Source organism: Heterodontus francisci, chromosome 7, assembly GCF_036365525.1.
Source record: "Heterodontus francisci isolate sHetFra1 chromosome 7, sHetFra1.hap1, whole genome shotgun sequence".
NCBI lineage: Eukaryota > Metazoa > Chordata > Chondrichthyes > Heterodontiformes > Heterodontidae > Heterodontus > Heterodontus francisci.
Window position 1 is genome coordinate 44,834,562 of NC_090377.1, and position 288,358 is coordinate 45,122,919.

At 42.2% G+C, this 288,358-nt stretch overlaps 2 protein-coding genes across 6 annotated transcripts; one reads left to right on the top strand and one right to left on the bottom strand.

Annotated features, from left to right (window-relative positions):
* Positions 1-756: 756 nt before the first annotated feature.
* Positions 757-119,797, bottom strand: LOC137371953 (solute carrier family 35 member F5-like). Of its 5 annotated transcripts, XM_068035112.1 has the most exons (19): positions 119,709-119,797; positions 113,872-114,016; positions 112,420-112,521; positions 103,554-103,692; positions 98,150-98,284; positions 97,789-97,851; positions 92,824-92,896; positions 87,803-87,993; positions 82,739-82,820; positions 75,581-75,668; positions 75,334-75,395; positions 56,982-57,032; positions 49,164-49,268; positions 32,514-32,673; positions 31,973-32,059; positions 30,538-30,628; positions 14,587-14,741; positions 4,170-4,261; positions 757-1,389 (listed from the first exon to the last, which is right to left on the bottom strand). In XM_068035112.1, the coding sequence occupies exons 3-18, from the start codon at positions 112,434-112,436 to the stop codon at positions 4,177-4,179; spliced, it is 1,584 nt and encodes a 527-aa protein (XP_067891213.1). In that variant the 5' UTR covers positions 112,437-112,521; positions 113,872-114,016; positions 119,709-119,797; the 3' UTR covers positions 757-1,389; positions 4,170-4,176. The 5 variants fall into 5 exon arrangements, with proteins under 5 accessions (XP_067891213.1, XP_067891215.1, XP_067891216.1 ...); XM_068035114.1 differs by lacking the exon at positions 56,982-57,032; XM_068035115.1 differs by lacking the exon at positions 31,973-32,059.
* A 412-nt stretch (positions 119,798-120,209) lies between these two features.
* On the top strand, positions 120,210-192,592 carry LOC137371954 (actin-related protein 3). Its single transcript, XM_068035117.1, has 12 exons — positions 120,210-120,396; positions 133,292-133,347; positions 151,105-151,229; positions 153,516-153,626; positions 158,769-158,864; positions 163,587-163,694; positions 179,781-179,924; positions 183,763-183,936; positions 184,045-184,137; positions 185,160-185,285; positions 189,436-189,519; positions 191,263-192,592. The coding sequence occupies exons 1-12, from the start codon at positions 120,353-120,355 to the stop codon at positions 191,356-191,358; spliced, it is 1,257 nt and encodes a 418-aa protein (XP_067891218.1). The 5' UTR covers positions 120,210-120,352; the 3' UTR covers positions 191,359-192,592.
* The last annotated feature ends 95,766 nt before the right edge of the window (positions 192,593-288,358 follow it).

The following is a 288,358-nucleotide window of genomic DNA, read 5'->3' on the forward strand; positions in this document are numbered from 1 at the left end:
AAACTAACTAGTACAGTGCACTAGTTTTGCCTACATACAAGCTTAAATACCTTACTGTCAGAATTATACAAGGTATTTTGCACTGGACAACTATCGGGGATTAAATTCGATTCATCATTTAATTCTAATTGGTAAGTAAAGTGACTGTAGTCACTTGAACTTTGATCAATAAAACAGCATTTAACCCACACTGAACTAAAACCGTATTTCCACAAGCTTGCTATACTTAGCATACAAATTAGTAATGAAAATTTTGGTTGAAATGATTGCTTGATTTCCTTTTTTAAAGCAGGCAATAAAAACCTGATCTTCCAGTAATTAAGTACAACACTCAAATCAAAAATGAAGGACTGACAAGAGTTTTGTTGTTTTTAAAACAGCCTCTCAGTACATCAGGAAATTCACATGATCTGGTAGAAATAAGGGACTGCTGACTTGACTACACTAGGTTCCTGAGAATCTCAGACTCAAATGGTGTACATAACTGTAGAAGCACCTTAATACAAATACATTATAGAACTGTATATGACTGGTACAAGAATGCAGAAACTACAACTTCTCATGAACAATAAAAATGTGGTTTCTGTACATGTTTTAAAACCACAAACCTCTTGGAATTAAACATACATGGAAAATCTTACTTATTTTAATTCCTCTTAACAGAAGCTTTATAGAGATCAAAGATATATTCACTTTGAAACATATAGTACTAAGAATATCGAAATCTGAATCAGTCTTTAAAGAAAACACAGACTATGTAGTGTATCCACTGTTTAATCAGGTAATCAAAATACCTTGGCAACATTGTCCTTTGAACTGTCTTTCAAAGCTGCAAGTTCCATTTGCTTCTACGAACACTCATTTGATTTTTCCTCTTGGTTAGATTAATATGACGCATACACAATACTAAAATTGGATTGGTTCTCATTCAAAATGGTTTTCCTTTTTTTCCCTTAGAATGAGTTAATATAGTATTACTGATTCAACATGTTGTACTTTAAATACATCTCTTCAGTGTCAATGTTGGCTAGCATGTTCCAAAAACCTACAGACCTATGATCCAGAAACAGAATCAAGTTTATCCTCACATTCACAAAATAGTGTTCAATTTTCAAGTTGCATTGAAGGTCCGATACATTCAGTAAGGCAGATAGGTTGTATTGAAAGCTGGGTTTTCCACAACAATCTTTAGTGATATGAAAGTAATTCTGCAATTTTTTGTAATCCCCAGGTGTTTTCAACATATGGTGTTTATAAATGTATGCAGGGTTTTAAATGAATTGAAACTTTCCGGATAAGACATTTCAACAGGCACTGCAAGAATAAGGGTTCATCAGAATTTCAGGAGATTGTCTGAGCGCAAAAGTACTCTACGGATTCATCTTCAGTCTGGGGACAAAAAAAAAAATCAGCTAAATTTCTTTTCTCTATGTTTCTTTAAAAAACATGTTCATGCTAATTTACATTCATATTTTATACATCAATAATTTATTACACTTTGAAGGACTGTAAATACTCACTGTACATAAATATCTTGCAATTAATAAAGGTCAGCATTAGCTCAGAAATATAGTATAGAGACTTCTATTTTTTGTGGCTTTTAATGTGCATCATCATCTTGTAATGAAACAGAGGCAAACAGAAACTCTTGATAATGGCGCTTGAACAAAACAAGCAGATACTAATACAGAGAGCTGGGTAAATTCGGATAGGTTGACCTACCACTTACACAGAGTGGTTCTAGAAATAAAAAATGTTCTATTTCTTATCTTGAGTAATTTCAGTGTCTCAGTGCGTGTCTGTAATAATCACAAAATGTGTAGCATTGTCATCACAGCAATATGACTGGGACTTTAAAAATGTTACTGAGAAACCAAGAAGAAGGCAAAGACCCATAGTGTAAGGCATCACCAAGGTTTAAAAGGGTAGAAGAAAAATGGAGGTAAATCAGGAAGTATTAATAAGACAATGCCAAGCTCAGTTGTTAATACTGTAAGGCAAACCCCACCTGCCAAGACTGAGGCACACATTATTTCGCCACATGAACATCAAAACATTAAAAATTTCAATTTCTGACTGGAAGGATATTTGCATAGTACCAGACAATGCGGAAACAAAGGGAGCCAATCCCTGTTCCTCCAATACACAGAAATGGTCAAGCCAGTTTTGGTCACTTGACTGCCTGGCTGTTGCAGTGTTTTTGAACTCCCAAAGGAATTGCCAAGCAGAAAATGTCATGTGCTCATCGAGTAAAGACCTCTCCTGGAACTAAGAACATCTCCTCTCCTGCCTGCCTGCCTTCACCTCTTCCCACGGAACGGAATCTCGTGTAAACACATGAAACTCAATGAGAGGTTTGCCACGTGCACAAAGTTTTAAGATGATTACTGGGCCCCAACGAATCGCAAGACCATAGCTTCAATCAAGGACTACAGCGAGCTCGAGTAACAGTAACAAGATATTGGCTCAAACAGTTCTACTTATCTTTTCTTCTGCTCTTTTCTATTCCTATCTGCATGTTTATATCACATATACATGCTAGCGTGAGCGTGTCGTATATCCATAGGCGTGAACCATATTAGAGTTTAAGTTTAAGGTTGAATAAATTTAATCTTTCTGCTTTAAACCAAAGAAAGTTTGTTCTCAGTTCTTTGCCTTATAATTGGGAACTGTGAACCAGGATTCACACAAAGGGTAGCTCAAAACACTGTGTGTTTAAAAATTAAACCCTGTTACAATAAGACCAGGTGGAGACAGCAAGAGACCCTTAGACACATTGCTCACCTGGTCGTAACGATACAAATGAAGACAATAGTTAGAAGGAAAAGTGAAACAGTTCCAGTTCTGAGGTTCAAAAAAGTTAGAGAGGGACGTTATAATGCCCCATAATTTTAACAATGAAGATGCTTGAAGGGGAGATAGTGCAGGCAGGGCAAGAGATGAAATAAGAAAGGAAATTTTAAAATACTGACCAGACTACTGCCAATAGAATAAAGACAGGATATAATTGTGTGTGGGCGGGGGGGGGGGGGGGGGGGGGGGGAGCAAAAGTGAAGGAGGGATTGTATATAAGATTGCAAACCTTTCATTTCACATTGTCCAAGACAGATATTAAAAAAGCCTCTGTAGATATAGAAGTAATAGGGTTTTATAGAGAATTGAAAGTTACTATAAGAAAAACAAGGAGGTTGTAGGGCTGGGGGTGGTAACAGAGATAGGGAGGAGCAGGCCATGTAGTGATTTGAAAACAATGAAAAGAATTTTAAAATCAAGGCATTGCTAACATAGGTCAGAGAGGACGGGGTGATGGATGACTGGGTCTTGGTGCAAGTTAGGTGATTGGCAGCAGTGTTTTGCATGAGCTGAAGTTTAGTGAGGGTGCAAGGTAGGAGGCTAGCCAGTAAAGCATTGGAATAGTTGAGCTTAGAAGGTAACAAAGGCATGGATGAGGGTTTCAGCACCAGATCAGCTGAGGCAGGGCTCTGCAGACTTTCAGGTATGAAGAAACTGTAAACTAGAATGAAGGGACGGAAAGTTTTTAAAAAATTTCCCTGTTGAAAGACATGGAGGAAATAAAGATGCAGTAATTTCATCAATTGGACTGGGGGTTGTGTGCACTGAGGACGTTTGATCTGAAGGAAGTTGATAAATGTGGTGTGGAATTATCAGCAAATGAGTGGATAGGTTAACTACTATGATCTATGGTATATATAGATATACAATTATGTTACAATGTATTTCTTTAATGGCTGCAATATAGTCATAACATTCCCAATCACTGATTGACCAGAATTGGACCTGGCTGAAAGTCTAATTACTTTTAAAGTGACATATTTATCGTAGTTTAAATCTGGTTACACCAAAAAGAGCATCAGAGAAGAGTGCAATGCACAGCCGTCTTAAGCCTCTTCTAACAGCGATTGTCATTTTAAAATGCTGTTTCACACCTGCACAAAATGTGTAAAAGAAAGTAAGTTCAAAAACATCCATCTGCATTCAACCAGGAGATTTTCATTTTAAAGGTGGATGAGGCTAATCTGCCTGAGGTAATCTATGGCTTTACATCTTTCATGGTTACATAGAAACGTAATGGCTTTTCATACATGCAGCCAGTTACCAATTTTGCAAATGGTAAATCCCTATTAACACACAACAAAATAATCTTATACCTGTGCTTCATGAACAACAATTAGTTCCTTCCTCCTGAGAAACACCATGCATAGGAATGAGGCTTTCACACTGCTCACTGTCCTCTGGAGTTCTGAAAAACAGGTTATACTCATGAATTCATTAGTTGATTATTCCTTGTGCAACAGAATCTGAGAAAGGTTTGAAATGCTGTTTGTTGAAAATAAACACCAAAGCAAATGTCAAAGCACAGTATTTGCTTGTCGTGTCAACACAGCAGTGATGAAATAAAAATGATGTTTAGTTCTATGGTGTGCATATAAAGAAAAGAAAATTCAATCTTTAATTACAATAGCATATTAAGCATTAAAATATATCTTTATGTTTCTATAATTTCAGGTTATGACTAGTGATGGAACATCTGTTTATGAAGATAATTCTACAAGTCTTGTAAATTTAAATTACTCAAAGGAAAAATACATCTTACTGAATTGCCTCACAAACCTAAATGCTAAAAGAAAACATTTATTGGTACCTCTTAGTCATCCCATTCTATTTTTCCATTTAGTTATTTAAAGGCAGATGTTCTATACAGAACTACAACCTTCTGGGCCTTTATAAGGTTTTGCTCTGGTGACATCATGAAGAGGCAACTTTGTCTAAAAGTTGAGTATACCTGCTTCTATGCTGCCTCTAACTAGCAGTCCTAAGGGATAAAAGGGGACAGCATAAGGTGACTAAGTAGACAACTATCTCTCCCTATGACATTTTGGATTATTTTACAATTCTTTTGAAGGCAGTGACCTCTGCTGGGGTATGCCTCCACTGGCACTGGCTGCTCTCCAACATTTCTTCCTGTCTAAGCCTAGATAGTGAGTATCAATAAGCTATTTGACTATGTAGAACATCACAATTACCATTACCTAACATTCATATGCAGGTACTGTTACAGGGTGGCTGGTTAGCAATAGGGAGAAAAAGCTCTTGCTGGCTAGTTAATTCTCTCTCTATCCCAGGCCGATTGCAACATCCAATTGTTACTCCTGGTAAATCAGTTAGAGTTGCCAACTTTTGTTCCTCTAATTCTCGTAGTTTAACCCCATGACCTCCTTCCTTTCACACCAATTAGAAAGTTAACGACTCTGTTACCCAACTGGATGATTCTTGACTTAGTCTTTTTTTACTCATCTCCAATATTGTTACAACTAATAAATTAAAGTATTAAAAAATGAAATTAAACACATTTTTATAGTGCTCCTATAACTTATTTTGCCCTGGTAGCTTGCAGTAGCGTCCTGGAGATTAATCTTCAATTCCTGGAGACTCCAGGATAATCCTGGAGGATTGGCAACCCTAGGGTCAGTACAAACCCAGAATGAAATTTGGGATGCACAGATCTTTATGGTTTCATACTAAACCAAGTGCTGTCTATAAACACTATTAGGGGAGCTGTAATAGTAACATTTTTCTTACTTGATGATTTAATTTTAATATAATCATATTTAAAAGGCTCTTCCATGTATCCCTTCAAATACTTTGCTGACAGAAGTAGAGAAATTAACACTTCCAGCATGGTCTCTTTAGTGGAGACTGTTTAAATTTAAAAAAAAGTTTAAATCGTGCTGAAAATAGACCAAACACATTTACAACAATGGTAACAAACCCTCTGGCTGACAACATGGGAATACATGCCCTTTATTGATTTATTTAACAAAATTATACATAGGATGTGTGATTACAGTTTGGAAGGAAAAAGTGCATAATACAGATCTAGGTGCAAGTGCTTAATTAGAGCACTTAATCTTAGTTATCTTTTCCTTCAAATGTCTAAACATAACATTTTATTAAACAACACTTCCTTATTCTACCCTGGAATTTAACAAATGCATTGCCCGCTATATTATTTAGAGAAGTAAAACTGTTCATACTACGATCTGGAGTCACAGGATTTCACACATTTTCCTTCATCTAAAGGATACTCTAGATGAATGATTCAATATGAATTCCACTACTTTTTTTTTCGTTTACAGAAGATTACAGGCAGAAAACTCTGCGCTGGCTGGAGTCATATCTAGCACAAAGGAAGATCATTATAGTTGCTGGAGGCCGATCATCTCAGTGTCAAGACATTGCTGCAGAAGTTCCTCAGGGCAGTGTCCTAGGCCCAAACATCCACCTGCTTCGTCAATGACCTTCCCTCCATCACAAGGGCAGTGGAAACAGAGTCGATCGATGACTTGAAGAGGAAGTTTGATGGCCACTTGAAAGAAATAGACTTGCAGGGCTACAGGGATCGAGCCGGGGAGTGGGTCTGACAGCATAGCTCTGTGGTGAATTGGCATGAACTTGATGGGCCGAATGGCTTCCTTTTATGCTGTATATGACTCTATGAGGTCAGAAGTGGGGATATCTGCTGATGATTCACACTCTTCAGATAATAAAGCAGTCTGTGCCCACATGCAGCAAGATCTGGTCAACCTTCAGACTTGATCTGACAAGTGGCAAGTAACAATTGCACCACACACGTGCCAAGCAATGGCCATTTCCAAGAAGAGAGTCTAAACACATCTCCATTCAATAGCATTACCACTGCTGAATCCTCCACCACTCACATCCTGGGGGTCACCACTGACCAAAAACTTAACTGGACCAACCACATACTGTGGCTACAATAGCAGGTCAGAGGTTGAGTATTCTGCAGCAAATGGTTCATCTTCCGATTCCCCAAAGTCTTTCCATCATCTATAAGGCACAGGTATGATGGAATACTCTTCACTTGCCTAGATGAGTGGCAGCTCCAACAACACTCAAGAAGCTGAACGCCATCTAGGACAAAGCAGCCTGCTTGAATTGTACGCCATTCACCACTTTCAAGCATTCATTCTCTCCACCATCGGCACAGCCTGGTTGCAGTGCCTACAATCTAAAAATACACTGCAACTACTCGACAAGTCTTCTTCGAAAACACCTTCCAAACCTGTGACCTCTACCGCCTAACAGCAAGGCAGCAGGCACTTGGGGACACCACCACCAATTGCAAGTTCCCCTCCAAGTCACACATCATCCTGACCTGGAAATATATTGCCATTCCCTCATCATTTCTGGGTCAAAATCCTAGAAAACCCTAAATAACAACACTGTTGGTGTCCCTACATTACAAGGACTGCGGCGGTTCAAAACATTACCAATTTCTGAGGGGCAATTAGCGATGGGCAATAAATGCTGGCCTTGCCTGCAAATTCCACATCCCATGAACGGATTAAAAAAGACAATGAGCAATCTATCTAATTTTGTTTTTTCAATCCCTAGTAAAAATATATGACATAGTTATCTAGCTGAAAGTAGTTTAGTCTTATCCCAAGTATGAAAAGTATCATGCAGCCTGCAGACAAAAACATGAATAAAAATAAAAACAAGAAAGTGCTGGAAATACTCAGCAGCTCTGGCAGCATCTGTGGAGAGAGAAGCAGAGTTAACGTTTCAGGTCTGTGACCTTTCATCAGAACTGGCAAAGCTTAGAAATGTAATAGGTTTTAAGCAAATAAAGCAGGGGTGGGGCAAAAGATAACCAAAGGCAAGGTGTTGATAGGACAGGGTCACAGACAATAACTGACAAGTAGGTCATGGAGCAAAGGCAAACGGTATGTTAATGGTGTGCTGAAAGACAAAGCGTTAGTGCAGAGAGGGTGCTAATTGACAGAAAAATGAACAGCTCTGGCCCAAAGCACAAACATGAAAAAAAAGTCGGCAGGCACATGGTTAAAAAAAAAGAATGACGAAACAAACTAAAATAAAACGAACAAAAAAGAAAAATAACTAAAAATAAAAAAGGGGGCCCATCATGCTCTGAAATTATTGAACTCAATGTTCAGCCCGGCAGGCTGTAGAGTGCCTAATCGGTAAATGAGATGCTGTTCCTCGAGCTTGCATTGATGCTATTTGAATAGCCCTGACTGACATGTAACTTTTTTTTTAAAACACAAAGGCAAAATGAGACGACGGTATTGGTACAGTTACCGTTTATTCACTGAAAATTTCCAGCCTATGCTAGCAACAAGACTAATCAGGTATCTATCTCAAGGCCTTCTGATTATAAGAGGGCAGTGATAACGGGATTAGATGATGCTGTGAAATAGACAATAACCGCTAATCATACAGGCTTGGTTTCAAAGTTAGTGAGGATTTCCTCAGTCTGCTGGCTGTATGGGCATTTGAATCAAATGAGTTTGAGGAGCTTCAATCCAGTACTTACTGATCATGAAGTTAACTGCCAGCCTGGATCTTATTTAACAGAAGCAATGCAAGATTCATACTGGGTGCAGTGTAACTGAATTTAAAATCATAAAAGTTTATAGCGCATAAAAGGCCCTTGAGTCCATTGCAGCTCTGAGGAAAGATTGGATATTCTGGGGTTGTTTTCCTTGGAACAGAGGAGACTGAGGGGAGATTTGATTGAGGTGTACAAAATTATGAGAGGCCTGCATAGAGTGGATGGGAAGGTCATATTTCCCTTAGCAGAGGGGTCAGTGACTAAGGGGCATAGATTTAAAGTGATTGGTGCAAGGATTAGAGGGGAGATGAGGAAACAAATTTTCACCCAGAGGGTGGAAGGGGTCTGGAACTCACTACCTGAAAGGTAGTTAAGGCAGAAATCCTCAGCTCATTTAAAAGGTGTCTGGATATGCACCTGAAGTCCTGTAACCTTCAGGGATACAGACCAAGCACTCGAAAATGGGATAGGATGGGTGGCTCGCTTTTCAGCCGGTGCAGAAACGATGGGCAGAGTGGCCTCCGTCTGTGCCTTACATTTTACTACATTTTCTAAATATTCTAAATATCTGAAAAGGAAGAATGTGAAGGGATGTGGGGTGGGGGCAGGGAGAAAAGCGTGGCATTACGTGAATTGCTCCTTAGGAGAGCCAGCACAAACACGATGGGCTGAATTTTACCAACCCCCTGACGCGGGGGTTGCCGTCGCAGGGGTGGGCGGAAAATGCCTCCAGGAGTGGCCCGCCATGCTCCCCGATGCCAGGAAGGCCCAGTCCCCCACTGCCGGCGGCGGTGAGGCCTCATGGTGGCCTCCCCGCCGCTAGGCAACAGCAGCCGAATCTACATATGCAAAGCGCTATTTATCTTGCATCCTTATGCATCCCGCTTCCACTTTGGAAACACTTTATAATAATTGGCTGAATGGGCGTATTTCATGTGCCTTCCTGATCATGACTGATAAAAGCTGGCGGGACAAAAGACGCAGCGCTCGGAGCCGGTGAAGGTTAGTGTGGCGAGACGGGGCCACAACTCTGCATACGTGTACGGAGATGGGAGGGGGGATGGTATTACCCGGGGTACAACTCTGCAGACATGAAGGAAGGTGGGATGGGGGATGGTATTACTGGGGGCACAATTCCCAGGCATCAAGGAAGGTGGGGCAGGGATGGTATTATTGGGGGCCCAATTCCCAGGCATCAAAGGAGGTGGGTGGGGGGATGGTATTACCAGGGACACAACTCTGCATACGTGTAGGGAGGTGGGTGGGGGACTGCATTAAAGGAGGCACAACCCTGCATACATGTAGGGAGGTGGGAGGGGGTGATGGCATTACTGGGGGCACAACTGTGCAGGCATTAAGGAAGCTACTGTGACTTCTCCCTCCATAAAGGTGGGAACTCTGCACCATTGAATAATGTTTGTGTGAGTGAAGGAGCAATGGCACTCCAGGAACCCTGTGTGTGGGGAGGGTGCCATAACTGGTAGGCGTTTAAAGGTAATTTGGCTGCTGGGCCAATCGATGCAACTACTACAATCTGAATGTGGTCATGCTCTTAGTGGAAGCTAAGACAGGCAATGTCATGCCACGCCACATAGTTGATGCATGAAAGCACCTGTTGTATCAGTCAACATCATTCTTTACTCGAACATAATATATAAAAGCAAAATACTGCAGATGCTGGAAATCTGAAATAAAAACAAAAATTGCTGGAATAGCTCAGCAGGTCTGGCAGCATCTGTGGAGAGAGAAGCAGAGTTAACGTTTCAGGTCAATGACCCTTCATCAGAACTTTACCCTGTTAGGTACCTTCGAAGAAGTGAAGGAACCAAGTTTAATTGCAACTTGGAGATGGGGATGGTTCACCCTATATTGATGAATCTGCTTGTCGTGAGGAACCACATGCGCCGCAGACAAAACCAAGAGGCTGGTGCAGACCACGTGGAAACCCCCGGTCGTGAGCAGCAGCAGCCACCAAGGAGAGCTCGCCACTACAGATTGCCATACATCTATAGGTCCCGCATGACATACCTGCAGATGCCTGAGCGCCAGTGTCAGCGGCGACTGCGGATGTCGAGAGAGGCGGTGACACATCGCTGTGCCCTGCCAAACCTATCTGCAACCGATGGGCTTTGGACAACCTATGCCTGTGGCCTTCAAAGTGACAGCAGCTCTTAAATTCTACGCCTCTGCATCATTTCAGGGACCCACTGATGCAGGATCACAGGTAGCAGTGCACCGCAGCATCAGGGAGATTACCGATGCTCTGTACTGGAGGGCGGGTGACCAGTCTGCTTCAGGATGGAGCTGAGAGCCAGGTCCAGAGGGCCATCGGTTTTGGCTCCATTGCGGGATTCTCACAAGTGCAAGGGGTCATAGACTGCATGCATGCGGCCATCAAGGCTCCCACCGGGCGACCAGTTGCATACCTCAACCGAAAAGGCTCCCACTCATTCAACATGCAGCTGGTATATGATCACCGGAAATGCTTCATGCAAATCTGTGCCTGCTTTCCAGGCAGCTGCCATGACGCCTTCATCCTGTGCCAGTCCCAGCTGCTGTTGCTGTTCACTGAACTGGCTCAGATGGAGGATGGCTTCTTGGAGACAAGGGCTACCCCCTTGCAGACATGGGGCGGCACAGTGGCGCAGTGGTTAGCACCGCAGCCTCACAGCTCCAGCGACCCGGGTTCAATTCTGGGTACTGCCTGTGTGGAGTTTGCAAGTTCTCCCTGTGTCTGCATGGGTTTCCTCCGGGTGCTCCGGTTTCCTCCCACAAGCCAAAAGACTTGCAGGTTGATAGGTAAATTGGCCATTATAAATTGCCCCGAGTGTAGGTAGGTGGTAGGGAAATATAGGGACAGGTGGGGATGTGGTAGGAATATGGGATTAGTGTAGGATTAGTATAAATGGGTGGTTGATGGTCGGCACAGACTCGGTGGGCCGAAGGGCCTGTTTCAGTGCTGTATCTCTAAACTAAACATGACTCCTGACATCAGTTAGAAACCCCACCAGTGATGTAGAGGAGAAATACAACACCATCCATGGCAATATAAGAGCCAATATTGATTAGACGATCGGGAGGCTGAAAATGCGCTTCTGCTGCCTGGATAAACTGGGTGGTGCCCTGTCGTACGAACCGGAAAGGGTAGCTCGTATATCTGCACAACTACGCACTCAATAGGGGGGAGGGCCTTGTAAGTTGAGGAGAGACGTGAGCAGGACTCATCCTTGGACGCAGGGGACTTATAGCAGGAAAGGCGTATGGGAGGGCAGAGAGCATCCAGGAGCCGCAAGCAGGGTGAGCTAGGGATGCACAGCAACGCCTCATCGATCAACAGTTCTCATCATAAAGACCACCATTTGCTCTGCAAGCCACACAGCACCCTCGTTCACCTGATGTGCAGTAGGCCACATCTGCAACATCTTTGTCTCCACCATTACTGGCAGGAGCAGACTGGGCCAATGTCCATGTTATTGCATCTTTGGAGAGACACATGAGTAATGCTGGCACGGCAATGATGTTATTCCATACATTGGCAGTTCTGAAAGACCAATGATGTAATGGGAGGAGACACGATCGGTACATGCTGGCACATGTCATGCACACAGTAAAAATGAGACATGTTAGTGAAAAACATTTAGTGATTGAGCTTTTTATAGTGCTGTGTCACCTGTGCAGACCCATGTGTGTCACGGTGTCTCTTAGAAATGCCTGCAGGTGCTCTTTCGCGGTGTCACTTCTGCGCTAGCAGTCTGACTGGAGGAAGGCTGCCGATCAGAATGCCTTTTGGCTGTGGATGACTTCAGCAGTCGTCCTCTGTGTGCATGAGGCTTGGAGGGCTCCGGCTGGCTGGGGGAATCCTCTCTCAGCGCAGAACTCTCCTCCGACGTTGTGGCTGCTGGAGCTTGACTCACCGGCGAATGGGCCGGTGTCCATATTGGAACCACTTTGAGGGGCGACCCCTGAAATAGCGCGCAGGCTTGTCTCCATGCCCCTGGTCCCTCTCTCGCCTAGCCACTGCTGCATGGATCTGATGGCGTTGGCGAGGGATTGCTGGTCAGCATGGATTAATGGAATCGCGCTCACCAAGAGGGTCACGTTGTCTCCATGGATGACGCCATATGCTCAAATGCCTCCGACATGGCAGCTGTCATGGCCTGGATGGACTCCCCCATCATCTGCTCAAAGCTGCACATGGCTTGCGCAATTTCCATCAGATGTTGCCATGGCTGCTGCTGCAGCTCCAGCATGCCCTGTGCTGTTGACAACAGAGGGTCATCAGTAGTCTGGGGCTCAGCATGGGCTTGGGCACCCACAGCCCTCTGACTGTCAGGGGCCTCGGCGGTCTCAGCCTCAGTCAGCTGCTCAGGCGCCTGTGCCATGCTGTCACCAGCTTGCGACATGGACTCAAAGGCCAATCGCATTCCCACTGATGTGACTGTATCTGCGCTGGTGGAAGGTGCGGGAGCGTCATCAGACCCTGTGTCCTCTGAGGATGTCCCTTCCTCAGAGGTGTGGTGGAGTCCTGGGCCAGCAGGTTCGATTCAGAGCGTTGACCTGCAAGATACACTGAAAAGTGCACAGTGTCAGTCTTTACGGTGTGTATGTAACGATTATGACAGCATTGTCTCAAACACTAAAATTTTCACAGCGATCATTGTGTATATCAAATGTCTGTATGTTCACCCAGGACCCCGAGCTCAACGTCACCGACTGAACGGTCCACATGTATTGCTGCGAAATCCAGGGCCTCCCCCTCAGCCTGTGTCAGTGTCTGGAGATCTGGCACTCCTCCACCAGTCCCATCCGCCTTCTGAGCATTGTGGGCCGTCTTTGCCTGAAGGAGCAAGGAGGCAGATATTAAGCATGGCAAAGCAGCAACACGACACGTGTCGCAAGAGGGGTGCTGGGCCCAAAGGTGGGGAATGCTCGGTCTGCAATACTGAGTGAGCCTGTCCTGTAGGTGCCAATGCTCCGAGCAGCAGAGTGAGTTCTTTCATATATTCATCTATTGATGTCATGTCATTCCTCTCTGCACAACCTCCCTGGCTTTGGCATGGAAGTGGCACACATGTGCCACTCTGTCTGGGGACACCCAGGTTCAGTGGAGCAATGATACAAAGTGTCACTTACTTTTGCAGTGCAAAACAAATCATTCATCCTGTGAGACTGGACCAGTCACACCGGATAGCCCCATGGCTAGTAACCTCTTCTGCCACCTCCAGCCAGGCTGCCTTGGTCAGGTGGGAGGGCCTCTTCTCACCATCGCTGGGAAAAAGGACCTTCCGCCTTGCCCGCACAACCTGGAGGAGAACGAGCAGGGAGGCATCGCTGAACCGCCCCTCTACCATCTTTGGATGTTTCTGTGGTCCTTTAACTGCACTGGTTATTCCACAGTCTAACTGCTCTCAGTTGTAGCTGCAAGGTTGTTTTCACAGCTTTTCAAACAATGCAGGACTGGCTGCCCTTTAAATAGGGCCCTCATGTGACCCGACGGTGATCACGGCGGCGTCAATCCTGCCCCCTCCACGTCATTTGGGGAGTTGGGGGTGGGGGGGGGGGGGCGGTGCGTTGTGGATATGTTAATGAGCCACTAAGTTGAATATCCTGGCGGCTCCGCGACAAGCAGTCCACACGGGCGGACCGCCATCTTTGAAGCTCGCTGCAAAGATCGGCTGCAAGCTGGTAAAATTCAGCCCGATGGATCGAATGGCCTTCTTCTGTGCTGCAATGATTCTATGATTGTGTCTGTGCTGACCATGTGCCAGAGCAATCACAAATTAAACCCACTGCCTTGCCCTCTTTCCATAGTCCTGTATCTTCCTCTGCTTCAAATATGTATCCAATGTACCCTTAGAAAATACAGTGCATTCTGTCACCACTCTCTATGATAAAGCATTCCATGCTCCATCAACACTGAGTTAAAGAAATTTCTCCAAACTTTTCACTTTCCTTTTAGCAGCATTAGCGAATTTTAAATAGTTCATTTGTGTCCTAAGAAGTTTCTAAACTTCATTTTTAATTGCTAGCGTAAAGCAAATATGTTGCATTTTTACTACCATTAACACATATAAATAAAAAGAGTACTGTATCAGTATAAGTCAGCACTTCTGGCTCCACACTGCTCTAAGCAAGTTCCAATCTTTAAATCAGTGCTTGCAGTATACATAACATAAAAAAGGCAATACCTCTGAATGCGATGCTTCCTGCATATAAATGCAAATATCCGCCTAAGGCCAACCATTACTGGGTCCCAGTTGTTATAGTGGCATAAAAGAGTTGCAATGAAGAAGGAGAGAAAGACTGGAACTGATCCTGCAAATAATAACCATGAAAACTCCACCTAGAACATTGAAAATAAAAATTAGAATTTATGAAAGCATGCAATCTTTTCATCTAAGTTTACTCGATAAAATTTTAAAAGTTAATTTCTAATTTATAAAATGACTTTGTGCTCATCCTCATTTTATTTTACCTTTAAGTTAAACTTGTACAGATGTTGCCAGGATACATTTTACAGTACTATACAATGTTATACATAAAGTATTATATATATTATTACTATTATGCTGTTTTATAGAGGAGAAAAAAGCTCTGGTATAACATCCTTTATTACAATAAAACATTTTGCATTGACTGCTACAGTTATTGTGACTGACACTATTTTGCTCAATGAAGGACAGCAGAACTTTAAGGGTTAAAGTTAAGTGGTAGTGATTCTTATAGAATGATATAGAGTCTATATAGCATAGAAACAATCCATTTGGCTGAACGGGTCCACACAAGTGTTTATTCTCCATTTGACACTCCTCCCAGTCTAACTACCTCTTCTCACAATGCTCCTGTAACCCTCTATTCCCTCCTTAGTCATGTGTGGGTTAAGTCTCCCCTAAAGCACCAATGCTATCGGTTTCAACCACTCCATGTGGCAGCAAGCTCAGCTAACCAATCTGTGTAACGAAATTCCTTCTAAATTCCTAGGTTGATCCGTCAGGGGCTAGCTGATATTCATGTCCCTTGTGAGGAACTCACCAATTGGAAACAGTTCTTCAAATCCACTCTCTCAAACCCCTTCATAAATTTAAACAGCTGGATCAAATCTCCTCCTAGTCTTCTCTTTTCCAGAGAATAAGAGCACCCCAACCAGCTTCATCTTTCTTGATAGTTACATCCTCTCAATTCTGGTTACATCCTTGCAAATCTTTTTTGCACTTCCATCAGTGCTTCTATTTCCTTTCAGCAGTATGAATACCAGCAATACAGTACTCCAAGTGTGATGTAACCAAGGTTCTATATAAATTTATTACTGTCTGTTTTGTATTCTATTCTTCTTGTAATGAACCCGGTTGGCTCCTTTTAATGATTCATGTATCTGTATTCCCAGTTCTCTTCGATTCTCTTTCCCACTAAGATTCTTAAGTTCCAAGATGCAAGTTGCCTCCTGATTCCTTCTACCAAAATGAATGACTATATTTTGTTGCATTAAATTTAATTTGCTATTTATCTGCTCACTCTGAAAGTCTGCTTATGTCTTCAGTATTTTGATGCAGCTCTCCACATTATTAGCTGTACTTTCCCTCCTCCCTCAATTTGGTATCACCTGCAAATTTTGATACCATGGGCTGAATTTTATTCGGGGGCTGCTGAGGAGCTCCCGCGATATTTCACGCAGGGGTTCATTTAAATAGTGGGGACGGAGTGCCCGCCCCCCGATGATGTGTAGGGGCGGCCTCTGTGTCCCCGGAAACAGCGTCTGGCGCCACCGCGCAGGCACTGGCGTCATTTTTAAAGGGATTTAAGCCCTTACCCTTAATGCTTTTTTTTTAAAAAGGAAAAACATTATTGATTTTTAATAAATATAAAATTAAATGATGGGAGCCCTTCCCCAAACGCCCACAATGGTCATTGCATTGCCCGAAATGACCATCGATTGATCTTTCAAATACCCGAACTTCCCCCAACCTTCAATCTTTTGCCCTACAACCCCTTCCCACCATCCCCACATTCAATAAAAATTGATTTCCCCGCTCTTCCATCCCTCCCACCCTGAAATTTTTATTACTTCCCCCTCCCCACCAGGTTCTCGCCTCGGAACTACGTGTGGCGTTCCAAAGGCACGCGAAAGCCGAACAGAGGCCATAAAATTGGCTTGGGACGGCAGGTAAGTTCATTTGAACATATTTAATGGTAATCTACATATGGAGATGAAGGGCCCGCTGCCAGGTGGCGGGGGGGGCCACACGGAGGTCCACCGTCACCAGTAATATGCGGCGGGCCTGTCTCGACGTCGCGGGTCGAGGCGGGCCTCTCCCTGCAGAATTTTACTGGCCACTGCGCCGTGACCCGCGGTGTTGAGGGGCCAGTAAAATTCAGCCCCATTCCTCCAACTTCTGAGTTCCAATCATTTATTTATGATGAATAACAGTTGTCCCAGCCAATCCTTGTGGCACACCACTTTCCACCTACTGCCAGTCAGAGAAACCTTTCTTAACTCCTAGGCCGGGATTTTACTGAGCTCCTAATGTCGGGGTTCCATGGCGCGAGGTGGGGCGGTGGGGGAGAGGGGTTGGGGCTGGGGGGGGGGGGGTAGTTTGAGCTGGAAGGTTGTGCCGGCAGTGGCCCGCCATGGAGTCCGACGCCAGGAGTGCCAGGCCCGATCATCCCGGTGGCGGCGACGCTCCGTGGAAGCCTCCCCTGTTGTTGGGCGACGGGACCCGGCTTTGAATATTTAAATTAAACACATGAATTGTTTTAAATAAAATTCGCTTCAATCTGACCTTCGGGCTGCGATCTTCTGAGTGGCAGCCGGCACTCATGGGCCTTCACTGTCCAGTCCAGGGAAAGTCGGGAAGCGGGGGGACCTTTAGATTTTTAGTGCTGGGGGGAAAAATGGGGTCAGATTTACAGTACTAGTGCAGGGGATGGTTGGAAGGGGTGACCTCTGCACTTCGTTCAATTTGGGGGTTGGGGTGGGGGGAAGGTCAAGTGTTGAAGGTAAGTGTTTTGGGGAGGAATAGGGCAAATATTGAATTTAATTGTTATTGGGGGGTGGGAGAGGGGTGACAGATTTTTGATTGGTACCGTGGTGGGGGCAGTGTGTATAACTTTAAAAGTGTAAATTAGCTGGGAGGGCTGGCTGCCCTTTAAAAACGGCGCTAGCGTCTGTGCAAAGGCAGCTGATGCCATTGCCAGCATCAAAGAGCCCACCCCTCCACACGATTGGGAGCATATGGGGTGAGGGGAGTGGCGGAGGCCCGACCAGCACATTATTGTGGGCCGCCGCGAGGAAGATCGCAGTGGCATGCCAGCCGCCATTTTCTTTGCCCACTGCCGGTGCATAGAATCCAACCCCTACCATCTATTTTCTGTGTTGTAGCCATCTTCTATCCATTCTGCTACCCAGTTCCTGCCTACATACACCCTGACTTTTGTAGAGAGTGATTGTTATTGAAGGCCATCTGAAAGCTCATATATACCTTTTTGATTATATTGCCCTTATGTACTCTGTTAATTCTTCCAAGAATTCAGTAACGTTACTTAAACTTGTCCTTCCGTTTAAAAATCTATGCTGATATTTTTAAAATTACATTCTCTGTCTGTCGGTATTATCTGATCTGTTAGCAAAGATTCTAGTATCTTTCCTACCACAAACGTTAAGCTAACTAGTCTATAGTTCCTGGGATTAGCTCCATCTCCCTTTTTGTAGATTCACTCATGCCCTGCCACTATTTCGTTTCCTATTGAATTGCTAGATATGATACATGCCTCTGCTATATCTCCCTAATTTCTTTTGAATATCCATGGATGCAGTCCATTTGATCCCAGGGTTTTGTCCTCAAGTTTGGATGGTTTGGATAACAGTTCTTTTTTTCTCCCCTTATCTTAACTGTTGTATTATCCTTCTTGACGTGTACTGTTGTCATTACCTCTGGGAGCCTTTTTGGTGAAAACTATGACAAAGTATTTTTTTCAGTATCCCTGCCAATTAGGTATAATTTTTTAAAGAGTTTATCTTGCTCATCCCCTAATGGCCCTATCCCTATCTTAATTCTCCTTTTGTTACTTATGTGCCTATAGGAAACTTTAGTATTTTGTTTTATATTCTTTATTTTAATTTTTTATATTTCCTTTCGCCTTCATAATTTTCCTAATTGTCTTTTTAACCTCTCTCCTAAGCTCATCATATTCCCATGACGACCAGTTGCTACAGCAGCTTGGCAATGTCAAACAACTCACAATATCACTTGGCAGCTTTATGTCCAGCACTTTTGGCTGAACCTGCCTCTCAAGGATTAGCCTTCACAGCCATCAACAAAGGTGCACCAAGAGAAGACACCCCACCTAAATGGATTGTTTGCTGCATGTCCATCATCTTTCACAGATGGAAGGGAGCCAACCAACCAATCATCCTCTCCTTTCATTGTTAATGCACTTTGTGTATAATTTTTTTCTTTACATGAGTTTTATCCTTGCCTCTATTTATCTCTGGTATCTCATTCTCGCTTAGTTTGTTCTTACCTTTAAGTGGAATACATTTCTCCTATTTCTCTATTGCTCTCCCCTTTATATATTGCCCATTGTTCTTCTTCTTTGCCTGTCAATGTTGCTCTCTAGACTACCTTCCTTAGCTCCACCTTCGTTCCCTCATAGTTGCATTTTTTCTAATCTATAACTTTAGTCTTTGTACTAGCTATACTCTCAGCACTACATGAACTGCTATGCCTGTGCTGGGACGAGGGAGCAGTACCCCAGGACATGCGCGATGCCAACATCATCACCCTCTATAAAAACAAAGGTGACCGCGGTGACTGCAACAACTACCGTGGAATCTCCCTGCTCAGCATAGTGGGGAAAGTCTTTGCTCGAGTCGCTCTGAACAGGCTCCAGAAGCTGGCCGAGCGCGTCTACCCTGAGGCACAGTGTGGCTTTCGTGCAGAGAGATCGACTATTGACATGCTGTTCTCCCTTCGTCAGATACAGGAGAAATGCCGTGAACAACAGATGCCCCTCTACATTGCTTTCATTGATCTCACCAAAGCCTTTGACCTCGTCAGCAGACGTGGTCTCTTCAGACTACTAGAAAAGATCGGATGTCCACCAAAGCTACTAAGTATCATCACCTCATTCCATGACAATATGAAAGGCACAATTCAACATGGTGGCTCCTCATCAGAGCCCTTTCCTATCCTGAGTGGTGTGAAACAGGGCTGTGTTCTCGCACCCACACTTTTTGGGATTTTCTTCTCCCTGCTGCTTTCACATGCGTTCAAATCCTCTGAAGAAGGAATTTTCCTCCACACAAGATCAGGGGGCAGGTTGTTCAACCTTGCCCGTCTAAGAGCGAAGTCCAAAGTACGGAAAGTCCTCATCAGAGAACTCCTCTTTGCTGACGATGCTGCTTTAACATCTCACACTGAAGAATGCCTGCAGAGTCTCATCGACAGGTTTGCGTCTGCCTGCAATGAATTTGGCCTAACCATCAGCCTCAAGAAAACGAACATCATGGGGCAGGATGTCAGAAATGCTCCATCCATCAATATTGGCGACCACGCTCTGGAAGTGGTTCAAGAGTTCACCTACCTAGGCTCAACTATCACCAGTAACCTGTCTCTAGATGCAGAAATCAACAAGCGCATGGGTAAGGCTTCCACTGCTATGTTCAGACTGGCCAAGAGAGTGTGGGAAAATGGCGCACTGACACGGAACACAAAAGTCCGAGTGTATCAGGCCTGTGTCCTCAGTACCTTGCTCTACGGCAGCGAGGCCTGGACAACGTATGCCAGCCAAGAGCGACGTCTCAATTCATTCCATCTTCGCTGCCTTCGGAGAATACTTGGCATCAGGTGGCAGGACTATATCTCCAACACAGAAGTCCTTGAAGCGGCCAACATCCCCAGCTTATACACACTACTGAGTCAGCGGCGCTTGAGATGGCTTGGCCATGTGAGCCGCATGGAAGATGGCAGGATCCCCAAAGACACATTGTACAGCGAGCTCGCCACTGGTATCAGACCCACCGGCCGTCCATGTCTCCGTTATAAAGACGTCTGCAAACGCGACATGAAATCGTGTGACATTGATCACAAGTCGTGGGAGTCAGTTGCCAGCATTCGCCAGAGCTGGCGGGCAGCCATAAAGACAGGGCTAAATTGTGGCGAGTCGAAGAGACTTAGTAGTTGGCAGGAAAAAAGACAGAGGCGCAAGGGGAGAGCCAACTGTGCAACAGCCCCAACAAACAAATTTCTCTGCAGCACCTGTGGAAGAGCCTGTCACTCCAGAATTGGCCTTTATAGCCACTCCAGGCGCTGCTTCACAAACCACTGACCACCTCCAGGCGCGTATCCATTGTCTCTCGAGATAAGGAGGCCCAAAAGACTAGCTATAATCACCATTAATCAGTATTATATTGTGATCACTGTTCCCATGCTTACTTCTCTGATCTGCTTTGCTCATTTCCCCTTACTTGGTTTAGCAGTATTTCCTCCCTTGATGGGCTATTACATATCGAGTCAAAAAGTAGGTTTTGTACACACAATAATGCTCCAGCCATATCTCCCCCTTTTCTTGCTACTTTATTTAGGGGTAGTTGAAACCCCCATGATCATGAAAACCACACTGAAGGAGCAGATTTGGTTTTAGAAGACATTCCAAACATGATCACCAAAGGAGGTAGAGCTGGATGTTGTCAGCGTACGTGTGGAAACTGATGCTGTGTTTTTGGCTGATGTCACCGAGGGGCAGCGTGTAGATGGGAAATAGGAGGGGGCCATGGATAGAGAGGCAGAGAGAGGCGTGAATGGCATGGGAGAACAGAAAAAAAATCGCAAACTGACATTACAGCACAAGGAGAGGAGACAGATGTAAGTTTAAAGGTAACCATTTTAGTTAACTGACCTATAACATAAAGTAGATCAAGAAATTAGTTTAAAAACTAAAAAAAGCTAAGTTGATTAAATAAATAAACTTTAATTAAATAAAACAAAGTTTGACAGGGATGGTAGTACAGGTGGTATGCGACAACTGCAGCACATGGGAGTTTGTGGACAACACTGTGATCCCAGACAAGCACATCTGCTGTAAGTGACTGTATCTCTCAGTACTTCAGCTCAGAGTTGTTGAGCTGGAATCCGAGGTGCAGACATTGCAGGACATCAAGGAAGGGGAGAGTTACCCAGATAAACTGATCCATGAGGCAGTCACACCTCTTAGATTAGCGAGTAGTGTTGGTCTAGTTAGTGGTCAGGGACAGGCAGGTGTGACTGTGAGTCAGGCAGGTAAGCAGACCTCAGGTGCAGTGCTTGAGGAGCCTCAGCCTTTACCCTTATCTTGCTGCCTGTGTGGATGAGGGCAAAGTCTGCAGGGTGAATAAGCAAATTGTCCATTGCAGCATGGTACAAGAGGCTGTTCAAATGGGTGGAGTGCAAAGGAATGCAGTTGTGATAGGGGACAGTGGTTTATGAAAGATGAGGGACATGCAGCAAACAATCCAAGGGTTGTCTTCTCTTGGTGCACCTTTGCTGACGGTTGTTAAGGCCAATCCTTGAGATGCAGGTTCTGCCACAAGTGCTTCACATGAAGCTGCCAAGTGACACTGTGAGTTGTTGTTTTTGACGTTGGCGTCTGTTGCCAAGCCGCCGTAGCAACTGGTCATCGTGGTAGTGCACACCAGTCCACAGGAAGTGTCGCCATTTCCCTCTTTTGCCAGCTAGCGACTCCCAAGTGCGAGAGTTAACATTTCTGGCCTTCACATCACGCTTGCAAGCATCCTCAAAGCGGAGTTTTGGGTGCCCCACTGGCCATCTGGCCCCGGCTACCTCACCATACAGAAAATCCTTGGGTATGCGACCGTCTTCCATCCTGCAGACGTGTCCGATCCACCAAAGTCACCACTGTTTGATTAGCGCCAACACACTTGGGAGCTCTGCCTTTTGAAAGGACTGCCACATCTGTGGTTTTGTCCTGCGAGCATATACCCATAATGCGCTGCAGACAGCGAAGATGGAAATTATTGAGCTTCTTTTCCTGGTAGCTGTAAGTCACCCATGTTTCACAGCCATATAGCAAGGTGCTGTGAACACAGACCTTATAAACCATTAGCTTGGTCCTAAGGGTCAGTTTGATGTTATCACATGCATGTTTCCCAAGTCATCCAAAGGTCGTAGCTGCTTTCCCTATGCATGTATCGAGGGGACAGTACAGTCAGGGCATAGATACCATTCTCTGCAGCTGCATTTGGAATTCCGAAGGCTGTGCTGCCTGCCCAGTGCTAGGATTAAAGACATCTCCTCATGACTGGAGAAGTACTTGGAGTGGGAGGGGGAGGATCCAGTTGTCATCAATGTAGGAACATATGATATCGGTACATGCCACACATCATCCTGACTTGAAACTATATCGCCATTCCTTCATTGTCGCTGGCTCAAAATCCTGGAACTCCCTTCCTAACAGCATTGCGGGTGTACCTATCCCAAATGGACTGCAACAGTTCAAGGAGGCAAGTCACCACCATTTTCTCAAGGGCAATAAGGGATGGACAATAAATGCTGGCCGAGACAGCGATGCCCACATCCCGTGAACGAATAAAAAAAAAAATTAGGAATGAGGTTCTGTTGAGAAGATTTGAGGAGCTAGGGTTGAAATATTGGATTTAATAAAGACAGTACAGAGAAAAGATCTTTGCTTGGAAAATCAAGATGTAGAAGTAGTTTGGGTGGAGTTAGGAAACAACTTGGGACAGAAAACAATGGTGTTGAGTAGTTTGTAGGTCCCCTAACAGTAGTTGTAGTGTAGGATACAATATAAATCAGGAACTTAGAGGTGCATGTAACAAGGATAATACAGTAATCATGGGAGATTTTAATCTTCATACAGATGGGGCAATCCAAATTTGCAATAATAGTGTGGAGGATGAGATCATAGACTACATTCAAGATAGTTTTTATTTCAGTATGTCAAGGAATCAACTAGGGAACAGGCTATTTTAGATTTAGTATTGTGTAATGATACAGGATTAATTCAGAACCTTGAAATTAAGAAGCCTCTGCGAAGAGTGCTCATAATATGATTGAATTTTATATTGAGTTTTAGAGTGATATAGTTAATTCCAAAATTATGCTCTTGAATCTGAACAAAACAAAGTACATAGGTACGAGGGGCGAGTTGGCTAAGGTAGATTGGGAAACTACATTAAAAGATATGATGGTAGATCGGGATTGGGAAACATTTAAAGAATTGTTTAATCGCAGTGACGAATGAGAAGTTAAAGATAGTATTAGATTAAAGGAAGAGAGTTATAATATTGCCAAAAAGTGTAGTAAGCCTGGCGATTGGGATGATTTTAAAAAGATGACCAAGAAATTGATAAAGAAAAACTAGAATACAAGATAAACTAGCTAGAGAAATAAAAACGGATTGTAAAAGCTTTTATCGGTATATAGAAAGGAAGCGATTAGTGAGAGTTAACATAGGTTCTTTAAGAGACATAGACAGAAGCTATAGTGGGGAATAAGGAAATGGTAGACATTAAACAAATACTCTGTATCTGTCTTCAAAAACATTCCAGAAATAGCAGCAAACCAAAGGTCTAGTGAAAACGAGGAACTTACAAATATTATTAGTAGCAAAGAAATAGTACTGGAGAAATTAATGGAACTAAAATCCAACAAATCCCCTGGATCTGATAGCCTACATTCTAGAATGGTCCCCGCGGATTGGAACCATACCTAACCCTGTTATTCAAGAAAGGAGGGAGAGAGAAAATGGGAACTATAGGGCGGTTAGCCTGACATTAGTTGTAAAGAAAATGCTAGAACCTATTACGAGAGACATGCTAACAGGGCACTTAGAAAACCATAATATGATTAAGTAGAGCCAATACAAATCTATGAAAAGAAGATTGTGTTTGAAAGATCTGTTGGAATTTTTTAAGGATGTAACTTGAAGGGTGGATAACAGGGAACCAATGGATGTAGTATATTTAGACTTTCAGAAAGCATTCAATGAGGTGCCACACAAGAGGTTATTACACAAAATTAGGGCTCATGGGTTTGTGGGGGTAATATATTAGCATGGATTGACAGTTGGCTAATGGACAGAAAGCAGAATAAGAATAAACAGGTCATCTTTGCATTGGCAGACTGTAACAGGTGGGCTATCACAAGGATCAGTGCTTGGGCATCAGCTATTTACAATGGATATTAATGACTTAGCTGAGGGAGCAGAGTGATGTATCCAAGTTTGCTCACAATACAAAGTTAGGTGGGAAAGTAAGCAGTGAGGAAGATGTGAAGAGGTTGCAAAATGATTTAGACAGGTTAAGAGAGTGGATATGAATGTGGCAGATGGAATACAAAATGGAGAAATGTGAAGTTACCCACTTAGGAACACAGGAGCAGGAGTAGGCCATTCAGTCCATCGAGCCTGCCCTGCCATTCAATATGATCATGGCTGATCATCCACTTCAATGCCTTTTTCCCACACTATCCTCATATCCCCTTATGTCATTTGTATTTAGAAATCTGTCAATCTCTGCTTTAAACATACTCAATGACTGAGCTTCCACAGCCCTCTGGGGTAGAGAATTCCAAAGATTCACAACCCTCTGAGTAAAGACATTTCTCCTCATCTCTGTCCTAAGAGGCTTCCCCCTTATTTTGAAACTGTGTCCCCTGGTTCCAGACTCCCCAACCAGGGGAAACATCTTAGCTGCATCTACCCTGTCTATTCCTTTAAGTATTTTGTAGGTTTCAATGAGAGGTTTCACCTCTCATTCTTCGAAACTCTAGAGAATGCAGGCCCAGTTTCCCCAATCTCTCTTCATAGAACAGTCCCGCCATCCCAAGAACAAGTCTGGTGAAGCTTCGTTGCACTCCCTCTATGGCAATGATATCCTTCCTAAGGTAAGAGGACCAAAACTGCACATAGTACTCCAACTGCAGTGTAACGAAGGTTCTATACAATTGAAGCAAGACTTCACTATTTTGTACTCAAATCCTCTTGCGATAAATGCTAACATACCATTAGCCTTCCTAATTGCTTGTTGCACCTGCATGCTAGCCTTCAGTGACTTATTGACAAGGACACCAGGGTCCCTTTGTACATCTACAGTTTCTAACTTCTTATCATTTAAGAAATATTCTGCACATCTATTCCTCCTACCACATTATATTCCATCTGCCACATTCTTGCCCAATCACTAGGTCTGTCCAAATCCCCTTGAAGCCGCTTTGTATCTTCCTCACAACAAACATTCGCACCTAGTTGTGTCATCGGCGAACTTGGGAACTTTATCAAAGCCTTCTGAAAATCCAAGTATACCACGTCTACCAACTCCCCTTTATCAATTCTTTTCGTAACATCAGTATCAGAGATTGTACTATCAGAGAAAATACATTTTACTGTAACTGTACTGTGTACAGTTTTGGTCTCCTTAGCTAAGGACAGACTTGCCTTTGAGGGAGTGCAACAAATGTTCACCAGACTAATTCTTGGGATGAGAGGCTTGTCCTATGAGAGGTTGAGTAGCCTGAGCCTAAATTCCCTAGAATTTAGAAGAATGACAAGTGGTGGTAATGCCACAGGTGGCGTAGTGGCAATGTCACTGGACTAGTAATCCAGAGGCTCAGACTAATGTCCTGGGGACACATGTTCAAACCCACCACCACAGCAAATGGAATTTAAACTCAACACATCAATAAAAAAAATTCAATTAATAAAACATAATCTGGAATTGAAAGCTAGTCTCAGTAATGGTGCCATGAAACCATCATTGATTGTCATAAAAACCTATCTGGTTCACTAATGCCCTCGAGGGAAGGAAATCTGCTGTCCTTACCTGGTCATCTACATGCGTCTCTAGACCCACAGCAATGTGGTTGACTCTTAATTGCCCTCTGAAATGGCCCAGCAAGTCACACAGTTATCTTCCCAAGGCCAATTAGGGATGGGCAACATACGAACATACAAATTAGGAGCAGGAGGAGGCCACTCGGCTCCTCAAGCCTGCTCCGCCATTCAATAAGTCCATGGCTGAACTGATTTCTCCACATTACCACCTACCCCTGATAACCTTTCACCCCCTTGTTTATCAAGAATCTATCTACCTCTATCTTAAACATATTCAAAGCCTCTGCTTCTACCGCCTTCTGAGGAAGCGATTTTCAAATTCACACGACCCTCTGAGAAGAAAAAATTCTCCTCATCTCCGTTTTAAATGTGCAATCCCTTATTTTTAAACAGTGAACCCTGGTTCTAGATTCTCTCACAAGGGGAAAACATCCTTTCCACATCCACCCTGTCAAGACCCCTCAGGATCTTACATGTTTCAATCAAGTCACCTCTTATTCTTCTAAATTCCAGTGGATACAAGCCTAACTTGTCCAATCTTTCCTCATAAGATTGCCCGCCCATTCCGGGTATCAGTCTAGTAAATCTTCTTTGAACTGCTTCCAAAGTATTTACATCCTTCCTTAAATAAGGAGACCAAAACTGCACACAGTACTCCAGATGTGGTCTCACCAATGCCCTGTATAGCTGAAGCATAACTTCCCTACTTTTGTATTCAATTCCCCTCGCGATAAACGATAACATTCCATTAGCTTACCTAATTACGTGCTGTACCTGCATACTAACCTTTTGTGATTCATGCACTAGTACACCCAGATCCCTCTACATCTCAGAGCTCCGCAGTCTCTCACCATTTAGATAATGTGATTCTTTGTTATTCTTCCTGCCAAAATGGACAACCTTGCATTTTCCAACATTATACTCCATCTGCCAGATTTTTGCCCACTTACTTAACCTATCTATATCCTTTTGTCTCCTCCTTATGTCCTCTTCACAACCTACATTCCCACCTATCTTTGTGTCATCAGCAAATTTAGCAACCATATCTTCGGTCCCTTCATCTAAGTCATTTATATAAATTGTAAAAAGTTGAGGCCCCAGCACTGTTCCCTGTGGCACACCACTTGTTACATCCTGCCAACCAGAAAATGACCCATTTATGCCTACTCTCTGTTTCCTGTTAGCTGGCCAATTTTCTATCCATGCCAATATGTTACCCCCTGCACCACGAGCTTTTATTTTTTGCAATAACCTTTGATGTGGCACCTTATCAAATGCTTTCTGGAAATCTAAGTACAATACATCCACCAGTTCCCCTTCATCCACAGCACATGTAACTCCCTAAAAGAACTCCAATAATTTTATTAAACAGAATTTCCCTTTAACAAAACCATGTTGACTCTACCTGATTACCTTCAATTTTTCTAAGTGCTCTACTATAATGCCTTTAATAATAGCTTCTAACATTTTCCCTAAGACAGATGTTAAGCTAACTGGCCTGTAGTTCCCTGCTTTCTGTCTCCCTCCCTTTTTGAATAAAGGAGTTACATTTGCTATTTTCTAGGCTAGTGGAACCTTCCCTGAATCTAGGGAATTTTGGAAAATTAAAACTAACGCATCAACTATTTCACTCGCCACTTCTTTTAAGACCCTACGATGAAGTCCATCAGGACCTCGGGACTTGTCAGCCCGCAGCTCCAATAATCTGTTCAGTCCCACTTCCCTGGTGATTGTAATTTTATTGAGTTCCTCCCTCCCTCCCATTTCCTGACTTACAGCTAATTCTGGCATGTCACTTGTATCCTCTATAGTGAAGACTGATACAAAATACCTGTTCAATTCATCTACCACCTCCTTATTATCCATTATTAATTCCCCAGACTCACTTTCTATAGGACCAACGTTCACTTTGTTAACTCTTTTCTTTCTAAAATAGCTATAGAAACTCTTATTATCTGTCTTTATATTTCTCCCTAGCTTTCTCTCGTACTCTAATTTTACCTTCCTTATCAATCTTTTAGTCAATCTTTACTGTTTTTTATATTCTGTCCTATCTTGACCTGCCACCCATCTCTGCGCAATTATATGCTTTTTCTTTAGGTTTGATACTATCTTTAACTGTTTTAGTTAACAACGGATGGCGGGTCCCCCCCTTGGAATTTTTCTTTCTCATTGGAATGCATCTATTCTGTGTATTCTGAAATATCCCCTTAAATGTCTACCACTGCATCTCTACTGACCTATCCCTTAACCTAATTTGCTAGTTCACTTTAGCTAGCTCTGCTTTCATGCCCTCATAATTCCCTTATTTAAGTTTAAAAACAAATGCTGGCCTTGTCAGCGACGCCCACATCCCATGAAAGAATAAAAGAAAATATAAAATTCTTAAGAGGCTTGATGGGGTAGATGCTGAGAGGATGTTACCCCTGGCTGGAGTGTCTAGAAATAGGAGTCACTGACTCAGAATAAGGAATTGGCCATTTAGGACTGAGATGAGGTGAATTTCTTCACTCAAAGGGGGTGTGATCCTTTGGCATTCTCTACACAGACAGCTGTGTATTCGTTAAGTATATTCAAGTCAGAGGTCAATAGATTTTTGGTGACTAAGGGAATCAGGAATATGGGGATAGTGCGGGAAGTGTAGCTGAGGTAGAAGATCAGGTATGATCCTACTGAATGGTCAAGCAGGCTCAAAGGGCCAAATGGCATACTTCTACTTCTATTTCTTAGGATCTTATGATAGATCCTTAGTAGGCACCAGAGGTAACAGTGAAGGAGTGGGAAGAGAAGTCATTGCAGGTGATTCTCTAGCTATGATGGGATAGATAAGAATGGAATCAGGTGAGTGCAGTCCCATCCAGCTGGATGATGGTGCAGAAGACAACGAGGTGGGCAACCATGTCAAAGGCTGTGAACAAGTTGGCCAGGAAGGGCGAGGAGGGATAGCTTACCTTTGTCACAGTCATATAGGATGTCATTTGTAATTTTGATAAGAGCCTATGTAAGATAAGTGTTCTCCACATATGCTAGTCTCTTCAGCATCTCCGATTTTAATCGCTTCACCAGTGGCGGCTGTGCTCTCAGCTGCCAAAACACTAATCTCTGGAATGCACTCCCTAAACCCCTCTGCCTCTCTTTCCTCTTCTTAGATGCTCCTTAAAACCTACGTCTTTGACCAAGCTTTTGGTCATCTCCTTGTGCATCAAATAACTTATGTGGCTTGGTGCCAAATTTTGCTTCATTATGCTCCTGTGAAGTGCCTTGGGATGTTTTACTATGAAAAAGGCACTATATAAATACAAGATTATGTTGTAGTTTCCTGCACAACCTAGACATCCTATTTATAACTTCTAATTAGGATCATTAATACCCATGAGCAGCAGGAGTTCCAGAAAACTCCAATGGTCACAGCTGTCCAATTAGAACTACATCATTCTGAACTATTCTCAGTTTCCAATTATCTAGCTGGTTAATAATCTAATTTCCACTTTAATGGTCGATCCCATGAGCTTTCACTTCAGTTATAAAGCTCCCGTGAAGAACACTATCAAGATTACATTGTGACAAAGCTCTCAGAAAATTCTCTGTTAAAATAAAGATGTTCTTGCTTTAAACATACAAATACAAATGTCAGGAACTAGTTATCATAACTAAAACAGAAAATGCTGGAGACAAACAGCAGCCTAGTCAGCATCTAACCTGCAATGACTTACAGCATTTTCTGTTTTTATTTGACACAGCATTCATTTTTTTTCTTTCTATTAATGCACATCATATTCTGGACAAGAAAATTTTACTCACCAGCTGGTGTATTAATTTCCAGTTTTAATGAGTTGAAAAGCCATGCACTACTGTACTCATCTTACAATTTCTAACCTTTCCAGCGATCTAATTCTCTAATGGTCTGTTGCAATGCATTCTTCCTTCGCGCAATTACTCTTTTATTAGGTTTCATGCTCGCTTTTTCACAGTGATCTCAAAGCAAGTTTTGGGAAGCGATGAGATATTTAGACAAGCTTTGGGAAGTCCAGGTCTACTAGTCCTCAAATGTTTCTGTGTGAGGGACTCTCCTATCATAATGACACACTCCCAAGGGCTTCCTGCAAATACTGATACATACCCTAACTGTAGGAACTGCCCAATATTTGTTTGTATATACCAATAGAAATATGTAGCAAGAAATCAACAGATTGAGAAAAACACAGAAATGGCAACTTAAGTCCTAAGCAAATAGTAACTTTTACAATAAATGTTCTAGCATTAATCATACTATTTTCAAAAATTGTTGGAATTACCTTTTTCATATAAATGTCTGCTATCATGGAAAGAGGTATTGTGAGACTTAATGCAAGTGTGCCGATCAATGATGATGTAAGAAAACAGCCCCTGAAAAATTAATTTTAAATCCATAAAAATAAAATTTGAGCCAGTTAAATTCAAATTATTCTGTCAATTACTCCTGGAAGTTAAAGAATAATGCACTAACCCACTATGCTACAAGTGCTTCATACAATGAAATATTCTAAATTAATGGGCTAAACCACACTGTACAGATAAATTGCAACAAGTAATAAATACAAATCAAAAGCAATAATGTTTTATCAGCTCCTTCAAACATCCCAAAGATTTTCATATATAATCTATTAATCTGAAGTGCAGTTACTGTTGTTACGTAGACAAACACAACAGCCATTTTAGGCACAGGATGGTCCCACAAATTACAATGAGATGAATGAGCCATTAGTCTATGTTTCTTTTGTGTTTGTTAAGATATGAATGTTGGCAAAGACAACAGGAGAACTTGCTCCTTTTCTTGGAATACTATCAATTTTTAATGTATACATGAACCACTGAAACACGCAGACAGATTTATTAATTTGAATAATTCAATTTCCAACAATATAGCATGTCCTCAGTACTGAACTGAAGTGTCAGACTAGATTAGGTCCTAGAATAGGACTTGAACCCTCTACCTTCTGCATCACAGATGAGAGTATTGCCCATTTAGCCAAGCTAACAAACAGCAGCAAATGTCATAAGGAAGATATAATTTCTGAAAAATTAATATAAAATAGAGCACAGAGGAATACAACAGAAAATTTACAAAGTTTCTTTCAGAAGTATCATACTCTCAGCTTTACCTGAACCACTCTTCGAAAGTTAAAAAGCAAATTACTTGTTAACATATTAGAGGAATGCGATATGAGAGATTTGGGTAGTTGCAGAAAGATTCAGGTCTCAAAAGAGAAGCTAAGGTTCCTGGTGAGATGCTGAGGGGAAAAATGGAAATAGGAATGACAATGATGCTGATCAAGAAAAATGTTAAACAGTGCAGTTGATTGATACAGCTGTTGCATTGCAGAACCATCTACACTGGAGTGGAATTCAGAGCTTTGGTAACAATGGAGAAACAATTAAGCATGAGCAAGATTGCACACATGCAACGGGTTAAAACATGCAAAAATTACTTCTATTTTCTGGCCACAGACCTTCAATATGCCAATAATATAACAATTACATTGCTGGCCTATATGGGACCTCTGAGTGCTCAACAACCTGCAATCAATAGGAATGGTGGCCAGCAGAGCTTTGTCCTGGAAAACGAGCACTGGAGGCAGGTGTGCTCTCTCAATTATATTAAAGCAATACTGCTGAAACCTGGGCTGCCATTGGAGACAGTGCTGTAACATGAGGGGCATAAGTTGAAGTAGATAAGTTTGTACCACATACCTATAATTACATTTTCCAGAGGGATACTTTGGTGAATATAAAGGTATTCTTTGGGCAGTTGCGGTTAATTGAATTGGCGATTTGTCACTGAAAAGATGCATAGATTGAAATATATATGATCAGTGATTTTATCAATTCAATGAACCGCAGGATTGTAGCAGACAGATCTCCAGATATATTTTATCTAAACATTGTTCACCGCTTATTTTTTGTAGAAATGTTATTTTAGGTTCCCAAATTTAAAACAATGAATTTGAAAATCTGATGTTAGCTCGACAATAATGGCTCACTGTACAATCATGTAAAATATATCAACTGCATTGCAAATAGTGATCATCTTTGGGGAAAAATGTTGCATTATTGTATTTTAAACATGACTTTTATTCATGCTTAAATCAATTTGAACTTCTGTGGGGATGTTTGAAAACATTTGAGTAATTAGTAAATTGGCAACTTGACAGATTTTCTAGAAGTTATCTCCGGTTTTCCATTAAGTGAACACGTCTTTACATTTCGAAAGTAAATTATAACAAAATCGTACCACAACCAGAGAAATTCAGACAGCACTGTTCCTATAAGTCCATTAATAAGGATGTACATCCATACAGTTTTGGTTGGAAATTCAAAAGCCTCAAATCCTGTATAGTGAAGCAAGAAAAATCCAGGCCATAGCAGCAGGAGATTAAATAATCCCACAAATCCTGTACAAAGAAAAGAAAAATAAAGAAAAAATGAAATTGAGAGAAAATATTTTTGATTTTATATCCTAAAGGGTAAATTCAGTGATCCCAGTGTTGAGCTGCACCTGTCAGGAATGTGTTCAGAGGACAGAAGCAAGGATAATTCTGATTCAGGCTTGATGAGAGACTTAGCTTGAAATCACTGAATTTACCTGGACAAAAATCAGACATAAAAAAAAAGATTTGTTACAGTACTATACACAAATATTAATTTGACCTATTGAAGAAACATTCCAAGACTGACGAATTCCAAGTGTTAACACTCAATTTTAAGCACAATAGTTTATTTCTAAAATACACCAATTTTGCTACCTTTCAAATAGATCAAATTTTTATACTCAATAGTCTTTTCTGTTTGCAACTCACGAAATTTAACTCATGAGATAATGTGATACTTAGATGAAAACGTTTTAATTTCACGGATCTCATCTCTATATAGGTGTTCTTATATGGTGCTAGCTATGCACTCCTGCAAACTAGAGTAGAACCACAGAACATTTTATATTTAGATTTGTCAATGGAAGCAATGTCACATTACAAAGCTGCAGGGGAAATCTTTACTGTTATGACCAGGTGAGAAAGAGGTCTAGGGTTCCCTTTCTGCCTTCACTTGGTCTCTAACAGAGTTTGATGGTAAACACCATCAGCTCCCTCTTGGTGAATCTTTTTTCACCCCTTTCCAATTATAAGGCAAAGAAACCAGTACAACAGATTTTCTCAGGTTTAAAGAAGAAACGTGAAATTTTATTAAACTTAAACTCTAACTCGGTTAACGCCTACGGATACACAATGCGGCCAATCTAGCATGCACACGCGATACACACGTGAGGCCTGCTACCCAACCCGATCCCGACGGGACCTGATGACATGTGTCGGGTTCATCTTCAGGGTCTGGCTTTTGGGCTTGGGTCGGATTGGGCTGAGTCCAGGTCGAGTTGAGTCGGGTCGGGCTGGACCCACACGGTAAGTGCTCTGCTGGTAAGTATTGAAGTTAAAAAACTCACCTGAACTGGGAGTCTGGGACGAAACTGAGTCTGCGCAGTGAGCGAGTGACGTCATTATGACATCTTCACGCATGCGCTGCAGCAGCTTCTTGCTGGTTCGGTTTCAGGAAGGTAAGTAAAGGGATAGTCGAGTCGGGCCCGGGGCTAAATCGGAGGGACTCGGGCCGGCTGTGGTTCGGTCGGGTTCCTTTTTCCTGACCTGAGCAGGCCTCTAATACACACATGCAGATAGAGACAGAAAGAAAACAGAAGAAATAAAGTGGAAAGGTTTGAGGCAATATCTGAGGAGGTTTTTTGTGTTACAGTTCTTCGAGCTCACAGTAGTGTCCTTTATTGTAGGTAGATCTTACTTTTCGCTGGGGCCCAGTATTCTTCTTAAACCTTGTTTGCTGTAGGAGACTTTTCTCTCTTGGGGTTCACGTGTCTTCAGTGGATTTGGAGTTCCGTGAGAAAGAGATGGGAGCAGACAGACAGGAGAGATCATCTCAGTGCAGGAGCACTCTGCTTTCTGCCCAAAATGTTTGTACAAATTAAAAAAACTCAGGTTGCCCAGCAGGTTAGTCATGTGATGAGCTGGTTTGACCATGTCGGTTTGTGTATTCGGCCATCTTAACAGTCAACCAGGAATGCGAGCTGCCCCACCTTCAACGTCTGGTGATCAAAAGTCCATTGTGGGTTGAATGCGTCAGGGAATGGCTGCTTTGTCCTTCCATACACTGTCTGTTAATATGCCAAGATCTGGCAATTATTTTTAAAATCCTTTCTTCACTTCAACAACAGTTTGAAATTTAATGTCCATGTGGCGAAATTAATATGCCTCATGCTTGGCAGGTGAGGGCCTGCATGACACCTCCACACCCAGCGGAATGAAATGCGATTTGATAAAATTGCATTTCATTAAAAGGGTTGAGAGAAAAATGTAAGATACAGAAAAAAACATGCATTTCTCTCATTCATTCCCATTCATTGATAAATCCTAAAACTTATTACAGCCCGTTTTCTCTTGGTGCCAGTGCTGCTCTAATTACCCCCTTTTTGGCATTCCAATAAACATGTGGTTCTTTTTTGGGGGGAGGTTTCTCTTCTGTTTACCCATTTCCATGGCTGCCGAGGGTCTTTGTTTCTGTTGAGGTCTGAAAAGGGGAATGGGTGGTTTTTCTTTGGTTCTGACTGTGGGGGAGGATTCTTTGCTAATCTCCCCTTTGGCTTCTGGAACATTTCTGCCTGCAGGTATTTGTACAGACTCTACTGCACTCCCTGTGGCACTTTGACTAAGCGAGGCATCACCTTCACGGTTTCTCTGGCCCCTAGAGGTCGGTCTTTCTCTCTGCAGGTTCCTGTAAATGCTGTTAGCAACTCTGGTGGGGTGCTTCTAGTGTCTACATTTACATAGAACGTGGGGTCTAACTTTTCACAATTTCCGGGGCGGGCTGACTGGACAATAGGGGTTTTCATTCTGGATTCCTCTCGGACTTCCTTTAACCAGTCCTCTTGGTCGCTTTTTCCCCTTCCCTTTATAAACTTTTGCCAGCCTTGTGCCTGCCTGTCCCCTTTTGGGCTCAGCAGGGGTCCCTTACAGTTCACCAGCCCCTTGCTGGAGGGTCCTCCTAACACCGGTACAGGGCTTAGGAGTGCAGGTTTCACTGTAGGTTGGGGTTTCCCCTCAACCTGGCACATGTGGCAACTCCTGCAGTACTCCACCACATCATTGTGGAGTTTTGGCCAGTCAAACTGCTGTCTTATGCAGGCTTTGGTCTTTTGTATACCAGCATGTACAGTCACTGTAGTCTCGTGGCCCCTTACTAATATTTCTTCCCGGTACCTCTGCGGCACCACTAACTGGTGAACTACTGTCCAATCCTTGCTTTCAGGTCTGTGAGGCGAACTCCATTTCTTCACCAGTATCTTATTCTTTAAATAGTAGCAATCAGGGACTCCCTCTGCTTCACTTTCAGACTGGGCAGCCTGTGCTAACTCTTGCAATACTGGGTCGGCCCGCCGAGCCTCAGCTATGGAAAATTCATGTAATTCATTCCCTGGGTCTCCTAACTTTCCAATGAAAGTCTCAGATAGACAGACCTCATGGCCAGCTGCCTGCAGTGCCAATTCAGTCTCATCTGGGGGAGCTGGTTTGATCATGGCCTGATCCACTGCACATTCAGAGAAACTGCAGGGGTCTGTGTCCCGCCACGACCCTGTCTCTCTGATCTCCTGCAGTCTTTCTTTCACTACTTGGGGGGGGGGGGGGGGGGGGCGCTACCCCCTTCACCCCTGCCAGATCATTACCTAGGAAGTCAACCCCGTCCACAGGCAAACTAGGAACAATCCCTACGGTCACTAGTCCCGAAACTAGGTCGCATTCCAGGTGCACCCAGTATACAGGTACAGGCATACACTACACTCCAATACCATTCACCACCATTTTGGTGTTCACTGCACTCTCTGGGGGAAAGGTCATGCCTTTTCCCAGTAAAAGGGATCTAGTGGCCCGTGTCCCTTAAAATTACTATAGGCTTGCTTTACTCACTCGAGTGGTATGGGGTTACTTTCCCTTGAGACACAAAACCCTGATAACCTCCAGGAATCCTACTAACATTTCCTGCACTTACAGTAGTAAGCTTCCTGGGTCTCACTGTTACTGCAGTTAAAGCCAAGCTTGTTCTGTTGTGCTTTCCATCAGGTTGCTGTCTTCACCGAGCGGGTGTGCCCTGATTAACTCTACAGGTTTTCCCTTTAGTTTCCAGCAGTCAGCTTTTAGATGATTTGCCTTATTAAAATTTAAGCGCACAGGTCTCCAGGTTTCACTCCTGCTCACTGCACCTTCTTTTTTGGCTAGAGGAGGACCCCCTGTGTCTCCTGCTTGTCTTTCTCTCCCAGGACTGCTTGGGCTCCTAACACCTTCCCACCCTTAGTCCTTTTCGGATTTGTGAGGGTGACTAGGAAAGGTTCTCCCCTGGGCGACCGACTTATAAATGAAAGCAAACTCATCAGCTAGGTCGCTTGCCAGGCTCCCTGAATCTGCTGCTCCTCTACATGGGTCTTTATAGAGTGTGGGAGAGAGTGTTTAAATTCCTCTATCAGAATTACTTCTCTGAGATTCTCATAGCAGAGCTGTACTTTAAGAGTCCTCAGCCACTGGCCAAAAGCCAGCTGCTTACTTCTTTCAAACTCCAGATAAGTTTAATCAGCTTGCTTCTTGAGGATTCTAAACTTTTAGAGATAGGCTTCGGGTACTAATTCATATGCCCCGAGGATAGCATTTTTGGTCATTTCATAATTTGATGAACTCTCATCTGGCAACAGGGAATAGACCTCATGGGCCTTTCCAGTTTGCATGCTTTGTAGGAAAAGAGGCCAGGTCTCAGCAGGCCATTTTAGTTGCCTTGCCAGTTCCTCAAAGGACACATAAAATGCTTCTACGTCCTCCTCATTGAATTTTGGAATTAGTCGAGCTACTTTTAACAACATCGCTGAATTATGCTCCTCCATATTGGCTATGCTTTCACTGGGGTTACTCTGTCGCCGCTTCAACTCTCCTTCTTCGCACTCCTTTCGGAATATTCTCTCTCCCTCTCCTGTCCTTCTCTCTCTCTCTCTCTCCTCAAATTCAAGTTTCTTCTATTCCAGTTATATCTTTACTAACAATACCCTGTCGGAGTCTGCTTCTAACCTTGTTTCTGCTTCTTCAGATTCAAGGTAAAAATGGTTGGCCACTATCCTTAGGAGTTCAGACTTCCGAGCCTTACCACGTATGGTTATTCCATACTGCTCAGCCATTTTATTCAACTCCTCCAATGACAGTGTTTTTAAGTTTTAGTTTTAGTTTAGTTTTAGAGATACAGCACTGAAACAGGCCCTTCGGCCCACCGAGTCTGTGCCGACCATCAAACACCCATGTTATACTAATTCTACACTAATTCCATATTCTTACCACATCCCCACCTGTCCCAATATTTCCCTACCACCTACCTATATTAGGGATAATTTATAATGACCAATTAACCTATCAACCAGCAAGTCTTTGGCATGTGGGAGGAAACCGGAGCACCCGGAGGAAACCCACGCAGACACAGGGAGAACTCCACACAGGCAGTACCCAGAATTGAACCCGGGTCGCTGGAGCTGTGAGGCTGCGGTGCTAACCACTGCGCCACTGTGCCGCCCTTATCCCAAGTTGCTTCACCCTGGCTTGGAGAGCTACAAGCTTCAGTTGCAGACATGTTAGTATTCAAGCACACACAACCACAAGAAAACCTGTATTGAAATCTTGCTCTTTTTGATCGGGAACAATTTGGCTTCCCACCCAATTTCTCTCTCTGTCTGTGGGTCAATTCCGAAAGCTAGCACCCAAATTTCTGTTACGACCAGGTGAGAAAGAGGTCTAGGGTTCCCTTTCCGTCTTCACCTGGTCTTACTGTAACAGGGTTTGATTTTAAACATATCATGTTTTCAGCCCCCCCTTGGTGAACCCTTTCTCACCGCTTTCCAATTATAAGGCAAAGAAACCAGCACAACAGGTTTTCTCAGGTTTAAAGAAGAAAAGTTGAAATGTATTAAACATAAACTCTAATTCGGTTAATGCCTACAGATCCACGACACACCCACGCTAGTGCGCACACGCAATACACACATGCAGATAGAGACAGAAAGAAAACAGAATAAATAAAGCGGAAAGGCAATATCTGAGGAGGTTTTTTGTGTTACGGTTCTTTGAGCTCACAGCAGTGTCCTTTATTGTAGGTTGACCTTACTTTTCATTGGGGCCCAGTATTCTTCTTAAACCTTGTTCGCTGTCGGAGACTTTTCTCTCTTGGGGTTCATGTGTCTTCAATGGATTTGGAGTTCCGTGAGAAAGAGATGGGAGCAGGCAGATAGGGGAGGCTTTCTGCCCAAACTGTTTGTACAAATTAAAAAAAACTCAGGTTGGCCAGCAGGTAGTCATGTGACTAGCTGGTTTGATCATGTCCATTTGAGTATTTGACTATCTTAGCAGACAATCTGGAATGCAAGCTCCCCCACCTTCAACGTCTGGTGATCAAAAATCTATTGTGGGTTGAATGTGTCAGGGAATGGCTGCTTTGTCCTTCCAAACACTGTCTGTTAACATGCAAATGTCTTTCCAGCCAAGATCTGGCAATTTTTTTTAAAGAAAATCCTTTCTTCATTTCAACAACAGTTTGAAATTTAATGTCCGTGTGGCAAAATTAATATGCCTCATGTTTGGCAGCTAGGGGCCTGCATGACAATACATTATAGAATGATAGTGTAGAAAAAGTTATTAAAGCTTGTAAGAAGCTTGTGAAACAGGAAAAATGTGGTGGGTTTCGAATAAAAGTCCAAACAAAAAAAAGCTATGAAAAATAATATGAATGTATGAAATGAGGATTAATATAGTCAAAGACTGATAAGCTATGTCGATAGAAAAGCATTTTCTTTCAAATCAAATCTAGCTGGTATGAAATTGGAAAATGTATTTTAGTAGCTATTCTGCATAAAAGGATTCAGTGAAGCATGTTATTGCTTTCATTGTTGAAACTTAATTTATATATGGCAGAAGTTTATAATACATCACTAGAATACTGTTTTAATACAACAGCTTCTTGCAGAAAAAAAAAACTTCTGATGATTGAACCTATGCATTTTGGGAAAGTAGAGTGGTGGGGGAAGTCATCTGACTAGTTTGACAAAATTCTTTGATTTGCAAGGGCCACAAGCTGAAACAGTTGTCTCTTAACAGAGAAATAAAAAATAGCTATCTCTTGTGCATAGCCTAGTGATTTGATGTTAGTGAGGTCACTGGTACAGTATCAATGAGTTAATAATGCTGCATTAAACATTCCCAATATAAAAAACTAAAAAGCAGCTCTTTCTGATGCAGTCTAATTTATATGCAGCACCATTGATAGTACAATTGACTATTCAATAATGCTCAAGAGTGAACAGCACAATTTGCAAATGCTTCAGATTTAGACACCTTTGCAATCTTAACTCCCCTTTAGTTCACTTCTTAAAATAATTGATCCGTGTATTAAGAAAGCACAGGAGGAAATCCTTTGTATCAAAGCCATTTATTCCAAGAACACGCACAATTTCTCTGTTTACAGATTTGACTCAACCTGACAGAAGGTTATCTGAAGTTTCTTTCCCCAGTTTTCTCTCACCCCCAAACAACAAAACCATAGCAGCAGGAGATTTTTTAAAATTCATTTATGGGATATGGACATCGTTGGCTAGGCCAGCATTTATTCCCCATCATTAATTGCCCTTGAGAAGGTGGTGGCGAGCTGCTTTCTTGAACCACTTCTTGGGGTGTAGGTACACCCGCAGTGCTGTTAGGAAGGGAGTTCCAGGAATTTGACCCAGCAACAGTGAAGGAATTGCGATATAGTTCCAAGTCAGGATGGTGTGTGGCTTGGAAGGGAACCTGTAGGTGATGATGGTCCCATGCATCCGATGCCCTTGTCCTTCTAGGTGGTAGAGATTGCGGGTTTGGAATGTGCTGTCAAAGCAGTCTTGGTGAGTTGCTGCAGTGCATTTCGTAGATGGTACATACTGTTGCCACTGTGTGTTGGTGGTGAAGGCAGTGAATGTTGAAGGTGGTGGAAGGGGTGCCAATCAAGTGGGCTGCATTGCCCTGGATGACGTTGAGCTTCTTGAGTGTTGTTGGAGCTGCACCCATCCAGGCAAGTGGAGAGTATTACATCACACTCCTGACTTGTGCCTTGTAGATGGTGGACAGGCTTTGGGGAATCAGGAGGTGAGTTACTTGCTGCAGAATTCCCAGCCTCTGACCTGCTCTTCTAGCCACAGTATTTATGTGGTTGGTCCAGTTCATTTTCTGGTCAATGGTAACCCCGAGGATGTTGATACTGGGGGATTCAGCGATGGTAACGCCATTGAACATCAAGGAGAGATGGTTAGAGTACCTCTTGTTTGAGATGGTTATTGCCTGGCACTTGTGTGGCGCGAATGTTACTTGCCACTTATCAGCCCAAGCCTGGATGTTGTCCAGGTCTTGCTGCGTACTGTCAAGGGCTGCTTCAGTATCTGAGGAGTCGCGAATGGTGCTGAACATTGTGCAATCATCAGCGAACATCTTCTTCTGACCTTATGTTGGAGGGAGGGTTATTGATGAAGCAGCGGAAGATGGTTGGGTCAAGGACACTACCATAAGGAACTCCTGCAGTGATCTCCTGGGACTGAGATGGCTGACCTCCAACAACCACAACCATCTCCCTTTGTGCTAGGTATGACTCCAACCAGCAGAGAGCTTTCCCCCTGACTCGTTTTGCTAGGACTCCTTGACGCCATTCTCGGTCAAATGCTGCCTTAATGTCAAAGGCAGTCACTCTCAACCTCACCTCTGGAGTTCAGCTCTTTCATCCATGTTTGGACCAAGGTTGTAATGAGATCAGGAGCTGAGTGGCCCTGGCGGAACACAATCTGAGGGTCAGTGAGCAGATTATTGCTCAGCAAGTGCCGCTTGATAGCACTGTCGACGACCCCTTCCATTATTTTGCTGATGATCGAGAGTAGACTGATAGGGCAGTAATTGGCCGGGTTGGATTTGTCCTGCTTTTTGTGTACAGGACATACTTAGGCAATTTTCCACATTGCTGGGTGGATGCCAATGTTGTAGCTGTACTGGAACTACCTGGCTAGGGGTGCGGCTAGTTCTGGAGCACGTCTTCAATACTATTGCCGGAATGTTGTCAGGGCCCATAGCCTTTGTAGTATCCAATGCCTTCAGTCGTTTCTTGATATTATGTGAAGTGAATCGGATCGGCTGAAAACTGGCATCTGTGACGCTGGAGACCTCAGGAGGAGGCCGAGATGGATCATCCACTCGGCACTTCTGGCTGAAGATGGATGGAAATGCTTCATCCTTGTCTTTTGCACTGATGTGCTAGCCTCCCCCCATCGTTGAGGATGGGGCTATTTGTGGAGCCACCTCCTCCTGTTAGTTGTTAGTTGGCCAGCATTTGTTGCCCATCCCTAATTTCCCTTGAACTGGGTGGCTTGTTAGGCCATTTCAGAGGGCAGTTCAGAGTCAACCACATTGCTTTGGGTCTGGAGTCACATGTAGGCCAGACCAGGTAAGGATGGCAGATTTCCTTCCCTAAAGGACATTAGTGTACCAGATGGGTTTTTATGACAATTGATGATCATTTCATGGCACCATTACAGAGACTAGCTTTCAATTCCACCAGCTGTTGTGGTGGGATTTGAACCAGTGTCCCCAGGGCATTAGTCTGGACCTCTGGATTACAAGTCCAGTGACATTACCACTACTCCAGCATCTCCCCCTATCTATATCTTTCCATATAACTATCAATTTAATTTCTAATCTGATATTCATCTTTCTGGCAAACATATTCCACAAATTCTCTACTATGTGGGGAAAGGCTTTCTAATTTCAAATCCTATCTGAGAGCAATTATTATACTCATGCCCTCTTGTTGTATGATTATGCTCAATGTTAAGTAAACTGCTTGAATCCATTCTTCTCAATATTCTTAAGTACACGGAGCACACTATCCTGAATTTTCCTTTTCCTCCAATGAAAAAAAAACACAATCTATGTTGCTTATCACGGTTGAGTTAGAATTATCTTTGCTGCTAGCCTCTGAACATTTGGAAGAAAGTATAAAAAAATATAGTCTCACCACTGATGTATTTCAAATTCGAACATTTAAACATAAGACCATAAGAAATGGGAGCAGGAGTAAGTCATTTGGCCCTTGGAGCCTGCTCTGCAATTCATCAAGATCAAGGCTATCTTCTACCTCAACTCCACCTTCCCACACTATCCCCATACCCTTCAATTCTCTTAGTACCCAAAAACACTATTGACCACTGTCTTGAATATACTCAATGGCTCTCTGGGGTACAGAATTCCAAAGATTCACAACTTTTTGGGTGAGTGGGCAAGAACATGGCAGATGGAATACTTTGTGGTGAAATGTGAAGTTATCCACTTTGGAAGGAAAAATAACAGAGCAGAATATTTTTTGGATACTGAGAGACTGGGAAATGTTTGCATTCAGAGGGCCCTGGATGTTGACGTACATGCATCACAGAAAGTTAACATGCAGGTTCAGCAAGCAATTAGGAAGGCAAATGGTATGTTAACTTTTGTTACAAAGGGATTGGGGTATAAGAGTAAAGAAGTCTTACTACAATTACACAGGGCATTGGTAAGGCCAAACCTAGAGTATTGTGTGCAATTTTGGTCTCCTTACCAAAGGAAGGTCACATTTGCTGTTGAGAAAGTGCAATGAACGCTCATTCGACTGGATCCTGGAATGAGAGGGTTGTCTACTGAGGAGACATTGAGTAGACTAGGCCTATATAACCTCGAGTTTAGAAGAATAGAAGTGATCTAATTGAAACATACAAAATTCCTAAGGGACTTGACAGGGTAGATGCTGAGAAAATGTTACCCCTGACTAGGGAATCTAGAACGCGAATGTAACTCCTCTTTTCAAGAAAGAAGGGAGACCGAAAGCAGGAAACTACAGAGCAGCTAGCCGAACATCTGTCATAGGAAAAATGCTAGAATCTGTTATTAAGGAGATTATAGCAGGGCATTTAGAAACTCTTAATGCGATCAGGCAGAGTCAACATGGCTTTGTGAAAGGGAAATCATGTTTGACTAATATATTAGAGTTCTTTGGGGAAGTAACAAGCAAGGTGGATGAACAGGAACATATGGATGTGGTGTACTTGAATTTCAAAAAGGCATTTGATAAGGTGCCACATCAAAAGTTACTACACAAAATCAGAGCTCATGGTGGAGGGAGGTAACATATTGGCATGGATAGAGGAAGTGGGCATTTTCAGATTGGCAAGCTGTAACTAGTGGAGTGCCACAGGGATTGGTGCTGGGGCCTCAACTATTTACAATCTATATCAATGATTTGGATGAAAGGACCAAATGTATGGTTGCTAAATTTGATGATGAACAAAGATAGGTGGGCAAGTAGTTGTGAAGAGGACATAAAGAGTCTGCAAAGAGATATAGATAGGTTAAATGAGTGGGCAAAGATTTAGCAGATGGAATATAATGTGGGAAAATGTGAACTTGTCCATTTTGGCAGGAAGAATAGAAAAGCAGTATATTATTTAAATGAAGAGAGATTGCAGAGCTCTGCAGTACAGAGGGATCTGGGTGTCCTGGTACATGATTTGCAAAAGGTTGGCATGCAGGTAAGTGATTAGGAAGGCAATTGGAATGTTGTCATTTATTGCAAGGGGAATGGAATATAAAAGTAGAGAAGTTTTGCTACAGTTGAACAGGGCTTTGGTGAGACCACATCTGGAGTACTGCATACAGTTTTGGTCTCACTTAAGAATATAATTGCATTGGAAGCAGTTCAAAGAAGGTTCACTCACTCCACTGATTCCCAGGATGAAGGGGTTATCTCCTGAGGAAAGGTTGGACAGGTTGGGCCTGTACCCATTGGAGTTTAGAAGAATGAGAGGTGATCTTATTAAAACATACAAGATCCTGAGAGGACTTGACAGGGTGGATGCTGAAAGCATGTTTCGCCTTATGGATTGCAGGGGTGCAAGCCGACCGGGGTATTTAAATGAGTCGCCGCGTGGGAGATGGCGGCAGCTTGGTGCTGCACGGCTCACGCGTGTGGGCCGCCATTTTTTTCAGCAGGCGCTTAAATCTAGCCCCTTGTGTCGCACCTTATTGAATGCTTTTTGAACATCTAAACACATTACGTCTACTGGTTTCCCACATTCATCTTACTAGTTTCATTCTCAGAAAAAACTCTTTACAGTTTTGTCAGACACGATTTCCCTTTCAGAAATCCATGTTGACTCTGCTTAATTAAATTATGATTTGCTAAGTGTCCCATTACCATGTCCTGTTATGATCGAGGTGGGAGGAGCGCACTGTCTTTCTCTAGTTCCACTAGAAGGCACCTGCTGTTTATTTAGCTGAAGACATGTGACTTCCAGTAAGTGTTGTTTTGAAACTGAAAGCTCAAGTCCTAAGTCCTTCTGGTGACTTTTAAAAAAAAAAGTCCAACATCTATGGAATCACTTCAGTCCTCCTAAGGAATCCATTTCCACAACTTTAAAACACAAGTCCTCAAAAAATATTTTTAAAAATGGAAGCACTTTCACAACAGTCCCTAATAATAGATTCTAGCATTTTACCTACTACTGATGTTAGGTTAACTGGCCTACAGTTCCCTGTTGTCTCTCTTCTTCCTTTCTTAAATAGCGGGGCTACGTTTGCTATCTTCTAATCTTTGGGATTGGAGTCAATGGAATTGATTCCAGAATCTATGGAATTTTGGAAGATCAAAACCAATTTACCCACTATTTCTGCATGTAGCTCTTTTAAAATCCTAAGATGCAGGTCATCAGGTTCAGGGAGATACATCACCATTTAGTCCCATTAATCGCTCTAGTAATACTTCTTTTACTTATACTGATTTCTTTAAGTTTCTCGTTCTCGCTAGACACTCAGTTCTCTATTATTTCTGGAATGCCGTCTGTGTCTTCTACCTGAAGATAGATACAAAGTCTTTGTTTAATGCTCTGCTATTTCCTCATTCCCCATTATAATTTCATCTGTCTCTACCTCTTGGGCCCACTTTTACTTTCACTAATCTCTTCCTAGTTACATATCTATAGAAACTTTTACAATCTATTTTTGTCTCCTGCTAGTCTATTCTTACACTCTCTTTTCTCCTCCCTTATCAATTTCCTGGTTCTCCTTTGCCGAATTCTAAAATCCTACCAATCCTCTGTCTACTACTCTTTTTGGCAACATTATAAGCCTCTTCCTTTGACCTAATGCTGTCTTTAATTCTTGTTGTCAGCCAGTTAGACCACTTTTTCTGTGGGGTTCTTGTGCCTTAAAGGGACTGATCTATTTGTTGCAGCTTATGTATTAATTCTTTAAATGCTAGCCATTGTTTGTCTACAGTCATTATCTTTTAATGTAGTTTTCTAATCTACCTTAGTTAACTTGTCTCACATACCTACGCAGCTTGCTTTCTTTAGATTTACGAGCCTAGTCTCAGACTCAACTATATCACTTTCAAACGCAATATAAAATTGTATCATCATATTATAATCACCCTTCCCTGGAGGCCCCTTTACTTCAAGGTTATTAATTAACCCTTTCTCAATGCACAACATTAGATCTAAAATAGCCTGTTCCCTAGTTGGTTCCTCAACATACTGATCTAGAGAACTATCTTGTATACATTCCATGAACTCGTCCTCCACACTATTACTGCAATCTGGTTTGCCCAGTCTGTAAAATGGTTAAAGTCCCCGATGATTACTGTGTTACCATTATGACATGCACCTCTAATTTCCTGATTTATATTCCTTTCTACACTACAACTATAGTTAGAGGGCCTCTAAACAACTTGCACTAATGCTTTCTGTGCCTTGCTGTTTCCTCAATATCCGGATTGGTGTAATTTTAATACTGGGATCAATCCATTTATTTTCAACAGATCAGCAGGGAATTAAAATAACTAACCGTCAATTCTCAGATCTAATTTCCCTAATCAAATGCCTTCAGTATTTGATTAGCATTCTTGATTTATAACATGTTCAATTCTAAGTCAATAATCACACCCAAATCTTTTCTTTTTTTAAACTTTATTTCCTGCTCAAATAAGCATATTATGAGGTAAATCTACATCGATTTCAAATTGCAATTCCTATAGCCCATTCATTTAATTGGTTCATGATCCTTTGAATGTTACCAGTTTTTCCTTGGTTTCGTTCTTCTGCATTTACTAATTTAATTTCTATTTCTAACTTCCCATTTATTTAAATTATTTATTTTATATCAAAAATCTAAAACCTACTTGCTCTCCTTTGCCCTCTCCCAAATTGAAACTTGACTGACTGAAAACTGGTTCTAAAGGTTGTTTTCCATCCAGACGGGGAACTGACAAAGTCTAACCTGGTCATATCATTAATAACCATGACATGTCATTATTGGCTGTGCCAAATCTTAACAACTTTCACAAACTCCATCTCACATGTGCAAAATTATTTGACAAGATACTTCAACAATGGCCCAGGGAGTAGGGGGTTATACATCCATTTGACAATAATCTGTGTGGTAATAATTAATATAGCATAGAGTTTATCAATGCAATTCACTTAATCACAACTGCAATTATATATGCAATATTTTAACACATAATTAAATTCCTGAAAATAAACGCATTTAATTCATTAGCAGAATGTGGGTGCTTCTGCCAAAGGCTGTATTTATTCTCCAACCCTAAATGCCCTTAAGAAGGTGGTGCCTTCTTGAACTTCTATAGTCCATGTGGTGAAGGTACTTCCACAGTGCTGTTAGGGTAGGAGTTCGAGGCTTATGAACTAGCAACGATGAAGGAAAACAATATATTTCCAAGTCAGTATGGTGTGTTACTTAGTGGGGGGAACTTGCAGGTGGTGATGTTCCCATGCACCTGCTGTCATTGTCCTTCTAAGTGGTAGAGAGTATGGGTTTGACAGGTGCTGTTGAGGAAGCCTTCGTGAGTTGCTGCAGTGCAACTTGTAAATGGTACACACTGCAGCCACGATGCACCGATGGTGGGAGGAGTGAATGTTTAAGCTGGTGAATGGGGTGCCAATCAAGCAGCTGCTTTGCCCTGGATGGTGTTGAGCTTCTTGAGTGTTGTTGGAGCAGCACTCACTCAGGCAAGCGGAGAGTATTCTATCACGCTCCTGACTTGTGCCTTGAAGATAGTTGAGAGGCTTTGGGGAGTCGGGTGGTGAGCCACCTGCTGGCCTCTGACCTGCTCTTATAGCCACAGTATTTATGTGGCTGGTCCTGTTAAGTTTCTGGTCAATGATGACCGTAGGTTGTTGATGATGGGAGTTTCGATGATGGTAATGCCATTGAATGTCACGGGGAGATGGTTAGATTCTTGTTGGAGATAGTCAATGCTTGACACAAAGGTTTCTTACCACTTATCAGCTTAAGCCTGAATGTTGTTCAGGTCTTTCTGCATGCAAGCATGGACTGCTTCATTATCTGAGGAGTTGCGAATGGAACTGAACACTGCAATCATCATCCTCAATTCTGATCACATGATGGAGGGAAGGTCATGAATGAAGTAGCTGAAGATGGACAGGCCTTGGACACTGCTCTGAGGGTCTCCTACTAAGATGACTGGCCTCCAACAACCACAACCATCTCCTTATGACTCCAGCCAATGGCCAATTTGGCAAATGGTGCCTTCATGTCAAAGGCAGTCACTCTTGCCTCACTTCTAGAATTTAGTTCTTTTATCCATGTTTAGATCATGGGTGCAATGGGGTCTGCAGCCGAATGGTCCTGGTGAAATCCAAACTGAGCATCGGTGAGCAAGTATCATTTGTTAGCATCACTTTGTTGATGATCAAGAGTAAACTGAAGGGATGGCAATTGACCAGGATGGATTTGTCTTGCTTTATGACATACTTGGGCAATTTTCCACTTTGTTGGTTAGATGCTGGTGTTGTAATTTGGCTAGAGGCATGGCTAGTTCTGGAGCACTTCTTCAGCACTGCATATGACTCTGATATGAATGTTTCTTATTGAAAATAATGTAATTGTAGAGTAGGTGGAACTAAATGCAGTGGTTAGCACTGCAGCCTCACAGCTCCAGCGACCCGGGTTCAGTTCTGGGTACTGCCTGTGCGGAGTTTGCAAGTTCTCCCTGTGTCTGCGTGAGTTTCCGCCGGGTGCTCCGGTTTCCTCCCACAGCAGGTTGATAGGTAAATTGGCTGTTGTAAATTGCCCCTAGTGTAGGTAGGTGGTAGGAGAATGGTGGGGATGTGGTAAAGAATATGGGGTTAATGTAGGATTAGTATAAATGGGTGGTTGTTGGTCGGCATAGACTCGGTGGGCCGAAGGGCCTGTTTCAGTGCTGTATCTCTAAATAAATAAAATAACATACTTGGGATCTGAAAATTTTTGAAGATTTCAAAATGCACATTAATTCTAATGATAGGCCTTCCAACTCACTGGAATTTCCATTTAAGCATGTGCACATGGACATTGCATATTCTCAATTATCGTATGGTTATCCATGGGTCAGCTCATGCAGATGACAATGTATGTATGATTGCTCAGACATGCAGTTTACTCTTGAAATTAGAGGCTATTGGTAGGATTAACAGCATCAGATTGATATCGTATGAACAGCTCCACATATTTTACATAACTTGGAATTTAAAAAAATGACCAACATTGTTCAAACCCCCTCAGAAGTTCCCACATTTTAAGGTTCCCAATATTTTAATCTGACGATAATTGTAAACATTGACATATGAAATCACAAACGGTACTTTAGCAAAACCTTGAGAGAATAACTATAGTTGTGACAGAACAGGCAACCATAACTGGTTTGACATTCAAAAGAATTATACAGTATACTGTGTGACTGTAAACCTTACCAAAAAACATGGGTATGTCAAGTTTGTCTTCTCGGTCAACTTTTCTTTTAATCATGACTATGTAGACAGCATACAACACTGCTCCTGTTAATGACCACAATGAGCCTGCAATAAAATAAAAAATTAAGGCTGTAGATAGTACCAGGAAAAAAATGTGTTTTAAAAAGGGTCTCCATTCATTCTAACCTTTGAGATCTATCTACATATTTTGGGTTTTGAAGTGCACTCCCACACCAGAGATCAGTCTCCAACTAACCCTCAGGTTGAGTAGACACCCTGTTCCCAAAGTACTGCTAGTTTTATATTTGGCTATTATACATACAAGAACCCAACCTGCAACAAAATTGACTGGCCATTCAAATTTTCCTTCATCCCCAAGCCTGTCTTTAAATTCTGTCATTCTTGTACAAATACAAAATTCTCTTGCGATCATACTGAATTCTAAACTAAATTTATGAAGAATAAGATGATTTACATCAGTGGCATCAACAATTACCTGGCAGATCAAGGGGATGAAATTGTAAATGGGTGGGGAAGCAAAATAGGTGTTATCATGTTGGTTACCTGTTATACGCTCCACTGGATATTCAGTTCCACTGCCTTCAATAGAACTGAATATCGGATGCGACGTAGAATGGCTGGTAACTGCAAATACACCTGTTTTGCACCTCTGTCCATGTCCAATTTCATACCCAACGTTTTATGAAGTAACAGAGAAGGCTGATCAAGGTAGTGCAGTAGACGTATATATGGATCTTCGGAAGGCAATCAATGAAGCTATGCAGGAGGCTTATTAAGAAGATGGAAGCCCACAAAATTATGGGGAACATAATGATATGGATATAAAATTGCTCAGTAACAGGAAGCAAAGGGTGGTGGTGAATTGGATGTTTTGCAGACTGGGAGATGATTTACAGTGTTGTTCCCCAAGGGTCAGTTTTGGGTCATTACTCTTTTCAATGAACAATTTTCATAAACACCCCAGACTTGGGTGGAGGCAGCAGCATTATAAAGTTTGCAGATGAAACAAAACTTGGCAAAGTAGTAGATAGTGAAGAGGAATAAAAGGCTAGCATCAGTAATAGCGACCATGAAACCACTGGATTGTCGTAAAAACCCATCTGGTTCACTAATGTCTTTTAGGGAAGGATATCTGCCATCTTTACTCGGTCAGGTCTATATGTAATTCCAGACCCACAGCAACTGCTCTCTGAAATAGTCTAGCAAGTCACTCAGTTGCATTCAAGAAGGTGGCTCACAAGGGAAATAAGAGACAGACAATAAATGCTGGCCTAGTCAGTGACACCCACAACCCATGAAAGAGTAACAGAAAAGATAGTTCTAGCCTTCAGGATGACACAGTGAAATGGGCAGAAGCATGGCACATGGAGTTCGCTGCAGAGCAGAATGAAGTGATGTACTTTGGGAGGACTAATATAGAAAGACAGTATACTATAAATGGCATGATTTTGAAAAGTGTAGATGAGCAGAGAGACCTTGACATCCATATACACATCCTTAAAGGGGGGAGGGCAAGTTGATAAGTAGGTTAAAAAGTATATAGGTTACTTTGCTTTTATATTCTATTTCTATATTTATAAACCTAAGAGATCATGTTAGAACTTTATGAATCATCAGCTAGGCCTCAGCTGGAGTAGTGTGGACAATTCTGGGTACCACACTTCAGGAAAGATGTAAAGGAGTTAGAAGGGGTACAGGGGAGGTTTATCAGTATGTTACCAGGGATGAGGGACTTCAGCTGTAAGGAGACGTTGGAAAAGTTAGGAATGCTTTCCTTAGAACAGTAAAGGTTAAGAGGTGACTGAATAGAGGTTTTCAAGATGATGAGAGATTTTGATAAAGGAAGAAAAATTATTCCCTCTGGCAAGTGAGTCTATAACTAAAGATTCATAGATTCAAAATCATTGGCAAAATATCTAGAGGGGAGATGAGGACATTTTTTTCACTTCTGGTTGTCAGGATTGGGAATGCTCTACCTGAAAAAGATGGTGAAAACTGATTCTATAAAGAATTTTAAAAATGAGTTGGACAGGTACTTGAGGATGAAGAACTTATAGGGTAATAATCAAAAAGTACAGATGTGGGACTAAACATGACTGCTCTTTCAAAAGAGCCAGCATAGGCACAACTTCTGTGCTGTATGTTTCTATGATTCTAATTGGTCAATAATGCCCTGTGGGTAATAGATTTGCAATTATTACATATCTATTGAGGCAGCCCATGGCAGCCTACAGCAGAACCTGGACAGGGCTGAGAAATGTCAGGTATCATTCATGACACAAGTGCCAGGTAATGACCATATTGAACATGAGAAGTCCCAACTAGCTCCCATTGTCCTTCAATAAAATCATGTTTGCCAAATCTCTCACTGTCAATATCTTTGTGCTCACCACTGACCAGAATGTTAACTAGATTGCCATATCAAGAGCACGTCAAAAGGTAAGGTACTCTGTGACAAGCAGCTCATACCTGATCCCTAAAAACCTTTCCATCATTTACAAGGCTCAAGTTAGAACGGCGACAGAATACTCACTACTTGCCTAGATGGATGCAGCTGTAACAACACACAAGCAACCGGACACCATCTAGTTCAGAGCAGTTTGCCTGATCAGCTTTCCAGTCAATATGATCTACAAGGTACATGGCAGTAGCTCACCAAGATCATGTCAATAGCACTTCCCAAGCCCAGCAACCTCTACCACAAAGGAGGACAAGAACAGTAATGTTATGGTAACACCGCTACCTCCAAGTTCTCCTGCAAGTCAAACTACATCCTGATTTAGACACTCTTGCTCTTCTTTCAACATTGTTGAGTCAACATTCTGGAAACCCCTAATTGATAACATCGTAGTAATGCCATTAGCACAAGGAGTGCAGTGGTTCTCGGAGAACGTTTATCATCTCCTTCTTGTTAAATAGGGAAGGGAAATAAATGCGGCCTTGCATTGCCAAGAATATTTTTTCTTAAATTAACAGAATACTGAGGGTTTACTATGCACATAAGAACTAGGAGCAGTAGGCAATTCAGCCCCTTGAGCCTGCTCCGCCATTCAATACAATCATGGCTGATCTCATTTCAGCCTCAACTCCACTCTCCTGCCCATTCTCCATAGCCCTTCAACCCTTGACTAATTAAAAATCTGTCTATCTCCTCCTTAAATTTACTCAGTGTCCCGGCATCCACCGCACTCTGGGGTAGTGAATTCCACAGACTCACGCCTCTTTGAGAGAAGTAATTTCTCCTCATCTCTGCTTTAAATCTGCTACCCCTTATCCTAAAACTATGACCTCTTGTTCTAGATTGCCTTACCAGAGGAAACATCCTCTCTACGTCTACTTTGTCAATCCCCTTAATCATCTTATATACCTCAATTAGATCTCCTCTCATTCTTCTAAACTCTAGAGAGTAAAGGCCTAAACTGTTCAATCGCTCTTCATAAGACAAACCCCTTATCCCTGGAATCAATCTACTGAACCTCCTCTGAACTGCCTCCAATACAACTACATCCCTCCAAGTAAGGGACCAAAACTGTACGCAATATTCCAGGTGCGGTCTCACTAATGCCTTGTACAGTTGCAGCAACACTTCCCTACTTTTATACTCTATTCCTTTAGCAATAAATGCCAAAATTCCATTTGCCTTCCTTATTACCTGCTGTACCTGAATGCTAGTTTTCAGCGATTCATGCACAAGGACACCCAGAACCCTCTGCACCGAAGCACTCTGAAGTTTCTCTCCATATAGATAATAATCTGCCTTTCCATTCTTCCGACCAAAATGGATAACCTCACACTTATCCACGTTAAACTCCATCTGTCAAATTTTGGCCCATTCACCTAACCTATCCATATTCATTTGTAAATTTCTTATTTCTTTATTGCAACTTACTATCCCATCTATTTCATTGTCATCTGCAAATCTGGCTATAGTACCTTCTATCCCTGCATCCAAGTCATTAATATAGATTGTAAATAGTTGGAGCCTGAGGACCGAACCCTGTGGCACCCCACTAGTTACATCTTGCCAACCAGAAAAAGACCCATTTATCCCGACTCTCTATTTTCTGTTGGTTAGCCAATCCTCTATCCAAGCTAATAAATTGCCCCCAACCCCATGTGATCTTACCTTGTGCATTAACCTTTTGTGCGGCACCTTATCAAATGCCGTCTGGAAGTCTAGATATACGACATCTACAGGATCCCCATTATCCACTTGTTACATCTTCGAAGAATTAGTCAAACACGATTTACCCTTCATAAAACCATGCTGACTCTGATGGATTGTGTTTTGACTTTCTAAATGACCTGTTATTACTTCCTTAATAATAGATTCAAACAATCTCCCAACGACAGATGTTAAACGAACTGGTTTATAGTTTCCTACTTTCTGCCTCCCTCCTTTTTTGAATAACGGCGTTATATTAGCATTTTTCCAATCCACTGGAACCATTCCCGCATCCAGGGAATTTTGGAATATTATAACCAATGGATTCAGTATCTCCGCTGCCACTTCCTTTAAGACCCTAGGATGCAGGCCATCAGGCCCTGGGACTTGTCTGCCTTCAATCCTAATAGTTTGCTCAGTACTTTTTCCCTGGTGATGATGATTGTTCTAAGTACCTCCCTTCCTATAACCTCTGCATTACCTGTTACTATTGGGATGGTACTAGTGTCCTCCACCATGAAAACTGAGGCAAAATACTGATTTAGTGTCTCTGCCATTTCTGTATTCCCCACCATTAACTTTCCAGTCTCACCCTCCAAGGAACCAACATTCACTTTAGTCACTCTCTTCCCTTCTATATACTTATAGAAGTTTTTGCTATCTGTTTTTATATATTGCGCTAATTTTCTTTCATAATTTACCTTTGCTCTTTTTATTACGTTTTAGTAACCCTTTGTGACCTTTAAATGTTTCCAATTTTCCAGCCTGCCAAGACCTTAGTTTTCGTTTTTATGTTACCCTTAGCTTTCTAGCTTTTCTCCCTCTTACAATCTTTCTTCCTCTCTGGAATATATTTTAGTTGGGAGGATTTGAATATCTCCTTCAACATCTGCCACTGCTCATCAACTGTCCTATCTTTTAGTCTTCCTGCCCAGTCCACTAGGGCCAAATCTATCCTCATGTTGATGTAATTACCTTTGTTTAACTCCAGAACGCTAGTGTGGGACTCAGTTTCTCGCCCTCAAACTGAATTTGAAATTCCAGCATGCTATGATCACTCTTCCCTAGAGGATCCTTAACTATGAGATCATTAATTAATCCCACCTCATTACACTATACCAAATCTAGAATAGCCTGCTCCCTGATTGGTTCCACAACATATTGCTCCAAAAAACAATCTCCAATACATCCAATGCACTCTCCCTTGAGGCTCCCCTTGCCAATATGATTAATCCAGTCTATATGCATATTAAAATCCCCCATGATTACTGCCGTACCTTTCTTACAAGCCCGCAGTATTTCCTGGTTTATACTGTGCCCCACTGCGGAATTACTGTTTGGGGACCTATAGATTACTCCCACCAGGGTCTTCTTTCCCTTGCTATTTCTTATTTCTACCCAGACTGATTCTATGTATGTGTACTGTTCTATATATAAGCACTATATGACAGTGGTGTTACAGGACACGAAAGCTATGGTTAAGTAATGCTACCAGTTAGATGAACGTTATGTTGATTTACCCAAATTTATATTGGAAAGCGGCTTTCGGAACTTTATGAAAGCCTTGAAATGAAAGCTGTTAACTTTTTTTTTAAATTGTGCAACTCATTTGTATTTCACTTAAACATTATTTTCAATTTGTTTACACATGGAAATATATTTTTAGAAATTTACATAAGGGGAAGTATTGGGCAAATTAGCACAACCAAATTCCATGCATCTTACAGGTACATATTTTAATGTAACATATTAAAACAATATTTTTAACACCCAATTCCACCTATTTAATATTACACAATCTAAAATTTACTGAGGTTGAAATATGTAGTTCTAAAGTGGCTTTGCTTAAAAAGTTTAAAAATTAACTGAACTTTTGCAAGACAACTTCTATTCAGTGATATTAAAAAAACTTAGAATTCTCGTGATTCCCAGAACAGTTTGTCCTAACTCTATATGAAATGAGTTCTGGCAGTGAAAATTAGAAAGCGTGACAGTGTAAGGGACCTAACTTAAAGGATCTACAAAAACAACCATCAACCCAGACAGCATTCTTGTCACTTCAGTGGTTTATGGTAATTTAATTCTTCTACATGTTTAGGCTTAGAAATTTCTGTCAGTTCCTCCAACAATGTCTCAGCAGTTTTTAAACAGAGAGAGAGAATTAGATGGACAAAAATATTAATCAAGATTATGTTTAATTGACAAGACAAGCATGGATAGAGTATCTCCTTTGAGATTTAAACAGTAACTTCACATAATAGCCCTGATATCATGTAAACTATGCAGAGAAACAAAAAAGAGTAGCAAATCAGAACAACAGACTGGTAATAAAACAATACAGTTACAAAAACAAAATATCTACATTGATTGGCTGTAGATAGTGAGGAGGATAGCTGTAGGCTGCAGGAAGATACTGATAGTCTGGTCAGATGGGCAGAAAAGTGGCAAATGGAATTCAACTTGGAGAAGTGTGAGGTGATGCATTTGGGGAGGTCAAACAAGGCAAAGGAATACACGATAAATGGGAAAATACTGAGAACTGTAGAGGAAGCGAGGGACCTTGGAGTGAATGTCCACAGATCCCTGAAGGTAGCCGGACAGGTCGATAACGTGGTTAAGAAGGCGTATGGAATCCTTTCCTTTATTAGCCGAGGTACAGAATAGAAGAGCAGGGAGGCTATGCTGGAACTATATAACTCATTGGTTAGGCCACAGCTTGAGCGCTGTGTGCAGTTCTGGTCACCTCATTACAGAAAGGATGTAATTGCACTGGAGAGGTTACGGAGATTTATGAGGATGTTGCCAGGACTGGAAAAATGCAGCTACGAGAAAAGATTGGATAGGCTGGGGTTATTCTCCTTGGAACAGAGAAGGCTGAGGGGAGATTTGATTGAGATGTACAAAATTGTGAGGGGCCTGGATAGAGTGGAGGTGAAGGGCCTATTCGCCTTAGCAGAGATGTCAGTGACGAGGGGGCATAGATTTAAAGTGATTGGTCTACAGAAAATTTAGAGGGGAGATGAGGAAAAACCTTTTCACCCGCAGGGGGATGGGGGTCTGGAACTCACTGCCTGAAAGAGTAGTTGAGGCAGAGACCCTCAACTCATTCAAAAGGAGTCTGGATACAGACCTCAAATGCTGTAATCTGCAGGGCTATGAACCAAATGCTGGAAGGTGGGATTAGAATAGGTAGATCGATTTTCAGCCTGCACAGACACAAAGGGCCAAGTGGCCTCTGTGTCTTAAACTTTCTCTAATTTCAATGAGTTTTAACACCAGAATTTTCTCTTTAGCTGCATTGACCGATGGTGTCCAGGAAGTAGGCTATAAATTGGCAGTGGATCTGACCAAATTAAAAAGTTGGATAACCAAGAGGTCCATTTTAGATATCAAGCAAAGGTGGTGAGGCCCAAAGCAGAGCATACAGGAAAAGGCAGTATACCATGTCAGATCAGTACAGAGTACCAGAAATCAATGATACTCAACAAGGGCATTTGAGATTCAGGCACAACAGGACTTCCAACAGTACTGGACTCATGAATCTATTGAGCTCATGGGAAAAGTCCATCTTTGAATATCTATTAACTTTTAAACTCCTGGCAATGATGCTGTTTCTGATCCTAGAAACTTACCTAGGGATGCAACACACTCTCCTAGGATGGTTGACGATATGTCCCACCTTGCTGTCATGTGGGCATTAAGGAAAGAAGAACCAGGTTGTTAGAAATGTGACAAATGCTAATGCAATGTGGTGCTAATATGGACATGGGGCAACACCTCGAGGATGCAGCTTCTGCAATTCAAACCCATGCAAAGCATCATGAAAGATCCAAGTTTAATGAACAGCACCTGATTCTGTATATCCAGGCCAACAACACATGAACAGTGAATTTTAGTGTTCAGCTAAATTTATATTTCTGTGCGTTTATTTGTGTTCGCTCAGCACAGTGTTTTTCAGACTTACAATACTTTACTGCATTGTCACAGTACCAAAGTTTGTGAATACCCTGCAAACCCAAAACATTCAAGTATATGGGCGTTTGGCTGAAAGTTTAAGAACTGGCAATCTGCAGTTTTACAGAAGCTTTGAGAAAGTAACTATATATTGTTTATTAATATCAACATAAAACTAAAAGTACAAACAGAACTAGAAGTTAAATATTTTAAAAAAGCATCAGAATATGAAGTACAGATCATTGTAGAAAATAAGGTACAACAGCTGATTACAATCAACGGTGATTACAAGCTTAATTTAAAGTTGAGAGCTGATCATATTCTGGCATATTCATGATGAAATCACACAATCAATTAGAGTGCCAATCATGCCTTGATTAGCTGGGGAATAAGTTCTGATGTATTAGCATATAAATTTGGTTTAGTTGCATCCAGCTGAGGTACGTTAACCTTGAAAAATTAGGACATTAAATGGATTGTATTACAATATCAAATGCTGTTAGTGCAGAAGTAAACAGGAAATGTGTTATTGTTTGGAATTCCACAACAATATGTAGATTAGTATATAAAATAATTTGACAAAATTTCATTAAGCAAAATTTGGAAACATTGCTAGTCATTGCACATTGAAATAACATTTTTCTTGAGTTAGAATGATGGCAGCCGTGAAGTACACCACAACTGTAATCTGTAATATTAGTTTCAAAAGGATGCAGTTTTGAAAGGAAGGGAATCAGTATCCGAGGAAAGGGAACCATTTACAATGCCAGCTAGTATGGGAGCCAGGAAGGAAAGTCTAGCAGGTTAATGGAAATGGGATTTAGTAAGGAGGAAGTGGGAAACTGCATGAGGAGAAATGGGAGAGAAATTTCAGGGCTAGGGCAGGAGAGAGTCTAGGGAGTAATTTGGCTCCGTGAGCAAAGATAAGGAACACAGGCAGCTGAACAGATTATCTCACTCTTAGTGAGGAAGAGTTCTATCAGCAACTTGCACTTTTTGTTAGAGGCAAGAGTCAAGGGAGGCAGGGTTTAAAGAGAAAAGAAACCAGGGGTTATATTTGCTCCTTGGGATGATCTTGAAGTGGCCTTGGCAGTAGAGAGTGATGCCTGATATCACTTGTTGTGATTCAGCCAGGCCCAATGATGGACATCTCAACGATCCACCCAATGTACTGCTTGAGGCAGTTCTATGTGCATATAGAAACATACAGCTTGAGGAAGGAATACTGCAGACCTTGTGGAAATCAGTTCTCTTTTCTCCATTCATTCCCTCCCTATCCCAATCAATAAATAGGTAATTGAAATTTCCTAACACAATAATTTTGTTATTCCTACTAATTTCTCATATCTGTCCAATGAATTTATCTTCTATTTTCCAACGACAATTAAGGGACTGTGGTACAAGCCTACTAATGTAAAAATCCCTTTTTAATTTTTCGTCTCTAACCATATTGACTTTACCTGAACCTCTTTTTTGCAGTTCCCTATACTGCATGGGTCCCATCATTCACCAATATTGCCTCTTCCTTTCCTACCTATTCTATCTCTCCTAAACATATTACCAGATATGTTTATCTTTCAATCCTGTCCAGTTAGTATGCCAAAAAAAGGATTTTGTGTTAATGGCGAGGTTCATTTCTAATTTTACACTCACCAGGAGCTCTTAAGTTGAGGCACACAGACATCTCTGTCGGGCCTTGAGCCATTAACAGCAGAATTGAAACCACCACAATGTGTAAAATGTCCCGTGCATTATCATCAAGCCCTGATTGAATGGGGAGTGTGGAAGAGTGTGCAAGGAGCAGTACCATGCATACAGGGTTTCCAGGGAAGAGGAAGGGAAAAAGGAAAGAAAAAAGATGAAAGGAAGGATGGACTTGCATTTATATAGCGCTTTTCATGACAACAGACATCTCAAAGCGCTTTACAGCCAATGAAGTACTTTTTAAGGTGCAGTCACTGTTGTAATTCAGGAGACACCAAAAGCAGACGACTACAGATAGAACTAAACAGTCCATAACCAACAAATCAAAATAAGGCTGTCTGACCCTATCATATCTCGTTGAAAAAGGTGGTGGATAATCAGACAACTAACAGGAGCAGAAGGCTCCATGAACATTCCCATCCTCAAACATAGCAGAGTTCAGCACCAGTGTAAGAAACAAGGCTGAAGGGGTTTTCAAGTGTCTTCAACCGAAAGCACCAAAAGGATGATTCCAGAGGTCCCCACTATCAAAGATGCTGCTGTCCAGCCAATTTGATTCACTCCGCATGACTTTAAGAAAAGTGGGTTGACAGGATACAGTGAAGGCTACAGGCCCTGACAACATCCCAGCTGTAGCGTTGAAGACCTGTGCACTTGATCTAGCCAAGACTTTCCAGTGCAGCTATGATACCAGCATCTACCCAAGAATGGAAAATTGCTCAAATATTTGCAATCCACAAAAAGCAGGGCAAATCTAGAACAACCAATTATCACTATATCAGCCTCCTTCCAATTGTCAGCAAAGTAACTAAAGAAATCATGAATACGACCATCAGGTAATATGCATTTACTGATAACCTCCTCACCAACTCTCATTTTGGGTTCTTCCAGAAGTAAGCTCCAGATCTTACTACAGCATTGATCCATACATGGACAGAAGAGCTGAATGCAAACAGAGAGATGAGAATGCCTGCCTTCAACATCAAAGCAGTATTTGCTGGCAGTTCTCTTTTGCTGGAGAAAAGCCCCAGTAGTGTCATCATACTTGGCTGTAGTTATCACAGACCAGTCATTGCAGCCTTAAGACATTACTGCAGGAGTTGCTCAGGATCCCGTCTTTGGCTTATCCATCTTTAGTTGCTTCAAGAAAGGCCTATCTTCTGTCACAAAGTCAGCAGTGGGTGCTGCTCACTGATGATTCAATAGCTTTTACTGCTAATCCAAAAAGTGCTGGATAAGTGACTCAACATATAAATTAAGAACTAGCATTTATATAGTGTCTTTCATGATCTCAGGATGTCCCAAAGTATTTCAAAGCCAAGTAACTACTGTTGGAATCTATTGTTATGTAGGCAAACATGGAAGCATATCTATGCAAAAACAACAAATGAGATTAATTTGTTTTTGCTGTTTTGGTTAAGGGATAAATGTTGGCCTGCTCTTTTTCAAACAGTGCCATGAAATCTTTTATATATAACTGAATAGGCAGTTGAGACCTTGGTATAACATCTGATCAAAAGACAGCACCTGTGACAATGCAGTACTCAGTATTACCTCGTTGATGCATTCATGGAAGCGTATGGAAGAACATGCCTTAAGCTAAACATCTGGAAGACAAAGGTCCTCTACCAGCCTGCTCCTGCAGCGCATCACTGTCACCTGACAATCAAGATCCACGGCAAACCACTGGACAATGTGGATCACTTCTCATACCTTAGGAGCCTCCTCTCAGCAGGGGAAGACATCGACGATGAAACTCAGCATTGCCTCCAGTGTGCCAGTGCAGCCTTCGGTCATCTGAGGAAAAGAGTTTTTAACGACAGAGATCTCAAACCTGGCACCAAGCTCATGGTCTACAGGGCCGCAGTGTTATCTGCCCTCCTGTATGTGTCGGAAACATGGACACTGTACAACAGACATTTCAAAGCCCCAGAGCGATATCACCAGTGGTGCCTCTGCAAGATCCTGCAAATTCAGTGGCAGGACAGGCGCTTCAATATCAGTGTCTTCTCTCAGGCCAACCCCAGTATCGAGACAATGGTTGGCTAGTCAGTTACATTGGACGGGCCACATCATCCGCATGCCTGACACAAGACTCCCAAAACAAGCTTTCTACTCCGAGCTCGATCATGGCAGGAGGCTTTCAGGAGGGCAGAGGAAACTTTGCAAGGATGTCCTTAAAGCCTCCCTGAAAAAATGTGACATCTCCACTGACTCGTGGAACTCTTTTACCTGAGACCGCCCAAATGGAGAAGAAGCATCCGCAAAGGTGCCAGCCAGTTTGAACAACGTCAACATGCCCAGGCAGCGACCAAGTGAAAACAGCGGAAGGGGCATTTAGAAATTTGAGCATCCCATTCACTCACCTCACCAAACACCACCTGCCCCACCTGTGGCAGAGTCTGCAGATCCAGAATTGGACTACTCAGTCACCTAAGGAGCCACAACGTTGGAGTGGAAGAAAGTCATTCACATTCTTGAGGGAGTGCCTAAGAAGGACTTAGTATTACACTGAATAGCCTAGCTGATGCGCTCAAGTTCTGGACTGCGGCTTCAACCTACCTTTAGAGGTAAGAGTGCTGCCATGAATAATTTTAGAGTTCTTTGTAAAATGTTTAAGATACTGCAGAAGTCTAGTGTAGTTAGAAACTAGCAAGTTTGGTTAGTTTATAGAAAAAAACATTGCTTGTTTTCTGGTCAAAGTTTCCATAAATTAAACAAGATATCAGCATGCAACAATACCCACCCTCACCAACCAAATTTTTGACCTTGAACTTCCCACTGAGCAAGTTTTCCCCCTTCTGGTGCTGACAAAAGCATGCATAAATCCCACTAACCCCCTTCCACAGTCCCTCTTTTCTCCATTCTTCTTTCCCTTCCCTCTCCCACTGCCACTTCTTCCCCATTCTGCTCCACCTCCACTCTCTTACTCTTGCCTCTCCCTGCTCCACCATGTTGGTTCAATTATCTCTCACCTTCTGGCCCTAACTGCTTATAGACAACAGCGTAAGAGATTTGACTAATTATTATAAATAATTATATTAATCAAATATATTAAATTGTAAGTACTTCAATTTGGGAATGTACTACCTTGCCAAGTCCAAGACTTTCAAATGATTGCCATTTACCTGTGGCAAAATAGAAAAGGTGGGAAAAGAATTTTCTCCAGTTGTATGGAGTGAAATAATTCTCACAGCAAAAGGAATTAGTAAAATGTACTCCATCAGTGTTCAAATAATATTTGATTGGACTACTTGCAAATTTCCAACCGATGTATGCAAAATACTTTTATAGCTTCCAAATCCAAGTTGTTTAATTAAATTAATTGTAGTTTTCTACATATTTGATTTGATGATAAATTTTTAGATGTGATTTGTGTGCCATTAGGCCAAGCCGTTTATTTGCATAGCTTGATAACTGCTTGGATATGCGCAAGTTTACTTTTAACCAAAAGTAAACTTTGATGAAAATTTTTATTGAAGGAACAACAAACAGCATGCTAGAATGCTAATATACAACACAGCAAAGTGGTGGGGCACAGGTGTGGTCCTGAACCCCAATCATGCTGCTGCAGAAAAGAGCCAAGGAAAATTAAGGGTAAGTGTTGAAAGGAAAGTGCATCTCACAGCAAACTACAACAGCAACACTGATGGTGGACCATGTGCCCTTTTCGATGCAGGAAAAGCTTAGAATGGGAGTGAGGGTGGGGCGGTGGTTAGTGAGAGGAAGAAACATAACAAACAAGTGCAAAGGATTGGTAGTGAGAGAAAGGATACAAATAAAAAATTCATGGTATGAGCTGGTTTAAATACCAGCTTCAATAATATAGGATGGGGAACCATTTCTTACTTTGTGTTTTTTGTTCATCGCCTCTTTTTGTCTTTAAAGACTCCAGGAGACCCAAATCAGAAAGTATCTTGAAGTCTTTGAATATGTCTGCCAAATTAGGCAACCAACAATGGTTTTATCCAACATCATATTGGCACTGGGCTAAAGCCCTAATTGAGGCTTAATGGCAACATAAACAAAATTATGGCTACTTGTGTGACAACTTTTCATTTGTAAAATGACAAATTTCCTTGCAGAAATACTCATCATATTGTACAGCTATTACTCTCCATTCAGGTTATGCACATTGACAGAGAAACAAGTTAGTTCCAATTCTTTGTCTCCTCACCTGAGCTTAGGAATGACCAGGACACTAAGTCTATGATCTAGTGCTATTTTAATTTTAGCAACACATATTATACAAGTTGCTCAATTTAGCTAATGAAAATTTATGCAAGTGGAAGAATTTGGTGGTTATATTTTAAAAAGAGTGAAATTTTCCTCCCGCTATCTCTGGGTACTGTTACACTGCTTTGGTTTCACATCACTGAGTCAAAAACAGTTACAATGCAGCTGATGTAACTTTGATTCAAAATTACCTCGTAATGCACATATGATTATGATATCCAGATCCTGTGTATATGTGTACTAGTGATTCAAAGATTATGACTGACCTCAAATAAAGTGCTGCTAGCAGACAATAGCACTTCTGTCTACTCACTTTCACTTCATTCAAGCTGGAATTTATGTCAAACTAGAGAGTTGAGGAGGGGGATTGGGGATTCAATTTTAAACCAGGCGAATGACTGAACTTGGCCAAAGCAGCACTTCAAATTTCCTTTACTTTTTCAGCAGAGCCAGAAGATTTTACTGAGGAAGGCATTCAAGGCTTGCAATGTTATATTCCTCCCCTTCCCCAGCTCTGGTAGGCTTCCTGGCACTGGCAGAAATATTACCAGAAGCCCTCAAAAAACATACTGGGGTCAGCTTTGAAAGTCATAGGTGAGTACAATGCCCATCCTGCTGCAGTTCCATGGAATTCCTGCCAGAGGAAAATCTAGGCCGAGGTTTATATAGCCTACTTCCAATAATTCAGCCAATCTTTGCAAAAAAATGAACTATACAATAATTTAAACAAATCGAAATAACACAGTAGAGTGGAAATTTGGTGCTAAATAGAGTCATAGAGTTATACAGCACAGAAACAAGGCCTTCGGCCCATCGAGTCCGTGCCGGCCATCAAACACCTAACTATTCTAATCCCCATTTTCTAGCACTTGGCCCATAGCCTTGTATGCTATGGCGTTTCAAGTGCTCATCTAAATACTTCTTAAATGTTGTGAAGGTCCCTGCCTCTACCACCCCCTCAGGCAGTGTGCTCCAGATTCCAATCACCCTTTGGGTGAAAAATGTTTTCCTCAAATCCCCTCACCTTAAATCTATGCCCCTGGTTATTGACACCTCCGCTAAGGGAAAACGTTTTTTCCTATCTAACCTATCAATGCCCCTCATAATTTTGTATACCTCAATCAGGTCCCCCTCAGCTTTCTCTGTTCTAAGAAAAACAACCCTAGCCTTTTCAGTCTCTCTTCATAGCTGAAATGCTCCAGCCCAGGCAACATCCTGGTGAATCTCCTCTGCACCCTCTCCAGTGCAATCACATCTTTCCTATAGTGTGGTGCCCAGAACTGTACACAGTACTCCAGCTGTGGCCTAACTAGCATTTTATACAGCTCCATCATAACCTCCCTGCTTATATTCTATGCCTCGGCTGATAAAGGCAAGTATCCCATATGCCTTCCTAACCACCTTGTCTACCTGTGCTGCTGCCTTCAGTGATCTATGGACAAATACATCAAGATCCCGCTGATCTTCTGTACTTCCTAGGGTCCTGCCATCCATTGTATATTCCCTTGCCTTGTTAGTCCTCCCAAAATGCATCACCTCACACTTCTCAGGATTAAATTCCATTTGCCACTGCTCTGCCCATCTTACCAGCCCATCTATATCGTCCTGTAATCTAAGGCTTTCCTCCTCACTATTTATGACACCACCAGTTTTCGTTTCATCTGCAAACTTACTCATCATACCTCCTATATTCACGTCTAAATCATTAATGTACACTACAAACAGCAAGGGTCCTAGCACTGATCCCTGTGGTACACCACTGGTCACATGCTTCCACTCGCAAAAACAACCCTCTACCATCACCCTCCACCTCCTGCCACAAAGCCAATTTTGGATCCACTTTGCCAAATTGCCCTAGATCCCATGGGCTCTTACCTTCTTAACCAATCTCCTGTACAGGACCTTTTCAAAAGCCTTACTGAAGTCCATGTAGACTACATCACCTGCTTTACCCTCATCTACACAGCTAGTCACCTCCTCGAAAAATTCAATCAAGTTAGTTAGACATGATCTCCCCCTGATAAAGCCATGCTGACTATCCCTGATTAATGCCTGACTCTCCAAGTGGAGATTAATCCTGTTCCTCAGAAGTTTTTCCAATATTTTCCAAACCACTGATGTCAGACTGGCCTGTAATTACTTGGTTTATCCCTGCTACCCTTCTTGAATAATGGCACCACATTTGCTGTCCTCCAGTCCTCTGGTACCTCTCCTGTGGCCAGAGAGGATTTGAAAATTTGTGTCAGGCCAGCTGCAAATTGAATATCAGATTGTCGTAAAAGCCCATCGGGTTCAATAATGCCCTTTAGCAAAGGAAATCTGCTGTCCTTGCCTGGTCTGGCCTACATGTGACTCCAGACCCACAGCAATGTGGTGGATACTGAACTGCCCTCTGAAATGGCCTGGCAAGCCATTCAGTTGTCAAGGGCAATTAGGGATGGGCAGCAAATGCTAGACATGCCAATGACACCCACATCCCATGAAAAAAAATCATCCTGGCCATTGCCAAAGAGTGGCTATTCGAACCATATTGATGGATGAATGTTCACCTTTGGTAATTATTTTAGAGCAGCCACCTCTTTGTTCAGTATAATTTCAATGGAGTTTGGGTCATATTTCTATAGGTAAGCAAGTCACCTTGACACAGATCAAAGAATTAAGATCAGCCTTGGGGCAATGGGTTTGACTGACAGCTATTAAGAAAGGGCACAGCGAGAGACAGAAACTAAGAAATTAGGTCTGTTAGTCTCACATCTGTTATGGGGAATCTAAAATTAAGGACAGACACATTTGAGAAGGTGATGGGGTCATTGATTCAGTGTAATCTTCTTTAATGGACAGCTCAGTGGGCAGGGGTCTCCAATGATGCATTTATGTTGGGCTTCATGTGTAGTTATCAAATAATCAATCTACAGTCAGTGTTAAAGTCTTGGGAGCAAGCAGACCAAGAGCTACATCTTTTAATTTTTGTCTCAGGCCAGAAAGGGAGGTAGGCCGGATTGAAGCCATGCATATTAACTTCTACATACGAACATACGAATTAGGAGGATCGATAAGGCACTGTGGGCCATCAGCAGCAGCAGAATTGTATTCAAACACAATGTGTAACCTCATGGCCCAGCATATCCCCCACTCTACCATCACCATCAAGCCGGTGGGCAGGGGGTGAACAAACCCTGGTTCAATGGACAGTGCAGGAGGGCATGCCAGGAGCAGCACCAGGCATACATCAAAATGGGGATACAACATAGGACTATTTGCATGCCAAACAGCAGAAGCGACATGCAAGAGGCAGGGCTAAGCAATCCTACAACCAATGGATCATATCTAAGCTCTGCAGTCCTGCCACATCCAATCGTGAATGGTGGTGGACAATTAAATAACTGACAGGAAGAGGAAGCTCCACAAACATCCCCATCCTCCATGATGGGGGAAACCAACACATCAGTGCAAAAAACAAGGCTGAAGCATTTTCATCCATCTTCAGTCAGAAGTGACAAGTGGATGATCCATCTTGGCCTCCTCCTGAGGCCCTCAGCATCACAGATGCCAGTCTTCAGCCAATCTGATTCACTTCAGGTGATATCAAGAAATATCTGAAACCACTGGATACTGCAAAGGCTATGGGCCCTGACAACATTCTGGCAATAGTTCTGAAGACTTGTGCTCCAGAACTAGCCACACCCATAGCCAAGCTGTTACAGTACAGCTACAACACTGCAACGAGGAAAATTGCTCAGGTATGTCCTGTGCACAAAAAGCAGGACAAGTCCAACCCAGCTAATTACCGCTCCATCAGTCCACTGTCAATCATCAGTAAAGTAATGGAAGGGGTCGTCGAAAGTGCTATCAAGCAGCACTTGCTCAGCAATAACCTGCTCACTGACGCTCAGTTTGGGTTCCACCAGGGCCACTCAGCTCCTGACCTCATTACAGCCTTGGGCCAAACATGGATGAAAGGGCTGAACTCCAAAGGTGAGGTGAGAGTGACTGCCCTTGACATCAAGGCAGTATTTGACTGAGTATGGCATCAAGGAGCCCGAACAAAACTGGAATCAATGGGAATCGGGGGGAAACTTTCCGCTGGTTGGTGTCATACCTAGCACAAAGGAAGATAATTGTGGTTGTTGGAGGTCAATCATCTCAGTCCCAGGAAATCACTGCAGGAGTTCCTCAGGGTAGTGTTCGAGGCCCAACCATCTTCCGCTGCTTCAGCGATGACCTTCCCTCCAATATAAAGTCAGAAGTGGGGATGTTCGCTGATGATTGCACAATGTTCAGCACCATTCACAACTCCTCACATACTGAAGCAGCCCATATCCATATGCAGCACGACACAAGAAATAGGAGCAGAATTGGACCATATGGCTCATAAGTCTGCTCCACCATGCAATATGATCATGGCTGATCTTGGGCTTCAATTTCACTTTCCTGCCCAATCCCCATATCCCTTGCTTCCCTGCAAGACCAAAAATCTATCAATCACAGCTTTAGATGTATTCAACGATGGAGCATCCACAACCCTCTGGGGTAGAGAGTTCCAAAGATTCACAATCCTTTTCAGTGTAGTAATTTCTCCTCATCTGAGTTCTGAATGATCGGCCCCATAACCTGATTCTGTGCCTTCGCGTTCTAGAGTCCCTGACCAGTAGAAACAATCTCTCAGCTTCTACCCTATCGAGCCCTTTCAGAATCTTGTATGTTTCAATTAGATCGCCTCTCATTCTTCTAAACTCCAGAAAATATAGGCCCAATTTACTCAGCCTCTCATCATAAGACAACATCCTCATCCCAGGGACCAATTTAGTAAATCTTCGCTGCACTGCCTCCAGTGCAAGAATATCCTTTCTTAAATGTGGAGACCAAAACTGCACACACCCAGGCTTGGGCTGGTATGTGGCAAGTAACATTCATGCCACACAAGTACCAGGCAATGACCATCTCAAACAAGAGAGAATCTAACCATTTCCCCTAGACGTTCAATGGCATTACCATCACTGAATCCATGACCAGCCACATAAATGCTGTGGCTACAAGACCAGGTCAGAGGCTGGGAATTCTGCGGCGAGTAACTCACCTTCTGACTCACCAGTGCCTGTCCACCATCTACAAGGCACAAGTTAGGGGTGTGATGGAATACTCTCCACTTGCCTGGATGGCTGCAGCTCCAACAACACTCAGGAAACTCAACACCATCCAGGACAAAGCATCCCACTTGATTAGCACCCCATTCACTACCTTCAACATTCACTTCCTTCACAACCAAAGCACAGTAGCAGCAGTGTGTACCATCTACAAAATGCACTGCAGCGACTCACCAAGGCTCCTTCGACAGTCTTTTCCAAACCCATGACATGTATCACCTGGAAGGACAAGGGCAGCAGATGCATGGGAGCACTACCACCTGCAAGTTCCCCTGCAAGCCACACACCATCCTGACTTGGAACTATATCACCATTCCTTCACTGTCGCTGGGTCAAAATCCTGGAACGCTCTTCCTAACAACATTGCTGGAGTACCTACACCCCAAGGACTGCAGCAGTTCAAGAAGGCAGCTCACCACCACCTTCCCAAGGGCAATTAGGGTTGGGCAATAAATGCTGGCATAGCCAGCGACACCCACATCCCTCGAACGAATAAAAAAACATCAAGTCACCTCTTACTCTCCTAAACAGCAGCATATACAAGCCTAGCCTGTCCATCCTTTCCTCACAAGACAACCCGCCCATTCCAGGTATTAGTCTAGTAAACTTTCTCTGAACTGCTTCCAATGCATTTACATCCTTCCTTAAATACGGAGACCAATACTGTACACAGTGCTCAAGATGTGTTCTCACCAATGCCCTGTATAACTGAAGCATAACTTCCCTACTTTTGCATTCAATTCCCCTTGCAATAAACAATAACATTCTATTAGTTTAGAGATACAGCACTGAAACAGGCCCTTCGGTCCACCGAGTCTGTGCCGACCATCAACCACCCATTTATACTAATTCCATATTCCTACCACATCCCCACCTGTCCCTATATTTCCCTACCACCTACCTACACTAGGGACAATTGCTAATGGCCAATTTACCTATCAACTTGCAAGTCTTTGGCATGTGGGAGGAAACCGGAGCACCCGGAGGAAACCCACGCAGACACAGGGAGAACTTGCAAACTCCACACAGGCAGTACCCCGAATTGAACCCGGGTCGCTGGAGCTGTGAGGCTGCGGTGCTAACCACTGCGCCACTGTGCGGCCCAATTACTAGCTTTCCTAATTACTTGCTTAACCTGCACACTAACCTTTTGCAATTCATGCACTAGGACACCCAAATCCCTCTGCATCTCAGAGCTCCGCAATCTCTCACCATTTAGATAATATGCTTCTTTTTTATTTTTCCTGCCAAAATGGATAATTTCACATTTTCCCTCATTATACTCCATTTGCCAGATCTTTGCCCACTCGCTTAACCTATCTATAATCCCTTCGTAGCCTCATGACATTTTCACAACCTACTTTCCTACCTATATCTTTGTGTCATCAGCAAATTTAGCAACCATACCTTCGGTCCCTTCATCCAAGTCATTTATATAAATTCTAAAAAGTTGAGGCCCCAGCACTGATCCCTGTGGCACACCACTCGTTACATCTTGCCAACCAGAAAATTACCCATTTATACCTACTCTGTTTCCTATTAGCTGGCCAATCTTCTATCCATGCCAAAATGTTACACCTACACCATAAGTTTTTATTTTCTGCAATAACCTTTGATGTGGCACCTTATCAAATGCCGTCTGGAAATCTAAGTACATCTACCTGTTCCTCTTCATCCACAGCACATGTTACTTCTTCAAAGAACTCCAATAAATTGGTTAAACATGTTTTCCCTTTCACAACCCATGTTGACTCTGCCTGATTACCTTGAATTTTTATTTATTTATTATTTTTTTTTATTTTAGAGATACAGCACTGAAACAGGCCCTTCGGCCCACCGAGTCTGTGCTGACCAACAACCACCCATTTATACTAGCCCTACAGTAATCCCATATTCCCTACCACCTACCTACACTAGGGGCAATTTACAATGGGCAATTTACCAATCAACCTGCAAGTCTTTGGCTGTGGGAGGAAACCGGAGCACCCGGCGAAAACCCACACAGTCACAGGGAGAACTTGCAAACTCCACACAGGCAGTACCCAGAATCGAACCCGCATCTCTGGAGCTGTGAGGCTGCGGTGCTAACCACTGCACCACTGTGCTGCCCACTGTGCCACTTTTCTAAGTGCCCTGCTATAATGTCTTTAATAATAGCTTCTAACATTTTCCCTAAGACAGATTTTAAGCTAACTGGCCTCTAGTTTCCTGCTTTCTGTCTCCCTTCCTTTTTGAACAAAGGAGTTACATTCGCTATTTTCCAATCTCATGCAACATTCCCCGAATCTAGGGTATTTTGCAAAATTAAAACCAACGCATCAACTATCTCACTAGCCACTTCTTTTAGGACTCTAGGATGAAGTCCATCAGGACCTGGGGACTTGTCAGCCCACAGCTCTAACAATTTGCTCAGCACCACTTCTCTGGTGATGGTCATTTTCCTGAATTCCTCCCTCCCTTCCATTTCCTGATTTACAGCTATTTCTGGGATTTTACTTGTATACTCTATGAAGATTGAAGCAAAATATCTCTTCAATTCATTTGCCATCTCCTTATTTTCCCTTATTAATTCTCCAGACTCACTTTCTATAGGACCAATGCTCACTTTGTTAACTCTTTTCTTTTTAAATTACTATAGAAACTCTTACTATCTGTTTTTATAATTATAGCTAGCTTTCTCTCATACCCTACTTTTTCCCTCCTTATCAATCTTTGTCATTCTTTGCTGTTCTTTATATTCTGTCCAATTGTCTGACCTGCCACCCATCTTTGCACAATTATATGCTTTTTCTTTAAGTTTGATACTATCTTTAACTTTTTAGTGAATCACAGATTGTGGGTCCTCCCCTTAGAATTTTTATTTTTCATTGGAATGTATCTATTCTGCGTATTCTGTCTGCCACTGCATCTCTACTGACCTATCCCTTAACCTAATTTGCCAGTTCACTTTGCCTAGCTCTGCTTTCATACCCTCACAATTGACCTTATTTAAGTTTAAAAGACTAGTCTTGGACCCATTGTTCTCTCCCTCAAACTGAATGTAAAATTCAATCATATTATGATCGCTGCTACCTAGGGTGTCTTCACTATGGAAACATAGAAAATAAGAGGAGTAGGCCATTCGGCCCTTCGGGCCTGCTCCGCCATTCAAAAAAGATCATGGCTGATCGTCTAATTCAGTACCCTGTTCCAGCTTTCTCCCCATATCCCTTGATCCCTTTGGCATTAAGTAATATATCTATCTCCTTCTTGAATATATTTAATGACTTGGCCTCCACTGCCTTCTGCGGTAGAGAATGCCACAGGTTCACCACACTCTGGGTTGAGAAATTTCTCCTCATCTCGGTTCTAAATGGCATACCCCGTATCTTGAGACAGTGACACCTGGTTTTGGACTCCCCAGCCATCGGGAACATCCTCTCTGCATCTAGTCTGTCTAGTCCTGTTAGAATTTTACAGGTTTCTATGAGATCCCCTTTCATTCTTCTAAACTCTAGTGAATATAGGCTTTGCTCCTGTATTCAAATCGTCTTGCAATGAAGGCCAACATATCATTCGCCTTCCTAACTGCTTGCTGTACCTGAATGCTTGCTTTCAGCGACTGGTGTACAAGGACACCCAGGTCTCGTCCCTTTCCCAATTTATCACCATTCAGATAATAATCTGCCTTTCTGTTTTTACAACCAAAGTGGATTGCCGTGCATCTGCCATGCATTTGCCCTCTCACCAAATTTGTCCAAATCACATTGGAGCATCTTTGCATCCTCCTCACAGCTCACATTCCCCCCCAGTTTTGTGTCGTTTGCAAACTTGGAAATGTTACATTTAGTTCCCTAACCCAAGTCATTAATATATATTGTGAATAGCTGGGGCCCCAAGCACTGATCCCTGTGATACCCCACTAGTCACTGCCTGCCACCTGGAAAAAGACCCGTTTATTCCTACTCTCTGTTTCCTGCCTGTCAACCAATTCTCAATCCATGCCAGTATATTACCCCCCAATCCCATGTGCTTTAATTTTGCACACTAGCCACTTATGTGGGACCTTATCAAAAGCCTTCTGAAAATCCAAATACACCACATCCACTGGTTCTCCCTTATCTATTCTACTAGTTACATCCTCATAAAACTCCACTAGATTTGTTAAGCATGATTTCCCTTTCGTAAACCCATGCTGACTTTGTCCAATGAGGTCATTTAATTAATCCTATTTCATTGCACAATACCAAGTCTAGTATAGCCTGCTCTGGTTGGCTCCAGAACATGCTGTTCTAAGAAACCATCCCAAAAACATTCTATGAACTGCTCATCTAGGGTACCTTTGCCCATCTGATTTTTCCAGTCTATACATAATTAAAATCCCCCATGATTATCGCCGTACCTTTCTGACAAGCTCCTATTATTTCTTCCTTTATTCTCTGTCCTGCCTTGTGGTTAGTTAGGGGGCCTGTAAACCACACCCACAAGTGAGTTCTTGCCTTTATCATTTCTCATCTCTACCCAAACCACTTCTACATCCTCATTTCCTGAACTTGGGTAATCCCTCTCTAATGTGCTAATACCATCATTAATTAACAGAGGCACCCCTCCACCTTTTCCTAGCTTCCTGTCCTTCCTGAATGCCACGTTGCCTTCAATATTCAGGTCTCAATCTAAGTCATCCTGCAGCCACGTCTCTGTAATGGTTATCAGATCGTACATATTTATTTCTATTTATGCTATCAGTTCATCTGTTTTGTTTCGAATGCTACGTGCATTCAGATACAGAGCCTTTCGTTTTGTCCTTTTATTATTTTTGTAACATCTAGCCTTGACTGCTGATTTACTCGTAGATTCGTAATCTCTATCCCTTCCTGTCATGGTCTGTTTATAATTTCCCATATTTATACCTTTCTCTCTTGCCTTGTCTCTACTCTTTGATTTACCACATCTTTCCAAATTTGATCCCTTGCCCTCACAATTTAGTTTAAAACCGTCTCTCCCTAATTATGTGGCTCACTAGAACACCTGCCCCAGCACGTTTCAGGTGTAGACTGTCCCAACGGTACAGTCCCCACTTTCCCCAGTACCAGTTCCAGTGTCCCAGGAACCTGAACCCAATTCTACCACACCAGACATTGACCCATGAGTTAATTTCTCTAAACTTATTTGCCTATGCCAGTTTGCACATGGCTCAGGTGCTCTATCTTGAGACAGAAAGTGAGTATTCTTTTACATACTGTGGAGGAGAATAAGTTGCATTTTACTGTTTACTGTTTATTTCATTGTCTCATAAAAATAAAACCACTTTTTAGTTGAGAGTCTCAGTGCCAGCCTAATCAGATTTTTTTCAACCGTTTTTTGAGGAATGGAGTACCATGTGGCAGAACATGTGTCCAACATAGCCAGTAAAAAGTACAAGGGTCCTCTGTTGCAATTCCTGAGTCTCACTATTATTGACCTATATATTGGGCCGAAAAGCTACGCTGTGGATTCTAAGTGATGAAAGTTCTGTTTACGGAAGTGGCCAGTGATGCTGAACCTCAGAAAATACCTAGCATAAAAAAAAACATATTTTCTCTAACAGCTAGCAATAATTTGTTCTGAAAACATCTCTGTCTGTTGGTTATCAAGTGAAATTTTTACTGTAACTGGCAAGTGGCGCAGTGGTTAGCACCGCAGCCTCACAGCTCCAGCGACTCGGGTTCGGTTCTGGGTTGGGTACTGCCTGTGCAAGTTCTCCCTGTGACCACGTGTGTTTCCACCGGGTGCTCCGGTTTCCTCCCACAGCCAAAGACTTGCAGGTTGATAGGTAAATTGGTCATTGTAAATTGCCCCTAGTGTAGGTAGGTGGTAGGAGAATTGAGGGAAGGTGGGGATGTGGTAGGGAATATGGGGTTAATGTAGGATTAGTATAAATGGGTGGTTGATGGTCAGCACAGACTTGGTGGGCCGAAGGGCCTGTTTCAGTGCTGTATCTCTCTAGGATTCTAACTGATGCTGGCCATCAACTCTTATAAGTCATCATGCAAGCCACTATCAGTGACGCTTTTTTATGCTTTTCAATTTAAGCTCATTCGTCCCAACAATGCAGTAAATATTGGCCTAGATTTTGCAGTCAGCTGCGAATCAATGGCACTCACAGCCATCTTCAAAGAAAACTATGCCACAAAGAACGAATAACCTCCATGGCATAGTTTTCCCTTTCCAGAAGGCAGTTTAAATCTGGCGTCAAGGTATGGGGATCTCTTGGCGTGCAGTTGCAGTGATGCTAGCAAACAGGGAAGCAGCCAATCACATTGAAGCATTCACACACAACAAACCAGGAAGTTAAGAGCATTTAATATCCTTCACGTCATTCAAATTTTTACATAGCGAAATAAATGATTATGATTGGATTAAGGTAGAAACTAGAATTAAGATAAACAAACTTACATTTTTTTTTAAAGATATGTGGAACTTTTTTATTGTGGAGAAATTTGACATTCCACAAACATAAAATTAGCTTCTTAGGGCCAGTAAAGGTGTTCAGCAATAATTATGAAATTAGTATGCCATTAAAAACCCAGTTACACCTCATCCAACAAGATTCAACTTTTTCCAGGATTTTTGCAGCGAGACTAATAGCATAACAATAGAAATTCTTGAAAACTGAAATGATTTCCCATTGATTGCAGTCTGGGGGCTTTGGTTAAAAATATGTAATTCACATTATAACAGGAACGTCTATAACTAGAATTTGCAGTGAAAATTCTTCATTCATTACTGATGTAACCTAGTTATTGTACTGTGCTGGAATTACATATGCCGGATTAACTAATAAAATTGGTACTCTATTTTGTAATGGTTATGCACACAAATAAAAATGCATCTTGAACACTGCACAAGTTGGTATACGAAAGGTAAATAGCACCATAAAATGTTTATTTTCAGCATTATCTACAAATGGAGGGAGCAAAATCCTTACCTATTATGCCTTTCCCCTCTGTATCATCACTCGACAGACTTACTAGGGTAACACCACCAATGCTAAAAGAACAAAAACATGTTTATTTTGTGTTACAAGGGTTACACCTGTAAAGATGAGAATAAAGCTGCATTGCAGCAGAAATACTGAAACATTTTCACTCAGTAAAAGGTACTAAGTACAGCTAAAATCATATAGCTGAACAAAACTTATATGGTTCAAATTTTACTGATACATCAATACATACCTTAAAATGACTGCTAATAATTTGGATAGTGTAAATCTGTCTCCACTGTTGCTTGGAAACATTGCAGCTAGAAGTAGGGTGAAGAGACCTGTACAAGAAAACAATTATTCAACCAGCCAGCAAATTAATTTAGAAATGTAAAATGATAGAAGTGTGTGTATAGATTTCTTAGGAATCTATTTTAACACACTCAGTTATAGATTAAGAAATCTAAACATGCCTGAAATTTCATTTTGAATAGGAATGCTACTCAATTTTTTTTAATATAAAGGTCAATGTGCAAATTACAATTATAGTTTAACACATAATTACTAATTAATCTCTGATTGTGGTGTTTGTGGGTTGAGGAGATAGTGTGTGTAAACAGGCTGGGCCAGATAAGCAGGTAGAAACCAGGATGGGGCTCTGATGAAGGGTCACTGACCTGAAACATTAACTCTGCTACTCTCTCTACAGATGACGCCAGACCTGCTGAGTATTTCCAGCATTTCTTGTTTTTATTTCAGATTTCCAGCATCTGCAGTATTTTGCTCTTATATTATTGTTATGCGGTTAAGTGGGATTAGGTGGTTAGAGTTACAGAGGGTGTTAACAGTGAGTTGAGCTTTTTACAAACATCAGATAAGATGTATCTGGACAAAAAAAAACTTAACAGCCAAAATTGTTTAGATAACAGGAATGAATATAGATATAGAATTGAAATTGAGTCAACAATATTTGAACAAATTTTCAAATAAATCACACCTTACTAACTGGTTTCAACTCCTTCACCAGTCTTACATCGTTTATGAATTAACTTTGGCATTTTCAATGGACATTTAATCTTTGCACTATTTATGTCTCTACAACATTTATGACCCATTACCAACTTTATTCAGGTAGCAAAAATTGTATAACACTAGATGGCACTGTTACAAGTCATTTTAGCATTGAATTCATTTTTACCAGAAAGAAGTTTTTTTCTGTAAGAGCAGCATTTCTTTACAGATACATCTGCATATTTTTAATAGTACCAACATCTCTCTGCAAGGTACATTCCAATAAATATTGAGGAATTGATCCTGCATCCCATTTGGACCAATATGGTCCTTCTTTTGAGCAATTATATTTGTTACTGCAACATGGGAAACAATTTAACCACGAGGTGGACAGGAACTTACAATTATAATTTCCTTCAGAAATGATTCAAAAAGCAGTTCTGGGGGATAATAAAAACACGTTTTCCACAACCTCTGTTAAAGTGATAATTAAAAAATATAGACAATATGTGACAAATTGTTCGTGGTTGCAATGTCAATTATTAAGGAATAATAGCAATAAGCAATAATAAGAAATGCCAATCTGTTATTTAAGAAGAGAGGGAGAGAGAAATCAGGTAACTACAGACCTATCAATTACTGGAATCTATCAGAGATGGACTGATTGAGCATTTAGGAAAGCATGAGCTGATCAAAGAGAGAATCAGCATGCATTTGTGAAGGATAGATCATGTGTGACTAATCTAGTGGAACTTTTTGAGGTTATTAGCATGACTGATAGGGGAGTGTCTATGGTGTTGTCTCTATGGACTTTGGCAAGGAATTCAATAAGGTTATGCACAAGTGATTATTAGTGAAAGTAGGACGGCATGAAATTGGGGGTAGCCTTGTGACATAGATTGGTAATTGGCTGGGAGGTAGGAGATAAGAGTGTAGAAATAAAGAGGATGTTTTGAGTGGCAGGATGTGGTAAGTAGTGTTCCCTAGGGGTCTCAGCATGTATATTAATGACTTAGATGAATGAATAGGTTTGGATACACAGGTTTTCAAATGACACTAAGTTAAGGGGAATAGTAAGTTGTGTAGATGGGAACAGGAGGTTACAAAGGGTCATAAGACATACAGTGAGTGGGAAAATAGATGGCAGGTGAAGTTCAGTGCAACAGATTGGGTGGGGTGGGGTGGGGTGGGGTGGGGTTTGAGATCATCTTTGAAGCTGAGAAAGTTAAATTAGATTTTTTTTTTAAATGGCAAGAGACTAGGAACTATGGAGGAGCAAAGAGATTTAGATGTTAATGAATTTGAAAAGCAAGTAACATTGTGCTGCACAATACCATCTACAAAAAGGGTCTAATAACCTACCCTGAACATTCAACTGCACTAGCATCAGTGAATCCCCCACCATCAACATCCAGGGGTCACAACTGACCAAGAACTTAACTGAACCAGTCACATAAATACTGTGGCTACAAATGCAGGTCAGAGGATGGGTATTCTAAGGTGAGTAACTCACCTCACGAAGGCCCAAAGGCTTTCCATTATCGACAAGGCATAAGTCAGGAGTGTGATGGAACACTCTCCACTTGTCTGGATGAATGCAGCTCCAACAACACTCTACCTCAGAGGACAAAACAGCCCACTTGATTGGCATCACTTCCACCACCTTAAACATTCACTCCCTTCACCACCAGCATACAGTTGGAGCAGTGTGTACCATCCACAGGATGCACTCAGCAGCTTGCCAAGATTTCTTTGTTAGCACCTTCCACACCAATGATCTCCATCATCTAGAAGAACAAGGGAAGCGGGTGCATGGGCACTCCACCACCTGCAAGTTCCCCTCCAAGCAACACCCCATTCTGACTTGGAACTATATTGCTGTTCCTTCATCGTCACTGGTGTACCTATACCACATGGTTTGCAGCAGTTCAAGAATGCGGATCACCATCAACTTCTCAAGGGCAGTTCGGGATGGGCAATAAATGCTGGTATTGCCAGTGATGCCCACATCCCCCAAGCAAAAAAAGAAAAGTGATACTGCTGATGCTGGAAATCTGAAATAAAAGCAGAAAATGCTGGAAATACTCAGAAGATCTGGCAGCATCCGTGGAGAGGGCCTCCACTAACAGGCACCTTTTTGGCTACTGGCAATGCGCGCTCCCTGGTCCGCTGGGAGGGCAGTCTTACACCATGAGAAAGACGACGTCAGCAGCAACCTGCCATGAGAGCCTGAATCTCTTGAGGCACTGGTGCTCGCACATGCTGGGATAGCTGGCCCTCTGCATGTCGACCCACTATTTGGGGTCTCGCCTCCTTCCACTTACATCTCGGTGGCCAACCTGTCTGCCCTGTAGATATGTGGCTGCAGAGAAGGCAGCTGGTGCTGCTGCTCCTGCTGTAGCTGGAACATCTAGCAGCGGTAAGCCCCCTGTCCTAGACCAATCAGCAGAGGGGGATGGTGCAACTGCATAAGCTGCTCCTGTGCCGCTCTGGAGGCTGGCATCAAGGAAGTGCAGCTGAGGGTGGGTGAAGTGGCTTGCAGGCAATTGGCACTCAACAGTTAAGCAGTGATAGCACCTTCAGAAAGAGGGAGTGTTTTGCAAGGCAGCCTCACAGCCTGACCCATTTCTGTAGCTTTCCATTGCAACTGATCAAAGCATTATCAGCTTGTTAGTTTCAGTAATGCAGTCGCTCCCACTGTGCCCTCGCTTTCTCCTAACTGCCGGGTTGGAGACATAGCGTGAGACTGCTGCCCTGTTGGCAAAGAGGGATTCCACAGGGAAAATCCCTGTCAATTGCCTCCTTAATGACTTCAATTGCCTTCCCATGTCAATTGTGGGAGCTCATGACTTTTCCATCAAACTGCACCTGGGAAAAGCAGTCAGAGGCGGGAACACACTGGCAAACCAGCCCAAAGTTTTTTTTTCTCATTTTTCTGGCACTGCCCTCCCATCCCCACCCCTGTCTCCAAGACCCTGGGACAATTCTCCACATTAACTTTGTTTCTCTCTCCACAAGTGCTACCAGACCTGAATATTTCCAGCATTTTCTATTTTCATTTAAGAAAAAGATTGCACAGGTACAACTAGTAATGAATAAGGTGAATGGAATATTGGTATTTATCCCAAGGGGCTGGAATTCAAAAGTCAGGAAGGTGATGCTTCAGATCTACAAAGCCTGTTCAGACACCATCTGGAATAATGCACTCAGTTTTGGGCAACAGACCTCAGGAAAGTTATACTGCCCTTGCAGGACTCACAGTGCAGATTCACCAGAATGACACCAGAGCTTAAAAGGTTAAATTTTAAGGCAGGTTACATAAACTTCCTTTGCTTTCCTATGAGCTTAGAAGGTTAAGGGGTAATCAAATCAAGGTATTTAAAATGATAAAGGGATTCAATAGGTTAGATACAGAGAAACTATTTCCTCTGCCAGGGGAATCCAGATCAAAGGGGCATGCGTAACCTTAAAATTAGAACTGGGAGTGAAATGAGAATGCACTTTGTCACACACTGTAGTGAAAATCTGGAACTCCCTCTCCCAAAAAGCTGTGGATGCTAGGTCAATTGAAAGGGTATGAAGTAATATTGAGCTAAGATAGGTAAATGGAGTTGAGGTACAAGTCAGGCATGACTGAATGGTGGAACAGGCTCGAGGGGCTGAATAGCCTACTCCTGTTCCTATAATCTGGTTTAAGAAGAGACATTAGTCAAACATTGTGTTCTGACTACACAGCAACATGTTTTTTTCTGAAAATAGAGACATGTCGTCGAAGCTTTTCGTCTTTCACTCATTAGGACAATATGCAAGAATAACCAATATAAGGGAAAACAACAACTTATACTGCATGAGAAAAAAGTGCTGATTGGTTGGCAAGTGAACATTGATTGGTCGAGACATTGCCATGGAGAATGTACCAGTTTACGATGACTGACAGTTAACTGCCATGCTTTGTCTGAAATTTAAACCAGGCAGCTTGACTCTGATTGGTCAAGGCATTTCCCTGAGGAATGAACCAGAGAATGGCTGTCACTTATTTTGTTCCGCTGAAACAGGTGCAATGTGTGTACATGTTCTTTCTGTCTGCAAAGAACAGGGCCCTGTGTATTAATACATGTAGCTTCCACCAGTAAGCATAAATGTGTCACATTGCAAGCCCTACTGACTTCTAAATGTTGTCCAATCGTGGAATCACATCTAATGTTGGACACTGTGGTTTGAGTTTTGCAAGTACGGGCTGGTTGGGTACCTTGCCCGTTGAGAACAGCGGAAGCGACCTGTTGTTTGATACAATCCGCCACAGTCTTTGGGACCTATGGCCTATATACCTAGCATCACACTGGCACTGAAATTCATACATCACATTACTCATTTGTGCGATACACAGGACGTCTTTTTGGCTTGATGGCAGCATTTTGTTAGTGGCGAACACCACACGTGTTGCTACTGCATAGCAGCAGCATGAAACAGTTAGCTTTACCTGTTGCTCAAATTTTTGGGATACATTACCCTTCCAGGGTAATTCGAGGTAGACTGGGCACTTTTCAGGGCCAAAAATGACAGCCGTAGGCCCGTTCATAAGTTTGCGTGATATACAAAGAGAAATGATCTAATCAGGATAGCCATTGTCACGCAGGATGTCTTTGACTCGCCCTACTTCAGCATCAAGCACGCATGGTGAGCAAACGGCTCGGGTCCTATTTACGAGGTTGCCGATAAGGCCAATCTTATAGCGTGTGGAACTGTAAGAATCCCAATGCGTGTATTGACCAGTGAAGGTAGGTTTGCGGTAGAGAACCCCTTAACAGATTTCTCAACTAGTACATCAAGGAAAGGGAGCTCATTTGACTGCTCCACGTCAAAGGTGAATTTGAGCGCAAGAACGAGCCCATTAAGACGTGTAAAAGTTATGTTTATCTTCAACCATGTTTATCTTCAACCATGTTTATCTTCACATTGTGCCTGTTCCAGCTGAACAAAATAAGTGACAGCCACTCGTTGGTTCAGTCCTCAGGGGAATGCCTTGGCCAATCAGGGTCAAGCTGCCTGGTTTAAATTTCAAACAAAGCTTGGCAGTTAACTGTCAGTCACTGTAAACTGGTACATTCTCCATGGTGTCATGGTCTGTAGTTTTTTTTTTTCGGAATATGCAATTTGCCTTTAAGGTTTACCAAGGATCAGTATTGCCTTAAGAAGCAGCAGGCCTCAGGAGCTATAGAAAGGTGCAATTTTGTTGCCTTAGAAACAGCCATTTGGAGATTGCGATTCAAAGGGTGCATTTTTGATACTATGGAAACAGCCACTGGGAGTGAGTTTCATGCGATACATTTGTTACACTTCAGTTTTTGAACTGGCTTTTGCTGAAGACAGTTTGTTCTAACAGCACACAGACACAGAGGACACAGCTGTGTTTAGCACACCTGAAAAAGAGCTTTAAACCATTTAAACTGAAGGAATAGGATTTTAGTCTGCTTATTATTATCTCTCAAAATTCTAAGAAAAAGTCAAGTCAAAACAGAGATCTCTGGTAATTTAAATTGAAGAAAGGGAAGTTACACTATGACAATCTTTGATCCCTCAAAAACTCTAAAGTGAGATTGATTCCGTTGAAAGTGTTTGCAAGTCGTTAATTGTTGAAATTCGCTGGAGAAGGAAAGCATCACCGACTGCTGAAGTTAGACTACGAACTGTTCCACTGTGGAAGAACTTCTTTTCCTGCATCGGATGACTGAGGATGTCGAGCAACATCCTGTGAGGACTTCAAGCAACATTGGACTGTAAATTTGCAAGAACTCTAATTTTTTTCTATTTTAAATGTTGTTTATATCTTCATAGTGTTTAAGAATTTAGTTCTTCTAATTAAAGAGTTAATTTATTGATTTAAAGACACCTGGCTTGGTTAGCCTCATTTGGGGGTTAATAGATGGTACAATTTGGTTGGGTCTTTCTTTAATTTGGAAAGTTTAAATGATATGTTAGCCGATCTGTGGAGCGATGGGATTGAATTAACAGTGTGTTGGTCCCACCACAATCATCGGGGGCTTTGACAGGAGCGGTCAGTTGCAACAATGGCAACGCCTCAGACTTCACTTGCCAATCGATCAGCAGTCTCCTCTCATGCAGTATAAGTTGTTGTTTTCCCTTACATTGGTTATTCTTGCATATTGTCCTGATGAGTGCAAGACGAAAAGCTTTGACAACTTGTCTCTATTTTCAGCAATTCTCAAGTTCTGTACTACCAAATGACTATGTTTTTTTCTGATGAGGTAAGGTTTAGTTCAGTAAAAAAAAGGTAATGAATTCTGCAAAACCCACCACTCCCATTGTATTAGCTGAGTGGCACAATTCTTATTCTATACAATACAATGGACAAGAGTAAGACTATTAACACACAACTTACCAGAAGTTGAGGACAAAATGTTAACAATAGCCACCTGAGTATCAGACAGTGCCTCCTGATAGGACAAGTTTGCCAGAAACCACTGGAAAATTAATTGCACAGTTGAAGATAAACATAACTTGTACACAAATTACTTTCAGTTGCATTAATATTCAACTTGTTCATCTATTTATCAATGTGTCTGATTTAAATTATAAACATTTTAATAGAGACATCATTTACAAAGATATAGGGCTGGATTTTCATTGGTGGGTCAGGACCCTGAAGTCAGTATCATTTCCGGATCCATATCCTGTACTGCATCAGCGTCAAATACCCAATGCAATTTTGGTACAGAAAGACCAATTAGGGGCCAACGGGCACACTCGCAGTTCAATTAAAGATGGTGGGCGGTCTCCAGATGCTGGCGGGCCAATAGGAGGCCCTCCAGCGTGGAGAGAGTGCAGCAGCCCCACCATCAGAGCTGGAAGCTGCTGATGTAGGTAAAAGAGAGGGCACTTTCTCAACACCTCTCAAATTTTCCAAATTATAAATGGCCATTTTTCAGTTGCAGTTTAAAGCGTGAAATGGAATTTTAACCCCCCCCACCCTCCCGTGTGCCACGAGGGGGCCATCTCCATCCCTTGGCCAGGTTCCGGCCATTGTGGGTGTGTCATCTTGAGAAAAGCAACAGAAAATGTTAGCAGGCTGAAGGCAGAGCAACAGAAACTGAATGCAGAGAGGGAGAAACTGCAGGAAGAACAGCAACAGATGAGACACAAAGTCCCCAAGCAAGAGTTGTCAAATCACCAAGACAACCTATGAATTTTTGAGCCTCTATTTTTGTAAATTTCATAATCTCTAGCCATGTGTAAATAATTTTGGTATATATTTTTTATGAATATTTTACTTTTAGCATACAAAATTTATCTTTGGAAAGGGGATGTTGTGTGATTGCCTTTAAGAGTAATGTACCTTTAAGATCTTAGTATGCGAATGAACTAAGTGCCAGGATGTAGTCATGTGACTTGCCACTCACTCTGCTACTACAACACCAAGAGGCAAGTCCTGTAATAGTTAGTTCTGCACTGTATATAGTTGTTAGCTGTTTAATAAACTTGTTCAAGATCTTCAAACAACCTGAACTCCACGCATTTCATTTATGTTGCCTCAGAGCTTGCCTGCCGATTGAAAAATTCTAGTCGGTAGTGGTAGGGGGACTTTAATAGGCCCTTTAATATGCCTAATTGACTACTTGGTGCTTGCAGGCAGTTTCCCCATGAACCTACATGTTCCAAAATGGCCCTGAGGCAGGAACATGCTGGCAAACTGTCATGCCGGCTGGTGGTGGGAAATTGGGGTCCGTCTGCCTCCAGTCATGCCTCCGCTTGAACATTTAGCCCATACTGTCCTAATCTGAATTGCATTCACTCTTAACTTTCACCTAAACATAAACTAAACTGCACTGAGGCAGGATTTCAGTTCCAGGTCGGAACCCTGATGGCACGATGACCTCCAGGTCCTGACCCCACATCGCTACAGCGATGCACGTGTTGCAAGTTTAATTTGCAAATAAATTAATTGGCCCAGAGTAACGCTTGCCATCCAATCAGCGGCGGGCAGCAGCAGCGGATGCGAGGAGGCAGGACTTGGGCAGCAACGTGCTCGATTTAAAGGGTAGGCGACAGCAATTGTTAAGGCTGCCGTTCATCCAAAAAATAGGAGGAGCTGAGCAGAGGGCAGTGGGTAGGGAGGGCCCCCGTGTTAAGGCAGCCCCTCATTTTTCTGTCACCTCACCTCATAGAGCAACAGAAAGCCTGGAAGACTATCCAAGAGGGCATGGCTAGAGATGGCTCACGAGGTCTGCAACAGAAGAATGGTGAGGAGGAACTTGGTGCAGTGCAGGAAACGTTTCAATGACCTTCTCAGGTCTGAAAAGGTGAGTCTGAAGATAGACCGAGTTGGCATGCCTCCTGTTCAGCAGTCACCAGAGTGCAAAAGAGTGGGGCATCTTAAGAGCGCACAGAGATCTCCTCACCATGGGAGAGATGTGTGCTCAACAGCCTTGTTGACCCATAAGCATAGGTCAGAACCCTAGTGCTGTTAGACAAGAGGCTGGACTGCAGAAGTTATGCGAATGGAAAGCTGCCAGTGTTCAGGGAGAAACATTGTACTAACGGCATTTTCCTTCGCCTTGCAGGCCAAACAGGAGTTGAATGCCAGGAAGAAGGACAGGGCACGCCTGGATGGTGGGATGCCCCAGCTCACTGTACTGATGCACTTTGAGCAGCTGGCTCTTGATGTGGCCAGAGCGTCAAGCCACAGGAACGTTGGGAATCTGCCGTCAACAGGGTGAAAACATCTCAACGTTTGCAAGTTCAGGGGATGGATGCATGGCAATGTTCCTCTCGTGCAACAAGCTGTCAATGCATAAGCGGTCATCTCATTTTAAGCAGCAGAGGTACATGTTGTCGCGATCTCTCTCCACCATCTTCTCCTAGAGGGCCATCTGCAAAGGGATAGGTGTCCACGCTAAGACAAGAGGTTCCTGAGGAGTCAGAGGAGAATGACATTTTAGAGCCTGCATTGTCAAATCTTACAAGCGCACCCTCCACCAGTGCAGATGCTCGCACCTCAGTGGGTCCTCATGTGGTAAGAAACAGTGGCACAGGGTGAAGCACACATCAGAACTGAAGAATTCAGGGGAGGCAGAGTCAGCTGTGGCCAGTCCCCCTCCAAGGATGGAGGACAGGCGTAGCGCTGCTCAGCAGCGTAGTGTAATGGTGTCTGCGGTTTGTGAGACCAGTAGAGGAGCGTGTGCAAGCTGTTGTCTGAACAGATGACTTGTTGAATGCTCTGTTAGGTGCAATGACTCTGGTTTCAAAGCTTGTTTTTTTGAGACAGTCCCTAACTAAAAGTGAAATTAAAACCGTAAGGGTTTTGGGGAGACAGAACTGGTTGGAACCAGGTAAGAGATGGCGTCATCTGACCACAGTCATTCCCAGATCACATGATTGCAGAGTTCAAGAGGGCTGCAGGCAGTGTGTGAAGACAAGCTGCAGAGAGTGGAAGCTGAATCTGGGAGATGGCCATTGGCAAGTTGTCGCAGCTGCTTGTGATAACTTAAAAGAAATACTGGTGGATCCTTGCCATCAAGATTGCTGTGAGCAGAGCTGAGGAGGTTTGAGAGTAGTGCGCTGTTTTTGGTGGAGAACATACATGTGGAGTTCGGGATTGCAGGGGAACTGCTGTCGGATAAAAATTGGTGACTGTATCTTGGAAGACAGGATCTGGAGACCTATCTGAAAAAATTCAGAGTTTTCAAGAACTTGGTGGCTGTAATTGGGGCCATATATGCTGAGTGGACTGCCCAATAAATCTGTGAGATCTATCTTTGTTGTATCTAAAAATTAATGTGCAATTTGGAAAATATATTGACTGTGATTTGTCTGTTAATGCACATTTACTTTATGTTGATTTTGGTTTGATTGTTAAAGTAAAAGTTATAAAAGCGAAATCTTGTTCATTTGGTATTTTTATTGCGGTTGTTTGATAAATTCGGTTCTTTTGGTTTGTTGATCTCCATGGGGATCTTAACAGTAGAGATGCAGTGCTTCGGGAGTCATGAAACAGAAGAACCGGCGTGAGATGTGTGCTCACATTGCGGAGTCATGGGATGAGAATGGAGGAATCCATTCATGTCATGTGCTCCATGATTCTGTGCTTTGAGCACGTGAGCTCCTCCATTGAGAGAGTGACCAAGTTCTTGTACAGCCATACGTGGTGACACTGAGTAGAAGTAGAAACAGCGCACTACATCCACAGATGTATGCCAGATTCAGCAACATTGGCCAGTCAATGGAACATATGGTGCAAAAACACATGGAGTGGATGCCAGCTGTGCCTCAGCTGGTGGTCCCCTCCAGTGATCAAGGGCACCATGAAAGGCATGAGGAGGCAACCAATGGTGACAAGGAGGTCACCCCTAACAGGGCTCCATCATCATCTTCTGCCCCCATGGCTCTTCCGCTGGACGAAGCATTTGTGGAGTCATGTCCTGTGACAGAGGCCGCGCTAACAATGCTGCCAGCGCAGCAGCCTTCGGAGTTTCCCACGCCAGCACCTCCACACAGAGGCAGCTGCCATGGGATCTCAGTCCCAGATAGGCACTAGCAAGCAGCCTGTCTCCACCTTATCCACAGCCATTGGGGGTGGCGCTCATAGGAGTGGCCATCAGCGGAGGCCACCGCGTCGGTAATATATATATGTGGGTCCCTTCAGTGTTTCTGATATAAATAATAGTGAAATATTAATCAATAAAGCACTGGGAAAGATTTTGCACTAAGGCTGACTTGTACATTTCCATTTCATGTTGGTGAAATGCAGGAGAATGGCAAGTAAGGGTCGACAGAGTGAAGGAGTGTGCTAGTGAAGATTGTGTAAGCTGGAGATTCTGGAGTCTCCCTGCCCTTCCTTCTTCACCCCTGTTGACCAGGAGTCTGCCTCTGCTCCAGTAGATGCTGTTGCTCAATGGTGGTAGGAGCAAGCTTGATCTCATTTCCTCTAATGCCCTTCCTTCATTAGCAATGAAATGCAGAGTCTTCCTGAAACCCCCCACCCTGTCAATAGGCTTAAGTGGCCATTTGCATAGAGTGGGCGGGTTGCCTCTTCCGGCTCCCGCCATAACCGCTTGAACTCAGAGCATACCGGTTTCGTTTCGGGAAACTGGCATGCTGATCCGAGGGAGAGGTTTCAGCCACCGCCTGCCCCCTTCCTGCCCTCATAAATGAATAAAAATCCCGCCAATGATAATTTTTTTTATGAGCACATTAATAATTTCTTTGAGCATACACCAATCACAATACACTAACTTTCAATACAATTATTTCAAATGCCATGGTTAATTTGGTAAAGAATGTATCCACATGTAGTTTTCCAAAGACTACTAAAAAAAGTAAACATATTGTATATAAATTCCCCACCACCTTTGGAAAAATTATGGTTTCCCTGTAAATTTTTAGTACAACTAAATTATTGTAATTTATTGCATTGAATAGAAATAATGACTTAATAATAGGCACTAACCACAAAGCAGAAGAAAAAGCTGATTTTTGCTACTTGTGATAAGGTTAGTTTGCCCACAGATTTCAGCACCGCTTCATGGTCCTTTGCTGCTGGATAGGACATCCGAGAGAGTTTTGCTTCAAATGCATGGTGGGCAGGAAGTTGCCGCACCTCCATAATGTTACTGAACCTAACACGTGGTTTTTTTAAAGCTATAAATTAAACAAAAAGTAATTTAAACAAAATCTTCAGACAAAAAGATGTGACATTTTGGCAATTTCTTTTAAGCACAGTTTCTTTAGTGTTATTTTCGCTATTACTCCTCCCTCTTATCCTTCTCCAACTGAGTGAATAGATACACAGGTCACAGCTCAAACCCATATACTGTAACAAATTAATTCAAAGAAATAGTACCAAATAGTGTTAAGTATTGAAGGATAAGGTTACACAATCGCAGGAAGTGGGCAAAAACAACCAAAGAGGCAAAAGCAGAAGATTTTAAAAATATTTTCTATTCTCTCTGCTTTCTGATAGCTCAGGTACTGATTCACACAGACTATGAAGGTCTCAGGTTTCCCTGGTCTTTGCTAGATTAACTGATTCCATATGAGGCAGTGATGGCAGGTCAGAGGGAAGCAAAGCAAGGGTAGAAATTTTTCATTTGCAATCCAGTGACCTCCCGCATGAATGTGCCAATGCTGGATATCAATAAGATTGCTCTTTCCTGAGGACCCCCATTGTTGAATATCCTATTCCAAGATAAATAGTCTGAACAAAGGTTTTCAATGCCCCTTTGAGAATCAAGAGGTTGTAATGTGAAATCAGGGTTTCTGTCGTTATCAGTTTTGCTATTGACACCTTTTTTATGTTAGACATCTTGTAGCTTCGTACAGTTTCTGTTGTATAACTCATACTTCTTGTAACTGGCACTTTTTTCTGTCACAGTCACACATCTGGCACTCTATTTTCAGCAGACCATATTCATCATTTTTTTCCATTGTTTTTACTTACCTTGATTATTTTATTACTTGATCTCAAAGGTAAGTGGCAATGTTGCCTATTTAGCTTTGAGATCTCCAAGGCCAATCCGGAGTTTCGGTGGCATCGTGGAAGACTATTCTACTTTTTAAATAATCATATTTATATGTTTAGATTTTTACTTTTAAAAACAACCCTCACTCTGTTTCCACTGCTACTGGGGTTCATAAAAATTACTGCTGTTCCCAGATGGTTATTGAATCGTTTAGCATCCCTCTTGTTTGCTGATGCCAACATTAACCACTGTTACTCCCATCAACCACTGTTGTCCATTTTTCACTACATGCTGGCCTCCCAGTCTTTGGACCACTGTCCCTGCCCCATCCCCTGCCCCATATTTCCATCCAGACTAGTCCTGTTTTCTCAATGTGGTAACTGTACTAAAAAGTTTTTAGATCAGGCTGGTGGGGAGATAGAGGTGAAAATAGAAGATTAAGAAACTAAGAAAGAGACTGGGGAAAAGAGGCAGTAGGGAGGGAGAGGGGGAATGGGAAGCACAAGAAGGGCTAATGGGAAGGAGAGAATGAGGAAGTGACAGTGAGGAAATGGGAGGGGGGACTGGAGGAAAGGACAATGCGGATGAAGGAATAGAATGAGTGGGGTGCAAACAATGTGAGGGTGTGGGGGAATTGAGGGGAATGGGGAATAAAACAAAGCTCTGCAGAACTTAAATCAGTCTAAACAGGAGGTCACTGAATATCTTGGATGGACACTGTAAGGAAGGTCATGCAGAATCAAAATCATTCCAGTTTTGTGATAATCATATCGACATAGCATGCTTCCCACTGATGATCAAAGCAGGTAGAAATGGCCTGTTGATCCTTCATCTTGACATGATGGTAAGATTTATTCTTTTTTTTGCCTGTGGCAAAATAAGCCATACTTACTGCTTTACCGTTTATCTTGTGACATGTGGAAACAAGTTGAAATCAAGTAACAGTTTCTATTTAGAAATTATCTAATTCCAAGCAACAAGATTGGTTCAGTTAGATGCAGACTCATCTAGCATTTGGAACAGACTTTGAACTGATACAACATATACAGAAAAAAACCACACTGGCTTCTCAATGTAAAATAAATGTAGTTGATTAGCGGTTACATCAGAACAGAGCTTTTGAAAAATCTGAAAAAAAGCATGTGGCATGGTTGATGATGATAGAATGTTTGTTAGAATGGGGTAGTACTTGGAAGAAAGCAGAAACTTAGAAGAGGATGTTCAAAACATTAATCACCAGCTCATTAACAACTTGAAGATCCATTTAATTTGCCAGATGGAGATTAGGTAGATGTGATTGCTCCACCAGAAGGGGTCAATTTATATTGAGATTCTGTATTCCTGGGAAAATTTCCATGAAAACATTCATTAACGTCAGAGTCATAACGGCACGGAAGAGGCAATTCGGTCCATCAAGACCATGCCGGCTCTATATCGAGCAATCCAGTCAGTCCCAAAATCGTCTGAACACAAATGCCATCAGCTTCTTTGATCCTTTACCGAAGTTGAACAAACTCAGACATTACAGAAATCTCTGAAATTCCTTAGTCTCAAAAAAACTGTGGTGTTAATTATTACAGACAGAGCCCTCTTTGCTCTAATTGGTTCAAGGACATATGATGGCGATTTGCAGACTGTTTTTTACTTATTAGCATTCCAAGAGGATCCATGAAAAAAACAAAGTGTTTTCCTGTTATAGCAGCTTATTTCTTTGATTGCATTGTTGTTACCCAGATGTTAAGAAGTTGCAATGCTAAGACATATGGTCTGCTTGTTGGTAACATGCATCACTGTATCTTAGCTCCAGGATGTAACCAAGCATGTAAATGGTTTAGAGTTAATGCAGTCCTTGGCCCTTATTACTAAAAAAAACCTTATTTTTTCACACAAGCTCAGACCACAAAACTTAACAGGCCAAGATCCATGGGCGATGTACACAATAGATTATGTCATCAGCAATGCAACAGTCCAAGAACCTTTTCTCCCCCTCACAGCAAAGATGCTAAGAGCTAAATCAACATCCTGCCATCTCAGCAGCTCAAGACTGATCGAACTATCTCCAGACACACAGATGTAGCCATTGACAGTTTGTCCAAGAATGATTTAAGGATGATTTCTTTCAGGGAAGGAAATCTGCCATCCTTATCTGGTCTGGCCTACATGTGACTCCAGACCCACAGCGATGTAGTTGACTCTTAAATGCCCTCTGAAATGGCCACTCAGTTCAAGAGCAATTAGCAATGGGCAATAAATGCTGGCCTGGCCAGCGACGCCCATATCCCATGAATGAATTTTTAAAAAATGAATCTTAATGTCCATACGTCTGAAGATCATCCAAGAATAAGTCAACTCTCCAGGTAGATATGTGGTTATGTTATGCATTATTTTCTCCCCTTCACTCCCCAAGATGTCTGCTCATAAATTGTAGTTGAGGACTGATGTGAAAGGTAACCCACAATATATTCGAGTAAACTCTGACAGAAGATAACATTTGCTAACTGAAATGGGTCATAACTAGGATTGCAGACAGCCTGAATATGACATTTTGAGCCACACTGGATAAAGAAAGACTGGAAATAATCACAAAAGTGAAAAGATATTTGTAATTTTGCCTTTGTTGACCTAGATAAAAACAATGTGGCATAGGATACATATAAAAAAGCATTCAGGCCTTTGTTGTCTCTATAATGCATTAGTACCAACTATATTGACAAAGTATGACATAATCTATTCCGCAGCCTTCAATTTCAGATGCCACTGATTTGCACATGCTGCGATTAAGTTATGAAACGGCCTTGTGGAAGACATTGAGCAAAGCCTTTCCCGGTCTATCTCCTGAATCTGGCAAAGGTTGGATAATGACAGAGAGCTACTTAAGCTTCTTCTTACAAGGAAGGCTCTTACACGTTGGACAATATTTTTGCTTGCGGCTTGGAAGTGCTTAATTTCAAACTGAAGTTATGGGGCAGCACAGTTACTGGGAAGCTGCATATAGATTTTGAACCTGCTTGGAACTTTTTGATATAATCCATTTAAGCAACTCTGTTATAATTGGAAAATAGCTTTTTGGTTATTTTAAGCTCAATCTGAGAAAAACAGGAATTACAACAAAGTATTGTGTGCTTCTCATATTACATTATAACAGAAGGAGAAGAAGAAAATTGTGGTCACTCAACATGGGTAAAGGAGCAAGAAAAGGGAAAGTTGGCTGGAATGGGTCAATATAGTCGAAAGAGAGGGCTTTGAGGGTGGAGGTTGGCAAGATGGAATTAGAGTTAAAAAGAATTCCAGAGGGCAGGAGCAGAGTGGCTCAACCAGCAGATACTGGTGATGGAGAGGAGGTACTGTGAGGAGAGAAGCCTTGTTTTGGAGGTGAGAAGTGGATGGTTTGTATAGGGATGAAAGGCAGGAGGAGCTCACCAAGGTAGGGCAGAGAAAAGCACTATATGAATGAGAGATGTTTTTGTTGTTAAATTCTCAACAATAACTTGCATTTATATAACACCTTTAAAGGTAATAAAATGTCCCAAGGCACTTGACAGGAGCGTAATCAAACAAAAATTGACACCTGAGCAGAAGACAGTGATATTAGGATGAGTGACTAAAAGCTTGGTCAAAGAGGCAGGTTTTAAGGAGCACCTTAAAAAATAGAGACAGAGGTTTAGGGAGAGAATTCCAGATATAAAGGCTTAAATGGTTAAGTGCACATCCTCCAATGTAGGGCGAAAGGAGAGGGGGCTGCACAAGAGGCCAGAGCAGGAGAAACAGTTCCTGGAGGGTTGCAGGGCTGCAGGATGTTAGAGATAAGGAGGGGTATGACCATGGAAAGAGTTGAACAGGAGAAAGAGAATTTTAAAACTGAGCTGCTGGTAGACTGTGATTTAATGCATGTCAGCACACACAGGATTAAGGAATGAATGGGGCTGTGAGATCCTTTATCAAAGTAATCTAATCCTTATATTGGTCTGCATTTCATGATGTAGTTTAAGTATCTTAAGCTAAAACCTACCTGTGGTGTTGTCATTATTGGCTTTTTCATTGGCTGAATCATGAAACTTCACTGGGATGTACAGTGGTTCACTCTGCAAAACAAATTAGAAATAAAAGTTCTGGCGACAACATAAATAGAACTCTAATATAATATAATAGTTGCACTGAAATTTTTACAAATGATCTGCAAGCATTATTCAATGTTGGAAAATTAAATATTTTGGCTTTATATCTTTATAATAAAAACAATTAAAAGCACGTTTGGATTTTTAGATACTGTGCTATGTTAACAGTGAAGAGGTTGAGTTTCATTAAATATAGTTTCATATACCCAAGAGTTCCCAATTTTCTCTCCATTTTTTTAAAAAAAAGCTGTGAGCAGCCTTGTTAGGTCTGTTCTGTGTTTAAAAAAAAGAGAGTACGGTATCTAATTTCCCTAACATTTCAGTGGCAACTAACCAGACTGTAGGGGGTTTGATTTAGGAATCCTCCTGGCCTTCCTCTAACTCGGCCTCACTGCGCGTTTTGTGCTCCTCTTTCCTGACGACCTGACAGACTTGTGCTTGTTTGTCCCCTTCTTGGCTGTGATACCATTTTAACATATTGATGTGGTACAGCCTTCGCTTTTTCCTACAATCTGGAGTGTCAATTATATAATTCACCTGGCTAATTCTCTTCATTACTCTGTACGGGCCACTGAACCAGGCTTTCAATGGTTCTCCCTGTATTGGTAATAGCACTAACACATGGTCTCCAGGCTGAAATGTTCTGGCCTTGGCATATTTATCTGCCTGCCTTTTCATAGCTGTCTGGGAGATTTTTAGGTGCTCCTGAGCCGCCGCACAGGCTCTCGTGAGCTGTTTTCGGAACATGGAGATGTAGTCTAACAGGGATGATTCGTCCTTGGGTCCCAAAAAACTCACCTTGATTAATTTTAGAGGATCTCGTGCCTCGTGTCCATAAACTAAGTCAAAGGGACTAATGCTAGTGGACTTATTGGGCGAGTCTCTGGTAACAAAGAGAAGATAGCCCAGCCCTTTGACCCAGTAATGAGGGTACAAATAGCAACATGCCCTGATCTTAGTCTTTAAGGTCTGGTGGTACCGCTCCAAAGCCCCTTGTGACTGTGGGTGGTAGGCTGAGGACTTTAGCTGGGTTATACCCAGATTACCTTTTGAAAAAAATTAATAACTCCACAAGGATGTGGTGGAGTTCTGTAAGACTTGACACACGTGTCAAGTGGCCAGTGAAAACACTGTCTGATGTGGGCTTGGGTTTTTCTGATATGGATATGTCCAGCCATTGGAATCCCGTGGGATATTCTCAAAATTTCCCTACAGTACCTCGGTGGTACCACTACCTGGTGAACCATGGTCCACTCAGTCTGCAGGTTTGTGAGGAGGTCTTCACTTCCTCATTAGCACCTCATCCTTTAAATAGTAGAACTCTGGAATTCACTCTGCTTCAGCTTCAGTTCGGGTAGTCCATGCTAACTTTTTTAACTCTGGGTCGGTTTGCTGAGTCTTGACCAAGGAAGACCTGTTTAACCCATCCTTTGGGTCCTCTAGCTTCCTGTGGTAATGAAAGAGTAGGGTCATCTGTCTGCAGTGCCAGTTCAGTTTTGTCTGACAAAGCTTGTTTGGCCATAGACCGGGTCACTGCAGGCAGGAAAAGTACCAGGGGCCTTTTCCTGTAACTGCTCTGTCTCCCTGACCTCTATCTCTCTCTAAAACCACTGGGGGAGCTACCACGTTCGCCCCTGCCAGATCATTACCCAGGAGCAGGTCAACCCCATCCACAGGTAAACTAGGGACAAACCCCACGGTTACTGGTCCTGAAACAAGGTCGCACTCCAGCACCCGGTATAAAGGTATGGCCGTATATTTTCCTCCGATACCATTTACTAGCACTCTAGCATTCAATGCACTCGCTGGGGGAAAGGTGATGCCTTTTCCCAGCAGAAGGGATTGGGTGGCCCCTGTATCCCTAAGTGTGACTATGGGCTTACTGTCCTCACTCGAGGGGAATGGGGTCATTTTTCCTCTGGACACAAAATCCTAGTAACTCTAAGCAATTTTGTTAAGTTTTCCTGCACTCTCAGTGGTAGGTTAACTGAGTTTTACTGCTGCAGTTAAAGCCACAGCCTGGTCCACTGTGCTTTCCATCAGGGCTCCTTTTTCTGCAATGGTCTGGTGTACCCTGACTAAACCTATGGGTTTTCCCCATAACTACCAGCAGTCAGCTCAACGGTGATCTGTCTTGTTACAATGGAACCATACAGGCTTTCTGGCGTCCCTCCTGATCTCAGCATCTTCTTTTTTGGCCTGAGGAGGGTTGCCTGTGTTTCCAGCTCTCCCTTTTCGCTCATGGCTGTTCATCTTCCTATCATTCTCCCATCTTTTAGCCTTTTCAGGTTTTTGGAGGTGACCAGGGAAGCGTTTCCTTTGGGGAAACGGCTTGTGAGTAAGTATATAATCATCAGCCAGGATTGCTGCCTGCCTGACTCTTGAAACCTTTCATTCCTACATGTGGTTTCTTAGGGAGAAAGGAAGCGAGTTTTTGAACTCCTCAAGGAGAATCACCTCTCTGAGGTTTTCATAGGTGGACTCCATCTTAAGTGTCTCTATCCATTTGTTGAAAGCGAGTTTCTTAACTCTTTCAAACTCAAAGTAAGCTTGTTCAAACTGCTTTTGGAAATTTTGGCGGTATGCCTCTGGTACTAGTTCGTATGCGATCAGGATAGCCTTTTTAGTCATCTCATAATCTGATGAACTCTCATCAGGCAACAGTGAATAAACCTCATAGGCTTTTCCTGTTAGTTTGCTTGGCAATAATAGTGCCCAGCTCTCTACTGGTCACTTCAACTGTTTTGCAAGCTTTTCAAAACAGTTGAAAATGCTTCCACATCCCCCTTTGGTATCAATTGGGAGAACTTTAAGAGCTCAGCACCCAGTCCTGAGCTAGGGGTAATTCCCTCACGAGCGCCGCCTTCCCTGGGTACACTGGGTCTTCCCCTAGTCAGTTCAGGCTGCCTTAACTTGAATTCCCTCTCTTCCTTCAGTTCCTGGAATTATTGTTCTTTCTCCCTTTCCTTCAAAGCTCTTTCTTTCTCCCTTTCCTACAAAGCTCTTTCTTTTTCTTGGAATTCTAATTGTAGTCTCCTCTGTACTAGCAGTATCTTAGCTAATGTTACTTTGTCTGTTTCAGATTCTATGCCTGTCTCCGATTCTACAGTGTCAATTTTAAAATGGCTGGCCACAAGTTTTAGGATTGTAGCCTTCCTAGCTTTTAGACGAATAGTAATCTCTAACTTCCCAAATATATTCCTCAATTCTTCAACAGATAGGGCTTTTAACCTGGCCCAAGTTGCTTAACTTTGTTCTAGGAAGGTACTGGCCTCAAATGTGGACATTTTAATACTCCAGCACTGAAAACCACAAGAAAACCTATACTGAAATTTTTAATTTATTGCTTGGGATCAATTTGGTTTCCCGTTTCCAACTTCCCGTTTGTCTTTGGTTTTGATCCCAGGTGTGAGCCCCCAAATTTCTGTTATGGTCAAGTGAGGAGGGGTCGAAGGGCTTCCCTCTTTTCCCTCTCCTTGTTTGACCACAACAGGTTTAATTCTTTCTTAAGGTGAATTTACTGGCCAATTCAGTAGATGTTTGATTACTTACTTGCTATGATGATAACAAGAACCAACTGGACAGGTTTTCTTGAGTTAACAAAGAAACAGGTTAACTTTATTGTACCTAAAGTGAACTAAAATAATAAACAACGTACGAACTTTCACTCTCACACACACACTAGAGGTTTATACACACAAATAGGTTACAGAGTGGGGAAAGGTAGATTGGTTGAGTTAGATTCCATAGAAAAAAAAAGGGGCACACAGTCTGTGGCGTTTGATGATTCGGCTGGCTTTTAGTTGAATTCAGTGGTCCTCAGGCTTTTAGTTTGAAGAGGTAGATGACTGGTACCGTGGATCTCTTGGAGATAGTGATGCAGATGCTTTCCTCCAAAGGGGTTTCAGATTGTAGCCGGAGCGTGCAAAGGTGGTCAGTCAACAAACGAGATTTGAAAGTAATCAAGCTGGAATGGATAGAGAGAGACAGAGAGAGACCACCCATTTAGGGTCTGCTCATGTCAAAGAGTCCAGTTGCTTCTCCTCTGCTGCAGAGAAAAAAAAGCTTAAAGCCATAGATGGGGAGGGGCTTGTCACTCAGTCATTCAAACATAGCAGTTAGCAGTATTTCTCTGCTTGCTGAGAGAACAGGTAGTTCCTTTAAACTTCCTGGGTCTTGGTTCTTACTGGGATGTTCACAGACATTTTGTCTCTCTCCTCACAAGCACTGAAGAGTAGGATAGAGTGTTGCAAATTAGGTGATCATCTTAAGCTGAAAGGATGACTTTACTGGCAGCTTGCCTTTTAAAAAAAAGGATGCGGCGTAAACCTTTCAGGACTGAGATGAGGAGAAATTTCTTCACCCACAGAGTGGTGAGACTGTGGAATTTGCTACCACAGAAAGCAGTTGAGGACAAAACATTGTATGTTTTCAAGAAGAAGTTAGATATAGCTCTTGGTTCTAAAAGGATTAAAGGGTATGGGGCGAAAGCGGGAACAGGTTACTGAGTTGGATGATCAGCCATGATCATAATGAATGGCAGAGCAGGCTCGAAGGGCAGAATGGCCTACTCCTGCTCCTATTTTCTATGTTTCTATATAAATTCAGATCTCCAGTCAGTGGATCAAAGAAAATTATCATTCAACAAAACAAACTGGCATAACAACTGCATAAGCTACACCATTTCAGACAGTTAGCTACCAGGGCTTAAAATTGAAAGACCCAATGAACTGAAATAAGTGTGTTCATATGCTCCTGCTAACAGTTGAAGAAAGTTACCAAACTATTATTTGAATGAAAACTTTGACATATGAATTAACAGTATACATGCAATTTCATTTAAAACACTGAATACTCACCAAGGAATCATTTACACTTGTATCTGTAGTACAAGTTGTAAGATAACTTTCAGCATCTGCAAACTTAAAAGATTGCATAAGTTAATGAGGAGGCACCCAGGAAACAGCAAACCATATTGATAAAGTTGCCTTTGGTACATCTGCTAAAATGAGTACGAACATAGTTCAATAGGACATTTACTGGATGCCACAAGTTATATAATCTTATATAAAACTTAGATATGCGCCTTGCACCAAAATACATCTGTAGTAACTGTACATTGAAAATATAGAATTTCATAATGTAAATAAACAGTAATTCCGAGTTCCGTATATACGACCAGTCACACATAATTTTCCCATACTTAGGAGGACTACTTACCAATGCAACATGTCTTCCACTGGTACACTGCTCCCGCCAGGGCTTCCAAACAAGGAATCCAATGAGGTAAAGCACAAACATAGATGTTTTGGCAAACGTACTAAAGAAGGGTTTCTCATACTTCTTAAATATATACTGAAAAGAAGAAAAGTTTTAAAACTAAAAATGCAATAAGTACTTTATTGATTGGATGTCTCATTAAGGCTTTGACTTGTTGTTCAAACCCTTCCCCAAAGAGCACACTATATAAAAATGCTGAATATTTAAAGCAACAAAATATATCTTGCACACTCAATAATCTGTAACCACTTATGTCGAGTCCATTTTCAGGAACTACAATAACATATTTGTAATCAGTAATTCTACAAGAAATAATTGCATGATGCTCTACTTATTGTGGCTGTTATAATTCTAAGGTATAGCACCATAAAATGAATCTAAAATCAGTTATTACCATCTATATACTGAACCAATTTTTTTCCAATATAAATATGTTTTATGAGAATGAAAAATGAAACATGGGAAAAATAAATAACGTCTTCACTTCTGATGTGAGAATATATGTTTTCCATCTGATGACTTCAAACCACACGGTGGTATGAAATCAAGACCATTCGAGAAATTCTAAATAGTTTGATAGTGAAAACAGAAGACTTCAGGACCTTATACAAGTCTTTAAAATTATTTTTAAAAAATTATTTCATGGGATGTGGGCATCGCTTGCTAGGCCAGCATTTATTTCCCATCCATAATTGCTTGAGACGGTGGTGGTGAACCGCATTCTTGAACCGCTGCAATCCATTTGGTGTAGGCACACCCACAGTGCTGTTACGAAGAGAGTTCCAGAATTTTGACCTAGCGACAGTGAAGGTGCGGCGATATAAGTCAGGATGGTGTGTGGCTTGGAGGGGAATTTGCAGGTGGTGTTCCCCTGTATTTGCTGCCCTTGTCCTTCTAGTTAGTAGAGGTTGCGAGTATGGAAAGTGCTGTCGAAGAAGCCTTGGCAAGTTGCTGCAGTGCACCTCGTAGATGGTACACACTGCTGCCACTGTGCGTCGGTGGTGGAGGGAGTGAATGTTGAAGGTGGTGGATGGTGTGCCAATCAAGCAGTCAGCTTTGTCCTGGATAATGTTGAGCTTCTTGAGTGTCGTTGGAGCTTCACTCATCCAGGCAAGTGGAGAGTATTCCAACACACTCCTGACTCGTGCCTTGTAGATGATGGACAGGCTTTGGGGAGTCAGGTGGTAAGTTGCTTGCCCCAGAATTCCCAGCCTCTGACCTGCTCTTGTAGCCACAGTATTTATATGGCTACTCCAGTTCAGTTTCTGGTCAATGGATGTTGATAGTGGAGGATTCAGTGATGGTAATGCCATTGAACGTAAAGGGGAGATAGTCTGATTCTCTCTTGTTGAAGATGGTCATTGCCTAGCACTTGTGTAGTGTGAATGTAACTTTGATAGGATGGAAAAGCTGTTTCTGCTTGTGGGCAAGTCCAAAGCAAGGACGCATTAATGCAAGATCGCCGCTAACAGATCAAAAAATATATTCGGAAGAATTTCTTTACACAGAGCCATTAGAAAATGGAAAGCACTGCTATATGGAACTATAGCTTAGAATTATAACTTAGCCACAGTAAGCAGAGCATCATGCATTTTTTTTTTGTCATCCAGAGAGCTTCTGCTTTGGTTGCCCGACCTTTCCCCTTCATGAGAATGTACCTTGACTGTATCCAAATCATCTCTTTAAAGGCAGTCCATTGTTCGATTTAATTTTTGCCTGCCAGGCTCTGATTCCAATTTGACCTGGACAGATCCATTCTCAACCCAATGAAACTGGCCCCCCTCCAATTAAGTATTTTTACTCTAGATTGCTCCTTGTCCTGTTCCATAGCTAATCTAACACTTATGATACTAAGATCACTGTTCCCTAAATGTTCCCCTACTGACACTTAATCCACTTGACCCATCTCATTTCCCAGAATAGACAGTGATGCCTCCTTCCTCGTTGGACCGGAAACACTGATCAAGAAAAATCACCTGAACACTTCAGAAACTCTTCTGTTTCTCTGTTCTTTACACTATTATCCCAGTCTATATTTGGATAATAGCTTTATTTTAAAAAAACAATGGAAACAAAAGAAATATAAATCAAAATCCTAAAATTATTTATACTACTAAATTAATATTCTAAATTACTAGCGGACAAAACTACCAATTGTACCAACTACCAATCCAGTGACAGTGTATCAAAATTTCTCAGTCACAAGGTTGAACTTGTAGAAGCGTTTGCACTTTAACAGTTTCCTGGCCCTAATCACCTCCTTTTTACCATTGACGTTCAATCTCTCTACACCTCCATCCCCCACCAGGACGGTCTGACTGCTGTCTATTAAACAGAGGACCCACAAGCCCCATCCACCAGCAACCTCCTCACCTGGCTGAATTTGTGCTCACATTGAACAACTTCTCCTTCAACTCCATTCACTTCCTCCAAATAAAAGGTGTTACTATGGGAACTGATATGGGTCTTAGCTATGCCTGCCTTTTTGTGGGATATGTGAATCATTCTCTGTTCTAGTCTTGCTCAGGTCCCCTCCTTCACCTCTTTTTCTGGTACATTGAAGACTATATCAGTGCAGTTTCCTGCTTTTGCTCTAAACTGGAAAATTTCATCTACTTTGCTTCCCATTTTCACCCTTCCCTCACCTTTACATGGTCCACCTCTGAATTCCCTTCCCTTCCTCAGCCTCTGTCTCCATTTTTGGGGATAGGCAATCAACCAATATCCACTATAAACCCACTGACTCCTACAGCTACATCGATTAAACTTCTTTACACCTGGCTTTCTGTAATGACTGTATTCTATTCTCCCAGTTTCTCCATCTCCTTGGCATCTGTTCTGATGTTGCTACATTTCATATTAGTACTTTCAAAAGGTCTTCCATTTTCCTCAACGGAGGACTCTTCCCACCATGGCTGACAGAACCCTTGACTGTGTCCATTCCATTTCCCGCACTTCTGCTCTCATCCCTTCCTCCAGGAACACAATAGGGATCCCCTTGTATTTCCCTTCCACCCTAGCAGCCTCCACATTCAAAGCATCATCTGCCACAACCAAACACATCTTCCCCTCCCCTCCCAACATTCCAAAGGGACCGTTCCCTCCAATATATCCTGGTCCACTCCTCTATCACCCCTCCCCTTCTCTTGCAAGCACAGGAGTTGCTACTCCTGCCCTTAACTCCTCCCATCTCACTACTAAAGGTCCTAAACACCCTTCCAGGTGAAACAGCGATTTACTTGTATTTCTTTCAATTTAGTATACTGCCTTCGCTGCTCACAATTCAGTCTCCTCTACATTGGGAAGACTAAACACAGATTGGATGACTGCTATGCAGAACACCTCCGTTCTATTCACAAGGATGATCCCAAGCTTCCAGTCACTATTATTTTAATTTTCCATTCCAATCTTTCTGTCCAGTCTCCTATGCCGTTCCAATGAAGCTCGAGGAACAGCACCTCCTCTTTCAGTTAAGCACTTTACTGCCTCTGGACTCAACATTGAGGTCAACCATTTCAGATCATAACTTCTGCCTCCATTTTATTTTGTGTTTTTTTTGTATTTTTTGGATGGCAGCTGTTGGTAATGATTCTGCATTTTCCCAGTAATACTTCCTCTTGACACATCCTTTGTCTCATTAGCACCAACTCTTGGCTTGCACCATCATCTTTTTTGTCATGTAATCTCTCGTCTTCCACCCTATCACAGAACTTCCTTGTTGTTCTTTTCCTCCCCTCTCCTCTTTCCCTGACTCTGTACTTTCTTTAAATCTGTTTCATTTCTAACCTTTTCCAGTTCTGATGAAAGGTCATCAACCTGAAATGTTAACTCTCTCCACAGATGCTGTCACATCTGTTGAGTATTTCAATTTTTTCTCATTTCAAATTTCCAGCATCCATAATATTTTGTTTTTGTAGAAGTATTTGCTCCACTGATTTCCAGCATCCTAACCATAGACTTTTATAGACTTACAAAGTTTCTCCTTGATTATGTTCATCCACAAAATGCTGCTTCCCACTCTAGCACACATAGTGGTGTGAAAATCTTACTGACATGCCACTCCAACGGGCACAGAAAGGAAGCAAACAAACAAACTCAACAGATGCCAGAATCTTGAACAAACATAATTTAATTACATGGAATGTATTACAAATGAGAAGCAGATAACTGACGGTCACTAACTGTCGATGCCCCACCTCATCACCAAGACATTTACCATTATTGGCGGTGCTGACACATTGGAATTATCTGTCATCCTCTAACTCTAAGCAATTCTTCACTGAATTTCTGAACCTTTGCAAATTTTGATGAAGATGTTAAATTAAAATGTCGGGTGATAAATGCAGCATTCTTAATGGAAAATTCAAGCTCATGAACACTGCATATTATGTCACAACACACCAGAATTCGTTTGGAGATTGTCTTAAATTCCATTCTTGAAACCAGTGACCAAGGGCCCCATCCTTATTAGATCTTAAGGTTGGATACATTATTCGCAAGGACGAGATACACAGGCGCAATAATTCTCATTCTCTCCTAGGTATAAACTGGGAGGTAAACCCCAGAATATTTCTTAAAGTGTAAAAAGTGAGGGCGTTAAGGATTCATCTGGCAGCTTTTTTTTTAAAAAAACAAGATATAGTAAGGACTCTATGTCCCTTTCTTTAAGGACTGCTGGATGAGTGTGTCCTGCTACTGTATTATTATTTCAACTTTCTTTTTAAATATGAACAAAAATAATGGATGAGGTCATTTCCATAATGCCAGGTTTATATGTATCCATGAAATAAAGCAGAGGGGAAGATTACCGTATGTGTTGACCGACATATTATTGGAAGAACTGGAGTTAACCACACGGTAGCCATGCAAGTTATATAAAAAAATTGTGGTGTATACTATATCCCATCAGATACAACAGTAGCCTAGTATTGTATGGGATGTCTATCCAGGAAGCCGAAGTAGTAATTTCAGACATTAAAGTTCACATCTCCCAATGGCAAAGAGGTTATTTTAGTTTCTCATTTAAGGTGCAGAAAATTGGGCCTCAAAAATTCTGTGCTCGATAGAAGCATGGCTATGGATAGTAATGCTGGTGGGAAAATGCAAATAAAATAATTCTGCAAATGACATTCACTGCAAATTCACCATTGTAGAATAAGTGCACCCGAGAGCTTTGTGACTTTCTCAGCTAAACTTGTGGGTCCATGAATCTGCATGAACCTTTCAGTCTATCTTTTGCAGCAAACACTTTTTGAATGGACCAGAAAAAATCCTGCTACAAAATAATGAGTTTAAGAAAACATTAGTTTCACAGAAGACAATATGATAGGGCTACAGTACTCACTGAGGTAAGCTCAGATGATACAACCCAGATGATATCAACAATCAGCAGAATAATAATTCCAAGAATCATACGCCGTCTCTGGGGAGAACTGCCCTGCGAGCTCATTCGATTCATGATAAATAACCACACCATCTGTAATCTGTTGAAAACAAAATCACAATGAATACCAAATATGTAATTTTTTTCTGTCTTGAACTAATTCTCACTAATCTCACTTCTGTTTGTGCTCTTTTTCTGTACAAATCCAATTCAATCTCTCTATTTCTCTGCCATGACCCATGTGTAAGCAATAGCAATATCCCCCGATCTGTTTGTTCCCATGATCTCTCACTCTGTCACTTATCTATCTGAATTTGTCTTCTTAGATCTCTCTCTCTCCCCCGCTCTCCCTGCAGGTTTCCCTATCTCTAGGTGTCTCACTTACCATGACTTTTTTTCAGGCCCTCTCTCTGTCAGTCTCTCTCACCTGATTTTTCTCTCTCCCCTGATTTCTCCATCTATTTTCCCATTTTTCTCTTTCTCCTTGCTTTCTTTGTCCTTCTTCTCACCCCTTCCCAAATCTTCTTACATTTAGATTTTTATTGGCAATTTGGGCATATTGGATTACTTCCTTGACTCCCAGTCCTACAGATAGCAGGGATAGGGACTGAAGTTCATGCTCTTTCAGGTCACATTACAAATGGAATGCTGCTTTTGGAAGCAAGTGGCTTGCAAGGGGGGCACGGGACTTTTTAAAAAATTCTTTCATGGGATGTGGGCGTTGCTGGCAAGGCCAGCATTTGTTGTCCATCCTAATTGCCCTCGACAACTAATAGACTTTAGTTTAGTTTAGAGATACAGCACTGAAACAGGCCCTTCGGCCCACCGAGTCTGTGCCGGCCATCAACCACCCATTTATACTAATCCTACACTAATCCCTTATTCCTACCACATCCCCACGTGTCCCTATATTTCCCTACCACCTACCTATACTAGGGGCAATTTATAATGGCCAATTTACCTACCAACCTGCAAGTCTTTTGGCTTGTGGGAGGAAACCGGAGCACCCGGAGGAAACCCACGCAGACACAGGGAGAACTTGCAAACTCCACACAGGCAGTACCCAGAATTGAACCCGGGTCGCTGGAGCTGTGAGGCTGCGGTGCTAACCACTGCGCCACTGTGCCGCCCCGACTTGCTCGGCCATTTCAGAGGGCAGTTAAGTGTCAACTATATTGCTGTGGGTCTGGAGTCACATGTAGCCCAGACCAAGTAAGGACGGCATATTTCCTTCCTTAAAAGACACTAGTGAAACTGATGGGTTTTGTTATGACAATCGATAATAGTTTCATGGCACCACTACTGAGACTAGCTTTCAATTCCAAATTTTTTTTATTAATTAATTGCATTTAAATTCTACTTGCTGGGATGGGATTTGAACCAGTGTCCCCAAAGAATTAGCCTGGGCCTCTGGATATTTAGTCCAGTGACATTACCACTACGTCACTGTCTGTGGGAAGGGAATACAAGATGAACTGTTGTGTTGTTCAGGGCCCTGCAGAACAGCCTAGGATCACAGGAACAGAAGTAGACCATTTAGCCCCTTGAGCCTGTTCCAGCATTCAATGAGATCATGGCTGATCTGCAAACTAACTCCATGCACTCATCTTTGCCCATATCCCTCAATACCTTTGCCGAACAAAAATTTATCAATCTTTAAAATTAACAATTGATTTAGCATCAATTGCCATTTGTGGAAGAGAGTTTTAAACTTCTATCACCCTTTGTGTGTAGAAGTGTTTTCTAATTTCACTCCTGAAAGGTCTGGCTCTAATTTTTTTCCTAGTCCTACACTCCCCAACTAGCAGAAGTAGTTGCTCACAATCTATTCTATCTGTTCCCCTTAATAATTTGAAAACTTTGCTCAAATCACCCCTTAACCTTCCAAATTCCAAGTAATATGATTCTAGTTCGTGCAATCTCTCCTTATAATTCAACTCTTGGAGTTCAGGTATCATTCCAGTAAATCTACACAGTGCTCCCTGCAAGGCCAATATGCTTCTGAAGAATGGCGCCCAGAACTCCTCAGTACTCCAGGTGTGGTCTAACCAAAACCTTGTGTAGCTGAGACATGACTTCTACCCCCTTTTATTCTATTCCTCTAGATATAAAGGCCAGCCTTTTTGATCATTTTCAGTACCTGTTCATGACATTTTAATGATCTATGTACATGGACCCCCAAGTCTCTTTGGACCTCCACTCTTTCTAGCTTTTCGCCATTTAGAATGTACCCTATTCAATCCTTTTTAGGACCAAAGTGGATGACCTTACATTTGCATGAATTGAAATGTACTTGGCACATTTTTTCCTATTCACTTTATCAATATCTTCGTAATTTTGCACTTCCATGTACACTGCTTGCAATATTGCCTAGGCAGATTTGGATATGTGGTTTTCTATCCCATTATCTAAGTCATTAATGAATACAGTAAAGAGTTGAATAGTTGAGACCCCAACACAGATCCTTGCAGGATACCACTAGCCACATGCTGCCAATTAGAGTACTTGCCTATGATCCCTACTCTCTGCCAATTTCCTAACCAGGTCAAGAATTTGTCTTCAATTTCATAAGCTTCAACTATAGCTAACAAATGCCTTCTGAAAGTCCATACAACTAATATTCATAGACATTCCCTCGTCCACTACTTTAGCAACCTCTTTAAAAAAATTCAATCAGATTCATCAGGCATGATCTACCCTTTACAAATCCATGCTGCTGTCTCTGATCAGCTGAAAATTTTCACTGTGGTCAGTCACCCTATTCTTAATTATAGACTCTAGCAATTTTCCAACGACAGGCTAACTGATCTATAATTTGCTGGTTTCATTCTCTCAATTTTCTTAAATAGTGGAGTAACATGCAGAATTTTCCAACCTAAAGGAACTGTTTCAAAAATGAGAGAACTTTGGAAGATTATAGTTCGGGCATCTACAATGTTCTCACCTACTTTTTAAAATCCTGGGGTGGAAACCATCCAGTCCTGGAGAGTTCTTGCTCTTTAGTGCTGTTAATTTCTCCATTACAGTTATCTTGCTTACAGTGATTTTGTTGAGTCCCTGTCCTTGATTTAAGGATAGTTTCCTTGGGTCATGTGGCATGCTGACCTCTTCCTCTACTGCAAATACTGATGCAAAGTAATTATTCAACATGTCTGCCATTTCCTTATTTTCATTGAAATCATCACCATTTGCAGTTTTCAAGGGGCCCACATTTCTTCTGACTACCCTCTTTTCCCAACTGTAATTGTAAAAATTAATTGTGTTGATTTGAATAGCCCTTATATCTCTTATTACCTGCTTTGTCACCCTTTGCTACTCTTTGTATCTTTCCCATTCACCAGGATCTGTGCTATATTTTACATTCTTTTTCTTTTAGTTTTATATTGTCTCTTACGTCTAGTGGCTTTTTTTTTGGCAAGTAGAACTCTTGCCCTTAGGGGTAAAAACTGGTTCTGCATCACATTAAATTCTTTTTTTTGATCACCTCCCTCCTGTTATTTTACACAGTAACAAAGTTACCCAGTTTACAGTGGGCAGTCTCTGTCTCATCCCATTGAAATCAGCCTTGCCTAAATCTAGAATCTTAGCAGCTGGTTCACATTTTTCCCTTTCAACACTATGTTGAGTTCGATCATATTATATCACTATTTGATAAATGTTCATGCATCATTAGGCTATTAACTAAATCTGGCTCATTACTAAATCTAATATGGCCTGCCCCCTTGTTGTTCCAGGACATATTAGGGCTACTGTATTAGTGGCCATAAGCAACCAATTGCATTAGTAGAAACATCATGGCTCAATTGACATGATCGGGAGAAGGAGGCCTGGTACTGGAAGGCTCAAGTCTGTAGGGCAGTGGAAATAAGAAAACTGGTCGGGGTGCAGGTCTGTAACTGGGTGTGCAGGCAAATTTTAAAATAGAAAGGCAGCAATATTTCAAAAATAGTTCCCATTTGTTTTCTTTCAAAAAAAATTTAAACTTATCTACAGAAAGTAAAACAAGATGATTACAGAGCCAAGGGGAAAAAGTTGAGAAATTTAATGTGATGCCATCTTGGAAAAAGGATACAATCATCATAGCTGAACTTGACATAGGAAATCTGAATGGCAGTTCTTGACAATGAGAAATGTTGACACAAAAATATGACCAAAAACTTTGATAACAGGAAATAAGGGTTTTTAGCCAAGATGTGCACACTCTATACAAGATTTTTAAAATATTATAGATGGTATATAGGAATTAGAATGTTTCCATATAGAGTGTCCCATCTTTAAAGTGTATATCGCACTTTCATAATGGCTTCAGGTGACTACTATCTGTAAAATTAACTGTGCAAATTCAATCAAATATTTATTGACTAAATGCAAACCAATCAAAAAAAATTCATTTATTAGACTAAAATTACCAATTCACAATGAAGAGCTAACTCAAAATCAAGCAAATGCCTGAAAAAATTCCTTCAACTGCTTTGTATAACCATTTTAGTTCACAAAGTCCACTCTATCAAGACAAAGAACTGAATTTTATCAGCTCGCCACCGTTTCCTGGCGGCTCATTAGCATAGTGGGGATGGAAGGCCCGCACCCGTTGACGTAGAGGGGGTGGGTGCACCGTCCCCAGCAACGGTATCCGGCGTCACCGTGCAGGCGCTGGCACCATTTTTAAAGGTCTTCAAGCCCTTACCGGTAATTTTAATTTTTAGAGGTTCCGCTGCAATAAACATGGTAATGAAATTTTAATTAAACTTTGAAAAACTTCTCCCCCCCCACCCCCAAAGAGTGAACAATACAAGAGTGCCCCCCAAAAAAACACCTTTTGCTATGCCCATCTTTCACCCAACTTCAACACCTTTGACCCTCAACCCCTTTCCACCATCCCCACCTTTGACCCTCAACCCCTTTCCAACATCCCCACAACCAATCGGAACGGTTTTCACTGCCTCCCTGACCCGAAAATTTCACTCCTCCCCCCTCCCCACCAGTGTCATGCCTCAGATCTCTGAATGGAGATCCGAAGGAGCGGGAATTCCGGCCAGCAGCCGGAATATCGGTGTGGGATGGCTGTCGTGTCAAGGTAAGTTAATTTGCATTTATTTAAATTGATTTCAATATGTAAATGAAGGCCCCGCTGCTGGGGGGAGAGCCACACCAAAATATCTGATAGGTCCATTAGATGTCATGGATAAACAAGATTCCACAACATTGTAATGGGTGGTGGTGCAGTAACCCAACTAGATAGCTAGCCAGCTAGACCGTATACATCATAATACAAATATCAACATAATTAACAGCTCTACAATATAAATATTTTCCAAGTATGAATTTAATGAATATGAATTCAACTGTATTAAAATACTGTAATCTTAATACAAATGTTTTGCTGTTCAGTGCGAAGTGGAGTAGAGCCAGGAAACTTGAGTTATGCTACAGCTTCCATGTCATTCTCACTTATCAACAAGGGAGTTCATCAATATATAAGTGCTGGCTAATAAAGAGAATCAGCTATCGACTAACATTAAAAACAATGAATGGCCTAGGAATATATTTATCTGGATTTGCACTAAACTGCAGTTAAATTGCACCCAGTACAATGCTAAAGCCATATAGGATTAGCAACTGAAGTGGTAGCACACTCTTTCCTTTAGGGCAGTGAGGAGCAAGGTAATCAGTCTCACTGCCAAGTCATGCTACTGGTTTTGCATCATTGCACATCCAAAACTGCTTTGTGCCAATATAGAAGTGCAAGCAGAACTAGTTGAAAGCATTCCAATCAACTACAGGGCAGAAAGAAAGAGGACACACTCAGTAGATCAGATATGGAAACGTGCAGCAGGGTTATACAGCTACAGAGAAAGGAGGGAAACAATGACATGGACAGATCTGTGGATCAACACAAAGGTTTTGAAATGGATACATTGACAGAGAAACTTGGCAAAAAGGGAAATAGTTGAGTAAGAATTTCCACATGGTAGAAAGTGGGTGCAGAGTTCTGAAGAAGCTGACGTTTATGTCAGATGTGGGATGAGAGGCTGGCACTGAAAAAGTCAAGCCTGGGATGACAAAGGGATTGAGGGTTCGAGCAGAAGTGGGGCAACAAAAGGGCAAAAATGTGACAATATTATCAAGGTGGAAAGAGGAAGTCTTAGTGATGGACTCAATCTGGGGCTTGAAGCTCAACTGAGTTCTGGGCTGAGCTTCAACAGGCATCCAGAAAAAGAATGGGGTCAAGAGCTAAGGCAGAGTTTGTGAAAGACGCTGAAAGGTCTCATATGGACTTGTCCATAATAAGCCGCAGAAAGTTCCGGCTCCTTCATGGCTTGACAGCAGACAGAGTTAGTTGCAAAATTAAAGATTATCGGCAGAGAGTAAAGCCAGATATTGAACCAAAGAAATGTAAACTGGCCCCATGCTTAAGGTCCAACATTACTGAGGGGTAGGTTATACATAGAGCATAGGAAAGGGCCGAGGATGAAACTTGTGGCACAGGAGGAGAACTCATTACAGCAGCTGTGCTGACAGAGTTTGGCAGATTGGACATGGTCAGAAGCTGGATAGGGAGAAGGGGTTAAGGTTAGCCTTTTAAAGAGTAGGGCGATTACAGCAGCCCTGAAGGGAGATGAGAGAAAGCAGGTCTGAGGAAAGGGAACAGTTAACATCGGCAATCATTGGGTTATGAAAGTTGAGCAATCATCATGCTACTATATTTGTGGGATCTTGCAGTGTGCAATAGGGCCTTTATTTTTGGCACTGCAGAACAAAAGTAATTAATTCTATGTGGACTGTTGCGAGATGTTTGAGATATGCTATAAAAATGGCAATTTTTCTTTCCTATAAGCAACCATCAAGTCAAGCCAGATATGCACTATATATGGTATCTATTACAATATTATGTTAATGAGCCAATAAGGATTATGAAGGTGGGATAAGAGGTCATTCATTACTTCTGCAGAAGCTTTTTGAAGCATGTGATGGGTTGCCAGGTAAAAAATAAATCATGTGTTAACTAATGCATGGAATGGCTAGGTGGTTATCACTCAAGGTGCAGTGACAGCTGTCAAATTATATGGCATCTTTCTCATCTTCCAAATGTTTGATCACTATATAAACTTATTGACTAAACAGTTTTTCCAGCAAACACAACCTATAGTTCTGACTCTGAACCAATAAAATATAACACATTCTGCAATTTCTAACTGACATAGCTATGTTATACAAAGCCTTATGCTTGTGGCATATTCCACTCTTACTTAACTAATTCCATGAAAATTCAAATTAGACTTCTTAAATGTTATTAATGTAATACTTCAGTACTTGCATCCATGTATAGAATTGTAGATCAATTGGTATCAATATGATTATTGATTAAATAATAAGGATAGCCATTTGGGTTTCATAAATTCAAAAAATTAAAACAACATGCAGATGAATCTATCTGTGCCTCTCAACATTTCCTTCCCTTATGCCTGTTTAACCTTTGTATCAAGTGGTACTGGGTGAGTAGCCCTCAAAAGACCAAACATTAATCTTCCTTATTTAATGTTCTTCCTGAAAAGGCTCTGAATCACTGACAGGGTGCCACATTTCATATAAAAATGGAGATATTCCAGCCCTGTAATTTTATCTCTAATAGCACTACTCCAACAACCTTGTATTCTAGGCACTCAGAAATTCCATTACAGTTATGTTTAAATATGAACCAGAGATTCCCCTAACTACTGACTAACACAGTTTTCTATACAGTTTTCTGAAACATGACAATCTATACAAAAATATCTTGGTCTATATGTACCAATATTTCGTCACAATGCTAAAAATGCTGAATGTTACGAATTTGGGTCTCTTTTTATTTCCCTCTTCACGGCCAGACAGAATCAAAGGACATTCCAGTTCCTTGGGTGTAGCGTGTTTCTCGTTTCCTCAGACAAGCTAATGAATTACTTATAATTTAATCTCTCGGCAAATCACGCCCATTCAACACATTAATCTCATTTCATCGAGGTATTTCAGTACACACTTTGCTTCAAAAAATGACAGTGGAAAAATGGTCAAAACAATCCTGAAGGAGAAAATTTGCAGGCTATGGAGAAAGAGCGGGGCATGGGACTAATTGGAGAGCTCTTTCAAAGAGCCAACATAGACAGGATGGACTGAATGGCCTCCTTCTGTGCTGTAGCATTCCATGATTCAATCTGTTTTGATGATGTACAGTTTGTAGGATTTCCCAGCATGCAGTAGAGTTACTTGAGTTCTTGTAAAGGGTTGTGTCCCATGATCCTCCGGCATTATACTTCAAACTTCCATGGATATAGATGCAAAACAATCTTACAAAAAAACAAGTCATACTGACTTTGAGCTTGAAATTTCAAAGCTGTTGCGACTGCCATCTGATTAGCTATATTTATATACCATTAAGTGCAATGGTTTGACAGGTCAAGTCAGCTGCTAAACATCATATCTGTATCCCAGCAGCAAACTATCCATGAGCAAATCCAAAGGAGATCTGCCGGTAATTTATAATCACTGTATCTTTAAGATATTTTCATAAAACTTTTGCAGTAAATGTTAAACAAAATTAGTAGTTGCAATGCAAACTGTTCTGAATTTGTTTTAATTTGTTCTTGGGATGTGAGGCCAGCAGTTATTGCCCAAGCCTAATTGTCCTTGAGAAGGTGGTGGGGAGCCACCTTCTTGAATCACTGCAGTCCATGAGAAGCAGCTACTGTTAGTGCTATGGGGGACGGAGTTCCAGTATTTTGACGCAGCAATATGTCAATATAGTGTTTCAAATAGGGAAAAAAAATTTCATTTAGATGTTTTCATGTACCTCAAATACTTTTTCATACAGCCACCTTCTTGAGTCTGAATGAAGATATTGTATTCTTTCAGTTTCTTCCCTTCACCATATCAAATTTTATTTGCGTTTAACCTGCATAAAACAAATGCAAATTAGTTCAAACCAAATCAGTTTACAATATTACAGAAATACTAACTTCAACTGAGGCTTATTCAATGGCAGTAAATTATTACCCTGTGGTTATACAAGTGTCACAGCACATTATGACACCTGAAGCATAATGCCTGAGGCTATACTCCAGAGGATCATGAAGCAGTTGCTTGCAGTACTTTTTACACCTGAAACTTATTCTTGATTTATCTACCAAATATTTGAAAAGTATCTGTACTGTAGTTAATACCTTGAAAGCTTTCCTAGAACTTTTTGAAGGACAAGTATTATGCACCCGATATATGCAAACAAAAATTTTAATCAAACAATAAATATAAGGGATGATACAGAAAAAAGGCTGAGAAACATAAAAACCATAAAGTAAGCAAAAGAGATTAGGAAGCTTAAAAAGCAGGCATGAAATAAACTGATGATCAAGAGGAAATACCTCAGGCCTTTATAAGCACATTAGAAGTGAAGGGATGATCAAAAAGTGCAGGGACAAAGCGAACAACAGAGATGCTTAATAAATCATTCAACTCAATTTTTACAGATGAATTTGAAACAAAGGCTCTAGAACTCTATGTGCAGGGTGTGGAAGAACTTCAAGATAAATATCTAAAAACAGACTGCACCAAAAAAAAAAGGATAATAGAATTACAAATAGAAACATTGCCAATCCCAGGTGCTATACATCCCAGCTACTGGAGGTGGTTAGTGAGTACAGAATGGAGGTGCTAACCATAATATTCAAGAATATTTGGAGATCAGAATTGTGCCAGTAAGATGGCAAATGTGTTTTTTTTTTAAAAAAGATAATTTTGCATCCATAGCTGTGGAAGGTTGAAGTATGGCATCACAGGATCTTGGGACATAGCCCTCCATAACAACTCAAGGAATCCACTACTGCATGCTGTGAAATTTGACAAACTTCACATCCTGACAACACACAGATAGAATCATGGAATGATGCAGCAGAGGAGGAGGTTATTTGTCCCATCATGTCTGTACTGGCTCTTTGAAAGAGCTAGCCAATTAGCCCCAATCTCCTGGCCTTTCTACATAGCCCTGTAAATATTCAAAAGTAAGGAAAAGAAAAGATAATCTGCGAAATCGGTGGACAATTCGTTCTACTTCAGTTGTGGGTAAACTTGCAGAAATTAATGAACATTTATGGATTAATCATGGACACTCAGCATGGATTTGTAAAGGGCATGTTGTGCTTGACCAACTTAATTTAATTTTTGGAAAAAACAGAGCGCATAGAGGGGGCTTTATACAAAAATTATTGCAAAAGATGGTGATGAACCTCCCTCTGGAGTGCCCACTCACCTGCCATCGGCCCAATTCCACTCCCCTGTCTATTCTGGAAACGACAGGGCAGCTTGCGTCACTCCTGGTCTCCAGTTCACCCTGCTTTGCCTCTTGCTCCCCATCTATGCGCAGCTGTGGTAGCTCATGGAACAATCAGCAGGCACTAAAAAAATCAGAATTTTCACAAAGATTTATAGGAACGTGAGGTGTTGAATATAGGTGATGGATTTGCTTTCAGGTTTCTTGGCTGCAAATTTGGGGGAGGGAGCTCTTTCTACAGATAAGTCACTTTATAAAGAAGTGTATATAGCAGAAGCTTTCTTGAAAAAAATGTTATCACTGCTCTTTTGAACAGAAAACTTTCCAAATTAAGCACCAACAAAGACTTTAAAGTAGGGTAGTTTCTAGTTCATCAACAATAAATTCAAATTTGGTTTTGTTCAAAAGTCATTAAGCACTCTATTAATTGTTGGAACCAGGCAACAACTAAAGTCTAATTAACTTTAATATATAATTTATGCTTGGTAGCAAAAAGCACTCACTTCAATTTGTTCTCTTAAACTACACTACACGTAAATAAGAAAGGAAATTGATTTTGCAACGGGGTAATACAAACATTTTTTCTCAACTCACTTAAATTCTATGCTTGTCCAAGAAAATTAAATATGTAAACTAAAAGTGCCCTACCTTGTTAATTGCATGAAATAAGATTCCTAACTTGTGATCTTTCATTTTTGAGATCTGGGTTCAAATCTAACCCAGACCTATGAGATAAAAGTTTTGTCTGTTTGCTGGCTGTGAGGGCCCTACGTAAAATGAGCCTCAGCAGTTTCAACACAGTTCTTAATGGAACTGGAACCACAACACAAAATTGGTCTTACTTTAGCAGTAATTAGCAAATTCACTCACAGAGGCCACAGGGCGTGGAAAATGCAGAAGTGCCACATGGATGCAGTTAAGGGCTGCTCTTCTGAGATTAGGGCTGAGGCACAATGTTAGGGCAGAGCACAGGAAGCTTTTTTTCCCTGCATTCAGCTATGCTAAACCTGACCAGAGAGTACTTTAACCTGAGTTGAAATGAGAAGAGTTCCATCCCATTTCTCATCTATTATAAGCACAAAAGGTATTTTAATTTTAATTTCTGATTTTATATACACATGGAAAATTTAGCTTTCTCCACTGTGGTATTATAATAATTCATAACTTAGATAATAGTAGAATAAATTGAAGTTGTTCCATTGTAACAAATGTGCAAGTAAAATACCAAACATGAATTGGGAAAATATTGTACACAAAAATATTTTGTGCATGTCTGAATTGTATTATAATTTGTAGTTGGGGTAGCAGATAATCTAGTAACTTAATTGGTAACTTGCGAAAGTGAATCATAATCAAGAAGTTGTCAATAACTATTATGAGCTGCGCAACTCTTTAGAAAAACAACTTACATTTACATATTCTATGATTCTATAATATACTGTTATGGTGAACTTCCCAAGGCACTTTAGAGAAGATAATACAAAAAAAAAGGATAAACTAACAGGAAGTAAACCATCTTAAATCAAGTGCTTAAAAGCTCAAGTTGTAACATTTAGATAGGATTAATTTTGCACCAGATATTTAGCAATGGCATTTCCTTTCAGTAGGTTACAATCATCAATATACATTACTTTAAGCCACTTAGATTCACATTCTATTCTACAAAGGACTGTTAGCTTCACCATGATTAAACAAACACTGAAGTATTAACATTTTCCGGTTGTTAGCTAAGCAACAATCTATATTTGATAATTTGCATTATCTAAACAAAACAATAGTGACTGCAATAGCTCAATGGAATACAGAGGAAGGATATACTGAAATGACTGTTCCACCTCCTCCTGCAATTGCACTCTTTAGCTGACTGAGAAGTGACCCCATGTGTCATTTTGGCTGACCTATCCTCTCAGCTTAAGCAGATTGCCAGAATCAAAGTTCACCATTTTGAGTTGTAGACTTCTAGATAGTTTTACCAGTTGTTATATATAATGTTACTCTAGTTCTAGTTAATACTTTGTCTTTGAAGATATCCAACTTGAGGTTTTGAAACTTCATGATCGGGCTTAGGGTTTCTGATTGTAGACGTCTTCTGGATTCAACAGACTTTAACACAGTGAAGTTATGAGAAAACTGTGTAGGTTGTAATTACCTTATGCTGTTTCTAAAATAAGTGCCAATTACTGAAGGTTTGGTCTAACACCAAAAATAAATAGTTAATACATGCTTCAAAATAAATCGTCATTGGGTAATTTGTTCTAACATCTTAAACACCTCAATTTTGAATTCTCATGGGATAAATAAATGCAGAATCAAAAACTGGGCTTTATAATTTTTAATTGTTAACAAAAGCAGGACTAATCTAGTTTCCATACTTCTTGGCTGAGAAAACTACTCGAAGCCTCAAAGGTTTGAGCACATAATCTAAAATCACATTTCAGTACTGCACCGTCAGAGATGCTGTCATTTGGATGAGACATTAAAAGATTCTCTCTCTTTGCTTAGATGGGCGCACATGAACTCAAGGCACTATATTGAAGAGCAGGGAGTTCTCCCAGTGTCCAAGCCAACATTTCATCCTCAACAAACAGCAACAAAAAAAAAATAATTCATTAATTTGCTGTTTGAGGAACCTTGCTGTGTACTAAATAGCTTTCAGATTTACTCAGTGACTGGATGTTAATTGTAATATGAGAACATAGATAATTTATACTGTACTTTGCAGTGCTACCATTTTTTAAATTCATTCATGGGATGTGGGCATCTCTGGCTGGGCCAGCATTTATTGCTCATCCCTAATTGCCCTGGAGAAGGTGGTGGTGAGCTGCCTTCTTGAACTGCTGCAGGGGAGGCGATGGCGTAGTGGTATTGGCACTAGACTAGTAACGCAGCGACCCAGGGTATTGCTCTGGGGACATGGGTTTGAATTCCACCACAGCAGAAGATGGAATTTGAATTAAATCAAAAAAATCTGGGATTAAAAGCTAGTCTAATGATGACATGAAACCATTGTCGATTGTTGTAAAAACCCATCTGGTTCACTAATGTCCTTTAGGGAAGGAAATCTGCTGTCCTTACCTGGTCTGGCCTACATGTGACCCCAGATCCACAGCAATGTGGTTGACTCTTAAATGCCCTCTGAAATGGCCTAGCAAGCCATTCAGTTGTATCTAACCGTTACAATACGGCAATTTAACCATAAATCTCAGTAAATACTGAGATCGTGGATCATACTGTGTTTGTATTTACATGTAATGCAATACTTTTGACTTGGAGTTGTGTCATACTTGCAAAATAACTTAAAAACTAAAATGATGAGAATTCTCAGTTTGTGTAATAAATAGACTGGATATGACATTAATTTAATAGGTCTTCTCCATAAATTATCTCTGATTATCTTATCGACCATTGTGTAGAACATCATTTTACAAGTGAGAAGCAATGTTCAGTATTGTAGTATAGCCAGCACTCACAGCTCTTCTGACTCTGGCTTTCTTGGCATTTCCCCTCCATCAGAGGCAGGAAATTCCTGGTACCACACTTTGGAACTCTCTCCCTAAACCTCTCCACCTTGCTAATCTTTTTTCCTACATTCAAAATTTTCCATAACATCTATCTCTTCAGCTGTGCTTTCGATCATCTCCCCAAATCTTCTTTTGTTACCGCTCAGCATCCATTTTCACCTTTTCAAAAGCAACTTGTAACTTTAATACATTAAAGATTCCATGTAAATACAAGTTATTGCTGTAGATAAATTTTGTTAACTAACGTTTCAGGAGTATTTTGAACATGATTTGTGACATCATGCATTGAGAAATCCAATATAAATCAGCCATTTGATCTCATATCACACTGTAAAACAAGTACAAATAAATTGCTGCTCGCACATGTTAAATTTCTACTGTATTATTATAAATCACCTACATTAAACTGAACACTTTAGCGATGCTACACATTTATGTAGACAGGACTGAAAAATCCACCATTAATGTGAAAATGTCAAAGCACTGTCGAACTCAGGCAAAGGTGAATGAAATCTGTTTGCTCCCCTTGGACAATTTGAGATCCATTTTATTACATAGAAGAATTTTGTGATGGTCGAATAAAATATTTTTTGAATAAGGACTTATTTGTTTCAAACTGAAGTGTTCAGCCCATGTATCAGGAAACTTCTCACAACAAAGGCAAGAAATGCTTTTGTTCAGCAATTAGTCTCCAAGTACACCTTCAGTTTCCACTGCATGCATGCATAAAGAAAAAAGCTTGCATCTACACATCTTTCACCTCAGGACATTGCAAAGCACTTTACAGGCAATGAAGGGCCTTTGAACTGTAGTCAATGGTGTAATGTAGAAAATGCAGCAGCCAAATTGTGCATAATACTATCCTATAATACTATGAAATCCATGACCTGGTCATGTTGTTTTTAAGTGCTGGTTGAGAGGTGAATGTTGGCCAGGAAAGCAGGAGAACTCCTCCCCCTTCTTCAAATAATGTTTTGGGATTTTTTTTATTCTTTCATGTGGGCATCACTGGCAAGGCCAGCATTTGTTGCCCATCCCTAATTGCCCTTGACAACTGAGTGAGTCTGGAGTCACATGCAGACAACGTAAAGACAGATTTCCTTCCCTAAAGGACCAGATAGGATTTTACTACTATCAATTATAATTTCATGGCACCATTACGGAGACCAGCTTTCAATTCCAGATTTTTTATTAATTAATTGAATTTAAATTCCACCAGCTGCCAGGGTGGGATTTGAACCCAGATCTCCAGGGTATTATAATAAAAGCAAAATACTGCAGATGCTGGAAATCTGAAATAAAAAGAAATGCTGGAAATTTGAAATAAAAACAAGAATGGCTGGAAATACTCAGCAGGTCTGGCATCTGTGGAGCGAGAAGCAGAGTTAATGTTTCAGGCCAGTGACCTTTCATCAGAACTGACTAGGTTAGAAATGTAACAGGTTTTAAGCAAATAAAGCGGGGATGGGGCAAGAAATAACACAAGGGAAGGTGTCGATAGAAAAAATTAACACCCTCTCTGCACTAACGCTTTGTCTTTCAGCACACCATTAACATACCGTTTGCCTTTGCTCCATGACCTTCTGGTCAGTTATTCTCTGTGAGACTGTCTCAGTGTTGCACTGAAGTGCCAACCTATCCTTTTCATTCAAAGCCAAATTGGTCAATGTCAGTTGCGCAAAACAGGCCAGTGAATACGGCAGCCCATTTTACATCGCACCCGATTTTCAAGATACCCAGAATGGGGCATGAATCTACAACCCTCTGACTCAAGAGACAAGAGTGCAACCACTAAATCAAGACTGACATACACTGTGAGGGTCCTGGCTGATTCTGTTTAGATTCATACTGTGCATAGGTTGTGGCAGTCATTGACTTCTTGGCTAATGACATTCCCCATACCAACTATAAAAGGGCAGGCAGAGGTTAAAAAGTTGCAAACGTAATTGTAAAGCATCAGCGATAGTGAATTTCACCTCATAAGATCATAAGAACTAGGAGCAGGAGTAGGCTAAAATAAGTCCTGCATTTACAGGTACGACAATAAAATATAATCTAGTAGTATTTAACTCGATTGGTCACCGAAAGCAATACCAGCAGTACGTGATAATGTGTCCTAGTGCCTTATGCTACTGTACTACAGATTGGACCTGGACCTCACTGCCAACACGTCCTCTCTTCCCCCCACCAAAAAAAATCCAATCAGAATATTCACAATCCCCAAACCGCCTAACATCACTCGTTCAATAACGTCATGATAACCACAACAAAGGACAAGAAGACGCTAAAACTTACGCATAAAAGTAAAGGAGAATATCACATATTAACGATCACAACTAGAAGGCGAAATTCTGTAAACAGAACCCCCCACCCGCCCCCCTCGTTCCCTCACAGTTCCTGGTCAGATGACCGTAAATCATCACTCCGGGCAGCCTGGTCCGCGCACGCTATTCTGGGAATTGTAGTTCAATCCCACCCGCCTGCTGGAAAGGAATCGACCGGAACTTCCCCTGCGAAGAAACTACAACTCCCGTGATGCAACGGTTGAGTCACGTGAGGCACGTCCGCGAACGAGTGGGCGATATACTCACAGGGGGCAGCGAATGTTCCATGATGTAATAGTGATTGACAGCAGATTGGACCACTCAGTTTGAGCGACGTGGAAACTGGCCAATCAGTGGTCGACAGGATGTGGAGGCTGGAACGTTGCCATGTGCGCCAATCAGGCTTGGCTGACCCAAAGCGGGGTGTGGGCGGTAATGGTGACGGCTAAATGAACTTCTGGAGGCGTCCGCCATTTTGGCGCTAGTGCGGAAGTTGTAGTTGCGTCTCGAACTCGGAGCGGCTGATGGTTCCGCCTTTTCATGGTTAGGTAGCTCCGAGTGTATCGGCTCTTTTTTTTGTTTTTTTGGCGGCTTCATCTGGCAAAGCACCTGAAAATGGCAGGCAGATTACCGGCTTGTGTCGTGGACTGTGGCACAGGGTAAGTGGCGAGCAGTGGAGGACGAGGAGGGTTGGAGGGCAGTAATCTGACACTCGGTTCCTGCCTGGGGAAAGCGGACGCTCTGAGTGTTGGGTGTGGGCCGGCAGGGACTCCGCATCATTTCAATACACGCTAACGATCCGCGCCCTTGAATGCGAATAAAGTCAATGCGTTGGGGCGGAGCGGGCGGGTTGGGTGGCACCAGAGGAATCCAAAATCGTGGCCCGGGGCAGCTTTGACAGTAGTCGGTGTGCGGTTACCAGTCCGCACCCCTTGTAACGGAGCGGGTCTCCGCCCTTCTGTTACATCTTAAAGCCTCAAGTGAACGGCCTCGGCCTTTCTTTAGATGCATGGTCAGAATCTCTCTTCCCTCACCCGCCGTTAAAAGATGCTTGTGAGGCGCGGTGCTGTTTTACTCTGGCTGCAAATAAATATTTGCAGAATAACCGTGATGGAAACGGCCATGAGTGAGCAAGCGCGAAGGAACTTCCTGGTTGTCAAAGCCGCTTCCTCCTTTCATGCACAATTTCCTAATAAGGGTGTTTTTGGGGACAAACTGATTTTGGCGATCAAACTGATTTTTGTTATTGACTCTTGATTTTTATTTCGAGCACTGACTGAAAGTTCAATACGAATTACATTTGTTTTTAAATACTATAAGCAGAGTACCTTTTTTGAGCAGTTGAGATTTTCACATTGCACTTCCGCTTTTCAAAACAATCACCTTTTTGAGAAATGTTTGAATGAAGTATTAAATTTTACTGTTACAGCCGTGGAAATTAAAGCGCCTTTAAGGAAATAAATTCTAGCATATGTAAGCTATCCTCTCGGACAGTATGCTCTGTATATTGAACTTTGCGGCATGGCCAAGTATAATAAATGATTAATGCCTCTTTAATGTGTATTTTTCTTTGCGGAGGAGTTGGCTGTGTGAATACTAACAGAACAGAACTTGTCGCAGTCCCGCCAGAAGTGATTTGTTTGCATAATCTGGCCTCCGCCATATAAGCGTCATTGTAACACATTAGATCTGTAACTTGCTTTTCCCTAAAGTTTCAATTTGTACTTCCTGCTGATCGCGTATAGAGTTGCTGACCGTTTCTATGTGAAAGCCTGAAATGAAGTCATAGTATACAGCACAGAAACAGGCCCTTCGGCCCATCGTGTCGGTGCCGGCCATCAAGCACCTATCTATTCTAATCTCGTTTTCCAGCACTTTGCCCATAGCCTTGTACGTTATGGCATTTCAAGTGCTCTTCTAAATACTTCTTCAATGTTGTTAAATGCCTCTCTACCACCCCTTCAGGCAGTGTGTTCCAGATTCCAACTACCCTCCGAGTGTAAACATTTTTCCTCAAATCTTCTCTAAACCTCCTGGTCCTTACCTTAAATCTATGCCCCCTGGTTATTGACAACTCCGCTAAGGGAAAAAAGTTTCTTTCTATCTATCTACCCTATCAATGCCCCTCATAATTTTGTATACCTCAATCAGGTCCCTCCGCAGCCTTTTCTGTTCTAAGGAAAGCAACCCTAGGCTGAAGTGCATGAGAGCATCAGAACTTTTTTTCAGCAGAGAATTATATTTTTAAATTTAGTAAAATATAAGGATGTGATGCTTTTGTAAAGCAGAATCTTCCATCTTGAGGCTTGGAAGATTTGGTTAATGGATTTGACAGTAGGCAAAGTGTTACCATCAATGGGTGTTTGTGACTAGAAGGCTACTTCCAGTGGGGCACCAGAGGGCTCAGGACTGGGTCCCTTGCTTTTGTGGTATATATCAATGCTTTAGACGTAAATGTAGAGGGCATGATTAAAAAGTTTGCAGCTGATAATGAAAATTGTGGTTGATAGTGAGGAAGAATGCTGTAGACTGAAGGAAAATATCAACAGAGTATTTAGGTGTGCGGAAATGTGACAAATGGAATTCAATCCGTAAAAGTGAGAGAATGCATTTGGGGAAAACAAACAAGGCAATGGAATACACAATAAAGTAGGATTCAAGAAAAATACCATCACACTGGAGAGGATACAGAAGGGTTTATGAGGAAGTTGCCAGGAATGGAGAATTTTAGCTGAGGAAAGATTGGATAGGCTGGATTTGTTTTCTTTGGAACAGAGGAGGCTGAGGGGCGATTTAATTGAAGTGTATAAAATTAAGTGGTGTAGGTAGAATGGATAGGAAGGAATTAATTCTCTTACCAGTGAGGTCAATAACTGGGGAAATGGATTTAGATTGGTGGAAGGATTAGAGGGTAGTTGAGAAATTTTTGCACCCAGAGAGTGTTGGAGGTCTATAACTCACTGCCTGAAAGGTTGGTAAAGGCAGAAACACACATTTAAAAACACTTAGATTTGCACTTGAGGTGCTGTAATCTACAAGGCTATTGACCAAGAGTTGGAAGGTGGAATTTGACTGGATACCTCTTTCAGCCAGTACAGACACAACTGGCCAAATCTTTTTATGCTGTTTTCATCACTGGATCCTTATTTTAACAAAACACCAGCTGGACCAAAGTCTGTGATTGTGAGAACTCTATTTCAGTTTCAAAGATCTTGAAGTTCCTAGTAGGCATCAGTTCAAAATAAAATTGTGCTTAAATTGTCCATGAGTCACCAGAGGCCATATGGTTAGCTGATGTGGGTGATGGAAAAATGCATGCTGGGTACAGTTGAAGTTGAGTCATATTGTTGGGACAGAGTAAAAGCTTTCTTCCAGATCTAGTCCCAACGAAACATAACTTGGCAACGTTGCATTTCTCAGTGCTTGAATGCATAATTTCAAACCTCAATGAGCACAATGCTCACCAGGGGACAGGGTTGCGAATTGTCAAAATAAATTTTGCTTGTCTTTATAGTCAAAGGTATTCTTTGATTTGCTGTTTTACAACAAGCCTAACCGTTGTACTTTACCGTAGTACTAATAAGGATTAGAGGTAATATTTTGTTTTATTGTTTGAGATACAGCACTGAAACAGGCCCTGCGGCCCACCGAGTCTGTGCCTACCATCAACCACCCATTTATACTAATCCTACACTAATTCCATATTCCTACCACATCCCCACCTATCCCTATATTTCCTTACCACCTACCTATACTAGGGGCAATTTATAATGGTCAATTTACCTATCAACCTGCAAGTCTTTGGCATGTGGGAGGAAACCGGAGCACCCGGAGGAAACCCACACAGACACAGGGAGAACTTGCAAACTCCACACAGGCAGTACCCAGAATTGAACCTGGGTCGCTGGAGCTGTGAGGCTGCGGTGCTCACCACTGCGCCACTGTGTCGCCCTTTTTTTTTTTTACCCCCAGGTCCTTATAGCTCCTATTCTTTCTGCAGAATTGTATCCGTTAGTTTATATTGCCTTTCCTGGTTTTTCCTCGCAAAATGTATCACTTCCCGCTGCTCTGCAATAAATTTCAGCTGTCATGTGTCTGCCCCTCAGCTGTCCTGTGTCTGCCAGATTTCCATCTGTCCCTACTGTTGACCAGAACAAGTATTGGAAATAAGGTGACTGAAGGATGCATGATGAAAATTTGTGCCCCACTAGTGGGCTGACCCAATTTCCAACTCATTAGTTTCGCTGCTCTTGCATTTTACTGTTCGTGTAATCAGATTTTTCCACGTCAGTAAAATAAGTTTGATGTAAGCAATTTTAAATGCAAATAATATTGACATTTTTGGCTTGTCTTTGATATCTGAAATATAAAAACATTGTTTGGATATTGCATGATGATTCTAATGCCATATAAATCAAATGGCATATTTAGTTGATTTATTTAAGTTTCAAATCTAAATGGACAACAATATGTATTAGTAAATAATTGAAGCCGATGCAACTAGTATGCCTAAAAGTTAATGAACTGTTGTGAAGTAAGTAAACAAGCAGAAATATTATTTCCGTCTATTTGGTACATAGTAAAAAGACACAGGTTGTCCCAGATACGAAGATACTTATCCAAATACACTTCCTTTGTACCTTTTACGAAATGCTCTGCATTGTGCATACTAAAGTATATTAGTAAATCTAATTCAGTTGCATTAATTTACAAATATTCATGAGCCTGACGAATAATGGAGATGCCAGTGATGTAAAAAGTAATGGTATGAATCAGGCACACTCATGAATGGTTTTCTGTGTAAGATTATGATTTTTAGAAAAAATTCCAGCAAGAGTTTCCCATAGGTGAGCAGTGATTAGCAATCTCTACATATGGTTCATATACTGGCATCTGTTGCTGTACATCAAAACAGGGGGAGCAGGGGAAATAAACATCTAAAACTCTAATGACAAAAGCATCTTATGGAAAAAATGTTCTGTGTATTCTTTAGTGCCAAAAGTCTTTGTAGCAGTAATGTGTGTAAGGACAGGGGAAAGCATCCTTAAATTATTTTGATTCTGAGGTATTAGACTTCTTTCTGGAGGTGCAACTGAAAAGCCTATTTTGATTAAATGGGACTGTATTTCTGGGAAGCACCGTTGTACATTGCTTATACAAAATAGCACATATTTCCATCGTTCCCCTGTATGTTTGAAGCTGTAATGTTAAAGTATTTACTAATATGGACAAATTGTTCCATTATTGCTTCACTTTTCAGATGCTAACTTCCTATTTTATTATTGGCTTTTTTTTAGTTTTGTTAGAAATTGAATAGCACCTAAGTATATTTTGTTTGCATCTATTGACATTCTTTAAATACACATCCTGTGTCAGCCTAGCTATATACCTACTGTGTGATTCCAAGATAACTGAGCAATTTTAGTATTGCTGGTATTTTTTTAAATTCATCAAGTTTATAGATTCTTTTAGGAACTGAAAAAAGTTGTGCTTGGAAAAACCTGTACAATAAAGCTGGGTCTCAAGTTTCTAAAATAAATTGGATGGAGGGTATCTTTAATGTCCACCAACGGCTCTCCTGTGGTAATTCCTAAAGTGAGTCAGGTATATGTAACTTTGTAGCAAAAATGCTGTTATCAGCCAAATGTAATGGGAATTGTTCTAAGAATTAAGTGTAAAATTTGCAGTAAGTGAGTATGTTGTGTAACACTTTTAATATAGGAGAAAAAGGTATACGCATCATACAATAAAACCTGGTTAAGAAGATACAAGGATCAGCACCAGTGTAATAGTATAGTAAATAGTGCATATGAGGTTAGTACTGAGTTCTCACCATTCAGAATAAATATGAATTCAGTGAGTCCACATAAGTTTGGTTTTAGTAAAGATAGCGTGTAGCTCAGTTTTAGTTGTGATTATATCCATTTTCATTAATGTGGATAGTCATTTCACTACACCAAAGCCTGTTCTGACAGGTTTGGTATTTTGGTGCAGGTTCTAGGCAAGTTTTGTTCTGTTTTTGTGTAGGGTGGAATTTACAGTATTTTGTATCTCAGTTTACTACATATTTATTGCTGTCAGTCTTAAATTTAAAAAAAATTCACTGCAGATAAACCTTTTGGGGTTAATTCTTTTACTGGACGAATTAGTATTGATAGGCAGAGAGATCTGGGCGTACAGGTCCACACGTCACAAAGTGGCAACGCAGGTGGATAAGGTAGTCAAGAAGGCATACGGCATGCTTGCCTTCATCGGTCGGGGCATAGAGTATAAAAATTGGCAAGTCATGCTGCAGCTGTACAGAACTTAGTTAGGCCACACTTAGAATATTGCGTGCAATTCTGGTCGCCACACTACCAGAAGGACGTGGAGGCTTTGGAGAGAGTACAGAAGAGGTTTACCAGGATGTTGCCTGGTCTGGAGGGCATTAGCTATGAGGAGAGGTTGGATAAACTCTGATTGTTTTCACTGGAATGACGGAGGTGGAGGGGCGACATGATAGAGGTTTACAAAGTTATGAGCGGCATGGACAGAGTGGATAGTCAGACGCTTTTTCCCAGGGTGGAAGAGTCAGTTACTAGGGGACATAAGTTTAAGGTGAGAGGGGCAAAGTTTAGAGGGGATGTGCGAGGCAAGTTCTTTACACAGAGGGTGGTGAGTGCCTGGAACTTGCTGTCGGGGGATGAGGTGGAAGCAGGTACGATAGCGACGTTTAAGAGGCATCTTGACAAATACATGAATAGGAGGGGAATAGAGGGATACGGTCCCCGGAAGTGCAGAAGGTTTTAGTTTAGACAGGCATCAAGATCGGTGCAGGCTTGGAGGGCTGAATGGCCTGTTTCTGTACTGTACTGTTCTTTGTTTGTAATTCATAAAATCTGGTACTTTGGTGTTGCACCCAATTTGCCTGATGTACCTAAAGACGGGGCTAAAATGTGGCGAGTCGAAGAGACTTAGTAGTTGGCAGGAAAAAAGACAGAGGCGCAAGGGAAGAGCCAACTGTGCAACAGCCCCGACAAACAAATTTCTCTGCAGCACCTGTGGAAAAGCCTGTCACTCTAGAATTGGCCTTTATAGCCACTCCAGGCGCTGCTTCACAAACCACTGACCACCTCCAGGCGCGTATCCATTGTCTCTCGAGATAAGGAGGCCCAAAAGAAAGAACCTAAAGAAAGAACATTTAGAAGTTGTAGGATTTTTAAATTGTGAGCATATGATGTGATATTTGTTTTCTTTTTCTACCTGCATTGCTGAAATGGCTTCACTCTTGGGTTAAACTAATACTTAAAAAATGTGACCCTTTAATGACTATGTGCATGGCTAAAGTTGGGAATTTCTGTATTGAAACTTAAAAAGTGAATGGCATCTAATTGGGCTGCAAATAAAACAAAACTGCAAATGATGGAAATCTGGAGTTAAAAAATGAGAGATTTCAGAAATACACAGCACAGCCAGCATCTGGAAAAAGAAAAGATAGGTTATGACATTTTGGATGTGTATACTTCACTACTTCGATAAAAGCCAAGATAAACTGTTATCAATCCAAATCACATTTTCAAGAGAAAAGAAAAGTTTTGATGCTTTGGGTGTGTGCCCTTCATTTAAAGGGTTCACAAGTGAAGCGACCTGGGATGCACACCTGAAATACCTGCCATTTGTCTTGAAATTGTGCTTTGAATTGAGATGGTTTGATTGCTGAGTTTTGGTTTAAAACACAATGCTGCTGTTAGTTTTTAGTGCACAAAGAGGAGCAGTGGGAGCCAGCAGTCAGCAACAAAATGTTTCTGTGCCCAAGTCTTGGAAGCTGGCAGAAAATGCAAACTGCAGTTGCAAGGCCAGTTGTCATTTGGGAGCATTGAAGTGGCTTTGTTAAATGCCATGTCTTTTACCACATTCTCCAAAAAAGACTGTTATAACATTGGGGTAGTGAGAAAAGCTCCATGTGATATCATGAAACAGCTGAAAGCACTGGGTATAGCAAAGGCTGAGTCCTGACAACATCCTGGCTATAGTACTGAAGACTTGTGCTCCAGAACTAGTTGCACCCGTAGCATCAGATGTTCTAGTACAGCTACAACACTGACATCTACCCGACAATGTGGAAAATTGCCCACGTATGTCCTATCCACAAAAAGCAGGATAAATCCAATCAGGCCAATTTCCACCCCATCAGTCTTCTCACATCAGCAAAGTGAGGGAAGGTGTCGTTGACAGCAGATCAAGTCACTTACTCAGCAATAACCTGCTCACCGATGGATCAGTTTGGGTTCTGCCAGTGCCACTCAACTCCAGACCTCATTACAGCCTTGGTCCAAACATGGGCAAAATAGCTGAATTCCAGATGTGAGGTGGCAGTTACTGTCCTGACATTAAGGTAATATTTGACTGACTGCCATCAAGGAGTCCTGGCAAAACTAAAGTCAATGGGAATCAGAAAATTTTCCACTGGTTGTAGTCATATCTAGCACAAAGGAAGATGGTTTTGGATATTGGAGTCCAATCATTGCTGCAGGAGTTCTTGAGGGTAGTGTCCTAGGCCCAACCATCTTGATCATAAGGTTAGAAATGGGGATGTTTGCACATAATCGCAGTTGTTTAGTTCCATTTCCAATTCCTCAGATACTGCAGCAGTTCGTGCCCGCATGCAGCAAGAATTGGACAACACTTGGGCTTGGGCTGATAAGTGGCAAGTGACATTCGCCCCACACAAGTGCCAGGCAATGACATCTCCAACAAGAAAATCTAATTATTGAACCTTGACATTCAATGGCATTACCATCACTGAATCCCCCACCATCAACATACCATTGTCTAGAAACTTAACTGGGCCAGCCATATATTTAAAGTAGCTACAAGAGCAGGTCCGAGGCCAGGAATTCTCAAGGCAAAAGTCAGAGTTATACAGCAAAAAAACAGGCACTTCGGCCCATCGTGTCCGTGCCGGCCAAGCACCTACCTATTCTAATCCCATTTTTCGGCACTTGGCCCGTAGCCTTGTATGCTATGGCGTTTCAAGTGCTCCTCTAAATACTTATTAAATGTTGTGATCGTTTCTGCCTCTACCACCCCTTCAGGCAGTGTGTTCCAGATTCCAACCACCCTCTGGGTGAAAATTCTTTTCCTCCAATCCCCTCTAAACCTCCTGCCCCTTAGCTTAAAGCTATGCCCCCTGTTATTGACAACTCCGCTAAGGGAAAAAGTTTCTTCCTATCTACTCTATCTGTGCCCCTCATAATTTTGTATACCTCAATCAAGTCCCCCCTCAGCCTTCTCTGCTGTAAGGAAAACAACCCTAGCCTATCCAGTCTGCCGTCTTAGCTGAAATACTCCAGCCAAGGCAACATCCTGGTGAATCTCCTCTGCACCCTCTCTAGTGTGATCACATCCTTCCTATAGTGTGGCGACCAGAACAGTACACCGTACTCCAGCTGTGGCCTAACTAGCGTTTTATACAGCTCCATCATTATCTCCCCGCTGTTATATTCGATGCCTTGGCTAATAAAGGCATGTATCCCATATGCCTTCCAAACCACCTTATCTACCTGTGCTGCTGCCTTCAATGATCTATGGACAAGTACACCAAGTTCCGTCTGACCCTCTGTACTTCCTAGGGTCTTACGATCCATTGTATATTCTCTTGCCTTGTTAGACCTCCCAAAATGCATCACCTCACACTTCTTAGGATTACATTCCATTTGCCACTGCTCTATCCATATTACCAGCCCATCTATATCATGCTGTAATCTAAGACTTTCCTCCTCACTGTTTACGACATCACCAATTTTGTGTCATCTGCAAACTTACTGATCATACCTCCTATATTCACATCTAAATTATAAATGTACACTGCAAACAGCAAGGGTCCCAGCACCGATCCCTGCGGTACACCACTGCTCACAGGCTGCCAATCGCAAAAGCAACCCTCGACCATCACTCTCTGCCTCCTGCCACCAAGCCAATTTTGGATCTAAGTCAGGAGTGTGATGGAGTTCTCCCCACTTGTCTGGATGAGTGCAGCTTCAACAAAACTCAGGAAGCTCAACACCATCCAGGACAAAATAGCCCGCTTGTACCCCACCCACCACCTTAAACATTTGCTCCCTCCACCACCAGCACACAATGGCAGCAGTGTGTACAATCTACAAGATGTACTACAGCAACTCACTAAGGCTCCTTCGACAGCACCTTCCACACATGCAATCTGCACCACCAAGAAGGACATAGGCAACAGACATGGGAACACCACCTGCATGTTTCCCGCCAAACTGCACATTGTCCTGACTTGGAACAATATTACCCTTCATTCATTGTCACTGGGTTAAATTCTTGGAACTCCCTCCCTGATGGCACTGTCGGTTTACCTACACCACATGGACTGCAGCAGTCCAAGAAAGTGACTCATCACCACCTTCTCCAGGGCAACTAGGGATGGGTGACAAATGTTGGCCTTGCCAGCAATGCCCACATCCCATAAACAAATATATTTAAAAAAAAAACACATGCATGAGGAAAGTGAGTGCAGTGTAAGTTCCATTAAGTATTTCGCTCCCCTTTTTTTTGTCTCATGGCCTGAAGATCATGATTGATATTCTCCATATGTCTAGTTTTCATACTTGAAGCTAGATGAAGTGTGTTAGACTGTTCAACATTGAAAGCTTCACAAATGAGTCATATTTTGGCTAAGTTCCTCTTATAAAACCGCATGAGCCAGAAAGAGTAATTGTTTAAAAAACAGAAGTAGGGAGACTTTTCACAGATCAGAGATGGTTCAATATTACACCACGTGTTTCACTTACCTTTTGAAGCCATCAAAGAGCCCACTTCAGAAATGTTTGCCAGCCTTTCAGATAGACTTGCAATCTGCTTTGTAAACCTTTTTTTTTTCCAAGTGTTACATGATTGCTTTTGTTAACTTGCTGAAAACTAAGCAGTTACTGATGCACACATCAATGAAATGTTTTTAAGGACTTGCAACACCAGAGGAAATGGAGAGCTTCAAACTGAAGCACTTCCTGCATTTTTATTTTGAAACCTAACTGAGGAGAGAAATTCCAGTTTGTGGTAGTGAAAAGACAGCATTTTGCAGAACTGCCATTTTAGATCTTCCAGTCCTTTTGTCTTTGGCTGGCTGCCCCATCCATTTCACTGTTGACAGTGGTAGTGAAATGCAAGTAACAAATTTGCTACTGGATGGGACTTGTACTTACTTCCCTACCCTCTGCTAGGATTATTAACAGAACTTGACAATTTCTGCTGACACTTCAGCCACTCGACACTGACTCAGTATCTTCTAAGTTGCTTTTATGTTGTGTGAGCAGCTGATTGAGATGTGATCTCCCTCTCTTATGTAAACAAACTGGGTTGGAAATGTCGATTTTATAATTCTGCCATTGGAATAAGGAAGTTTTTTAGTAATATAAACGCAGAGGACTAGTGATGGTGTTTTCATTCTGTGGCGTTGAAATAGTGTGCCATGCTAAAGGAAATTATAATTAACTGAAATGCATATTAAACTGGCAAAGTTGAAGGAAATGAAGGCTTGATCACGAGAATGGACGAAAAGTCTACATCTGGGAGTGAATGAATAAGAAAAATAATTAGAAAATTATATTAAAGTAATTGTTAGCAATTGTGCAGTCTAAATGTAAAAGTGATGCAACAGCACGCACCAAATCCTGAAAGTGAATCAAAGTTGGGAAAGGACCTCCGGTCAGTAGTCCACATATCTCCACATATCATTCAGTTACTGAAAAGGGTCCTGTTGAAGAGGTTGCTGAAAGAATTTATATACGCTTATTAATTCAAGGTGGGCACCAACTACTTGCATTATATTTTAAAATCTTTTTGCCCATAAACCTTGGTTCCTGTTGTCACTATTTCTGCTAACAGTGTTATCAACATTTAACTAAAATTGCTGAAGTAAACACTCATGGGAATTTCTAACATAAACAGTTACCTGTTAATGTTAATTATCCAATTGATTTACACTAATTGCAATTTATATTGTTTAAGGCTTTAAACAAGTACAATTTAAAAATATGTAATTCACGAGTAGCATGATAAAAGGCCCAAAACAATTCCATTAATAAATTTTGTTGCCTTCATTAAAGTTATTTAGAGGCCTTGGCCTTTCTCAAAAGTCTGGGCTTGGATTTTTTTTTTAACGACTTACTGCTAGCAGTTTAGTGCTTTCAACCTCAACTGCATTCTGAGCAGTTCATTGAATTTCTTGGCATGTTAACTGTACTTCAGCTGATGTTGATGGATTTATTTCCTTATCCTGTTAGGGTTTGAGTTTCTTTGCTTTTTGAAGAAGAATCTGAAAGATGCTGAAAACTGAATTGTCAAAGCTTTATTTCAGACCACTCTGGAATTTAAATTTATTAATAAATGCTGACTTCTATTATGAACTGGTCAGACATGCACCATCAGCAAGATCTGTGATCGTTGTTTTCTTGAAAAAAACTAATTTCTCATTGCTTACTGCTCTTGAAAATTGGTAAATCTTCTGTTAACCATTTTTAAAGCTGACTGATATTTTTCTATTATAAAATCTCAAAACTAAGTAACAAATATTTGAGTATTGAGGTTTTTCAGTTTTAAATATTTGTTCGAGACTGTATAAGGCAGCAAATTAATGTACTAGATTTTCTGCTTCTATGGTCCTCATGCATGTTATTGCATATATTCTGCCTTTGATGCTCTCCATTTAATATGCAGAAAATTTAGGCTTAAATGCTCTTGAGGTAGGAATCTAAAGACATTAAGTGAATGACAATGGGATAAGTGGTGTTACAGTTAGGATATCAATTGAAATAGGAGTTAGTGAGTTTGTAGCAGTTATTAGTGGATAGTCTATCCCTTACGATGGAGATAGAGAAGTCCAGGAAAGGAACAGTCAGTTGTGGACTGTGTGAAGGTAAGGGTGGGGTGAAAGTTAGCGAAATTAATGAGGATCCATGTGAATTCCCATAATACACCCTTTCTCACCTAGACAAAGTGAATGGCGTTTCAAGAAAATTCTTCAGTTTGAGGGGAAAAAAGGTCATTGACTGAATTGTTAACCCTACCTTCCTCTCTTCAGTAGCTGCCTGACCTGCTGAGTGTTTCCAGAATTTTCTGTTTTTATTTCAAGTGTTTGCTTTGGCCTGAGCAGCTAGATTTTATTGCTCAAGGTACAAGTTACAATCTTATACTCAACTGACATTTTGGTTAACTGGGTTAATTTGGGCATGCCTCTCACACTTTGTCAAGTACTTTGGGAGTGAGATGTTGGTAACATTGATTTGTTTCGGTCACTCTAAAACCTGTGAATGACAGCTGCACCTCGGACTATTGTGCTTGAAGGAAGATTGGCTTGGTGTGTCCAAGCCAATGAATCGAAACCAAATGGGCGAGGAAGCAAATTATGCAACTAGGGTTCCTTATGGTGCTGAGGCAACACTTCTGAGAATTTCTGTATGACATATGTATCCGACAAGTAGGCATTCTTAACTTCACAGTTGGCGCAGTAAGGGTTCTGGAATAAAAAATACTTTTTTTTTCATCTTGCAGGTATACAAAGCTTGGGTACGCTGGGAATACAGAACCACAGTTCATAATTCCATCATGTGAGTTCATTGTATTAATCTTACTCCAATAAATGTTTTATCATGATACAAAATGAAGTTCCTAAGATATGCCTGACGGATGTGGCAGAGATCACAGAATAATACAGTGCAGAAGAGGCCCTTCGATCCATCGAATCTGCACCGATGCATTAAAGACACCTGACCTGTCTACCTAATCCCATTTGCCAGCACTTGGCCCATAGCCTTGAATGTTATGACGTGCCAAGTGCTCATCTAGGTACTTTATAAAGGATGTGAGGCAACCTGCCTCTACCACCCTCCCAGGCAGGGCATTTCAGACCGTCACCACCCTCTGGGTAAAAAAGTTCTTCCTCAAATCCCCCTTAAACCTCCTGCCCCTCACCTTAAACTTGTGACCCCTCATAACTGACCGTTCAACTAAGGGGAACAGCTACTCCCTATCCACCCTGTCCATGCCCATCATAATCTTGTACACCTCGATCAGGTCACCCCTCAGTCTTCTCTGCTCCAGCGAAAACAACCCAGGCCTATCCAACCTCTCTTCATAGCTTAAATGTTCCATCCCAGGCACCATCCTGGTGAATCGCCTCTGCACCCCCTCCAATGCAATCACATCCTTCCTATAATGTGGCGACCAGAATTGCACACAGTACTCCAGCTGTGGTCTTACCAAAGTTCTGTACAACTCCAACATGACCTCCCTGCTTTTGTAATCTATGCCTCGATTGATAAAGGCAAGTGTCCCATATGCCTTTTTCACCACCCTATTAACCTGCCCTTCTGCCTTCAGAGATCTATGGACAAACACGCCAAGGTCCCTTTGTTCCTTGGAACTTCCCAGTGTCAGGCCATTCATTGAATACTTCCATGTCACATTAGGGCGGCGCAGTGGTTAGCACCGCAGCCTCACAGCTCCAGCGACCCGGGTTCAATTCTGGGTACTGCCTGTGTGGAGTTTGCAAGTTCTCCCTGTCTCTGCGTGGGTTTCCTCCGGGTGCTCCGGTTTCCTCCCACATGCCAAAGACTTGCAGGTTGATAGGTTAATTGGCCATTATAAATTGCCTCTAGTATAGGTAGGTGGTAGGGAAATACATAGGGACAGGTGGGGATGTGGTAGGAATATGGGATTAGTGTAGGATTAGTATAAATGGGTGGTTGATGGTCGGCACAGACTCGGTGGGCCGAAGGGCCTGTTTCAGTGCTGTATCTCTAAAACTAAAAACTAAAACTAAAAATTACTCCTTCCAAAGTGTATCACCTCACACTTTTCAGCGTTGAATTCCATCTGCCACTTTTCTGCCCATTTGACCATCCCGTCTATATCTTCCTGTAACCTAAGACACTCCACCTCACTGTTAACCACTCGGCCAATCTTTGTGTCATCTGCGAACTTACTGATCCTATCCCCCACATTGTCATTTATATAAACGACATAGATGACAAACAATAGGGGACCCAGCACAGATCCCTGTGGTATGCCACTGGACACTGGCTTCCAGTCACTAAAACAGCTGTCTGTCATCAGTCTCTGTCTCCTACAGCTAAGCCAGTTTTGAATCTACCTTATCAAGTTACCCTGTATCCCATGTGCATTTGCTTTCTTGATAAGTCTCCCATGTGGGACCTTGTCAAAGGCTTTGCTGAAATCCATGTAAACTACATCAACTGCACTACCCTCATCTACACACCTGGTCACATGCTTAAAAAATTCAATCAAATTTTTAGGTATGACCTCCCTCTGACAAAGCCATGCTGACTTTTCCTAATCAAATTTTGAGATCACAAAATGTGTTGATTTTCCATTCTCTTGCCCTAACTTAAACAGATGTAATATCTAATTTGTGTAAAAACAAAACATGTGCTGCACTACCCTTGCATGGGCAGTGTCAATTCTTTTACCAGAATTTTTTTAGTTATACTTGATATAAAGCAATCAATCATTTGCTAAACTTGTATATCTGTAAAAACAATGTTTTTGACACAATACTTTATAAGGAAAAGAGAGTTATACTCGTCAGCTTTTATTATTTAACAAACCATGTAAAGGAGTAAGCAGAACTTTGGGGGATGTAGGTTTAAAAATTCCTTTCTTTAAAATAAGCTTTGGTTAATCTTGGTATTCCATCCTTTTTATTTGGGCTTTTGAGCTCGTGGAATGCTACTGAATGGTTAATTAAGCTTGTAATCATAGTGCTGCCAAAGGTACCATTATGTATAATGAAAACCTTTAATATAAATGTATAATGGTTTACAGGACAAATACTGATGCAGTCCTGAGACTTCTGCTAGATGTGTGTTAAGTCTTGGGTATGCTGGCTATACTACATCATTTACTGCTTTACCTTTGCTGTCAACTTTGTTGCTTTTAGCTCAAAGTAAATCAGGAAATTAGAAGTGCGGAGCTAGGGAACCTAGAAATCAAAAGTGGGTAGAAAACTGCTAGTAAGCAACAAATAACTAAGAAAAAAAAGCCAATTTTGAATATCCAGTCATGAGAACCTATCAGTAAAAGAAAAGTGAGATAATTGAATTGCTCAAAATAAGTTCTGAAAAATAATCTGCCATTTCTTTTCTTAGTAACTGAAATTTCTAATGTTGAAAAGTTTGTAATATGCCCCAAAGGCTGGTGCAATTAATTCACTTCAGAGCACAGGTGTGATAGTAAAATGTTTCTTTGTTCACTTGGAAAGCTCATCTCTGGGGGAGGGGGTGGGTGAAGGGAGGGAGGAGGTTCTTAACATGTTAATTTTGAAAACTTCAGTTGAGCGGCTCATGAGACCACCAGTGTTACCTGATTGTTAACATTGTAATCTATTATAGTTGTATCAGTTATGACATATACATGATTAAAGTGCTTTTATCCTTAGAAAGGGCTTCTGGTCAGGAACTGGGCTGACGGCCTGGGAACATGGAGTGGGATTACTTATTGGCTAGCACAATATGTGATGAATCAACCCAGATTCTCTTGGAGTGCCCACCCGCTTAATGTTGCCAGAAGTTTAGAAAGTCCAGTGCTCCTGGATATTGGTAAGTCATTCCCAGGACTGCGATCCATGCTCCAGACTCTTGAACCTCCCGTTCATTATTGTCACACCCCAGGGCATCCTCCTTTTCCTGATGATGTCTGTCTCCCAGTACTGTGATCCTGTTTCTTTAATGCTCCCTTATTGCAAAAGCCACTTCCCCAGTATTGATTCACCCCACTTCCAGTATTACCAGTCTGATTTGCTACCTTTCACTAGACACTAATGCTAGATCACCTAATATTTACCCTCTCCTTTCTCCCCACCACACCCCGCCCCATATTAATGCTGCCATATCCTGTTGCCAGATCCTGACATCTGTTGTCAATGTTGGATCCCAGATCATTCTAATGCACCTATAATGCTGCACCCCACAGTATAACCAGACTCTGTTCTAAACTCCCACTTAAAAATCCTAGGTGTAACCTCTGCTTCACATCTAAGCACATTTTCTATTGCCATCTCCTGCTGCCAGAGATATCATATTCTGTATTTTACCCATTTTACCATTAAACTCCAAGAATCAACTGGTAACTTTTCATTTGATTTTGAGTTTTGAGCATCGCAGGCAAGGCCGTCATTTATTGCCCTTGAGAAGGTGATGGTGAGCCACCTTCTTGAGCTGCTGCAGTTCATGTGGTGTAGATACTGACATTCTGCCTAATTTCTTTCCATTGTATTGCCAAATCCCAGAATTGCTCAAGAATGCTATCAACATCTGACACTCATTACAAAATCTCTCACTGTAGTCCAGAAATGAACCTTAATATACCTACCTCCAAGTTTCTGCATGTTGCATACCATGTTGTGTATCCTGTCTTTGCAACAAGAGCTATAAATTAAATATAGCTAACATATAATTAAGATGTAAGCAAAGTAATCATTTGATTTTATGGAGAAATGGTTAGAATTGCAAAATTTGATCTTCAAAGAATGTATAACGATTTCACAGTGCCGAGAAATAAGGATGGAATTTCTTGAGTCACTAATGAATCAGTGACCCTGATAATACGTTGCATTGTATGACACTATGTTGTTTAAAATGTGTTCCCTGTGTCACGATGAGCACGCCATGGGAGACCTGTTAAACATCAGATGTCTTGGATGTAGCATGCCCTTCCTATACTTCTAGGATATTCGATATTCAAACACATACACAAGCTATCATTTACCTGCTGACCTCATCTCTTGAAGAATTGACCACTCATAGAGTTGACATCTGTGATTTTTAAAAATTGGCTTCATTTCTGAGTTCCTTTTGTAAAGGAAACTAGTATTTCATAAAATTATCAAGAGACAGCCATTGTTTCAATGAAATGCAGCTAGCCTTTGCTGGTATTGACTGTACTTTTAAATTGATTTAATCAGTGTGTTTGTGGTTGGGAAGACCCGCTTCAGAATGTTAATGTATACAAATCCATAGATTCAAGAAAGTAGGCAAAATTCAGTTTCTAACCCATCATGGGTAATTGTTTTATGCATTAACAGGAATGCAGGAACTGAAAAATATGCAATTTCAGTTGCTGCCAAAAGCAAATGGGCCATAACACAGGAGATTACTGTTCTCATCTTGCCAACTTAACCATTTCCAAGGTTTAATTTCTTAATTGACCAAATTTTTCTTAATAATCAATAAATAAGCATCTTTTGAAAGTGAGTTGTGTGATTCCCAGCTACCTGCTTCACACTATTTAAACTGCGAGGGGATTAATGTGGGGTTCCATGGGAAGCTATTCTCCACAAATTTACATTAGAGACTGCTAAAAGCTACTTTAAAAAAAAAATTAGAACATTCCTTTTTTTTTTCCATCCATGGAATGTGGACGTCACTGGCAAGTCTGACATTTATGGCTTCCCCTCCTAATTGCCCTCAGGAACGTGGTGGCGAGCCACCATCTTGAACCACTGGAGTACGTGTGGTGAAAGTACTCCCACAGCGCTGTTGGGGAGTTTCATGATTTTGACCCAGTGACAGCAATGTATTTCCAAGTCAGGATGGTATGAGACTTGGAGGGAAACTTGGATGTGGTGGTGTTCCCATGTACCTGCTGCCCTTGTCGGTAGTAGAGGTCATGGGTTTGGGAGGTGCTGTCAAAGAAGCCTCAGCAAGTTGTTGTAGTGCATCTTGTAGATGGTGCACACTGCCGCTTTGGTGGAAGGAGTAAATGTTTAAGATGGTGAATGGGGTACCAATCAAGTGGGCTGTTTTATTCTAAATGGTGTCGAGCTTCTAGAGTGTTGTAGCTGCCCTCATGCAGGCAAGTAGAGAGCATTCCATCACACTGCTGACTTGTGCCTTGTATATAGCCTTACATAGTCCCCACTGTTATATTGTTGAGGTCCTGTTGTAAGTTCTCATTTATGGCATTCAAGAGTTAACAAAGCAAGCTTCAGTTAATTGGGGACTCTGTTTCTGAAAACTGCCATATTATTAATGAAATGTCAGGAGATTGTTTTTGGTAAAGAACAAAAATACTGGCAATAGAATTATTTTGACATGTTAGGCTTGTACATACTACACATTTTTTTTTTTAAAGATGTACACAGTTTGAAGATGGATTCCACTTGCTTTGTTAAAAATCTAAAATGGCTGCTCAGACACATTGCCTTCTAGCCACGGAATTCTTTCGATGTATATTAGTTAAATTGTCGATTTCAACTGATGTAGTTGTGCTTTAATTTCAGAAAGTGAATTTACCTTCCCATTAGGATCAAATGGGATGTTCCTTAGGAATGTTTTGTATACATTCACCTGGCATGACAGTGGGTTATAATTTTGCTTCTGATTACTGGCACGTTTTAAAACAAACTGACTAAGAAAAAGGGAAGTGAGGGATATTGAGAGAGAAACCGATCTCAAAGGTGTCATCCCATGGTCTATCTTAATCAAAGAATCTTACCACAAAGTAGGAGGCCATTCAGCCCATTTTGCCTGTAACAGCTCTTTGAACGAGTTGTCCAATCATATAAAAGCAAAATATTGCGGATGCTGGAAATCAAATAAAAACAAAGTTCTGGAAATACTCTGGTCTGGCAGCATCTGTGGAGAGAGAAACAGAGTTAACATTTCAGGTCTGTGACCGTTCATCAGAACTCAGTTGTCCACAATTAGTTGTATATCCCTGCTTTTTCCCCCATAGTCTTGCAAATTTTTCCTTTGTGTACAGCCTGTTCCTTTCTGAAAGTTAATATTGAATCTGCTTTCACTACCCTTTCAGGTAGTGCATTCCTGATTAGAACTTGGTGTTCAAAAAAAAAATCTACTTTGTCTGCCTCTGCCTTCCTGGTTTTGTAGATTTTTGTGTCCTCTGGTTACTGATCCTCCTGCTAGTGGAAACAGTCAAAACATAATTTTTCAATAATTTTGCACATCTCTATTAAATCTCTGTCCTTCTCTGCTCTAAGTAGAACAATACCACCATCTCTAGTCTCCAGATAACTGAAACCCTTTATTGCTGGTACCATTCTAGTAAATCTCTGCATCCTTTCCAACACCTTAACATCCTTCCTAAAGTGTGCCCAGAATTGGACACAGTACTCCAGCTGGAGTTGAGCCAGTGATTTAATCAAGGTCTAGCATAACTTCCTTGCTTTTGTACTCTGTCTCAGGGCACCTTCAAGGAACTATGTCTGTGAACCTTCAGATCTCTCTGTTCCTGTACCCATTTAAAATTGTACCAAATAGTTTATATTGCCGCCACTCATTCTTCCAAATGCATCACTTCACATTTATCTACATTAAAGTTCATCTGCCATCTATCTACCCATTTCACCAGTCTCTACATCAATTTTTTTTTTTTAAGTTCTTTTCAAAGCATTAAGGTTTCCCTCTTAAAAGAAAACCTGAATCTTGACAACTCAGCTGATAAATGCTTTCGAAAAAGGAGGGACATTTTTTAACTAGCGTTAATTAAAGTTAGTTTTAACTAACTGGAGAAAGTGGAAAAAGCATTTTGCTGCACTCTTTCACATGAGGCCAAAGCTTGAAGGATAATTTGATCCCATATTGGATATGGCTTTATATTGTGCTACATAGTATGTGTGTTGTCCTGTTGCTTCTGTAAATTTTGAATCAAATGCATCAGTAGTTTGCCTGTGCTATTTGGGGCCTAAGTACAATATTTCCTGTATTGGGAAGATGGAAGACACAATGAGAATACTAGGTTATTTTTAGGGTGCAGTGTAACTGATAAATAGAGAGTAACAGTTAGTCATGGGATACACAACCCACGGCATATACTCTTAACCACAAAGAACACGGTACTTAGAAACCTGGTTCAACCATTGCAAAGGAAATGGCACTTTAAAAAAAAAGTTTGGGAATAAGAAATCAATTGTATTAGAACTAGTAGAGTGAAAGTATGTAATACAATTTGACCCAGCAATCTGAGCTAAATAGTTATTTACAATTCAAAAGTCCAACTTTAAGTTCTGCCTTTTGTCAGTGCAATCTTTGTGTGCAGTGCACCATTATGCCAGCAAACCATTTCTTGAAAGTTATGAAGCAGACTCTAAAGCATTTCTGAATAGGCACAGATGTACTGACTCAGAACACACATAACACCCACATTTTCTTTCCGGTGCAGCTACTTCAGTTGAAATAATGTGCTGATTTCTTGGGCAATGGAAACAGCTACAAAATTAATATCTGGCTGTATTTAGAAGTTTTGTGTGAACTGTAAATGCACAATCTGAACAGAAATTAGGAAAAATAGCAATGTTCCTGATGATCAAATTCAACTTGCCCATCCAGAAAGGAAGAGCTGAGAGTTAAAACTATTTGCTACAGCCTGTCATTGTCTGCACTAGAGAATATTCTGAGAAACAAATACAGTTCAATGAAGTGCAAAGGGACTAGTATATGCCACTTGAGATAAAGAAAGCTGATTATTACATTAAGTCTTTTGAGTTTTTCCCAAAATATGTATTTTCACAACTGCTTTAATGCATCTTCTGTGGGTTAAAATTATGATTACAACATATTCTTTTATTGGAGGTACTGATTATTAAAATCTTTTGGTAGCTCAAAATCCAACATTGCTACAGATAAGGGGAAATAGTTCCATGTGTGCATTCTACCAGACAGGTAGAGCGACGTCTCAATTCATTCCATCTTCGCTGCCTTCGGAGAATACTTGGCATCAGGTGGCAGGACTATATCTCCAACACAGAAGTCCTTGAAGCGGCCAACATCCCCAGCTTATACACACTACTGAGTCAGCGGCGCTTGAGATGGCTTGGCCATGTGAGCCGCATGGAAGATGGCAGGATCCCCAAAGACACATTGTACAGCGAGCTCGCCACTGGTATCAGACCCACCGGCCGTCCATGTCTCCGTTATAAAGACGTCTGCAAACGCGACATGAAATCGTGTGACATTGATCACAAGTCGTGGGAGTCAGTTGCCAGCATTCGCCAGAGCTGGCGGGCAGCCATAAAGACAGGGCTAAATTGTGGCGAGTCGAAGAGACTTAGTAGTTGGCAGGAAAAAAGACAGAGGCGCAAGGGGAGAGCCAACTGTGCAACAGCCCCGACAAACAAATTTCTCTGCAGCACCTGTGGAAGAGCCTGTCACTCCAGAATTGGCCTTTATAGCCACTCCAGGCGCTGCTTCACAAACCACTGACCACCTCCAGGCGCGTATCCATTGTCTCTCGAGATAAGGAGGCCCAAAAGGAAAAAAGGTGTGAAATAGTATAAATATTTCAGAAGATCAGGGTTTCTAGAGGTCAATCTGTAGAATTCTTGCAGATGTACTAGTTAGGCCACAGCTGGAGTAGTGTACAGTTCTGGTCGCCATTCTATAGGAAGGATGTGATTGCACTGGAGAGGGTGCAGAGCAGATTCACCAGGATGTTGCCTGGGCTGGAGCATTTCAGCTATGAAGAGAGACTGGATAGGCTAGGGTTGTTTTCCCTAGAGCAGAGAAGGCTGAGGTGGGGGAAAGACCTGTTTGAGGTATACAAAAGTATGAGGGGCATAGATAAGTTAGATAGGAAGAAACCTTTCCCTTAGTGGAGATGTCAATAACCAGGGGGCATAGATTTAAGGTAAAGGGCAGGAGGTTTAGAGGAGATTTGAGAAAAATATTTTTTCACCCAGAGGGTGATTGGAATCTGGAACACACTGCCTGAAGGGGTGGTAGAGGCAGGAACCCTCACACATTTAGGAAGTATTTAGATGAGCACTTGAAATGCCATTAGCATTCTTGGCTGCAGGCCAAGTGTTGGAAAATGGGATTAGAATAGATTGGTGCCTGATGGCTGGCACGGACAGAATGGGCCGAAGGGCCTGTTTCTGTGCTGTACAACTCTATAACACGAGGCAGTTTTTATCTATAAATGGCATGCATGATCCACTGACCAATGTGAGTGGATCTTCTAACTGGCAGATATCCATTCACCAAAATCAGGAAGCAGTTTGTGATTCACAACTGTTTTATTCTAAATCCACAGTTCAGTACAAATACCAGTTTCCACTCTCCCCTTCTGGACTAACTCCCTGTCCAGAAGTAACTTCCCTGACTGGGGGAAAAACCCAGCCCTTAAATACAAGCTGCAATGAGCATCACTTACTCTCTATTAACTCTGAAGTAAGTCCTGGCTAATTAAAGGGACCAGCATTTTCAACATTGTCATTATCTTCACCACAGTCAGAACATCCACCAACATCACATTGATACTTACAATGAAAAACACAAATTTCATCCGTCAGTTGGCTACCAAATGTAAAGTTATTTTAGTTTTAACGTTACATTTCCTTTCTGCATCTCCGGGAACACATAGCTGGTTTTTACTTCAGAGGAACTGAATGTCTATCTGAAAAGGGGACTTGTAAGTCCTCAGTCCTAATCTCTCTCTCTAGCTTTACAATATACTTTTTTTTCTTTTTCACCAACTTTCTGCCCTTCATAAAGATATTCATCCCTTGCTGTGATTGTTTCCTTGAGCACCAGGCACCCTCTGGTATGTTGGTTAAATGGCTGCTACTGCCAAAACCTAGACAGGGAGTGTCAGCAAGTTATTTATTTACAGGGGTTGGAGAGGCAGGGGAATTGCAGCCAAGCCTAGTCCTGTCTTTAGTGCACTCACTCGTGCATTTCTCTGTATTCTATCTCCAGCTCAGTGATAATGAGGCTAATTGTAGCACAACTGCCTTAGGTGTGATTGATGAAATTAGTGCAAATTTGAGATAAAACTTGGAAACAACTTGCTTATATGACTACACCTAAATTTCCTGAACCATTGGTGGACCCCTGCAGTGTACTTTCAAAATGCAACTTTAATGTAGTCCTTCCCAGAAAATCCAACCTATTTATAATTTTCAAAAATATTTTGGGGAAAACATCCAACAAACTCTTTTATAATTCAAAAATATTAAGTAACTATTTCCAGTTTGAGGGTTCAACAGCTAATGAAATTGAAGGTGCTGTTGTGATGGAACAAGCTGCCATTCTCGTGTGAACTTCAGATTTATTTGAGTTGTTTTCTCTGGCCGAGCTCTCCCGTCTGCCATCAAAGATAAGATTTGAAATACTATTTGCTCCCTTAATATAAAAATAATTGTATTCAACAGAATCTTTATCGGCTGCCTTTCAGATGCGTAGAGAATCCTTGTTCATGGCATTTGTCAAATGTGCACAATTAAATTAAAAAGTTGATGAATACAATAATCAAGAATGAACAAACTTGGATTAATGTAGCAGCAACTTAAAGTGACATCTAAATCCAATAAATTACTTTTGTAGTGCAGCCACTGTTGTGTAAATAATCACAGCAGCCATTTTCCATACAGCAAGATTCCACAAATAATGCACTGAAATGTATAACTATGCTCTGTATTTATTGTCCTGTTGGTTGAGGGAGGAATATTGGCCAGGACACCAAGAAAACTCGATGCTCCTCTTGCATTTACCAGAACAAACAGACACAGGGCCTTTACTTAATATCACATCTGAGGGATAATATATCCCTCTGCGCAACACTGTCTCGGTACTCTGCTGTTGGCTTCAATTGTGTTCAAGTCCAACAGTGCAGTAATAGCATCATATAGATATCAGATTTCTGCATTTTCCTTGCTCTCTGGTGCACACTGTAGGTAAAATTTGTAAAGGGTAACTTGTAATGATCTTTGATTTATAAAGTGGCTTTAGTGTGTCAAGCAAGAACTTTGCTCAGCTGGGTGTGTCTATTGCGACAGAAAATTGTAATAGCTTAAAATGTCTACCTTCTAGTGCAAAACTAATCTGTAAACTTTATCTTTTCATTATAAAATTATTTGGTACTTTTTGCATTCATGATATTTGATGTTTTTCATAGGAAATGGCTAGTGCTTGGCTTTTTTTCTGCTAAGCTTTTAGTCTATCTGAAAAACCTTTTTCTGAGAATTGACACTAAGCATATGTAGAGCAAGTGGCCTTGGAACAACACCTGTAAAATTTACGCAGGTCTGTAATGTGCTTGAAAATTAAACTGCTTTTGTTATAACTGTATAATGGAAGTTAACGCTCAGGCTGTCAAAACTACTGAAACTTTTTAAAGTATCTATCCTATTATCTCCCTCCCTCCCCATTCTTTTTAGCTGTTTAAGATTAATTTTACTTTTTTTTCCTACCCCCAGTGATCTATCTATGCTTGCCTTTATCTCAATTTCGAACCTTTTCAACTATTGGTTTTCTATCTTGCCGCCGCCCTCTATTTTAGAGATTAAAGCAATTAACATGTTGCAATTGTCTGAAAGACTTTAGAAAGTTAGTTTGGTACTCCTCAAAAATGAAGTAACAATGTAAGCATTGATATGATTGTATATGATAAGTGCAACTAGGTTAATCTTTGCCATGTTCATGCTTTAAAATCTAGAGTGGCTTCTAATCGCAACAAACATCATCCAACAGTGTTTGGAGGTGTAAACCCACTCACAGCACAAGGAGATTTCAATGTTGAATGAATTTTCTCTTGCCTCTTTGAAGGGGAAGAGTGCCAGTATTCCCTGGCTTAATTAAATACATCCTTTCTCCTTGTATTTACTTTGATGTCATGTAGTCTGCAGGCTGTTGAATTTCAGTTGCTGCCCACCAAAAAGTAGCAAGAAGATCAGTAATGGAAACCTATTTTGCATTTGTTGTATATCTACATTTGGTTGCTAATGATGGAAAAGAATTCTTTGAGTTCTTTAGTTGGGTGGGGCAAAAACTTGAGATTGAAAAGCAACCTTGTAGGTGTTAGAGTACAACAAGCCAAGGACAAGTTTGATTTCTTCATCGCTTTCAAATATCCCCAGCAAGAGAGGATTCATTTATCAAATATATTTAAATCTAAGGGATCTATATTTGTTAACTGACTATTTCAAAATAAGCTATTTTAAATTGAAGGTCTGCTTCACTCTTAATCTGTAGTACTTGATAGTGTGTTTTGTTTTATAAGAATCTATTCTTCAACACTTGAGCACACATAAGTTAATCGAGGGAAATATTAGGAGGAGGTTCTGGTGACCCCTTTATATTACAGCCCTGTTGCTGCTAGAAGAGTGGAGAACAGTCTCGAATGGCTTTCAAAGACTCCCCTAAAAGCAGTGCTGCACTCTGGCAAATGTAAGCAGTCACTATTTTTTCTGGTCATAGGCAGTCTTGGGGCACAGCTGCCTCTGTGGGCTAGAATTATATTGTCATATTGCAGACCTTGTATTGTCATCAGGCAAGGTTCGCAGCAAGAACTGTGGTCATAATCATGACTTTTAAACCACGTATGTAGAACATTGCTATTGTTTCTCTGCTGTAGAGACCACCCTACAGTGTAGGAACATAACAACAGGAGTAGTCCATTTAGCCCTTGAAATCTGTTCTGCCATTCAATGAGAGAGCATGGCTGATCTGTGACTTAACTCCATATACCTGGCATTTCCCCATATCCTTTAATACCTTTGGTTAACAAAAATCTCTATCATTCTCAATTTTAAATTAATAATTGATCTCTCATCAATTGCTGTTTGTAGAAGAGAGTTTCAAATTTCTACTATCCTTTTTGTGTCAGTGTTAATTTCCCTCCTGGAAGGTCTGGCTCTAATTTTTGCACTGTGCCCCCTAATCCTAGACTCCTCAACTAGTTTCTCTCTATCTACTCTATATGTTCCCCATAAAATCTTGAAAACTTCGATCAAGTCATGTCTTAACCTTCTAAATTCCAGGGAATACAACCCTCGTTTGTGTAATCTCACATTGTTGTTTAACCCTGGACTCCAGACATCATTCTGGTAAACCTATGCTGCACTCCCTCCAAGGCCAGTATATCTTTCCTAAAGTGTGGTCCCCAGAATTGCTCACAGTACTCCAGGTGTGATCTAATAATGGCTTTGTATAGTTGAAGCATGACTTCTACCCATCGAGATATAAAGGACAGCATTCCTTTAGACTTTTTGATTATTTTCCATAACTGTTCATTACATTTTAATGATTTATGTACCTGGACCCCCAAGTCTCTTTGGATTGCCACTGTTTCTAGTGTTTTCTCATTAAAAAGTACCGTGTTGCATCCTTTTTTAGGTCCAAATGGATGACCTCACATTTGCCTACATGGAAATACATTTGCTCTAGTCTTGTCCATTCACTTAATCTATCAATATCGCTTGGTAATGTTATGCTTCCATCTACACTGCTTACAATGCCACCTATTTTTCTGTCATCGGCATATTTGGATATGTGGCTTTCTATCCCATCATCCAGGTCTTTAATAAATACATTAATAGTTGAGACCCCAACACACATCCTTACGGGGCACCACTATTCATATGCTACCAATTAGAATACTTGCCCGTTATCCCCATTCTGTCTCCTGCTGCTCAGCCAGTTTGCTAACCAGTTCAATAATTTGTCAACAATTCCATGGGTTTTAGCTAACAGTGTCTTATGAGGGACTTTATCAAATGTCTTCTGGAAATCCATATAAATTACATCCATAGACACTCCATGAGCACTACTTTAGTTACCTCTTCCTACCTTTACAAATCCATGCTGTAAATATGGTGCATAAAGTCAGCATCAAATTAATTGTGAAGGAATTTTGTAAATGTTACAATGGCATAACCAACTCAGAGTGATTAACCCAGAATGTTTCACTTATCTACAAGTTTCACTTAGCTTCCCATGTTACGATCATTAACACTTATGAATGCAAGAATATATAAGAACTAGAAAACACGGTCACACCCAACCAGCCCTTTAAGTTCTCAGCAATAGATATTCAAGGTATTAATATAGATAATTAAAAATAGCAAGAATCAAAAAACCCTTGGTTACTCACTTTTTCAGTCTGAAAAGTTCCGATTCATGACTACTCTCTTTACTGTTCATTTTTCCCCTTTTTCCACTTATTTTCTTCCCAGCTTCCTTCTTTCCTAAAGGGATTGACTACCTTACTAAGATTCCATGGACCACTCGCCCTCCAATGTTTTTCTCTACTGCCTATTTGTGAACTTGAACAAGGGTTACCTGTGGAACCATCTTCAGGAGAAGATGTTTAAACAAGTTCCAATAGACCAACAGTTTGACTTGATCGGACTTGCATAATGTAATCTTTGGGACTGAAAAAGTTTTTTTTTTAAAGACATTGAATCCATTCTCTTCAGTTTACTATGTACAACTGCTGTCAGTTTCTAACTAACCGATAGCGCAATTATTACAGAAGATAATTTATTCCAGTTAAAACTTCCATATAGGCACAGTGTTGGTCTTGCCTTCTATATTTAAGGTGCATTCAGTTGTTGTAGCAGTATTTCAAGGTTTTACATCTTGTAAGTTATTACAGAAAATGGTCTCATTCTATATGTAAATCATTTAAGTAGGAAATTCTAATACATTTTAGTTCTTGAAATGTTGAATTTGTGTGTTTTGTTTGAGCATGTGATTCACAATTATGACTAGTCAATGGTCGACAACTTAAGAGGTGTGATATATATTTATATAAGATCGCCATCCTGACGGGCACAAACACTTCATTAAAAAGTCTAAATATTTGAATTGAGAGCAACAATTAGGCTGCTCTTACAGCTATTCCACACCTACTGTAGCAAAACCTTTGTAAGCTTCACGTTCTAGGTAGTGCTCCACCCAACGGTCCATTTGCTTGCATTGGTCAGTGATTGTGTCCCCTGTTTTAGATTTGAGGGGGGGGGGTGCGATCTTCTTGATGGTTGGCTCAAAAGCGCTCTTAATGCCATCATACGTTCCTCTGATGTTTCTGGTGTCGGAGGCCAGCTGAATATGACTGCATAGGTGTTGCCAGTAGTCATTTGCGCAGCGCCTGGCTGTTCTTTGTGCAGCGCTTCTGGCTGCTTACAGTGCTACGGATGTTAACTCGCTGGGGGCTTGCTTGTAGTTCAACAGTGCAATGCACTTAGCGGCTGTGACAGGTTCCAACTCTTCAAATTGAGATTGAAACCAGTCTGCTTTCTGCTTCACACGTTTGCCATAGGTGGTCATAGCTGAGTCATAGATGGCGTCTTTGATATGGGCCCACATGGTCTCTGCATCCCCTGTAGGAGTGTTTTGAAGGGCTTTTTCAAGTGAATTTAGAAACTTATGTGACAGCTGTGGATGAGAAATTCTGATAGTGTTGATGTGCGGGCAGCCCTTCTGCTTGGAGTGATGCAGCTTCTTTGGTTTGAGTCTAACCCTGCTGCACACCAGGGAGTGTACGGTGTTGCAGTCCGCACTGTGGAAGCTGCGTGTGATTTGAACGCTGTTTAAAAAGGCTCGCCTTGTGACGATGAGATCCAGCTGGTGCCAACAACGTGATCTAGGGTGCCTCCAATAAACCTGGTGACAGGGTTTAGTATGAAAGAACGAGTTGGTGATGCAGAGGTTATGATAGGTACACTACTCCAGCAGTCTCTGTCCGTTCTCATTCATCCTTCCAATGCCATAGCGCCCAAGGCAGGAAGGCCATGAGTCATGGTCGGCCCTAACCCTGGCATTAAAGTCCCCCCAGCAGGAACAGATGTTTGGTTTTGGGGATGCTACTAATCTTATGAAGTTCCTTGTAGAACTGGTCTTTAGCTCCATGTGGGGAGCAGAGTGTTGGAGCAGAGATGCTGAGTAGGTGTACTGGACCAGAGGCAGTGAGCAGTCGGATGGACAGTATGTGTTCCGAGCCTTTTGAAGGTGGCTCTATCATGCTGAGCAAGGAGTTTCTGATGGCGAAGCCCACTTCATGCTGTCTTGGTTCTTCAGGATCCCTACCCTGCCAGTAGAAGGTGTAGTTTTGCGCTCTGAGATCCGCTCACAGGGAGGCATGTCTCCTGAAGTGCTGCAATGTCCACATTGAGTCTACTGAGCTCGTTGTTAATGATGGCGGTCTTCCGAGAATCGTTGATTTGTGTAAGGTCTTCCGACAGGCCAGAACACACAGTTCTGACGTTCCAGCTTGCAAAACGAAGGGCTGGTACCTTTTTTCCTTTTTTTGTCGTGCTGTTTGGTGCGGTGTTGCAGTCCACTTTCAGGGCAATGACCCTGAGCTCCAAGCACCCATTGAAGCAGGTGGACTGTGGCAGGTAAGAACCTTACTGATAGGGGGCTGCCCGGTTTGAGGTGGACGGTAGCTGTCCAGTGAGTTGCGATGACCTCTCATACCGACAAAGGCAACCCGTGTGCCCAATCTCTACGCCAATTGAGCTGGACTTATAACCCGTAACTGCTGCCTTCTGTGTTGTTTTGGTCGCTGTGAGGCGACTATGGAGTGACCTCTCCATGGCGCATGCCTGGGTAGATGTATAGAGGTTGTGAGTGTCAAAACCCCCCTCTCGGCCTTCCTGGTGAGGTCCAAAGGAGTGCAGAGCATGACGTTTGGCACCAGTATGGCTGCAGGAACTGCCGGAAACATGCCAAAGGTGACACATGACCGCCTTCGGGGTTCCGCTCTGGATTTTCTGTTAGGCTTTTCTCCCTTAGCCTTGGTCTCTCACGAGACGCCCACAAGGCAGTGGGGTTGTTAGGGCCCCTGCTCGGGGATAGGTGGCTGCCGGTGGGGGGAAGGGGGAGCTGGGAAGTGGGTGCGGGGAGGGTGGGGAGCTGGGAAGGGGGAGTGGAGGAAGGGGGTGCAGGTAATAAAACATTTCAACAACTCCCACCATTGCCGCCGAGAAAACTCACCGCGTCCTCCGGGTGGTGGGCGACAGCTTCGAGCACCAGTACCAGCAGGAATTCACCGACATTGCGCTGCAGATGTGCTTTGAAGCTGTGGCCGAGGAGCTGTTCCGCGATGGAGTCAATTGGGGCTGGGTCGTGTCTTTTTTCCAATATGGGTGTCATAAAATATTAATAGTATAATTTTTTGTAATACACCATATTCTTGGATGACATTTGGGCTATTTTTACTTTTGTATTATTAAACTAGCTTTTCAATTGTATTTTAAGCTTTCAAAAAGACCTAAATGGAATATTAATGCGAAGTATAAATGGGTTTGAAAATTACTCAAAGCAGGCTGGAAGCTCTATCTGAATAAACTTCGTGAAGGTTGCTAATTAGTGCAAGTTCAATTTGTTTCTGGCTTTTGCAGTATGATGTAAATATATAACGGGTGCACCTTTATACAAAATATAAGTTTAAAGAGAAATACAATGATCTGTAAATGATAAGTTGTGTGCATTATTGAAACAGAGAAAGCATTGTGTTCTCAATGAGCATTTTGGAAGTGTATATTTTCTTGTGCATAAACTGCTGCTGTTTATCATATAGATCTTTTTTCTCCACTATACCCTAAGGTATTGCTATCAAGGAGTCTGCAAAAGTTGGTGACCAAGCTCAAAGGAGGGTGATGAAAGGGGTTGATGATTTGGATTTCTTCATAGGTGATGAAGCAATAGACAAACCTACTTATGCAACAAAGGCAAGTTTAGTAGTTACATATACCACATACTAATCAATATTATGCATTTGTTATACTAGTGTGATGTTCCAATTACTGTGAAAATAGCTAAAATGTAATCTTGATGCTTACTGCAGTAAAGTAATTGCAAGAAAGATAGTTCCCTGTACTTATTAAATATATGCATACATCAAATATTTATATGCTTCCCTTTTAAAAGCTGCTTTGGGTTATGCTATTGTTTCCGGCAGGGCATTTGTAACCTAACAACCGTGTTTATATAAAAAAGAACTAACCTTTTATTCTGTTGATCATGGTCTTTAATTTATGGTACTTGGTTACCAATTTATATGACATTGCTTGATAAAAAATACAATGCTTGATACAAAATACGATGATTTCTACTCTTACCCCAATATTTTGCCTCGTCCCAACTGCAGAATAGCACCATTTACTCCACGACTGTGGCATTTGTTTTCTATTACCCAAGTCGGCCATTTTTGGGCCAGTCTTGAGTGGCATTGCTGAATCATAGAAAGTTTAAGGCACAGAAAAGGCCACTTGGCCCATCGTGTCTGTGCCGTCTGAAAAATGATCCTCCTATTCTAATCCCACCTTCCAGCATTTGGTCCATAGCCCTGCAGATGATGGCACTTGAGGTGCATATGCAGACTCCCTTTGAATGAGTTGAGGGTTTCTGCCTCAACTACCCTTTCAGGCAGTGAGTTCCAGACCCTGACCACCCCCGGGTGAAAAGGTTTTTCCTCATCTCCCTCTAATTTTTCTACCAATCACTTTAAATCTATGCCCCCTCGTCACTGACCTCTGCTCAGGTGAATAGGCCCTTTACCTGCACTCTATCCAGGCCCCTCAATTTTGTACATTTCAATCAGATCTCTCCTCAGCCTTCTCTGTTCCAAGGAGAACAACCCTAGCCTATCCAATCTATACTCATAGCTGCATTTTTCCAGTCCTGGCAACATCCTAGTAAATCATCTCTGTACCCTCTCTAGTGCAATTACATCCTTTTGGTAATCAGGTAACCAGAACTGCACACAGTACTCAAGTTGCGGCCTAACCAATGAGTTATACAGTTCCAGCATAACCTCCCTGCTGTTATATTCTATACCTCAGCTAATAAAGGAAAGGATTCCCTGTGTCTTAACCACCTTAGCGACCTTTCCTACCTTCAGGGATCTGTGGAAATTCACTCCAAGGTCCCTCACTTCCTCTACACTTCAGTATTTTCCCATTAATCATATATTCCTTTGCCTTGTTTGACCTCCCCAGAGGCATCACCTGCTGAAGTAGAGACAGCTTTGTGCTGTAGGCCTATAAACTCAACTGGATTAAGCAAGCCTACATAGATTTCTCATAGGCTGTTCTGTAAGTGGCCTATCTCAGTAGTTTGAATTTGAATTCAGATCCCAGCTGTTGAAGTTGTCTAATCCACTGAAATTACCAGTTCCTTGTGTGGGAAAAAAAGAGTAACTTTCCAACCTTCCCTATGCTGTAAAATTAAGTATTAGTCCACACTTGATTACTGGGGAAATATCAGGCAACCACTAGTCCTTCAGTGTTAATAACATTATGTATAACCTATTTGGAGTGATTAACATTAGAGTTTGCCATGATGTTGACCGTTAGCAGGAAACTGGCAGCTTTGTACAATTTCCTTTGCAAACTTATTTTGAAAAGAGAATAGCTGATATATTAGAATAACATCTTGGAGTTTGGACAGTTATATAGTTATGCAGTCATACTTTGCTAATGAAGTATTGTGCTCCTCTCATAGTCATCTTGACTATCAGTTCAGTATAAAGTTATGTAAATCTAGTGGGAAATATACAGAAGATTATGGCCAAATTTAATTCTGTTTTGTTACTGAAATGGCTCTGCACTAGGTTATGCTTAGGTTGAGTATAAATTTGGCTTGGTAACATTTACTTTTCAAATCTATGTGAACAGCTTGCAGTAAATTATCAACTATAGTACTGTTGAGATAGGCCACTTACAGGAGAGACTGAAATAAATTTAGGCATGCTTAATCCAGTTTCTAGTGGATATAGGCCTACAGCACACACTTAAATAAACTTGCCTTACTGCAACAACTTTGCTTATCTGACTTCAATAAAACAATTGTGCACTCTATGCTTTCTATCAGTTACACTTGAAATGTTGCATTTTAAATGTCTAACCTTTTTATGAGCTCATGATATTTGAGCTTTAATGTATTACCTGATTGAAGGATTGATTATATTTATAAAATATCAAATTATTGATGTAAAATGTTATTTTCTGCAATAGTGGCCTATTCGCCATGGCATAGTTGAAGACTGGGATCTCATGGAGAGATTTATGGAACAAGTAATCTTTAAATACCTTCGAGCAGAGCCGGAAGATCATTATTTCCTTTTGGTAAGTAAAGCTGTACCACTTGATATGTGAATAGTAACTTTAAATGTAAAGATTAATTAATACTGTGTATTGGAGTTCTAGTATGTTGTGCGATATTTATAAACTATGTTTCATTTGAAGGGCTATGATTGTATGTTATGATAGGGAAATCATGTTTAACCAATTTATTGGAGTTATTTGAAGGAGTAACATGCGCTGTGGTTTAAGGGGAGCCCATTGACGTACTGTACTTGAATTTCCAGAAGGCATTTGTCAAGGTGCCACATAAAAGGTTATTACGCAAAGTAGGAGCTCGTGATGTAGGGAGTAACATATTAGCATGGATAGAAGATTGGTTGGATGGCAGAAAACAGAGTATGCACGAATGGGTCGTTTTTTGATTGGCAGGATGTGATGAGTGGAGTCGCGCAGGGGTCTGTGCTGGGGCCTCAACATTTTACAATTCATGTCAATGACTTAGATGAGGGCAGCGATGGCATGGTAGCTAAATTTACAGGTGACGCCAAGATAGGTAGGGAAGTATGTTGTGAAGAGGACAGATTATAGTTAGATTGAGTGAATGGACAAAAAATCTGGCAGATGGAGTATAATGTGGGAAACTGAAGTTGTTCACTTTGGCAGGAAGAATATTAAATGGTAAACGACTGCAAAACTCCGGGGTGCAGAGGGATCTAGGTGTTATGCATGAGTCGCAAAAAGTTAGCATGCAGGTACAGCAAGTACTAAAGTCTAATGGAATGCTATCCTTTTTTAAGAGAGGAATTGAAAATAAATGTAAGGATGTTATGCTTCAGTTATTCAGGGCATGGATGAGACCACATCTCGAATATTGTGTGCAGTTTTGGTCTCCTTATTTAAGGAAGGATGTAAAAGCATTGGGGGTAGTTCAGAGGAGGTTTACTAGGTAGATACCTGGAATGAGCAGGTTGTTTTATGAGGAAAGGTTGGACAGACTGAACTTGTTTTTACTGGGAGTTTAGAAGAGTGCGGAGAGACTTGATTGAAGTTTATAAGATGCTGAATGGTCTTGACAAGGTGGATGTGGAGGGGATGTTTCCCCTTGTGGGTGAATCCAGAGTTAGGGGGCACTGTTTTAAATTGGGGTCACCATTTTAGGACAGATGAGGAGAAATTTTTTCTGAGGGCTGTGCACCTTTGGAACTCTCTGCCTCAGAAGGTGGTGGAGGTGGGGTCATTGAATATTTTTAAAGCAGAGGTAGATAGATTCCTGTTAAGCAAGGGATTCAAAAGTTATCAGGGTAGATGGGATTGTGGAATTCGAGATGCAAACAGATCAGTCGTGATCTTATTAAATGGTGGAGCAGGCTCGAGGGGTCGAATGGCCTACTTATGCTCCTAATTTGTATGTCCGTATGATTAGCCATAGAGTAATAGGTAGGCATCTGGGAGCATATTTTCAACCAAGGATATTGAAAGTGATATGTGATTAGAAAAGAACAAAAATAATTTCACTTTTTATTCATTAGAACTTTATTAATGGGGAAGGACATAAAATTACTGGTGAAATTGAGAAATCTAGATTGCTTTAGGAACTGAGTATTAAGACTGAGATAAGCCTGAAGTTCTGCAACTGAGTACTGAAGTAACCAATCGGTTAGTAAATAGACGTACTCAATGTATAATAACCTTGAATTGTCATAGTGTTATACAGCACAGAAACAGGCCCTTGGGCTCACTCTGCTGCGCCGGCCATCAAGCACCTATCTATTCTAATCTCATTTTCAGGCACTTGGCCCATAGCCTTGTATGCTATGGTGTTTCAAGTGTTCATCTAAATAGTACTTAAATGTTGAGGGTTCCTGCCTCTATTACCCCCTCAGGCAGTGTGCTCCAGATTCCAACCACCCTTTGGGTGAAAATTATTTTCTTCAAATCCCCTCTAAACTTCCTGCCCCTTAGCTTAAATCTATGCCCCCAGTTATTGACACCTCCGCTAAGGGAAAAAGCGCCTTTGCTATAAGCAAAACAACGCTAGCCCACCCAGTCTCTCTTCATAGCTGAAATGCTCCAGCCCAGGCAACATCCTGGTGAATCTCCTCTGCACCCCCTCCAGTGCAATCACATCCTTCCTATAGTGTGGCGACCAGAACTGTACACAGTATTTCAGCTGTGGCCTAACTAGTGTTTTATACAGCTCCATCATAACCTCCCTGCTCTTATATTCTATGCCTCTGGCTAATAAAGGCAGCTATCCCATATGCCTTCCTAACCACCTTATCTACCTGTGCTGCTGCCTTCAGTGATCTATGGACAAGTATAACAGGGTCCCTCTGTACTTCCCAGGGTCCTACTATCCATTGTATATTCCTTTGCCTTGTTAGTCCTCCCAAAATGCATCACCTTACACTTCTCAGGATTAAATTCCATTTGCCACTGCTCTGCCCATCTTACCAGCCCAACTAGATCGTCCTGTAATCTAAGGATTTCCTCCTCACTATTTACGACACCACCAATTTTCGTGTCGCTTGCCAACTTAGTTATCATACCTCCTATATTCACGTCTAAATCATTAATGTACACTACAAACAGCAAGGGTTCCAGCACCGATCCCTGCGATATACCACTGGTCACAGGCTTCCAATCACAAAAGCAACCCTTGGCCATCACCCTCTGCCTCTTGCAACTAAGCTAATTTTGGATCCAATTTGCCAAATTGCCCTAGATCCCATGGACTCTTAGCTTGTTGACCAATCTCCCATGTGGGACTTTATCAAAAGCCTTACTGAACTCCATGTAGACTTCATCAACTGTTTTACCCTCATCTACACACCTAGTCACCACCTCAAAAAATTTAATCAAACTTGTTAGACATGATCTCCCCCTGACAAAGCCATGCTGATTATCCCTGATTAATCCCTGCCTCTCCAAGTGGAGATTAATCCTGTCCCTCAGAATTTTTTCCAATAATTTCCCTACCACTGATGTTAGACTCACTGGCCTGTAATTACCTGGTTTATCCCTACTATCCTTGAATAATGGTACAACATTCGCTGTCCTCCAATCCTCTGGCACGTCTCCTGTGGCCAGAGAGGATTTGAAAATTTGTGTCGGAGCCCCTGCAATCTCCTCCTTTGTCTCACATAGCCTGGGATACAACTCATCTGGGATTGGGGATTTATCCACTTTTAAGCCCGCGAAAACTGCCATCACCACCTTCCTTTCAATGCTAATTTGTTCAAGTATATCACAATCCCCCTCCCTGATATCTATATCTGTCTCCATAGTGAACACAGATGAAAAGTAATCATTTAAAACCTCACCTACATTCCCCGGCTCCCCACACTGTTTGGAGGCTTATAGTACACTCCCAGCCAAGTGATTGCTCCCTTTTTGTTTTTAAGTTCTACCCATATGGCCTATTTGTGGAACCGTCTAAGATATCATCCCTCCTTACTGCAGTAATTGACTCCTTGACCAATAGTGCAATGCCACCTCCTCTTTTACACCACACCCCACCTAGCCCGCGTCATGCCTGAAGATTCTATACCCTGGAATATTGAGCTGCCAGTCCTTCCCTTCCCTCAACCATGTCTCTGTGATAATATCATATTCCTATGTGTTAATCAACGCCCTCAATTCATCTGCCTCACTTGTAAGATTCCTTGCGTTAAAATAGATGCAGTCCAGCCTTGCATTATCTGCTTGTGCCTTAACAGGTCTATATTTGCTCTGCCTTGCAGACTGATTTCGTTTTTCTTCTATATTTGGCTGTGCATCACCCCCTACAGTACCTCCACTCTGTCCCATTCCCCTGCCAAATTAGTTTAACCTCCCACCTCCCCCCCCCCCCCCCCCCCCCCCCCCCCCACCCCCCAACAGCACTAGCAAACCTCCCTGCAAGGATGTTGGCCCCGTTCAGGTGCAACCCATCCAACTTGTACAGGTCCCACCTTCACCAGAAACAGACCCAGTGATCCATGAAACTGAAGCTCTCCTTCCTGCACCATGACTTTCGCCATGCATTCATCTGCTCTATTCTTCTATTCCTATGCTCACTAGCACATGGTACCGGGAGTAATCCAGAGATTACAACCTTTTGAGGTCCTGCTTTTTAATCTGCTACCTAGCTCCTTAAATTCTTATTGCAGGACCTCGTCCCTCTTTCTGCCTATGTCGTTGGTACCAATGTGGACCACGACCTCTGACTGTTCACCCTCCCCCTTCAAAATGTCCTGTCGCCACTCCGTGACCTTCTTGACCGTAGCACCAGGGAGCAACATACCATCCTCGCGTTACGTTTGTGACCACAGAAATGCCTAACTGTACCCCTTACGATGGAATCCCCTATCATTATAGCTCTCCCACTCTTTCTTTCCCCCTCTCCTCTGCTGCTGAGCCACCCTTGGTGCCACAGACTTGGCTCTTGCTGCATTCCCCTGAGAAGCTATCTCCCCCAATAGTATCCAATATGTAAAATCTGTTAGAGAGGGAGACGGACTCGGGACTCCTGCACAACCCGCCTAATTCGTCTCTGCCTGGCAGTCACCCATTCCCTTTCTGCCTGAGCAGTCTTTACCTGCGGTGTGACCACCTCCCTGTACATGCTATCCATGATAATCTTAGCCTGGCGGATGCTCCAGTGTCGCTAGCCACTGCTCCAGATCCGAAACACTGATTTCAAGTATCTGTAGCTGGAGACACTTCCTGCACACGTTTTCGCCGTGGACACTGGAAGTGTCCCTGACTTCCCACATTGCACAGGAGGAGCACTCCACGCTGCCGGGCTGCCCTACCATGAATTACCCTTAATTTACTCCCTTACATTACTCAAAAAAATTAGAAATTATTTACACTAGGAACCTTGATTCCCTTAAAAAAAACTACTTACTATATAAAAAAAACTGGAGACCTGTTGTGTTCCATATGTTGAAGTTATAATACTGCAGGCTCTCCATAAGTATTTGAGAAATGAGGCAAAGCAAAATTGCTAACCTTGATGGTCTTCTAATCTGGTAACTTATTGAGTTGTCATTGAGATATCACAGAAAATAATTCTGTCTCTTATAGTCCAAGTTCTGAAGTAAATTGCTGTAATGCATTTTGAATTGCATGCACATAACATTCATGAATACAATACTTCAGCTACAATTTACTAAATGGCTGGAATGATATCTTCAACAGACTGAACCACCATTAAATACTCCAGAAAATAGAGAATATACTGCTGAGATCATGTTTGAATCTTTCAATGTGCCAGGCCTTTACATTGCTGTCCAGGTAAGGTAAAACTTTGCTCTTCTATAACACTTTGTCAGTAAATTGATTTTGTTGTTGGATGTTTGCGTTATTGTGCAATATTGGGAGATTCTTATGCACTGGGATTCTACCAAGTAACCAACTGGAACCCATTCGCTAGACCAGAATTTCAATAACATCGTTTTAAAGTTTATTTTCAGTGCACCTTTTTAAGATGGCAGTGTAAGCAGTTAATCTAAAAACATGTACAATAATTTATTGATGAGACAATTAACGATTCCACTGACACTGATGATGCCCATTTATATGCTGCTTAAGGAACGTGTTCTGGTTGTAACTTGGTTTTTCTGTTCCATGAAGCACAACAGCCCCATTGATAGCTTCTCTGCCTTGGGATTTTCTTCGCCTGAGCCTTTGCCTCACACTTTCCATTACCTGATGTCGCCATCATCCACTTCATTGTACCCAGCAACGGATTAATAATAGTTGTCTGTTGTTCAATGCTATATTGGCCATTTCTATCTAAACAGATATCAGATAAGCAAGGAGCTAATGGGAGGAAAGATCTTGTAACAGTCTCTAGCACAAGGGACAAGTATTTGACAAACTAATGGGCCGAAAGGCAAACAAGTCGCCAGGACCTGATGGCCTGCATCCAAGGGTTTTAAAGGATGTGGCTGCAGAGGTAGTGGAGGCATTGGTCGAAATATTCCAGAACTCACTGGATTCCGGGAGGGTCCCAGCGCATTGGAAAACCGCTAATGTGACGCCCTTGTTTAAGAGGGGGGGGGGGGGGGGGGGGAGACAAAAAGCAGGAAACTAAAGGCCAGCCAGCCTTTAACATCTGTCATTGGGAAAATGCTAGAGTCCGTTATTAAGGAAGAAATAGCAGGACATTTAGAAAAGCTTAATGCAATCAAGCAGAGTCAACATGGTTTTGTGAAAGGGAAATCATGTTTGACAAATTTGCTAGAGTTCTTTTAGGATATAACAAGTAGAGTTGATAAAGGGGAACTAGTAGATGTTGTGTATTTGGATTTCCAGAAAGCATTCGATAAGGTACCACATAAAAGATTATTGCACCAGATCGGAGCCCACGGTATTGGGGGTAATGTATTAACATGGATTGAGGATTGGTTAACACACAGAAGACAGAGTCAGGATTAATGGGCCTTTTTCATGTTGGAAAGATGCAACTAGTGGAGTGCCACAAAGATCAGTCCTAGGGCCTCAATTATTTACTATCTATATTAAAGACTTGGAGGAGGGGGCAGAGTGTAATATATCCAAATTTGCTGCTGATACAAAAATAGGTGGGAGGGCATGTTGTGATGAGGACATAAGGAATCTGCAAGGGGATATAGATAGGTTGAGTGAGCAAAATCTTGGCAGATGGAGTTTAATGTAGGAAAGTGTGAGTTCGTGCACTTTTGTAAGAAGAATCAAAAGGCAGACTATTATTTAAATGGAGAGAGACTCCAAAAAGTGCAGCACAGAGGGATCTGGTGTTCTTGTGCATGAAACACAAAAAGTTAGCATGCAGGTGCAGCAAGTAATTAAGACGGCAAATGGAATTTTGACCTTTATTGCTTGGGGGTTGGAGTTTAAAAATAGGGAAGTCTTGTTATAATTGTACAGGCTGTTGGTGAGGTTGCACCTGGAGTACTGTACAGTTTTGGTCCCTGTTTTTAATAAAGGATATACTGGCATTGGAGGCAGTTCAAAAAAGATTCCCTAGGCTGATACCTGGGATGAAGGGGTCGACTTATCCAGAAAGGCTAAACAAGTTAGGCCTTTATTCATTAGAGTTTAGAAGAATGAGGGGTGATCTTATTGGATCATACAAGTTTCTGAGGGAGCTTGACATGGTAGATGTTAAGATGTTTCCACTAGTGGGGGAATCTCAAACTAGGGGATATAGTTACAGAATAAGGGCATGCTCATTTAAAACTGAGATGTGAAGGAATTTCTTCTGAGGGTAATGAATGTCTGGAATTCTCTACCCCAGAGAGTTGTGGAGGCTAGATCACTGAAGATATTTAAAGAGGAGGTAGATAGATTTTTGAAATATTGGAGAATTGAGGGCTATGAGGAGCTGGCACAAAAGAGGAGTTGAGGTCTGGGGCAGATCAGCCATGATCATCTTGAATGGCGGGGAAGGCTTGAGGGGCTGAATGGCCTACTCCTGCTCCTATTTCTTATGTTCTAAAACAAACTCTCAGACACAAATACAGTTACAATATTTGGATATTGGGCCACGGCCACTTTCAAAAATTGAGAAATTACTTAAATGCCGTTCCAGGCCAATGGCGTCCTTTATATTGGCTTTAGTCCCTTCATCAGATTTCTTTCTATATTCACCATCTTGTAGAGGGATGAAAGAATTGCTGCTGGTATCTCCTGTTATAATTCACTAGTGCAGTCTGCTAGTAGGCTATTTCATCAGTGGTGCTATGTTGTGATGAGGACATAAGGAACCTCCTGTGGGAGGGAAAGTAAATTCCTGGTGTGTCTCGCGAAAGGATTCATCTGCATTGTTTGCAGGTATACTGTCCATGATCAGGATAGCCTTGCTGACAAGTTTCTTCATCACAAGTGATGCTTCATGCATGATAGATGTTTTTGTTATCAATTCCTGTGAATTACATGGCTTTTATCCAGTGCCATGTCGTGAACATGACAGTTGAGGTTACAATTGTTGAAACAGAAGGCTTGACACTTTTCCACATTATGCATTTCGCTGGCTTAGCTCCTTCGAACTGGGAGATGATCCTTTCTCTGTCCCCAAGCATAACCAACAATGCATATGCAGCAATTGTCTTGCTGGATGATATTTTAAAGAGGCTTTACTTAACCCAGCTGAAGATGTTTTAGCTTAATTTTATTTTTGTACAATTTTCTCGTAAGGTATCTACATTGCAGGAGTTGCTTCTCCCTGCAGATAGCTGCCTAACACAATTTTGCTTTTACAAAGTGATTCCTGACAATGCAGCTGGCTGCTGACATCAGGCTGTGCCAAGATGCGCACATGCGCAGACGGGCTCCTGCTCTCTGCGCATGCACGGCGTTCTGACTTGCCAGGACTGGTTAGTGCATGCGCCGACAACGTCATCACGTAACGTGTACATCTTCGTGCAACGCGCCTGTTCGGCTCTGCTCTCCCCTACCACCCCGCCGCTCCGCTCCATACCCTACCCCGCCTCTCTCTTTTCTCCCCCAGCCACCCGCTCTCTTCCCCCATCCCTCCAGACACTAGCTTGAGGCGGCGCTGCTTCCCTCCTCTGCCACGTGTTCCTACATCGCCTTGCTTCTTAGGGCAGTGCGATGTGGGAAGGAAGCAGTGGGCAGGGAGCGAGCGGCCAGAACAGAATGGCACTAAAAACAATTAGAATTGTGCAGCGCAGTCAGAGGTGCTGTACTTCAGATTTCCATTGTGTGCTGCCATGGGTTTGCCAGTGATTATTTGAGCAGCGCCATCTTTAGTCCTGGCAGCTGCCTTAACGTCGCAGACTGTGATGTTTAAGTGGAACAGGCTGCATTTGCTGCAGGCGTCGCAGTGGTTAGCACCGCAGCCTCACAGCTCCAGGGACCCGGGTTCGATTCTGGGTACTGCCTGTGCGGAGTTTGCAAGTTCTCCCTGTCTCTGCGTGGGTTTCCTCCGGGTGCTCCGGTTTCCTCCCACATGCCAAAGACTTGCAGGTTGATAGGTTAATTGGCCATTATAAATTGCCCCTAGTATAGGTAGGTGGTAGGGAAATGTATAGGGACAGGTGGGGATGTGATAGGAATATGGGCTTAGTGTAGGATTAGTATAAATGGGTGGTTGATGGTCGTCACAGACTCAGTGGGCCGAAGGGCCTGTTTCAGTGCTGTATCTCTAAACTAAAAATGTGCCAGTACAGTGCCACCTAGTGGTTGCGTTGTCAGCAAATGCAGCCTTTATTTTTATTGTAGCCAACCTGAGCTCGGCTTTTTCCTAAGACATGAATGAATGTGTCATTTCCCTGTTGCTATGTGAAAACTAAGGAAGAGTACTTCATCCAACTTAGCACTTCAAAGAAGCATTTACAGTTTCCTTGTAATTGTTGCATGTTTCAAGGCAACTGGATTTCACAGTTCCTCTTTTGCTGTCATTTTACTTCCAATCTGATGTACTTCTCCAACAGCATTGCTCAATTTGAAATCCCTCAATTTCCTTTCCTTCTCTTCACCTGCTGCCAGCTGCCTTCTACCACCCCCCCACCCCCCCACCATGCCCAGTACCATCTATAGATAATATCCATCCATTCATCGTATGTTTGTTTCTTCAGAAAGTAGGTACTTAACTCCATTCTGGACACATAGTGTAATTGTCCTGACACGGTCCCTCTCTTTCTTGTATTTAATTCTCATTGTAATTAGAGACTTATCAAATATATTATTCTGTCTTGGTCAGAGTGCTGTTAGCTTCCTTAACCCATGCTGCCAGAAGAATTGAATGACATTATGCTTTTTCCTCTAATACCTGGAAGCTTCTTAAAGATTAAGTGGGCTGCTCAAATATTTAAAAAATACTAAATTCATATTGCCTATACAAGAGCAATGCAAACTAAACCATATTTAGAAGAAATTCACCTATGCTAAATCTTTGCAGCACTTTTTTAATGCATTTTAAACTGTTAAAGTTAACTACAAAACAATTTTTTAAAATATCCATTAGTCATGATTGAAACACAACCCTTTAGCTTTTTGTTTTGTCTTCAGGCTGTCCTTGCCTTAGCTGCCTCATGGACATCTCGACAAGTTGGAGAGCGAACACTGACTGGGACAGTTATAGACAGCGGGGATGGTGTCACTCACGTCATTCCAGTGGTAAGTGTTAATCAGAATCTGCCTTAAAATCTACAAATTGAAATAGGTTGGCTGTTGTGTGAAGTTCAGCTCTGTATTTGAGCAATGAAAGTAGCCGATGTTTACGCAGTTCTTTCTAACCAAAATTTGATGGCTTCCCCCAATGGCTAAAAGCCATACAGGCTAAGGTGATTCCAGTTCAATACTTGATCAATATGACTTAGCTGAACTGATCTTAACTGGGACATAAATGGGAGTACTGTAGTTCATTTCAGTATTCCTAGATTATAAGGCAGAGAAAATCCAGAGTACCTGTTCCACAACCCAGGGATTTGATGTTTATTATTCCTGGTAGAGACCCATGGGGCCTGTTTTTTCTTTGGCTAATATTTAAGAGATTTCAGTGTATAAATGAGACTGGAAAGGGGTAGATAAGGAGAGCGATGAAGAACATAGAGGAAGTTATCGTGCAGTTTTCCATGAGACTGGTGGATATCTTCCCTCTTGTGGGGTAGATGTGATCAGTGTGATCAATCTTGTCTTACAACAGTCCAGTGCTGCTGCTGTTACATATTTATGGAGCTGTAATAAAGGGTATGAATTTAAAAATTTTTAAAAAGGCACATAGTATTTAGCTGTATTCGCCTTGAAACTTGTATTTTAGCTTGCAGATTTACAAACTGAAGTCCGTAAAGTAATTGGGTATCTCGCCAACGAGAGCCAGGCATACTGTGTGCTGTGAACAGTGTGTTGAGCCAAAAGCAAAAAACTGGAAATCTGAAATAAAAACAGAAAATGCTGGAAATACTCAGGTCTGGCAGCATCTGTGGAAAGAGAAAGGTCGATGACCTAAAATGTTAACTGTTTTTCTCTCCGGATGTTGGAATAGTGTGTTGCAAATTTTACTGTTTATTAGCAAGTCACATTTGTTGCTGCATAACTAAATTTTCTGCTGAGAGGTGTCTGTTTTCTCTGGGCGGTTAATGTTATCTTCCAGAAGGTAGGGCAGGGGGATTCCTGTGGTTTGCAGGTGGTGCTACACAAGTACGCACGTGTGCCTTTGTGGGGGTGGGGGGGGGGGGGGGGGAGCGGGCGGGCGGAGTGCGGGCCTGTTTTAATATTTAAAACAACCACTAAAAATCTGGTGATTGAATGAAAAATTATGGCTGAGTAGCAAATATGTCTTGGGGAATGAAATGTTTATTTAGTTCAATTTTTGTATTATAGAGATGATAACTGCTGAAAATAGAATTTTCTCATTTTGCTATGAACTTGATGTTCTCTGTCATGATTGGAATTGGGTTTTTTTTGTTAGTCATGGCCACTACATAGTCTTCCCTCAAATTATTTTTAATTTGTTATGGACCTATTTCAAATATCTTGATCCAGGAATTGCTTTTCTACCAAATAGAGAGCATAAAGATGGTAGAAGGAAAAATAATATTGCTCCAGTTCCTATCCCAGCAGCTCAGTAAAGTTGGATGCTTGTCCAGTTTTCATTACACATGAAGTGACTTTTTGCTGAGTGGCTTAAAAATAAATTTATACCAAAAATTATGATCTCAAAGTTTGTCTAAACTAAAAAATGCTTCACTGCATTAAAATTGGAATTGCAACTAGATCCTCGTAATTTTTCAAACTAATGGCTAGTCACTCTTGCAGTTCAGTATAGTAGTGTTAAAAGGCCTCTTGGCTCTTAATATCCGTTATTTATTAATTAAAATACTGCAGTATAGGTGCAGTCATTTGGTGCGCTGATGCACTGTTCCAAATGGAACCACGCAGACTCCAGATTGGTATGGGAGTAATGGGTTTTGATTCATGGGTCACTGGCACTAGTACTGGGGAAAGAGGAAGTTGTATTGTTGGGACGGGCTTCACTTGAACTGTGCTGGGGCCAGTGTCCTGGTGAATTGTATAGCTAGGGCTGTAGAGAGGGTTTTAAACTAAATAGTGGGGAGGAGGATTCACATGAGGGGAGATTTTGAAAGTTAATGCCAAAGGACAAGGCAATAATGCAGGGTAGTGAAACAGGTAATGATGACCAGAGTCTGACAGGAAGGGATAGAGCGTACAAATATGAGTGCACTGGAAAATGGTAAAAAGACAGAATTAAAGGCTCTTTATCGGAATCCACGCAACATTTGTTACAAGATGGATGAATTAATAGCACAGATAAAAATAAATGGGTATAATATGATAGCCAAGGCTGGGAACTGAATATTCAAGGGTATTTGACATTTCAGAAGAATCGGAAGAAAGGGGAAAGAGGTGGGGTAGCTCTGTTAATAAATGAGATCAGTACAGTAGTGAGAAATGATATTGGCTTCGAAGATCAAGATGTAGAATCAGTTTGGATGGAGGTAAGAAATAGCAAGGGGAAGAAGTCAGTGATGGGAGTAGTTTATAGGCCACCTAACAGTAAATACACTGCAGGGCAGAGTACAAATCCAGAAATATGGGTTTGTAAGAAAGGTAATGCAGTAATCGTGGACGATCTTAATCATATCAATTGGACAAATCAAATTGGCAAAGGTAGTTTTGAGGGTGGATTCATAGTGTTTCTTAGAACAATATGTTCTGGAATCAACCAGGGCACAGACTATTTTAGACTTGGTAATGTGTAATGAGACAGAATTAATGACCTCTGTAAAGAACCCTCTAGGCAATAGTGATCATAACATGATTGCTTGAGGGTCTGAAATTAGTATCTTAAATTACAAAGGTATGGAAGACAGAGTTGGCTACAGGAGATTGGGAAAATAAGTTAAAAGGTAACATGGTAGATGAGCAGTGGCAGACATTTAAGGCGATATTTAATAACTCTCAGATATATTCCTTTGAGAAAGAAAGACTCTACGAGAAGGATACACCAGCCGTGACTAACTAAGGATTTTAAGGATGGTATCGAATTGACAGAAAAGGAGTACAATGATACGGAGATTAGTGCCAGAAGGTTAGAAAAATTTTAGAAACCGGCAAAGAATGACTTAAAAAAAGAGGGAGAAATTAGAATGAGAGTGAACTAGCAAATGTAAAAACAGTAAGAGCTTTGTCAAGTATATGAGAGTAGCTAAAGTAAACGTTGGTCCCTTAGAGGATGAGGATGAATTAATAGTGGGCAACAAGGCAGAGACTTTGAACACGCTTGGATAGAAAATTGGCTAACAGGAAGCAGAGTTTGCCAGTGCAGACATGATGGGTCAAGTGGCCTCTTTCTGAGCTGTATACTTTCTAGTGATAAATAGGTCATTTTCAAGTTGGCAAACTAACTAGTGGGGTGCCACAGGGATCAGTGTTAGGGTCTCAACTATTTACAACCTATGGTAATGACTTGGATGAAGGGACTGTGTATTGTAGCCAAATTTGCTGATGACACAAAGATAGGTAGGAAAACAAATTGTGAGGGCTACAGAGTCCACAAAGAGAGAGGTTAAGTGACTGGGCAAAAATTTGCCCGATGCTGTATAATGTGGGAAATGTGAGATTGTACACTTTTTCTGGGGTGGGAGGGAGAAAGAGTAGTAAAACAGAGTATTTGAATGGAGGGTGACTGCAGAATGCTGCAATACAGAAGTATCTGGGTGTCCTCATGTGAATCACAAAAAGTTAGCATGCAGGTATAGCAAGTAGTTAGGCAAATGGAATGTTGGCCTTTATTGCAAGGGGGATGGAGTAAGTAGGTAGGGAAGTTTTGTTACAAACTACAGAGCTTGGTGAGACCACACCTAGAATACTGCATACAGTTTTGGCCTCCTTATTTAAGGAGGGATCTGCGTGCATTGGAAGCAGTTCAGAGAAGGTTCACTATGTTGATTCCTGGGATGAAGGGGTTACCTTTTAGAGTCATAGAGTTATACAGCACAGAAACGGGCCCTTCGGCCCATCGTGTCCATGCCGGCCATCCAGCACCTATCTGTTCTAATCTCATTTTCCAGCACTTGGCCGGTAGCCTTGTATGCTATGGCATTTCAAGTGCTCATCTAACTACTTAAATGTTGAGGGTTCCTGCCTCTACCACCCCTTCAGGCACTGCGTTCCAGATTCCAACCACCCTCTGGGTGAAAAATATTTTGCTTAAATCCCTCTAAGCCTCCTGCCCCTTACCTTAAATCTATGCCCCCTGGCTTTTGACACCTTCGCTAAGGGAAAAAGTTTCTTCCTATTTATGCCCCTAATAATTTTGTATACCTCAATCAGGTCCCCTCTCGGCCTTCTCTGCTCTAAGGAAAACAGCCCAAGCCTATCCAGCCTGTCTTCATACCTGAAATGCTCCAGCCCAGGCAACATCCTGCTGAATCTACTCTGTACCCTCTCCAGTGCAATCACATTCTTCCTATAGTGTGGTGACCAGAACTGTACACAGTACTCCAGCTGTGGCCTAACTAGCGTTTTATGCAGCTCCATCATAACCTCCCTGCTCTTATATTCTATGCCTCTGGCTAATAAAGGCAAGTATCCCAAATGCCTTCCTAACCACCTTATCTACCTGTGCTGCTGCCTTCAGTGATCTATGGACAAGTACACCCTCTGTACTTCCTAGGATCCTACCATCCATTGTATATTCCCTTGCCTTGTTAGTCCTCCCAAAATGCATCACCTCATGCTTCTCAGGACTAAATTCAGTTTGCCACTGCTCTGCCCAATCTATCAGCCCAACTATATTATCCTGTAATCTAAAGCTTTCTTCCTCACTGTTTGACACCACCAATTTTTGTGTCATCTGCGAACTTACTGATCATACCTCCTATATTCACGTCTAAATCATTAATGTACACTACACATCGCAAGAGTCCCAGCACCGATCCCTGCTGTACACCATTGGTCACATGCTTCGATTGCGAAAACAACCCTCAACCATCACCCTCTGCCTCTTACCACTCAGCCAATTTTGGATCCAATTTGCCAAATTGCCCGAGACCCCATGGGCTCTTAACTTCTTAACCAATCTCCCATGCAGGACCTTGTCAAAAGCCTTACTGAAGTCCATGTAGACTACATCAACTGCTTTCCCCTCATAGAAAAATTCAATCAAGTTTGTTAGACCTTTTGAGGGAAGGTCATGTAATTTGGGCCTGTACTCCTTGCAGTTTAGAAGAATGAGTGGTAGTCTTATTGAAACATGTAAGATTCTGAGGGGCTTGACAGGGAAGATGCTGAGAGGAAGTTTCCCCTCGCGGGGGAATCTAGAACTAGGGGCGCAGTTTCAAAATAATGGGCCTTCCATTTAAGACTGAGGTGAGGAGTTTCTTCTGAGGTTCGTTAATCTTTCAAATTCTATTCACTAGAGGCTCTGTCATTGAATATCAAGGCTGAGCTCGACAGATTTTGATCTTTAAGGGAGTCGCGTCTTGGGGTGGGGGGCCGGGGGTGGTGCAGGCAGGAAAGTGGAGTTGAGGCCACAATCAGATCAGCCATGATATTGAATAATGGAGCAGGCTTGAGGGGCCAAATGGCCTATTCCTGCTCCTATTATGTTATGCCAGCAATTTTCCACAGGTTAAGTGTATAATCTTGAATGTCAAGTAGCCAGTGGTTAGAGTCAAGATAGTTGCTTTCAATTTTCTTTCTTCATGGGCAGATTTGTTTAGTTGCATGCATATTATCTCATGGATAGTGAAGAGGAAAGAGTCTTAGAAGAAAGTTGAAATGACGACTGGGTGAGGGTGGTGAGGCTGCATGGTTGGTGTTGGGGTGATAGTGTTCTGGCCAGCAGCAGCCTGTGTAATTTGAATGTGGAGCAGGAGGAGAACTTCTGCCCCTCATTTAAATATACAAAGGTCCTACTTTTTCAGCCTTGAGCCTGGACACCTTTTGCTGACTCCGATATGGTGGACACTGCACTTTGAACTTGTAATGAGTATGCACTTCTTGTTTGCATGTTTGGATGCTTAGGCATTTTAGTACCCAAACAACAGGTGCAGCATCTTTGCTTTTTTTTTTAAAGGCCATTATTCCCTTTATTCTTCATCTAATTTTGTTTAAAAGCATGTTTCTCATTGGCTTCATCACACGTTTTATACTTTGATTATAAAGCTTGTTTTCAACTCAACTAATTAATTGGGGAATTTGTGTTCCATAATGTAAATGCTAATATTGCCAAAATGCAAGCACCTTTGCTTTTATCCCTTCCTTACTACTTGGAGAGGATAGTTCACCATAAATGGCATTGATGAATAAAATTTTGCTGTTCCGAGAACTACTGTGGGCTGCGTTTCTGGTGGGAGTGATGCAATTTCCTGTGGTTTGAAGGACAGTTGATCTTGAAACCTGTCCAGCAAATCCATTTGTTACATTTGTCATGGTCCATGATCAACATAAAGCCAGTTAATTTTGCAGTATTGGTACTCTTTAGCAGTCAGATAATATTTGACGAGGTTTTTTCTGTAGCTAAGCATCCTACAAGAAAATTCACTTAACAGGAGTGAGACTGATAACTTACTGTTTATCGTCTTAGAGACATGACCAATAAAATGGACACTCTTTATGGAAGGTTAATCTATTTTTGCTACAAATATATGCACCAGTACAAAACCTGCCAAGATCAAATGCATTATCTCTGACTCTGCTCACAAGGAAAGTTCTGTATCTGTATCTATAGTCTTGTGCTTGGTACGGAGCCACAGATCCAACCAATTCTGGTGCATTTTTAGAGCTATGGCAATGCCTGGAAAGCCAGAGTTAAAGAATGCAAAGGCTTAAGTTAGGCTCAGACCTGTGCTATGGCCTCAATGGTGGCGGAGGGGTGGTGGTTTAACATGGGCCCTTAATCATTTTAATGCAGGTCCCCTGTGGAGGTCGTGGTGAAATGTTTGAGAAAAACTAAGGTCGTAATGAAATTTTTTTTTCTCATGTCTTATCTTTATTACCCATTGTCTTTTGTTTTCAGTTCTTTTCCTACTGAATTGTTTTTGTCATTGAATTTATTTATTATATATGTTTTGTTACGGTCAAGGTGAGGATGGGGTCCCCTCTTGCCCTCCCTCTTTTTTTGACAGCAGCAGGGTTTATCCCTTTTAAACAGTGGTTGTGCTTACCACCTCAGTGTTTTACCTTGCCTTTACTGTGATCATGAAAGAACCAATTAGATAGGCTTTCTTGTGTTTAAACAAGAAAGAGGTAAGTTTATTATACTCAACAAGCTTAACCCGATCTAAAATAATACGCTAGACATTCACACATGCGTTCACATGAGGATCTCTCATACACAAATAGATTACAAAGTGGGAAGTAGGTTTCTTGGTTGGGTTAAAGTCCAGAATAAATAAAAGTTAAATACACAGTCTGAAGTTCGATGATTTGATGGTCTTCCGGTTGGAGTTGTATTCTTGAAGTCTGTGGCTGGTCGAAGTGCACTTTTTGATTGGCCTGCTTTGCTCAGGGTTTTCTTGGAGACAGAATTGTAGGTCGCTCTCTTCCCCTGGTCACTGGCTGTAGCAGTCTTTAGGCTTGGACAGTCCATTGTTGCAGGCGATTTTCAAATTTGATTTCTGGAGAGCCAGGGAGGCACACGGCCTTTGCTGCTGCAGTCTCAGTTACTGCTTGTCTCTTGTCTGTGTAACAAAACTCCCAGTTTTTCAGAGATGGACAGATGGTTACATGACTGCCTCAGGGTACTCTCTGGAACCTTCTAATGAGATGCAAGGTTCAGAATTTGCTCCAGAGGCCCCAGGATGCCAATGTTTACACTGAGGGCTTTGCTCTTTCAAAGTCAATGCTTCAGGATTGCCTGGACTGCCGTGCTAATGAAGCAATCCGAGGTAATTTAGTTACTTAGAGCAAGCCATTGTCCTGGGTCCAGGGCTTCTCCGACTTCTTGTCTCCAGTTGGGCCTTGGATTGTGCAAAGGTGTTTTAGATGCAAGTTGCGGTGGCCATCTTGGCTGCCAGTTTTCTTTTTAAAGTTAACTGTAGGATTTTCCCCATTCAAAGTCTAATGTAAGCTTCCAACCAATTAATATTTCTCATTTGGCATATAGTGTTTTCTTGACCATTTGTTTTGCTCCTTTGGTAAGAGAAGGGAGATCAGTGGCGTTGACACCAGGGGGAATGGGGAAAACAGTGGCAGCTGCCACTGAGTGGGAAGTGCCAGCAGGAGCTGATGCTGAGTTGAGAGGAGCAGAAACTGAAACTTGGGGATAAGAGCAGTGGGAGCTAATACTGAGGGGGATGTGCAGCAGGAGCTGCCACGTGTACATGGGGATGGCTGACATTTACGGTATGAGCAATGAAAGGCACGAGATCTAACAACAAGCAGGAGGTTGCGAAGAGAGCAACAGGAGCTGGTATGGAAGAGAGGAGTGCAGTTGGAGCTGGCATTCATTGGGGTGGGGCAGAGTATAACAGCTGGCAATCAGGCTAGAAATAAACTGAAGAAGGAGTAGTGAATAAAATCGCTATGAGTGGCAAGAATGAAAAGAGGAACAGCAGACAGTGGAAGAGTAACTAACATAGCCACTGGCCAAAGAGTTACTTTTTTTTTGTAGAGATACATCCAGTATTTGGTGAAATAAATGCCATTCATGTTTGACTTTTGCAAAATGGAAGCCATCATTGCAGGTTTGCTTTTAAACCCCATCATTTCTTGCTAGACAGAAATTTGTTATTAAAACAAGAAATGCTGGAACTACTCAGCAGGTCTGGCAGCATCTGTGGAGAGAAGCAGAGTTAACATTTCAGGTCAGTGACCTTTCATCAGAAGTGGCAAAAGTTAGAAGTGTAATAGGTTTTAAGCAAATAAAGTGGGGATGGGGCAAGAGATAACAGGGAAGGTGTTGATAGGACAGGATCACAGAGAATAACTGACCGGAAGGTCATGGAGCAAAGTCAACTGGTATGTTAATGGTGTGCTGAAAGACAAAGCGTTAGTGCAGAGGGTGTTAATTGACAGAAAAATGAACAGCCCTGGCCCAAAGCACAAACATGAAAAAAAAACAGTGGGCAGGCACATGGTAAAATAGAAAGTGATGAAACAAACTAAAATAAAATAAACAAATAAAAAATAACAAAATAATAAGGGAGGCCCACCATGTCTGAAATTATTGAACTCCGTGTTCAGTCCAGCAGGCTGTAGTGTGCCTAATCGGTAAATGAGATGCTGTTCCTAGAGCTTGCGTTGATGTTCAGTGGAACACTGCAGCAAGCCCAGGACAGATATGTTGGCATGAGAGCAGAGGTGTGTTGAAATGGCAAGCAACCTGAAGGTTGGGGTCATGCTTTCGGACTGAGCGGAGGTGCTGCACAAAGCGGTCACCCAATCTGCGTTTGGTCTCCCCAATGTAGAGGGGACCACGTTGCGAGCAGCGAATACATTATACTAAATTCAAAGAAGTGCAAGTAAATCGTCGCTTCACCTGAAAGCGTTTGGGGCCTTGGATAGTGAGGAGAGAGGAGGTAAAAGGGCAGTTATTACACCTCCTGCGATTGCATGGGAAGGTACCGTGGGAAGGATGTGAGGTGCTGGGGGTAATGGAGGAGTGGGCCAGGGTGTCGCAGAGGGAACGATCCCTTAAGAATGAAGGGAGGGGAAGATGAGTTTGGTAGTGGCATCACGTTGGACGTGGTGGAAATGGCAGAGGATGATCCTTTGGATGTGGAGGCTGGTGGGGTGGAAAGTGAGGACAAGGGAACCCTGTCACGGTTCAGGGAGGGAGGGAAGGGGTGAGGGTAGAGGTGTGGGAAATGGCCGGGACACGGTTCAGGGCCCTGTCAACCACAGTGGGGGGGAATCCTCAGTTGAGGAAAAAGGAAGACATCTCAGAAGCACTGTCATGGAAGGTAGCATCATCAGAGCAAATGGGTCGGAGACGGAGAAACTGGGAGAATGGAATGGAGTCCTTACAGGAGGCAGGGTGTGAAGAAGTGTAGTCAAGGTAGCTGTGGGAGTCGGTGGGCTTATAATGAATATTAGTAGACAGCCTATCCCCAGAGATGGAGACAGAGAAGTCCGAGATGGGCCATATAAAGGTGAGAGAAGGGTGAAAATTGGAAGCAAAGTTGATAGTTTTCCAGTTGGTTATTATTTGCATATCCTGTTTTAAGTCTAATCTCTTCCCAGAAAAAGTAAGAACTTGAGTCGATGCCACTTTTGCGCTCTTGTTTCAAAATAGGCATTTACTTAGGGTTTATGTTTCTTGATTGTACTTTTATAAATAAAACATTACAATTATCCCCTCTTCTCCTCTTGCCACCCTTTTGCTCCCAAAAGAAATAGAATTAATGAGTAATTGCTCTTGGGTGGTGGAAGAGTAATACTGGATTTCAACAAGGAGGTTAAGAGTCATTCTGGGAGCCAAGCTGACAGAGGTCCTGCAGCCACACTGCACCCTGGTTTGGCCTTGGACAGCTTAACTTAATCTTGTGTCTGAGCCCACAGAATTGCCATAAGCCTGAATGTAGCAAGCTGTATTAACCCCAGCAAAGGTATTAGGTGGTCTGTATCTGGGACAGGCATTCATATATGTTGCTGCAGAGGGAGAGAGCAGTGCTAGGCTCCAGAGAGAGATTTAGGGGCATGAATCATTGGCATTGATCCTTGGTAACGTGATTGTGACCTTAAATGCATCATCATAGTTATATACCAATGAATGTCTGGAATTGGGCATGCACAATAGATATGCTATACCTACAGTCAAGGTAGTGTCTAGTGTATTTGTCAGAACTTGCTTGCCAAAAATGCATAGTGTATTTTACTAAAATATCACATTCCTTAAAGTAGTGAAATACCATAACAGAACAAACTTTTACTTGGCAATCATTTTCAGTTGGTTTCTGTTGACCTTGATTAGTCTTGCTCCTCTTTGAGAGGAGAAGCTGAGTATTTACATGCAGTTGCCAATCTAAAACTAGACTTCAATGAGCAGCAACAATTAACTTCAGCTTGACACCAGGGTAAGTCTGTTTAGAGCACTTGCCTTACTGGAGTAGTTAATGGTTTAAAGATCTGATTTCTGTTTTTTATTTGCACTTTGACTTTTTAAAGGGACTTCAAACACAACTATACCTTAGAAGGCATCTTTTCTCTAAGTAATCCCTTTATGCTTATTAGAAAAAGACTATCGAATGTAACATTTATGTAGTTCCTTTAACGTTCCAATGCATTTCACAGGAGCATTATCAAACAAAATTTGATACCAAGCCGCAAAAGGAGATGTGACCAAAGGTGTGCTCAAAAAGCTAGGTTTTAAGGAGCGTCTTAAAGGAGGAGAGAGAAAGAGGCTTAGGGCCTAGGCATGGCTGCCATTGGTGGGGTGATTAAAATCAAGGATATGCAGGAGGCTAGAATTAGAGTGCAGATTTGAGGGTTATAGGACTGGAAGTGGTTACAGAGATGGTGAAGGTGAACTTTAAAGTTGATGTGTTGCCAGACCAGGAGCCATTTTAGGTCAGTGAGCACAGTGGTGATGGGTGAACAAGACTGGTGTGAGTTAGAATATGGAAAGCAGAGATATAATCCTCCCCATTATTGTATTTTTCATTGGTGCATGCTATAAAATTCCTTTTGCAAAACAGTGCATCATTCAACTTATGAGCAATGTGATGATCCATGCATTATGGTGGATCAACGAGACTTGATTCAATATTCCATGATTTAAAGATAATAGTTATGGTAACTAAATGATTATTGGCTGCCTCGGTGCAAAATTTTAATAATTGAGCCAAACCAAATCACCAATAGTGCCATATCTACTGAGCTGGAAATCTATTGACCATATAGCCAGAAAAAAATTAGGCATTTTAGAAAAAATTCAGGCATGCTATAAGAAACATGTAACAGCTTAGATGAAAAGTAGTTCGACAGGAAACAGTTGTGCATATAGATAAATGGTTGTTCAGACTGGAGATGGGTTAGAAGTGGTAGATCCCATGGATCAGAACTAGGTCCACTTTTGTTTGTGTATATAAAGAGATGGTTGTACTCCACATACCTAAGTACAATCTCAATTTGATTTTGATACATAAGTAGGAAGTATGGCAAACAGTGAGAAGGACTGTGAAAGACATCGGGAAGACACATGGAGGTTGGCAGAATGGACAGACTTGTCAGCTGCAATTTAATGTGGATAAGCATGAGGTAATACATTATGGGAGTGAAGAAAGGAATATGATTATGTACTTTATGGAAAGTCACTGAAAGATGTAGATGAATGCAGACCCCAACCTCAAATACGTAATTTCCTGAAAGCGTGGGCAGGTGGAAAGCCATTTTTTTTTTAAAAAGTGAAACAATTTTAGATTTTATTAATATTGAGGTAGAGTGTAAGTAAAGAAGTAAATGTATCTTCACAAAATGGTTAGAGTACCATCTGCAGTTATGGGCACATGGATGTTAAATCCACAATCAGCATTCATCAAAACATAGAAAATAGGAGCAGGAATAGGCCCTTTTGGCCTGCTCTGCCATTCAAAAAAGATCGTGGCTGATCTAATGCAGTAAGTACCCTGTTCCTGCTTTCTCCCCATATCCCTTGATCCCTATGGCATTAAGAAATATATCTGTCTCATCCTTGAATATATTTAATGACTTGGCCTCCACTGCCTTCTGCGGTAGAGAATTCCACAGGTTCACCACCCTCTGAGTGAAGAAATTTCTCCTCCTCTCGGTTCTAAATGGCATACCCCGTATCCTGAGACTGTGACCCCTGGTTCTAGATTCTTCAGCCATCGGGAACATCCTCCCTGTTTCTAGTCCTGTTAAAATGCTATAGGTTTCTGAGATCCCCTCTCATTCATCTGAACTCTAGTGAATATAGGCCTAGTCGACCCAATCTCTCCTCATACGTCATTCCTGCCTTCCCAGGAATCAGCCTAGTAAATCATCTTTGCACTCCCTCCATGGCAAGAACATCCTTCCTCAGATAAGGAGACCAAAACTGCGCACACTACTCCAGATGTAGTCTCACCATAACTGCAGTAAGACATCCTTCCTCCTGTACTCAAATCCTCTTGCAATGAAGGCCAACATACCATTTGCCTTCCTAACTGCTTGCTGCACCTGAATGCTTGCTTTCACCATTATGTCAGGGACAGGAAACTACAGTTATGAAGAGAGACTGGAGATACTGAGATTATTTCCACTGGAGCAGAGAAGGGAGTAGAGATTTTTTAAATTTTATGTAGTGTTTTTTATATTCAGGGAAAAAGTATTTCCAGTGGCCCATAAGAAAAAGAGACTTGCATCTATATAGTGCCTTTTAAAACCTCAGGACATCCCAAAGCTTTTCACAGCCAATGAAGTACTTTTGAAGAGTGTCCCCTGTAGCAATGATGAGATAATCTGTCTCAATGCTGATGGTTGAGTGGTAAATATTGGCCAGGCCACTGGGGTGAACATCCACCCCCAACCTCAGTTCAGTGATAAGAGATTATCAATTATGTGAGCAGAAATGTTCGGAAAAATCTGTACACACAAAAGCTTGTTGAAGCTTTGTTACAGCGCAAAATGGGTTGAGGTACAGATCAACTATGATCTTATTGAACAGTGAAACCGGTTCAAGCTGCTGAATGTGCTCTTATGCATTGTGGTAGTGACTTTTAAAGGTAAATTGGGTAAATATTTTAAGGTTTGAAATCTGCAAAGCTGGGGAAGAGTATGGAGCAGTAGGATTAGTTTTGGATTGCTCTTGCCGGCATACACACAGTGGAGCCAAATGGTCACCTATGCTATTAACTACTATGGTTCTGTATGACGAGTTTTACATTCAGTATGCATGCACTTCCTGATCATTTAACTTAAAATTCCCAATACAGGTTATAAGTGTTAAGCCATTTTCATTGCCACCATTTGTCATGCTTGGATATCTAGCCCTTTTTGTCATAAAACTTCTCATGTTTTAAATTAAATTGATCTCTTGATTCTTAGTTGCTTGCACTTGCTCATGCCACTACAACCTGATTCCTCACCTGGTGTTAGAGGCTTTGTTAAAAAAAAAACTCTTAACCCAAGTAATTGCCCAGTTCATTGATTTATTGCCAAACTTTCAATTTTCGTCCCAATACATCAGTGTTGCTTTTAATGCATTGCTATGACATACTGTAGAGATATGTTGGGGCAAGATTATAGAGGGATTTGAAGATTGTTTCACTTTTAACATGTTTATTAATCTTCCTCTGAGTTAGTGATGTCAACATATTTGTAAATGGTGTATAGTTCATGAATGTGATGACACTACAGATCAAATAAGAACAGAGTCTTCTGGATAATGTACACTTCCTACAAGGTTCTGAGTGTTGGAGCTGCACTCATCCAGGCAAGTAGAGAGTATTCCATCACACTCCTAACTTGTGCCTTGTAGATGGTGGACAGGCTTTGGGGAGTCAGGAAGTGAGTTACTCACCACAGAATTTCCAGCTTCTGACCTGCTCTTGTAGCCACAGTATTAATATGGCTGTCCAGTTCAGTTTCTAGTCAATAGTAATCCCCAGGATGATGATGGTGGGGGATTCATTGACGGTAATGCCATTGAATGTCAAGGGGAGATGGTTAGATTCTCTCTTGTTGATTATCTTTGCCTGGTAGTTGGGTGACTGAATGTTGCTTGCTAGTTACGAGCCCAAGCCTGAATGTTGTCCAGGTCTTGCTGCATATGGGCACAGACTGCTTCAGTATCTGAGGAGTTGTGAATGGTACTGAACACTGTGCAATCATCAGCGAACATCCCACTTCTGACCTTGCGTTATGGGGAAGGTCCTTCATGAAGCAGCAGAAGATGGTTAGGCCTAGGACACTACCTCGAGGAACTTCTGCAGTGATATCCTGGGGCTGAGATGATTGGCCTCCTGTAACAAAAACCATCTTTTTGTGCTAGGTATGACTTCAACCAATGAGAGCTTTCCCCCTGATTCTCATTGACTTCAATTTTGCTAGGGCTCCTTGATGCCTCTCTTGGTCAAATGTTGCCTCTTACCTCACATCTGGAATTCAGCTTTGTCCATGTTTGTACCAAGGTTGTAATGAGGTCTGGAGCTGAGTGGCCCTAGTGGAACCCAAACTGAGCATCGGTGAGCAGGTTGCTGCTCAGTAAATGCTGCTTGAGAGCACTGTCAACAACACCTTTACTGATTCAGAGGAGACTGATGAGTCAGTAATTGGCTGTATTGGATTTGACATGCTTTTGGTGGACTGGACATACTTGGGTAATTTTCCACATTGTCAGATAGATGCGAGTGTTGTAACTGCTAGAACAGCTTGGCTAGGATGCGGCTAGATCTGAACACGCCTTCAGTATTGCAGTTGGAATCTTGCTGGGGCCCATAGACTTTGCTGTTTCCAGTGCCCTCAACTGTTTCTTGATATCCTGTAGAATTAATCGAATTGTCTGAGGACTAGCTTCTGTTATGATGGGGACCTCAGCAGGAGGCCGAGATGGATCATCCACTTGGCACTTCTGGCTGAAGATGTTTGCAAATGCTTAGCCTTGTCTTTTGCACTGATATGCTGGGCTAAAGGTCTACAAAGAAAACCTGACCCTAGCCCGAATGTCGGACCCGGAAGTCCGACTCGAACCCAACACATGTCTGGTCCTGTCGGATCGAGTAGCTGACCTTTACCCATGTACGGATGTAACGGCCTGCGACCTGACTGGTCCCGACGACATGGGTTGGGTTGGACTTTCCTGGTCCGGCATTTGGGCTCAGGTCAGGTTTCCTTTGCAGGCCTTTATGCTGGGCTCCCCCATCAATAAGAATGGGGATGTTTCTGGAGTTTAATTGTCTACCAGCAGTCATGACTGGTTGTGGCTGGACTGCAGAACTTTGATTTGTTCTTTTGGTTGTGGATTGCTTAGCTCTCTGTAGCATGCTGCTTCTACTATTTTGCATGCATATAGCCCTATGTTGTAGTTGCATTGATAACATCTCTATATTGTTTTGTAATTGAAGTGGTTGTAATTTACAGTCCAAGGTCTTTGCCGAAATTCCAATAAATGAAAATCTCTTGAAAGAGCATTTTGGGTTTTTCCATAAAAGCAAAATACTGCACTTGCTGGAAATCTGAAATAAAAACAAAAATTGTTTGAAATACAGTACTGTATTGTGGGTTTGAACTACTTCCGTGTCTGGACTAACAATATTTAACATGGCTTTCTCTTTTTCTTTCCCACCCTTAAAGGCTGAAGGATACGTGATTGGCAGTTGCATCAAACACATTCCAATTGCTGGTCGTGATATTACATACTTCATCCAGCAACTTTTGAGAGACCGAGAGGTGGGAATACCACCAGAACAGTCCCTGGAAACTGCAAAGGCTGTAAAGGTACAGTAACAACATGCATTTATGGAATTCCTTTTATATTGTAAAATATCCCAAGGTGTTTTGTTGGAGCATTATTTAACAAAATTTGACACCGTCACAGGAAATACTGGGACAGATGACCAATAGCTTGGCAAAAGAGGTAGGATTTAAGGAGCCCTTTAAAGGAGGAGAGAAAGGCAGAGGGGTTTAGGGAGAGAATTCCAGAGCTAAAGTTTATGTAGATTGAAAAATGGGAGGTCGACCAGAGGGGCATTGGAACAGTCAAGTCTGGAATACAAGTAGCCTGAGTCTGAAAAGCTGTCAAAATTTGATAAGAATTTACTATCACCAAAATACCAGACTGACCGCAGATCAGATATTTATGTCTTGGGCTAAGTTTGGCTCAATTAGCAGTGCTGTCTCCCAAGCCAAAAAGTTGTAGTTCAACCCCGATTCAGTCCATTACCCAGAGCGTCGCATTATCAGAGGATGCTATCTTTTAAAAGAGATGTTGAAATGCTGTCTGCCTGCTCAGTTAGATGTAAAAGATCCCAGGTCGCTATTCAAAGAACACTTAATTCTCCTGGTGTCCTTTTGTTCCTGGAATTTTGTGTGCAATTTACTGATGTAACAGTGACTACAATTTTAAACTAATTTGATTTGAAACACTTTATTTAAATAGAAAAACCTGTATAAATGGAAATTCGTTCTTTCTCATAGCTGTTTTTGTATTCTTTTAACTTAGATTCTGGGAGTCAGTTCTCGATGCTTATGCAATTAAATTCACTGTTTATGAATCTAATGCCAGTCTATGGGAAAACTCTTTTAACATCATAAAACACAGCTGGTATAAAGTCACTGGATTCTAGGAATTCAAATTAAACGAACACAAAAATGGCCCTTAATAGTTTATCACCTAATTCAACATTGACCTTGAAATGAAAGCACAAAATGCTGGAAATATTTAGTCAGTCAGGCAACATTTGTGCAGAAAGAAACCGATGTAAGTTTCAGGTCAGTGACTTTTCATTGGAAATACTAACTGTCACCTGATGACCCTGGCCACTTGACTGACGCTGGCCTGGTTTAGGATTAGTAAAACAGGAATCCAAGGCAGGAACAATGGAAAGATTTGGGAGTAAGGGTAGATTGAAGAGGTCCCTAAATCCTTAACTGCTGAAAAATGCTCCTGAAAAAGCTTTGCTTCCTTTAGAATAGACAGTCCTTCGGAATAAAAATGAATGAGTCTTTTAAAATAACACTTTCAATTAGAGCCAATTGTACTAGCTAATATTCAATGTTCAGCTATTCTAGCTATAGGAAAATTGGAACCGGAGTGGACCATTTAGCCCCTCGAGCCTGTTCCACCATTCAGTAAAATATGGCTGATCTGCGACCTGACTCCATGTCCCATATCCCTTAATACCTTTGGATGACAAGTTTATCAATCTCAGATTTAAAACTTGCAATTGAGCTAGCATCAGTTATTTGTAGGAGAGCCCCAAATATCTGCCACCAGTGGAAATGCATTCTCTCTCTCTCTCTCTCTACCCTATCTGTTCCTCTTAATATCCTGAAAACTTTGATCAAATCACCCCTTAACCTTCTAAATTCCAGGGAATACAGCCCTATTTTGTGCATTCTCTACTTGCAATATAACTCTTGAAGGCCATGTATCATTCTGGTAAACCTATACTACACTCTCTCCAATGCCAATATATTCTTCCTGAGGTGTGGTTCACAACTGCTCACAATACTCCAGTTGTGGTCTAAACTGCATTTTGTATAGCTGTAGTATGACTTCTATTCCTCCAAATATAAAGGCCAGCATTCCATTAGTGTTTTTGATTATTGTCTGTACCTGTTGATGACATTTTAATAATTTATGTACTTGGATGCCCAAGTCTGTTTGGACATCTACTCTTTCCAGCTTATCCCCATTTAGAAAGTATCCTGCCCTATCCTTCTTGCATCCAACATTCAATACAAAGTAATACAAGTTTACTCTAGGGTGACCAGTTATCAGTTTTTAAAAAATTATTGACACGTTTGTGCACTAACCTGCGATTCTTTATTGGAGCAAGCATTTGCCTGATCCTCGTGGCACAATAGGCCTCGGGTCTACTACACTATGGCAACCTAGACTTCCTCACCTCTTAGATTTTTGTCATCAGTAATGAGTTTTATTTTAACTAACTTCCAATTAGCAACAGTAAATAAGCATCAGTACTAGGAAATAGTTTTGGGCTCAATTTATTTTCAAATACCACTTTAAGAGGAAATCTGCTATCGCAAATTCCAATTTAAGGCAGAATTGTTTAATTCAGGTTATTGGTTAATTTGAATGCTTTTAAAGCCAAAAGCATCTCCCGTGCTACTTTATTCTAATTAACTCATTATTGGATGATTTGGTTTCCTCTAACTTCCCCCGCCACCCCACCTCCCCGACCCAGTCAAACACTTTTTTTAGTGACTGAATGAACTATGTAAATGCTAAGGGCTTTTAGGAATGTGGTGCAAATATGTCCTTTTAAGGTTTTGAAGGAAGCATCTTTGGTGGCACATTTGCTGCCCTTGCTGATCAAGAATCTATCTACCTCTACCTTAATGTTCAAAGATTCTGCTTCCACTGCCTTTTGAGGAAGAGAATTCCAAAGACTCATGGCCCTCAGAGAAAAAATTTCTCCTCATCTGTCTTAAATGGGCGACCCCTTATTTTTAAACAGTGACCCCTAGTTCAAGTTTCTCCCACAAGGGGAAGCATCCTTTTCATATCCACCATGTTAAGACCCCTCAGGATCTTGTATGTTTCAATCAATTCGTCTCTTACTCATCTAAATTCCAGCGGGCACAAGCCAAGTCTGCAATATTCGGGAAATTTTAACACGTCTTCTCTATAAACTAGCTATAGGAGAGCTTAATTTCAATATTAAAAGGTGCTTTTGGATGGAATGCCCAAGCAAACTTGGCTGAACAAGCTGAATTCAGCTACCCTCATTATTGGGTGGGAAGAAATTCTTGCTTCAGGAAATGTGTTTGCATAAGCCCATAAAACTGGAATTTTGGAGAGCTCAGTTTATGAACTCTTAGGAAATTCACCCTTTGGATAAAAGTTGCAAGCTTTTATTCAATTGTTTTACTACGTTTAAAAAAAAATAACTATTTTGGGCAATGGAAAGAAATACTTTTCTTTTTCCTTTTCAATTTTCCACACCACCCCTTCTCCTGAGGGCAGTTATTTCATTTAGGGTATGATTCCTAGATCTCTTGCAACCGTCCTATACTGTATCTAATTGGCTATTCTTTGTATGAGCCTTTTTTTTAAATGAACTGTTGGGTCATGGAAGGTTGTAAACTAAAGTTGCAGCTTTACTCACCCAACATCTACACACGCACATTTACTGAATAATGGAGATTGGGTGTTATGGTTATTTATTTTCCTTTCCCTTAGTTCAGGGGCCAATTTTAACTACCCTCCTCTTACCCTGGCTATAATCAGCTTGCACAGGTAGGACCATGAATCTAAAATGGGATATTTTGTGATAGGCCTGTATCACACCATTTGATACGTTGACTGTCAAGAGGGAATTGGTCTGCATTTCCTGAGGTGTAAGCCATCTCAATTATTTTAAATTAAGAATCCCTGTTTATATTGCAAGCCTAATAGTGTAGTGCAAAGCAGTGCCTGTGTTTCAATATAAATTTATATTGCTAAAACAATGTTTACATATGGATTTTGAGGATAATTGACAGTTTGTGATGTTAGATTTTATAAGGAACGACTTTATGCAGTTTTAAGTGTGTACCTAGTTTTGCTTACTTTTGTTTTATTTCTGCTTATTCTTTTACTGAACTAAAGGAACGCTTTAGTTATGTCTGCCCAGACTTAGTAAAAGAATTCAGCAAATATGATACAGATGGTACTAAATGGATCAAACAGTATACTGGAGTCAATGCCATCTCCAAGAAAGAATTCACCATTGACGTAGGCTATGAACGATTTTTGGGTCCTGAAATTTTCTTTCATCCAGAGGTAACTTTTATTTGTTGTACTTGCTGTGTTTTCAATCACAATGCATATGAATTATATTCTCCAGGTTGATCACTAATAACTAACACGGCGCTTTTCTTCTCCATCTAGTTTGCAAATCCTGATTTCACACAGCCTATCTCAGAAGTAGTAGATGAAGTCATTCAGAACTGCCCCATTGACGTTAGACGTCCACTTTATAAGGTTAGTGTTCCTAATGTGTGTCATTATTGCTCTGTACGTCTGCACAACAATTAATTTTAAAGGTACTCTGGAAGGTATCATAACCTTCATATCCAAACCTTCCTTTTCTACTTTATCATTTGCAAATTTGACCAATTTGAATTAGGTTTCCAAGTCTGTCGATATAAATTAGAAACAGTAGTGGTCCCAATACTATTCCCTGTGGCACCCAATTCCATTCTTCCCTTCACCCTGACTTAAAACCTCTAAAAATTACCTGGTATTTTCTACACTTACCCACATCCAAATCTCCCTCGTCTCCTTTCGTACTCAGGTGAATACCCTGTATCTGTAGAAATTTATTGTGTTTGAACCCTTTAAGCCATGTCAATTTTCAAAGTCATTAATTCTACCTGGAGTAATTGTTGTTGACGGAATGTTAGAGATAGCAAACTATTGTAATTTATGGTATATTACCTCCCACTGAAACTAACTAACTTCCCTGATAATTGATATTTATCAATTTGATATGGTATGTGTTATTTGTGGTCACAGCAGCTCCTTTTGTGTCTTTTTTAAAACATTTCATTCCCCAGAGTTCTGATTTCTTTTCTTCACCCTTTTAAAGTGATGTTTCTTTGCAGATCTCAATCAACCTTCATATTTTTGTTCAATTGAGGTCTCAGATTTTTTTTCAGCTCTTATAATTTCATTGCACTTAAATGCTCCAACGATTTATCGGAATTTAAATAATATTCACAATTCTTTCTTTGCTCTCTGAATTTTCCATCTGCTTTCATTTTGTAGGAGCTGCTTGAAAATTCTTGTCTAATTTTTTTTTTAGAGTACTCCAATTTTCCTCATTGTGACCAGAAAAATAATCCACATTAGTCAGTAGAGCAAAATTGGTCAGTGTTAAAATTGACAACTTGGCGTTCTCCTTTAACATCTTGCTACAAATGTTGTGAATCACCTGGATAAATATTCAAAATGTGCAAAGCTTTGGACAGTTTAAGGCTGAAGAAATTATTTTTGTTTTTCAGAACGTTGTCCTCTCTGGTGGCTCAACCATGTTTAGAGATTTTGGACGTCGTTTACAACGAGACTTAAAGAGGACAGTAGATGCCAGGCTTAAACTCAGTGAAGAATTGAGTGGTGGAAAACTAAAGGTTTGTTGTACTTGATAAATTGAAGCAAAATGGAGATCCAAAATGCATTCCAAAAATAAATTCATTTGCTCTGTAGCTTGCCAAGTTTTATCACAAATTAAAAAAATTATTTCATTGGCAATCTGATTTGAAGGGAATTTTTTGTCTCTAAAGCTTGTCTGTTTTTCATGCTGCGCATTGGCATTCTGATTAGGCTGTACAGAGCACTTGAATTCAGTGCATCAAAGCTTAAATTTGAATATTTAAAAAATAAAATGAAAAAATATTGCTCCAATTGCTGACACACTTCTGAATCAACAGGTTTGGGTTAAAGCTCCATTTCAGACTTGGGCATGTAACCTAGGCCAGTGATTCTAAGACTCTGATCCCATAGAGACCTTCCAGAGGGTCTGCAACGCGGGGCCTGCCTTACGGGTGGGCACTGTGGTCAAGAGTAAACAAGTGAGTGACATCCGGAGGCATACTCTGCACTCTGTTACCCTGCTGTCTCCTGGTCCCCTAGTGCTTTCTCTGTGCTTTTCACTACCTTTGCTTCCCTAGTGCTTTCTCTGTGCTTCCTCCCCTTGCTCCTACTCTGTCCGTGCTCCTGTCAAGGATAGACAGAGTCTGCGCTGTGAAGCAGGCACACCCATCTCACTGATCTCTAAGTAAATACCTGTTTTCTTAAAAGCATTATTAAAACACTCTTTATAGGCAGTGCTTTCATATAATGGGTGTTATATAGTATTAGAACTTAGATTGGCAGGGGTGGGGGACCGGGGGGCAGGGTGGGGGCAGAAATCAGCTATGATCCATTTGAAAAGGGTTCTTCAATCAAAAAAGTTTGAGAATCACTGTCCTAAACTTTAATGCAGCACTAAAGGAATGCTGCATTGTCAGAGGTGCAATCTTTCAGGTGGTATGTTAAACGAAGGTCCTATCTCTCTGTTCTCGTGGATGTAAAAGACCCCATGGCAATGTTCAAAGAATAAGGATGTCTTGATCAATATTCCTCCCACACCCAACATCAAAAGCAAACTTTCTGGTCAGTCATTAATTTGCTGTTGTGGGGACCTTGCTATCCACACATTTTCATGTAATAGTTACCTGAATAACACTGACTACACTTTAAAAGTAACACATTGGTTGTAATGTACGGTAGGATGCCTTGAGGATTTGATGAGATAATTTATAAATACAAGTTTTTTTTTCTTCCATACTAAGAAAAAGTTTTTTTTTAAATGTTTCAATGAGAAAATTTTCAAAGTGGCTTTTGAAACCAGGATGGTGCAACTTTATTCATATCTGCTCATGCTAAGCTTCTGCGGTTAGTTCAAATTAGAACAGCAGGTATGGCAGATGAGATGGGATCATGTTCAGGAAGTCACGCTCTTTAAGCTAAGCTCTATCAAATTCAGTCAGGTTTTTTTGATTTGAAATTAGGAGGAATTGGGCTGTTCCAAGACTTTCTTTCTTGCTTTATCTTCATTTCTAAAGTGCTTAGACAATTGGCTCATAAATAGTCATAGAGAACCTATCAGAGGGGTTTTAGCTTTAGAGACAGAATTTGCATATACAACACAGCCCAAAAAATGTCTATAAAGGCAAGAAAATGACTATTGCTTTACTTTATTAAGAGGATGGAATATTTGATTCAGTACTAGACCTACAGTATTGAACAAATTAATATACAAGGAGGAATTCAAAATAACTGTTCATCACTTAAATGATGTATCCGAGACAGCCACAATTTCAAAATAGTTTTATTTCCAACTAGGAGTACCTAAGGCTTCTGCCATAGTATACCAAAGAGCTGGAACCTTTGTAAAAACCCCTCTGGCTGTATGCGCCAGAGAATATTTGACATGGAATGTAAATGTACATTGTAAATATAACCTGTAATGGCAAGTGTAGTGAGGCACCTCATGTACAGTGTTACGACCAGGTGAGAAAGGTGTCTAGGGGTCTTTTACTGTCTTCATCTGGTCTTATTGTAACAGGGTTTAATTTTTAAACAGTGTTTTGTGCTCCCCTTTGGTGAATTCTTGTTCACCACTTGCCAATTAGAAAGGCAAAGAAATTAGCACACCGGGTTTTCTTCGGTTTAAAGAAGAAAAGTAAAATTTATTAAACCTTACACTTAAACTCTAATTCGGTTAACGCCTATGGATACACGCCATGCACCACACTAGCATGCATACGCAATACACACGTGCCAGTAGGGACTGAAAAGAACAGAAGAAAAATAAAGTAGAGAGGTTTGAGGCAATATCAGAGTTTCTTGTTTACTGTGCTCAGAGCTCACTCTCGTCCTTTTGTAAGTGGTCTTGCTTTTCATTGCGGCCCAGTATTCTTCTTAAATCTTGTTCACTGTAGGACACTTTTCTCTCTTGGGCTTTATGTGTCTTCAATGGGTCTTCAGTTCCGTGAGAAAGAGATGGGAGTAGACAGGAGAGCGGTGTTCTCAGTCCAGGAGGAAAGAGCTTTGAGTTTTAAAACACACTCCGGCAAGTTCAAATTCAAACAGCCAGTTAGTCATGTGACTAAACTGGTCTAACCAGGTCTTCTGTGTGTTGGAGAAGCAGGGACTGGGTCCTTTGTTCCAACACTGTCTGCCAGTATGCAAAAAAGGTCTTTCCGGCAAGGGGCCTGGCAATTCCTTGTGATAGGCCCTCTTTTCTTTCCAACAAAATTTTTGATCATGTGGCGAAATAATGCGTGCCTCATTCTTGGCCCGTGGGGGCCTGCATGATAACTGTATTGAAAGAAACTGATCTGTATAGCACTTTATGTAATGTCAAATTTGAACTGTTGTAATGTATTATTACAAATTTTATGAGTAAAGTATATTTTTGGGGAAAAAGTAGGAAAATAAACTACCAATCCAAAACACTCCCATTTGGCTAGAATTTAGCAATCAGATTTATGAATTTCTTGTCTGGGGTGACATATTTCCTTCAACTGCAATAACTTCATGATTTCTCTTTGAAGAATTGTTTTGTAACTTGTATCTGATTCTGCCAACTCTGTAGCCACGTGGATTCTGAATGAGCTGTGTCCAGCTGTGATTAGTTCAGCAACCACCTTCTCGAGGGCAATTCGGGATGGGCAACAAAGGCTTGCCTTGCCAGTGCGCTTACATTACATGAAAGAATATATAAAAAAAACTTCTCGTGTCAGAAATACTCATTTATCTTCAAACATCTCCTGATGAATTTTTCTTGCCAGTTTTACTTGTTTGTTTTGCTGCAGGGATTTGGGCTTATGGTAGTTATTTTTGTGGTGTATCAAGATTATTCACAATACCAGTGCAATTAAACTACGTTACGCACTGATCCCCGGAAACTCTTTCTAATGCTCGAGACTTAAGTTTTAAATAAGTTACTATTAGAAACTGTAACACTCTCTACATTAGTAATAAATGTTTCTATCAACTAGGTTGAATATATAGAAAGTGAAACTGAGCTGACAGTTCCATGATAGCAAAGCTTATATATGAGAAGGAACACTGATTCCTTGGATCTGCAAAAACTATGGATTTGGGATTGATGCTGTCAGACCCCAAGCCTTTGTGGATTACACTTTTCAAATATGCAGAATATTACAGCAGGCACAACATATAATGGACAGTCCATCTTGAGGGAGTTCTCATAATTTTCGATGGGCATGTTTAACTGGACTAATGACCGCCTTTCAGAAAACACAACTGCTTGTTGCAGGCAGCAAGAAGTAAAATGAGTGTTTTTGACAAACCATTCATTTCTTAAAGGAATGTTTCCAGGTTCATAGCATTCTTCTGCATCAGTTTCCTCATGCCCGAGGTTGTTTATTACTGTCATCTCTTCTGATTGGAAGTTATCGATAATCCTGGTAGGACTGTATTGGCTGAGGGGAAAATCTGGCATTCTGACCTAGAACTGAGTGCTATTCAGGTTATAGGTGCCCAAACTGTTGATAAATGAAGGCACAAATATTTTTAGTACTGATGCATCTGGCTTTTGTAAATTTAAAAAAAAAAGTCCTATAATTTCTTGGACAACCGAGTTTATAATTAGTTTTCTTAAGACCCTTATAGATTAAGAGGTTTGCAGTGATTGGCTTCGACTGCAATAAAATTAGAAATCTCAATATAATTTACACGAAATAATATAGTTATGTTCCTTTTTTGTAGCCTAAACCAATTGATGTCCAAGTGATCACACACCACATGCAGAGATATGCCGTTTGGTTTGGAGGATCGATGCTAGCATCAACTGTGAGTAAACTTTTAAAATTTCAGTTTCTATGTCTGTATATCGTATGTGTATGTACTTCATATCTTGTCACATTTAAAAGACACAAAAATTGGCCATAGTTAAAAATTTAAATCCTTCAGCCTTTCCAGAATGGCCAAAAGAGCATTAAATTGTGTTTCAGCATATGCCCTATAGATTCATATTTTTTAGCCGAAGCTTCCACCAACCAATGCTGCTGTTGTAGACAATTTCATTTTGAACAAATGAAACAGTGCTATATTTTGGCACATTATTTCAATCAAATATAGAAATCAGCAAAGGAAATGTGTTAATAAAAGCGAAATACTGCAGATGCTGGAAATCTGAAAAATTGCTGGAAATCCTCAGCATCTGTGGAGAGAGAAACAGTTAACATTTCAGATGTGACCTTTCATCAGCAATGTGGGGCTGAATTTTAGCAGCACTCCACCCCCCCGCCCCCCCCAGAAACAGGGATCGTGATGGGGGGGGCCTGGAAAATACTTCTGGGAGAGGCCTGCTACGAGCCTCGATGCTTGGAAGACCCTATCCTATTTTACTGGTGCTGGAGAGGCCTCGTGGTGGCACCCACCCCCCCCCCCCCTCCCCCCCCCCCCCCCCCGGCCGCTCAGCGACAGAAATTGAATTTAAATATTGAAATAAATGTTAATCACTGAATAATTACTCACCTTTTACGCCGGCCATCCCACTCCAATATTCCGGCTGGTTGCTGGAAGTCCTGCACCTTCGGATCTCCATTCAGAGATCTGAAGCGGAACACTGGTAGGGAGTGGGGAGGAGGGAAGTTTTCTGGTCAGTGGTGGGGAGCGGAGAAAACTCTTACTATTGGCTGAAGGGTGTTGGGAAGTGGGTGAAGGGCCAAGTTTAATAGTTTGTGGGGGGGGGGGGGGTAGAATTCGGGATGGGAAGAAAAGTTTTTTGTGGCGAGAGGGCAATAAACAAATTTTGATCATTGTGGGGGGAAGAGGACCTTCAGTCTTTTATTAAAGTTTTAAATGTAACATCCATTTCTCTTCAAAAATCAAAATTACTTGTAAGGGCTTGAAGCCCTTTAAAAATGGCACCTGCATGGTGGTGCTGGACTCCGCTGCCGGGGACAGAGCGTCCGCCCTCTGTCATTGGGGGCAGGCATTCTGCCCCCTCCATGTAAATGAGCCGCCGCGGCTTACAGTGCACATCTTGCGCCGTGCCGTTTTTGAAGCTCGCCGCCCGTGTTCTTGCTTTCCAGAGGTCACGAAGCTTTTTAATGTTAATCAAGATCATGTGTGGTGTGTGTTTACAATATATATGATGCACACATTTATTATTCATAGAAGTAATAGTTACATTGAGTCCCAGGATGTGTTGCTTTATGGGGAAACATAACTATTAACCTGCTGTTAAATTATAAGTAAGGTTACAGAATGCCTAACTTTTTAAGGCTACAGAATGTATTGTTCTGTGTTTTTAAAATGAATGCCCAGAGCCAGCTCCAGATCCTATCCCTGTTATCAGTGGGATGTCAATTAAAAAACAGCAGACATGCAATAATGCGTAAACTTGCATTAGACAGTACGCGACATCTAGAGCGGTGTTGGAGGGAAGTTTTGTAGTTAGTGATACAACCTTAAAGCATAATTGCACGGAGCAAATATATTTTCAAATACAAGACTTGTTACTCTACAGCATTTCAACTATTTTCCTTTTGACGCTTTAACCTGAAAAAATATTTTTGTCTCTTATAGCCGGAGTTCTACCAGGTATGCCACACCAAAAAAGATTATGAGGAGATTGGCCCCAGCATTTGTCGCCACAACCCTGTCTTTGGAGTCATGTCTTAAGGCTGATCTCAATATTGAGGGCTGAGGGGAGCCTTGCTTTTGGGGGCCTGTTATGTCTGACTGACTGGTATTGCATTATTAAAAATGGCTTGACTTTTAAAAACAGATGACCAAACAGTATGTGGCTGGCAAATTTAACAATTGAGTGTCTTAAAATGGGCTGAATTGAAATAAGCCAAAATCTAAGCAATTTTTTTCTTTTATTAAACATTTTGGACTAGTTTTTAAGAAAATTCTATAATGGTTTTAGATCAGATTATGCCCTAAGATAATGCATTTGTTGGTGGGAAATCCAAGACTGATGGGATTTGAGAGATTAGAACGTCAGCTCTACCATACTTGAATTGTACTCTTGTGTACAATACAAGAGCTTGTTTATATTTCATACCAATTTTTTTTATACATCAGGTGGGGAAAATGAGAGAATTAGGTTATCTGTAAAGTAAAATAATAAATGGTAAGAAAACTACTTAGAGTATGTGGATATACTGGTCAATAGGAGTTGTACGCATCAGTTTAAAAAAAAAAAATCTCCACAAATTGCAATGAGAAGTGGATATCTGAGAACTGAACCAGAAGTGTGCTTATCCTTTAGTTAATGTTGGAGGTTTCTTCGTTTGCCTTGGGATGGAATGTTTTGACTTGCTACTACATCTGCAGCTGAGGCAGGTGTAACTAAAATACCAACATTTCAGCAAGCTCTGCTTGTACAGACAAACTTTTCTGGCAGAAAAAGAGGAATTCTAGCACTAACAGTTGGAAGGATAAATTGTGAATTTTCATTTTTCTTAAAATTGGAATTTCTTGTTTGTGTACAGCACTGATGGTGTATCTGTGCTCTTCTAGAAATATCTTCTCAGAAAAGCCTATAAAAAGTTGAATCAGCATCTAATAGGCTGCAAAATGGTTTGTACAAGACATGTGACTTTGCTTATTTGTGACTCCAGTCTGTTCCCAAAAGAATAACAAACTGTATTTCCTAATATCAAATATGGCTAACTCTGCAAGTGCTTTGGGAACTAAGGAACTAATTTCTTATTCGAACTAACAGATGCCTGCTAGTGCTTTCTGAATACTGAATGCATTTCTTCTGTTTCTTCCTGCAAAAAAGACTGTTGGACCAGTATTGTAGTTCTAGAGCCTCATTTTGATTTAAACCAAATAATCTAATGATCAAAGTGGTGTATTTAATGCCTTGCACCATTCCAATAAAGGCACAAAATTCTTTTTAAAAGTTTTGACTGTGACTGGTTATTTGAAAGTAGAAACCTCTTCAATTAGGAGGTATAGAAGTGACTTTTTAGTGGTTTTTAACTGGTTCAGCATTATCACCCACTTCTGAAAGTGAGTCTTTACTACTTATGTTTTACAGATGTTTTTATTTGCCCAGATATCTAGATTAATTTGTAGCATTGTATTCCCCTTATTAGTCTTGTCATGTGTCTTCACACAATCTTCCTTGACTTTGTAAGTTGGCAGATTAGCATGAAATTAGACTAAAATAAAAACAAAGTGCTGGAAATACTCAGCAGGCCAGGCAGCATCTGGAGAAAGAAGCCAAGCTAACATTTCAGGTCTGTGACCTTTCATCAGAACTAAACTAGACTTTTGAGTTATAACTGGAACAAACTTATTAGAGTAAGAGACTGGGAACAATGACCATAAAGATTTTACTAGTAATTAAATATAACTATTTCCATTAGTGAGTAGAAAATTCATAGTTACAACTGTTGTACAAAACTACATATTCCTTTTGTGGTCTTTTTCTTTTTTCCCTCCATCTATTGAAGCTATCCAATCACTCCAGATAGACTTTCCAATTTGAACTCAACTGAGAAATACTTTTTCAGAAAATTAGTCGAAAGAAATGTAAATTACTATTGTTTTTAAAAAAAGCTGTTCCAACACCTATTTGGAAATATCCCACTCTTTTTATTTGAATTGAATGGCTTGGCTTCTCTCCAGACAACTAGTTGAGGGAAAAAAACTTACAATTAGTGATATTCATATCAAAACTAAGGCAGGTTTTTAATGTGGTTCACTATTTACCATAATGAAAATTAAGCCAAAGCCATTAGCAAATGTTGGACAAATTTCTTTTTTAGCAAATCTATCCCCGATTTCTCCTTTTTAGATTTAACATATGTTCCCTTCCAAGTCATGTCATCCTTACTTAGACCCATCGCTATAGATACATTATTACTGGGTCAAAATCCTGGAATTCTTGGATTGTAAGTATCACAAGGACTGCAGTGCTTCAAAAAGCCCAACTCTATCTCGAGGTAACAAATGCAACCTTTCTAGCATTGCCTGTATCCCAAAAAGTGCTCCTTAAAGTGGAATTAACAATATCCTAAGGTCTGCAAGCCTGTTCCTTTTCAAGTCCACCAGTACAGAAAACCAATCTCCTAGTAATGAGACTACAAGCATCTAACATCATGACCTGCTGAAAATCTCTCTTCGAGAGCATCCTTCAGCAACTTTGATATACGACTCTGGCAATCAAATCCACCTAACTCCACTTTGGGAGTGAAAATGCCTTTTGTACCGGGCCTGTAATGCACGCCTTTTCTGCAGGACAAGCCAAAATCATGTGACTTACAAGCCAGTCCTTTGTTTGCAATCGGTAAAAGTGCACTATCATCTTTAACGGCTTTCTTGAGGGAGGGAGGAGTGACATAGCATTAGACTTTGGGATGAGCATGTGAATAAAAATAATTCTCTTTATTTAAACCCACGAAAAGCGTGCTGCTGGTTATTCAAATTGTCCACGCACTCGGGTTAAACACAAACATCATTCTTGTCGAAAACGCACTGATTACAGACAGTAAAGGGAAGGGAAGTGGGATTTCAGTTCTCCCTCAATTCTGTCTGTAAGTGTTAAATAAGTTAGTGCAATCTTTGCTGAGTCATCTTGCGCAGGCATAAGTGACTCAAATATTTTCCAATTCTTCACCTCCATAGTGGAGAAGTAAGGCCTGTTTTCTCAGTGATTCCAAAGCCCACCAATGCACACTTGAATCGTCATTGAGCCTTCTGCCAATGTGGGAACACAGATGGAGGTTCAGAGTGTACATCAAAACGTGATAGGTCCCCATCTTGTTCCAGTGCAGCAATAGTGCGTGATCGACGATACAGGATAGCATTCTGCAGGTGCAATCATGCAGACGTAATCATGAGTAATAATGCAGGTGGAAAAAACAAATGCACTTTTCATGAGGTGCTACAATCCTGCAATAAATTCTCAAGTTTATGCAGACCCAACTACCCTTTCATTGGTGTAAGACAAAGTGACTGTCTTGCATTAGCTGCATGAAGATACAAGGCCTGCTGTGCATAAACCCCAACATTGTCCATATTTGACAACCTGCATTACCTGGACTGCATGATGAAAGCACAGCAAATTTTACCTAGCTATAAAGTAAATGCAGATTCTGACCACCTAGCCATTGTAAGATCTCTTTGCAGGTCTGCTGTTGTAAATCTCTGGAAGAAAAACAAGGCACGACTGTCTGGATTGCTGTTATAAACTGAAACTTTATGATTATCTCTAGTGGTACACTGTGCGTGCTACACCAACATGTACGGTGGCCTCAAATGAACGATACACGAGAGAAATAATAGTGGAGGTGCTTGCCATAATCTTGCAATATTTCCTAGATGTGGGCGAGGCAAAGAGGATTGGCGAGTGATGTGACACCTGTATTCAAGAAAGGGTGTAAGGACATGCCTAGCAACTATAGGCAAGTCAGTTTAACTTCAGTGGTAGGTAAGGTTTTAGAAACCATCATCAGGCAAAAGAATAACAGGCACTTAGGTTTACGTTAGTTAAGGAGAGCCAGCACAGATTTGTGAAAGGCAAGTCATACTTGAATAATTGAATTTTTTGATGAAGTAAAAGAGAAAGTTGTTGGGAATGCAATGGATGTTGTCTATATGGATTTTAAGAAAACATTTAACAAAGTACCACATGGATGTGGGTCCTTGAGAGGGTGCAGAGGAGATTTACCAGAACGGTTCCAAGGATGGAGGATTTTAGTTATAAGGTTAAGTTGGCAAAGCTGGGTTTGTTCTCAGAACAAAGGAAATTGAGGGGTGATTTAATAGAAGTGTACAAGATTATGACAGGCCTAGATAAACAAGGGAAAACCATTCCCATCAACAAATGCTACAAGGACTAGGGGACAGATTGCAAGTTTTGGGCAAAAGATGCAGGGGGAATATCAGGAAGCACTTTTTTATGCAGCGGGTGGTAATGATCTGGAGCTCATTGTCCACAAGGGTGGTGGAAGCATTAATAATCAATGACTTCAAAAGGAGGTAGGATGGCTACCTGAAAGAAATAGAATTGCAGGGCTACAGGGATTGAGCCGGGGAGTGGGATTGACTGCATAACTGGAGAACCAGCATAGGCCTGATGTGCTGAATGGCCTCCTTCTGTCCCTTAAATGACTATGACATAAAAGGCTGGTTAACAAAAATGAGACTCATGGAATAGGAGAGTCAATGTCAGCTTGGATAAAATATTGTTTCAAAGACAGAAAACAGCAAGTCATGGTAAATGGTTGTTTTTCAGACTGGTGGATGGTAGACAACAGTGTTCCCCAAGGTTCGGTGCTAGGATCACTGCGTTCTTTGATAAATATATATAATGACTTAGATATTGGAATACAGAGTTAAATTTCAAAATTTGCTGATGCCACCAAACTTGGAGGTGTGGTAAACAGTGAGGATGATACGAATCGACAACAACAGGACCGATAGGCTAGCAAAATGGGCAGGCGAGTGGAAGATGGAATTTTAATACAGAGGAGAGAGGTGTATTTTGGCAGAAGGGATAGGGAGGCAATATACTCCTAATGGCACAGTTCTAAAGAATGTACAGGGACAGAGGGACCTTGGGGTTCATGTGCATAGATCTTTGAAGGTGGCAGGACATATTGAGAGAGCAGTTAACAAAGCATATGGGATATTGGGCTTCATAAATAGAGGTATTGAGTACAAAAGCTGGGAAGTTATGCTGAAGCTTTATAAAACTCTGCCAAGCAGTTAATTGTCAGTCACTGTAAACTGGTGCACTCTCCATGGCAATGCCTCTACCAATCAGAGTTCACATGCCAACCAATCAGCACTCTCTTCTCATACAGTATAAAGTTGTTTTCCCTTACATTGGTATTATTGCAGATTGTCCTGATGAATGCAAGACTAAAAGCTTCAACAACATGTCTCTGTTTTCGGCAATACTCAAGTTCTGTACTACCAAACGACTAATCACGGAATTGTTACAGTGCAAAAGGAGGCCATTCAGCCCATCGTGCCTGCACCGGCTCTCTGAAAGAGCAATTGACTCAGTTCCATTCCCCTGCCTTCTCCCCATAACCCTGCACATTCTTCCTTTTCATGTAACAGTCTAATTCCCTTTTAAATGCTTCAATTGAATCTGCCTCCACCACATTCTCGGGCAGTGCATTCTAGACATTAAGCATTCTCTGCGTGAAAAAGATTTTCCTCGTGTCGCTTTTGCTTCTCTTACCAAATACTTTAAATCTGTGCCCTTTTGTTCTCGATCCTTTCACAAGCGGGAACAGTTTATCTCAATCTACTCTGTCCAGACCCCTCATGATTTTGAATACCTCTATCAAATCACCTCAGCCTTCTCTTCTCCAAGGAAAACAATCCTAACTTCTCCAATCTATCTTCATAACTGAAGTTCCTCATCCCCAGAACCATTCTCGTGAATCTTTTCTGTACTCTCTCCAATGCCCTCACGTCTTTCCTAAAGTGCAGTTACCAGAACTGGATGCAATACACCAGCTGAGGCTGAACTAATGTCTTATACAAGTTCAACAAAACTTCCTTGCTCTTGTACTCTATGCCCCTATTAATAAAGCCCAGGAAACTGTATGCTTTATTAACCACTCTCTCAACCTGTCCTGCCACCTTCAATGATTTATGCACGTATACACCTAGGTCCCTCTGCTCCTGCACACCATTTAGAATTGTACCCTTTATTTTATATTGTTTCTCCGTGTTTTTCTGACCAAAATGAATCACTTCACATTTCTCTGCATTGAACTTCATCTGCCACCTGTCTGGCCATTCCACCAACTTGCCTATATCTTTTTGGTGTTCTACACTATCCTCCTCACAGTTCACAATGCTTCCAACTTTCGTATCATCTGCAAACTTTGAAATTATGCCCTGTACACCAAGGTCTAGGTCATTAATATATATCAGGAAAAGCAAGGTTCCGAACACTGACCCCTGGGGAACTCCACGACAAATCTTCCTCCAGCCCGAAAAACGAGCATTAATCACTACTCTTTGTTTTTTGTCACTCAGCCAATTTCATATCCATGTTGCTACTGTCCCTTTTATTCCATGAGCTATAACTTTTCTCACAAGTCTGTTGTGTGGCACTGTATCAAACACCTTTTGAAAGTTCATGTACATCACATCAACAGTATTGCCCTCATCAGCCCTCTCTGTTACCTCCTCAAAAAACTCCAGCAAGTTACTCAAACATGATTTTCCCTTAAGAAATCCACGCTAGCTTTCTTTAATTAACCCACAGTTGTCCATGAGACTATTAATTTTGTCCTAAATTTTTTTTCACCCCATCCATTATCTCTACACTTGTACCGATATTTTGTCAACATCCTCTTCCTTAATAAACATTGATACAAGGTGCTCATTAAGTATTCTAGCCTTATCCTGCATCTTTAAACATTTATCATCTTCTTTATCCCTAATAGACCCCATTCCGCCTCTTAATACCTGCTTACTATTTACATGCACGTGGAAGATTTTTGGATTCCCTTTTATGTTAACAGTCCTTCATTCACATGTTCTCTCTTTGCCAGTCTTTATTTTCCTCTTCACTTCTCCTCTCAACTTATTGGCTGGGATTTTCCCAGAAAGCATTAGGTCCTGATGTTGGGACCATATGCCACTGAGAGAGGTGGCCGCTGCTGAGGCTGCGAGGAGAACGAGACAGGCCTCCATTTTGAGGTGCCCCCCTCAGGGGAGTCAGCAATTTTTTTCTTTGCTGCAGCCAGCCAGGCAGGCCCCGGTGATCGGAGGAGTAACCCCTCCAGTGGTGACGTCAGGGTCTCCTCTTTGGGCCATAGAATGGCTTCGCCCTTGGGAAGCTGCAGGAAGGCTGCGCGGGGGGCCACCTCAAAATGGCTGCCTGCAAAATGCTGGCGACCCATGAAAATGGCCTTCAATTGGGCTTTTAATTGGCTAAATTGGCCACTCACCTCCAGCTGAGCTGCTATGGTTCCCAGCACTGCTAAAAGGGCCAGGTGGCAAGACACAGCTCCCCCACATTTTACCGCCACCCCTGCTTCCTAGCCTGTCACCTGGGGCCGGTAAAAGTAAGCCCATTGCATTTGGCCTGGTTCTAGCTTGAAGACTTCCCCTGACATGCATTATACACCCTCTTCTTTTGTTTCATCATGTTTTCTATCTCCCTCATCATTCAAAGAGCCCTGGCTTTGGTTCTCTACATTTTGCCCTTGTTGGAATGACCTAGCCTATACCTGAAACATCTCCTCCTTAAAGATCACCTACTGGTTCCATTGCAATTTTTCTTGACAGTCTTTGGTTCCATTTTACCCTGGTCTGATCTCTTCTCATCCCATTGAAGTTAGTCCTCTTACATATTGGAAGATCTACTTTAGATTGTGCCTTGTTCTTCTCCATTACCAATCTAAACCTTATGATGATCACTCTTAGACAAGTGTTCCCCCACAGACATTTGGTACACTTGATCCACCTCATTCGCCAGCACCAGATTCAGCAATGCCTCCCTATTTGGACTGAGAACATACTGGTCAGGGAAGTTCTCCTGAACATGATTCAGAAACTCCTCCCCCTTCCTACCCTTTATTCTTTCATTATCTCAATTGATATTTGGGTAATTAAAGTCCCCCAATATCACCACTCTATGGTTCTTGCACATCTGTGTGATTCCCCTGCAGATTTGTTCCTCTATCTCTCAATCTTTGGAGGTTTATAGAATACTCTCAGTAGCGTGATCATCCCCTTTTTGCTTCTCAGCTCTAACCAAATGGATTCTGTCCTTTCCTTCTCAAGGATAATCTCTCTTTCCAACACTACAATATCTTTCCTAATCAGTACTTCCACCCCACCTCCCTTTTTTCCTTTCCGATCTTTTCTGAACACTAGTATCCTTGAATATTAAGAGCCAGTTCTTACCATTTTTAAGGTATTTTTCCGTTATTACCACTACATCATATTCCCACATGGCTATTTGTGCTTGTAGCTCACCAACCTTATTCACCACACCTTGTGCATTTACACACATAGATTCTAAACCCATCCATGTATTCCTCATAGTCCTTCTTAGTCTGCTTCTATCTAATATGGTACTACTTCCTTCTCTCGTATGATCCAACATTCTCATTTATACACCTTATTCCTTTTTCTACTTCTATATGCTGGTGCCTATCCCCTGCCAGTTTAGTTTAAATCCTCTCCAACCACACTAGTGAACCTTACCACGAGGACATTGGTCTCAATCTTGTTGAGGTGCAACCTGTCCCTTTTAGCTAGGTACCTCCTGCCCCAGAACTGCTTCCAACGCCCCAAGAATCTGAAGCCCTCGCTCATGTACCATGTCTCAAGCCGTATATTTCTCTTCCCTATCTTCCTATCTCTACTCCCGCTAGCATGTAGCACTGGGAGTAATCCAGAGAAGAATATCTATGAGGTCCTACTTGTTAACGTCCTCCCTAGCTCCTGAAAGTCTGACTGTAGGACCTCAATACCTGCCTTCTCTATGTTGGTACCAATGTGAACCATAACATCTGGCTCACTCCCTTTCCCCTGCAGAATAACCTGCACGCTCTCTGTGGCGTTCTTTACCCCAGCACCATGTAGGCAACACGACATGCATGACTCACAATGACAGTTAATGAAACGCCTGTCTGTTCCCCTATAATGACTGCATTTCTACTCTTTTCTGGTTCCTCCTGTGCAGTCCCATGCCCATTGGTGCCATGGTCTGGACTGCCTTCAAGGTGTCGTCACTCCCAGAATTCTCCAATGCTGAGTACTGGTTTGAGAATGACACATACCCCAAGGACTCTGCACTTCCTGCCTATTCCTGGCCATCCATCTGCTATCCTGAACTCTCAATGCCTGTGCACTGACCACCTCCTGGTACGATCCAGGTAACTCTTATCCTCCCTGATACTCCGCAGTGGCTTCTGAGCTTGAGCTCAAGCAGCCGGAGACATTTCCTACACACATGGTCCCCTTTTCTAGATTCATCTATCTGCTCAACCAATCTTGTCAGTGATCCTTTAATTTAAGCATATACTGTACTACTATGATTCTGCTGTCATCAATGGTTTTCCTTGATGATAGATCTCTGTTTAGTGCGAATGGATCGTGCACTCATGTGGTGAAAACCATGCAGGTCTGTAAACCATCAATAAATAGGGCAAATTTTGACCCATTCTTTGAGTTTTGCTCATCATATGTGTGCAGCATATGAATCATTCAGTGCTTTACGAACCTATTCATGTAAGGATGGTATAGAGTGGACTGGAGTTGTTTTATTTGGCACAATTGACTAGCTGAGTTGTAAAATTAACTCCCTAGTTGGACCAAAGCTCTTTCAGAGACCTGACGTATGAGCATTTCTAAGAGGTGTATGCCCCACAACTTCCACATCCATGGCTCAGAAAGATACTGCATCTGATCACCTAGAAATACAGTCTACCATAGTTTATTTGTACTATGTATCTGACTGACTGTTGATAGGTGTTGAGCCTGCAACAAATATGTTTGTCCAATGAAACTGTTGCAACAATCCATCCTTTCTGCATTTTACCTATTGCTACTCCGTAGAAGGGTGTCCTTGGCTACCCCTAAAAAGGTTTTTCTCGTATCCACCAGTCAGACCCTCTGGTTTTCCTTGGCTCCATTATCTGATAAATTCTTCCACTTTCTGTCCCTCAACTCAATTTGAAATGACAAAGAAAAGCCCATACATATAACCTACAACACCCCATTGATTTAAATGTTTCCTGATATACTGGTGGCCTGACCTCATGCAACCTCCAATGTTGTGCCTCCACTAACAACAATGTTCCAGATTACTAAGGTTTCCAGAATGATTGTTTATTTTTATTTAGAGATACAGCACTGAAACAGGCCCTTCGGCCCACCGAGTCTGTGCCGACCATCAACCACCCATTTATACTAATCCTACATTAATCCCATATTCCTACCACATCCCCACCTTCCCTCGATTCCCCTACCTATACTACAGGCAATTTATAATGGCCAATTTACCTATTAACCTGCAAGTCTTTGGCTGTAGGAGGAAACCGGAGCACCCGGCGAAAACCCATGCGGTCACAGGGAGAACTTGCAAACTCCGCACAGGCAGTACCCAGAATCGAACCCGGGACGCTGGAGCTATGAGGCTGTGGTGCTAACCACTGAGCCACTGTGCCGCCCTTGTTATGTTCCCCGTGGAGACCACCACAAACAAATTTTTAAAAATCTAATCCATCAACTGACCCCAATTTAGGAAACAAAAACCAAATGAACAAGATTTCACTTTTATAAATTTTACTTTAACACTCAAACCAAAACAAACATAAACTAAGCATGAACTAATAGTTAAATCATGATTTGATGTCTGTTTATGTTAAAGGTTACATGTTAATTAGACCTCTAGTCCTCATCAGCAAGGTGGCGTTGCACAGTCCCACAGTACAACAATATCAGGATCTTCTTCAGGTTGTTTTTCAAGTTCTGTCCTTCAGAATGCGGAGATGGGAGTCATGAGGTCCCGTTGATAGTGAGTGATGCAATTTTCCCTTTAACAGCTCAGTCTTGTCACCTCTCGAACAACCTTTGCCTTGCCCACTACTGTCCTCATGGAGTGGTATCATGGATAACTCTTGCAGTCACCGAAGATAGCTGCCATAAGTCATTCATCAATGGTCAGCTCTTGGTCCAGGCTCTTTTGCCTGCAGTCAAACTGATTCAACCAGCTGCTTTGTAGTCTGATTCTATTCCAAGCAACCTCTCTAGAAGCCAGGAAATTTGCAGTTCTCAACACATCTCTAAAACAATCTGGCTATTTTTCCATCCACTATAGAGTCCTTCACAACTCGCCAAAACTCTTCTTTTTATATAAGACACACAGCCTTTTAGCTGGCTTCCACCTTTTCCAAAAACCTTCTGTTCAAACTGATTCCTCAGTCACATGTCCTTGGTTAAAAAAAGAAACAACTGTGTTTTTTCCTCATCACAAAACTGTTTGTTTGTTTAACCTGGGTTTGACTCCCTAAAAACCTAGAAGCCTCCAGTTTGAATTTCAAATCAGGGACTGTCTCAAAAAAAGCAAACATAAGCTCTATAGAAGTCACTCTACACACAAAGACTGCATCAACCTTGTAAGATACCCTGTGAGATACTTAATGCCCACTGCAGCAACAGAAGTCTCTTCAGCATGGCACTTGACCCTTATTTTGAGTATAATTTCAACTGAGCTTTGGTTCTGTGGGCTATAGCTAGTGCTTGCCCATGCTTTGATTTGGTTCTGCTCCTCAGTTTTTGCTTGCACCCAATCATATCCTCCTCCATTGATATTAGCCAGAGCATCATCTTTCAGATTGTTCCACAACATAAATTCAGATAGGACAACTGTAGGCACCCTACTACTATCACACCTGACCATGAGTGATACTCCAGCATTGCTTTGGGCAATTCATCAACTAATTTGGTCAGACCATAAATGTGCTTTGCCCTACCTTCTAGGTTCTGATTGTTCCTCACTGGCGTTGCTTGCACTACTGATAGTGAAGATTCAGTTTCATGTAATCCTTCAGTGAGCCACCTGTTCACTAAAACTAGATTGAGAAATGTCATCCTAATCCATGCATTGGTGTCATTGTATGCCTTGCAGTCTTATGTCTCTCAATATGACCTGGACCAGCAATTGCATACAATGTAATCCACTTTGTTACAGTTGGAGACCTTCATCTTCTGTGTTTCTCCCTATTCTGCTGCATGCTCCTAGCTTTCAATTTTAATTTGCCAAACAAAGAGTTGATGGAAGCCATTTGGCCTATCAACATCTGAAGGATTCAGACAGAAATGGCTGGGAAGCATTTTATAGAAAACAGGTGGGACCTCAGTTTAATGTCTTACCCGCAAGATGGCACCTTTGACAATAATAATATCCATTCAGTACTGTACTGAATAGTTGTCCTAATATATGCGCTCAAATCCTGAAGTGCGACCACAGAGTCATCATGTATTGTAATGTTTTGAGAATTGCATTGTACATATTGTTCATTTGAGGCTACCATGCACACATGAGCCAGCAGAGGGAGCTTGAAAGAGAAAGTGGAAGTAAAACAGAATAAAGAAGACTCCATTATGCTCAACATCATGCTGTCTCAATCTTTGCCTCATATTTCTTACAAACTTGGCTAAACCTCATGCCAGTCCCGAGAACATCACAATGACGATGAGGTAAAAAGAAAAAGGATGGTGAAAAACCGGAAGCATTGCTTTCAGGTATGAAATTTTTGGGAGGTTTTTGTCTTCTTTTCTGAAGACAGTACTTGAAGTTGGAGACTATTCGAGTGACACACAGGAAGCTTGTACAGTGTATACTCATACACTGATCTCTCCAAAATAATAAACCAATCAAAAGAAAGTATAATCTCAGATCATTGCAGAGAAGTTTCCTCTGAAAAGAATGCAATCCTGGATCCTTGATCACGCACTATCACTGCGTTGCTGATTAATATGGCATTATCTATGCTCAACCTAATACCTTTTGATGTGCATTCAGAGCCATCAACTGTATCTCCACATTGGCAAAGGTAGCTGCTATGGTTCAAGTGCATGGTGACCGGTTTTGCAATCATAGATGAAACAAGGAAAAAGGCCTTGATTCTACACTATGGAGGTGAAGAATTAGAAGATATCTTTGAGACACTTATGCCTAAACAAAATGACGACGACTCAGCAAAAAATGCACTCATGGCCTACTTTACGCCCAAGAAAAACAATGTACCTGTAACTATTGTCTTCTGATGCACTAAGCAAGAAGCAAATTAGACAATTGACTAATATTGCATGCGATTGAGACAACTAGCGACCAAATGTGACTTCAGTGATGTTCAACATGTCGAACAGGAAATCAAAACACAAATAATCAAAGGCTGTCTCTCTAGTCAACTATACCAAAAACCACTCAAGAAATACAGAAAGCTGTCAGGGCTGCTGAAGTTAGCAAGATCACTATAGCTCTCAGAGTCCAGAGTTACTGAAGTTGAGACTGCTAACAGTAACTACCACACTCCAGTTTCAACTCCTGTGAAAACTGAAAACCATCTGCAAAGCAATAACTGCCGTCTCACAGAGTTGCGACTTGTCCAAAGAATGTTTCCACTGTGGCAGTGCTACTGATAAATGGGGTAAAGCCAGAGGAAAACCCAACCACTTTGTTCGTGTTTGTCATTCATCAGCAAAAACAACTAATAAGACCAATATCAACAAAGGGTGTCACATATGCATACCACAGCAAAAAGGTGAGAGAATGTAGCTAACGTAGAGGCAGATGACCCTGAACATACTTTTGTCCTCTCCCTCAAACACAGCAAACAGCCACGTGTGATAGAGCCCTGCTCAGGCTGGGAAAAAGGAACCCGACCCAAACGAACCACCACGGACCCGAGCCTGACCCGGCCCGAGTCCCTCCCATTTTGCCCCAAACCCGACCTGACCCGAACCTGCCCCGACTCGACCCAACCCGACCCGAGCCTGACCCGACCATCCCTTTACTTACCTTCGGACTCGGAATCTCCACGAAGCTGCAGCGCATGCGCAATGATGTCATCATGATGTCACTCACTCACTGCACAGACTCAGTTTCGTCCCAGCTCAGGTAAGTTTTTAAAATTTTAATACTTAACAGCAGAGCACCTCCCGTGTGTATCCAGCCTGACCCGACCCGACTCGACTTGGACTCGGCCCGACTCGACCCGAGCCTGAACGGTGTACCCTGAAGATGGGCCCGACCCGACCCGAACCCGACATGTCGTCGGGTCCCGGTCGGGTAGCAGGCCTCTAACGTGTGACACCGACCATTGGCTGCTAGGGCATAGATGCTTTCATAGACACAGGAGCATCTGTCAATGTCATGGGAGAGAAAACATTCAACCAACTTCAGGATTGCCCCATTCTCTGCTAACTAAGGAGTGCAACAATTTCCCTTCCCTCAGTCTTTGCCTCATATTTCTTACTAAACTCAGCTAAACCTCACTTCAGTCTCGAGAACATCACATGTATCATCATAAATCTTTGACAAAAATTGTTCCTTTTTGTCACTGGGACATCATTATGATTTTAGGAAGTTTTGAACAAGGGTTGACTCCTGTGAAAATGTTTCTAAACATCCATTGTATCAGGAACATTTTCTGTTAACTAGATGCTTCTCTGTTGTAGTGCAAACAATTTTAATATTATTTACAGATATAATGAATATTCTACATTCTATAATACTTTTTATAAATTAGTGTAACTTTTGATACAGCAGGTTTATTTTTGTAATCTCTTGATGGAAATGGTTCAAGTTGCTGTGTTCACTGATGAATACAATAAATATTTGGTATATGACATTTTGATAGTTGTAAATTCCTGTTGGGACTTGTTTCACGTAATGCGCTGAATATAAATATGCACTTTGATTTAATTTAGTGTGTAATAAAATATTTTTGATATAAATTAGCCACATAACAGCTTAAATTGATTTTGAATATGGCTCTGTTTTGACCCTGGAGTTTCTGAACAATCTTAGACTTGGCCATAAGATGGTGCTGTTGCACTGAAACTGCTACGAATTTCTGGCCAAATATTCTACAGATATTTTGTAGCAACACTACTCATTTTCCCTCCGATTACAAATATGAAAATTATAGTTACAAAAGTTCTAACTCTACATAATAAATGATTAATACCTGACTTAAAAAGCTTGTACATGGCCTGCAAAAAAGACATATTCCTGTTTTCAGTCACAAAAAAATACAGCCTGTAAAGGGGATTGAAAAAAATGGATATCTGCTTCAAGATTTGCAGTAGTAGAATTGTTTAGTAATTTTGTAACACATTTTGTTACCACAGGACAGTTTGAAGAATAGATGGAGTATTTTGACAGTCATTGAGACATCAATGAAAAGAATCCAATTTTCAATGGTGTTACACAATAAAGTGATATCATCAGACAGTGTTTTTAACCCCCTTCCCCATTCTTGGGCAATGAAAAGAATGTTCCACACTGCCACTAATTAAAATATTTCAACAGACATTCTACTACCAGTGTTACACTGATATTATAAATTTACTAGAAATTTGGAGTCAGCCTGTTTTAATGAAACATGAGTGGTGAGCCCGTGGAATTCACTACCACAGAAAGCAGTTGAGTCCAAAACATTGTATGTTTTCAAGAAGGAGTTAGACATAGCTCTTGGGGTGAAAGGGATCAAAGGATATTGGGAGAAAGCGGGAACAGGTTACTGAGTTGGATGATCAGCCATGATCATAATGAATGACGGAGCAGGCTCGAAGGGCCTACTCCTGCTCCTATTTTCTATGTTTCTCTGGGTAGCACCCTCCCCATGTCTCAGTGTGCTTTCTTAATAAAATAATACACTTGTCAATCATAGGACATAATCATTAAAAGGCTCATCTGGTTCAGCCTAAAAATTTGATAAATTGGAAATGGCCTCATTTTCTTCCTCAAAAGCAAAATACTGAAGATGCTGGAAGTCTGAAATGAAAACAGAAAATGCTGGTAATACTCAGCAGATCAATGGAGAGAAAAACAAAGTTAATATTTCAGGAAGATGACTTTTTGGGCTGAATTTTTTTAGTTTGCTGCCGACCTCGGCAGTGAGCTTCAAAACCGATGTGGCTCATGTGTGAGATGTGTGCCGCGGAAACGCTGCGATACTTGGCGTGGCAGCTCATTAACGTGGAAGGGGACGGACTGCTAGTCCCCAATGATGCAAAGGGCGAGGGCTCCGTCTCTGGCAATGACGTCCGGCGTTACTGCGCAGGTGCTGGTGCCAGTTTTAAGGTCTTCAGGTCCTCCAGTTAGAGTTACATTTTTAAAGGTACCGGTGTCCGGAAAATTGAAATAAAATTTTAATATCACTTTGAATCCCCTCTCCCACCACCCCCCATGAGTATTCAATGTATTAATTGCCTTCTCCACCACAAAAAAAACATTTTTTGCACTCCCGAACATCCCCCCCCGAATTTAATAATCTTTGATCCTCAACCCCTTCCCACCATCCCCGCAACCAAAAGTAACAGTTTTCCCCGTTTCCTCCCACCCTGAAAACTTCACTCCTCCCCCCTCCCCACCAGTGTTACGCCTCGAGATCCGAAGGTGTGGGAGTTCCAGCCACCAGCCGGAATATTAGTGTGGGACGGCCGTTGGGTCAAGGTAAGTGTTTATGCAATCATTATAATTTATTTAAATATCTAAATTAAGGCTCTGCCGCGGCGCAGGCCGCCCCGAGGCCTCGCTGTTGCTGGTAAAATGGGGCGGGGCCTTCCCAGTGTCGAGGCCCATGGTTGGCCTCTCCCAGAAGTATTTTCCAGGCCCCCCTGCCACGAATCCCAACGTCAGGGGGCTGGTAAAATTCAGCCCTTTGTCTTTCTGTTTAGTTCCGTAACGTAATCTTGATTTGATAATGCTTCAGATCCAAATACTATTTTAGTTGTCGAAAACATTTGTTGCAGCGTGGAATTTTGCAGGCAGCTCACATAAATGATGTTACCGTTTGTAAGATACGGAGGGGAGTGTTTTATTATTTTTAAAGAAAAATTATACCAAATTTTGAATGTAAACTAGAATAAAGCCGATGTGTTTCTAAATTTCCAGTAAGCTCTAGAACAATTTTTTTTCATTGCTACTAAAATACATACTTGTAATAGCAAGATATTGTTTTAAACAAAATGTGAGCAGGTAGCAAAGTACTTAACAAACAGTCATCTCAGACACTCAGCAAAAAACAAAAATGCCTTGTAATTCACTTTCAAATTCCCAACTGTTTCGCCTTTGGCCCTCCATTCGCCATGATACATCTGTAACTACTGATTGGCTCAATCAAGCCTCACTTCCACCTTTGATCCCCTTGTCCCAAGTAAAACCATTACTCTCTCTCACCCTGGTTATTTCCTTTGATATGTCCCCCATTTTTGCTGTCTTAAGTCCAAGGAACATAGATTTGAACATTTATGATGCATGGCATGGTCTTAATGGGCTGAATGTGCCATAAATGACTCTAGAACTAGTTTGGACATTCATTGCCAGATCTAGGATTATCTTCTCTTCCAAAACTATTGTCTACACAAGGAGAACCCTAGACTGCAAAAATAAGCCCCGACTTCTTTTCTTCTTCTTCTTTGGCCTCCTTATCTCGAGAGACAATGGGTAAGCACCTGGAGGTGGTCAGTGGTGTGTGGAGCAGCGCCTGGAGTGGCTATAAAGGTCAATTCTAGAGTGACAGGCTCTTTCATAGGTGTTGCAGAAAAATTTGTTTGTCGGGGCTGTTACACAGTTGGCTCTTCACTGCCAACCATTTCCTTAAACCCCTCACCTCTACCCTCTCCACCTTCACTCTAACAATGGGTGAGAAGCTCCTGCAATTTTATGTCCCTAAATTTGAGACCTACTCATAAGTTGCATCCCCCTTCCCCTTGCCCAGCAAGCAAAACCTCCTGCAAGATTCCCTCTACTATAGCCTTGAACCTGAGTTTTTCTCCAGTTTCTTTTCTATCTCCCCTCATGTCCTCTTGTCCCCGAGCCCCAGCTCCTGCTCTCTCAACTCTATTCCCATTAAAATGCTGACCACCAACATTCTCTGTAATTCTTTTTTGAGTGTACGGGTTATTTCTTTAAGTGTGCAGCCCCTTTAAATTTTTTGTGTGGTTGCACGTGCATGGTAATTTGAAGGGACCAACTTGTGCATGGCCCATGCAGGGACTCTTGGGTTGCTGCATGGCTGTGCAGCCATGCAGCTTAGAGGGAACATTGCTGACCACCAGCTTCCCTTCCTGGCCCACATTCTAGATGATTTTGTAAACAGTTCTGCCTTCATCATCCTCCTTGTCAAAAAATAACCCTTTACCCCTCTGCAAATTATCTCCCCATCTCCAACATCCCTTTCCTCTCCAAATTCCTTGAAAATGTTGTCGCCTCCCAAATCTGTGCCCAACTTTCTCCAACTCAGTGTTTCAACCACTCAAATCAGGTCTCCACCCTTGCAACAGCCCTTATCAAAGTCAGAAATAACATCCTAAGTGACTGTGATCATCCTCCTTGACATGACTGCAGCTTCCGATACATTTGACCATATCATCCTCCTCCAATGTCCATCTCTACCCTTGCCTCAGCTTATCTGTACATGAAACACTTACCAATGCTGCAGAATCAACTATTCCAATGCTTGCCTGGCCAATTTCCCATCTTCCAGTCTCCATAAATTTAAGCTCATCTAAAATTCTGTTGCCCGTATCCTATCTCATACCAAGTCCTGTTCATCTATCATCCCGGTGCTTGTTGACCTGCACTGTCTCCTGATCCCCAAATGCCTCCATTTTTAAATTTTGTTCCTTGCGTTCAAATTCCTCCATGGTCTTGCCTCGCCATATCCCTGTAACCTTGTGCAGTCCCACGACCCTACAAAAACTCTGAGTTTCTCCAACTCTGGCCTGTAACTCATCTCCCAGTTCCTTCACTCTACCTTTGGAAGCCATGCTTTCTGCTGCTTAGGCCCTAAGCTCTGAAATTCCCTCAGTAAGTATCTCTGCCTCTTCACCCCACTTTCCTCTTAAAACCTCTTTACCAAGTATTTGGTCTTAATGTTTCCTTCTTTGGCTTGGTGCCAGTTTTTGTCTGATTACACTCCTGTAAAGTACCTTCGAATATTTGGCTACATTAAAGGCACTATGTTATTACAGATAGATATTGTTTTTGTTGTTAACACTTACAGGAAATATTAATAGAAAGTGAATTAATGTAGCATTGCCATTTACAAGGTGATACAACAATATCTACTTACACTATTTTGGTACTCTTGAACTTTCCTAATCCTCTCGAAAATTCTCCAGAAAGAGAAATAGAATATGCTCTTCATGGGAAGTGCTTTCACTAAAATTTTAAAAATGTTTCTAGCGTTTTCCCAGGGTTCCTTATACCAAATTTTTACATATTTATCGGTAATATAAGGATCTAAAGGGTTAATACTGAAGACAGTAAGAGAGACCCCTCCCACTGTACAAGCAATGATGTAACAGTCACATGAGCTTGAGAAGAAGAAGGTATAGCAGCACAAAGGATGCTAGCTTAGGTGGCTTGCAGAGATTGTATATAGTAACTGTAAATAATAAAGAGTTTTTAGTTAACCTTTACCAGAGTCTAAGACTTTCTCTAGAACGCCTTACAACACTGCTAATACAAACTCAGCAATGCAACATTATCCATCAATAATTTATTACATCTTGCATATAGCGTGGACTAAGTGTAAATATTGTATTTACTTTCTGCAACACTTTCCAATCACATGCAAGTATACCAGCTCTCTTTGAGCCCTCCCTGACCTGTCACCAAGGCAAGTGGTGCCATCAGCCTGAGCCCTGTAAAACAAGGCCCTAATGCAATCTCCTGCACCAACAAATTTCCAAATATTACGCTCCCAGCAACAACCAAAAATGGCTAAGCTGTTTAAGCCGCTTGTGGCATTTTCACATAAAAATATCATAAGTACTGAAACAAGTTAAAGCTACTTCCTGGTTACTGCTTTATAAACGTTCTGCTTGAAGAAACAGGATTCTCAAAAGGGCTTCCCAGCACTGAGCTCAGGAAGCTTCTCCTATTAAAATACAAATATATACAAATCGTGTAATTTGTCTCAACCTTCGTTCCTTTGCTTTGCACCTGGAAAACTACCTATCTAGATGTAAAACAAGGGAGAAGTGGTCCCATGCTTATGTAATTTAGTAAAACAATAGTCCTACTGGCAGATGCAGTTCCATTGAAGTAATTATTTTAAAAAGGGAACTAATTTTAATCTCGTCTGTATTCTACCTTTGCACTTTCGTGTCTGGAGATGTGTAGCATTAGCAGATAGCTACCTCTCCAACTCAGATATGAATATGGTGAAAAAATGATGCATTTTTTCTTTAAATTACCTGCATGTCATTGAAAGGAGACATAGTCTAGATAATAGTATGTCCTGCAATCTGTCCGAATTTATTTTGTAGCAAGTGGCCAGAATCTCCAAGTCCATGGGAGAATACATATTCATAGTGAATAATTTAACTTTACTCATCTCCAGCTGCCTTCTTTAGCCAGTTTAGGCCAAATGCCTTGTAGAAATATGCATATGGTGAAAGTAGGTACAAGGATTCAGTGAAACCAGCTCATTTAGAGTAGTACCCCACTTGATCTGTGTTGACAGCAGAATCTCCATCTCACCATGTCAGAATTCAGGTGTAGGCATAAGCTTCATTCCCTATCCCTCTGTTTGGGGGTTCCTCACTGGTATACATAACCACTGTTCCAGTCGGTATATGTATTCCTTGTTCCTTAGCAGCTTTCTATCTAGTCTGCCTGCTCCTTGAAAAAGTCCTGGCAAAAAGAATTGACTGAGAATAAAGGCATTGTGATATTCACAAGGGTATTGTGCATTCACCTACATTATTCTGTTCCTGTAGTTTTGTGGCCTAATACCCAATCTGAATGGTTGCCTAAACCTGAAAGTTGGAAACAAGGAAGGTTTGTTTTTACATAGAAAACTAAAATCTCCTGGACTATTGTGGAAAATATGGCAGAAAGTAAGTGTAAATTGTCAGGGTATGATTACCCTCTGATCTTCTCTGAGCCTGAACCAAATGACCAATGGAAGAATGAAGTGGATATGTGGACACGGGTTACATCTCTACCAAAGAAGAAACAAAGTATGGCCTTGGCATTGTCACTTCCTACCAAAAGTAAAATCAGAAATGTTTTGTGAACTGGACGCTTGTCAGTTGGATACTGACGAAGGGTTGGATCTTCTGTTAGAATTTTGGATGAAATTTACAAGAAAGATGACCTATTGAATGCATATGAGGCATGGTCAGACTTTGATAGATTTCGGAAAACAGATGGTTATTAAATGGAGGAATATATCATGGATTTTAACAGACTATAAAGAACATTGGTTAAGTGCTAGCATTTCAATTGCTAGATTGTGCTATGTTGTCACAGATGGACAGGCTCCTGATTCTAACTGGGGTTTGGTTCTTGGACAAAGACTCCCTGTTGGATCAAATGTCTGCTGCCTTAAAGAAATTACTGGTGAAACAGTCATTTCCTGCAGCCCAGTAAAACAAGCAGGATATTCTGCAGTGAAACAAAGAATGGAGGACTCAGTGTTTACTAGATTTCAAAATGCTGCAGATATGGAAGCAAGCATAAGCACAATGGAAGAGTTAAAGACAGGAGGAATGAGGATGAAAGCACATTTAGCAGGTCTAACTATTACAGTGGAAGACAGAATTGGAACAGCAATCATGTGCAAATGAATCCCAGGAATGCCCAAGGTGCTTCAGATGTGAGTAAAGTATCATTGTGCAATGAACTGCCTTAAGCGGAGGGGCAGAGTTCTTGAAATAACACACAACATAGGGGATTTTGAGGCAGAAGAGGAAGATACTGATGAATCTGAATAAATTGTACTAGTCACAAGGCGTTTTAGTCCTGCAATGAATGTATTAGTTGCGGATTCATTCAACTGTGCTGTATTGGATAGTGCTTGCACGTCAACAGTATGTGGAACTGATTGATTATAATGTTATCTGCATTCATTTAGTAGTGAGGATCGACGGAAGGTTAAGGAGTAAAAAAGTACTACCAGCTTTAGGTTTGTTGATGACAACACATTGAAATCACTGAAGAGAGTAGTAATTCCATGTAAGTGGCTGGATTAAGCCACTTTATCAGTACTGATGTAGTCTCTAGTGAGATAACCTTACTGTTGAGTAAGCCTTCAATGAAAAAGCCACAAATGAAACTTGATATGGAGCATGATAAAGCAAGGGTTTTTGGAAAGTTAGTGAATTTTCAGTTTACCCAGTCAGGGCATTATTGTATACACTTAACAAAACCTGATGTTTCAAGTCAGTGTGTTAGAACAGTATTAATGGCATCAGGTGTTAAGAATCAGAGAGATATAAAGCAAATTGTCTTAGAATTATACAGACAATTTGCTCACCCTTTTTGTCAGAGATTAAAAACCCTGTTAATGGATGCAGGTGTGATTGATGAAGAGTAGATGAAGATAACAGAAGAGATTAGTGAAAAGTGTGAAATTTATAAAAAGTATCAGAGGACACCATCATGTCCTATTGTCACAGTATCACAGAATTGTTAAAGTGCAGAAGGAGGCCATTCAGCCCATCATGTCCACACTGGCTCTCTGAAAGAGCAATTTCCTCAGTTCCATTCCCCTGCCTTCTCCCCATAACCCTGCATATTCTTCCTTTTCATATAACAGTCCAATTCCATTTGAATTCTTCAATTGAACCAGCCTCCACCACACTCTCATGCAGTGCATTCCAGACCTTAACCACTCGCTGCATGAAAAAGTTTTTCCTCATGTCGCTTTTGCTTCTCTTTCCAAATACTTTAAATCTGTGCCCTCTTGTTCTCGATCCTTTCACGATTGCGGACAGTTTCTCTGTAACTACTCTGTCCAGATCCCTCATGATTTTGAATACCTCTATCAAAATCTCCTCTCAGCCTTCTCTTCTCCAAGGAAAACAGTCCCAACTTCTCCAATCCATCTTCATAACTTCATCCCTGGAACCATTCTCGTGAATCTTTTCTGTATTCTCTCCAATGCCCTCACGTCTTTCCTAAAATGTAGCGCCCAAAAGTTGACACAATACTCCAGCTGAGGCCAAATAAGTTTCTTGTACAAGTTCAAAACAACTTACTTGCTCTAGTACTCTATGCCCCTATTAATAAAGCCCAGGATACTGTATGCTTTATTAACCGCGCTCTCAACCTGTCCTGCCACCTTCAATGACTTATGCACATATACACCCAAGTCTCTCTGCTCCTGCACACCATTTAGAATTGTATGCTTTATTTTATATTGTCTCTCCATGTTCTTCCTACCAAAATCATGCAATGGCTGATGAAATACTGCATAAAATCTCAGCTGACCAGCCAAACTGCAAGTTGACAATTGCCCTGGCTTGGGCCGTTCATGCAGAGAATTCGCTTCAGATAGTTGGAGGATATAGTGCGAGCCAGGGGGCAGCTGGGAAGGTAAGTTTCACTATAAAGTACTTACCTAGCGATTCAGCAGCTTCTTTTTGAACAGGGGTAGCAGTGAGAGTGCGAGCCAGGGGGCAGCTGGGAAGATACGTTTCAGTATAAAGTACTTACCTAGCGATTCGGCAGCTTCTTTTTGAACAGCGGTAGCAGTGAGAGTGAGAGCCAGGGGGCAGCTGGGAAGATACGTTTCAGTATAAAGTACTTACCTAGCGATTCGGCAGCTTCTTTTTGAACAGCGGTAGCAGTGAGAGTGCGAGCCAGGGGGCAGCTGGGAAGGTAAGTTTCACTATAAAGTACTTACCTAGCGATTCGACAGCTTCTTTTTGAACAACGGTAGAAGTGAGAGTGCGAGCCAGGGGGCAGCTGGGAAGGTACGTTTCACTATAAAGTACTTACCTAGCGATTCGACAGCTTCTTTTTGAACAACGGTAGAAGTGAGAGTGCGAGCCGGGGGCAGCTGGGAAGGTAAGTTTCATCATAAAGTACTTACCTAGCGATTCGGCGGACGCAGACACGGGGACTGCTGGGTAAGTGAACTTATATATTCAGGCAGTGACTAAACCCAAAACACTACACCTGTAGTGTCTCCCACCCATCCTCCTCCTCTAACCAAAAAAAAAGGACACTTGTATGGAGGGTTTGGTAAGGTAAGGTTTTCCGTTATTTTTACTTAATCTCTGTGTCAATTTAGAGCAGAGGGGATGGAAGCTAGGGCAGTTGCATGCTCGTCTTGCAGGATGTGGAAGGTAAGGGTCACCACTTGTGTCCCTGCTGACTTCACCTGTGAGAAGTGCACCCAACTCCAGCTCCTCACAGACCGTGTTAGGGAACTGGAGCTGGAGTTGGATGAACTTCGGATCATTCAGGCGGCTGAGGGGGTGATAGAGAGCAGTTATAGGGAAGTAGTGACACCTAAGTTACAGGATAAAGGTAGCTGGATGACCGTCAGGGGAGGGAAAGAGAATAGGTGCACAGTGCAGGGATCCCCTGTGGCCGTTCCCCTCAATAATAAGTATACCGTTTTGGATACGGTTTGGTGGGACGACCTACCAGGGGAAAGCCACAGCGGCCAGGTCCCTGGCACTGAACCTGGCTCTGTGGCTCAGAAGGGAACGGGGGAGAATAGGAGAGCGATAGTGATAGGAGATTCAATGGTTAGGGGAACAGACATGAGATTCTGTGGTCGCGAACGAGACTCCCGGATGGTATGTTGCCTCTCGGGTGCCAGGGTCAGGGATGTCTCGGATCGAGTCTACGGGATTCTTAAGGGGGAGGGGGAGCAGCCAGAAGTCGTGGTGCACATCAGTACCAATGACATAGCTAGGAAAAGGGATGAGGACCTGAAAAGCGAATATAGGGAGTTAGGTTGGAAGCTAAAAGGCAGGACGAGCAGGATAGTAATCTCAGGATTGATACCGGTGCCAGGTGCTAGTGAGGCTAGAAACAGAGAGCGAGTGCAGCTGAACACGTGGCTACAGAGCTGGTGTAGGAGTGAGGGCTTCAGATATGTGGATCATTGGGATACCTTCTGGGGAAGGTGGGACCTGTACAAGAAGGACAGGTTGCATCTGAACTGGAGGGGCACCAATATCCTGGGTGGGAGGTTTGCTAGAGCTCTTCGGGAGGGTTTAAACTAGTTTGGCAGGGGGATGGGAACCGGAGCTATGGATCAGTGGATGGGGTAGCTATTGAACAGGCAGATACAGAGTGCAGAGAGTCTTTGAGGAAGGTTAGACAGTTGACAGGGCAAAGTTGCAGCCAGTATGATGGGTTGAAGTGTGTCTATTTTAATGCAAGAAGTGTCAGGAATAAGGGTGATGAACTTAGAGCATGGAACAGTACTTGGAGCTACGATGTTGTGGCCATTACGGAGACTTGGATATCACAGGGGCAGGAATGGATGTTGGATATTCCGGGGTTTAGATGTTTTAAAAAGAATAGGGAGGGAGGTAAAAGAGGTGGGGGACTGGCATTGCTAATCAGGGGTAGTATCACAGCTGCAGAAAGGGAGGTCGTCGAGGAGGGTTTGTCTACTGAGTCATTATGGGTGGAAGTCAGAAACAGGAAAGGAGCAGTCACTTTATTGAGAGTTTTCTATAGACCCCCCAATAGCAACAGAGACACGGAGGAACAGATTGGGAGGCAGATTTTGGAAAGGTGCAGAAGTAACAGGGTTGTTGTCATGGGTGACTTCAACTTCCCTAATATTGATTGGAACCTCCTTAGTGCAAATAGTTTGGATGGAGCAGTTTTTGTCAGGTGTGTCCAGGAAGGTTTCCTGACTCAATATGTAGATAGGCCGACTAGAGGGGAGGCTATGTTGGATTTGGTGCTTGGCAACGAACCAGGCCAGGTGGCAGATCTCTCGGTGGGAGAGCATTTCGGTGATAATGATCACAACTCCCTGACCTTTACTATAGTCATGGAGAGGGACAGGAGCAGACGGGATGGGAAAATATTTAATTGGGGGAGGGGAAATTACAATGCTATTAGGCAGGAACTGGGGAGCATAAAGTGGGAACAGATGTTCTCAGGGAAATGCACGACAGAAATGTGGAGGTTGTTTAGGGAGCACTTGCTGCGACTGCTGGATAGGTTTGTCCCGATGAGGCAAGGAAGGGATGGTAGGGTGAAGGAACCTTGGATGACAAGAGATGTGGAACAGCTAGTCAAAAGGAAGAAGGAAGCTTACTTAAGGTTGAGGAAGCAAGGATCAGACAGGGCTCTAGAGGGTTACAAGGTAGCCAGGAAGGAACTGAAGAATGGACTTAGGAGAGCTAGAAGGGGACATGAAAAAGTCTTGGCGGGTAGGATTAAGGAAAATCCCAAGGCGTTCTACACTTATGTGAGGAACAAGAGGATGGCCAGAGTGAGGGTAGGGCCGATCATGGATAGTGGAGGGAACTTGTGCCTGGAGTCGGAGGAGGTAGGGGAGGTCCTAAATGAATACTTTGCTTCAGTATTCACTAGTGAGAGGGACCTGGTCGTTTGTGAGGACAGCGTGGAACAGGCTGATATGCTCGAACAGGTATATGTTAAGAGGGAGGATGTGCTGGAAATTTTGAAAGACATGAGGACAGATAAGTCCCCAGGGCCATATGGGATATACCCAAGGATATTACGGGAAGCGAGGGAAGAGATTGCCGCGCCTTTGGCGATGATCTTTGCATCCTCACTGTCCACTGGAGTAGTACCAGATGATTGGAGGGTGGCAAATGTTATTCCCTTGTTCAAGAAAGGGAATAGGGATAACCCTGGGAATCATAGACCAGTCAGTCTTACGTCGATAGTGGGCAAATTATTGGAGAGGATTCTGAGAGACAGGATTTATGATTATTTGGAAAAGCATAGTTTGATTAGAGACAGTCAGCATGGCTTTGTGAGGGGCAGGTCATACCTCACAAGCCTTATTGAATTCTTTGAAGATGTGACAAAACACGTTGATGAAGGAAGAGCAGTGGATGTGGTGTATATGGATTTTAGCAAGGCGTTTGATAAGGTTTCCCATGGTAGGCTCATTCAGAAAGTAAGGAGGCATGGGATACAGGGAAAGTTGGCTGTCTGGATACAGAATTGGCTGGCCCATAGAAGACAGAGGGTGGTAGTAGATGGAAAGTATTCAGCCTGGAGCTCGGTGACCAGTGGTGTTCCGCAGGGATCTGTTCTGGGACCTCTGCTCTTTGTAATTTTTATAAATGACTTGGATGAGGAAGTGGAAGGCTGGGTTAGCAAGTTTGTCGATGACACGAAGGTTGCTGGAGTTGTGGATAGTGTGGAAGGCTGTTGTAGGTTGCAACGGGATATTGACAGGATGCAGAGCTGGGCTGAGAAGTGGCAGATGGAGTTCAACCTGGAAAAGTGTGAAGTGATACATTTTGGAAGGTCGAATTTGAATGCAGAATACAGGCTTAAAGACAGGATTCTTGGTAGTGTGGAGGAACAGAGGGATCTTGGGGTCCATGTCCATAGATCGCTCAAAATTGCCACCCAAGTTGATAGGGTTGCTAAGAAAGCATATGGTGTGTTGGCTTTCATTAACAGGGGGATTGAGTTTAAGAGCCGCGAGGTTATGCTGCAGCTCTATAAAGCCCTGATTAGGCCACACTTGGAATATTGTGTTCAGTTCTGGTCGCCTCATTATAGGAAGGATGTGGAAGCTTTAGAGAGGGTGCAGAGGAGATTTACCAGGATGCTGCCTGGACTGAAGGGCATGTCTTACGAAGAAAGGTTGAGAGAGCTCGGGCTTTTCTTATTGGAGCGAAGAAGGATGAGAGGTGACTTGATAGAGGGGTACAAATGATGAGAGGCATAGATAGAGTGGATAGCCAGAGACTTTTTCCCAGGGTGGAAAGGGCTATCACCAGGGGGCATAATTTTAAGGTGATTGGAGGAAGGTTTCGGGGCGATGTCAGAGGTAGGTTCTTTACACAGAGAGTGGTGGGTGCGTGGAATGCACTGCCAGCGGTGGTAGTAGAAGCAGATACATTAGGGACATTTAAGCGACTCTTGGAAAGGTACATGGATGATATTAGTATGAAGGGTATTTTTTTTTTTGTTCATTCACGGGATGTGGGCGTCGCTGGCCAGGCCAGCATTTATTGCCCATCCCTAATTGCCCTTGAGAAGGTGGTGGTGAGCTGCCTTCTTGAACCGCTGCAGTCCATGTGGGATAGGTACACCCACAGTGCTGTTAGGAAGGGAGTTCCAGGATTTTGACCCAGCGACAGTGAAGGAACGGCGATATAGTTCCAAGTCAGGGTGGTGTGAGACTTGTAGGGGAACTTGCAGGTGGTGGTGTTCACATGTATTTGCTGCCCTTGTCCTTCTAGTTGGTAGAGGTCGCGGGTTTGGAAGGTGCTGTCGAAGGAGCCTTGGTGCATTGCTGCAGTGCATCTTGTAGATGGTGCACACTGCTGCCACTGTGCGTCGGTGATGGAGGGAGTGAATGTTTGTAGATGGGGTGCCAATCAAGCGGGCCGCTTTGTCCTGGATGGTGTCGAGCTTCTTGAGTGTTGTTGGAGCTGCACCCATCCAGGCAAGTGGAGAGTATTCCATCACACTCCTGACTTGTGCCTTGTAGATTGTGGACAGGCTTTGGGGAGTCAGGAGGTGAGTTACTCGCCTCAGGATTCCTAGCCTCTGAACTGCTCCTGTAGCCATGGTATTTATATGGCTACTCCAGTTCAGTTTTTGGTCAATGGTAGCCCCTAGGATGTTGATAGTGGGGGATTCAGTGATGGTAATGCCGTTGAATGTCAAGGGGAGATGGTTAGATTCTCTTTTGTTGGAGATAGTCATTGCCTGGCACTTGTGTGGCACGAATGTTACTTGCCACTTATCAGCCCAAGCCTGGATATTGTCCAGGTCTTGCTGCATTTCTACACAGACTGCTTCAGTATCTGAGGAGTTGCGAATGGTGCTGAACATTGTGCAATCATCAGCGAACATCCCCACTTCTGACCTTATGATTGAAGGAAGGTCATTGATGAAGCAGCTGAAGATGGTTGGGCCTAGGACACTACCCTGAGGTACTCCTGCAGTGATGTCCTGGAGCTCAGATGATTGACCTCCAACAACCACAACCATCTTCCTTTGCGCTAGGTATGACTCCAGCCAGCAGAGGGTTTTCCCCCTGATTCCCATTGACCTCAGTTTTGCTCGGGCTCCTTGATGCCATACTCGGTCAAATGCTGCCTTGATGTCAAGGGCAGTCACTCCCACCTCACCTCTTGAGTTCAGCTCTTTTGTCCATGTTTGAACCAAGGCTGTAATGAGGTCAGGAGCTGAGTGGCCCTGGCGGAACCCAAACTGAGCATCACTGAGCAGGTTGTTGCTAAGCAAGTGCTGCTTGATGGCACTGTTGATGACACCTTCCATCACTTTACCGATGATTGAGAGTAGGCTAATGGGGCGGTAGTTGGCTGGGTTGGATTTGTCCTGCTTTTTGTGTACAGGACATACCTGGGCAATTTTCCACATTGCAGGGTAGCTGCCAGTGTTGTAGCTGTACTGGAACAGCTTGGCGAGGGGCACAGCAAGTTCTGGAGCACAGGTCTTCAGTACTATTGCTGGAATATTGTCAGGGCCCATAGCTTTTGCAGTATCCAGTGCCTTCAGTCGTTTCTTGATATCACGTGGAGTGAATCGAATTGGCTGAAGTTTGGCATCTGTGATGCTGGGGACTTCAGGAGGAGGCCGAGATGGATCATCAACTCGGCACTTCTGGCTGAAGATTGTTGCAAATGCTTCAGCCTTATCTTTCGCACTGATCTGCTGGGCTCCCCCATCATTGAGGATGGGGATATTTGTGGAGCCTCCTCCTCCAGTTAGTTGTTTAATTGTCCACCACCATTCATGGCTGGATGTGGCAGGACTGCAGAGCTTAGATCTGATCCGTTGGTTATGGGATCGCTTAGCTCTGTCTATCGCATGCTGCTTACGCTGTTTGGCATGCAAGTAGTCCTGGGTTGTAGCTTCACCAGATTGACACCTCATTTTGAGGTATGCCTGGTGCTGCTCCTGGCATGCCCTCCTGCACTCTACATTGAACCAGGGTTGGTGTCCTGGCTTGATGGTAATGGTAGAGTGGGGGATATGCCGGGCCATGAGGTTACAGATTGTGGTTGAGTACAATTCTGCTGCTGCTGATGGCCCACAGCGACTCATGGATGCCCAGTTTTGCATTGCTAGATCCGTTCGAAATCTATCCCATTCAGCACGGTGATAGTGCCACACAACACGATGGACGGTATCCTCAATGTGAAGGCGGGACTTCGTCTCCACAAGGACACAAGGTCACTCCTACCAATACTGTCATGGACAGATGCATCCGCGGCAGGCAGATTGGTGAGGACGAGGTCGAGTATGTTCTTCCCTCGTGTTGGTTCCCCCACCACCTGCCGCAGATCCAGTCTAGCAGCCATGTCCTTTAGGACTCGGCCAGCTCGGTCAGTAGTGGTGCTGTCGGTAGTTTGATCCTAGAGTAGGTTAAAGGTTCGGCACAACATCGTGGGCCGAAGGGCCTGTACTGTGCTGTACTGTTCTATGTTCTATGTTCTATAGTCCCTATCAACTGGTCTACGGACGGAATCCTAAATTGCTTTCTATACTGTGCCACAGTCCTCCTGCTCTCGAAGGTACTACAATTAGTTCCATTTTATCTGTAAATTTAAATGCTTTACATGCAGGGAGATGGGCTTTCATCAAGGATGAGGTCTCTGAGAAAATTCGGAGAGCTCTGAGGCATCGTATAAGACCATCTGAGGCAGAATTTAATTCAGGAGATTTGGTGTATTATAAAACAGAGGGCCATGAGGAATGGAAGGGCCCTAGTAAGTCGTGATGGTAAGACAGTAGTTATCAAGCAAGGAAATCAAACTGTTAAGTTCATTCCTTATGATTGATCGGGTTGATTACAAAATCTCAGAATCTGAGCAGTTGATAGAGGGAAATGATGCACCTTGTACCTCAAATACTCGTGTGTTTTGTGGTGATGGTCCCGAGGAACAGAATGAGGCAGATCAAGGGTTGGATTGTAATATGAGGGATCATGATGCTAAAGAAAGAGCTATCGCATCCAAAGGACAATTGTCCCGAGTCGGTACTCAGGTGACATATATGGCAGAGGGGTTTAATAGATGGAGGGATGTAACAATTGTGGGATGTGCAGGAAAATCTACAAGCAAGTTTAAATATTGGTTAAATGTTCAAGATGATGGCCAAGATGCAAGATCCATGGATGGCATAATGGGGTGAAAGAGTGGAGGGGTAAGAAAGCACAGTGCAAGTTCTAATACTGAGTCTGGAAGTGACTCTTGCATTAGGAAGCAATTGCATACTGGAGAAAGAGCCTCAGACAATGTGTGAGGGAGATCTTCTAGCAATAGTTCTAAAAGACATCAAAGTGCTAATAGAGTTTATAGTTTGAGCAGATTCCACAATGAAACGAAGGCTAGAGAGCAGTTTATGAATAGAACTAGAAACAGAAGTCCTCATGACCGTGAGGTTTTAGTGGCCGCCAATAAACTTGAGGATAAACTTATAAGAGAAGCAAAACATAAGGAATTAGAGTTGGAGAAAGTTTGGAGTTTATTCTGAGGCACTAGATAGGGGACAGCCAGCCTTGTCACATAGATGGATTTGTACTGAAAAAGTCCTTCCCAATGGAACTTATAAGGTTAAAGCGAGGCTAGTTGCGAGGGGTTTTGAAGAGCGACTGTGTGATACTGATGTTAGAGTGGTGAAACTGGTGTGCTCTCAGACTAGGCCTGATGTTAGTTTTGATGCACTGGAGTTAAGCACGATGATGAACCATCCAAAATATTGGTTAAATTGGTGAGAATGTTTTAAGGGCAAATACAACATTAAAAAAACTAAATCTGGAGAAATATGTACTGAAGTTCCCATCCCTGGGTGACCCAAAGAACACGAAGCTAATAATTTTTAGTGATGCTTCACATGCTAATCTTCCTGATGGGTATTTGCGCGCAACTGGTTTCATAATATTTCTGATGGGTGAAAATGGGAAATGTTGTCCTTTAGCTTGGGAGGCTAAGAAAATAAAACAGGTTGTTAAAAGCACATTAGCTGCAGAAACACTGGGTCTTGTGGAGGCAGTGGACATGGGGTTCTATTTGTCAAATATTTTGGGTGAAATTCTGACCAAGGGACATACTGAAGATAGGATACCAATTGAATGTTATATGGATAATTGTTCTTTGTGGGATAATGTACACGCTACAAAAAGTGTGAGTGAGAAAAGATTACGTATTGACCTCTCTGGATTGAAACAAATGCTGGAGAGAAAGGAAATCTCCAAATTTAAATGGGTAGATGCAAGTCAATAGCTATCCAATTGTTTCATTAAAAGAAATATGAGTACAAAGAAATTGTTAGGGTTGCTAGAGGAGGGGCATCTCATAATGTAATACTTTGTACCCAATATGGAACTTATTTTCAAATGTTATTTGAGCATGTTAATAATTTGTGCATCCTATAAAACTTATTTAGAAATGTTGTTTGAGCATATTAATCCACATTGTATTATAAAAGAAAGAAGGGAATCTGTTAATCTGTTAATTGTGCATCAATTGTTCGATTAAATGCAGATGAAGGGTGTTAATTGGGGGCTTACTTGAGCAGTTATATGCAGATAGTTACTGAGACTGGTGACGGGTTTGAGTGAGGAGCTACATGTTTGTAATTCTTTTACTCTGTACAATAAATGTGAAACTAAGTAAAGACAGGCTCCAGCATTATTCTTCCATCGCAAGCTTTCTGGAATTTAGCATGCTCCAGGCCCTCCTCTAACTCATCCTCTCTGTCCTTTTTGTCCTCCTCTGCCCCAACTGTCTGACAGACCTGTTCTTGTCTGTCAGCTTCCCAGCTGTGATACTGTTTTAACATGTTGATGTGGCACGCCCTTTATTTATTCCTATGATCTGGGGTGTCAATTAAATAGTTCACCCTGCCATTTCTCTTCACTACTCTGTAGGGGCCACTGAACCAGGCTTTCAGGGGTTCACCTTGTGTTGGGAGTAGTACTAGCACATGGTCTCCAGGCTGAAATATTCTGGCCTTGGCATGTTTATCTGCCTGCCATTTCATTACTGTTGGGGAGACTTTTAGGTGCTCCGGAGCTACTGCACAGGCTCTCGAGAGCTGCTTCCAGAACATGGAAATGTAGTCTAACATAGAAGGCTCATCCCAGTGTCCCAAAAACCTCTCCTTGATTAGTTTCAGAGGACCTCTCACCTTGTGTCCATAAACCGACTAAAGCTGGTGGACTCATTTTGTGAGTCCCTGGTGGCAAACAGGAGAAATCCCAACTCTTTGTCCCAGTCATGATGGGTACTCGTAGCAGTATGCCCTGATCATTGGCTTCAGGGTATGGTGGTACCTTTCCAAGCCTTCTGACAGTGTACAGAAGCTGTACTCATCACTGGCATAAGTCAAAATTCCTAAGCATTCCTTTTTTAAAATTCGTTCATGGGATGTGGGCGTCGCTGGCTAGGCCAGCATTTATTGCCCATCCCTGATTGCCCTTGAGAAGGTAGTGGTGAGCTGCCTTCTTGAACCGCTGCAGTCCATCTGGGGTAGGTACACCTACAGTGCTGTTAGGGACGGAGTTCCAGGATTTTGACCCAGCGACAGTGAAGGAACGGCGATGTAGTTCCAAGTCAGGGTGATGTGTGGCTTGGAGGGGAACTTGTAGGTGGTGGTGTTCCCATGCAACTGCTGCCCTTGTCCTTCGCAGGGTTGGAAGGTGCTGTCTAAGGAGCCTTGGTGCGTTGCTGTAGTGCATCTTGTAGATGGTATACACCTCTGCCACTGTGTGTCGGTGGTGGAGGGAGTGAATGTTTATGGATGGGGTGCTAATTAAGTGGGCTGCTTTGTCCTGGATGGTGTTGAGCTTCTTGAGTGTTATTGGAGCTGGACCCATCCAGGCAAGTGGAGAGTATTCCATCACACTCCTGACTTGTGCCTTGTAGATGGTGGGCAGGCTTTGGGGAGTCAGGAGGTGAGTTACTTGCTGTAGGATTCCTAGCCTCTGACCTGCTGTTGTAGCCACGGTATTTATATGGCTACTCTAGTTCAGTTTCTGGTCAATGGTAACCCCAGGATGTTGATAGTGGGGGATTCAGCAATCATAATGCCATTGAATGTCTTGTTGGAGATGGTCATTGTCTGGAAATTGTGTGGCATGAATGTTACTTGCCACTTATCAGCCCAAGCCTGGATATTGTCCAGGTCTTGCTGCATTTCTATACAGACTGCTTCAGTATCTGAGGAGTCGCGAATAATGCTGAACATTGTGCAATCATCAGCGAACATCCCCACTTCTGACATTATGATTGAAGGAAGGTCATTGATGAAGCAGCTGAAGATGGTTGGGCCTAGGACACTACCACGAGGAACTCCTGCAGTGATGCCCTGGAGCTCAGATGATTGACCTCCAACAACCACAACCATCTTCCTTTGTACTAGGTATGACTCCAACCAGAGGAGAGTTTTCCCCCGATTCCCATTGACTTCAGTTTTGCCAGGGCTCCTTGACGCCATACTTGGTCAAATGCTGCCTTGATGTCAAGGGCAGTCACTTTCACCTCACCTCTTGAGTTCAGCTCTTTTGTCCATGTTTGAACCAAGGTTGTAATGCGGTCAGGAGCTGAGTGGCCCTGACAGAACCCAAACTGAGTGTCACTGAGCAGGTTATTGCTAAGCAAGTGCCGCTTGATAGCACTGTCGACGACACCTTCCATCACTTTACTGATGATCGAAAGTAGACTGATGGGGTGGTAATTGGTTGGGTTGGACTTGTCCTGATTTTTGTGCACAGGACATACCTGGGCAATTTTCCAGATTGTCAGGTAGATGCCAGTGTTGTAGCTGTACTGGACCAGCTTGGCTAGGGGCGTGGCAAGTGCTGGAGCACAGGTCTTCAGTATTATTGCCGGAATGTTGTCATAGCCCATAGCTTTTGCAGTATCCAGTACTGTCAGTCATTTCTTGATAGGCTGCATTTGCTGTCAACACTACCACTTGGCGGTGCTGCAGTGGCACATGCGCAAATGCAGCATGTGCCACTAAAATGTCACAGTCTGCGACTTCAGGCAGCTGCCAGGACTAAAGATGGCGCTGATCAAATAATCACACGAAGGCAACCTAACCTAAACACATGGCAGCACACGATGGCTGGAGGGAGAGAGCGAGCGGGCGGGGGACGGTGGGGAGTGGAGCGGCCGGGAAAGGGGTGAGCGAGCGGGCCGGGGACGGGGGGTAGCGGAGCGGCCGGAGAGAGCGGCGAGGGGGGGAGTGGAGCGGCTGGAGAGAGCGGCGAGGGGAAGAGCGGAGCGGCTGGAGAGAGCAGTGAGGGGGGGGAGTGGAGCGGCCGGAGAGAGTGGCGAGGGGGGAAGAGGTGGGAGGAGGAGTGCATTTTTCTGGCATGCGCCATACAGTTGCAACAGCAAACGACGTACCGGCCGGTCCCCGGACCCAGTGACACCAAGGTCTTCGGCCGCTCACTCCCCGCGGCTCTCTATGGCCTCTCGCTTCCGGCCCCCGCCATCCAGCCGCTCCCTCCAGCTGCAGATCCCCCATCCAGCCGCTCCCTCCAGCCCAAGATCCCCCATCCAGGCATTCTCTCCCTTACTTCTCAACTGTACTGCAGGCATTCCAGCTGTCTCGTCCCTGCCTTTTGCATCCCCCTCTTCAGGCAGTTCTGAATTTAATTCCCTCCCACTACCCCCTCCATCCCCCTCTACCCCCCCAGCCCCCTCTAACCCCCACGCCTCCACTGCTCCCCCACCCCCCTACCCCCCCACTTCGTTGCCTTCGTTGCTTGAATGCTGACCTTAAGTCTCAAGGATTGTTTTCTCAAGGGCATGTTTTACATGAAAATAAATAAAGAAAGAACATCAGTGTCAGAGCTTCCCTCCCTCCAATGAAATTACTGTTGAGCATGCTTTATGTTCTGCAGTAAAGGCATGTACTGATAACACCACCAATGAATCACTTAGTACCCACCTCAGCTGTAGGAGTCAGGATGATGTCACTGCCCCTATCCTGTGGTGGTTCAATGCTGCTCTCAGGGACAACATGAATGATGTGAGGGTGCTGGAAAAAGAAGCACATTTCTTTTGGACTATGAACATAAAGCAGGCCATTTAGCCCAGCTGTTCCCTGCTAGTGGTTATGCTACTCCTGCGCCTTCCTATCCGCTCCCATTTAATCCTGCCTACTACTATCAGCATCACCTTCCATTTCTTTCTACCTTTGCTGTAAAGCAACACTGAGGATGGAGAATGGTGTGGCTGCACTCCCACCTCACCAGTTGTGTACACAGCAAGAGCATTCACATTTGTGCTACCACTGGACACGGCATGCTTGTTTCTTTTAGTGCTCAGTCTCTTCTTTCTGAATGTTCCCCAAGCGCTTGACCCCTTTGGACACCCTCTCCGCTTGACAGGCAGCAGCTGGCAACTGCGGAGTCTCACAAGGCTCTGCATGGTTGTTTCAAGGGTGGATGGGGAAACAGGGGGCTGTGTGTCCATGTGCACTGCTCTGATGGGTGCAGGAACAGGTGGCTGAATATCAGTGTCCGTTGGTACGGTGATTGGCTCTGCCAGTGTGACTGAACAGCAAGGAGAGGGTTCTGCAGGTGGGGGAAGTGGAGCTGTGAACAGGCAGGCGTACGTATGGTCCATCAGCTCATTAGTCCAGGGGGTATAACGTTCAGCATTCATGGATTGTGGCAGGCGACTGATGTCCACCTCGTGGCCATCTCCATCTGAAGGTGTCTCTGGGCAAATTGTTGACCACACGGGAAACATGAAATGAGATAAGAAATACAGAAGGCACTCCATAGAAACTTTACAGAAATGAAAGTGACCGTTTAGATGGAAAGCTGTTCGCTGGACTGGAGCACATGTACTGCCTGCACACAGCCCCAGACAATGGAAAGGATTTTAGTGCAGTGTACTGGACTGGAGCACATGCAGTGCCCCAGACAATGGAAATGTTTTCAGAGCAACTTACAACAGCAGAGCAACTTACCTTGGAGCAATCTCCTCTTTCTAATAAAAATGAAGCAGACTGAAATCTCCAAAACGACTAAATAATCGCGATAAAATGCCAGAAAATGCCCGACGAAACCACTCCTCCTTCCACTTTCAGAAACTCGCACCGAAGCTTGATGCATGTGTGAATATCCGAAGGTTGACGCATGCGTGAATACCCGTTGGCGTTGCATTGCTGCACGCGTAAAGTGCACATGCAGAGGCCGACCGGGCGCATTGCCCGAAGATGCACACGTCACGTGATGACATCATGGCAAGTCGGAACGCAGCGCATGCACAGAGAGTAGGAGCCCGTCTGCGCATGTGCGCACCTTGGTGCAGCCTGATGACGTCAGTGGCCGGCTGCGTTGTCAAGAATCACTATGTTCTTGATATCACGCGGAGTGAATTGAATCGGCTGAAGACTGACATCTGTCGGAACGCAGCGCACGCACAGAGAGTAGGAGCCCGTCTGCGCATGTGCGCACCTTGGTGCAGCCTGATGACGTCAGTGGCCGGCTGCGTTGTCAAGAATCACTATGTTCTTGATATCACGCGGAGTGAATTGAATCGGCTGAAGACTGGCATCTGTGATGCTGGGGACTTCAGGAGGAGGACGAGATGGATCATCCGCTTGGTACTTCTAGCTGAAGATTGTTGCAAATGCTTCAGTCTTATCTTTTGCACTGTTGTGCTGGGCCCCCCCATCATTGAGGATGGGGATATTTGTGGAGCTACCTCCTCCAGTTAAATGTTTAATTGTCCACCACCATTCATGACTAGATGTGGCAGGACTGCAGATGTTAGATCTGATCCATTGGTTATGGGATCGCTTAGCTCTGTCTATCGCATCCTGCTAACGCTGTTTGGCATGCAAGTAGTCCTGGGTTGTAGCTTCACTAGGTTTACACTCATTTTGAGGTATGCCTGGTGTTGGTCCTATCATGCCCTCCTTCACTATTCATTGAACCAGGGTTAATCCCCCGGCTTGATGGCAATGGTAGAGTGGTGGATATGCCAGGCCTTGAGGTTACAGATTTTGGTTGAGTACAATTTTGCTGCTGCTGATGGCCCACAGCGCCTCATGGATGCCCACTTTTGCATTGCTAGATCTGTTCTAAATCTATCTCATTTAGCACGGTGGTAGTGCTACACAACACGATGGAGGATATTCTCAGTGTGAAGACGTGACTTTGTCTCCACAAGGACTGTGCGGTGGTCACTCCTACCAAGTGAAAGTGCCAGATGTTGAATCATCCTTCTTGCATTAACTTTACAGGTTGAATATCATGTTATACTTTAGTTTCTGGATGTGAAGAGTGACACTTTACTAGCTAATTGTTCTTCATTACACTCCAGATAGGTTTAGGTTCACCTCAAATTTTACCTAATGGCTGAAGGCTTTGTTCCTATTTCCTACATCTCATGCATAATCAATGGCGTAAATTTTTTTTTCTATTTTGAAGATTCACTGGGCAGCAATGTCTCTCATGACTAGTTCCATTTGAAGTGGTTCTGGAACCCACAGCAATTGCTGCTGGGACAAGGCCTTGTATTTAGACTTTGAAAAGAGAAGCACAAATACAATATATGTTCACATGCAAATGACATCATTTTGTTACTACGCAACCTAATGACTGCAAACTTGGACATTTTTTCTCCTTCAGTTTTGCTTCTGATTTTCTTTCCTTTGCTCCCTGATCTGAAAGCAATGGCTGCTTGAGCATTGGTTCCCCTGGTACTTTGCAGAAGTATTCATTCTTCCTATGTAAATTTGGAGAGAGAAAGATTGATTGGTGTTCTCCCAATCATTGGACAAACAGAGGATGATCAGGAAATTAAAAACATAGGTTTTTGCTGGGCTATGGAGGTCATTACAGCCCAGTAACCCAATGGCTATATACTTGGATTGCAGTTAGGAGTGGGAAGTCCTCCCTAGCAAAGCCTGGAAATGCTGAGACAATTTGTTGCATCCCGACTTATGATCGACTGATTCAACACAGGCAGGATTGGACCTTACACCTTCCTGATGTGATTCTTGGCCTTAACTACCTAATTATGAAAAGGAAGTTTATTTTTGTTGAACTGTAATTAGTCTGTGATATAACATTGACTATGATGCACTTTGGGATGTCTTGTGGTCATAAAAGGAGCATCACAGTGCTGTTATTTCTAAATAGGCTACTGGATTTGTGCTTTATTATTGTGAACTTTGGAATATAGTCATGATTAGGAAGAAAACTTTGCAGTGTAAGGATGTTATAACACCAGCATCATGAGCTGTTCAAATAGAAAATAACCTGTTCCCTTAAATAGTTCACAATTAGTTTTGAAATATTGGGCTGATTTTGTCCCTGTGGTGGGGGCCCCAATGCTGGGCCAGAAAGCTGGGGGCAACCCCGCCTTGGCCATTTTTGGAGGCCCCGATGGAATTCAATGGGAATCAGGCAGGTAACTGCCTGCCCATCAGGGCTTCAGCCTCTTTAAGTGTGGAGGTCCTACCAGTCTCCCCAGCGCCACCAGGAGCGGTGGCCACTTCTGGTACTGCGGCAGGCCTGGACCAGCCAGCAAGGAGGAGGCTCCGGATTCAAGGCACTCGTCGGAGCCAGGCAGGGCCCGGTGAGGGGGGTGGGGGTTGGTCGGTTGTGAGGGTGTGGGGTTGTTTTTTAGTGGGGATGGTCTTTGCCACCGGGGTGGGTGGGGGAGGGATGCCTCCATGGGCCACAGGGAGCCATCAGCGACCTTCCCATGTGGCAGAGTCCCCTCTCCGCAGGTAAAATATCAGTGGCAGTGGAAAGAGGCCACTTAAGGGCCTCAAAGAGAACAAAGAAAATTACAGCACAGGAACAGGCCCTTCGGCCCTCCAAGCCTGCGCCGATCCAGATCCTCTATCGAAACATGACGCCTATTTTCTAAGGGTCTGTATCTCTTTACTTCCTGCCCATTCATGTATCTGTCTAGATACATCTTAAAAGACGCTATCGTGCCCGCGTCTACCACCTCCGCTGGCAACGTGTTCCAGGCACCCACCACCCTCTGCGTAAAGAACTTTCCACGCATATCCCCCCTAAACTTTTCCCCTCATTTGGCTTCTGGACAGGAAGGCCATCCTCGATCTTCCTGCCCCATTAATATTCCATGATATTGGTGTGGAGTTTGCAAGTTCTGCCTGTGTCTGCGTGGGTTTTCTCCGGGTGCTCCGGTTTCCTCCCACAAGCCAAAAGACTTGCAGGTTGGTAGGTAAATTGGTCGTTATAAATTGTCCCTAGTATAGGTAGGTGGTAGGGAAATATAGGGACAGGTGGGGATGTGGTAGGAATATGAGATTAGTGTAGGATTAGTATAAATGGGTGGTTGATGGTCGGCACAGACTCGGTGGGCCGAAGGGCCTGTTTCAGTGCTGTATCACTAAAACTAAACTGTAACTAAACTAAAATAAAAACTAAAACTAAAATATTGGGAAGGCAATAGGCACTCCATCACCACCACACCACCCCCCCCCCTCCCCCCCCACCCCCTTTCCTCAACATTTTACGGTCCCCGCCTTCCAGCACGTCCCTAGAGAGCTGGTAAAAGCCAGCCCATTATCTCAATACATGGTGCATATCTTCCGACAAGAATAGAGTGTCAGATAATAGTTACAAGAACATTTAATGCACTTCAAGGATTTGATAGGGTTAAACATGTTTTCTTAAAAGGAGGTATAGGAAGACGTAACCATAATATGAGAGCTGGATATCCTGGGTATGTACTGAAAATCTGAAACTTTTTTTCATTAAAAAAAACTACAAAACTGTAAAAACAAAAGCAAGAAAAAGTCTGTTGGGCCTTTTACAAAGCCAGAAAATTTTTAAAAAGGGAGAATGTTGCAGTTGCAGTTGTACAGCACCTTTCATAACCTCAGAACTTCTGAAAGTGCTTCACAGCTAATGAAGTAATCTGGAAGTGTAATCACTATTGTAACGTGGGGTTAGATAGCAGTTAATTTGCATAGAAAAAGGTCTCACAAACAGCAATAAGGTAAATGACTAGATACAAAAACAAGAAATGCTGGATTCACTCAGCAGGTCTGGCAGCATCTGTGGAAAGAGAAGCAGAGTTAACGTTTCGGGTCAGTGACCCTTCTTCGGAACTGACTAGATAGTCTGTTTTAGAGATAAGTGTTGACCAGAAGAACTCCCCTGCTCTTCTTTAAGTCATGCTATGGTATCTTTTATGTCCACCCCAGAGGACTGACAGGACCTCAGTTTAATTTAATTCATTTAAAAGACCTCTGCCATTGCAGCATTCCCTCAGTACTGCACTGAAGTATAACCCTATATTATATAGACAGCAAGGGTTGAGCTCATGACCTTCTACGTAGAAGTGAGACACTTTATTTTGATCAATCCTACGAAAGCTCATCTGCGTTTCCTTTCCACGTCTGATGAAGACCTGCTTGAAACACAAACCTATCTTTTCTGAGTGCTTGATGCTGTTATTTATGCAATGTGCAAACATTTTTATTGCACTGTCACACTTCATCTTCAAAAACAAACACTCATTTTTCTCATGTCACAATAACATAAAAATAATGCTATTCTATTGAACTAATTCAGGCAACTATCCCTTCTGAATTTATCCAGTGAGCAACTAAGCTGCACAGATGAAAAAAATTCCTAGGTTAGATCCCTGGTCTGTGCTGAGTTAACTGATCTCACCCAGAGTGATGGCACTAGCCCAGCAATTAGCCTCAGCCCTATGCGTTTAGGAAAGGAAAATAGGCCTTGAGCTCCCGCCTCTGATTGTTAGGCAACAACTGCTGCTGGATGTGCATATGTATGGACATGGGCTGAGTTCAGGATTGGTGGTGATGCCACTGTGGTGAATAGCCTGTGGATTTTTGTTGTCAATATGCAAAAATCAATATTCTTTACTTGAGCAATGTACCAGAGGGTGACCAAACTTGTGCAGCCAAACAGCAGCAAACAGTTAGTGGGTGAGAATTTGCATCATATTTTACAGGGGTAAAGCAGGTGTCGAAGGATTCAATATTGCAGGCGTGCACCCACGCATTCCATGCCAAAAGTGGAGCACCTATCATATTGCTTAGTGCTGCTCAGTAGGCATCCAGGGCATACATCTGGCTTAGGCCCATTGCAGGTGCGAACTGGGGTCTTCATAACTATTTCAAGCCCCTTTGCAAAACAGGGCAGAGAATGACCAGGCATGTTGCAGTCAGTTTCTTCAGGCACTCAGGATCGCTGGTGGCTGTCACCTGAATGATAAGTTAAAAGGTTTTTTTAACCTACCTGTAGTGGAAGCAGGAGGAACAGTGATTAAAACTGCAGGCTGCTGGCTACCACTGTTTGCCCCCTCCTGGACTCTCCTGAGGCCAGGAGTCTGACCAGACCAATCTTGTTGTCTTGCCGCAACTGGTAAGGTGCAGTGGTCCCTATGGTATGCAGAGACTCTGACAATGAGGTCAATGAACCAATTTGTCATAGTCCTGCTGCCATGCGTGCAGTGTGGTTACACCAGTATCACCCCCCATTGCTAGACCAGTGCCTTCACAAAAGGGATAGAGCAAAATTAGTTTTACAAAGAACTTAATAACCGTGAAGCTAATTTTCCTTTAGATCACTTCATTTTTATTTCAATTCCCTCCTCCATCTTATCTCTTCACAAAAGCTATTTACTGCCAGGCAGTTTCACACAAACACAATGCCAAGATGATTTAAACTATTAACTGATCTGCCACTGCCAGAAGAGGGTGACATGGGTCCTCAGGAGGAGACTAGACTAAGTGAGCAAAGGAAAAGAAACATGAAAAGTCAATGAGAACTACACTGACAAACAAAAGAAATACATTGAGACTGAAGCACCCACAGAATAGAGACTGAGTGATCCAAAGAACTAGAGGAAATTCATAGTATAAAGACCCTACACAGTGGTTACTGGGACACTAAACTCCAGTTTTGATTTCATGATTCTGTGCTACAGGCAAGACTTTAAAACAGAAAATTTTGTGTCAGCTTGTACGTCAGTGTGATTAATGCACTGTACTTTAAGTCCATTTGTTTTTCTTCACTCCACAAGATGGAACATGTTATCTTCACATTACCATCTCAAGAAATGATTAAACTCATTTCTAACTGAAGCGGGCAGACGTCAGTGACGCATATTCTAGGATCTAAACCCGGGGTGGATGCGAAAGCAGGTACTCCATATTCTATGCTCCTAAGCTGCCTTAGTGATGATCAGATGCTAGTGTCTTTATGCATGCAATCCACAGGCCTCTTCAGTTTTATAAAAATGTCATGTTTGGCTTCAAGATATCAGTAGACAGATTATTTTTCAGATGCTTCTCTGCATTTTACTGCCACACCTTGTCTAGTGGATCCATGAGACTGATCCTTATCATTGTAAATTATATAAAGTGCTCAGGTGATAGAAATGCATTAGCTTAAATTCAGAGGCTGGCAGGACAATCTGGAAGAGGAGTGCTTTGAATTGAAAATCAAATTCTTTTATTATTTGGAGATAAAAGCTCTTTGCCCAAGAAAAGCTTTAGGAATTTCAAAGTGCTAACGAAAAATATTCAAATGGGCTCAACTTTAAATTATTATTTGTAAAGATATAAGATCTTAATCTTCTCTTTGCTTGTGAATGGATAATCAAAAACCTTGTTTATTTCAATGCCTGAAAAATTGAGTAAACGACATTTTCCAATACGGATGCAGATTATACCTAAATGGTTAAAGGATTTGTATTTATATCAGTGGAAATATGCGACTTGAGTCCAATTTTCCAAAGTTAGCCAATTTACTATCATTATGCATTACTCCAGGTGCAGATTTGGACATGGGTGCTCCCTAGTAGTGGGAATGGAAAATTACATGCATATGAAATTTATCACAATAATATGACAGAATTCTAAAAGTCTTTGAAAAGGCTTAAAAGACTTTTAAAACATCTGTAGCCTTTTGTAGAACTGAAGGGGGAAAGGACAAGAAGACAACAAGCAAAATGCAGGGGAGAAAAACAAAGGTGCAAGCATGAGTCTGCAGGCAAGTAATGATACATACAAACATACAAAAGTACAAATTAGGAGCAGGAGTAGGCCATTTGGCCCCTCGAGCCTGCTCCGCCATTTGATAAGATCATGGTTAATCTGATTATGACCTCAACTCTACTTTCCTGTCTACCCCCTATACTCTACAACTCCCTTGTCAATCAAGAATCTATCTTAGTTTAGTTTAGTTTAGAGATACAGCACTGAAACAGGCCCTTCGGCCCACCGAGTCTGTGCCGACCATCAACCACCCATTTATATACTAATCCTACACTAATTCCATATTCCTACCACATCCCCACCTATCCTTATATTTCCCTACCACCTACCTATACTAGGGGCAATTTATAATGGCCAATTTACCTATCAACCCGCAAGTCTTTGGCATGTGGGAGGAAACCGGAGCACCCGGAGAAAACCCACGCAGACACAGGGAGAACTTGCAAACTCCACACAGGCAGTACCCAGAATTGAACCCGGGTCGCTGGAGCTGTGAGGCTGCGGTGCTAACCACTGTGCCACTGTGCCACTAACCCAGTCTTAAAAATATTCAATGACCCAGCCTCCACTGCTGTCTGGGGAAGAGCATTCCACAGCCTAACAACCTTCTGAGAAAAAAAATATCTGCTCATCTCTGTCTTAAATGGAAGATCCTTTATTTTTAAACTGTGTGCCCTGGTTCTAGTCTCTCTCCTTTCAGCATCCACGCTGTCAAGTCCCCTCAATATCTTATGTGTTTCAATAAGATTACCTCCCATTCTTCTAAACGCCAATGGATACAGGCCCAACCTGTCTAACCTTTCATTATAAAATAACCCCTTCATCCCAGGAATCAGTCGAGTGAACCTTCTCTGAACTGCTTCTAATTTGCAATTATATCCTTTGTTAAGTAAGGAGATCAAAACTGTAAAAAGTACTTCAGATGTGGTCTCACCAACACCCTGTACAACTGCATCAAAACTTCCTTACTTTTATATTCCATCTCCCTTACAATAAATGATAACATTCAATTTGCCTTTCTAATCACTTGCTGTACTTGCATTCTAACGTTTTGTGATGCATGTACCAGGACACCCACGATCCCTCTGTACTGCAGAGTTCTGTAATCTCTCTCCATTTAAATACTATACTGCTTTTCTAATAATAACATATTATACCTGCCTATTAACTGCTGTAATGGAGATGGTGAAGTTACTGAATGTGTCATCCCATGGCACCATTCCTATAGATTGCCTGAAAAGTGCTCAACCAAACTTAAAGCTGCAGCTGACCATTGGATGGGGAATATCTATGCCACATCATAGCTTTAGGTGCCCTTATACAAATGACATAACTCAGCCATCTATTCTGTCATGGCCAAGACGTATTGAAGATAGTTCCCCAAAGATCTTTGGCAAGGTCGGTTGCATCTTTGCTGGTGTATGTATGGTGGCATCTTCATGGGTGCAGCCAATCAGGATACACTAGTTGTTCCTCACGCTGGACTGACGTCTTCCTGGTACTACTACTCAAAGCATGAATACTGTTGATTGGGGTGCTTCCAAGGAAGTGTCCTGTATCGTAGTTGGTCAGTCATTTACCTATCTTTATGATGCCATTGGATCTACCATATCAGCTTCTTTTGAGAATAGGAGTATTCCAAAGCCAAGTGTGTTCAGCTGTTTCTACAGATGCAGGTACTGGCAGGTTGGCACAGAGCACCTCTCTTGCAGCTTGTCCTACTTGGCATCCCTTCATTGGTGCTCAGACAGGGGAATTCGCATTGAAAAACCACTTAGTGCCAGATTGGTGTTGAGTGAAAATTTTGTTTTACTGAAAAAAAATGGCACAAAGGCTCATGAGGACTGCAGTGCTAACAGAAAAAAATAAAGAAAATATTTAATAAATGGTTGAACTGCACTTACCTTAATATCACTGTTTTTCCATGACCTACCATATATTTGACATTACCTAATTATCTACAACTAATCACAAAAGGTGATTATGAATGGATGTCCGCCACACTTGAATGTCAGATGTCTATGCTCTCAAATTAATATGTAATTGTACGTTTCTATCAGGTGTTTTAATGACAACAATTCCCATCCTCTGGCAAAAGCTCCACTGCACAGAAGATAGCCATATTAGACACTATCCAGTAATTATAGTAGAAAAGGTTTAGCAGGGAGGCAATGACAAAGACATGTCAATTTCTCCAGGATGACCTCAGACAAATCCATATGCCAATGACAAATAAAGCTAGTGCGTCTGTTATTTTTCATGCATTAGGCTTCTTCTAGGTTAGTACTGGAGGAATCCTATCCAAGAGTTCGGACAAAAGGTCATCGACCTGAAGCATTTACTCAGGCCAGAGAGGCTAGGAGGTGCTTGGAGGATTATAAAATAGGGTGGGAGGAGGGGCGGGGAGTGCCGTGCCCATCCCTGTTGCTATTTTATTAGTAGCGGAGGAGGTGGCAAATGGCCTGCCCGCCCTTAGTCCAATTGAGGCCCTTAAGTGGCCAATTAATTGCGATCTAATGGCCACTTCCTGCAGCAATGGACACACACTTCAGCACCTGAGGAAGCCTCCTAGTTATACCCCCAGCAATACTGGCCGCCCCGGCCTGAGACACCGATTCCCCCCACCCTCACCAGAGCCTGGCCAATTATTCCCGGCAAGGCCCAACTCCCCATTACCTGTTCCCTGACCAGCGTCCATCGTGACTCTTCTGGCTGGATGCAGTTCCAGCAATGGCCATCATTCCCAGTGGCGCTGTTGGGCTTGAAGAACTGCTGACCCTCTGATTGGTCAGCAGTTCCTGGAGGCAGGACTTCCTGCCTCAGAGGGGTGGAAGCCCCGATTGAAGCCAATTTAAGACCTGAGCCATGCAAAATAGCAACATGGCTTTCAGGTCCGACAGAGGCAGGATCGCCCCTGGCTCTTCAGCTGATGGGCAGGGCCACCGCCTCACTGTTAAGTTCAGGCCTCTGTTTTTCTCTCCACGGATTTTGCCTGACCTGTTGAGTATTTCCAGCATTTATTGTTTTCAATTCAGATTTCCAACATCCACAGTATTTTGCTTTTGTAATGGAATTTTCCATAGTGTCATGCTAGGCCCCCACCTGGCAAGAATGAGGCACATTAATTTTGTCATGAACATTGATTGTAAACTGTTGCTGGAGTGAAGAAAGGACTTGATAAACAGATCAGCTGTGGCTGGAAAAGACATTTGCATATTAGCAGATGGTGATTGGAAGGACAAAGGAACATTCCCTGGCACATTCAACCCACAATGGACCGTGATCAGCAGGTATTGTGTGTAAGAGGAGCATTCCAGAGACTGCTAAGGTGATACAATCCAAGATGTGGTCAGACTAGTTAGTCACATGACTAACTTGCTGGGCAACCTGGGTTTTTCTGAACTGTACAAACAGTTTGAACTCAGAGTGTCTGTTTACTCCTGGGCTGAGAAGACCTCTTCTGTCTGGCTCTTCATCTCTTTCTCACAGAACTCCAAATCCACTGAAGACACATGAACCCCAAGAGAGAAAAGTAGTCTACAGTGAACAAGGTTTAAGAAGAATACTAGGCCCCAACAAAAAACAAGATCTACCTATAATCAAGGACTCTATAGTGAGCTCAAAGAACCATAACAAAACTCTTCAAATATTGCCTCAAACTTTTCCACTTTTTTTTCTTCTACTCTTTTTTGTCTCTGTTTGCATGTGTGTATCACATATGCATGCTAGCATGGGTGCTTTGTGTATCCATAGGCATTAACCAAATTAGAGTTTATGTTTAATAAATTTCAATTTTTCTTCTTTAAACCTAAGAAAGCCTGTTTGTGCTGGTTTCTTTGCCTTATAATTGGAAAGCAGTGAACAAGGATTCAACAAAGGGGAGCTAAAAACATGGTGTGTTTAAAATTAAACCCCGTTATGGTAAGACCAGGTGAAGGCTGGACACCGAGACACATTTCTCACCCGGTCCTAACAGAAATTTGGGTGCTAGCACCCAGAATTGACCCACAGACAAACAAGAGAAATTGGAAGTGGGAAGTCAAACTGTTCCCAATCAAAAAAGAGCAAGACTACAATACAGGTTTTCTTGCAGTTGTGTGTGCTTGAATACTAACATGTCTGCAACTGAAGCTAGTAGCTCCCCAAGCCAGGGTGAAGTAACTTGGGATAAGTTAAAAGCACTATCTATGGAGGAGTTAAGGAAAATGGCTGAGCTGTGTGGGATCACTGTGTGTGCCGAGGCTAGAAAGCCTGAACTCCTAAGACTAGTGGCTAACCATTTTCCTCTTGAATCTGAAGAAGCAGAAACAGGTTTAGAAGTAGACCCCGACGGGGTATTGCTAGCAAAGTTACAGTTGGAACAGAGGAAACTTGAATTAGAGGAGAAGGAGAGAGACAGGAAAAAGAGAGAGTGAAGCAGGAGAGGGAGAAAGAGAGAGCCTTCCAGAAGGAACCTGAAGAAAATGAAAGGCAGGAGAGGGAGAGAGAAAGAATTTTCTGGAAGAAATGTGAAGAAAGAGAGCTGAAGCGGATTGAGTTAACTAGGGGGCTACAGAGTAATCCCAGTGAAAGCATGGTCAATATGGAGGAGCATAATTCAGGGCTGGGTACAGAATTATTAACGCTTATCTAATTCCAAGATTTAATGAGGAGGATATAGCAGCATTTTTGTGTCCATTGAGCTGCTAAAATAGCTAGCTGAGACCTGGCCTCTTTTACTGCAAAGCAAACTAACTGGAAAAGCCCATGAGGTTTATTCCCTGTTGCCAGATGAGAGTTCATCAAATTATGAACTGACAAAAAGTGCTATCCTCGGGGCATATGAATTAGTACCCGAAGCCTATCGCCAAAAGTTTAGAACCCTCAAGAAGTAAGCAGCTGGCATTTGACCAGTGGCTGAGGGCTCTTAAAGTACAGTTCAGCTATGAGAATCTCAGGGAAGTAGTTCTGTTAGGGGAACTTAAAAACTCTCTCCCATTCTCTATAAAGACCGATGTAAAGGAGCAGTGGGTTCAGAGAGCCCGGCAAGTGGCTGTTCTGGCTGATGAGTTTGCTTTAAATAATAAGTCGGTTTGCCAGAGAAGAACATTTCCAGTTCACCCTCACAAATCCGAAAAGGACAAAGGGTGGGAAGGTGTTAGGATCCCAAGCAATCCTGGGAGATAAAGAAAAGCAGGAAACACAGGGGGTCCTCCTCTAGCCAAAAAAGAAAGTGCGGTGAGCAGGAGTGAGACCCGGAGACCTGTATGCTTCCATTGTAATAAGCAGGTCATCTAAAAGCTGACTGCTGGAAAGTAAAGGAAAAATCTGTAGGGTTAATCAGGGCACACCCGCTCAGTGGAGAAGAGGACCTGAGGTAAAGCATAGCAGAACAAGCTGTGGCTTTAACTGCAGTAACAGAGAGACCCAGGAAGTCTACTGCTGCATGCAGGAAAATGTAATAGGATTCCTGAAGGTTATCAAGGTTTTGTGTCTGAAAGGAAAATAACCCCATACCCCTCAAGCGGGGCAAGCAAGCCTATAGTAATTCTAAGGGACACAGGGGCCACTAGATCCCTTTTACTGGGAAAAGGCCTGACCTTTCCCCCAGAGAGTGCAGTGAACACCAAAAAGGTGGTGAATAGTACTGGAGTGCAGTGTATGCCTGTACCTGTACACCGGGTGCACCTGGAATGCGACCTAGTTTCGGGACCAGTGACTGTAGGGATTGTTTCTAGTTTGCCTGTGGATGGGTTGACCTGCTCCTAGGTAATGATCTGGCAGGGGTGAAGGTGGTAGGACCTGCGGTAGTGAACGAAAGACTGCAGGAGGTCAGAGAGACAGGTTGGTGGTAGGAGATGGACCTCTGCAGTTTCCCTGAATGTGTAATGGATTAGGCCATGATCAAACCAGCTCCCCCAGAGGAGACTGAATTAGCACTGCAGGCAGATGGCCATGAGGTCTGTCTATCTGAGACTTTCTTTGGAAAGTTAGGAGACCCAGGGAATGAATTAAATGGATTTTCCCTAGCTGAGTCTCAGCGAACTGACCCAGTATTGCGAGAGTTAGAACAGGCTGCCCAGTCTGAAAGAGAAGCAGAGGGAGTCCCTGATTGCTACTATTTAAAGAATGAGGTACTGATGAGAAAATGGAGTTCTCCTCACAGACCTGAGAACATGGAGTGGACAGTAGTTCACCAGTTAGTGGTGCTGCAGAGGTACCAGAGAGAAATATTAAGAAGGGCCCACGAGACTACAGGAGCTGTACATGCCGGTATATGAAAGACCAAAGCCTGCATAAGACAGCAGTTTGACTGGCCAAAACTCCACAAAGATGTGGTGGAGTACTGCAAGAGTTGCCACATGTGCCAGGTTGAGGGGAAACCTTAACCTACAGTGAAACCTGCACCCCTAATTCCTATAGGAGGACCTTCCAGCAAGGGGCTGGTGAACTGTAAGGGACCCCCGCCAAGAACAAAAGGGGACAGGCAGGCACGAGGCTGGCAAAAGTTTAGAAAGGGAAGGGGAAAATGCTACCAAGAAGGCAGGTTAAAGGAAGTCTGGGAGGAATCCCGGATGAAGACCCCTACTGTCCGGTCAGCCAACCCTGAAAAATGTGAAAAGTTAGACTCCACATCCTATGTAAATGCAGACACTAGAAGCACCCCACCAGAGTTGCTAACTGCATGCACAGGAACATGCAGAGACTAAAGAAAGACCTCTAGAGGGCACAGAAACCGTGAGGGTGATGCCTCACCTAGTCGAAGTGCCACAGGGGAGTGCAGTAGAGTCTGCACAAATACCTGCAGGCAGGAATGTCCCAGAGGACAAAGGAGAGATTAGCAAACAATCCTCCCGCACAGTTTGAAAAAAGAAAACCACCCATCCACTTAATGTCAAAAGCTTTTGCATGACTCAACAAAGCACTGAAGGAGAGTTCAGGATAGACCCACCCACTACTGACTCTCCTGGGGAAAAAAATTACCTCAGCAGGAACAAAAACCCTAGGCAGCCATGGAAATGGGCAAACGGAAGTGAAACTTCCCCCAAAAAAGAACCACATGCTTATTGGAATGCAAAAAAGGGGTGATTTTGTGAATCAATGAGAGAAATGCATGTTTTTTTTCTGTATCTTATATTTTCTCTTGACCCTTTTAATGAAATGCTTCTTTTCTCAAATCGCATTTCATTCCGTTGGGTGCAGAGGTGTCATGCTAGGCCCCCACCTGTCAAGAATGAGGCACATTAATTTTGTCATGAACATTGATTTTAAACTGTTACTGGAGTGAAGAAAGGACTTGTTAAACAGATCAGTCATGGCTGGAAAAGACATTTGCATATTAGCAGATGGTGATTGGAAGGACAAAGGACCATTCCCTGACACATTCAACCCACAATGGACCGTGATCAGCAGGTATATTGTGTCAGAGGAGCATTCCAGAGACTGCTCAGCTAATACAATCCAAGATGTAGTCAGACCAGTTAGTCACCTGCTGGGCAACCTGGGTTTTTCTGAATTGTACAAACAGTTTGAACTCAGAGTGTCTGTTTGCTCCTGGACTGAGAAGTTTTCTCCTGTCTGGTTCTCCATCTCTTTCTCACGGAACTCCAAATCCACTGAAGACACATGAACCCCAAAAGAGAAAAGTCTCCTTCAGCGAACAAGGTTTAAGAAGAATACTAGGCCCCAACAAAAAGCAAGATCTACCTACAATCAAGGGCTCTACAGTCAGCTTGAAGAACCATAACAAAAACTCTTCAGATATTGCCTCAAACTTTTCCACTTTTTTTTTTCTTCTACTCTTTTCTGTCTCTATTTGCATGTGTGTATCTCGTATGCATGCTAGCGTGGGTGCGTCATGTATCTGTAAGCGTTAACCGAATTAGAGTTTTAAGTTTAATAAATTTCAACTTTTCTTCCTTAAATCTAAGAAAGCATGTTTGTGCTGGTTTCTTTGCCTTATAACTAGAAAGTGGTGAACAATGGGAAGCTAAAAACACGGTGTGTTTAAAATTAAACTCTGTTACGGTAAGACCAGGTGAAGGCTGAGAGGGAGCCCTAGACATCTTTCTCACCTGGTCGTAACAATAGTTTTTAAAAAAGTTTTGCCTAATGTTAACTGCCCACTATTCTATTTACCTTTTCTAGGAGATTGCGTCGAGGAGATAGGGGATGATTGGTGCCAAAGGTGATGTTGTCCAGAAGTCACACTATGATAACTTGATAGATCTGTTAGTCTTTTTTCATATGTTTATCGGATAGGAACTGGTGCACATGAAGTGTTGAACAGAACAGGAATCTGTTCCAATATATTCTTCACTGTTTTTCAGTAAAACAGTGATATTAATAATAAAAAAGATATGGCTTACATTTAAAAAACTAATCAGGGATACATGAGACCAGCCCATGACTACATACACCTCTGTATTATATTTTATTCATTGCTTATTCTATATCTAAAACCAATATATTCTCCCATTCAAACAAATCACTGACACTTCGGGCTGAATTTTTGCCACAGAGGCGTGAAACAGGAGCCATCCCCGGCCACCTCGTTGTGCAGCAGGGGCACCTGTCTGTTCAGTGTCATCTCCCACCTCTTCCAATTCCTCCTCCTCTCTCACCTCCTGCTCCTGCTCCTCCCTGGATGAGCTCTCTCCTTACAGGGCCTCACCATCCTCATGGCGCACACACTCTGGAGGGCTATGTTATGGAGAACACAGCAGACCACCACAATGACAAAGACTCTTGCAGGAGAGCATTGGAGAACCCCACCCAACTGATCCAGGCACCAGAAGAGCATCCTCAGAGGTCCAAGGCCTGCTCAATGATTGTTCTACTGAGCAGGTGTCTTTGGTTGTATTACCTCTGTGCTTCTGTCTGGGGCTCCCATAGAGAAGTGAACATCCATGTCTTCAAGGGATATCCCTTATTCCCAAGGACTTTGGGAGTTTGAGTGAAGATCTGAGGCAGCCTGGACTGGCGGAGGATGAAGGAGTCATGGCAACAAAGTGAGTACTGTTACAAGAGTCCATATATTTGTGTTAAAACTTGGGAATCTATATTTTTAAAAACTGAAAAGGATTTCATGGATATTGAATCATCTGGAGATTGCTGAACTTTGGGTGTTTTTTTTAAAAAGGAAGGTCAATAAAGGGTTGATCAGTAAGCAATTACTGGAAAACTTGTGATTTCAAGTAAACAATACAGGGGGTTCTAACCTGAAGGGACAGATGTTTATAAGGAAATGACAGACCACGATATATGGCTGTCACAGGATTATTGCTGAACTGCTTTTGGTTTCACTTTGAACTGTTAAAAGCTAGCTGGATTCTGGACTAAAGGTGTTGTTGGAGATCAGAAGAACATCCATGCCACTGTTACCACGCTTTGAAGAATTCCTGCTCTTGAAAAGCAAAGGCCTGTATGAAATTGCACTCTTGCCTCCTGTACTTCAAAGACATCCTGAATGTTTGCAGAAACATTGCCCCTTTAAAAGGACTTTGCATCGAATGTGTTAGAACTGAACCCTCTGTTGCAGCACACCTGCTGTAAGACCTGTGTAAAGCCTTCTGCAGTTGAATTTCTTTGATCGTCTACTCAAACAGACTGTTCATCAACCTCACCTGGCAAGATTCCTAGGGGCTGCCAATTATTCGACTTTGGGACACATCACCAAAACAAAGGACTTCCTTCCAGCTCTTTGCAGTCTAAGTTTTTTTTTCATTCTATTTCTTTGTAATAGCTGTAAACAAAAATCTCTTTTTTACCAGTTAACCGGTTTTTGGATGTATGTGCATGTGTGTGAGGGCTAGGCTAAAAATATGGGGCTTTAATATTTCAATTCGTGTATATATTTACTTCATTGTTGTTTATTAAAGAAACCTGGTTGGTGTGCTTTATTGTGGGGACAAATAGAGTATCTAATTGGCTACTTCAGTAAGTGGGAAAATTTATTGATATGTTCTGACCTGAGGAGAAGTGGGACTGAATTAACAGTACACTCCTCCCGCCTCGGTCGTAACAGAACACACATGGAGGAAGCTCTTGTTGTGGTCACGGATCAGTTGAATGTTGAGGGAGTGGAAGCTCTTTCTCTTGATGAATCTGGTTGGGCAGTTGCTAGGTGACTTGATGGCCACATGGGTGCAATTGATAATGCCCTGTACCTGGGGGAATTCAGCACTAGTGGTGAAACCCAATGCCCTCTGTCCCTTTGAGGCCAGATCTGTCATGAAATGATTGTATTGTCCAGCTCCGGCAAAGAGGGCATCAATGACAAGCAAGATACAGTGGTGTGCTGTTGTTTGTGAGGTGCCACCAAGGTTCGCAGCTGATCCTTGGAAGGCACCATAGGCAAAGAAGTCCAAGGCCACAGTAACTTTGATGGCTACTGGCAGGGGATGGTGACCAGTGCTGCGAGGTGTGAGGTCTCTGGCGATGAGGGTACAGATCTCTGTGACCATCTACCTGGAGCGTCGTAGTCTCGTGCAGCACTGGGTCTTGGTCATCTTCAGATATCTCCGTCTTTGGTGGTCAATCCTGCGTTGAGGGTATGGCCTCCATTGCCTTCCTGCTCCTCTTTTCTCTCCCATGCCCTCCTGCTGCTCAGGTTCCACTCTGTCTGCAGAGGATATTGCCCCTCACTACCACTGAGCCCAAAATCTGACAGTCGTAATGCCATTGCCAGCCTTCCTTTTGGACAGACGGCCATTCTATTGTTATTCACAACCTTGTCCCCTGCTCTTCTGCCTCCATGTTGCCAGGAGGTTAACGACCCCATTCAATGCCCAAGCGTTGAGTGCAGACTCTCCCCACCCGCAACCTGCGCAGTGCCAAGGGCACTTCCTTTGCAAATGCTGAGCCCCCTTTGCCCTGCTGACCCTCTTATTGGGCCAGGGTGATGCCCTGGGGCAGCCATGTCTTGTTTCCCACTCTATACGCACCTCCCTTCAGCTGATCAGCAACGGACAGCTCCTGAAACCCATGCGACCCCTTAAAAATTCGTACCTTCCCTCTAACAAGCTCTTAACGAGTTTCTTAAGTAGTTTAATTGGCCTCTGTCTGGAGATGGATGGGATCGCTGTCCCACCCTTGGGGGTGGTGGGAGGGCCTGAAAATTCAGCCCTCGATGAATATCAGAGTAGCTCTCTCCTAAGTAAATTATTAACCCTATGTCAAAGTGATAACAATTCGAATATATTGGTTTCAAAACTGGCCATAAAATGCATGCCTGCTTTACTAAACTGCATTGATGTTCCATAATTAACTTCCCAATGAACTACACATGAATCATACTGCAGTCACTAACAAGGAATGTCAAAGGTATAATAGTAATAGATTAATTCAGTGTGTAGTAAAGGAAGTTAACATGGATGAATTGATGAGAACCTGTGGTCTTTCTACTGAATGGTTTGGAATTGCTTACAAGTTTATTACATGTTGGTGACACTGAATATTAGTATGAACAGTATGATGAACATTACCTACAAACATACAGAAACTAAATATGACAAAGTGATATAGGAAGGTTGCCTTTGTGTATTGTTCTAATCCTTAACTTGACATTAAGGCTGTAAAATTTGGCTCCTTTGTCCTCAGTTTTTCGGCACTATGAGCGTCATTTTGGCTCCAAAATTGCATCTCTGGCACACACTGCCATTGTGAACTGCGTTGGATGCCATTTTTGCTGAGGCTATTAGCAGTGTGCAGGGAGTCTCCTCTGGAAGCACGCTGAGTAGGCAGCTTGTGACTTCAATCAGCATGTAATGTTGACTTTATGCCAACGCTACCATTTTGGAAATGAAGGCGCCAAAGAACACCATCTCTTAAACACATACAGCTGCACACATGTTCACATGCATTCCGCCAGGGCCACTCCGCTCTTGCCTCATTACAGCCTTGGTTCAAACATGGACAAAAGAGCTGAACTCCAGAGGTGAGGTGAGAGTGACATCAAGGCAGCATTTGACTGAGTATAGCATCAAGGAGCCCTAGCAAAACTGGAGTCAATGGGAATCAGGAGGAAAACTCTCTGCTGGTTGGAGTCATAGTGCAAAGGAAGGTGGTTGTGGTTGTTGGAGGTCAATCATCTCAGTCCCAGGATATCACTGCAGGAGTTCCTCAGGGCAGTGTCCTAGACCCAACCATCTTCAGCTGCTTCATCAATGACCTTCCCTCGATCATAAGGTCAGAAATGGGAATGTTCACTGATGATTGCACAATGTTCGGCACCATTCGCGACTCACCAGGTACTGAAGCAGTCTCTGTCCAGATGCAGCAAGACCTGGACAACATCCAGACTTGGGCTGATAAGTGGCAAGTAACATTTGCACCACACATGTGCCAGGCAATAACCATCTCAAACAAGAGAGAATCTAATCATCCCCCTTTGAGGTTCAATAGCATTACCATCGATGAATCCCCCACTATCAACATCCTGGGGGTTACCAATGTCCAGAAACTGAACTGGAGCAGCCACATAAATACTGTGACTACAAGAGCAGGCCAGAGGCTGGGAATTCTGCAGCAAGTGACTCATCTTCTGACTCCCCAAAGCCTGTCCACTATCTACAAGGCACAGGTCAGGAGTGTGATGGAATACTTTTCACTTGCCGAGATGGGTGCAGCTCCAATAACACTCAAGAAGCTCGACACCATCCAGGACAAAGCAGCCTGCTTGATTGGCACCCCATCCACAACCTTCAACATTCACTCCCTTCACCACCGACACACAGTGGCAGCAGTATGTATCATCTACAAAATGCAGTGCAGCAACTCACCAAGGCTCCTTAGACAGCACCTTCCAAACCCGCAACCTCTACCACCTAGAAGGACAAGGGCAGCAAATGCATGGGAACACCAACACCTGCAAGTTGCTGTCCAAGTTATACATCATCCTGAGTTGGAACTATATTACCGTTCCTTCACTGTCGCTGGATCAAAATTCTGTAACTCCCTTCCCAATAGCACCGTTGGTGTACCTACACCCCAAGGACTGCAGCGGTTCAAGAAGGCAGCTCACCACCACCTTCTTAAGGGCAATTAGGGATGGGCAATAAATGCTGGCCTAGCCAGTGATGCCCACATTCCATGAACAAATTTTTAAAAAAAGCAGCAGGAAGGACCCCCCACCAGCATTTTTTAAAGAGATTGTCAATTACTTAAAGTTTAGTTGTTGATTTATTTCTACTGACTGTTCCTGCAATTGTAAGTTCGTAAAGTTGCCAAAATTTACAGGGAATGGTGTGGCACATGCTGATGGACTTGGCTCAGACTTCCAGGATTCTGCACAAATCATTTGCTCTCATATATGGATGCAGTAGTATGCATTCTCCTTGGACTACGGCATGAGATTTAGCAGAAACAACACAGAGTAGGCCAAGCTGCTGGAAGAGGGAGGAGGAGGAGGGAATTAAGTATACTCAGCAGGAGGCCATATCCACCCAAGGCGGTCAGGGACCAATCCTCCTCAATGAAGGACAGTGTGTCAGACATCTGCACTTCAGTTAGAACATCCTCATTGAAATTTGCCACCTCCTATAGTCACAACTGCAGCCTCAGAGCAGGTTGAGGATGATTATGGTCTTGAAAGTGACCATGGCTACTTGCAAGGGAGACACAGGTGGAGTGAGCGCATGGCTTCACAAGGATTGCAGGTTTCCCCATAATATAGTGTGTCATTGACTGAACAAATGTTTCGCTTTCACAACCGAAAGGGTTTCCACTCCTTCAATGGCCAGCTTGTGTGTGACCATTGGGAGCATATTATGCAGGTCAATGCCCAGTATCATGGCAGCAGTGATGATGCCTTCATTTGGCTGCAGTCTGTTGCACCATCAGCGTTTGAGCCATGACAACCAACTAGAGGGTGGTTACTGGGCAACAAGGGCTATACTTTGATGACATGGCACATGATTCTGTTGCACAATCCATACACACATGGGTAGTCTGCATACAATGAAAGCCATGCTGCCACATAAAAAATGATAAGGCAGATCATTGGCATGTTGAAACAGTACTTCCTCTGCCTAGACCACTCTTGAGGAGCCCTGAAGTACTCAACAGAGTGCATGTCAATATTTGTCATGGTCTGTTGCATGCTGCACAACCTTGCCATCATGAGGGCACAGCCATTGCCACCAGCTATACGGTGACCAGCTGAGGAGCAGGAGGGGAGGAGGAAGGGAGGAGGCAATCAACATAGCCCCATTCTGGCTGGGCTGTCTGTGACTGACTTATCTGATGAAAGAAACCCCAATTCCCCATTCACCAACAGTGCCACACCTTACCGCCCCTCTGTTACTGACCATCACATTGTCCACTTGGCTACAATGCAAAAATAAAAGCCAACACAAAATAAACATACCAAACCAAATTTATAAATAAAATCATGCCATATTGCATACAAACGTAAACTCATCACCCTGGCAGCAAGCTGACCTTGTGTCACAGAAGTCTGAGCATCCACTGCAACACCCAGACATTGGGTGGCTTCTGTTTGTGATGCAATGGAAGCTGAGACATCATTCATCACACGCTGCATCATGGTTGGGTATGGTGAGAGGAGGAGGGGAGGAAGTAAGAAGTATATGCTGACACCAAGTGCAGCTTGTCAATTGGAAGAGATTGTGGGATTGGGGCAAGTGGGATATGAGAAGGAGGATTAGTTATGAGGATATCATCACCTTCAATGGTTTCAGTCCCACCAGTGGCCATGACCTGAGTGATGGCTACTCCAATGATGCTGACCACCGTCTCCTCCACGGGGGATGAGGACATGGATCCATGCCCATCCCCTATCAGTATGCTAATGGAGTTGACCACCACTTCCCTGCTGGTAAGGATGGCTTCCAAGCTCTGTGAAAAGCCCTTTCCAAAGTTTGTTCTGGACTCCTCATGTTCCTTGACAATACAAGCTTTCTGATAGGCCTGCCAATGCACCAAGCATTTCATTGTGTATACCCATCTGCCCTTTTCTGTAGCCAGCCCCATCAAAGTTCTCATCTGAGTCCTCTGCAGCAGAACTCATGTGCAAACTTGCCCTCCACTGAACTGGTGCCTGCAGTACCCTTGCCTCCTGCCCTGGCTGCAAGCCGGTGTCTCAATATCTGCAGATTCTGTCTCTAAGCTATAGGCGACCACAATCCAAACTGTGAACTGTATGTAAGCTGGAATGTGGGGAAAGTTGTGTGAGCGGCTAAAAGTGGTAAACAAGTCCACAGCAGGGACGTAGGATGTATGATGAGATAGCAATGTGGTGTAACTGAACTGCTGAAGGGGAAGTGGATGTACTAACACCTGTGAGGTCTTTTGAAAGCATGTCTAATTTGCTGCTAAATTTGTAAATTTGGTGACTGTTGGTCGGTGGAGTGAAGTAATGCCTTGTTATCAGACAAGGGCTGGAGAACAGAGAACTAGCTATGCAATGTGGTCGAAACTTGAGGGATGAGGCTATCAAAAATAAGTAGATGCCAAAACTGGTGAAAGGTTGACCGACTGTGGCTGACGTAGTGCACCCGCAGCATTAGCAACAGCTGACCGACTAATTACTGTGCATCGGGTAGTCAGGTCCGGCCCATCCCGAGCTGATCACGCAGGTAGCATGCACGTAACAAAGTATAAGAAAGCGTGCTCCAAAGTGCTAGCGAGCTAGCTCAGGACTAAGTAGTCTGATCAACTAGTTGGAGAATCGGAAGGGGAGGACTGATCACCTGCTTTGTTCCGACTTTTGGATGAACCTAAGTAACCTAGCTTACGTGGACGTGCGAGTATAATCTCTGTTGAAGATGAGATTTTGAAACGCTGAATAAACGTGCTATGTGTGAGCATTAATTTGGTAGTCTTAAGTCATTAATATGCAGAGTAAACCTTCAAACCAGTAGTGGGGATAGACTACAAAGCTACCCTTGAATGTATGTGCAGTGTCAGTATCTAAGCTGACCAGGTGGCAGTTCTTATGTATCTGAAAGGAAAAAGACACTAGGGTAGGGTTGTGGTGAGAGGAGGAGGGGAGGAAGTAAGAAGTGCATGCTGACACCAAGTGCAGCTTGTCAATCAGAAGGGATTGTGGGATTGGGGCAAGTAGGACATGAGAAGGAGGATTAGATATGAGGATATCATCACCTTCAATGGTTTCAGTTCCGCCTCTGGCCATGACCTGAGCGATGGCTACTCCAATGATGCTGACCACCGTCTCCTCCATGGAGGTGAGGACATGGATCCATGCCCATCCGCTATCAGTTAGCACCTGCTGCTCTGGTTACGCGCCAACTTGTCCTGCAAGACAGAGCTAAATGTGTCAATGAGTGTGATGTAAGCTGTTTGGATGATGTGGCTGTCATGGTTAAATAGCTGGCAGTGTGTGCAAGCTGAGAGGTATGGAATGTAAGGCTTGCAGCAATGCTAAGTATGTGAAGGTGAGATAAAGATATGACAGTTAGGTATGAGCCATGATTGATAGAAATAGTTGGTAGGTGAGTGATGGGGGTGTGGTGATTTGAGCAATGTCTGAGGCTAATAGCGCAGTTGCTGGGATATGGCATTTGATCATGAATTCGCTAACCTTGACCATTTATAAGGCCAGTGAATTTTTTTGCAGCACTGCATCCAGGTCCTCAGGACTGGAGGCTTGGCATTGTCTCGACTATGTGGACCCACTGCATTTGTGAAGTTAGTTAGGAGGACCCTGTGGATTGATCATATCTCTCCTCAAGTTCACCTTGTCCACCAAGGTGTCCATTGCAGAGTCAGAAAAACGCAGAGCATGCTCTCTCCCCTGTTATGCCATTTCTCACTCTTCTTTCTGCTCAGGGTTTCTTCCATAAACAGTTCTAAAATCAGCTCCAGTCAGAATGCACCTCCTCTTTAAGAAGTATAGATATGCTTTAACTGGTGCAGGCTAGCTTTAAGCGCTGTTGGTGTTGCACAAACTTGGGCCCCCTGTTGAGGCATGCAGCTACTCAACAGCACATTTTGCACCAGCTGCATGCAGCAATCACACTGCATGCAGCAATCATCCAAATTAGCAGGCAGTACGAAGTTGGCATGCTGCCTCCATTGGAAGCAACAGGTCCAAGTCAATCGTGCATTGTGATCCTCACGCTCGTTTTCATGGGCTATTGAATTTTTCCCCCTAAAACATCAATGATTGCCTCTAAAATTGACTGAAATTGGAGCTCGGTAAGGATATCCTCATTTGGAAAGTGGAAGTTTTGAAATTTGCTTTGATAAATTTGGCCCAAGAGGAGAAAATTCTAGATTATTGCAGAAATTGAAAGATGAGAGCTGCAAGATGCAGTCAATTAAAAACTGTCAATTTGTCTCTTGGACATGTGTTCAAATGCAGTCCATACTGATGAGATGAAAGTCCCCCCTTTCTCTCCTAATTGGAGTTTATGTGGTATGAATTCCACACCTATCATTCTGATTACACCAAATTGGGATAACACATTAGCTCACTGCAAGCATTCAAAAGGAAGCTGGACATAGTATATATTTGTTAAATTAGCATAGTGGACATGGGAATATCATTCACAGACATTAAACATTCCTCTACTATTATTATCAATATTTATCTCTACCTTCTATTTGAGCTGCTAAAGTGTTTAGACATCACAAGGTAACGGTGGCCCCAAATTCTGTCTTTGAAACCAGGAGTTGCTAATTAGGAAAGCATTGGCCCTGATAGTAGTATCCTTTCTACCCCAGAAATTAGAACTGATGGCATATAATAGATAAAGATCAGTCCTAATGAATCTAAGCCCCTTTTCATCTCATGTATGTTTCCACTAGCATCTAGCAGTAAAAGCCAGGAGTAGGCAGGACCTTTATAACAATATTGAAATAAGGACAATTTGGAAATTGTTGATATTTCCTAGTTTTTATATCAGAGCTTTACCTATTTCAAATGTCGCCTATGTAATGTGGGTGTCCAGAGATGAAGGGAGGCAGCTAAGGTAAAGTGGCAGGCAGAAATCTGCAAGTGTGCTTAGGATTCGTGTTTGCCAGCTTCAGCACATTTTTCACTTTGCATGAGAAAGGAATTTTCAGAGGACTTTTATCACCCACTTGAAAGTTACCTATCTCTTCGGGCTATGTAGGGCTTGATGGGAATCCTTCTTTATTTGGCAAACTTGATGAAGAGGAGGAGCAGGAACACCTCTGGGCCCCACTCTTCCCTCCCAAATGCAAGGCTGTCCCAAAACCCCCTCTCCAAAACTTACGTGGGTGCCAGTGGTTCTTAGTCCTCAGCAGTGGCTTCCTGCTGTCCGACATTGTGCTCCTATCTGCTGGCAAGTTATCACTTCTGCTGGATTCAGGATGCAGACTAGGGGTATGCAGATGAGGCCGGGGAGTGAAACACTCTCTAGCCTAATGCTGCTGAACTCCTGCCCGCTCGCCTCCCACCTTGAGTTAAAATCAGGGATTAAGAGGTCAGAGTTGGAGTAAAACAAAGAACTGAAGTGGCATGTAACAGGGAGCCCAGGTTTGCACATAGACAGAACAGAAGTGTTCTTCAAAGTAGTCACCTAATCTAAGTTTGATCTCCTAGATGTAATGGAGACAATATTGTGAGCAGGTGCATGACACAATAGCTTCTACAGAATGTTACAAAATAATGTGACTTGGTTGTTATATATAATTATAAGCCTCTTGTAACATTGCTTTCTCAGAGCCTAGTGAATCTCCTTTACAGTCACAGAGGGGCTCAATGAGATTGAATTTTTAATAGCAAGGATTCAGTTTCTAAATCTAAGCTTTTGCTTATTTAATATATTTCTACCACATTTACTGAAAATATCTTTGCAGTTGACTTAAGCATGGTTTACCTGTTATATTTATTACAATCATTATGTAACTGATATAATTGAAAAAATATCCTGTACTTATATAAAAAAATGTTTTAAATAGAATTGTAAATCATAATTAAATGGATGTATAAAGTTCAGTTTTTTGACTGTTCTTTGATCAAAAAACTGAAACTTTCTGAATGAAATTTCTAGTTGCAGGTATTTGTCTATAATATATCAAACATCTTATATCTGAATGAACTTCCTAAACGCAAAGCCTTATTTCCTGTTGTCACATTGTTTGCCACACTTTTGGGTCAACCTTTTCCATTCGGGATTCTTATGTTCACAATTATAATGGAAACTGCAGTTGTAAACTTGTCATGTTATAATTGCACCCTCACATCAGTGGTGTCACTACAGTAGCTCAATTTTCCATTTCCTAGCTCCTCAATCTATACTTCAGAGAAATTCCTATGGTCTAACCAACTTTAGTTCCAAATTACTTTATTTTTGTCATTTAACTATAAAATAAAAATAGAATGTGCAACTTTAAAACTGCATCTGCATTATGTCTGTGCTCCCTAGTCCAATTATCTCCTGCCTTCGATCTTTTTCCAAAGACTACACCATGGGAGATCAACTAGTTATGTGATTAAAATTTACAATCCTAAGAGGAAGTTGTATAGTAAACTCTAGCAAACATGCTTAAAGTTCAGTGCTTAGTAGGATTTCTCAAGTTATGACCAAATTGGAAATGAAATTCTTGCAGAGCTAAAGAAAAAAACAGCTAAGGGGGATAGAGAACCATCCTTTTGATTGTCTTGCTAATGACAACTTCATACGCATAGACTAGGTATGTTTCACCAATATACTTGCAAATTCTCTATAATCAGTAGCAATTGTAGTGGTAAAAAATTATCATGAGTCCCTAATTTTGACAAGAAGTTAGAGTTCCATGTCAAAAATATGTAGCCTTCAATATATCATCTTACAACAAGCAGGAAGGTACCATTAAATATTTAGTTTCAACTGCTTTGTTGTTATAGGGCCTTAAGCAATTCTTTCATATTTCCTGAATTCTTAGTTTGTTTCACCAACTTATGTTGTATATTAACATTAATGTTGTACTCTTTATTCTATCTTATCAAGACATCAACCACGCTGTCCCACTGCTCTCTCTATATATGTATATATATATATATATATATATATATTTTAAAAATTTAAAATTCACAAGCAAAGCGGAATCTGCAATTAAGAGCTTGGTGGAATCATCAAGACAAATCACATTTCCTAAAGTAACATTTTATACAATCTTGTATTTTCACAGCTGCCTTGCTTCACAGAGTTTTGCCTTTGGTAAAATCATTGTATAAATATAAAATAAATCCAATCCTTTCCACAAGCTGCTTGAAAATAGATAAATATGTAAAGCAACATTCATATTCCAGAACGCCCACCACACTCTATGTGCATACCTTCAGAATACACATTCACAGGTACAGTGGATGAATCACAGCTTGATTCCAGATTATTTAGAATGTTTCTTGTTTAAAATGCATGAATATTTCCTCAAAGGAAAACAATATAAATCTGTAAAGTTAAATGTTTGTGACACAAGTAGGCAATGGCCCCAATTTCTCCCATGATGCTTAAGTAAAAAGGCTACTTTGGAGCTAGAATGCTATGTTGCACACACTCCTAGAGGACATACTGGGCCAGATTTTATTCTCAAATAACAGTGAGGTCCATGACCCTCCTCATCATCTATGCATAAATTGTACAGCAACTTCAGATGAGGGGAAGATGCACAGTTAAACACGAATATCCTAAAATTGCTGTCTGAGTTATGCTGCTCTGCCATTAGCTTCGTGAAAACAGTAATTCACTGTCTGGCTCACCATTAAAAGGCATTGAATGGCATGAAGTTGCTGTATATGTATGGTAGATAAGAACTAAATTCACCCCAGACAGTTAAGTTTTGCCATTTCAAGTCTAAGTACTATTTTAACAATGAGATAAGGGTTAATTAACAGTGACTACACTTCAAAAGTACTTCTTGGTCTGTAAAGTGCTTTGAGATGTCTGGTGGTCTTCAAAAGCATTATATAAATGCAAGTCTTTCTTTTCTTTCTTTCCATCTCTCTTTCCTTCTCTTTGGGCCGAACTTTAACCTGCAAGGGTGGGTTGCTGCGTTCAGGAGGGAAAAGAAGCAAAAACTGCTGGCATGTCAGGGCTGGTAGCACTGTGGTAATGTTCCTGGACTAGTAATCCAGAAGCCTGGATGAATGTTCCAGAGACATTCAAATCTCAGTACAACAGTTGGGGGAATTTAAATTCAATTAATTAATAAATCTTGATTCAAATGCTAGTCCATTAAAATTGATCATGAAACTACCGGATTGTCGTAAAAACCCATCTGGTTCACTAAATATCCTTCAGATAAGGAAATCTGCCATCCTTACATGGCCTGGCCTACATGTGATTCCAGACCCACAGCAATGTGGTTGATTCTTAACTGCCCTCTGAAATGGCCTAGCAAGCCACTCAGTTGTATCAAACTGCTACAGGAAAAAAATCATATGGACTGCAGCGGTTCGAGAGGTGGCTCACCACCACCTTCTCAAGGGCAGTTAAGATGGGGAATAAATGCTGGTCTTTCCAGCGATGTTCACATCCCAAGAACAAATAAAGAAAAAAGCTGGCAGGAACCCATTGACTTCTGCATTTAATTCGTGCATGTTTGTTAGAAAGCGGGAAACCCCCATGGGACAAATGGGTCTGAGATTAACATATGCTAAAAGGCAAATTACTATATCTTTAACCTTGCATTCTGGCTTTAACTGCCAGCACACAGATATTCTGAGCTGTCTGAAACTTGATAGATTGAACAAGGGGTGAGGACGGTGATTGACGAGGCTGAGCAATTGATAGGCTGAAAAGCTTTTAAAAAGTGAAATCTGACAGTTGCTTTTTTGCCTTGGTGAAAAGCTTTTGCTCACAGGACTTGTTCTGAGACTGCGCTTTCACTGCTTTTGAGATGATTTCCAATCCTTTGGAGGTTATTCCTGCTACCTTAGACTTCTTTGACTTTGATCTGCACTTCCCAGCTGTCAGCTTTCTCAGTAGCATGGAAACAAGGGGAACAACACCATCAGCAGCAGGAGCAGCAGTAGCAGGAGCAGCAACAGGCTTCTCTTCTACCACCTGCCACTTCACAGAACAGAGGGCGGCACAGTGGCGCAGTGGTTAGCACCGCAGCCTCACAGCTCCAGGGACCCGGGTTCGATTCCGGGTACTGCCTGTGTGGAGTTTGCAAGTTCTCCCTGTGTCTGCGTGGGTTTTCTCCGGGTGCTCCGGTTTCCTCCCACAAGCCAAAAGACTTGCAGGTTGATAGGTAAATTGGCCATTATAAATTGTCACTAGTATAGGTAGGTGGTAGGGAAATATAGGGACAGGTGGGGATGTTTGGTAGGAATATGGGATTAGTGTAGGATTAGTAGAAATGGGTGGTTGATGTTCGGCACAGACTCGGTGGGCCGAAGGGCCTGTTTCAGTGCTGTATCTCTAAAAAAAACACAGAGCACCAGTCCAGTGCTTAAACTGGCAGACTAAATGTGCAGGCTATTGGTCAGGCCTAGCATGCACTTGGTTGCCTGCTGCATTTGATTCCCCATGCAGGTTGCCACTTTTTCCATGGAGGTTGACATCAGCACAAAGACCTGAGATATCATGGTACTCATGCTGGAGATGGACCCCTCCAATCTCTCTCTAATGGTGCACAGTGCCTCTGGAAATGCTGACAGAACATCACACACTTTCTGCTGTTGCTCCAGATTAACCCTCTTCGTGGATGACAGAGGAACATAGGGTTTAGAAGCAGGAGTAGGCCATTACATACGGACATATAGACGTACGAATTAGGAACAGGAGTAGGCCACTCGGCCCTTTGCGCCTGCTCCGCCATTCAATAAGTTCATGGCTGAACTGATTACTCCACATTTCCACCTACCCCCGATAACCTTTCACCCCCTTGCTTATCAAGAATCTATCTACCTCTGCCTTAAAAATATTCAAACACTCTGCTTCTACCACCTTTTGAGGAAGAGAATTCCAAAGACTCACGACCCACTGAGAGAAAAAATTTCTCCTCAACTCTGTCTTAAACGGGTGACCCCTTATTTTTAAACAGTGACCCCTAGTTCTAGATTCTCCCACAAGGGGAAACATCCTTTCCATATCCACCCTGTCAAGATCCCTCAGGATCTTATATGTTTCAATCAAGTCACCTCTTAGTCTTCTAAATTCCAGCGGATACAAGCCTAGCCTGTCCAATCTTTCCTCATAAGACAGCCCATCCATTTCAGGTATTAGTCTATATAAGAACATAAGAAATAGGAACAGGAATAGGCCATTCGGCCCCTCAAGCCTTCCCCACCATTCAATAAGATCAGACCTCAACTCCTCTTTCATGCCAGCTCCTCATAGCCCTCAACTCACTGATATTTCAAAAATCTATCTACCTCCTCTTTAAATACTTTCAGTGATCTAGCCTCCACAACTCTCTGGGGTAGAGAATTCCAGACATTCACTACCCTCTGAGAGAAGAAATTTCTTCGCATCTCAGTTTTAAATGAGTGTCCCCTTATTCTGTAACTATGTCCCCTAGTTTGAGATTCTCCCCACTAGTGGAAACATCTTCTCAACATCTATCCTGTCAAGCCCCTTCATAATCTTGTACGTTTCAATAAGATCAACCCTCTTTCTTCTACACCCTAATGATTAAAGGCCTAACCTGTTTAGCCATTCTTCATAAGTCAACCCCTTCATCCCAGGAATCAGCTTAGTGAATCTCTTTTGAACTGCCTCCAATGCCAGTATATCTTTTCTTAAATACGGGGACCAAAACTGTACACAGTACTCCAGGTGCGACCTGACCAACACCCTGTACAGCTGTAACAAGACTTCCCCATTTTTAAACTCCAACCCCCTAGCAATAAAGGCCAAAATTCCATTTGCCTTCTTAATTACTTGCTGCACCTGCATGCTAACTTTTTGTGTTTCATGCACAAGAACACCCAGATCTCTCTGTGCTGCACTTTTTTGAAGTCTCTCTCCATTTAAATAATAATGTGCCTTTTGATTCTTCCTACAAAAGTGCATGACCGCATACTTTCCTACTTTAAACTCCATCTGCCAAATTTTTGCTCACTCACTCAACCTATCTATATCCTCTTGCAGATTCCTTATGTCCTCACCACAACATGCCTTCCCACCTAATTTTGTATCGTCATCAAATTTGGATATATTACACTCTGCCCCCTCCTCCAAGTCATTAATATAGATAGTAAATAATTGAGGCCCTAGGACTGATCCTTGTGGCACTTCACAAGTTATGTCTTTCCAACCTGAAAAAGACCCATTAATCCTGACTCTCTGTCTTCTGTGTGTTAACCAATCCTCAATCCATGCTAATACATTACCCCCAATACCGTGAGCTCCTATCTTGTGCAATAATCTTTTATGTGGTACCTTATCGTATGCCTTCTGGAAATCCAAATGTACTACATCTACCAGTTCCCCTTTATCAACTCTGCTTGTTATATCCTCAAAGAACTCTCGCAAATTTGTCAAACATGATTTCCCTTTCACAAAACCATGTTGATTCTGTTTGATTGCATTAAGCTTTTCTAAATGTCCTGCTATTTCTTCCTTAATAACGGACTCTAGCATTTTCCCAATGACCGATGTTAGACTGACTGGCCTATACTTTCGTGCTTTTTGTCTCCCTCCCTTCTTGAATAGGGACATCACATTAGCAGTTTTCCAATCCGCTGGGACCCTCCCGGAATCCAGTGAGTTCTGGAATATTTCGACCAATGCCTCCACTACCTCTGCAGTCACTTCCTTTAAAACCCTTGGATTCAGGCCATCAGGTACTGACGACTTGTCTGCCTTTTGTCCCATTAGTTTGTCAAATATTTTGTCCCTCACAATAGAAACTGTTACAAGATCTTTCCTCCCATTAGCTCCTTGCTTATCTGATATCTGTGGGATGTTTATAGTGTTCTCCACTGTGAAGGCTGATGCAAAATATTGGTTTAAATTACCTGCCATTTCCCTGTTTCCCATTATCAGTTCTCCAGTTGCATCCTCCATGGGTCCCATGCTCACTTTAGCTGTTCTCTTTCTTTTTATATACCCCTAGAAGCTCTTGCTGTTTGTTTTTATATTTCTTGCCAATTTACTTTCATAATCAATTTTCTCCATGTTTATTAGCTTTTTAGTCATCCTGCTGGTTCCTAAAAAAATCCCAATCCTCTGGCCTACCACTAGTTTTCGCCACTTTGTATGCCTTCGTTTTTGATTAGATACTCTCCTTGACCACCTCTGTTAACCATGGGTGGTTCATCCTTCTCATCGAGTCCTTCTTTTTGACTGGGATAAATTTATCTTGAGCGTTATGAAATATCAGCTTAAATGTGTGTCACTGCTCATCCACTGACCTTCCCCTTGGTCTATTTTCCCAGCCCGCTTTAGACAACTCTTTCTCTTCATACCTCTGTAATTGCCCTTGTTTAAGTTGAGGACACTGGTTTGAGACCCGAGTTGCTCGTCCTCAACCTGAATTTGATTGTGATTGCTACCCCTTAGAGGATCCTTAACAATGATATCTCTTATTAATCCTACCTCATTACACATTACTAGATCTAAAATAGCCTGTTCCCAGGTAAGTTCACTCTAAGTAACAATCCCTGATGCACTCTACAAATTCATCTTCCATGTTACCTCTGCCAATCTGATTCGTCCAGTCAATATGCAGATTAAAATCACCCATAACAATTGTAGCATCTTTCTTACATGCCTCCATTATTTCCCGATTTATACTTTGTCCTACAGTGAGGCGACTCTTTGGGAGCCTATAAATGACTCCCACACGTGACTCCTTCCCCTTGCTTATTTCCACCCAAACTGATCCCACATTACGATCTGTTGCACCTATATCACTACTTTTCACCACATTGATACCTTCCTTTAGTAACAAAGCTATCCCACCTCCTTTTCCTTTTTGTCTTTTTTTCCGGAATGTCAAATACCCTTGAATATTGAGTTCCCGATCTTGCTCACCCTGCAACCATGTCTCTGTAATAGCTATCAAGTCATATTCACTTATTTCTATTTGTGCCGTCAACTCATCTATCTTGTTACAAATGTTGCGTGCATTCAGATAAAGAGCCTTAAGCTTTGACTTTTTACCATTATTACTCATTCTAGTTCTAAGTTCTGCTGCATTCTTCTGCTTATATTTTCTGCCCCTTCCTATCACACTTTGATTACCATTTGCCTCTTCACTACCCTGCATGATTGCTCTCTCATTTCTTTTTGATTTTTTAAACTTCCCTTCAATTGAACCGTCCCCCTCACTAATTAGTTTAAAGTCCTATCTACAACCTTAGTTACCCTATTCGCCAAGTCACTGGTCCCAGCGTGTTTCAAATGAAGCCCGTCCCAACAGAACAGCTCTCTTATTCCCCAGTCCTGGTGCCAGTGCCCCATGAATCGGAATCCATTTCTCCCACACCAATCTTTGAGCCACGCGTTTACCTCTTATCTAATTTACCCATCACCAATTTGCAGGTGGCTCAGGTAATAATCCGGAGATTATTAGCTTTATGGTTCTACTTTTAAATTTAGCCCCGAGCTGCTCATAGTCCCTCAGCAAAACCTCTTTCCTAGTCCTCTTTATGTTATTGGTACCAACATGGACCGTGACAACTGGATCCTTCCCCTCCCACTCCAAGTTCCTCTCCAGCCCAGAAGAGATGTCCTTAACCTTGGCACCAGGTAGGCAACACAACCTTTGGGACTCCCTGTCTTTGCTGCAGAGAACAGTATCTATTCCCCTAACTATGCTATCCCCTATTACTACATTTCTCTTTTCTCCCCCCACTTGAATGGTGCTCTGAACCACAGTGCTGTGGTCAGTTCGCAAATCCTTCCTGCAGTCTGTGCCCTCATCCATACCGGGAGCAAGAACCTCGTACCTATTGGATAAGGGCACTGGTAGAGACTCCTCCAAAGTTAAATTCTGGATCCCCATACCTGTCTCACTCACAGTCGCACCCTCCTATCCCTGACCACGGTCCAAATTTGATGTAATTAATCTAAGGGGTGTGACTGTCTCCTGAAACACAGTGTCCAGGTAACTCTCCCCCCTCCCTGATCTGTTGCAGTGTCCGCAGCTCGGACACCAGCTCATCAACTCTGAGCCGAAGGTCCTCGAGCAGCCAACACTTGCTACAGATGTGGTTACCATGGATTGCATCGGCGTCCACCAGCTCCCACATACTACAGCTGCAACACATCGCCTGCCCAGCTATCTCTATTCTATTTAATTAATTAATTTGGATGTTAAATATTTTAAAAGTGTATTTCTTAACTGTATTCTTCAGCTGTAATAGTGTCTCTTGATTTAAACCACTTGACCAATCAAAAGAGACACGGAAGAGATACCCACCAATCACCTACCTGTTTTCCTGTGAGGTCACAGTTAGACTCTGACTGGTAGAAACAGGTAGAAGGGGCTCTCTGTCGCTGGTTTTTATCTCCCGCCATCGCTGCCCTTCACACGCAGGTCCACTCTCCATGTCTAGTAAACCTTCTCTGTACTGCCTCCAATGCATTTACATCCTTCCTTAAATAAGGAGACCAGTACTGTACACAGTACTCCAGATGTGGTCTCACCAATGCCCTGTATAGCTGAAGTATAACCTCCCTACTTTTGTATTCACTTCCCCTCGCGATAAACGATAACAATCTATTAGCTTTCCTAATTACGTGCTGTACTAGTGCTGCATACTAACCTTTTGTTATTCATGCACTAGGACACCCAGATCCCTCTTCATTTCAGAGCTCTTCAATCTCTCACCATTTAGATAATATGCTTCTTTTTTATTCTTCCTGCCAAAGTGGACAATTTCACACTTTCTCACATTATGCTCCATTTGCCAGGTCTTTGCCACTCTTTGCCACTCACTTAACCTATCTATATCTTTTTGTAGCCTCCTTTTGTCCTCTTCACAACTTACTTTCCTATCTATCTTTGCGTCATCAGCAAATTTAGCAACCATACCTTCAGTCCCTTCATCTAAGTCATTTATACAAATTGTAAAAAGTTGAGACCCCAGCACAGATCCCTGTGACACACCACTCGTTACATCTTACTAACCAGAAAATGACCCATTTATGCCTACTCTCTGTTTCTTGTCAGCTAGCCAATCTTCTATCCATGCCAGTATGTTACCCACTACATCATGAGCTTTTATTTTCCGCAATAACCTTTGATGTGGCACTTTATCAAATGCCTTCTAGAAATCTAGAGATCTGGAAATCATTCAGCCCTTCAAGTCTGCTCCGCCATTCGATAAGATTATGGCTGATCTGGTTGTGGTCTCAACTTCACTTTCCTGGCTGCCCCCTCCCATAACCCTTGACTCCCCTGTCTATCAAAAATCTATCTAACTCAGCCTTGAATAAATTCAATGACCCAGCCTCCACTATTTCCTGGGGAATTTGCGTCCATCTGAGCAGAGCTTTGAGTATTGTGTGTGCTCCGATGGGGACTCTCCACTGCTGTCCCTGTCTCTAACAGCTGCTCCTGCTCACTTGTAATGTGTGGCTCACTGTGACAACCCTGTCTTGGGGGACCCGTCGAGGTGCGTGTATCCGAATTGGTGGATGGTGTGCATGAGTCTTGTGACGGGGAGTTGATGACCGCCTCTGAGAAGTCTTCCTCCTCCTCTGGCACCAGCCCCTGAGTGACACCTGAATGACCTGCGGGCGATGAAGGACATGAATTAAAATTGACAAGGTGAAAGGGTTCAAAGTTAACTTAGACTGATCATCATATTGTAGCGGCTGCTGACATCAAGTCAATGTGAGTGAGTGTTGTGTGCTATGTGGCTATGTGATATTTAATTCTGTCACCAGGTAGCTGGGAGACCTCACCTCTCCATCTCCAATGGCTATGCGTTCGAAGACGCTGCTTATCTCCAGTGCTTCATCCTCTGCAGTGGTCAGGGTCACTATGACTGGAGGAGCTACCCAGATCTCTCCTCCACCTGGTGTTCTGTGCTCTCTTCTACTGCAAGGAGGGAAAGAAGAGAATTATGATTGTGAGAAATGGTACGTGTTGAGAGGATAGAATACAACATTTGTGGAGGGTGATTGTGAGGGATGGGTGTGAGATGGCAATAAGATGTGGGTCAGTATTGTAATATCACTTGTCTCTTGGTGTGTGATTGTTATTAAGAGTCATGGGAACACAAGTAACATTCAAAATAAACCTGGGGTTTTATTATAACTGAACTAGAACATATAGGCTGAAATTTTATGTGGCGATGGGGGTCCTGACCACTGGCTGAAAAGTCGGGGGCGAGCCTGCCTCTGCTGGGCCTGGAAGCCATGCAATGATTTTGAGTGGCCCCGGCCCTTAATTGGCCCCAGGTGCGACTTCCGCCTTCTGAGGCAGGAGGTCCCGCCTCCAGGTGCTGCCGGCTAGTCACAGGACCGGCAGTTCCTCAGTCCCAGCAGTTCCTCAGTCCCAGCAGCGCCACCAGGAGCAGTGGCTACTGCTGGGACTGCAGCCAACCAGAAGAGGACCATGGACGCCAGCACCAAAAGGTCATTGGGGTTTTGGGCCTCACCGGGGAAAAGTGGCTGGGCCCCGGTGTGAGGGGTAGGGGTCAATTAGGAGGGTGGGGGGAGATGCTTCAGCAGGGGTGACTTGTGCTGTGGAGTGGGGCTCTCTGTGGGGCACAGGGTACCCAATCAGGACAGTCCCCACCCAACTGCAAGGAGGCTGCCTGGTTTTACTGGGCGACCTCTCCAAGTGGCGATGTGCCCAGATGGCACTGGTAAGATACAAGCAGCAGTGGGAGGAGGGCCTTAATTGGCAATTAATTGGCCTGGGTGGGTGGGTTGTTTTCAACCTCGCCCGCTGCTTATAAGATAGCAGCAGGGACAGGTAGATGACGGGAACACCACCGTCCGCCTCCCGTGCGATTTTATGCCCCCTCACCGCCTCCAGTCCGCTCCTGGGAGGGACATAAAATTCCAACCATATACAAATAGTAATAGCAGAGCTAGTCTTGAATACGTCTTACTATGTAGGGCTCCACCAATGACTAACTGGTTGCGTGTGACTCAACATCACTTCCTCAGATGATGTTCACGTGCAATCCTTAAGGTGTTCCACTCTTAAGGTCATCCCACAACATCCACCTTTTTGCCAAAGATACAAACATATGTACAAGAAACAACAATGTTGTGGTTTGGACAAACTATACATGAGTGAACAAAGTGTTATTTACAAATATGCAAATTTAACAGTCTCTAAATCTTAGAGGCGGTTTGCTTATTCATCCAGATCTGGTAGTTGTGAATCTCTTCCCTCATTTGGAATGCTCAGAGAAATTATGACTAGCAACATAGCCAATCACAGGCAATCCCTCTGGCTTCTGGGTACCTGCCGCCTAAAGGTCATCCCACAACAAGGTTCATTGGTGATTGTTTAGATTGGGATGTGAGGAGGTGCATGGAGAGAGAGGAAAGAGTAAACATACAAGGCATGTTGGTCTGAGGAGTGCTGTGCAGGAAAAGGCTGGGGAAGTCAGAGTGAGGGGCTTGGCATCTGAATGTGGCATGTCAGTCACCTTTCCTGCCTTGATGAGGTCATAGAACCTTTAGCATCACTGTATCCATAAGCGAGGGACCACACTCCTGCTGGCTCACCTCCTCAGCCACTTCCAACCATGCCTGTTTGGCTGCAGAGCAGGCTTCCTCCTCACATCCTCTGGGAACAATATTTATCTGCGGGTCCTCCTGCAGTATGATCTCCAGGGATGCCTCAGTGAACCAGGAGCAGTATGTTCAAGACAGAGATTGATAGATTTCTAGATATTAAAGGCATCAAGAGATATGGGGATAGAACAGGAAAATGGCGTTGAGGTTGAAGATCAGCTATGATCTAGTTGAATGGCAGAGCAGTCTCGAGGGGCCGAATGGCCTACTCCTGCTCTTATTTCCTATGTTCCTTCTCTCTTTAAGACTCCATCAATCCAGTTGTTGTCTCTCAGTTGCCAGTTGTAGAATGCTTCCATTCTGTCTCTTGCTGCTGTCCCTTTAAATACTAAGGCTTCAACAGTCTGGTGTGGATCTTAATCATGCCTATCTGCTCCAATTGGCTGGGAAACCCAGAATTGGGATGCTAATACCATGGCTCAGTTAAAGAATCATTGAGAAACCTGCTCCAAGAACCAGTTCCTAATTTGCTGCCAGCCTCCTCCACAGAGAATGGGTCCAATAGTTAAAATTCAGCTCTTTATTCTCTTTCTGTACCTGATTTGGTATTGCATTTACCTGCTCTAATTTACACTGCCTTCCTAGTCCTGGCACTCTTTATTTCACAATCCTTTAATCTGATTGGTTAATGAGATACGCAGTTGCTTGCTCTATTTAGTCAGGTCCTAGATGCATGGTTTCCCTCTCTGTGCAGTTACCAGCTCACACTTTAAACAACTGGCCATGCAAAAGTATGTAAACACAAAAAGTGCAAGGGCAAGTTTAGTTAATGGCAGACGCTGTTGGATACCCTGCTACAACAAAATCTAGGCTATTGTATGTACATCAGATTTTGCATTACATTGTATTTTGATAAAGTCAAGAGCAAATGTATTTGATATTTTATCTGAGGGCATCATAAGTAGGAATCAAATTGTGTCCTGTGTTTTTCCCTCAATTTTATAAAGAAGATCTATGGCAGCTGTTGTATATTTTTTGAACTTAGCACAGATTTATACAACATAAGAAAATGAGAAATAAAACAATTTCTTGAAAAAGGTAGCTGATATGTGTGTGTTCACATGTTTTGCAGCTGTAGAGAGATGATTAGCATAGGATTGGACTTCCCTCAGTTTGGCATGTTAGTGACTTCTGCCCACATGCATGACACTGCCACTAACCTGCTAAAATTTCCAAGGGGAGGGTTTGTTAGCTGTTTGAGGCAGCTGGGAGTGATAAAACACCTGTAGATTGGATTCCTGCTGTTGGGAAAATTCAGCAGCTGATTAAAAGGACACACTTTTCTTTTTGAGAGCAGAGCCATAAGTAGAATGACTGAAGGAGGCACAGCAGCAGGAAAGGACCCTGGTTTTCAGATGTGTCTGTATAGGTAAGAGCTAGAAGGAAATAACTCCTGGGGACTGAGAACGAAAGGCCTATAGGATGGTAATGCAAACATAATGGAAGGAAGTTGCCGAAGCAGTCAGTACAAACTTGATCACCTTACAAACTGCCACTGGTTTGATAAAATCACAAAGTTAGCCAAGGTACTGGGAAATGTATTTTTCCATGCACATCCTATTCAACTGAAATAAGTATGATGCTTTCCTGTGCCATTGACTGGATGAAAGGAAATCTGCACTATTCAGAACAAACATCTGTAACCGAGTTACAGACCTTGTTAACTCAGTCATTGTGTAAACTCCCATTGCTTGCCATAAGAGGGTAGTGCCAGACTTGATGTAGTCTGTACTTGCAAGCATTATACTCAGGGTAGGAATGTAGGTATCTAGGTGAAAGGAAGTGTAATTGAGAGTCAAATCCCTTTATCACTTTGTTTTCTCCTTGCAAAGGAAAGGTTGTACATACTTAATGTTGAAGAAGTTCAACTGGAGGGGGAACAGCCATTCTTAAAAGTTTGAGTGGACACAGGAAAAATTATTAGAGCTATTAGAAGACATGTAAGAGGTTGTGCGAGAAAGGAAAGTGGGAACCAAAAACCAACAGAATGGTTGCACAGGCAGAGTCTAACTGGTTTCAATTAAAGGTGAGTATTTAAATGGAAATTGATTCAGCTGCCATTTATTTAAAGAAGTATGTAATTATCTGTCTACTTTAGCTCAGTGGTAGCACTCTTAGCTCTGACTCAAAAACCTTAAGCAATTGCAGTGACTAAAGCACATAATTTAGATTGGCTCTCCAAGATGGTACTGGAGGTGTGACGTATTGGCAGAGCTGCTGTCTTTTGGATCAGGCATTAAACTGAAGCCCTTCTGCCTTCTCATTGGGGTGTAAAATATCCTTTCACTATTCAAAGAAGAACAGGGGTGTTTTCCTAATGTCCTGACCAATATTCGTACCTCAAACAATATCAGCAAAACAGATTATCTGGTCATTTATTTCATTGCTGTTTGTGGGATCTTGCTGTTCATAAATCAGCCTTTGCATTTTGCTAGATTACAACAGTAACTACATTTCAAAAATTGTGAGTGAAGCACTTTGGGATGTCCTGAGATTGTGAAAACACTTTAAAAACGCTGAGAGCTGAACACACAGGAACCATTACAGAAGCTGGAGTGTGCAACAAGAGGCAAAAAAAAGGATGAATTAATGTGCATGTAAGGTACCTAATTGCACACGTGGGAATCAGTCCAGCTGCTGGATGTTAATAATACTGATGAAGGGGAGGACCCATTATCATGTTGACCTTAACATCAGACTACATGTGTGCCATTGTATCAGTTCTGTTACTATTAAAACTGGATTTCAAATTAATAACTATTGGAAAATAAACTGAAAAAAACACTGACATTTTTTTAAGCAACTGCAGTAGAAGTTGTGATTATTTTGCTGCTGCCGTTGTCTGATAACACGTCTGGTTCTCCTTCATGATCCTGTTCGACAGTTGGTGGCAAACTTGCGAGTGATTAAAAACTAACAAACCCCTTTGGGAATTTTGATACTTTTTCCTAACTTTTAAAAGAATGATGTTGAAAATGTATTAACATTTTTATAGACATCTCTGCCTATGTTGAATTCTGCATTGGTTTAGAAACATGCAGCCTTCTGTGGGATCTGCTATTTACAATCTTATGATGAAAGCTGGGGCAAATTCTTTGGGATAGTTTCCTAGCCCGCCACAAGCTCAGAAATTTCCCAGTCATAATGTATCAGAATTGCCCTGCAGCCTGTCCATTGACTACCATGGGACCACCACTTACAAGTCTGAATAAACTGATTTAGTGCTTAAAAAATTGTGGTCCTAGGGCCTTTCCACAAGATGATGAGAATTACAGATGAGGTAGGTTATTCGGCCCACTTTAATTCAACCATCCAAGTTTTGCAATAAGTAAAACAAAAATAATATTATATATATTTATATATATATATATATATCTTTAACGGCACTTATAATTTTTAGATGGAGAAATACTTGTGTTGTGTTATGAGGGTCCTTGGAATTTTTATCACAAGGAGGGGAGCCTCAGAGGCAAAAGGTTGTGAACTCATGTCCTAGATGACTAAGGGCCAAATAGAACTTTGCTGGATAGCAGCAATGTTTCCAATTTTAAAATTGTAAATTATTGATCACAGTTGGCACTCAAATATCCACACCCACAGAAGGCTAGGTAAACTGGCAATGGATTGTGAAGATAATGGCTCTGTACATTATGCCTTCATCTGTTTTCTCTCTCTAAGTTAAATGATCCCTGCAATAGCTACATTTTTCAGCAATGAGAGTGAATTAGTCTAAACTGCTGACAGTCTAATCTGCAGAAATTGTTATACTAAATGTCAACAGTTCTTGTTAGTTACCCACCTGGAAATGTGTTGAGTGGAGTGAGATGGGATCCTGCCCCAGATGGCTTTCTATCCTTCAGTCAGGCAACATGCCTGACTGACAAACACACAATGCTGGGAACGTGTGATAGTTGGTTGGGACTGATAATTGTTAGACAGAGCAAGAACTTCTGATACGTTAATGAAATTCCTGAACTCTGGTGGAAAGGAGTAAAGTGGATTTTTAATGAACAGTACTTTTAAGATTTCCATGTATTTGGGAAAACAAGTTAAATGAAACAAAAAAAAATTGATCATAAATAAATATAAGCATTACCAATTTAGATTTCAAATTCAGAAAGGGATAGTGCCACAGCACAACAAATAACCTCCAGCTCAGACTTAATGGACTTAACTTTTCCAGCCCCACGGAGTATGGAGGTAGGACTGGGAGCAAATTCAGAAGGTAGGTCGTCTGTTTGGCTTCCTGACATTTTCCTGTCTCCAAGCGATCTTGCTGGAGGTAGAGTCACTGCGTCATTGGCTACTCGCCGGGCAGTGATGGGTAGCCAATTAGCCTAATTAATGGCCCAGTTGGGGAGCAGGTTGAGGACTCCACCAGGATTTTCCTGATGTAGGACTGGGTCCCCCACTGAGCCGGGAGGCTGGCAGCAGCTTGGAAGAGGCCTCTCAGCTGCAAGCTGCAGGGCCATCAGGTGTTATCTTACTGGTCCTATTCTTGGCATTTCTTTGTGGATGAAGATTTTGGGAAAGTTGTACTCATCGGTTGCAGGCCCACTGGTGGCTAGTCAGGACTATCTGTGACTAGCAGATTCTCCCACAGTGGGTGAAAGTGAAGGTGTGGTCGCTGCTGGGGACAATTGGATCTATCCTTCACCTCCTTTTCTCTTTCACACTGGTTCTTCACTCAGTCTCAAAGGTGTCTGTAGCACTCCCAATGTAGCATCTCCAGGCACCATGATCTATGGCCTATGCTTCCCACTGACGATGGTCGATGTGGCACACATCGACTTCAAGGAGGGACTTCAAGGAGTCCTTGAAACATTTGCATGGGGCCCTTCTGTTCCATTTACCCGTGGTCAGCTGTCCCTACAGCACGATCTTGGGCAGGTAACTGTCGTCCATCTGGGTAACATGACCCGCCCAATGCAGTTGGCTTTGCAGGAGGATGGCCTCGTTGCTGGTGACATTGGCTGTTTCCAGGACTTCAATGTTTGTGATGCGGTCCTGCCAGCAGATCTTGAAGATGCTGCGGATGCAGTGCTGATGCAAGTGCTCTAGGAGGCGTAGATGACAGTGGTCTAGGACCCATTACTCGGTGCCATATAGAAGGGTGGTGAGGACTACGGCTTTGTACACTTTGTGTTTGGTTTGTGCTCTGAGGCTGTGGTTGCTCCACACATCCTTTGTAGAGTCTACCGAATGCGCTGTTTGCTTCTGAAAGCCTATTGTCCACTTTCTTGTCTATGGTGGCATCAAATGAGATGACGCTCCCGAAATAAGTAAATTGCTTGACGGCATTCAGCTCGGTTCGCTCGATGACAATGCTCGGTGGTCTATATTCTTCTTGGGGTGCAGGCTAATGCAGGACTTCAGTTTTCTTTAAACTGATTTTTATTCCGAAGAGTTGGACCACCTCGGAAAAATGTGTTGTTATTCGTTGCAGGTCTGACTGACTGTGGGCCAGGACAGTGCAGTCATCGGCGAAAAGAATTTCATGGATGAGTTTTTCTTATGTCTTTGCGTGAGCCTGAAGGCACCTAAGGTTGAAAAGACCTCCATCAGTGTGAAAGCGTACGTAAACTCCCTCCTTAAGGTCTTCCATTGCCTGCTGCAGCATCATGCTGAAAAAGATGGTGAATAGGGTCGGGGCCAGCACACATCCCTGCTTCACGCCATTGGAGACATGGAAGGGACTTGAGAGGTCGCTGTTTTGCGTGACTTGTCTGCACTGATTTTCATGAAACCGCTTCACCATGGCCAGGAACCTAGGTGGGCATCCAAGTTTTTCAAGGATTTTCCAAAGTCCATCTCTGCTTACAGTGTCAAATGCCTTGGTGAGGTCTACGAGAGTGATGTACAGGCCTTTGATTTGCTCATGACACTTTTCTTGTAATTGTCTGAGTGCAAATACCATGTCTGTGGTGCCTCTGTTTGATCTGAAACTGCACTGGCTCTCTATCACAGAAATATTCTAGCCAGGATCTTCCCAGCAATAGAAAGCAGGGTGATCCCACGGTAGTTGGAGCTGTCTGACTTTTCTCCTCTGTTTTTATACAAGGTGATGATGATGGCATCACGAAGATCTCATGGAATCCTGCCCTTTTCCCAGCAGGCTGTGAAAAACTCATGGAGCTTGGTGTATAGGGCAGGGCCACCATGCTTCAAGGCTTCAGGTGGAATTCCATTGACTCTGGGGGCTTTGTTGCTCTTCATCTGGTTGATGGCAGTCACAGTTACCTCCAGAGTTGGGCTCTCATCCAGTTCTTCTTTGACCGGCTGTTGTTGGATGCGATTGATGGCAGTAACATGCACTGTGCACTTGGCGCTGAAGAGTGTTTCAAAGTGCTCTGACAAGTGATCCAGGACTGACTCCTTATCAATGTGTAGGGCTTTGCCATTGACACTCCTCAGGGGCTTTGGGTTTGATATGCTGGTCCATAGACAGATTTTAGTGCTTCATAGAAGCTTCTTATGTCACCAGCATCAGTGTACAGTTGAGTTTTATCTGCAAGTGCAAGCCACCAGTCACTTTGGATGTTCCTCAGTTTACATTGATGGGTGCTGCATGCTTGACAGTAGGCTGTCTTTTTCTCTTGGCTGGCCGGCTGAGCCAGGTGAGCCTGATGAGCTGACCTTTTTATTTTCAGCAGATCTTGAATTTCCTTGTCATTTTCATCAAACCAGTCCATATTCTTCTTGGTGCTGGGTACGATGATCTTGTTGGAGGTATCCAGTACTGCAGCTTTGATCTGTTTTTGGAGTTCTTCTAGAGTTGAATCAGCAGTGACATCAGGATGTTCCAGTCTGGTCCGTAAGGTTGCTTGATACCTATCTTTGCAAGATGAGGTTTGCAGGTTGCTGACTCGATATTTCTTTGATGGGTTGTCTCTACGCCTGTTCTTGGGCTTAGGCTTGAAATGGAAGTTCAGTTTTGAGCGAATGAGCCAGTGGTCTGTATGACAGTCAGCACTGGGCATGACTCTAGTATACAGGGTGTCCTTTAGGTCACACTGGCGCACCAAGATGTAATCTATCAGGTGCCATTGTTTAGAGCGGGGATGCATCCATGTGGTCTTGATGTGTTCTTTTTGTTGAAAGAAAGTTTTGGTAATGGACAGCTACTTTTTTTAACAGAGTTCCAAGAGTAAACGTCCATTTTCATTACAGTTTCCAGCTCCATGGTTTCAGAGCACTCCCTTCCATGCCAGGCTGTCATGGCCCACTCTGGCATTGAAATTGTCAAGGATGATAATTTTGTCCTTGGGAGGGGCATTCTGGATGAGCTTGTGGAGATTTGTGTAGAACTTATCTTTGTCAGCTGGGTTAGCCTTCAAAGTTGGAGCACAAACGCTGATGAGTGTTGCATGCTGCTGGTCTTGGCGGGGAGGCGCAGGGACATGATCCTATCGGAATGGCCGATTGACAGGCTTGAAAGCTGAATGGTGATGGTCTTCTTCACCACGAAGCCGACACCGAAGAGGTGTTGTTCACCTTGAGGTCTACCTGACCAATAAAAGGTCATGGGGCTGCAAAAGTGCCAAGGCTGTACTCTTGGCCATCGCCCTTCCTGTAGAGGATTTTCCACTTCAAAATGATGGTCTTATAAGCTGTGAGCTCTCCATATTTTTATAAATTAATAAGGCTTCGAGGTCACATCAATTTTGAAGCACCCTCATGTTGCCCTGCCTGCTTCAGCAGCGTCCACCTCCACTAGTGGGGCATCGGTTCAGTGCTGTAGGTTCTCCTATTGGAACTCCTACCTCGAATCTTAATTGGACAGCAAATGCAGATATGTTCTGTTAATTGGCCGTCCCCGAGAAGATTCCAACTGTTGGCACACCTCTGACCCATGTGGGGTCGGCCCTGGGAAATGGTTTATTGGGCAGTTGGTATCTTAGGAAGTAGTGGCTGCCTAAATTCAACTCACTTGGGCTGACCTACATGAAGCAATTAGAATTATATTAATTTTTACACCAGCAACTCACTTTTAAAATACATGTAACTTCCTGAGTACATTAGTTAAGCCCTATGTGACAAATCATGAAAGAGAAAATCAGACCTTTAGTAATAAACTAACATTTCTTCCTTAACATGCTTATAACAACACAATTAGCAACAGTTAAGTATTAAACACTAAACATACATCAACTATTTGAGTCAATATAGGTAAACTGATAGTGTTACTAATTCAGGTTACAAAGGCAGTTCAAATATCTCACAGTAACTCAGATTAGCTTGGTTTCACTTAATATATATTGATATTAAGCTTATGATTGACCTAAAGCCAGCAAGATCAGTCTTTTTATATAGCTGATAGATTAACAGCTTTTGATAGCAAGTCAATTGGATATATTTAATGACTTCATTTCAGCTTAATACTGATACACTGACAGTTTTAGCAATGATTCAATGAGCTTGTTAAATCTCATACTTCTGAGGCTGTGTTGTTGGTTGGCTTACTACCTTATGCAATGTTCTTACAGGATTCCTAAGATGTCAGTGTTGAATCTCCATCTATAGATGCTTTATCCATTCCCTCTTGGTTTGTGTGTTTTCTGGATCAATTCACATTACAGACTAGTAGCTTATATTTTGATTAGTGCTCATTCAAATTTTGCTTACCTGATTCTCAGGGAAATTTTTCATGTGTCTAAGTGATACACTTAAATAACTGCCTGCATAATTGCACGTATAGTCTGTAAATCTCTGTAACCTCTCTCTCTCTCTCTCAAAAATTACTATCTGTCTTTCCTCTTGGTGTGTTTTTGCTGTGCCCACCTTTCCCCACATTTTGTCTGATTTTTGTTTCGAACCACACACTTTTACACTATTGATTCTCAAATAAATCTTCTCAACCTAATCTTGAAGTAATCCCAGTGATACATGTGCTGCAAGAGTTCACCTCTTAGGTGTCAGACACCTGTCAAGGAATTCTAATGAACCAATTTTCACTGTGAAGCAAAACCCAGACATGTCAAGAAATGGGTTTACTCCCATAACTAGGCAACCCTCAATAATGAAGGAAGAAAAACAGCTCCCGATTTTTTCCTAGCATACTATGTCGAAATGTGACCTTGACAACTTGGGCCTACCACTTCTGTTAAAAAGCTCTTTGTTTCATATGAGAATCCATGATTCTTAGCATTAACTATTTGTTTCCCAGGTTTCAGCCTGATTGCTGAAAACTCCATTTTGAAGATGCCTTTAAAGCACTTTTGCTACAATTCACCTCAGATGTGCAACCATTAGACAAATATAGAAATAACATAAATTGGATTGATTAGACTGACATGTCAACACAAAATAGAAACAAGATAATACATATCAAAGATCAAACATCCTTCTTTTGGGCCTCCTTATCTCGAGAGACAATGGATACGCGCCTGGAGGTGGTCAGTGGTTTGTGAAGCAGCGCCTGGAGTGGCTATAAAGGCCAATTCTGGAGTGACAGGCTCTTCCACAGGTGCTGCAGAGAAATTTGTTTGTTGGGGCTGTTGCACAGTTGGCTCTCCCCTTGCGCCTCTGTCTTTTTTCCTGCCAACTACTAAGTCTCTTCGACTCGCCACAATTTAGCCCTGTCTTTATGGCTGCCCGCCAGCTCTGGCGAATGCTGGCAACTGACTCCCACGACTTGTGATCAATGTCACACGATTTCATGTCGCGTTTGCAGACGTCTTTATAACGGAGACATGGACGGCCGGTGGGTCTGATACCAGTGGCGAGCTCGCTGTACAATGTGTCTTTGGGGATCCTGCCATCTTCCATGCGGCTCACATGGCCAAGCCATCTCAAGCGCCGCTGACTCAGTAGTGTGTATAAGCTGGGGGTGTTGGCCGCTTCAAGGACTTCTGTGTTGGAGATATAGTCCTGCCACCTGATGCCAAGTATTCTCCGAAGGCAGCGAAGATGGAATGAATTGAGACGTCGCTCTTGGCTGGCATACGTTGTCCAGGTCTCGCTGCCGTAGAGCAAGGTACTGAGGACACAGGCCTGATACACTCGGACTTTTGTGTTCCGTGTCAGTGCGCCATTTTCCCACACTCTCTTGGCCAGTCTGGACATAGCAGTGGAAGCCTTACCCATGCGCTTGTTGATTTCTGCATCTAGAGACAGGTTACTGGTGATAGTTGAGCCTAGGTAGGTGAACTCTTGAACCACTTCCAGAGCGTGGTCGCCAATATTGATGGATGGAGCATTTCTGACATCCTGCCCCATGATGTTCGTTTTCTTGAGGCTGATGGTTAGGCCAAATTCATTGCAGGCAGACGCAAACCTGTCGATGAGACTCTGCAGGCATTCTTCAGTGTGAGATGTTAAAGCAGCATCGTCAGCAAAGAGGAGTTCTCTGATGAGGACTTTCCGTACTTTGGACTTCGCTCTTAGACGGGCAAGGTTGAACAACCTGCCCCCTGATCTTGTGTGGAGGAAAATTCCTTCTTCAGAGGATTTGAACGCATGTGAAAGCAGCAGGGAGAAGAAAATCCCAAAAAGTGTGGGTGCGAGAACACAGCCCTGTTTCACACCACTCAGGATAGGAAAGGGCTCTGATGAGGAGCCACCATGTTGAATTGTGCCTTTCATATTGTCATGGAATGAGGTGATGATACTTAGTAGCTTTGGTGGACATCCGATCTTTTCTAGTAGTCTGAAGAGACCACGTCTGCTGACGAGGTCAAAGGCTTTGGTGAGATCAATGAAAGCAATGTAGAGGGGCATCTGTTGTTCACGGCATTTCTCCTGTATCTGACGAAGGGAGAACAGCATGTCAATAGTCGATCTCTCTGCACGAAAGCCACACTGTGCCTCAGGGTAGACGCGCTCGGCCAGCTTCTGGAGCCTGTTCAGAGCGACTCGAGCAAAGACTTTCCCCACTATGCTGAGCAGGGAGATTCCACGGTAGTTGTTGCAGTCACCGCGGTCACCTTTGTTTTTATAGAGGGTGATGATGTTGGCATCGCGCATGTCCTGGGGTACTGCTCCCTCGTCCCAGCACAGGCATAGCAGTTCATGTAGTGCTGAGAGTATAGCAGGCTTGGCACTCTTGATTATTTCAGGGGTAATGCTGTCCTTCCCAGGGGCTTTTCCGCTGGCTAGGGAATCAATGGCATCACTGAGTTCCGATTTGGTTGGCTGTATGTCCAGCTCATCCATGACTGGTAGAGGCTGGGCTGCATTGAGGGCAGTCTCAGTGACAGCATTCTCCCTGGAGTACAGTTCTAGGTAGTGCTCAACCCAGCGGTCCATCTGTTTGCGTTGGTCAGTGATTATGTCCCCCGATTTAGATTTGAGGGGGGTGATCTTCTTGATGGTTGGCCCAAGAGCTCTCTTCATGCCATCATACATTCCTCTGATGTTTCCGGTGTCTGAGGCCAGCTGAATATGACTGCATAGGTGTTGCCAGTAGTCGTTTGCGCAACGCCTAGCTGTTCTTTGTGCAGTACTTCTGGCTGCTTTAAGTGCTGCGGATGTTAAATCGCTGGGGGCTTTCTTGTAGTTCAAAAGTGCAATGCGCTTAGCGGCTATGACAGGTTCCAGCTCTTCATTATGAGATTGAAACCAGTCTGCATTTCTCTTCGCACTTTTGCCGTAGGTGGTCAAAGCTGACTCATAGATGGCGTCTCTGATGTGGGCCCACTTGGTCTCAGCATCCCCTGTGGGAGTGTTTTGAAGGGCTGTTACAAGTGAATTTAGAAATTTTTGTAACAGCTGTGGGTGAGAAATTCTGCTCGTGTTGATGCGCAGGTGGCCCTTCTGCTTGGAATGATGCAACTTCTTTGGTCTGAGTCTAACCTTGCTGCACACCAGGGAGTGGTCGGTGTCGCAGTCCGCACTGTGGAAGCTGCGTGTGATTTGAACACTGTTTAAGGCGGCTCGCCTTGTGACAATGAGGTCTAGCTGGTGCCAACGACGTGATCTTGGGTGCCTCCATGAAACCTGGTGACAGGGTTTAGTGTGAAAGAACGAGTTGGTGATGCAGAGGTTATGATAGGTACACAACTCAAGCAGTCTCTGCCCGTTCTCATTCATCCTTCCAACGCCATAGCGCCCAAGGCAGGAGGGCCATGAGTCATGGTCGGCCCCAACCCTGGCATTAAAGTCCCCCAGCAGGAATAGGTGTTCGGTGTTGGGGATGCTGCTAATGATGTTATGGAGTTGTTCATAGAACTGGTCTTTAGCTTCAGGTGCGGAACAGAGTGTTGGAGCATAGATGCTGAGTAGGTGTACTGGACCAGAGGTGGTGAGCAGTCGGATGGACAGTATGCGTTCCGAGCCATTTGAGGGAGGCTCTATCATGCTGAGCAAGGAGTTTCTGATGGCGAAGCCCACTCCATGCTGTCTTGGTTCTTCAGGATCCCTGCCCTGCCAGAAGAAGGTGTAGTCTTGCTCTGCTAGAGAGCCACTCGCGGGGAGGCGAGTCTCCTGAAGTGCTGCAATGTCCACATTGAGTCTACTGAGCTCGTTGTTAATGATGGCGGTCTTCCGAGAATCGTTGATTTGTGTAAGGTCTTCCGACAGGCCAGGACACATAGTTCTGACGTTCCAGCTTGCAAAGCGAAGGGCTGGTACCTTCTTTCCTTTTTTCATGTTGTTTGGTGCGGTGTATCAGTCCACCTTTCGGGCAATGACCCTGAGCTCCAAGCACCCATTGAAGCAGGCAGACTGTGGCGGGACAGAACCTTATTGACCGGGGGCTGCCCGGTTTGAGGCGGGCGGTAGCTGTCCAGTGAGGTGCAATGACCTCTCCCACCGACAAAGGCAACCCGTGGCGCCCAGTTTCTACGCCAATTTATCTGGACTTATAACCCGTAACTGCTGCCTTCCGTGTTGTTTCAGTCGCTGTGAGGCAACTATGGAGTGACCTCTCCATGGCGCATGCCTGGGCAAATTTATGGAGGTTGAGAGTTGCCCAGTCGTCAAAACCCCCCTCTCGGCCTTTCTGGTGGGGTCCAAAGGAGTGCAGGACACGACGTTTGGCACCAGTATGGCTGCAGGAACTGCCGGAAACATGCCAAAGGTGACACATGACCGCCTACGGGGTTCCGCTCCGGATTTTCTGTTAGGGTTTACTCCCTTAGCCTTGGTCTCTCCCGAGACGCCCACAAGGCAGTGGGGTTGTTGGGGCCCCTACACAGGTGTAGGATGGTGCCGGTGGGAGGAGGGGATGCAAGGGGGAGGGGTAGAGGGAGGGGGTGGGGGGGGGGTGCAGGGGAAGGGGGTGCGGGGTGAAGATGGTGCGAGGGGGGGGCGGGCTGGGACGGGGTTGTGAGGGGGTGAGCTGAGAGGGCGGAGCAGGGAAGGGGACGGGGGTGGGGGGGGGGTGGAAGGGGGGTAAAGGGGGGGGGAGGGGGGGTGGAATCTGGTGCAGGTAATAAGCCATTTCCTCAGTGCCCACCCTGAACAGGTATTATTGACAGCAGGAGTATATAAAACTCAAAAGCATGCAGAATTTTTGCAAAACAACTTTCAATATGCTGTTGCATGCATGCAGATAATTCATGGTAAATTATCGTACTGTGTTGTAACATTTTCTTAAAAGGACAAAAATAGAAACATTTGAATCATCCAAACTGAGCCCAATATTTTTTAAAAATTTAATATGAACTCATGCTTGTAATTTTAAACAAAAAATTTATATTCTTTCTAAATCAGCAAATACTGTGCTGTTATGAGGCAAGGGAAGTAGCCACTTTGAATGCACTTTCACTTTGCAGATAATATGATAAAATCATTTTTGTTTTGTAAGAAACTAGATATCTGAGAAATGTTTTGCAATGCTCTGCCACCTTCACAGGCCCCTGAATGATCATTTCAAATTGGGCATATCAGACAACCAGTTCTTCAACAGAGATTTTAATAGAGGACTGGAGAAACACTTGAGCATTTGGATATAGAAGAAAGCTGTCAGGGCTTACAATCTGCACCCTCTAAACAAATGATTGCCTCACAACTTCACAACAATAAGTTTACTTTTTTGATTTTTTTTTTTCCTAATCAACGCCAATTGTGCTTTAAATAAATGTCTTGCACTGCTTCACAGTGGAATGAGGAAAAACTGATGCTCCTCCAAACAAGGAGGGGTTGTTTTCGTTAGAGAGAAGGAGGAGGAGAGGTGACTTAATAGAGACATACAAGATAATCAGAGGGTTAGATAGGGTGGATAGTGAGAGTCTTTTTCCTCGGATGAGGATGGCAAACACGAGGGGACATAGCTTTAAGTTGAGGGGTGAAAGATATAGGACAGATGTCAGAGGTAGTTTCTTTACGCAGAGAGTAGTAGGGGCGTGGAACGCCCTGCCTGCAACAGTAGTAGACTCGCCAACTTTAAGGGCATTTAAGTGGTCATTGGATAGACATATGGATGTAAATGGAATAGTGTAGGTCAGATGATCGGCGCAACATCGAGGGCCGAAGGGCCTGTACTGCGCTGTAATATTCTAATTCTAATTCTAATTCTAATACAGATGGTGACCAAAAGTTGGCCTTTAAAGAAAGTCTTAAAGGAAATGAGGGAGGTGGAGATGCTGCGGAGTTTATAGAGGGAATTTGAGGGAATGGCTTAAAGGCACAACAGCTGAATGCAAGGTGAAATGAGGAAGGGAATGCATGAGGCCTGAGGAATAATAGAATAGAATCATAGAATGGTTACAGAAGAAAAGGAGGCCTCTCATATCTGTGCTGTATCTGTGCAAGAGCCACAGTTGAATCTGCCTCCAACATGCTCTCAGTGCATTCCAGAATCTAACCACTCGCTACATAATAAAGATTTTCCTCATGTCACCGTTGCTTCTTTAGTCAATCACCTTAAATCGATGTCCTTCGATTTTGGAACCTTCCTCCAATAGGAACAGTTTCTCCCTACCTGCACTGTCTAGACCCCTCATGATTTTGAGCATCTCTTTCAAACCTCCTCTCAACCTTTTTAAGGTGAACAAAAGCCAGCTTCTCCAATTTATCCTCGTAACTGAAGTCTCTCATCCCTGGAACCATTCTCGTAAACCTTTCCTGAACCCCCTCTAAAACCTTCACATCCTTCTTAAAGTGTGATGCCCAGATATGGACACAATACTCCAGGTGGTGCTGAACCAGTGTTTTATAAAGGTTCATAATAACCTCATTGCTTTTGTACTCTATGCCTCTATTTATAAACCCCAGAATCCCATATGTCTTTTTACCCACTTTCTCAACCTGCCCTGCCACCTTCAACAATTTGTGCACATACATAACCAGGTCCCTCTGTTCCTGCACCCCCTTTAGCATTGTATCCTTTATTTTATATTGTCTGTCATTGTTTTTCCTACCAAAATGTATCACTTCACACTTTCCTGCATTAAATTTCATCTACCACATGTCTGTCCATTCCATCAGCCTGTCTTATGTCCTCCTGAAGTCTAACGCTATGCTCCTCACAATACTTACAAGTTTTATGTCATCTGAAAATTTTGCAATCGTGCCCTGTACACCCAATCTACATCATTAATATATATCAAGAAAAACAATGGTCCTAATACCAACTGGTGAAACCCCACTGGTATACCTTCCTCCAATCTGAAAAACAACCTTTCACCACTACTGTCTGTTTCCTGTCACTCAGCCAACTTTGTATCCATCCTGCCTCTGTCCCTTTAATTCAATGGGCTTCAACTGTGCCGACAAGCCTATTATGTGACACTTTATCACACCTCATCTACTGCATTAGCCTCATCAGCTATCTCTGTTACCTCATCAAAAAACTCAATCACGTTAGTTAAACACAATTTGTCTTTAATAAATCCCTGCTGGCTTTCCTTAATTAATCTACACTTGTCCAAGTGAGTGTTAATTTTGTCGCAGATTATTGTTTCTAAAAGCTTTCCCAGCACTGAGGTTAAACTGACTGACCTGTAGTTGCTGGGTTTCTCCTTACACCATTTTTTGAACAAAGGTGTAACATTTGCAATTCTCCAGTCCTCTGACACAACCTATCTAAGAAGGATTGGAAAATTATGGCAGTACCTCTGCAATTTGCTCAGCAGCATCCCATCTGGTCCTGGTGACTTATCAACTTTAGGTACAGCCAGCCTTTCTAATACCTCCTCTTTATTAATTTTTAGCCCATCCAGTATCTCAACTACTTTCTCTTTTACTATAACTTTGGCAGTACCTTCTCCCTTGGTAAACACAGATGCAAAGAAGTCATTTAGTACCTCAGCCATGCTCTTTGCCTCTGTGTAGATCCCCTTTTTGGTCCCTAATCAGCCCGCCTGTCCTCTTACTGCCCTTTTACTATTTATATGCCAATAGAAGACTTTTGGATTCCCTTTTATGTTAGCTTCCAGGCTCTTCTCATACTCCATCTTTGCCTCTCTTATTTTCATTTTTACTTCCCCTTTGTGGGAGTCAGTTAGTTCAGTTGGCTAGAGTGTAATGCAGAAAGATACCAACAGCATGAGTTCAGTCCCTATACTGGCTCTGGTAGCTCATGGAGGCTTGCCCCATGCTTCAGGAGTGGTGCCCTTCAAGCAATACCTTACGAAATGTCTATGAGTAATAGGGAGAGAGGCATATAATCCTTTGGGACTACAGCTAGAAGAACAACAACTTCCCCTCTGAACTTTTTATATTGAGCCCGATTCTCATTTGTATCATCAATCTGACATCTGTCATATGCCCCTTTTTCTGCTTCATCTTACTCTCTTTCATGATCCAGGGAGCTGGTTGGCTTATTTTTCCCCCTCGAGGGAATATACTCGGCTGTACCTGAACTAGTTTCTCTTTAAAGGCAGCCCATTGTACCTTTACCATTTTGCCTGCCAATCTTTGATTTCAATTTACCCAGGCCAGATCTATTCTCATCGCACTGAAATTGTACCTCCTCCAATTAAATATTTTTACTCCAGATTGTTCTTTGTCCTATACCTTATGATACTATGATCACTGTTCCTAAATGTTCCCCTACTGACACATGATCCACTCGACCCACCTTATTCCCCAGAACCAGATCCAGCAATGCACCCTCCCTCGTTGGGCCAGGAAAATACTGATCAAGAAAATTCTCCTGAATGCACTTCAGAAACTCTGCCCTTTACACTATTACTATCCCAGTTTATATTAGAATAATTAAAGTCTCCCATTAGCTCTATTGTTTTTGCACCTCTCTGCAATTTCCCTGCAAATCTCCTCAATATCATTCCCACTATTTGGTGGCCTGTAGAATACACCCTGTCATGTAATGGCACTTCAAATATTTCTTAACTTTAACCAAACATATTCTGTCCTTGACCTCTCTAAAGAATCCTCTCTCTCCAGCACTGTAATGTTCTCCTTAATCAATAATGCAACCCCTCCTCCTTTCTTTCCATCCCTATTTTTCCTGAACACCTCTATCCAGGAATATTCAGTGCCCAGTCCTGCTCTTTTTTAGCCAGGTCTCTGTTAACCCCACAACATCATATTCCCTCAATAAAATGGGGGAAGGGATTATAAAGTTAGAGAAAGTTACATAAATAGAAAGTGGTGAGGCCATGAGTAATTTAATCACAAGGATAAGAATTTTAAATTTGAAGCATGCAGCCAATCTAAGTGAGGATAGGGCGTGATAGGCTACTGGGAAAGGTGTGGAATAGGACACGGAGAGTGGAACTTTGGATGAGCTGAAGTATATGTGGAGTGGAAGCTAAGAGACCAGTTAGGAATGCATTGGAGTAATTAGCTTAGTAATTTGGTTGTAACGCACCCATTTGTTGAGCAGTAAACAGCCTCTTATGCCTCCAATATGGCAGACAGGAACCACATGCTCATTGCCAGTTGGAGATGCACCACCCATCATATTGGAAAAGGTCAAAAGAAATGGCGTGTAGTTCTCACACCTGAAGCAGTATACCCTTTGGATATACAAATAAGGGGCCCAACGCCTGTTGAGGCCCTCACCACAAGATCGATTTCTCCCAAAGGAGCTGGTGCCAGGATAACATGTGACCTATTTAGCTGAAAGCAGCAAGGTAAACTTTTAAAAAACACTTAACTGAATGTGGACAAGTGGTGCTTCCAACCCCACATTCAAAGAACGCAAACGTGGCCAGCCATCTCTACCCCACCACCGATCACTAATGCCACCTGTACCATTCCACCACCTCTGCCCCCCCCCCCAACCTGGCTGATCGCTGCTACTACCTCCCAATCCTTCCTGAGGACCCACCATTCCTGGTTGCCCTCCCTTCTTCATTTGCTTGAGAGCCACTGCACCATCAGGAGTGTCCAATCAGACCATAATCGAGCATTGCCCGCGAGTGGCCTGTTGCGCTTGACATCACACCACTCGATGTAAATGAGTTCTGAGGCCCAAAATCGGCAGCATCTCGTGCTTCATCATTCAGGTGCAATGCGCAGCTGAATTTCTTGGCCATCGAGATAACAAAGGCATGAATAAGTGTTTCAGCAGTAGATCGGCTGAGGCAGGGCTGGAGGCAGTTTACATTATGAAGCTGGAATTAGGCAGTCTTTAGGATGGAGAGGATATGGGGCTTGAAGCTGAGGATAGAAGTCAGAAGCTCGCATTATCAGAGTTGGGGAATACAAAATGTTTCCAATTTGAACACCCAATGTCACAATTTGACCTGACCAGGTGCACACTTCAGCTGCTTCTACTCTGAACATAATAAAGAGATTATACAGTGGATACTTCATTATGTAACTTTAAAACAAATCTTCTGTAGCTATAATTTACACCTTGAATGTGCCCATTCACTGTATTACAATATTATTTTAATTGCTTGAGCTATCTCTGGTACCAAAACTGCAGTACTTATAGCCTATTTTATGGAATATTAATGACAACAAATAAATGTGTTTCTTGAAGCTTCCTATGGGAATCTGTGAGTTGGAATGACATCTGTTCTTTTACCAAGAAGCAATGATTCTTAGAAAATATGCCTATAGCAAAATCCGGTCCTTGGGTAATGTTGATTCCCGAGGCTATAAATTCTGCAATTTTGGTACCAGAGATAGCTCAAGTAATTAAAATAATATTGTAATACAGTGAATGGGCACATTCAATGTGTAAATTACAGCTACCAAAAGATTTTTAAAAAAGTTACATAATGAAGTATCAGCCTGTTTTTAGTGGAATACATGTCCCCATTTGTGTAAAGCTGTTGGGAATTGTATTTAACCAGCATGCACTTCTCGTTGCTTTACACTTCATGTGATCAGAATCTAATTCTGCTGTTTCTTTATTTAATTTCATGAATTATTTTGTAATTATAAAACATTTATTAAATGGCATAAAATAGTACTGCCAAGGACAGCAGATCTCAAAAACAATGTTTTATCATTTATTAAAATTAAAATTTGCAAATTTTGCTTTCTTTATTATTAACTACTCATGGCACCATGTTGTAAGGACATCAATTCACGCCCTCATTATAGCAGTGTCATTTATGTGTACATACCAACGTACAAAATTAGCAAAAGCTGACCAAAGTCTTTAAAAATAAGCTGACAGTCTCCAAAAGGCTGACAGCTGAAACACAGTTCTGAATTATACGTCCATGATATATGAAGACAAGAAGTTGGACTAAGAAGGTAGTGGGTCATCACCTAAGCTGCAGGTATATCCAAAAGCCTACTACTTTAATTACAATTCCCAAAAACACAGTTAGCAGCAATTGACATTTTGCGGCCTACTGCCATTTGAGTGTGAATTTCAGTCACGTCTCTTAAAATAAGTAAAAGAAGCATCATCGCTTCAACTCTACCCTTTATTTTATTGCCAAGCCCAAGAAATTCCACAAGAATTGTCAAAAAATGCCAGTTAATTTTATTCCTACCACAGAACATCCACATTACCTGAAAAAAAGCAGCTGCAACCAATATTGGATAGTTTGCTTCCGGTGTTCAACATTTGGTGATAAAATGCCGCCTTTGGAAAATGAAGGTTAGCCGTAAGCCACTAAACTGAAGTATCAATGATTTTTTTTGTTGTTTAATAATTTTCTTGTGATTTTTTTGATTGAAGGTTTGGGTGGAAGCCTGGTTGAAGATCCTGAGCTCTTCTCAGCAGGAAATGGGTGAAACTACATTACTAAAAAGGGTGTTTCTCTCTCACATGCGGATGGAATTTTCTGTATTTTTAAAAAATATTCTTTCATGGGATGTGAGCATCTCTGGCTAGGCCAGCATTTGTTGTCCATCCCTAATTGCCCTTGAGCAGGTGGTGGTGAGCCCCCTTTTTGAATCGCTGCAGTTCATGTGGTGTAGGTACACCCACAGTGCTGTTAGGAAGGGAGTACCAGGTTTTTGACCCAGTATCAGTGAAGGAAGGGCGATGTAGTTCCAAGTCAGGATGGCGTGTGGCTTGGAGAGGAACTTGCAGGTGGTGGTGTTGGCATATGTTTGCTGCCCTTGTCCTTCTAGGTGGTAGAGGTCACAGGTTTGGAAGGTGCTGTCGAAGGAAGCTTGGCAAGTTCACCTGAGACCTGTATAGTCGAGGTGTAAAGCAAATACCCAGTGTTAAAGATCAGCTATTTTCTGGAACTCACTCCCTAAATTCTCTCTCCTCTCTACTCTGCTTGCCTTTAAAGAGATACCATACCCCTATCTTTTTGATCAAACATTTAATCATCTCCCTCACTCATTCAATGTTTGTTCTTTTTGAAGCACTTTGGGATGTTTTTCTGTGTTAAAGTTAATAATGAACACGAGTTTACTGAGTAACATGACAGTTCAAATTTAAAAATTAAATGTTATAGACTCCTTAGGCGACTTAAAATAGTAGAATGGAACTTTTAATAATCATCATAATAAAATGCTATATTGCTAAATGAGATGGTAAATGATTCCTAAGCAGGTTCATAATAGAGAAACAGTAAATGGTATCATCACTATTATGGTGCTATAAATGAAGTAATAAAATTATAAATGGGTATGGAAAGTGGAGGCAGAGAAGAGAAAAAAGGGAAGGTCTATCATAGGGTAAAAGACAGGAGACATTAAATGGCAATCTCTCCTGAGGTTCATCTAATCTTCTTCCCTTTCACTTTCCTCTAACCCAATCTTTCCTTTCAATCTCATCCTTTGCAACATTTTCACTATCTCCCTGACCTTTTATCTCTGACCCCGAATGATCAGTCCTCAGTAAAGGTATCAGTTTCATCCTTTACATCCTCACCTCAATTAAATTTCAAGCTTGACACAACGCTGAGCTCTTGTTCCATTGCCTTTGCACTTATTTATTTGTCCAGGAGTTTTCCCCTGGCATAGTAGATCCTTTCTCCCATCTTCAGAATTCTTGTTCAAACTGGACCACTCTCTTTGGCCTCTTACCCTCTCTAGATCTTTTCATTAAGAACAGCTGGTATGACATTGGCTGTCTCACTCACTCTAACCTATCTCCCTCTGAACTTCCAGCACTCCATTCTCTCAAGGCCAAGCGTAACATTGCCTAACTGTCAAGAGTGGTGCTGTAGTTCTTCGGCGAACCAATCTCTACCTTGCGGAGACTGAATGCTAACTTTCTGATATCTCCTCCTACCCACCCTTCCCGGACATTTCTCGACACTATTTTCTCTCCCCTTCTCCAGTCTTTTCCGACCAACATCCGCGACATTTCCAACGCCCTCCGCCACTTTAACAGTTTCCAGTTTCCTGGCCCTGACCACCTCCTTTTCACTATGAATGTCCAATCTCTCTACACCTCCTTCCTCCACCAGAATAGACTGACAGCCCTCCACTTTTTCCTCGAATGGTCGCACAACCAATGCCCATACATCATCACCCTCCTCCTCTTGGCCGCGCATGATCTTACGTTGAACAACTGCCCCTTTGACTCTACTCATTTCTTCCAAATAAAAGATGTTGCTATGGGAACCCATGTGGGTCCTAGGTATATTTGCCTTTTCATGGGATGTGTGGAACATTCTTTGTTCCAGTCCTAATAAGGTCCTCTCCCTCACATCTTTTTCTTTTACATTGATGACTGTATTGGCTCTGCTTCCTGTTCTCAACCCAAATTGGAAAATGTCATCAACTTTGCTTCCAATTTCTAACCTTCCTTCACTTTCACACAGTCCATTTCTGACTCTTCCCTTCCCATCTTCGCTTCTCTATCTCCATTTCTGGGGATTAGCTATCAATCAATATCCAATATATATCCCACTTACTCCCACAGATACTGTAACTACACTTCCTCCTATCCTACTTCCTGTAAGGACTCTATTCCAGTCTCCTAACTTCTATGTCTTCATTGCATCTTTTCTGACAATGCCCACTTCCATACCAATGCTTCAGATATATCTTCCTTATCCTCCACTGAGGATTCCCTCCACTGTTGTTGAACATGTCCATCCCATTTCCCATACATCTGCTCTCAATTCTT

What these genes read in the sequence shown, in the direction of transcription:
- LOC137371953 (XM_068035112.1), bottom strand. An exon ending in GTGGAAGACATGTTGCATTG is followed by an intron (nt 97,852 to 98,149) that starts GTAAGTAGTCCT and finishes CAATCTTTTAAG; the next exon opens with TTTGCAGATGCTGAAAGTTA. An exon ending in AGAGTGTGTTGCATCCCTAG is followed by an intron (nt 49,269 to 56,981) that starts GTAAGTTTCTAG and finishes ATTTTATTGCAG; the next exon opens with GCTCATTGTGGTCATTAACA.
- LOC137371954 (XM_068035117.1), top strand. Translation starts at nt 120,353, where the DNA reads ATGGCAGGCAGATTACCGGCTTGTGTCGTGGACTGTGGCACAGG. An exon ending in AAACTGCAAAGGCTGTAAAG is followed by an intron (nt 179,925 to 183,762) that starts GTACAGTAACAA and finishes ACTGAACTAAAG; the next exon opens with GAACGCTTTAGTTATGTCTG. An exon ending in GATCGATGCTAGCATCAACT is followed by an intron (nt 189,520 to 191,262) that starts GTGAGTAAACTT and finishes TGTCTCTTATAG; the next exon opens with CCGGAGTTCTACCAGGTATG.